Source organism: Anolis sagrei, chromosome 7 (assembly GCF_037176765.1).
Source record: "Anolis sagrei isolate rAnoSag1 chromosome 7, rAnoSag1.mat, whole genome shotgun sequence".
Classification (NCBI taxonomy): domain Eukaryota; kingdom Metazoa; phylum Chordata; class Lepidosauria; order Squamata; family Dactyloidae; genus Anolis; species Anolis sagrei.
The window spans coordinates 29,085,352-29,373,709 of NC_090027.1; the positions used below are offsets into that span (position 1 = coordinate 29,085,352).

General features: G+C 42.4%; 2 protein-coding genes across 7 annotated transcripts; both read left to right on the plus strand.

Moving 5' to 3' along the window:
• The first annotated feature begins 23,544 nt into the window (after positions 1-23,544).
• Positions 23,545-191,347, plus strand: IGSF9B (immunoglobulin superfamily member 9B). Of its 6 annotated transcripts, XR_010910245.1 has the most exons (21): positions 23,545-24,000; positions 80,712-80,909; positions 90,970-91,116; positions 109,881-110,032; positions 111,708-111,825; positions 125,297-125,438; positions 132,533-132,678; positions 143,028-143,170; positions 147,943-148,083; positions 148,912-149,028; positions 152,879-153,029; positions 156,333-156,456; positions 160,666-160,841; positions 161,426-161,652; positions 164,623-164,707; positions 167,200-167,361; positions 168,996-169,041; positions 170,559-172,190; positions 172,675-173,028; positions 174,425-174,470; positions 189,292-189,310. XR_010910245.1 is itself a non-coding variant. In XM_060787082.2 (20 exons), the coding sequence occupies exons 1-20, from the start codon at positions 23,934-23,936 to the stop codon at positions 190,455-190,457; spliced, it is 4,320 nt and encodes a 1,439-aa protein (XP_060643065.2). In that variant the 5' UTR covers positions 23,545-23,933; the 3' UTR covers positions 190,458-191,347. The 6 variants fall into 6 exon arrangements, 5 of the variants coding, with proteins under 5 accessions (XP_060643065.2, XP_060643066.2, XP_060643068.2 ...); XM_060787082.2 differs by lacking the exons at positions 172,675-173,028; positions 174,425-174,470 and adding an exon at positions 190,234-191,347 and having other exon boundaries at positions 189,292-189,413; XM_060787083.2 differs by lacking the exons at positions 172,675-173,028; positions 174,425-174,470 and adding an exon at positions 190,234-191,347 and having other exon boundaries at positions 156,333-156,444; positions 189,292-189,413.
• A 22,915-nt stretch (positions 191,348-214,262) lies between these two features.
• SPATA19 (spermatogenesis associated 19) lies at positions 214,263-221,656 on the plus strand. The gene is made up of 4 exons (XM_067470609.1): positions 214,263-214,539; positions 218,031-218,122; positions 218,507-218,584; positions 221,565-221,656. The coding sequence occupies exons 1-4, from the start codon at positions 214,447-214,449 to the stop codon at positions 221,650-221,652; spliced, it is 351 nt and encodes a 116-aa protein (XP_067326710.1). The 5' UTR covers positions 214,263-214,446; the 3' UTR covers positions 221,653-221,656.
• The last annotated feature ends 66,702 nt before the right edge of the window (positions 221,657-288,358 follow it).

Genomic DNA, 288,358 nt, shown 5'->3' on the forward strand with positions numbered 1-288,358 from the left:
CAATTCGTCCAGCGGTTTTTGAGTTCTGTTAATCCCACAAACGAATGTTACATTTTTATTTATATAGATTGTGATATTGTTATTTAAATTGCATATTTATGTTTTTGGTTGTGGGCACCATGGGGTGCCGTTTTGTTAGCCACCCTGAGTCCCTCTGCGGAGGTCAAGATAGGACGGGATACAAATGTATATATAAATAAATCTTCTTATGGATTCAGCACAGAATGTTGAACATGCCTTATATGCTTCTGCCCTTAACTAAAACACAAGGGGATTTTGCCATGTCAATTGATCTCATAGATGTACCTTTGTTAGATAGTTCCACCCATGCCACCTACACACACACCACTCTGCACTCACATACATGGATGATTTAATGAAGAAGATAGTCTTTAAAGGATGTTTTATGCCAAACAAACTTGAGATTAAGGTTTCAGAAACTGCTAGAAGTCACTTCATGCCAACAGAAGTCAATTGCAGAGATATAGTCTTGCAGGATATCTTAGATACTAAATAAGCATCCATGTGCCAAACAAATTTACTTATGATGTTGTCTCTTCAGTCCATTCCCAAGAAGACTATAGGTGCATCTACACTATTCAAATTAATGCAGTTTGGAACCACTTTAATTCCCATGGCTCAATGCTATGGACTCATGGGAGTTGCAGTTTTACAAGGTCTTTAGACTTCTCTACCAAAGAGTGCTCCCCAAACAACAACTCCCACAATTCCTTAGCATTGGCCCATAGCAGTTAAAGTGGCGCCAAACTGCATTAATTGGATAGATGCACTCTATGTTCATAAAAAGGAGTTTTGGGAGGTTTGATCCTAAATTAAGTGTGTACGTTTGGTGGGGACGAGGCACAGGGCCTTTTCGGTGGTGGCCCCTCGGCTTTGGAACTCCCTCCCAATAGAGATTAGATCTGCCTCTTCCCTCCTGACGTTTAAAAAGCAGGTAAAAACATGGCTTTGGGATACTGCATTCACAGAATGATGACTGAGTCAATAACTATTGACCTTTCTGGCGGATGGCGATGAATTTGTGATTATTTTGGACGAACTGATTTTTGCTGTAATTTATATGAATTGTATGAAGTGCGTTTTAATGTATTTTATATTGATGACCTATAATGTTTTTCTTATTGTATTGAATTTTATGTTGTTAGCCGGCCTGAGTCCCTCCCCGGAGGTGAGAAGACCGGGGTATAAAAACTCTAAATAATAATAATAATAATAATAATAATAATAATAATAATAATAATAATTGTGTATCACTTCCCTGTTTCTACATAGGAGTGAGCCCAGTCCTTTTCACTTTGGTCAGCATTGTCCTTGCTGATGCTGTGCATACTCTAAAGTAAATCCTTTTTGAGGGAATGTACTGTCACATAAATAGAAGAAGATTGCCAGTTGCAGGCCAACAATCAGCAGGAAAAAGCTTTTAAGGGGTTGCTGATTGTTAACCTATTCCATTTCCCTCCCCACAAATAAGTAAAAACATATTGTTTTCTTTAACATAATACCAACCTGTCTTGCAGGACGTTCATGACTAAGAGGATACATGCAATGTAAAATGTTTGTTTTATGCAACAACACAAGAAAAATAGATCAACAGAGTAAACCAAAATGTTTCTAGGAGAATGAAGAGGCCAAATAATATTCTCTGCTATTGTTAGTGGTAGGGATATTTGTTTCATTTTTCTCTTCTTCTAAGACACTCAAGGCACAATGCCCTTCTTTATCCCACAGTGACCCTATATGGTAGGTCAAACCAAAAGATAGTGATCTTGTTGGCTTGGTGAAGATTTGAACTTGGCCTCCCTAAACCTTATCTACCTTCTAATCTCTGTACCCCATTGAAAAAAGTAACTTTGAAACATCCTTTTGATATCAGTTGCACAGTGATGACATTCATGATTACTTTTTGAGGATTAGCCTTGCCTTACAGATAGTAATGTGCAAAACCAAGATGTGTAGTGCAGAAGATTGCACCCATTCCTCCTTCCAAAAATATGACCACTCTGGGTAAATATGGCAGCATGAACTCAATTGTCCTGACTATAAACCTATCACAGATGGACTTTGAGTTCATTAAACAATGTTCCTGTAGCTAGTTAGGCCATACCCATAATAATAAAATTAGACTTAAAAGATGCATAATGTCACAAGGGAGAGAGGCTATTTGCCATAGGTTTTTAAATGCTTGTATGTTACTCTTATTGTTTATTTTTGCTTATGTGATTTATATTAATTGTCTTGTATTGATTTTTTGTTATTGCTTTTGTTTATTGATATACTGTGGGCTTGGCCTCATGTAAGCCGCACCAGGTCACTTGGGGAGATGATAGCAGGGTATAAATAAAGTTTTATTATTATTATTATTATTATTATTATTATTATTATTATTAAGACTCGGAGCGGCTTACATGGGGCCAAGCCGAACAACATATTACATCAAGATAAAATCAAAACCTAAATAACAAGCAACATCATCAAAATTACATTAAAAAATTCAATAATAAAATAGCAGTACAATAAACAAAAAACAAAGACATAGTAAACAGTGGGTGGGCCACATGTACAGGATAAAAAGTTAAAAACTATAGTGAGATAAAAATTGGAGCAAGTTATTTGCTGGGAGCTCATAAAGATACACAGAGTTGTGAAACTAAACTTCCCATTTGAGGGGGGGGGGCATGTATTCCATTGATAGAAGCGTCTTGGGGAGCAATAGTGTCGTGTTGTGCACCTACTCGCCAAAGGCACAGCAGAAGAGCCAGGTTTTAAGGTTCTTTTTAAACGTTTCTAGTGTAGGGGCTTTCCTGATCTCTCCAGGTAATGAGTTCCAGTGCGGTGTATATTCCTCTGTTGTGGGGAAAATAATTGATTATAAGTTACTAGTTATTAACAACTACTTTCTAATATGTGGTAATGCTATGCTCCCATAGATAGCTCGGTTATGTTCACTTAAAAGTCAGTACATTGTGCTTCTCAGTCAACATCTGTGGTCATGGGTTGCAAAGTCCCATACATAAAGGGCCAGGTAATCTTAGAATGGTCAAGGACTCCAAGGGCCATCTAATTCAATCCTCACAATGCAGAAAGACACAACTATAACAGTCTGGATAGATATTTATCTAAGCTTTGTTTAAAGACCTGCAATAAGAAAAAATCACCACCCTCTGAAGTAGCCCATTCTCAAAGTCGAGACATTATTCTTTAGGTGGCATCTCTTTTCTAGTAATTTGAATCTATTGAATTATTTTCTAAACTCTGAAACAAGTTTGCCCTATTTTCATCTTCTACATCAGTGTTTCTCAACCTGGGGGTGGAACCCCTGAGGGGGTCACAAGGGGGGTATCAGAGGGGTCTCCAAAGACCATCAGAAAACAGTATTTTCTGTTGGTCATGAGGGTTCTGTGTGGGAAGCTTGGTTCAATTATATTGTTGGTGGAGTTCAGAATTGGTGAAGTTCTTAGATTGTAGGTGAACTAGAAATCCCAGCAACTACAACTCCCAAATGATAAAATCAACACCCCCCCTCCCAACCCCACATTTGGGTGTATTAGGTATTTGTGTCAAATTTGGTCCAGTGAATGAAAATACATCTTGCATATCAGATATTTACATGACGATTCATAACAGTAGCAAAATTACAGTTATGAAGTAGCAATGAAATAATATTATGGTTGGGGGCCACCACAACATAAAGAACTGTATCAAGGGGTCACGGCATTAGGAAGGTTGAGAACCACTGTTCTACATAACATCCCTTCAGATATTTAAACATAGATATCATATCACCTCTTCTCTTCTCCAGGGTAAACATATCTTGTGGTTGAGAGGGCTTGGTTTCCAGACCTTCTACCACCTTGATCCTCTTCTCTTGGATGCATTCCAGCTTGTCAATAGCTTTCTTTAATGATAGTGTCCAAACTTGGACAAAGTATTTCAGATAAATCAATCTTATCCTTATCAAGCACTGGTCTTTGGATAAACATGGTGGAGAACTTCTGTTCCAACTTCTGTACGAAAATGAATAAATAAAAATACTTAGTTCATACTGTGAGGTTAATCATCACGTTCACGTTGAAAGGAACTTTTGAGGACAAGGCATTGCTCAGTGCGGAACTTCTATAGCCTCCCTAACAGATGGCTGCCCAGTCTTTGCACAAAAGCTCTAGTGAATGTGAGTCCATCACCCACTGAGGGAGATTGTTTCATTGCTGAACAGGTACAGAATCCCTGGGCTTCTGAGAGGGATAGTTCTGACACAAAGGGGTGGATTGTCACGTTGATACCAGAGCTCAAAGCCAATTAGGCTACAAATGACCATAAGTCATCACAACAGTAAAAGAGAGCATAGAAATGCAACAAAGTACATAGAAGTGAAGTATAAAAACGTAGCATGAGCTGTCCATGGCTCATACTTTTCCAGACTGACTTCAGGCATATTGGTCTGAAAGCAAAGTAGGCCTTCCACTTATGCTCGGATTGGGGGCACAAAAGCAAAGTAGGCCCTGTGAAATTGAAAAAAAAAACCCTCACAAATAAAAATACTTTTTAAAAATCCAAAATAACAATTCCCTATGAATCTCTATGTCCTTCAGTGTGACTCTATGAAGGAACAAGAGATTACTGGTTAGACCATTTATTTATTTATTTCAAACATTTCTACCCCGCCCTTCTCAACCCCCCAAGGGGGGGGGGCACTCAGGGCGGCTTACATCCGGCACAATTCGATGCCATCTATATATATAAAAATGCTCTGTGCATAATGAGTACCTTAAAAACAAAAGAACCAATGAATGAAATCACACCAAATTTGGCAACAAAACATCTCACAACACAAGGAGTGACCATCACTCAAAAATTATGATTTTGTCATTTGGGAGTTATAGTTGCTGGGATTTATAATTCACCTATAATCAAAGAGCATTCTGAACTCCACCAACAATGGAATTAAACCAAACTTGGTACACAGAACTCCCATTGACCTTGAGTTTTGGAGTTGTAGTTCACAAAACTCCAGAGAGCACTGTGGACTCAAACAATGAAAGATCTAGACCAAACTTTGCACGAATGCTCCATATGCTGAAATACAAACACAGATGGAGTTGGGGGGAAATAGACCTTGACATTTGGGAGTTGTCGTTACTGGGATTTATAGTTCACCTGAATCCCAGCAATGATACAATTGGGCCAGACTTCACACACAGAACCCCCATGACCAACAGAAAATACTGTTGTCTTTAGTAACCCTTCTGACACCCCCTCATGACTCTCCCCCCCCCCCAGGGGTCCTGACCCCCAGGTTGAGAAACACTGTAATAGAGGATAACATAGGAAACACTAGACTGGGCCACAGCAACACATGGTAGGGCATGGCTAGTAAAATATATAAATATCCAATAATAAAACAGTATATCATCATATATTGTGATATGTTATCAGTAGTAACTATATTTAATTTATTAGTATTACTATGTTACAAGATGGTTATTACATATTATTATATTGTATTATTATATTTTATTACCACATAATATCAATATTATATGTATATACAAGCTATTATTAGCATAGCACAATATTAGTATTCTGTATTGCTATATTGTACTATACAACTATAATGCAATAGTATTGTTGTTGTTGTTGTATTGAAAGCTTTCATGGCTGGAATAACTAGGTTGCTGCGAGTTTTTCAGGCTGTATGGCCATGTTCCAGAAGCATTCTCTTCTGACATTTTGCTCACATCTATAGCAGGCATCCTCAGAGGTGCCTGCCATAGATGTGGCCAAAACTTTAGGAGAGAATGTTTCCGGAACATGGCCATACAGCCCAGAAAACTCAGAGCATCCCAATCTATATAAATAAAATTGTGGGATTAACAGAACTCAGAAACCATTGGACGAATTGACACCAAATTCGGACACAAGACACCTAACAACTGAATGTATGTCCTTGATTTTGTCATTTGGGAGTTGTAGTTGCTGGGATTTATAGTTCACCTCCAATCAAAGAGCATTCTGAACTCCACCAACGATGGAATTGAACCAAACTTGGCACACAGTTCCCCCATGACCAACAGAAAATACTGGAACGGTTTGGTGGGCAGTGTCCTTTGGTTTTGGAGTTGTAGTTCACCTACATCCAGAGATCGCTGTGGACTCAAACAATGATGGATCTGGACCAAACTCTACACGAATACTCGATGTGCCCAAATGTGAACACTGGTGGAGTTTGGGGAAAATAGAATCTTGACATTTGGGAGTTGTAGTTGCTGGGATTTATAGTTCACCTACAATCACAGAGCATTCTGAACTCCACCAACGATAGAATTGGGCCAAACCTCCCACATAGAACCCCCATGACCACCAGAGTGGGCCACAGCAACGTGTGGCAGGGCACGACTAGTTACATATAAATAATACATACAGTAAGACATATAAAACACAGTAAATTGATTACAAAATTAGTTTTAAAATAAAAAGTAAATTAATGAAAAGTGCAATATTACTGGCTGTCTAGCCTTATGTACAAACATATTAATCACATGAGCAAATAATTAATGCCCCTTCTACACTGCCATATAAAATCCGGATTATCTGCTTTGAACTGGATTATGTGGCAGTGCAGACTCATATTATCCAGTTCAAAGCAGCTAATATGGATTATCTGCTTTGATAATCTGGATTATAGGGTAGTGTAGAAGGGACCTAAGTGTGTAAAAGTGAAACCTTCAAATGTAGAAGACTGACTATAGCCACTACTGAATTCTGGGCACATCCTTCCTAATAAGAATGCTTCAGATCACAACCTTTAATCATATTTATTTCAATTAGAGGACAAGTTGAGCACAGATTTAATTTGTCTATTGAAAAATGAATGAGGTATATGAATGCTCGCAATTGGCTGAATAATGACCATATTGTTTTGTACCTAGAGATGCAAATGCACACATATAAAGTAAATACAAGCAATTTACCTTGTAAATAACTAGAAATATCAACATTTTAATACATCCATCACAAACAATATCATCATTCTTTAGTGTGCTGCAGAGATAAATGACACGACTTCCTCTCTCTTAATCAGAGTTTATATATATTTGAACTTCCATTACATGTCTTTGTTGCGATTCTGTTAATTGCATTTCTCTGTTCTGTATTGGAAAGCAGAAGTTGCATTATGTTTCCATCTTGTCCATAAAAGTAATAAAAATATCCCAAGCCATAAAAAAATAACCAAGTATTTCTCCTTGATCAGCATTACCAATATGTCAATTCCAATAATCACCCATTTTCATCAAGCAATCCTATTTTGTTGGCAAATCCAAGCCTTTCCACCTTTGAGCTGCAATCTTATATTGGCAGTTTTCCCCACATTTCTTCTCCAATTGGGCTTCTATCATTCCTAACAAATAACATTCCAGGCTTTTCTGTTAAAAGTATTTTTAACATGTCATCATATGCATTTCAGTCTAATATTTCTGTGCTTTGTCACATATGACAAAATGTCCCTCATTTCTAGTTACATTTCCAGCATATGTTTGCTGTATTCTGATATATCTTGGGGAGTCTTTCTGGAGTCAGGACAAGATGGCTTCCAACTGTCTCTCAACTTGGTATTTTGTTGACTGGGACAATGGAAGACACCTGCCAAATATGGTCTTTGTCACTGTCTACCATGGACCTGGTTCACTTCTGCAGGGCTTCATTAAGAGGAGAGATAACATTCAGAGAAACCCTGTTCTGTCAGCTTTCATCCATTCTGTGCCAAGTCTGCTCCTTGGCTCCAGTCCCTGTCTAAAAAGCCTAATTTGTTCCCCACCTGATGCCCTTTGGCTACAATAACTGGGAGGAAACATTGTTTTCTGCTGCTCCAGAACATATGACCCAAACCTTTAAATTACATGAAAGAACATTTTGATTAAACATTAGGAAGATCTACCTGACAGTAAGAGCTGTTTGACAATGGAATAAACTGCCTCAGAAGGTGGTGTTGTCTCCTTTGGAGACTTAAAAAAAAACCTTGCATGGCCACCTGGCAGTAATACTTTCTGCAATGTTAGCAAGTTGTGGATGTCCAGGATGTCCTGTCCACAACCTGCTAACATTATGAAACTATTGTCTTCCCAACCCTGTGATATGCCTGAGAAACATGGACTGTCTACAGACGTCACACTCAACTCCTGGAATGATTCTATCAGTGTTGCCGCTGAAAAATCCTGCAAATCTCTTGGGAAGAAAGGCAAAAAAATGTCTGTGTGCTGGAAGAAGCAAAGACCATCAGCACTGAAGCAACGATCTTACGCCATCAACTCTGCTGGGCTGGCCACATTGTCCGAATGCCTGATCCCCATTTTCCACAGCAGTTACTATACTCCCAACTCAAGAATGTAAAATGGAATATTGCTGTACAGGAAAGATATTTAAAGATGGGCTTAAAGCTAACCTTAGACACCAAGAACTGGGAAGCCCTGGCCTTTGAGCACCCTAACTAGAGGTCAGCTGTGTCTAGCAGTGCTGCAGAATTTGGAGAGGCATGAATGGAGGGCAAAAGGGAAAGTGCAAGAATTAGGTGTATCAAGCTAACCCTGACTGGGACCACCTTCCACCTGGAAAAAGATGCACTCACTCTGGAAGAACATGCAGATCATGAATAGGGCTCCACAGTCACTTACATATCTACTGCCAAGACACTACATTTGGAAGGCCACCATACTCAGACAACAAGGGATTGCCTAAGTAAGTAAGCAGGTTGCAGTAAATGAAACTTGAATTTGTTATTGATGTTAACTGCTGTCAAGTCAACTTTCACTTATGATGACTTTAAGAATGAGTGACCTCCAAGCACTCTTTGACAGAGAAGGATAAAAATGTTGAAATACTACAATTCCCATGATTTCATAGCATTGTACCATGGCAGTTAAAGTGGTGTCAAACTGCACTGCTTCTTGCAAACTCAAGAGTCCTGGCTTTCTTGATTGAGCTTATCCATCTATAATGTGGTCTTCCTCTTTTCCTACTGTCCTCTATCTTTCCCAGAATTGTCACCCTTCCAGTCTTCTTGGGATGTGTCCAATGTATGACAGTCTCATCTTAACTATATGGCTTCTTAAGACAATTCCAAACTAAAAAGGGGGGACTTAGGAGATATTCCATGGCAGTGTTTACAACTTAGATGCTCAGATATTGTTGGACTACAATTCCCAGACTGCTGAATTATTGGCCAAAATATTTGGGGAGATCCAACAACCACAGTGGGTTAAAGCGCTGACCTGCTGAACTTGTTGACTGAAAGGTCGCAGGTTCGATTCTGGGTGGGGGTGGGGTGGGGTGGCGTGAGCTTCTGCTGTCAGCCCTAGCTTCTGTCAACCTAGCAGTTCGAAAACATGCAAATGTGAGTAGATCAATAGGTACTGCTCCAGTGGAAAGGTAACGGCGCTCCATGCAGTCATGCCGGCCACATGACCTTGGAGGTGTCTATGGACAACACTGGCTCTTTGGTCTAAAAATGGAGATGAGCACCACATCCCAGAGTCAGATATGACTGGACAATGTCAGGGGACAACCTTTACCTTTTAACAACAACAAGAAAGCTAATTTTGGAAACTACGGGTCTAGGGTTTACACAATGATATTGTCAGAAACACAGAATTAAAAATTCGAGACTTTCAGCAGGTACTGGAAGTGGTGGTACAACTTCTCGTGGATTCGGAAGGTCCAATGAACTATGTCTGACCACCCATATTTATTTATTTATTTATTTCCTATATTTATACCCCCCCTTCCCCCCCCCCCCCCCGGAAGGGGGACTCAGGGCATTTAATTAAGACACATCTATTAAAATCAAAATCCAAAAACCGGTCCAGGTCAATTCATTGCTATAAGTGATGTGATCCATATATCAGAGAGAATTTCAAATTTTCTCCATGAGACCATGCTGCACTAAAGAAATTATAACCACCATAAATATGGTGGGCATGTTACTGTAAAAAAAAAATGTCATGTGTACCACAGTACCCTGAGGACACTTTAGAGTAAGAGCAGCTGGAAATGAATTCACAAATACTGATTTCCTATTAGCCCAGTTAGTGTTCCTGCAGTTCAATATATGTGCTGAATATGTACCAACTGAATTTACATGTCGAATTGCTAGAATCATCCTGGTCTTCTGACAATCAATTGAGTAAATCCTAAAGACACAAAAGATGTACAATAGTGACAAGTTGGAATATGTCCAGAGGAGAGCAGCCAAAATAGTAAAGGGCTTGGAAACCACGAAAGGAGCTGCTTAGGAAAGGGATATGTGTAGCCTGGAGAAGTGAAGGTTAAATGGTTACAAAAGAGCCATATTTTAATATTTGAAAGGTTGTCACAATGAAGATGAAGGAAGCTTAGTTTCTTCTCATCAGTGGGTGTTTACCAATGGCTCCTCCTTTTTATCATGGCTATCAGGGAGGGATGGAGAGATTAGAGAGATGGGCCAAAACTAACAAAATGAAGTTCAACAGTAACAAATGCAAGATACCCCACTTAGGCAGAAAAAACAAAATGCAAAGATACAGAATGGGGGACAATGCCTGGCTCGAGAGCAGTACGTGTGAAAAAGATTCCTCATGTTGTCCTCATGGACAAGTTAAACATGAGCCAACAATGTGATGTGGCGGCAAAAAAAGCCAATGGAATTTTGGCCTGCATCAATCGGAGCATAGTGTCTAGATCTAGGGAAGTCATGCTACCCTTCTATTCTGCTTTGATTAGACCACACCTGGAATATTGTGTCCAATTCTGGGCACCACAATTGAAGAGAGATATTGACACACTGGAATGTGTCCAGAGGAGGGAGAGTAAAATGATAAAGGGTCTGAAGAACAAGTCCTATGAGGAGCGGCTTAAGGAGCTGGGCATGTTTAGCCTGAAGAAGAGAAGGCTGAGAGGAGATATGATAGCCATGTATAAATATGGGAGAGGAAGCCACAGGGAGGAGGGTTCTGCTTCCCTGGAGACTAGGACGTGAAACAATGGCTTCAAACTACAAGAAAGGAGATTCCATCTGAACATGAGGAAGAACTTCCTGACTGTGAGAGCCGTTCAGCAGTGGAACTCTCTGCCCCGGAGCGTGGTGGAGACTCCTTCTTTGGAAGCTTTTAAACAGAGGCTGGATGGCCATCTGTCAGGGGTGATTTGAATGCAATATTCCTGCTTCTTGGCAGAATGGGGTTGGACTGGATGGCCCATGAGGTCTCTTCCAACTGTTTGATTTTATGAGAGTGACAGCTAGAGAACAAGCAGATGATTGTATCTACTGTTCCTTCTTCTCACCACTTTTCATCACCATCACTGTTCTGATGACAGTCACATACAGGTGGCACAGGTTGAAATAGTAAAAGAAAGCTAAAGTGCTTGTGTGCTTCCATGCAGGATAGTCAACATCCAAACATACCTAACATTTAAGACATTGATGCAGTATTAAGAAAGGCTGTTCTCTTCATTCTCTCCTCACAGATGCTGACAAGGATACAAGATCCAAGTACCGATGGATGTTTCCAAACTAGAAACTTTAGTCTCCATAACTTCCCAATCCTTTTTTGTAAAATGTTGAATTTTGGCAGTCTGTCATGTAGGATCAGGCCCAAGGTTTGGCTCAGAAGACTGCATAGAAAATTGCCTCCAAAGGGCATTTCACCCCTTGTCGCTCTGACGAGTCACACAGCACCGAGAGTGAAAGAGGATGAGTCAAGGCGAGGATTTATTTGGGAAATAATTGACAAGGTAAGGCCGAGACATCCCTATAGGAAGTTAATAAAATATGACAGACAAATCTTGCTCTCTGATATGGAGACTGTTGTGCAAGGGAGTCTATTAGTAGGGTTGATGACTAACACAGTATGTTGGGAAATGTGCTAATGGGAGGAAGAGATTGTTTTTAAATATGATTCAATTGACCCATTCTGCATGAGCTACCATATCGCTTTATTCCCTTCTTCCAAAAGAATCATACTCACAGGTGCATGGTTCTGACTGGAATTGGAGGATCAAAAATAGTTTCCTCCCTCAAGGCAGCTGTGAGAGTTAGTCACTAATAAACCGTTGATGATTTAAGGAAAGAACGGGAGGAGGGAGGGAGATGTGAGAAAACAGAATAAAATCTTGATACTTCTGTGACCTTTGGTGCCTTCCGGAATCTCATTCCAGGGACAATCTTGCTTTTATATTCCCAGCCTGGATGAATTGACAATGACACTGAAAGCCAGCTCAGCAGTCTCCATGTTGTTCGCTTTGCTAAATCGTTGAAAGGATGCACTTTATTCTTTGAGGCCACCTTCCTCTGTTCTTATGAGTGATCATTCCTGAAGATGTATTAGATACCATCAGATTGGGAGGTTACACACTGTATTAGAATCCTGGGATCCAGAGTCATAGTCCAATGCTCAAATCACTATGCCATACTGCCTCCAAACACAAATCTTGCCACATAGGTCGTAGAGGCCGTGACAGACTTTGTATTTCTAGGTGCAAAGATTACTGCAGATGCAGACTGTGGCCAGGAAATCAGAAGATGCTTACTTCTTGGGAGGAGAGCAATGTCCAGTCTCGATAAAATCGTAAAGAGTAGAGACATCACACTGGCAACAAAGATCCGCATAGTCAAAGCCATCGTATTCCCTGTAGTCACCTATGGATGTGAGAGCTGGACCTTAGGGAAGGCTGAGCGAAGGAAGATCGATGCTTTTGAGCTGTGGTGCTGGAGGAAAGTGCTGAGAGTGCCTTGGACTGCGAGAAGATCCAACCAGTCCATCCTCCAGGAAATAAAGCCCGACTGCTCACTAGAGGGAAGGATACTAGAGACAAAGTTGAAATACTTTGGCCACATCATGAGGAGACAGCAAAGCCTGGAGAAAACAATTATGCTGGGGAAGGTGGAAGGTAAAAGGAAGAGGGGCTGACTAAGGGCAAGATGGATGGATGGCATCCTTGAAGTGACTGGACTGACCTTGAAGGAGCTGGGGGTGGTGACGGCCGACAGGGAGCTCTGGCATGGGCTGGTTCATGAGGTCACGAAGAGTCGGAGATGACTGAACGAATGAACAACAACAGGTCCATGTGGCTTTGCTAGTTGTATCTCTTGGGCAGGGTATCCACATACATCTGATATCTAATGGATATAAGTGAGGTGGTGGAACCTGCCTCCAGGTTTTTAGTCTGCATAACTGTACATACCAAACTATCTGATCTGAAAGATTAGCAATTTCTTTTTTCTGAGTGTTCCAAGACCTGGGTACTGTATTTGTTTCCTTTAGTTACCTTTGGCCCCCTATCCATTGGCTGCCGTTCATTTTCTGGTCCCAATTCAAGGTGCAGGTGCTTACCTACAAAGCCCTAAACGGCTTGGGACCCGCCTACCTGCGTGACCGCATCTCCGTATATGAACCCACACGATCTCTCCGATCATCTGGAGAGGCCCTGCTCACGATCCCACCTGCGTCGCAAGCGTGTTTGGTGGTGACGAGGGACAGGGCCTTCTCTGTGGTAGCCCCCCGACTCTGGAACTCTCTCCCCAAGGACATCAGACAAGCCCCAACGTTCGCAGTCTTTAGGAGGAGCTTGAAGACCTGGCTGTTCCAGTGTGCCTTTCCAGAATAGGAAACTCCCGGCATCATGTCCCAAACACACTTTATTAGAGATTTAAGATTGTCTGCACATCGCACCAACCCTAAAATCCTTACATTTCTCCTGTCATGCCCAGCACTTTTAATTTTTATTCATTACATTTGGCCCAGCCCTTAGTTTTTAAATGTGTCATGATGTTATTGTTTAATTGTTTTACTGTTACTGCTTTATTGTTTATTGGTTTGCTTTTTGAGTTTTATTGTTTGTATTTGTTATGCTGCTGTTTTGTTGAAGGCCTTGGCCTTTGTAAGCCACACTGAGTCCATCGGGAGACGTTAGGTAGGTAAAGGTAGTCCCCTGACATTAAGTCCAGTCATGTCTGACTCTGGGGTGTGGTGCTCATCTCCATTTCTAAGCCTCAGAGCCAGCGTTGTCCGTAGACACCTCCAAGGTCATGTGGCCGGCATGACTGCATGGAGCGCCGTTACCTTCCCACCGGAGCGGTACCTATTGATCTACTCACATTGGCATGTTTTCGAACTGCTAGGTTGGCAGAAGCTAGGGCTGACAGCGGAAGCTCACGCCGCTCCCCGGAATCGAACCTGCGACCTTTCAATCAACAAGCTCAGCAGCTCAGTGCTTTAACCCACTGCGCCACCGGGGGCTCCCCGGGAGACGTTAGCGGGGTACAAATAAAGTTAATAATAATAATAATAATAAATAATAATAATAAATAATAATAATAATAATAATAATAATAATAATAATAATATCTATCCTTTCCTTTTCTGAAAACTTGCCAGAGACCAGGACCTAATGACTCATGTCCAATGATACAATAGTGCTGTTTTAAAGGAGCCTTGAAATTTCTGGATGCTTATTCACACCAAAGCAGATTCAGAACCTTGGATAGCTCCTTCAAGGCCACCTGTTGTTAAATCTGGCTTTGTACAAGTCATTAAATTCAACAGTTCTCAGCATAAGATTTGGATTGTCCTAGTGAAAGGCACACAGATACAGTTAAGCTTTTTATCAAAGACCTTCCTGGTGTCTCAAGAGCCTTCTTATGTGCTACGTAGATCCTTTAATTAATTTGACTTCTTGGTGCAAAGTCTTATGTTGCAAGAGACATAAGACATAAATGCAGATAAGGTAATATTTAACACTTTAACCTCTGGTGTGGAGTTTAATGTTTTGCCTTGCTTTTAAAGAGCCAAGCTGACTATCATGTTACATTTAGGGTGCCCAACTGTGGGATGGATGGGTGGGTGGGGGGAATTATCCCCTAGTAGACCTTGGTGAGAGGTTTCATGCCCAGGAGAAGTATTTTTTTTTCCAAAACAGGTAGTTTATTTCTTCTACAGAGTTGAAAGCAGCATAGGGAGACGTAACATCAGGACCCTTTTTGTATATTATATATGTGTGTTTATATGTCTTCAAGTAACTGACGGCTTATGATAACCTCATGAATTTAATAGGATTTTCTTAGGCAATGAGGTGGTTTTGCTAGTTCCTTCCTCTGAGACTAAGGCTGAATCTACGTTGCCCTATATTCCACACTGTCTTTTTCTGGAAGGAATTGAAGGTTTGGAAGTTTGGACAAGCCTCTGAGAATGTCTAGCCCCAATGGTCTGCATTTAATGACACAGCACTGCACTTTCGTCCCATGCCCTCGTTCATTAGCTACAATTTGCACTATTTTATTCCCTTGTGCCTGTTTACAATAGGCCATGTTTTATGATGGTTCTCACCATAGGTTATTGGGCACTGTTTTGATTTTAATTTTTGTTTTATATGCTAGTAGCTGTCCCCTGCCATGCGTTGCTGTGGCCCAGTCAGTTGATCTAGAAAAGAAAGTAATGAGAAAGTATTGGTTTCTAATATATATAAGCACTTGTTAGTCATTTTATATTTTATATGTCTAGCACTTGTTAGTCATTTTATATCTAGGACACCATTTTATTATGCTACTACCCATCCCCTGCCATGCGTTGCTGTGGCCCAGTCTAGTGATCTGGAAAATAAAATAATGAGAAAGTGTTGGTTTCCAATATATGTAATTTCTTTATGCTTGTGGGTAAACAGTATTTCTTGCTGTTTCTTTGTCAGTGTTGATGTGGAGATTGGCTGGTTTGCCCACCCTGGAACATGCAACATATCATTGTCCTTCTTTAAGGGTCTCTTTCAAATCTATGATACTCTATCTCTCTGTGTGTGGATCATATCTCTCTATATCTATGACTGGGTGGCTCTTTGTCAGGAGGGCTTTGATTGTGTTTTCTTGCCCTGGTGAAGGGAGTTGGACTGGATGGCCTTAAGTATTTTCTGTTGGTCATGGGGGTTTCGTGTGGGAAGTTTGGCCCAATTCTGTCGTTGGTGGGGTTCAGAACACTCTTTGATTGTAGGTGAACTATAAATCCCAGTAACTGCAACTCCCAAATGTCAAGGTCTATTTTCCCCAAACTCCATCTGTGTTCATATTTGGGCATATGGAATATTCGTGCCAAGTTTGGTCCAGATCCATCATTGTTTGAGTCCACAGTGCTCTCTGCATGTAGGTGAACTACAACTCCCAAACTCAAGGTCAATGCCCACCAAACCCTACCAGTATTTTCTGTTGGTCATAGGAGTTCTGTGTGCCAAGTTTGGTTCAATTCCATCGATGGAGTTCAGAATGCTCTTTGATTATAGGTGAACTATAAATCCCAACAACTACAACTCCCAAATGACAAAATCATAATTTTTTGAGTGATGGTCACTCCTTGTGTAGTGAGACGTTTTGTTGCCAAATTTGGTGAGATTTCGTTCATTGGTTCTTTTGTTTTTAAGGTACTCATTATGCACAGAGCATTTTTATATATGTAGATTGGTTTTATCTTGCGTTGTGTGTTTATATTATGTGTTGTTTTAGCCACATTCTCACCATAGGTTATTGGGTGCTGTTTTGAGCTTAATTTTTGTTTTGTGTGCTATTCATTTTATCTTGTATTGAATTGTGTATTTATTTTATGTTTTGTTTTAGGCACATTGTGCCATATTGAAACCACCCCGAGTCCTTTCGGGGAGATGGAGGCAGGGTACAAAATTAAAGTTGTTGTTGTTGTTGTTGTTGTTGTTGTTGTTCTTCTTCTTCTTCTTCTTCTCATCATCATCATCATCATCATCATCATCATCATCATCATCCCAGGATCGGATCCCGGATTATCTGCCTTGAACTGGATTATATGAGCCTCCACTGCCATATAATCTGTAATAATCTGATGTTTGGGATCAGATCCTGGGATATAGGACAGTGCAAACGGGGGCTGAGCCTTGTTGTTGTTCATTCGTTCAGTCGTCTCCGACTCTTCGTGACCTCATGGACCAGCCCACGCCAGAGCTCCCTGTCGGCCGTTACCACCCCCAGCTCCCTCAAGGTCAGTCCAGTACCACCCCCAGCTCCCTCAAGGTCAGTCCAGGGCTGAGCCTACATGGGTGATTTCCCATCTAATTGCCATCTAGCTTCCAAGATCAGATGGTATCTGTTGCTTTATGGAATTTGGAGGAGGCATACATTATAGCTCCAAAAATTATATCCTCTTTTATGGACTTTTGCTCTAGAAGGCTGCCCAAATAGCACTGTTGCTCCGAGGAGTAGTTCAAATTCTCCTGTTGTAACAAACTGTCCTATGGAGGAAATTTTACTTTCTGGAACAACAGCTTCCAGGATGGCCTGGGCAACATAGCCAGTGGCTGTTGTGACTGGAAGAATCAGTGAACTGTAATAAAAAGAAGTATCTGGCTTCTGCAATGATTGATGTCCCTGGTATTTGGACAACTCACAACAAAATTTCATTCCCTACAAATCACAGCAACAACTTTGTGAGAATGCTCAAGTTTTGCATGGATGATCTGGCATTTAGAAGGGAGCAAAGGAGAAGGAAGAAAAATACGTATTTATTTGGCCACTTACAGTAGAAAGCTCCCTTGTTCTACACAGACATAGGCCCCCAGCTCTATGTAGATTTTTATTCTTCCTTCCCAAACCAGGGATTAAGAGCTTTCCTGTATTGTTGAAGGCTTTCATGGCTGGAATCACTAGGTTCTTGTGCGTTTTTTCGGGCTATAGGGCCATGTTCTAGAGGCATTTCACCTGACGTTTCGCCTGCATCTGTGGCAAGCATCCTCAGAGGTAGTGAGGTCTGTTGGAAATAGGACAATGGGTTTATATATCTGTGGAATGGCTGGGGTGGGGCAAAGAGCTCTTCTCTGCTGGAACTAGGTGTGAATGTTTCAACTGACCACCTTCATTAGCATTTGAAGGCCTGGCTGAGCCTGGGAAAATCTTTTGTTGAGAGGTGTTAAGCTGTGCCTGGTTGTTTCCTCTCTGCTGTTTTGCTGTTGTAATTTTAGAGTTTTTTAATACTGGTAGCCAGATTTTGTTCATTTTCATAGTCTCTTCCTTTCTGTTGAAATTGTCCACATGCTTGTGGATTTCAATGACTTTTCTGTGTAGTCTGACATGGTGGTTGTTGGTGTGGTCCAGCATTTCTGTGTTCTCAAATAATATGCTGTGTCCAGGCTGGTTCATCAGGTGCTCTGCTATGGCTGACTTCTCTGGTTGAAGTAGTCTGCAGTGCCTTTCATGTTCCTTGATTTTTGTTTGGGCATTGCTGCGTTTGGTGGTCTCTATGTAGACTTGTCCACAGCTGCATGGTATACGGTAGACTCCTGCAGAGGTGAGAGGATCCCTCTTGTCCTTTGCTGAACGTAGCATTTGTTGGATTTTCAGAGAAGCCATTGAAATCCACAAGCATGTGGACAATTTCAACAGAAAGGAAGAGACTATGAAAATGAACAAAATCTGGCTACCAGTATTAAAAAACTCTAAAATTACAACAGCAAAACAGCAGAGAGGAAACAACCAGGCACAGCTTAACACCTCTCAACAAAAGATTTTCCCAGGCTCAGCCAGGCCTTCAAATGCTAATGAAGGTGATCAGTTGAAACATTCACACCTAGCTCCAGCAGAGAAGAGCTCTTTGCCCCACCCCAGCCATTCCACAGATATATAAACCCATTGTCCTAATTCCAACAGACCTCGCTACCTCTGAGGATGCTTGCCATAGATGCAGGCGAAACGTCAGGAGAAATGCCTCTAGAACATGGCCCTATAGCCCGAAAAAACCCACAAGAACCAAGAGCTTTCCTATTTCTGAGTTCCATTCCTGTTTGTTTTGAAGTGAAGAACATTGGTGTATTTGAGACCACAACTCTAGGAACCCTATCTGGAAAGTCTTGTCTGACTCCAGGGCTTTCTCCAGCAAAGATTTCTTGATCCTGACTTGATCTTGTGCATTCTGCCAATGGGAAAAAAAGCACATGAATCATTTCTCCCACCCACATAGTTCGTGCTCTTGGAGATGTTGGCTTTTTCTTTTTAAGACACACAAACAGAATATTTGAAAACTCATTTTACTCAATTTAGTTAAAATAATCAGTCATGGGCACCTCTGTTGTTGTTACTTACTATCAAGTCAACTTCACCATATGGTGACTCTCTTAATGAGAAGCCTCCAAGCAAGAAGGTCATCAGCCCCTCTGCTCAGGTCTTGCAAACTTAAATATATGGCATCCTTGACTGAATCAATTTTATTTTCATGTCAGAAGAGACTTGAGAAACTGCAAGTCACTTCTGGTGAGAGAGAATTGGCCATCTGTTTAAAGAGCTCCATTGGCTTCCGTTCATCTTCCGGTCCCAATTCAAGTTTCAGGTGCTTACCTATAAAGCCCTAAATGGTTTGGGACCAGCCTACCTTCGTGACCGTATCTCTCTTAATGAACCAGCCCGAACTCTTCGATCTTCGGCCAAGGCCCTCCTCTCGCCCTTGCCAGTCTCTCAGACTTGCCTTGTGGGTAAAAGGGAGAGAGCCTTCTCCTCTGTGGCCCCTTGACTCTGGAACTCATTTCCCGGAGAGATTGGGAAAGCCCCTACTTTAGAAACCTTTAAAAAGAGTCTCAAGACCTGGCTCTGCCATTGCACCTTCGGAGAGTAGTCACATAACTTCATGCTATTGCTCCCTCAGTGTTCTTGTCCCAGGAGTTTCTCTCCCTCCGCCCCTTGTACATAGGTTTGTTTATAATCCCATCTCTCTATGAGTTCTCCCTGAAATTAGTTTTACCTCTTTATCTCACCCAGAGTTTTAAAATCATTTAATGTACATGCGGCCTGCTCTTTGTCCTTATGTTCAGTTTTTATGTTCTATGTATATTGTTTATATGCTTTGATGTTTTATACTTTAATGTTATGTTGTTTATTTTACTGTAATTTTTATTTTTTTTGTATTGTAATTTGTTGTTTCGGCTTGGCCCCATGTAAGCCGCTCAGAGTCCCCATTGTGGTAGCTGGTGGCGGGGTATAAATAAAAAATATTATTATTATTATTATTATTATTATTACCTGCAGGGATGTTGCCCAGGGGACACCTGGATAATTGATATTTTATCATCCTGTGGAAGCTTTTCTCATGTCCCCACATAAGAAGTTAGAGCTCGACAGATGGGAACTCCATCTATGAACCCACGCATTCACTTCGGTCATCTGGAGAGGCCCTGCTCGTAATCCCGCCTGCGTCGCAAGCGCGTTTGGTGGGGACACGAGACAGGGCCTTTTCTGTGGTGGCCCCCTGACTCTGGAACACCCTCCCTAAAGATCTTAGACAGGCCCCTACATTGGCAGTCTTTAGAAAGAACTTGAAGACCTGGCTGTTCCGATGTGGCTTCCCAGAATAGGAAATCTCCAATTCCAAGTCCCATAAGCACTTTACTAGAACTAAGATTGCCGCACACTGCACACTGCACTTGCCCTATAAGCCTTATATACCTCCTGTCACATCAGCACTTTTAATCCTGTACCCATTACTCTGGCCCGGCCCAGTTTTATTGTGTCTTGTGTATGGTTTATTGCTTGTTGTTTATATTGCTTTAATTGTTTTTAATTTGCCTTAGGTTTTGTATTGTTATATTATGTGTTGAGGCCTTGGCCTTTGTAAGCCGCATCGAGTCCTTCGGGAGATGCTAGCGGGGTACAAATAAAGTTTAATAATAATAATAATAACTTACCCTGCTCCTGGATTTGAACCACCAACCTGTCGGTCAATCAGTCCTGCTGGCACACGGATTGAGCCCATTGTGGCACCAAGGGCTGAATCAGTCAAGTATAGCAAAGTTTCCCCCTTTCCCCTATTGCTTTCTTCTTTGCCATGCATCACGACCTTCTCCAATGAGTCACATCAACACAAGATATGTCCAAAGTATCACAGCCTCACTTCAGTCATCTTCACTTGTAGTCAGAGTTCACACTTACTTTGCTCTAAGACTCATTTGTTTGTCCTTTTAACACTGACAAACATATCTCCAGCCCCAGATTTAAAATGAGTCTCCCTGTCAGCTTCATTGCCTAACATCCACACCCATACATAGAAATGAAAAATATTGTGGCCTCGATGATTCTGACTTTGGCGTTTCATGATGTATCTTTACACTTGAGTATCTTATTGAGTTTCTTCCTAGCTGTCTTCCCTAGTCAAATGTGGGCTAGGCAATACTTCAGTTAAGTGGATCTGTAATTGGTTAAATGAACGAACCCAGAGGGTGCTCACCAGTGTTTCCTCTTCATCCTGGAAAGAAGTGACAAGTGGAGGGCCATAAACAGGGTTCTGCCCTGGGCCCGGTCCTGTTCAACATCTTTATTAATCACTTAGATGAAGGATTAGAAGGCAAGATCATCAAGTTTGCAGGCAACACCAAATTGGGAGGGATAGCCAATACTCCAGAAGACAGGAGCAGAACTCAAAATGATCTTAACAGATTAGAGAAATGGGCCAAAACTAACAAAATGAAGTCCAACAGGGATAAATACCAGACATTCCACTTAGGCAGAAAAAAATGAAGTGCAATGATACAGAATGGGGACGCCTGGCTTGACAGCAGTACGTGTGAAAAAGATCTTGGGGCCTTTGTGGACAACAAGTTAAACATGAGCCAACAATGTGATGCAGCAGCTTAAAAAGCCAATGGGATTTTGGCCTGCATCAACAGGAGTATAGTATCTAGATCCAGGGAAGACATGCTTACTCCTCTATTCTACCTGGGTCAGTCCACACCTGGAATCACACTATGTCCAATTCTGGGCACTGCAATTGAAAGGAGATGTTGACAAGCTGGAATGTGTACAGAGGAGAGTGACTAAAATGATCAAGAGTCTGGAGGACAAGCCTTATGAGGAGCAGCTTAAAGAGCTGGGCATGTTTAGCCTTCAGAAGAGAAGGCTGGGAGGAGACATTATAGCCATGTCTCCTCTGATTCATACAATGGGTTTTATTAAGTTTTGAAAAAAGGAAGTTATGCTGCCTCACCCTGTACAAAGTCTGTCACAGCCTCCACGTTTTCTCCCTCTATTTCCCAGTTGTCAATCATTCTTGTTGCCATAATCTTGGATTTTGAACTTTCTTCTTTCACCTTGATTAGAAGACTCCTCAGCTCCTCCTCGCTTTCGGCCATCAAAGTAGTGTCATCTGCATATCTAAGGTGGTTAATGTTTCTTCCAGCAATTTTCACCCCAGCCTTGAATATGTCAAGCCCCGGACATTGCATGATGTATTCTGCACAAAATATACAGTGTGAACAACAGAAATGCTTTTGAAATCTTTCAATGTGTTCTGGTTTCTGATCTGCTTCATGGGCTACGCAGGATTGTATTTATGATCAATGTCTCTCTTTCAAAAACATTTGCCCCTTGCCAGGCCCGTAGCCAGGATTTCGATTGGGGGGGGGGGGGGGGGCTGAGTCTGAGTGAAAGAAGGTTTACCCTAGCAAACCTTTTGTATCATTACCCCAATACCCCCATGCATATGGGATATATTGAGTATGGTGATCAGATCATGATATGAATAAACATAACAGTTTAAATAATGCACCAGTAAGGCCTTTTCACAAACCACCATGAGAATTTCAGGGGGGGGGGGGGCTGAATCCCCTTAACCCCCCCCCCCCCCCCCCGTTACATGCCTGCCCCTTGCTGTTGAGGAAATCTATTCCCAAACTGAGGGTTGGAGGCGGCCATGACTTTCCAAGGCGCAGGGAAGCCGGAGAGGGGCGTGTGGACGGGGGAGCGTGCGTGCGCGCCCCCGCGGATGACGTCACAACTCCCTGTGACTCCTAAAGCCTTGGCTCACAGCACTGGACAGTGGGAACCGTTGCTAATCCCAATCTCAAGAAGGCTCATGACAACCTTGGGTTGGTGCTCCAAGCCTGCTGTGCAATGGGAAGAGGGGGCATCAAAGGCAGAGGGTGGTGGCAATGCTGGAGAGAGCAGGAGAGGGTGGGAAAGCCCTGTGCCTTGCCTCCTTCCAATCTGGGGAGTCCTAAAGGTGCGAGGGGAGTGAATAAAGCAGCACAAAGCCCTCGATACTTTGTCCCATCTCTTTCTCTCTCTCCTGCATTGAGGAGCGCTCTGCGGAGGTTTCCTTGCGTCCTGCAGCCACCTCCCCCTCCCTCTCCTCTTCCTCCTCCTCTTTTGGTCCAGGAGCATCCTCTGGCCATGCAGTGTGAGCAAGAGAGGGATGGGGAGAGAGAGAAAGAGAGAGAGAGAGAGAGAGAGAGAGGAAAGCCCCTTCCTCCTCCTTTCCCTCCTCTCTAGCATTGCGCATGATTCTGCGGCTCTGTGCTTTGCACGCTCCAACCCACCTTGGTGGGAGGAGGAGGAGGAGGAGGAGGAGGAGGAGGAGGAGGGGAGAGAAGGTGGCTGTCTTGCTCTCCCTCTCTCTCTCTCTCTTTCTCCCCCCCCCCCCTTCTTTACTCCAATAGGGTCCCGCCTCTTCGTCCGGGGAGCCAATCGGCGCCCGGCGGGGGTGTATCCGCGGAGGCTCAAATGGGCCAGGCTAGGCTGCGCGGCCGGAGAGCGGGGCTTCGGGGCTGACGTCTCCGGTCTGCTCTCTCTCTGGCTGCTCCTCCTTCTCGTCCTCCTCCTCCTCCTCCGGCGCGGCTCCCCTTCTCCCGGCCAAGAGAGGAGGAGGAGCGGACGGGGCCCGGCTGGGCGGCAGGGGCAGCAGTGGCGAGGGTCCGGCTGCTGCTGCTTCTGCATGCCCATGCCCAGGATGGAGCCGGCGCCGGCCAGGCAGGAGGAGGGAGGGAGGCTGCGGCTGCTGCTGCTGCTGGGGGCATGAGAAGGAAGGAGGAAGCGCCGAGACGGAGGCCAAAGGAAGAAGGCACGGAGAAGAAGGGCGGGCGCGCCGCAGCTAGGATGAGGCTCCTGTCCGCCGGGCGGTAGTACTATGATTTGGTATGTGGCCACTTTGATTGCAAGTGTGATCAGCGCCCGAGGACTGGCGGCCGCTCAAGGTGAGTTGAAGTGCAAGCCTCTCCCTTTGGCAGCCCTCCCCTCCCCCCGGAGGAGCCCTTTCCCAGGGCTGGGAGGGCGCAGGCAGGCCTCTCGCCTCCTCCTTCCCACCTTCTCTCCTTCCCCTGCTTGAGAGGAGACTCTCCCCACCTCCAGAAGCTCATTCTCCGTCTCCCCTGCTTGTCTCCTTCCCTCTTCTCGCCTTCTTCTCTGGATTTGGGCACCTTCACAAGCTATCCCCTCCCCGTGTTCTCTGTGTCCCCTGCTTGTCTCCTTCCCTCCTTCTCTCTTCTGTCTTTCCCCTCTGGACTTGGGCACAGAGCCCCATCTTCTCCTTCCTTCCTTCCTTCCTTCCTTCCTTCCTTCCTTCCTTCCTTCCTTCCTTCCTTCCTTCTTCTGTCCTTCCCCCTGGACTTGACACAGAGACTGATTTTCTCTTTCTTTCTTTCTTTCTTTCTTTCTTTTTCCTTCCCCTCTGGACTTGAGCACAGAGACCCATCTTCTCCTTCCCTCCTTCTCTCTTTCCTCTTTGCTCTCCTGGCTGGGGGGAGGCTCTCTCCACTTCCACAAGCTACCCCCTCCCCATGTTTCCCCATGTTTCTTGTCTCCTTCCCTCCTTCTCTCTTTCCTCTCTCTTTCCCCTCTGGACTTGGGCACAGAGACCCATCTTCTCCTTCCTTCCTTCTCTCTTCAATCCTTCCCCTCTGGACTTGGGCACAGAGACTGATTTTCTCTTTCTTTCTTTCTTTCTTTCTCCATCCTCTCTGGACTTGGGCACAGAGACCCATCTTCTCCATCCTTCCCTCTTTCTCCCTTGCTCTCATGCTGGGAGGAGGCTCTCTCCACCTCCACAAGCTATCCCTTCCCCATGTTTCTCTGTGTCCCCTACTTGTCTCCTTCTCTCCTCTGTCCTTTCCCTCTGGACTTGGGCACAGAGACTTTTTTTCTCCTTCCCTCCTTCTCTCTTTCCTCTCTTCTTCTCCTCGGGACTTGGACACAGAGACTCATCTTCTCCTTCCCTCCTTTCCCCTTTCCTCTCTCCTTCCTCTCTGGATTTGGGCACAGATACCCATCTTCTTCCCTCTTCTATCCTTACCTTCTGGACTTGGGCGCAGAGACTGATTTTCTCCTTCCCTCCTTCTCTCTTCTGTCATTCCCCTCTGGACTTGTGCACAGAGACCCATCATCTCCTTCCTTCCTTCTCTCTTTCCCCTTTGCTCTCATGCTGGGAGGAGGCTCTCTCCGCTGCCACAAGCTATCTTTTCCCCATGTTTCTCTCTGTCCCCTGCTCTCCCCTTACCTTCTTCTCTCTCTTTCCCCTCTGGACTTGGGCATAGAGACCCATCTTTTCCTTTCTTCCTTCTCTCCTTCCCCTTTGCTCTCCTGGCTGGGAGAAGGCTCTCTCCAACTCCAGAAACTCCCAGTCCCCCGTTTCTCTTTCTCTGTGTCCCTTGTATGTCTCCTTCCCTCCTTCTCTCTTTTTTCCTCTCTCCTCCTCTGGACTTGGGCACAGAGACCTATCCTCTCCTTCCCTCCTTCTCTCTTCTCCCACCTCATGTTTCCCTTTCTCCCCTTCTCTTTTCTCTCCTCTCTTTCTGTCCCCTGCTTGGGCACAGATACCAATCCTCTTCTTCTCTCCTTCCTCCTTCCCTCCCTTTCCCAATTCCTATGGGTGAAAAGATGCAGAGATCCCTTCCCTCGCTCAAACCACCTCCATAAGTTCTGGAGAAGATAATGGGAATTGGGGAGAAAGTTCCAACAGTCTTGGGAAATGCCAAAATGTGCCTGAGTTCTGCCAAGCACTTTTGCAAAAGGCACCCACTGGGTCTAGGAGGATGCCACGCAAAGGGAAGGGTGCTGGGAGGACTTTCACTGGAAAGGCACACTATTTCTTTTCCTTTTCATTTTCCTTTTGGTATTCATGTCAGAGAAAGCTTTCTGCAGGAGGCATGGGTGAAATACATGAGGCCAAGTGACATCTCATTCCAAAATTGCAGCTGAAATGGTCCCACAAGGCACTTTCCTTCTGGCTGCACGCTTTACCCTTGTGCTCCTCCTCCTTGACTCTGCAGGGCTATGCTGTGCTGCATAGGATTGGGCTGCATGCAGATAGGCACTCTTGCCCAACTGTCCTGCAGAAGGGCGACATGGAGGGTGGAGAGGCAGAGAATCTGGCTGAGCTAAAGTCAACCTCACTCATTTGCGCGTGTGACTGTCAGTTATACTTAGTTGCCTGTTATATTCTTCCTGGGGGCAGAAAGGTGGTGATGATGATGCTTTTGGAAACAAGGTTGCTCGTTTCCAATGTTAATGGTGAGGAAATCCCACCTGGCTTGTTGAAATGTGAACATAGCTCGTTAAATCGCAAATCCGTGTGCTTGTTTCAGTTTTCCTGTAGGCATGTAGGCACTTGTGGGCGAACGAGGGATTCCGGCTTCACTTGCAGAGAAATGCCAGATTGGATTTCCTTGGGTATATTGGAAGGAGTGGGAGGGAGGCTTGGAGAGCGATTCTTGTTGCGTCGTGATGCAGTTTTGGATCAAAGACACACTTTTTTTTGCTCTTGCAGTTGGAAAGGAGGGGAAGCACCATGGATAGAAATGGGTCGGACCCTTTCTCAATGCATTTGTGTTAGTTTATTGCAATGGTTCGGTACTTAAATGAACAGCTTGTGGGAATGCAAGGTTTACGAATTCCTTTTAAGGATTGTACAGGGAGAGCTGGTGCTGCCCTGGACATCATTGGAAGATGTTAATCAAATTGTAAATGACCTCCCAGAGGGCAGTCAACCAAAACTGATGAAGTTTATGAAGCATTAGCTCACAAATGGCAAGTGAACATTGGGTCCTCTGCATTGGAAGGCCTCTGAATGCTGCCAACAATTCTCTCTAGGGCTTTGGAGATTTTCCTTGCAAGAAGTTAACAAGAGAGAGAGCTTTCCGCTATCAGGAAGGAAGAAGGGCTGTGGCTGAGGGAGTCCTGTGCGATAATGGAAGGAAAGTAGGCTTGCGTTTCTCCTTTCCTGGAGGATGGCACAGAGCCAATGGCGGGACCTGTACTCATTTATGGACTTTCCTTCATCAAAATCTTTATGTAAACCAGCTTTCCAAATATGCCCACAAGCGATTAGCCCTTTTCTTTGGCATTTAACTTACTTTGCGTTCAAATGCTGAAAATTGCGTCCAGTTCTATTTTCTTGCCTGGTCACTTGGTGGAGAACCCACTCCAGAAACCTCATCACACTAGTGAATGAATCCACTTTAAATCTGCTTTCTGCAGAATTCTGGGGTTTGTAGTTTAGGGAGGCTGGTAAAGGCTCCTCTCTAAGCTACAACCCCAGAATTCTGCAGGAGGCAGCAACCAGATTTTAAGTGGAATCATTCTCTAGTGTGATGAAGTAGTCGGTGTTCAGGTGCAGCTGCTCGCCTACCTGATAGCAATTGTATGATTTTGTGCCAAAGTTTCCCATGGCAGCTCTTCATTTTTCCCCATCTAGGAAAGGATTCTTTTTAAAATGATTTTTGCAAAGCGTGGATGTGCTTAAGTGATGGTGTCAGGCATACATTTCCAGGATTAGTGTATACCCCTCTTGGAACCAATTTCCCACAACAACGTTCACATTCCATTAGTTTAATTGCATTTCTACAGTGTCGTTTATTTTCTGGTTGCTAAGCACCTTGGATTTGTGTGTGGAGTGGGAATCTTCCTTCTAAAGCGAGTCCTTGCCACTGCTGCATTACAGGTCTGCAGTTGAATGAGACAGGAATAGAGAGAGTGGGAATAAGGGACAGGAAGCAGGGAACCAACCAGGCTTTCCCCCAATGTGAGCTAAGCCACTCCACAAAACAACAATAACAAAAAAACCTGGAGAATTTTAAATTTTATGTGAGGTTCAAATGAAATCCATACATTCCATTTTCTATCCTATCTTCCCAGTCTCACTTCTCTTTATTTCAACTAGTAGATAGATCTGACGTACACCAGGGGTGGAAAACCTAGGTGTCCCTGCAGATATTCTTGGATTCCTACTGTCATCTGCCTCAGACTGCAGTGTCAGGGTTGATGGGAATTGTAGTCCAGCAACATTTAGAGGGCAATATTTTTTGTCGTGTCAGGAACAACTTGAGAAACTGCAAGTTGCTTCTGGTGTGAGAGAATTGGCTGTCTGCAAGGACGTTGCCCAGGGGACGCCCAGATGATTTGATGTTTTGATCATCCTTGTGGGAGGCTTCTCTCATGTCCCCGCATGAGGAGCTGGAGCTGATAGAGGGAGCTCATCCGCCTCTCCCTGGATTTGAAACTGCGACCTGTCGGTCTTCAGTCCTGCTGGCACAGGGGTTTAACCCACTGTGCCACCGGGGGCTCCGCAGAGGGCAATTTATATGTTGCCTCTGGTTTAAATCAGTGCTGGTACAGTTGGCGTGAGTTTCCAGGAAAGACCATTATCACCCAATTGTACTCAATGGATAGAAATATGGTACTGGTCTCTGGCACATTGGGAAAACTAAGTTGCTATATAGCTGAAGATGCACTGGTATAAATGCATGCTGGTAGCTGTGATTTTTAGGAAGCCGGTATTCTTTCCTGCCTGCACTCTGCAACAGTTGAAGCTTTGTGGTTTAGTAGCCACAAGGGTGCTTGAAAATAAGAGGAGGGGCTGCAGCCCTGTAATAGAAGACATGCTTTGCATACATAAGGCCCCATATTAAATCCTTGCCATGTCAATTGAGAAGATGGGAGTAGCTGCTGATACTGCAGAATTAATGCAGTTTGACACCATTTTAACTGCTAGGACTCAATGCTGTTGGAGCTGCAGTTTGGTGAGGCACCAGCACAATTTGGCAGAGAAGGACAAGACCTTGAAAAACTATAATTCCCATAATTTCATGGTATTGAGTTATGGCAGTCAAAGTAGCATCAAATGGCATTCCTTCTAACTACAGCAGGGTTTCTCAACCTGGGGGTCGGGACCCCTGGGAGGGTCATGAGGGGGGTGTCAGAGGGGTCGCCAAAGACCATTAGAAAACACAGTATTTTCTGTTGGTCATTGGGGTTCTGTGTAGAAGTTTGTCCCAATTCTATTGTTGGTGGGGTTCAGAATGCTCTTTGACTGTAGGTGAACTATAAATCCCAGCAACTACAACTCCCAAATGTCAAGGTCTATTTTCCCCAAACTCCACCAGTGTTCACATTTGCGCATATTGAGTATTTGTGCCAAGTTTGATCCATTGTTTGAGTCCACAGTGCTGTCTGGATGTAGGTGAACTACAACTCCAAAACTCAAGGTCAATGCCCACCAAACCCTTCCAGTATTTTCTGTTAGTCATGGGAGTTCTGTGTGCTAAAATTGTTTCAATTATGTCATTGGTGGAGTTCAGAATGCTCTTTGATTGTAGGTGAACTATAAATCCCAGCAACTACAACTCCCAAATGTCAAGGTCTATTTCCCCCAAACTCCACCAGTGTTCACATAGAGGCATATTGAATATTTGTGCCAAGTTTGGTCCAGATCCATCATTGTTTGAGTCCACAGTGCTGTCTAGATGTAGGTGAACTACAACTCCAAAACTCAAGGTCAATGCCTATCAAACCCTTCCAGTATTTTCTGTTGGTCATGGGAGTTCTGTGTGCTAAAATTGTTTCAATTACATCATTGGTGGAGTTCAGAATGCTCTTTGATTGTAGGTGAACTATAAATCCTAGGAACTACAACTCCCAAATGTCAAGGTCTATTTTCCCCAATTTGGTTATGCTCAATATTTTACAGTGCTTTCTTCATATTTATCTGTGGGAATAATGCAGCTATCTAAGCAATGGCTTTTCCATTCTCCAAACTATTGTGTTCTCTTTTGGCCAGGAAGAATGCTTTCATAGAGTTCAGGGCACAATCATATGACTCAATGTTGCTCTTTTTTGGTGCTCAGGGCAGTACCAAATTTCATAAGGTGCCAATTTAAAAGGCTGATACGACCCTGCTACCTGCATTGAGGCAGATCCCATAAATCAACCCCCTCCCCTTCCTTCCTTTGCAGTGGATCAGTCTGCACTGTCCAGAGTAGTGAGCTTTATCAGCAGTGCCTATTCATGCTTGTTTAATGCAGTTTTCGCCAGTCTTCAATCCAATGGGAGCATTGGCTTAGTACTTCCATCATGTTATCCTGTAAGATCTTCTGGGTGTGGATGATGGAGTTTGTAATAGTCCACACTTATCTAGGGGAGGGTATATTTTGTGGATGGATGGCTTAATGGAGCATGCTCCTGCAGTGCCAGCCAGAGGCTGGAGGTGAACAGGAAAAAGCCATTACTTTCATGATCTGTGTGGGAATGTTGGTGTTACATGCCCATAGTCAACATAGTAAGCCATCTACTTTCACTGTAGTTAGTAGCACTACACATTTAAATAATACTGTTTTGGGGTTGTTGTAGGTTTTTTTGGGCTATATGGCTATGTTCTAGAGCAGTGGTTCTCAACATGAAGGGGTCGTGAGGAGGTATCAGAGGGGTTGCCAAAGACCATCACAGACAGTATTTTCTGTTGGTCATGGGAGTTCTGTGTGGGAAGTTTGGCCTAATTCTATCGTTGGTGGGCTTCAGAATGCTCTTTGGTAGTAGGTGAACTATAAATCCCAACAACTACAACTCCCAAATGTCAAGGTCTATTTTCCCCTAACTTCACCAGTGTTCACATTTGGGCATATTGAATATTCCTGCCAAGTTTGACCCAAATCCATCATTGTTTGAGTCCACAGGACTTTCTGGATGTAAGAGAACTACAACTCTAAAACCCAAGGTCAATGCCCACTAAACCCTTCTAGTATTTTCTGTTGGTCATGGGAGTTCTGTGTGCCAAGTTTGGTTCAAGTCCATGGTTGGTGTAGTTCAGAATGCTCCTTGAATGTAGGTGAACTATAAATCCCAGCAACTACAACTCCCAAATGACAAAACCAATCCTCCCATCCAAACCCCACCAGTATTCAAATTTGGGCATATTGGGTATTTGTGCCAAATTTGGTCCAGTGAATGAGAATACATGCTGCATATAAGATAATTACATAACGATTCATAACAGTAGCAAAATTACAGTTATGAAGTAGCAACGTAAATAATTTCATGGCTGGGGGTCACCACAACATGAAGAACTGTATTAAGGGGTTGCGGCATTAGGAACGTTGAGAACCACTGTTCTAGAGGCATTCTCTCCTGATATTTCACCTGCATCTATGGCAAGCATCCTCAGAGGTAGTGAGGTCTGTTGGAACTAGAAAAATGGGTTTATATATCTGTGGAATGACCAGGCTGGAACAAAGAACTCTTGTCTGTTGGAGCTAGGTGTGAATGTTTCAACTGACCACCTTGATTAGCATTTGATGGCTTGGCAGAGAGAAAACAACAGAGAGGAAACAATCAGGGACATCTAATCACCTTTCAACAAAAGATTGCCCCAGGCACTAAAAAGCTACACCAAACAACTGCCAGGCCATCAAATGCTAATCAAGGTGGTCAGTTGAAACATTTGTATCTAGCTCCAGCAGACAAGAGTTCTTTGTCACACCCTGGTCATTCCACAGATATATAAACCCATTTTCCTAGTTCCAACAGACTTCGCTACCTCTGAGGATGCTTGCCACAGATGCAGGCAAAACGTCAGGAGAGAATGCCTCTAGAACATGGTCATATAGCCAGAAAAAAACCTACAACAACCCAGTGATTCCAGCCATGAAAGCCTTCGACAATACATCAATACTATTTTTTCTTTCTTGTGGAAACATCTCTCTGGGAGCCTCTGTGAAAAGATCTCCAGAGCAGCTGAAGTTGAGCATAGAAACATACTGGAGAATCTAGAGATTACTAGAGAGAACATGTTAATCTAATCTGCAAAAAGTACAGGCTGACTGAAAAGGAAATGCCAAGCCAGACAGGTGGACCTTTGCTATCCTGATCCAAAGAGATGGGTCTCATTTTCTTACCATTGAGATGCTTCTTGCTTCTCTGGATAAGAACTTGGTTATAGAAAGAAACACCTTGCTGTTGGAAGATTAGTTCCACGAGGATCAAGGTGGAAACCATACAGCTTGAGTAAAGACGTATTACTAATTGGCTGGCAGCGAAAGAACACAGTATCCTTTTACCAAACTTGGTAGTACTCAGATTTCATTGCCTTGTGTTTTTGGTGACTAGAAAGCAGCTAAACATGAGAAGATCATGTTTAGCTGCTTTCTAGTCACCAAAAATGCAAGGGAATGAAAAGATCATTTTGATGCAAGAACAGATTTTGATTGGGTGTTCTTTGGGGCTGAGAGCTTTCCTTTTTCACTTTCTTTCTTTCCTTCTTTGTTGTTACTCTGCAAATGTCAAGAGCAGGGGTCCTCAAACGTTTTAAACAGAGGGCCAGGTCACAGTCCCTCAAACTGTTGGAGGGCTGGATTATAATTTGAAAAAAAAATGAATGAATTCTTATGCACACTGCACATATCTTATTTGTAGTGTAAAAAACCCACTTAAAAACAATACAATAATTAAAATGAAGAACTATTTTAACAAATATAAACTTATTAGTATTTCAGTAGGAAGTGTGGGCCTGCTTTTGGCTGATGAGATAGGATTCTTGTTGTTGTTGTGTGCTTTCAAGTTATTTCAGACTTAGGTTGACCCTGAGTGAAGGCTGGGTAAATGACTTTGGAGGGCCGTATCCAGCCCCCGGGCCTTAGTTTGAGGACTCCTGGTCAAGAGCATTGGAGTGGTAAGCAAAGATTTGAGGGAAAAGTAGGGAGAGTTGATTTTGATGATGTATGGGGAAAATTTGTTGTAAATGGTTTAAAAAATAAAGAAGGAAAGTTACCGTCACAAGAAGAATTGAGATTTTGGACAGACGATGTGTAAAAGTTGTGGCTTGTATCCTGCCCATATCAGCCCGAAGGTGACTCAAGTCGGCAACGATTAGATACCATATATAAAATACATACATCAGTAAAAAGCAAAAACATCCCAGTACATTTAAAAACCATAAAAACAATGAATAATAATTATAAAAACTATGTATTCTTGTTCAAATCCTCAACCATTCCATCGTCTTAGCCAGGGTCCTCAAACGTTTTAAACAGAGGGCCAGGTCACAGTCCATCAAACTGTTGGAGGGCCAGATTATAATTGGAAAAAAACATGAATGAATTCCTATGCACAATGTACATATCTTATTTGCAGTGCAACCTCCCCCCCCCCACTTTAAAACAACACAATAATTTAAATGAAGAACAATTTTAACAAATATTATGAGCATTTCAATGGGAAGTGTGGGACTGCTTTTGGCTGATGAGATAGGATTGTTGTTGTTGTGTGTTTTCAAGTCATTGCAGACTTAGGTTGACCCTGAGTGAGAGCCAGGTAAATGACCTTGGAGGGCCATATCCGGCCCCCAGGCCTCAGTTTGGGGACCCCTGGTCTTAGCCGTTCCTAGTTCATTTTCCGATTTGAGTTTTTTGTTTTTTTGGTCATGCTGTGGTTCCAAACGCTTGCTGAAAGAGCCAGGTTTTCCATTTTTTTAAAGGTTAGGAGGGAGGAGGCTGATTTAATATCCCTAGGCAGGGAGTTACGCAGCTGAGGGGCCACCACAGAGAAGGCCCTGTCTCTCGTCCCCGCCAAATGTGCTTGTGAAGCAGGCGGGATCGAGAGCAGGGCCTCCTCAGACGATCTCAAGTTCCTGGAAGGTTCATAGGGAAAGATGCATTTGGATAGATAAGCTGGGCTGGAACTGTTTCCCAATAATTCCCAAACTTTTGTCTTCTGGATATTTGAAGACAAATTCCTCATTATAGTAATAACATCTGAGACCAAATATGAGCCTGACACATTTTTTCTTTCCTGCATGATTTTTAACATTGACTAATGAAGAAGCCAGTGGAGCTTTGGAAGCTTGCATGATGCATTTTCTATATTTTGGTTTCCGAAGGCTTTCATGGCCAGAATCACTGGGTTGTTGTAGGTTTTTTTCGGGCTATATGGCCATGTTCTAGAGGCATTCCCTCCTGATGTTTTGCCTGCATCTATGGCAAGCATCATCACTACCTCTGAGGAAGCTTGCCATAGATGCAGGCGAAACGTCAGGAGAAAATGCCTCTAGAACAGGGGTCCTCAAACTAATACGGCCCTCCAAAGTTACTTACCCGGCCCTTGTGCAGGGTCAACTTAAGTCTGAAATGACTTGAAAGCATACAATAACAACAACAATCCTATCTCATCAGCCAAAATGGATCCATACTTCTCATTGAAATACTAATGTTTATAATTGTTAAAATTGTTCTTCATTTTAATTATTGTATTGTTTTAAGTGGGTTTTTTTTTTGCACTACAAATAAGATATGTGCAGTGTGCATAGGAATCTATTCATGTTTTTTCCAAATTATAATCTGGTCCTCCAACAGTTTGAGGGACTATGACCTGGCCCTCTGTTTAAAATGTTTGAAATGTTCTTTTGGGTTATATTGCCATGTTCTAGAACAGTGGTTCTCAACCTTCCTAGTGCCGCGACCCCTTAATACAGTTCCTCATGTTGTGGTGACCCCCAACCATAACATTATTTTCATTGCTACTTCATAACTGTGATTTTGCTACTGCTTTGAATTGTAATGTAATTATCAGATATTCAGGATGTATTTTCATTCACTGAACTAAATTTGGCACAAATATCTGATACACCCAAATTTGAATACTGGTGGGTTTTTCGGGTATTTATTTTGTCATTTGGGAGTTGTGGTTGCTAGAATTTATAGTTCACCTACAATCAAAGAGTATTGTGAACTCCACCAATAATGGAATTGAACCAAACTTGGCACACAGAAGTCCCATGACCAACAGAAAATACTGGAAGGGTTTGCTGGGCATCGACCTCGAGTTTTGGAGCTGTAGTTCACCTACATCTAGAGAGCACTGTGGACTCACACAATGATGGATCTGGACCAAGCTTGGCACAATTACTCAATATGCCCAAATGTGAACACTGGTGGTTTTGGGTAAAATAGACCTTGACATTTGAGAGTTATAGTTGCTGGGATTTATAGTTCACCTACAATCAAAGGAAATTCTTAACCCCATCAACGATAGAATTGGGCCACACACAGAACCCTCTGACCAACAGAAAATACTGTGTTTTCCGATGGTCTTTGGTGACCCCTCTGACACCCCCTCACAACCCCCTCAGGGGTCCTGACCCCCAGGTTGAGAAACACTGCTCTAGAACATGGCCATATAGCCCGAAAAAACCTACAACAACCTATATTTGGGTTGTTTATAAAGATATCACTCTTTGTGTTATTTATCACAGGTGACCAAATGAGTGGGTGTTCATGAATATGGAACAAGCTGCTTGCATCTATATACATGCACACATATTCAGTCTTTTGTAAAAACAAACAAAAGAAGCACCCTTCACTGGAGATGCTTTAAAAGCATAGCTGCCTTCTTCCATAGCTCTGTGCAGTAGCAGAGCAAGCGAGGATTTGAAATGGGGAGTCGAAATGATTATTCTTTCATTCATGTCATGCCAGCAGTGTGTATTGCATGACATTTTGCAGAGAGGAATTTATTTCCCCAATCTGGAATAGCTTGAGAATATCAGGTTTCAGGGTTTTTTTTAAAAAAAAATATTTCCAATCTTTATAGCTGCATACTTCCCCCTCAAAGGTCTGATCAAAAGCTCCAAAACAAAGAGAGTTGTCTCAGCAGGGTTTGCAGTTTCAGAGGCCTCACTTATTGATCTGTCCCTAATGGAAGCCAAATAGGTTGTATGAAGAGAACAGTATTGGTGATTATTGTATTCTATGTATAGTATGATATCTGTATATGCAGAACCTGCAATTTCATTTATCCACATTGAAATACATTTTCTACATCCTCCAGTGTGATTCTATGTTATTCTTCCAATATACATTGACCATATTGTGTTGGAGGACCTGGAAATGCTTTAGAGGCATTTTCTAGCATGTTATTTGAGAGCACAGAAATGCTGGACCACTCTAACAACCACTATATTTATTTATTATTTACAGCATTTATATACCGCTTTTCTCACCCCGAGGGAGAATCAAAGCGGTTTACACATAGATAATGTCAAAAATTCAATGCCTTGCAACTACAACAGTAAAACCACACTTTACACATAAATCATATTCAAAACAGTATATCATCAAATATCAAAATAGTTATTAAAACCATAAAACAATCCCATCAGTCGAGTCACCGTTCCAGTCCTACATACATCTAATGTCTGAACCATGATTTTAAATTTTTTCTAAAGGTCAGGAGCGAGGGAGCAGATCTTACCTCTTTTGGGAGTGTGTTCCATAGGTGAGGGGCCACAGCCGAGAAGGCCCTGCTCCTCGTCCGCGCCAACCGCATTTGTGCTGTTGATGTGAGCGAGAGCAGGGCCTCCCCGGATGATCTTAAATTGCGAGGTGGGACATAGGGGCAGATACGTTCAGACAAGTAAGCTGGGCCAGAACCATATATACAGAGAAGCCATTGAAATCCACTAGCATGTGGATAGTTTCAACAGAAAGGAACCATGCAAATGAACAAAATCTGTCTACCAATATTTTTTTAAAAAAACCCTTTAAATCATAACAATAAATAAAGAACAACACTCAAAAACAGGGGAATTCCAGACATGAAACCATCAGGGCCAGCTAATCACCTCCCAACAAAGGATCCCCCAGGCGCAGATCTTGAAAATGCTAGGCCACAAAATGCTAATTAAAGTGGTCAGTTGCAACTTTCACACATACCTCAAACAAACAAGAGGTCTTTCTCCCACCCTGGACATTCTATATTCCACCCTGGATATTCCACGAACAGCAGACACCTCCAAGGTCATGTGGCCAGCATGACTGCATGGAGTGCCATTACCTTCCTGTAGAAGTAGTACCTATTGATCTATGCGCATTTGCATGTTTTTGAAATGCTAGGTTGGCAGAAGCTGGGCCTAACAGCGAAAGCTCACTCTGCTTCCCATATTCGAACCGCCAACCTTTTGTTCAGCAAGTTTAACTCACTGTGCCACCAAGGGGCTGTTATGTTACTACATAGCAAAATTACAAATGTGCAACAATGGAAGTGATGCGCATTAATACCATTTTGCTTTCAGGGACCAGCTAGAGAGTGCTAGTGTTCATTGGTAAAGCCTGATTGCATTCCCATAGACAGTAAGAAGCCAGACCTTGAAACTGCTAGGCCATTAAATGCTAATCAAGTTGACCAGTTGCAACATTAACACTTATCTCAAACAGACAAGAGTTTTTTCCCACCCCAGACATTCCACAGATATATAAATCCCATTTCTCGAGTTTCCAACAGACCTCACAACCTTTGAGGATGCCTGCTATAGATGCAAGTGAAATATCAGGAGAGAATGCTTCTAGAACATGCCCGGAAAACTCACAACAGTCCATCTTCTAGATCCTACAATGCAATTTTATGGGATGTTTCCACTCCATGTCATTCATTTCAATAGAGTTTCCTATTAACTGCAGTTTCACGTTTTCACAGTAAGCTAAGGAATATATTCCCACATGGATATGAGAATCATATTGCATAGGATGTTGTTACAGCTTCACACAACACAGAAATCTGCTTAAATTTCAGATATTGCCAAACTGTTAAGCATTGCAAAGTTGCTACCTTAGGAAGCAAATGTTAGAAGGCAGAGGATGTGCAAAAACATGCCGGATGTAGATATGAAAACATTATGAAATTAAGAGAATTTTTAACCTGAAACAACTGAAGTCAGCAAGTAAGCAATGTAACTGCAACCCATGTGGTTTACAACAGACAATTACAACATAAAACGGAATATAATGTATACACTATTGCAAAAAACAATTTGTATTATGGACTCGAACTCTCGTGTTTAGTTTAAATTTACTTTATGATAATCATCTTCTGCCTTTGCAATATTGTATACAGTTTCATAATGTAATTGTTGTACACAGCATGTGCTCTAGTTACATTGTTTAATTATTGACTCTGGCTGTTTTAAGTTAAGAATTATTTTAATTTGTGTGCAGTTATTTTCACAATGTTATCGTATTTACATTCATTGGGTTTGATCTTTCTCCCCTGTGTTTTGTTGGTGTTTTGTATCTTTTTGAGACCTTCTTGTAGTTTTGCAGTGGATGCTGGAACCTGCTTGGATAGGTGCCTCCATCTCCTGTGGTTCTTTCTGCATCTTTCCTACTCAGAAAGGGCAAATTCTTCTGTTTCTAAAGCTGTATGAATGCTGGAGAAAGAAGAAGAGCTTTTCTCTTGTAATCCCATCATTTGTGCATTGAGAGAGAGAAAAAATGTATAGACTAGGTTTAAAAAGGGAAACCAATGAGCTTTTGTGAGTGGAAGGGAAGACGGGGAGTTGGGTGCTGAGTTACAATGCTGAGTGTCTAGAGCTTTCTCTGTGTGTGTATTTCATAAATGCGTGCATTACGAGGGTTTGCTTGAGACGGGAGTGTAGAGCGATGGCAGCATACTCCTGCTCAGAGCGTGGGCGTGGGCTGAGAGTACTCTGCAAGTGTCGCAAAGACGATGTGCTGCACGCAGAGTGTTGGTGACACCGCACGTGAGCGTGCACCGGGAGCTACGGGAGCTGTAGGTGGCAGGAACCACCAACTGTTAGGAGCGCATTTGTTGTCCATCTTGGCGTGTCTGTGTATGTCTGTGCACACTTCGTATGTGCTGCACGAGAAGTTTAAAAGATGGAGCGTGGGATGTTCTGGAAGGGTTCTCCTGGGGTTCTTGGATGCATCCTGCAGATTAGTTGCCTGCCTGAGAAGACATTGACTTATCTTTCAAGAAAAGATGCCGAGGAACATATAAATGTGTGCATATGCATCAGTCTTGCCCCAACCTGGTTTGTTCCAGAAATTCTAGACTGCAGCCCTGCTATCTATGTGCATGGGGCTGATGGGGGTTCTAGTCCATAATATCTGGAGTATACCTATTAGGGGATGGGTAATATACAAAGGAGCCCCCGGTGGCGCAGTGGGTTAAAGCACTGAGCTGCTGAGCTTGTTGATCGAAAAGTCGCAGGTTAGATTCCGGGGAGCGGCGTGAGCTTCCGCTGTCAGCCCTAGCTTCTGCCAACCTAGCAGTTCGAAAACATGCAAATGTGAGTAGATCAATAGGTACCGCTCCGGCAGGAAGGTAACGGCGCTCCATGCAGTCATGCCAGCCACATGACCTTGGAGGTGTCTACGGACAACGCTGGCTCTTCGGCTTAGAAATGGAGATGAGCACCACACCCCAGAGTCAGACGTGACTGGGCTTAATGTCAGGGGACTACCTTTTACCTACCTTTAATATACAAAATAGAATCCTGTCTTGTTTCCAACACAATGACCTTCAAAGGACACCTCCAGGGAGGTTATGAGTGTGATATTTATTTACTTACTGTATTTGTATACTGTCTTTCTCAGCCTGTAGGTGACTCAAGGCGGTTAACAGGCAAAATTCAGTGCTTACAATGTCATAAATACAATTAAAAACGTAACATATGATAAAAACTAAACAAACCAATAAAATATAAATTCATAGTGTCTCCTTGTTAAAAACGTTGTCCGGACTCATTATCTAGTCGTTCCATTTTCCTGTGTCTGTTACTCTGCATTTGCCACGTCTTGACTTTTTTCTGGAATGTTAAAAGGGAGGTGGCTGATCTAATATCTACGGATGTGTTGCACAGGCGAGGGGCCACCACCGAGGAGGCTCTGTTTCTCGTCTCCACCAAACATACTTGTGACAAAGGTGGTAATGGGAGCAGGGCCTCTCCAGACGATCTTAAGGTGCTAGATTATTCATAAGGGGAGATGTGTTCGGATATGTAAGTTGGGCCAGAACTGTTTAGGGCTTTATAGGCCAGCACCTTGAATTGTGCCTAGTAGCAAACTGGCAGCCAGTGGAGCTGGCGCAACAGAGAATTTGTATGCTCCCTGAGCACCGCTCCTGTTAGCAATCTGGCTGCCGTTTGTTGGACCATTTGAAGCTTCCGGACAGTCTTCAAAGGCAACCCCACATAGAATGCGTTGCAGTAATCTATACAGGATGTAACCAGAGCATGTACTACTGTGGCAAGTCAGACTTCCCAAGATATGGGCGTGGCTGGCTCACAAGTTTTAACTGTGCAAATGCCCCCCTAGTCACTGCCGAAACCTGAGGTTCCAGGCTCAGCGAAGAATCTAGGATAACACCCAAGCTGCGAACCTGCATCTTCAGGGGGTGACATGACGGTGACATTCTCCCATTCCCAATACTTTTCACTGTATGGTATATTGCCTATTCCCATGGAAGCTTTATCCGTTCTATGTTTTGACTGGTGGTAGGGCGACACTTCACAAATTGGCACAATCCTTTTGAAGAACTTATTGAACCAAATGCTCATGACTATTTTTGATTCTACAATTTTGAACAGAATCTATATTTGTTTGACTTCAGATCCCAGAATTCACCTTGGGCCATGATCTCTGGGGAATTCTGGAAAGTGTGGGTTTTCTAGGTTTGGAGGGAAGGCAGGTGCTAAAAGGGGGTTCTTTTGAGATTTTTGGCAGAAGAGAGGATTGGGCAGGTTTAGATTATCAGGCCTAATTGAAATAAATAGCCACAATGTAAAAACAAAGCCCAAGAGTACAAGAATCCCAGCCATTTCAACCTGTGTTGTACTATTAATCCATCTTACTCACAACTGTCTTTTCTGAGTGGCAGCTGCTTTGTGGAATCACAAGGTCCTTTTGACCCCAGAGATGTCAGGGGTTGAACCAGGGAACCTCCAGTGTGCAAAACATGTGCTCCAAATCCTGAGCCATGGCCTTTGCTTACCTCATTACCCAGTTGGAATGAAGCTCTGCCCAGCCACATGGTCCTGGAGATGCTGCCAGCTGTGCCAGGGAAAGAGCCTTCCCTGTTTATTTGGAGGCAACATGATAACAAGGAAACATTTTCTGCATAACCTAAGCATTTTGCATCTCAGTTTTCTGCTGCTTGCTGTCAAGGAAAACACCAGGATGAAAGTTATTTATTATCCTTGCTGAAATGCAGAAATGGAGATGTCCCCCATCAGGATACCGATGGGCAAGATGGGAAGGGACCAAGATTTCATGCTCTCCCGTCTTTCTGTGGGTGCATCTACAATGTAGAATGAATGCAGTTGGACATCATTTTAACTGCTATAGCTATGGGTCATTTTTTGTAGAATCATGGAAGCTGTTATTTTACCAGGTCTTCTCTACCAAAGAGAACTGGTGCCTCTCCAGACATCAAGGATGATGGGAGGTGATACTCCAGTATCATCTGCAGAGTAATATATCCCCACTTATGCTTTGGAGGCATGGAAACTTTCATCCCAATTCAATTTCGGATAAATTATTGGGATGACAGGAGAGGCTGTATTCAGTTGGTGGATGAGGTCCAAGGCAAAATGGTGGTACAACAACAAAACTATATTTGAGCTTCAGGAGCTTGCTTGCTTGTTGTTATTGTTTTTTCTTCAAGTTGTTTCCTATTTATGGTGACCCTCAAGGTGAATCTATCATGGTTTTTGAGGGCAAGATTTCCTCAGAGGGCCGTCTTCTGAGGTTGTGAGATTGCAACTTGCCCAAGGCCACCTTGTGGGTTTCCATGACCTAGCAATGACTTGAAGAAACACAACAACATATAGGCACTGTGTTTTCTCGTCCTCGGCAAATTCCAGGAAATGATTGAGATGGAGGAAGGAGAGTTGGGTCTGCTTTTTTGTTTTCCTCCATATCAAGAGAGAAATGATAGACAAAAACAGGAATTCATAGTAGTCATGTGGAAATTGGTTTGCTTGTTGGATTTTTGTGCCACTTCCCATCACTTTGCTGTGGTTGTGTTTTTGCACTTGTTTTTCTTAGAGAGTTGAAAAAAAGCACAGAGACATGTATAAAGAAAACAGTTATAAGCAGCCACACAGATAAGGAGAAATGCTTAGAGACCAGATGGATGTACAAGGGGCAACAAAAGATGCTGCAGAGATCTCTGCAGAGACAAACACATAGTCTTTGTAGGATGGCAACTGTAATGTGTGTTGTATTTTCGAAGGCTTTCATGGCCGGAATCACTGGGTTGTTGAATCATTTCTAGGACGTTTCGCTTGCATCTATGGCAAGCATCCTCAGAGGTAGTGAGGTCTGTTGGAACTAAGAAAAAGGGTTTATATATCTGTGGAATGACCAGGGTGGGACAAAGGACTCTTGTCTGCTGGAGCTAGGTGTGAAGCACCTGATGAACCAACCTGGACACAGCGTTTTATTTGAGAACACAGAAATGCTGGACCACTCTCACAACCACCATGTCAGACTACACAGAGAAGCCATTGAAATCCACAAGCATGTGGACAATTTCAACAGAAAGGAGGAAACTACGAAAATGAACAAAATCTGGCTACCAGTATTAAAAAAACTCTAAAATTACAACAGCACAACAACAGAGAGGAAACAAACAAGGACATCTAATCACCTCTCAACAAAAGTTTGCTCCGGGCACTGTCAGGCCATCAAATGTTAATCAAGGTGGTCAGTTGAAACATTCACCCCTAGCTACAGCAGACAAGAGTCCTTTGTCCCACCCTGGTCATTCCACAGATATATAAACCCATTTTCCTAGTTCCAACAGACCTCACTACCTCTGAGGATGCTTGCCATAGATGCAACCGAAACGTCAGGAGAGAATGCCTCTAGACCATGGCCATATAGCCCAAAACAACCTACAACAACCCTGTAATATGTGTTGTTTATTATGCTCTACAAGTTTGGGGAGATATACACTGTACTTTCTAGCATTCTTGCTTTTGCACAGGTAATGTTTGGGGATATGTCGCTCGGCAAGGAATGTGGGGGGATGTGATAAAGATTTATAAAATTCTATGTTTTGGATGGTAACATTAGAGACCAGTGCTCGAATCTGTGCTCAAACATGGAAACCCATTGGGAGACCTTGGGCAAGTAACAATCTCTCAGCCTCAGAAAAAGGCAGCAGCAAACCCCCTGTGAATGAATCTTGCCAAGAAAATCCTCATGATAGGTTCACCATAGGGTCACATTCCTCCTCTTGGCATAGAAGCTACAGCGATGTTGTATTTTGCTGCATTCCTAACATGGCTCCCTCTGAGTATGAGGAGCTGGGTCTCCAAGGATCAAACATGAAGTAGTGTCACTAACTTTTCAACAAGCAATTGCAGGAAGAGTTTTTAAAAAGTAATTTGCAGATACAGCAGGATAGTAGTGGCTTTATTTCACTCTTTCCCTTCTGTTGTGGATTCATTCAGAATTCTGACAGTAATGTCTGCAAAGCAAGCCATTGACATCACTGCTATTTGGAGTGAAGAGCCATTTAAAAGCAATCAAACAAACAAACACAATGCAGCTCACAGGCACTGAGGCCCCAATGTGCATTAGGACCACAATGGAATGGGCAAAAGTTTAAAGTCCCTGTGCTCATTGTGCTAGGGCCGCCTTTGAGATTGGGACTGCAATACATTTTGTAAAAAGCCAGTTGTATGAATGCCACCTCATGTAGTCTAATCCTGAAATGTCCATTCAGAAGGCAGTGAGAAATGAAATATGCTGAATACCTATTCCCATTCTGAGTGGTTGGGGCATATACTTGGAGGTATAAGGTGCAACCAACTTGCTATACATACCCACGTCTCCGTCCAGTGAGTGCCTGGAAATGAAGACTGCCTAGTAGCTCCATCCAGTGCCTCGAGCTCCATAGAGGAAGACAGGGATGAAAGCAAGAGCATAAATCTGCAGGGAGATATGTTCCTGAATTTGCGGTGGAAATGGAAAACTGGATAATAGTGAACTTATTGAAATGGACAACGCCCACCAGAAGTTTCCATAGTCACCCTGGAGGACCTATAAAATTCCTAGAGAGGTATCTTTTTTTAGGAATGAGTTAGGTTCTCCAGTGTTGACTCCATGATAACTTCCAGCAGAAATAACCCTCCTGGATATGTTTAGGTGCCTTTCTAGGTCCTCCAGTGTGTGATTCTATGTCATGTTTCTGGCTCAAGTATAGTCAAAATATGACTATATGGGGGACAATGCCTGGCTCGAGAGCACTACGTGTGAAAAAGATCTTGGAGTCCTCATGGACAACAAGTTAAACATGAGCCAAAAATGTGATGTGGCGGCAAAAAAAAGCCAATGGGATTTTGGCCTGCATCAATAGGACCATAGTGTCTAGATCTAGGGAAGTAATGCTACCCCTCTATTCTGCTTTGGTTAGACCACACCTGGAATATTGTGTCCAATTCTGGGCACCACAATTCAAGAGAGATATTGACAAGCTGGAATGTGTCCAGAGGAGGGTGACTAAAATGATCAAGGGTCTGGAGAACAAGCCCTATGAGGAGCGGCTTAAGGAGCTGGACATGTTTAGCCTGAAGAAGAGAAGGCTGAGAGGAGATATGATAGCCATGTATAAATATGTGAGAGGAAGCCACAGGGAGGAGGGAGCAAGCTTGTTTTTTGCTTCCTTGGAGACTAGGACCCGGAACAATGGCTTCAAACTACAAGAGAGGAGATTCCATCTGAACATGAGGAAGAACTTCCTGACTGTGTGAGCCATTCAGCAGTGGAACTCTCTGCCCCGGAGTGTGGTGGAGACTCCTTCTTTGGAAGCTTTTAAACAGAGGCTGGATGGCCATCTGTCAGGGGTGATTTGAATGCAATATTCCTGCTTCTTGGCAGAGGGTTGGACTGGATGGCCCATGAGGTCTCTTCCAACTCTATGATTCTATGATTCTATGAAAATATAAGGTTCACTTTTGGTTTTAGGTGTCCCCAGAGCAGGATGGTGGTGTAGATACAGGGGTCATACTGTACTATGGCCAAAACATACTATCAATTTGAACTGCACTTCTGATGGTGAGAAATATTTTCTAAAGCACGAATAAGTGAAATCATTAATATTGAATCTGCGGATAATGTTTGGGTGTGTGTGTGTGTACTGCACCCAACTGCTGATTCTTGGATTCAACATGTTGTGATATAGTTTTTATTGTTCCTTCTTGTGACTTGTTTAGCTTTTGCAAGCACCCCTCCCCACTTTTTTTCCTCCCACTAGCGTCTTGTGAGGTCTTGTTTGCTTCAGGACGGTGGCCAACATGTACCTGGTGGTACCCGTTCTCCCTGTCTCTCTCCCACGAGATGATGACAGCTTTGAGCTAGGAGGTGCCTGGCTGGTTAGAGGTGACGGGTGGGTGGCTTGGTGATTTCCTGCTTTATTATCCCTTTTAATCCCGGCTGAGACTTGGGGGAACTCCCCCCACCCTCCTTTCCTGCTATGAGGTCCTGTTGACTTCTAGCTCTTAGAAAGTAAGTGAGAGCTTGTAATCCTTTGGTCTCACTAGGCGGCCAAAGATTAATCTGACTCCTTATGATTATTTTTTTCTCCCAAGCTTCCAATCAAAGGGAGAGGGTGATGGTAGGGGAGAAGAGTGCAAACCACTCGAGTTTGGTGGCAAGGGTACTTGGCAGTGGCACTGCTGGCAAGTGATTTTGTAATACTTGGCACCTTCAGCACCCCCAGACCAACATGGTTTCTTGCAAAAAAAAAAAAAAAAGAGCAAATTACAATTGCTGGGAACTTTCTGGTGCAAGAATATGCATTTCATGACCTCCCTGTACTGCTCACCATAAAAAAATGCCTGAAAACTAAAAATTGACTTTGATTTTTAAAAAAAATATTTTTGGGCAGCCCATGGCACCCATCAATGGGTTTGCAAAGATAGTGATCTGTAATGAGGCAGATTGCAAGCAGTGGTCAGAAAGGCAGTTCATATGTGCTGTGCCATATAGTTACATCCAACCCTCAGGAATGTGAATCTTTTTAACAGCAAGGTGGAGGGATGGAGGCGGGGGGAGTTGCAGAAAGCCTGCAGAATTTTGCTGAGAAGTTTTTTAGATGACTGAACAGCTAATTGTAGCTTTCTGTCATGTGTAGTTTAGTTTCTAATCGGCTGAACAAAACTCCCCAAAGCTCAGCCAGAGATGTTGACTCCTGTTGGGTTTGACTGCTGAGGGCATGGGTGATCCAGAGAATGGAAAGCCTGCCGTTCACCAGCACCTCCCTGCATATCCTTCAGAGTTTGTGAAAATTGCCATTTCAAAAAGTCTGAGTGTTACTCCCAGAATCCACTGTGGTCATGTGGAATAAACCAGAGTTGACACATTTTATGTAATGATGAAAATCCCTACAGCAACACAATTGGGTCCAAAATAGACTCAAGCATGTTTCTTCCTTGGTCACGGATGGAGTTGGCAGGTAGCGGGTCTCAACAGTAATGGGTTATTGTGTGCCTTAAAGTCATTTCCAACTTGTGGCAACCCTGGATGTATCATAAGGCTCTCTGGGTCTGACAGTGCATGAGTCACCTAAGGTGATCCAATATGTTTATGGAGCCCCCGGTGGCGCAGTGGGTTAAACCCCTGTGCCAGCAGGACTGAAGACTGGTCGCAGGGAGAGCACAGATGAGTTCCCTCTATCAGCTCCAGCTCCTCATGCAGGGACATGAGAGAAGTCTTCCACAAGGATGATAAAACATAAAAAAAACCATCCGGATGTCTTCTGGGCAACATCCTTGCAGATGGCCAATTCTCTCACACCAGAAGCGACTTGCAATTTCTCAAGTCGCTCCTGACACGACAAAAAAAATATCCAATATGTTTGCATGGCCAAGCAGAAAATCCCAATCTGGTCTGTAGAGTCATATACCAGTGCTCAAACCATTACAGCATCAGACCACTACTTTCATAATCTCCACACTGGAAGAATTGGGGAGTTTTGACGGGAGCTGTAATCCAATGTTTGGAGAGCAGTTAACTGGCATAATCTGGAGTCAAGAGCAGCCCATTGTATCCTAGCTGCCCACTGGGTGTCTCTGACCAGCAATAATTAATATCATGATTTATAGGAAACCCCAAAGCACTTTGTCCCTAATGTACTTTACTAGAAATCTAGGATTGTCTGCACGCCCTATCTTTCTCCAAAAATACCTATCCACTTCAGCCGGTCATGCCTAGTTTTTAAATTTTTTAATCCATTACAACCGGCCCTGACACTGATTTTAATTGTGTCGTGTTGTCATTGTCAATGTCTATTGCTTGAGTTATTTACTGATGTATTGTTGCTGTTGTTTATTGATGTATTGGGTCTCAGTCTCTTGTACGCCGCACCGAGTCCTTCGGGAGATGGTAGCGAGTTATAAATAAAGGATTATTATTATTATTATTATTATTATTATTATTATTTATCAGCTGTTGTGAAAGGGCATGTGCTGGTGTGGAACTCATATGACAAATGCTGTCAGGAACATGGGCAGTGGAGTTTGTCTGCTGGAAGTTTAAGGAGCAATCTACGGCATTGAACATAATTAGTGGATAGGGTTCAGCACATTGGAAAGCTCCTTCCAAGTTCCAGCTATAAGACCGAATGATTTTACTACCACATGGACATCCTTTGGATGCAGGACAGTGATGGATGGAGACATACAGCATATCATTACTTCAAATCCCATTTGTGGGAGACAAAGATAAACAGAACTATTCAGGCTTGCAAGTGGGTGCATAAAATGAGTGCCATGCCAAGCCCTTTTTTTAACCTGTGAAGGGCAGAAAACCCTACCCTTTGGATACACAGCCAGTGAAGAGTCAGTTTTGAAAATCCTTTAAGCTTTTCCTTTGACCTCAAATGAACCTTCCAGATTATACGGACAAAGCATGGTTTCCTCTGCATGCAAGGCGTTCTGGAGAAGCCAGCTTTCTACCGTAGTGGGGGAAGAAAAAGGCTTTGGATGCTAATGTTCAGGTAGAAGAGGTTGCAATACACTTTGGAGAGGAGTAAATGTGAGGAAATAGGTACCTTGCAGACCAAATGGATGAAAAATTACTCCACTAAAATTGTGCATGGGAGGTAACTTGCTTTTCCCTATAATCTCTCTGGAAGCTGCAAACATGTTGCACATTTAGCCCTTCCTACTGCCCCTTTCTTGCAATATTTAAAAAGACCAATAAACATTAGTTCCTTTCTTTCTTGTTTAAACATTGAGATAATAATCCCTTTCAGAGAAACATGGTTTGAAATGAAAGCTAAATTTACTGCATTCTAAGCCACTGTCTTAACAACGATTTGGTGACCTTCTAGTCAGAGGTTTTGAGGTTCAAATAGAAAACTCTGAAAAGGGAAAATATCTGACCTGGGTCAAGCATTGCAAATGATGTAATAGGTCATGAATTGTATTGCTGTGGTAGCAAAATATGAATATTTATGAGTCTATTGGCGAAACTACATGGTCATTCACTTTCTAGCTTGTGCAGAAATGCAGTTCTGCCCCCCTCCCCCACCCCATAACACAACTTCTGGAAGTTTTTGTTATTTTAGTTAACAATTTGTTGTACCTAGTTTTTTTCCTGGACTATGATTTACTATTATTCGTTGATCATCAAAAGGATTAGTATTGTTGTTGTCACCAGTCAAATTCAACTGATACGAACCTTATTTTAAGATTGTCTTGGCAAGGTTATTTAAAGGAGGTTTGCTATTGCATTCCTTAAAGGCTGAGAGAGTAAGGCCCCTTCCACACAGCCATATAACCCAGAATATCAAGGCAGAACATCCCACAATATCTGCTTTGAACTGGGTTATTTGAGTCCACACTGCCATGTATTCCAGTTCAAAGCAGAAAATGTGGGTTTTTAGTCAGCTGTGTGGAAGGGGCCTTAGAGTTGCCCAAGATTACCTAAGGGGTTCCTTGGCTGAGTGGAGATTTGAGTCTGAGGCTGTCAGAGTCCAAAGGGCATAAATACACTAAAGGCATCAGATCTCGTCTGATGTTGGAACTAAGAGGATCAGACCTGGTTAGTACTTGGAGGAAATACCTACCTACCTACTTACCTACTTAGGCGATCCCTCGTAGTCCGAGGATGATGGTCCTCCAAGGTTGGTGTTCTGGCGGTGGGTCCGTAGGTGACTGTGGAGCCCTATTCTTGATCTACATCTTCTCCCACAGTGAGGGCATTGGTTTCCAGGTAGAAGGTGCTCCTGGTAAAGGTTGGCTTGATGCACCTTCCTCTTGGCACGTTTCTCTCTTTCGCCCTCCATTTGTGCCTCTTCAAATTCTACAGCACTGCTGGTCACAGCTGACCTCCAGCTGGAGCGCTCAAGGGCCGGGGCTTCCCAATTCTCAGTGTCTATACCAGAGGTTTTAATTAATAATAACAATAATTAATAATAATAAATACTAAACTATATTTCAAAGGAGGGGACTCTGAGAAGTCCTTGCCTCAGAAAATTCTATGAAGTGCATGGCCTTGCCATAAGTCAACAGACTCTTAGTCTAACATTCAAATCATCACCGCATTGGCTCTCTACACTGTGTCATTTGGTTTAAAAGGAGACAGTGACAGCTACTAACTTGGATGGCTTTATATAGGGATTTGACAAATGTGTGGAGGAGAAAGCTATTAATGTCCACTCTTGATGGCTTCATGCTTTCCTGCATCTGAGATAGTATGTCTCTGTCACCGGAACAATAAAACAGGGAGCTGCCTTATACTAAGTCAAACCATTGCCACCACTATCCCATGATAACTTTTACAGGTACAGTACATTATAGAATATTATATATACACACACTATATTATATATTTATTATATGCATAATAAAATAAATCTTATGATTGAATTATGTTGATGTGCTGTGTAACTGTAATGGTCCATTATACTCTAGAGCAGTGGTTCTCAACCTGGGGTCCCCAGATGTTTTTGGCCTTCAACACCCAGAAATCCTAACAGCTGGTAAACTGACTGGGATTTCTGGGAGTTATAGGCTAAAAACATCTGGGGACCCCAGGTTGAGGACCACTGCTCTAAACTGAGCACATCACACTAGAGCAGTGGTTCTCAACCTTCCTAATGTCGTGACCCCTTAATACAGTCCCTCATGTTGTGGTGACCCCCAACCATATTGTTTTTGTTGCTACATCATAACAGTCATTTTACTACTGTTATAAATCATAATGTAAATATCAGATATGCAAGATGTATTTTCATTCACTGGACCAAACTGGGCACAAATACACCATGCAACCACATGTAAATGCTAGTGGGGTTGGGGGAGGATTGATCTTGTAATTTGGGAGTTGTAGTTGCTGGGATTTATAGTCAATCAAAGAGCATTCTGAACTCCACCAGTGATGGATTTGAACCTAATTTGCCACACAGAACTCCCATGACCAATGGAAAATACTGGAAGGGTTTGGTGGGTATTGACCTTGAGTTTGGGAGTTGTAGTTCACCTATATCCAGAGGGCACTGTGCACTCATGCAATGGTGGATCTGGACCAAACTTGGCACAAATACTCAATATGCACAAATGTGAACACTGGTGGAGCTTGGGGAAAATAGACCTTGACTTCTGGGAGTTGTAGTTGCTGGGATTTATAGTTCATTACAATCAAAGAACATTCTGAACTCCACCAACGATAAAATTGGCTCAAACTTCCCACATGGAACCCCCATGACCATCAGAAAATACTGTGTTTTCTGATGGTCTTTGGTGACCCCTCTGACACCCCTTCGCGACCCCCTCAGGGGTCCTGACCCCCAGGTTGAGAAACACTGCACTAGAGAATGAATCCACTTTGAATCTGGTTGCTGCCTCCTGTAGAATTCTGGGGTTTGTAGTTTAAGGAGGAGCCTTTAACAGCCTCATAAACTACAAACCCCAGAATTCTGCAGGAGGCAGAGACTGGATTTAAAGTGGATTCATTCTCTAGTGTGATGAAGTAGGGGTTGCAGGTTCTTTGTACATATTCATGGGGATTAGGGCTGCAGAAAGCCTGGGGAAACAGAAAAACTGGTATGCTATGAACCAAAGTAAGATAATTCAATGGTGCCTGGCCATATCTGCAGCATCACATAATCACAGACCAGCCAGGAACATATTCCCCACAGATATGGAGGATCTTACTGTATATGGTAATCTATTTGACAAGAGACCTGGGAAACAGTTTTTCTCAATGCTCCTGGAGTCAAAACAGAGTAGTTTCTTCTCTTAGTAGAGAAATTCACCTCACTACAGATTGAAGCCTGGAGCAGAGCTTCATTGGCTGCTTAAAACCTAGGAGGGTGAGGAAACCATAAAGGATAAGGCACTGATTCCTGTAATCGGTGTCCTGGCTGTTTAGGGTTGTCTGCTCCTATACTAGGTAAGGTAAAGGTTATTTATTTATTGTGTCAGGAGCAGACCGAACAGTTGCATTGCATTTTTTAACAAACAAACAGACAAAACACAAAGTTTGCAAGCTTGGTAGTTGATTAAATGTCCTTTGACCAGTAGCTGGCCACTTGGAGTGCCTCTGGTGTTGACGCAATAAGGTCCTCCATTGTGCATGTGGCAGGGCTCAGGTTGCATTGCAGCAGGTGGTCTGTAGTTTGCTCTTCTCCACACTCGCATGTCATGGATTCCACTCTGTAGCCCCATTTCTTAAGGTTGGTTCTGCATCTTGTGGTGCCAGAGCGCAGTCTGTTCAGCGCCTTCCAAGTCGCTCAGTCTTCTGTGTGCCCAGGAGGGAGTCTCTCATTTGGTATCAGCCACTGATTGAGGTTTTGGGTTTGAGCCTGCCACATTTGGACTCCCACTTGCTGAGGTGTTACAGCAAGTGTCTCTGTAGATCTTAGAAAACTATTTTTTAATTTAAGTCATTGACGTGCTGGCTGATATCCAAACAAGGGATGAGCTGGAGATGTCACTGCCTTCGTCCTTTCACTATTGGCTACTTCCCGGTGGATGTCAGGTGGTGCAATACCAGCTAAACAGTGTAATTTCTCCAGTGGTGTAGGGCGCAGACACTCCGTGATAATGCGGCATGTCTCATTAAGAGCCACATCCACTGTTTTAGCGTGGTGAGATGTGTTCCACACTGGGCATGCATACTCAGCAGCAGAGTAGCATCGCGCAAAGGCAGATGTCTTCACTGTGTCTGGTTGTGATCCCTAGGTTGTGCCAGTCAGCTTTTGTATGGTATTGTTTCTAGCGCCCACTTTTTGCTTGATATTCAGGCAGTGCTTCTTGTAGGTCAGGGCACGGTCCAGAGTGACTCCCAGGTATTTGGGTGCACTGCAATACTCCAGTGGGATTCCTTCCCAGGTAATCCTCAGAGCTCGGGATGCTTGTCTGTCCTTAAGGTTAAAAGCACATGTCTGTGTTTTAGATGGATTAGGGATCAGCTGGTTTTCCCTGTAATAGGCTGTAAGAGCACCTAGAACTTCGGAGAGCTTCTATTCAACCATCTCACATCTCCCTGCTTGGGTGGTAATGGCACGATCATCTGCATAGATGAAACTCTCTGTCTCTTCTGGCAATGGCTGGTCATTTGTGTAAATGTTGAACATTGATGGAGCACGCACGCTCCCGTGAGGCAGGCAAAGGTAAAGGTTTTCCCCTGGCATTAAGTCCAGTTATGTCCAACTCTGGGGTGTGGTGCTCATCTCCATTTCTTAGCCGAAGAGTCAGTGTTGTCTGTAGACACCTCTTAGATCACGCGTCCGGCATGACTGCATGGAACATCGTTACCTTCCCACCGGAGCGGTACCTATTGACCTCACATTTGCATGTTTTCGAACTGCTAGGTTGGCAGAAGCTGGGGCTGACAGCAGAAGCTCATGCCACTCCCCAGATTCGAACCTGCGGCCTTTCGGTTAACAAGCTCAGCAGCTCAGTGCTTTAACCCACTGTGCCACCGGACCCATACTATCAATCTGAATTTAAATACATAACTAGTTGTCAGTACTTACTTACTTTATATAGGGATATATACTGTGAGCATCCGTTTTCCACCATCTGAAATTTCTGAACCAGCTTCAAGGACAGATCTATCTTGAGCATGTTGCAGCAATCTAACTTAGATGATGCTGAGATACGAATGATAATAGTAAATAACAGCAAAATCTTACACATGTCTAACCAAAACTAAGCCCCATTGAGGTAAATGGGGCTTCTCAACACATAACCAACTAGATTACATCTTGACTCATTTTACTCATGTAAAAAAATGCATGTATTTCAAAAATTGTTTCCTTTTTCCTGAAACTGTTGCAATTACGTGTGGTCAGTTTTGTGGGAATGCATGACTAGATGTTTGGGAACCTTCATAGAATCATAGAATCATAGAGTTGGAAGAGTCCTCATGGGCCATCCAGTCCAACCCCCTGCCAAGAAGCAGGAAAATTGTGTTCAGGTATGGGGCATGGCTTATTTCCCTTGGAAGGGCATTCCAGAGGTGGGGGGCCACTACTGAAAAGGCCCTCTCTCTCGTCCCCACCAACCATACTTGTGACGGTGGTGGGAGCGAAAGGACGGCCTCCCCAGAAGGTCTTAGAGTTCACGCCGGTTCATAGAAGGAGATGCGACTGCGGAGACAGGCGATCTATCTCTTCTGTATAATGAAAGGACCACTACTTATTTATATAGGGTGGAGACTTACTGTTACAAAAAAGAAAGAGTACTTCATCACACTAGAGAAAAAAATCCACTTAAAATCCAGTTTCTGCCTCCTGCAGAATTCTGGGTTTTGTAGTTTAGGGAGGAGCCTTTAACAGCCTTACTAAACCACAAACCCTAGAATTCTGCAGGAGGCAGAAACTGGATTGTAAGTGGATTTTTTCTCTAGCGTGATGAAAAAGAGAGCCTAGCCAGATCTCCATGAGGAATGAACAACCATATTGTGATACATGTAGAATCATAGAATCATAGAGTTGGAAGAGACCTTATGGGCCATCCAGTCCAACCCCCTGCCAAGAAGCAGGAAAATTGCATTCAAAGCACCCCCGACAGATGGCCATCCAGCCTCTGTTTAAAAGCTTCCAAAGACTGAGACTCCACCACACTCCGGGGCAGAGAGTTCCACTGCTGAACAGCTCTCACAGTCAGGAAGTTCTTCCTAATGTTCAGAGTACTTCTTCTGAACCTTACTTCTGAGTAAATATGCTTAGAGTAGCAACAATCAGCAGAATTTAATTGTTTATAGCAGCCACTTCGTCTGCACTCTTGTTCAGGAAATACATGAATTACAAAATGGTAAACTAGATGTGAATCGATGATTTACATCTGTCTTTCTCCCCCACCCTCCTTGCCATACTACTTGATGATTTAAATGGCATTGATCTCAAAATCAATTCACCTTGGAGGAGCTCAAGGCAGAAAGACAGAGGCTTTCTTACAGAGCCAGGTGGGGGGAGACAGGGTGGGTGGGTGTTCCATTCCCTGCTTCCATTCCCATTGCTTTTGTGATGGCAGTTCTGAATAATGCCCATGCCAGTGAGCAATTGCAGGGAAAACTTTCAGCCGATCCAGTGCTTTTCAGCAGAGTTGCTTCACAGGGACAGTTGAAGGTTGTCTGACAAAGTACAACAGCGTGTGAATTGAGCATCTGAAAAGAATAGCTATCGTCATTTGGGGAGGGTTGGTTATTTGGAGGGGGAAAGGTTTGTTCTTTTTGTTATATGCCTTCAAGCCAGCTCCGATTTATAGCAACCCTATCTTGGGTTTTTCTTGGAGAGATTTATTTGGAAGCCATTGCCTTCCTCTAAGGCTGAGGGAGTATGAATTGCTCAAGGTCACCCAGAGGTTTCATGGCAAAGCAGAATCTGAAACTCAGTTTCCCGGGTTCCTAGTCCAACAGTCAAACCACTGCATCAAACTCTCTGGGATAATAGTGCCCCACATTCCCCCCATTTGAAAAAAAGAAGTCCAAATGGTTGCTTAGTATGTAAAAGTGCCCTGGAAATTCTGTTCCTGTTTTTTTTTTTTAAAGAAGAAAGCAAGCACCAATTAAGTCTAAATTACCCAAAGCAGAGGAAAGAAGATCATCATTCTCACATTAAGCCCATTAATAAATTATAATTAAACTAGAAGAGCATTAGTGAGTTGGTCCAAGAAAGTGTGTGTGATTTCCTATTAAGATTTCTTTTAAGAGCAATTTATTGCCATTATGTTGCCTTCTTCCCCCCCAAGTAAGATGAAGAATAGGATCAAAGTGTTGTTGTTGTGTACCTCTGCTTTGTGGTTACTATTGAATTGTTTGTGACAACTAAAATACACAAAATGAATCAGTGGGATTTACATAAATAAACATTTATCATTCAGCAATTTGATTCAGTGGGTTGACTCAGGTTGGGAGGAGAAGGTCGAGGAAGGTCTATTTTTCCTTGAACTAGGTGCCTAAATATTTTAAAGGCACCATTCATTTATGTTTCATTATAATTATGTTGTATTATTTTGTGTCTAATTATGTTTTATTATTTTGGGCTTGGCCTCATGTTAGCTACCCCAAGTCCCCTTTGGGGAGATGGTGGCGGGTTATAAATAAAGATTATTATTTGAAACACATCAAGATGAGTCCACAGCAGACACTCTGCTGGCTGTTGAATTGGATCACACGTCAGACACTTCCCAAGTGTCTAGGACTGTTTGATGTATTGGCGAATAATGTCTGCAGATCCCAGTAAGGTGGCCTTCTGCAGCTGGCAGATGGTAATTTTGTCAGCACCAATTGTGTTTAAGTGCAGGCCAAGGTCTTTAGGCACTGCACCCAGTTTGCCGATTACCACTGGGACCACCTTTACTGGCTTGTGCCAGAGTCTTTGCAGTTCGATCTATAAATCCTGGATCGATGATCCAGTTGTTTCTCTGCAATCCTGCTCTCACCTGGGATTGCGACATCAATGATCCATACTTTGTTTTTTAACACGATTGTGAGGTCAGGAGTATTATGCTCCAAAACTCTGTCTGCCTGAATCCGGAAGTCCCAGAGGAGTTTGGCGTGTTCATTCTCTGTAACCTTTTCCGGCTTCTGAGCCCACCAGTTCTTTGTTGCAGGCAGATGGTATTTGTGGCACAAGTTCCAATGAATCATCTGAGCAATGGTGTTATGCCTCTGCTTGTAGTCTGTCTGCGCGATCTTCTTGCAGCAGCTGAGGATGTGATCTATTGTTTCATCTGCTTCCTTGCAGAGTCTACATTTGGGATCTGTTGTCAACTTTTCAATTCTGGCTTTGATGGCCTTGGTTCGAATGGCTTGTTCTTGGGCTGCCAGAATCAGACCCTCCGTCTCCTTTTTCAGAGTTCCATTTGTGAGCCACGCCATGTTTTTTCTTTGTCAATTTGGCTTCCAATTTTTCCAAGAAACTGTCCATGGAGAGCCTTTTTTGCCAGTTTTCTCTTCTGCTTTGGACTGTGTTTTTATTGTATTCCCTCTTTGTCATTTGCACTTGAAGCAGTTTACTACTATTTATTTTATTTATCGTGTCAGGGGCAACCAGACAGTTGTATTACATTTTTAACAAAACAACAAACAAACAAACAGACAGACAAAGCACAAAGTTCGCAAGCTTGGTATTCTATTAAATGTCCTTTGACCAGTAGCTGGCCACTTGGAGTGCTTCTGGTGTTGCTGCAAGAAAGTCCTCCATTGTGCATGTGGCGGGGCTCAGGTTGCATTGCAGCAGGTGGTCAGTTGTTTGCTCTTCTCCACACTCGCATGCCGTGGATTCCTCTTTGTAGCCCCATTTCTTCAGGTTGGCTCTGCATCTCGTGGTGCCAGAGCACAGTCTGTTCAGCACCTTCCAAGTTGCCCAGTTTTCTGTGTGCCCAGGAGGGAGTCTCTCATTTGGTATCAGCCATTGATTGAGGTACTGGATTTAAGCCTGCCACTTTTGGACTCTCGCTTGCTGGGGTGTTCCAGTGAGTGTCTCTGTATATCTTAGAAACCTATTTCTTAATTTAAGTCGTTGACGTGCTGGCTGATACCCAAACAAGGGATGAGCTGGAGATGTCACTGCCTTGGTTTACTTGGTTTACTACTATTGACTTCCCTCAATGTTGGTTCTTGACTGCCTTTCTCATTTATTATTATTATTAATAATAATAATGCTGAACAGCTCTCACAGTCTGTTATTATCTCTTATTATTATCTCTTACACGTAACCTGAAGGTACTTTTATACACAATGTTTTTAATAATGTTGCCTATGAAACTAAGTTTGTGTGCTGTGAACCACTAGAAAGCAAAGGCAACACTCTCTCAGCTACCATGTGGACCTTTTTGGATTTCATAGTATTTTGGATCCTCTACCTGTACATTATCTGATGTCTCCTTCCTCACTTTCTTTGAATGCTACTTCTGAATCGGGTTGCATCCTTGTGGGAGCTTAATGCTTTGGCTCCTTGCTTGTTTGACTGTCTGTAGTCAGAATGTGTTGAAGTTTTCTTTTGGGGAGTGTTGCAATCTCTAGAATCCTCCAGCCCAGTGGCTATTTGAATAAGAAACCAATTCAGTGGCAGGTAGAATTTGCATGAAGTCCCTTTGCCCAGGAAGCTGTCCCAAAGGCAAGCTTCCCTCTCCTCCAGCCTGCAGTTCAGTTGGTCTTTTTGGCTGCTGCCAAAGCAATTACTTGCAAGGCTTCCCTTCTGGACCTGGAATGTCCTGATCTGTGTGTGTGTTTGGCAAGCGAAAGAAAAGAGAGAAAGAAAAGGCAAAAACCCCTTCTCTCTTTGGCAGTACGTGACACACATGTGCTCCGGTTCTGGCTCATGCGCCCACCGATGCGCTTGCGGGATGCAGATGGATCAAGGCAAGTCCATCCCATTCCTCTCCTTCTCACCCAATCAGAAGCAGGCATTCAGATGAAGCTGGAATGAGAAAGATGGGAGGGAGGACTGAGAGAGAGAGAGAGAGTAAGAGGGAGAAGGTGACTTCATATCTTTGCCAGGGAAAGTGGCGAGTTGCAATGAGGTTGAAAAGACAGGAGGGCAGCAAGGAGAAGGAAAAAATGGGAGATGCTTTGATTGGATCCTTTATTTCAGGATCTCGGGCTGCCCTAGTTTGGGTTGCCCTTGAATTATCCCTGCTTTCCATGCTGCAAAGACACTGCAGACTGAGCAATATTAGAATCCAGATGTTGCCGTCTGTGTTGGGGGGCTCCATAAATGGCAATGTGCCTCACACATTTTGACATGTGCACAGGCATGCCAGCTGCAAAAAGGAGCCTACCTCATCCTCATATTGGCAAGCAAAGCCCTGGCATCCTCCCAAAGATTTCGTGGTGTGGCACAGTCCTGCATTTGGATTTCTAGGGAGAGGTGTTGTGACCTAGGCTTATTTATTTATTTACGACATTTATATGCTGCCCTTCTCACTCCGAAGGGGACTCAGAGCGGCTTACAAGATATATATACATATAATATATTATATTATTAGCATAGTACAATATCAGTATTACATATTACTATATTGTACTATATCATTATATTGTAATATTATTAGCAATATTACATGTAATATAAAATATATAATTATAATATCATATTATTATTAGCAGTATTATATTGTATTACATTATAATATTATAAATATTATATGTATATACAATATATTATATTACATTATATTATATTGTCAGCATAGCACAGAGGACAAGGTGGAACTGTCCCCTGGCCCCTTCTCTCTTCACTCTGACCCAGAGCAGCAGTTGGTGCTGGCGGGAGGGGTCCCCAAATGATGACATATGCAGGAGACAAGGTGGAACTGTCTCCTGGCACCCTCTCTCGTCACTCTGACCCAGTTGGTGCTGGTGGGGAGGGGTCCCCAACTGATGACATATATAGGAGACAAAATGAAACTGTCCCCTAGCCCCCTCTCTCTTCACTCTGACCCAGAGCAGCAGTTGGTGCTGGCGGGAGGGGTCCCCAAATGATGACATATGCAGGAGACAAGGTGGAACTGTCTCCTGGCACCCTCTCTCGTCACTCTGACCCAGTTGGTGCTGGTGGGGAGGGGTCCCCAACTGATGACATATACAGGAGACAAAATGGAACTGTCCCCTGGCCCTCTCTCTCTTCACTCTGACCGAGAGCAGCAGTTGGTGCTGGTGGGAGGGGTCCCCAAATGATGACATATGCAGGAGACAAGGTGGAACTGTCTCCTGGCACCCTCTCTCTTCACTCTGACCCAGAGCGGCAGTTGGTGCTGGTGGGAGGGGTCCCCAAATGATGACATATGCAGGAGACAAGGTGGAACTGTCTCCTGGCCCCCTCTCTCTTCACTCTGACCGAGAGCAGCAGTTGGTGCTGGTGGGAGGGGTCCCCAAATGATGACATATGCAGGAGACAAGGTGGAACTGTCTCCTGGCACCCTCTCTCGTCACTCTGACCCAGTTGGTGCTGGTGGGGAGGGGTCCCCAACTGATGACATATACAGGAGACAAAATGGAACTGTCCCCTGGCCCCCTCTCTCTTCACTCTGACCCAGAGTGGCAGTTGGTGCTGGGGGAGGAATCCCCAACTGATGACATATGCATGAGACAAAATGGAACTGTCCCCTGGCCCCCTGTTTCTTCATTCTGACCCAGAGTGGCAATTGGTGCTGGGGGAGGGGTCCCCAATTGATGACATATGCAGGAGACAAGGTGGAACTGTCCCCTGGCCCCCTCTCTCTTCACTCTGACCCAGAGCGGGAGTTGGTGCTGGATGGGGGGGGGGTGTCCCCAATTGATGACATATGCAGAAGACAAGATGGAACTGTCCCCTGCTCATACTATCTCTGCCCCATTCTCTCAGCAGCCTTATTTCCCATCCATACAGCTGGCCCAGACTGCTTAGCAATGAGTCAAAGTGTGTTCATCTTTTGTATTACCCATATTGCAGGATTTGGCCTTAGGGTTAAAAATAACTTCCGTGGATGAGGCCAGAACACATTAAGCCCCAATGCCACATCTATTATCTCCCCCTGCGCCCTTGTTTTAACTCAGCAGCACTGAGTAGCATATGCAATCAGCCTTTGGTTAGAAGCCTGCCTCCTTTATGCGAATGGCCTCTGGGAGAAACGGCCCAGGAATTGGCAGGGGGTTGTAAATTGCAGTTAGTGGGAATGATGTCATGCAGGCAGCGGCAGGCGTCTGCTAAAAGGGAACAGTGGAGGCTACAACATTGGTGGCTTTTTAGTTCAGAGGCAAGTCTACTGGGTAAAAGGGGGCATGATTAAATGGAGCCTGGTGAGGAGCAGTGCAGGAAAGATGTGCACTTCTAGAGGCTGTATTTGGATTGCAACTCCCATTGGTATAGCCAATGGTGAGGAATTGTGGGAGGTGTAGTCCAACAGCATCTGAAGACCTGCATGATTCCCACTCCTGGTATGCAGAGTACACTGAGGCTTCTTCCAGATGCCATAATACAATGGTTCTCAACCTGTGGGCACCCAGATGTTTTGGCCTTCAACTCCCAGAAATCCTAACAGCTGGTAAACTGGTTGGGATTTCTGGGAGTTGTAGGCCAAAACACCTGGGGACCCACAGGTTGAGAACTACTACACCTAATACAAAAATTCAGGAGTATCCATGGAAATGGATGGGCAGCAGCTTAAGCACAAACAGAAGAAAGGATTCCCATGGGGAATTAGAGGACAGTTTTGAATTGCATTTCAGTTGTAGAGGTTTTTTTTATTTTTGGAAACTGAAAGATTTCTTGAATGTCTTTTCTTGAGATCAAAACTATCCAGCATGAAAGATCCAAACAACAGGTTTTGCAATGTATTGCTGAAGGCTTTCATGGCTGGAATCACTGGGTTCTTATAAGTTTTTTGGGCTATATGGCCATGTTTTAGAAGTATTCTCTCCTGACGTTTCGCCTGCATCTATGGCAAGCATCCTCAGAGGTTGTGAGGTCTGTTGGAGGTTGTGAGGTCTGTTGGAGATTGTGAGGTCTGTTCCAACAGACCTCACAACCTCTGAGGTTGCTTGCCATAAAGCAGGCAAAACATCAGGAGATAATACTTCTAGGACAGCGTTTCTCAACCTGGGGGTCGGGACCCCTGGGGGGAGCACAAGGGGGTGTCAGAGGGGTCGCCAAAGACCATCAGAAAACACAGTATTTCCTGTTGGTCATGGGAGTTCTGTGTGGGAAGTTTGGCCCAATTCTGTCATTGGTGAGGTTCAGAATGCTCTTTGATTGTAGGTGAACTATAAATCCCAGTAATTACAACTTCCAAATGTCAAGGTCTATTTTCCCCAAACTCCACCAGTGTTAATATTTGGGCATATTGAGTATTTGTGCTAAGTTTGGTTCAGATCCATCATGTTTTGAGTCCGCAATGCTCTCTGGATATAGGTGAACTATAACTTCAAAACTCAAGGTCACTGCCTATCAAAACCTTCCAGTATTTTCTGTTGGTCATAGGAGTTCTCTGTGCCAAGTTTGGTTCAGTTCTATCGTTGGTGGAGTTCAGAATGCTCTTTGACTGTAGGTGAACTATAAATATTTATTGACTGTAGGTGAACTATAAATCCCATCACCTACAACTCCCAAATGACAAAATCAACCCCCCCCCCAAAAAAAACCCCCCACCCATGGGCACATGGGGTAGTTGTGCCAAATTTGGTCCAGGGAATGAAAATACATCCTGCATATAAAATATTTACATTACAATTCATAACAGTAGCAAAACTGCAGTTATGAAGTAGCAATGAAAATAATTTTATGGTTGGGGGTCACCACAAGATGAGGAACTGTATTTAGCAGTCTCAGCATTAGGAAGGTTGAGAACCACTGTTCTAGAACATGGCAATATAGCCCAAAAGACCTACAAGAACCCAACAGGTGTTGCATTTGCATCTCCAGATTTAGTATAGAATCTAGGAGAAATCAGAAGTGGTAGAGAGGTAGTAGAGAGATAATATTTTACAACCTGTGTTCCTCATTAATGTTTGTCTGGGCGAGAGTCATGTAGTGGTTTGAGCACTGGACTGTGACTCTGGAAACCAGGATTCATAAGCCTACTCGGTCATGGAAACCCTTCGGATGACCTTCGACAACTTGTAATCTCTCAGCCTCAGGGAAGACAATGACAATGTCTTCTGACCAAATCTTACCAAGAAAAGCCGATGATAGGTTTATCTTGGGGTCATCATGGTTCAGAAACGATTTAAAGATACACAGCAACAAACATGGGTCGTACATCGATGGAAAGATTGGCAGAAAATACAGAGACTTCTAGATAAGGCTAGAAAGAAAATCATATCTGAAACTGAAAATCCAGTGTTGGTCAAAGTTAACAAAAATGATTTATTATAGCTTCCTGTGTCCTTATGCCACATGGTTCCTATTTTTTTTTTTTGTTGAAAAAACAGATCCTATAACTTCCTTATTGTTGCTTACAATTTACATACTCATTTTCTCATGCAAGTTCTCGGGGGATTGTCATATCCTCTCTGACCAGATGATCTTGTGGGTACCTACAATTATCCAAGTCTGGAATGGATTTTTGCCCGAGACTCATAGGGGAAGGAAGAACTGATGGGCATATTCCCATGTGCCTAGCCAGTCTAGCTGTCAGTTGTATTGTCAGTCTCTTTGCAGACATGGAGCTGCTGTGGTTATGCTTTTTTTGTGCTGAGAAACCATTAAAGGATTGCACTGAGATCGAATTGCCGGCTTCCTTCCTGTCAGCAAGGCCCATGAGGAAGGGCCTCGAAACATAATCTAGTCGCAAGCAAATGTTTAAATTTGCTTGTCATGTGGAGGCATATGGGAGCGAAGGGTGACTGAAAGGAAGGATCAATCAGGCGTCTGCCTAGTCAGTATGCTGGGAAATGCTCTTTGCAGTCTAATCTTTGCTTAGGCTAGTCTGGAAATGGTATAGGAGGTTGCTTGGCACCCCTCCACCTTCCCACACTTTGGGGAATTGTTGAACAAACTGGTTTGAACTGATAGGATAAAGGGTTGTGCCCCTGTGCCAGTGCTTCATGAAGTTGTTTTTTGACTTGTTATAACTGTCAAGTCAACTTCAACATATGGTGACACTATGAACGAAAGGCTTCCACATCACCCTGTTATCAACAGCCCTGCTAAGATCTTGCAAACTCAGGGCAAGCGTGACTTCTTCCATTGAGTCTATCCGTTTGTAATGCAGACTTTCTCTTTTCCTTCTACCTTACCAAGCACCATTGTCTTTTCTAATGAGTCCTGTTGTTTCATGATATGTCCAAAGTACAGCAACTCAGGTGAGTCATCTTGGCTGTTAGAGAGTTTTAGCTTCATCTACTTCAGACCAAGTTCATAGAATCATAGAATCATAGAGTTAGAAGAGACCTCATGGGCCATCCAGTCCAACCCCCTGCCAAGAAGCAGGAATATTGTATTGAAAGCACTCCCGACAGATGGCCATCCAGCCTCTGTTTAAAAGCTTCCAAAGAAGGAGCCTCCACCACACTCTGGGGCAGAGAGTTCCACTGCTGAACGGCTCTCACAGTCAGGAAGTTGGGTTGTTGTAGGTTTTCCGGCATTTTCTCCTGACATTTCGCCTGCATCTATGGCAAGCATCCTCAGAGGTAGTGAGGTCTGTTGGAAGTAGGAAAATGGGTTTATATATCTGTGGAAAGACCAGGGTGTGACAAAGGACTTTTGTCTGAAAATGCCTCTAGAACATGGCGATATAGCCCGGAAAACCTACAACAACCCAGTGATTCCGGCCATGAAAGCCTTCGACAATACATAGTCAGGAAGTTCTTCCTAATGTTCAGATGGACTCTCCTTTCTTGTAGTTTGAAGCCATTGTTCCGTGTCCTAGTCTCCAGGGAAGCAGAAAACAAGTTTGCTCCCTCCTTCCTGTGACTTCCTCTCACATATTTATACATGGCCTTCATCATGTTTCCTCTCAGCCTTCTCTTCTTCAGGCTAAACACGCCCAGCTCCTTAAGCTGTTCTTCATAGGGCTTGCTCTCCAGACCCTTGATCATTTTAGTCATCCTCCTCTGGACACATTCCAGCTTGACAATATCTCTCTTCAGTTGTGGTGCTCAGAATTGGACACAATATTTCAGGTGTGGTCTAACCAAGGCGGAATAGAGGGGTAGCATGACTTCCCTAGATCTAGACACAATATATATACACACACAAAACGCATATACATAGACTGGGCCACAGCAACGCATGGCAGGGGACGGCTATGAATTTCTCAGACAAATAAATACTCAAAGGTAATTTTGCCAGATGTTTCTGCTGAAATATTGTCTACAACAGGGGTCCTCAAACTTTGTAAACAGAGGTTCAGGTCACAGTCCCTCAAACTGTTGGAGGGCCAGATTATAATTTGAAAAAAAAATGAATGAATTCCTATGTGCCCTGCACATATCTTATTTGTAATGCAAAAAACACTTAAAAACAATATAATAATAAAAATGAAGAACATTTAGGAAGAACTTCCTGACTGTGAGAGCTGTTCAGCAGTGGAACTCTCTGCCCTGGAGTGTGGTGGAGGCTCCTTCTTTGGAGGCTTTTAAACAGAGGCTGGCTGGCCATCTGTCAGGGGTGCTTTGAATGCAATATTCCTGCTTCTTGGCAGGGGGTTGGACTGGATGGCCCATGAGGTCTCTTCCATCTCTATGATTCTATGAATTTCAACAAATATAAAATTGTTAGTATTTCAATGGAAAGTGTGGGCCTACTTTTGGCTGATGAGATAGGATTGTTGTTGTTGTTGTTGTTGTTGTGTGCTTTCAAGTTGTTTCAGACTAAGGTTGACCTTGAGCGAGGGCCGGGTAAATGACCTTGGAGGGCTGCATCCGGGCCCCGGGCCATAGTTTGAGGACCTCTGGTCTACAACATCTGGTATTTGTTGATGGTCTTCCATCCAGGTGTGCTGAACCTGTTTAGCTTCCAGGTTGAGTTGAGTCTGCTTAGCTTCCAAGATAAGACAGGGTTTTGGATGTTTGGGGTTTCTTGCCTACAAGTCATTTCTGACTAAGGCAAGACTATCACAGGGTTTTCCAGGGCTGAGAGTGTGTGACTCGCTAAGGTTCATGGCTGATTGAGGAATTGAACCCTGGTTTCCAGAGTCATAGCCCTAAAGTCAAACCATCCTAGGTTATAATTTGACCCCTTTAAATCAGCATGTTGGCAACCTTGATGTGACTTGCGGTTGGTCCCGAGAGCTCAGCAAGGCAACTAGAGCTGAAAGTGTAGCACTTGAGTCCCATTTCTCGGTTGGTTCCCAGCCCTGAGTTGGTCTCCTCATCTTGACTCTTTTGTGATAACCCATGCCCCGGTCTCCATCTGTCTGCTTTGTGCTGCTGTCTTGAAAGTGTTGAAACTGGGAAGCCTTGTAGGCGAACTTGTGGCCTTGGTGCTGACAGGGAGATAAGAGCATCGGGGATGGTGCCAAAGCTCATCAAGTCCTCCACTTCCTGGCAGGCCTCCAGTGGTGTGTTAGGGAGACATTGCAATCTCTTTGTCTCAGAAAATGCTCAGACCAGCTCTGAGCTTCCATGTGTTTTAAGATCTATTGGCCATCAAGGATGGACCCTTCCTCATACACCTATATCCCAGGATATCAAGGCAAGAAATCCCACATTATTTGAGTGTGAACTACTTAGGCTCCTTCTACAGTGCCATATAAAATTATTTATTTATTTATGTATTTGGTAGTTTTGTATACCGGTCTTCTCACCTCCATTCGAGGGACTCGGGCCAGTTTCCAACATCAATATTACAGACCGTCATTAAAACATCATATTTCTAAATCACACTAAAACATTAAAACATTGAAACAATTAAAATGGCAAAAATACAATCATATGATTACAGTGGTCAGTCATCATCAAAGTCATTATTCGTCGTCATCCATCCATATCACAGGATCATGGCTCATTTGTTGAATGCCAATCCCCAAAGCCAGGTTTTCACCTGTTTCCTGAATGTTAAGATCGAAGGGGCAGTTCTGATCTCCACTGGGAGTTTCAGAGTCGAGGGGCCACCACCGAGAAGGCCCTGTCTCTCGTCCCCACCAGCCGCGCCTGTGAGGCCGGTGGGATCGAGAGCAGGGCCCCTCCAGACGATCTTAGTAATCTTGATGGCTCATAGGGGAGGATACGTTCGGACAGTTAAATTGGGCCGGAGTCATTTAGAGCTTTATAGGTTAAGACCAGCACTTTGAATGGTGCTCGGAAGCTGACTGGGAGCCAGTGGAGCTGGCGCAACAGAGGAGTAGTATGCTCCCTGTACCCCGCTCCCGTTTTTAACCTGGCTGCCGCACGTTGGACTAATTGAAGCTTCCGGGCAGTCTTCAGAGGCAACCCCATGTAGAGAACGTTGCACTAATCTAAACGGGATGTAACCAAAGCGTGGATCACCGTGGCCAAGTCAGACTTCCAAGGTACGGGCGCAGCTGGCGCACGAGTTTTAATTGTGCAAAAGCTCCCCTGACCACCGCTGAAACCTGGGGCTCCAGGCTCAGCGATGAGTCCAGGATCACACCCAAGCTGGGAACCTGCACCTTCAGGGGGAGTGTGACCCCATCAAGCACAGGCTGTAACCCTATGCCCTGTTTGGCCTTTTGACTGACCAGGAGTACCTCTGTCTTGTCAGGATTAAGTTTCAATCTGTTGTCCCTCATCCAGTCCGTTACAGCGGCCAAGCACCGGTTCAGGACTTGAACAGCCTCCTTAGTAGTAGGTGGAAAGGTGTAACAGAGTTGGACGTCATCTACATACAGATGACACCAGATTATCTGCTTTGAACTGGATTATCTGGCAGTGTAGACTCATATAATCCAGTTCAAAGCAGATAATGTGGATTATCTGCTTTGATAATCCGGATTATATGGCAGTGTAGAAGGGGTCCCAGTGTTCTAATTCAGCAATCAAAGACATGAAGTCAATTAAACTGTAAGAAAGTTGAATTGACATGACCCAACAACAACAATTAAGGAGATTGCCATAAAACTTGAAAAAATCCAGTCAAAATGCATCTGTAATGATCTCTAACTAACTTGCTATAACAAAACAGTGATTTTACTCCCAGTAATGATATTAAATGCCATAAAAGTAATTCTTTAGAGATAACTGTAGGCTTTGACATGATTTCTTGCTAACTCAGGCCACTTCTACACTGCCATATAAAATCCAGATTATCTATATAGCAGTGTAGAAGGAGCCTGAGTCTTCACTACCATATAATCTAGGCCCCTTCTGTACTGCCATATAAAATCCAGATTATCTGATTTGAACTGGATTATATAGCAGTGTAGACTCATATAATTCAGCTCAAAGCAGATAATGTGGATTATCTGTATAATAATTTGGATTATATGGCAGCGCAGAAGGGACCCCTGTTCAAAGCAGATAATCTGGATTTATGTGGCAGGGTAGGTCATAGGCTGGATCTACACTGCCATATAATCAGAGGCAACCCTAGGTAATTTTCAATCACCAATCACTGATGTATATTTTCTGTTCATTATGGGAGTTGTGTGTGCCATATTTGGTTTAATTCCATCATTGGTGGAGTTCAGAATGCTCTTTGATTTTAGGTGAACTATACATCCCAGTAACTACAACTCGCATATGTCAAGGTCTTATTTTCCCCCAAGAGCGCATCAAGAGCGCCCCTGGGCAAAATCAACTATACTGCAAATGCTTACTTCGCATAATGGGTTGAGCCGCGCCTGCATATAATCCACATTATCTGCTTTGAACTGAATTATATGAGTCTACACTGCCATATAATCCAGTTCAAATAAAATAATCTGAATTTTATATGGCAGTGTAGAAGTGGCCATATATTGCTTATGACTTTGTATCCCTTTCTAAAAATACTGTTAGTGCTGATTTCATTAATTCACTATTATCTTAATTGTAATTTGAAAGCGTTCTCTCCTAGGAGGCAACATATAAATAATAGTGATAGATATATTTGTGGCGTAGGTACTGTAATAGTTCTGATGGTATGAACAAGTATCCAAGTTCTTCCATATGGTTCAGTTTGATCAGATTTCTTTTCAGTTGGTGAAATAAATACAGCAAGAGCTGTGTGCCTGTGGTGCTTGGAAAAATACACGTCGCTGGGGAAAGCAACTGTGAAATTGTCTTGCTTCTTCATAACCTCTGTTGAAAATGAGAAAGTAGATGTGGCTTCTATTAGACCTTCCAATTTTTCACAGGTGGAAACTGAGGGATGTGTTGCACTGAAGTGTAGTCAAGATGATAAAAGTTATTAATGAGGAAGAATACACAAGCTAGGAAAGGCTGCAGTAGTTTGCTTTCGCCTGAGACAACTGGGAAGGGAAAGATTTTCCCATTGTCTCCTCCTCTCCTGAGTAACTGAGTGTCAACTACAGTTGACCTTCCACAATAATAGATTCTACTTTTGCGGATACGATTATTCATGGATTTGATTAATAAGTTTCCTCTAGGAATTTCTAGATCCTCTAGTGCAGTGGTTCTCAACCTGTGGGTCCCCAGATGCTTTGGCCTACAACTCCCAGAAATCCCAGCCAGTTTACCAGCTGTTAGGACTTCTGGGGGTTGAAGGTCAAAACATCTGGGAACCCACAGGTTGAGAACCACTGCTCTAGTGCAACTCTGTAGGCAATTTCTGGCAGAAGTTAACTATAGAGTCATGCTTTAGGATTTAGAGCAGTGGTTCTCAACCTTCCTAATGCCAGGACCCCTCAATACAGTTCTCCATGTTGTGGTGACCCCCAACCATAACATTATTTTCATTGCGACTTCATAACTCTAATTTTGCTACTGTTATGTAAATATCTGATATGCAGGATGTACTTTCATTCACTGGACCAAATTTGGCACAATTCCCCAATACGCCCAAATTTGAATACTGGTGGGGTTGGAGGGGATTGATTTTGTCATTTGGGAGTTGTAGTTGCTGGGATTTATAGTTCACCTACAATCAAAGAGTATTCTGAGCTTCATCATGATGGAATCGAACCAATCTTAGCACACAGAACTCCCATGACCAACAGAAAATACTGAAAGGGTTTGGTGGGCATTGACCTTGAGTTTTTGGAGTTGTAGTTCACTTACATCCAGAGAGCACTGTGGGCTCAAAAAAGGATGAATCTGGAGCAAACTTGGTATGAATACTCAATGTGCCCAAATGTGAACACTGGTGGAATTTGGGGAAAACAGTCCTTGACATTTGGGAGTTGTAGTTGGTAGGATTTATAGTTCACCTACAATCAAAGATCATTCTGAACCCCGCCTGTGATAGAATTGGGCCAAACTTCCCACTCAGAACTCCCATGACCAACAGAAAATATTGGAAGGGTTTGGTGGGCATTGACCTTGAGTTTTGGAGTTGTAGTTCACCTACATCTAGAGCGCACTGGGGACTCAAACAATGATGTATCAGGATCAAACTTGGCACAAACACTCAATATGTCCCCAAATGTGAACACTGGTGGGGTTTGGGGAAAATCAACCTTGACATTTGGGAGTTGTAGTTGCCGGAATTTATAGTTCACCTAAAATCAAAGAGCATTGTGAATCCCACCAATGATAGAATTGGGCCAAACTTCCCACACAGAAGCCCCATGACCAACAGAAAATACTGTGTTTTCTGATGGTCTTTGGCGACCCCTCCGACACCTCATCGCGACCCCCACAGGGGTCCCGACCCCCAGGTTGAGAAATGCCAGTGGGAGAACTTCCTAGCAAGAGAGAGAATTAGCTAACCAGTGACATTGAAGAGGTTAATTTATATTGGCAGTTTGAGGCTGGGAAAAAAGATTGAGAACAGACCGGGGGAGTGAATTTCGCTCTATCACTAACCTGATTTCAAAGTTCTCTTAGCACTTGGGGTGGGTGGAGATGAATCATTTTGATTTTTTCCTTTTTCCCTCCCCCCCCCCCCCCCCCCCTTATGCACTATATAACCCTCGGGAGTCCATCTTCCATTGGCCTTGCTCTATGAAGTGAATTTACCCCATCTGACTCCTTATTTAGCCAGCAACTGGACACTGAAATGTTCATCAGGGATGGGGTTGCTGTGAGTTTTCCAGGCTGTATGGCCATGTTCCAGAAGCATTCTCTCCTGATGTTTCACCCACATCTATGACCTTGAGTCTCCTCCGGGGTGACAAAGCCGGGATATAAATGTTGTAAATAAATAAAATTAACATGACAGGCATCCTCAGAGGTTGTGAGGTCTAGGCCTGTTGGAAGCTAGGCAAGTGGAGTTTATACAGGGTTAGTCAAAATGCATAGGCCAATAAGCCATTGTATATCTGTGGAATGTCCAGCGTGGGAGAAATAACTTTTGTCTGCTTGAGGCAAGTGTGAATGTTGCAATTGGCCATCTTGATTAGTATTGAATGGCTTTGCAGTTACAAAGTCTGGCTGCTTCTTATCTGGGGGAATCCTTTGTTGGGAGGTGTTAGCTGTCCCTGATTGTTTTCTGTCTGGAATTCCCTTGTTTTTGAGTGTTGTTCTTTATATATTGGGATAATTTGGAAAGGGCTAGAATACATTTCTGTTGTATCCCACCAACTGCATTATTGAGTACCAGTAATGCACCAAACAAAGTCTTGGGAAGGCTTGAACTAAACCCAGGCTTTGAACAGGACATCAGTTCTGTTTAATCTGGTGTAGTAACTGTGATCTTTCAGGTTCCATCTACTCTGCCATATAAAATCCACGTTAAACTGGATTATATGGCAGTGTAGACTCATATTATCCAGTTTACAGCAGATAATGTGGGTTATTTGCTTTGATTATTTGGATTGTATGATAGTGTAGGAGGGGGGCACTGCACCTCCAAAAGGAAGGAAGGAGGGAAGGAAGGAAGAGTATAATGGGCCCTTAGCATCCACAGGGATTTGGTTATTTATTATTTATTATTTATTTTAAACATTTATATTCTGCCCTTCTCACCTCGAAGGAGACTCAGGACGGAGCACAGCATATACATGGCAAACATTCAATGCAGGGACACAAATTAACATACAGTACATAAACACTAAAAAACATTTATAAAAATATTAAAATACACCATTTAAAACCATCCTAGCCATCCGCATCAAATCCAATTGGCCCTGTCATCTTTCCCACTGCCACTTCATTGCACTGTCCTGAAAGCTTGGTCCCACAGCCAAGTTTTGACCATCATTCTAAAGGACAGGAGGTAGGGGGCCGACCTGATCTCACCAGGAAGGGAGTTCCATAGCTGGGGAGCAATCACCGAGAAGGCCCTGTCTCTCGTCCGCACCAATCGTGCCTGTGACAATGACAGGACGGAAAGCAGGGCCTCCCCGGAGGATCTTAATCTCCTCATTGGTTCATAGGTTCATGGTTCCAGGATTCCTGTGGATAACAATATCTATGAATATGCAATTCCCATTGTATATAGTGCCATAGTATATTGTCACCCCTTATGTAAAAAGCTAAAATCAAAATTTGCTTTGGGGTATTTTTTAGAACATTTTCAAGCCATAAATGGGGGAATCCATGGATGCAGAATCCATGGATATGGAGGATGGACTGTATCTAATCTATAGTATAACGTCAAGTACTCCAAAACATAGAATCACAGAATCAAAGAGTTGGAACGGACCTCATGGGCCATCCAGTCCAACCCCCCACCAAGAAGCAGGAATATTGCATTCAAATCACCCCTGACAGATGGCCATCCAGCCTCTGTTTAAAAGCTTCCAAAGAAGGAGCCTCCGCCACACTCCAGGGCAAGAGTTCCACTGCTGAACGGCTCTCACAGTCAGGAAGTTCTTCCTTGTCTTCAGATGGAATCTCCTTTCTTGTAGTTTGAAGCCATTGTTTCGCGTCCTAGTCTCCAGGGAAGCAGAAAACAAGCTTGCTCCCTCCTCCCTGTGGCTTCCTCTCGCATATTTATACATGGCTATCATATCTCCTCTTAGCCTTCTCTTCTTCAGGTTAAACATGCCCAGCTCCTTAAGCCGCTCCTCATAGGGCTTGTTCTCCAGACCATTGATCATTTTAGTTGCCCTCCTCTGGACACATTCCAGTTTATGTGTTAGTAGATTGGGAATTCATCTTCTTCTAGAATACTCAAATACATTTATCTACCATCTATAGTGCAGGAATTATAAGTGTGGCACCACTTTGACTGCCATAGCTCCATCCTATGGAATTCTGAGAGTTCTGTATTATATTTTCCAAGGGGAACCACTCACTTCCTTGAAGGATTTACACTTGTGATGTCTCAATATAATTCCTATCAATTTTGTTTTTTTTGCCTGGGTTCTAGCAATTAATGGCACACTGTTTCTGTACATGGAGTCTCTTTGTTAGTGGGCACAACGGTCTTTGAGAGCTAAAATAAAGGAACTAGGGTCCATTATGTTTCCAAAAAAAGAATGATCGGCTGCCAACATGGGAGTGAAAAGCAGATTCAGCCAAGGAGGGCAAACCTGGGGAATTCTCATTCCAGAACTGATTGTGTGTCCCTCACAGAATCATGTGTTGGGATCTCCTTGTCCTTCCTCCCTTCTGCCTGACCTTGGACATCACTGCAAGAGTTGGTCCAGGATATAGATGCTTCTTGCATGGTGATTGTGAGGGGACAGAGAAGGAGGAAGAGAAGGAGAAGGAAAAAGAGGAGGAGGGAGAATTGAAAGGAGGGTAGCTGAAGTCATCTTGCCTGCTGACGGCTTGCGAAAGCCTCAGCCACATTGGAAATGCAGCGATAATGAGCTGAGTTGTTTCAAGGTGTGAAGAAAGCAGTGTGTGCCGTGGGAGGGGGCGATGATCAGGCTTTGCTTGGTGGTGGGGAGCGAAGAGGTTGCAGCACCTGTTTTTTGTAAGCTCCTTTTAGGATTGAGGTGAGGGGGAGGGTGCTGACGGCTGTCATGCATCTCTGGGATTGAGAGGAATCTTGGTTCCTCCTTTCACACACACACGTACACACACCCCTCTCTTTGAAGCCTTCTAAAAGGGGGCCTCCAGCAGGTAAACCCTCCCACTTCTTCTTGCAGCAGCCACAAGGACTGCATTTCTATGCAGTGCCATCTGCATCTGAATGCTACCCATCCCTCCCCCTCCATTGCTTTCCCCTCCTGATAACCTCCATCCATGCATCTCTCAATTCCTCCCCCTACCACACATATATACGCAGCAGGAAGGGAAGAGAGGTGGTATGTGCTGTTTGGTGGTGCTGGTGCATGTTCTCTCCCCACCTTTTCCACCTCCTGCAGCCTGGTGTCCCAAGGCAACCTGTCCCATCTGTGCCCCAGAGGGACTTTGGGCATCTGGGGCTCCCCCGAGGCATCTTGCTGGTTAATGCCTCAGTCTCCTGGGTGCCAAAAATAGACCTGACAGCATACTAGATTCCTGTTGTGGAAAAAACAGTGATGTCATCTCGGGCCAATCAGCACCAGCCCTGCAGAGCAGAGCCGTGCTGCAGCCGCCGCAGCAGCTGGGAGGCAGGAAAAAAGTCTTTCCCATCACTCTGAAAAGGCTTCTCTGGGGTTGCAGTGGGGAAAAGGAGCCAGCATCAACCTCCATTGCCGTACTCTGTTGCGTGCAATATACTGCCAGAAAAGAAAAGGGAAGCCAAGCAAGGCCACATCTATGTGGATTTTAACTGGGAGTTCCCTTGAGGTCCAGTCCTCATTCAGCACCTTCCAGCAGACTCCAAGGGGGTGTGCCCAAGCTTTTGTGAATGTATGGCTATACTGCCCCATTTATATAATAAAACTTTAAAAATTAAAATAATAAATTAATTAAAAAGCCAGGCCAAGGCTAGTGCAAACTCAAAATATGAGGTGGCCGGGAATTAAGTACAGTGCTATAACAGGCTAACAGCAATAGCAGGCACGAGTCTGTGGCCAGGCATGTAGCTGGAGGGGGGGGGGGGCGCTTGAGGGGCTTCAGCCCCCCCCCCCGAAATTCTCATCGTGGTTTGCGAAAAGGCCTTACTGGTGCATTATTTAAACTGTTATGTTTATTCATATCATGATCTGATCACCATACTCAATATATCCCATATGCATGGGGGTATTGGGGTAATGATACAAAAGGTTCGCTAGGCTAGACTCAGACCTCCCAAAACTCAGCCCCCCCAAACCCCCCCCCCCTGAAAAAAATTCAGCCCCCCCCAAACCCCCCCGAAACAAAATCCTGGCTACGGGCCTGTCTGTGGCTGCTCATTTCCAGGGTCTATTAGAAGGATTTATTTTATTTGTCATGTCAGGGCAACCAGTCAATTGTATTACATTTCTAACTCAACAAAACAAACAAACAAATAGACAAAATACAAAATTTGCAAGTTTGGTAGTTGATTAAATGTCCTTTGACCAGTATCTGGCCCCTTGGGGTGCCTCTGGTGTTGCTGCAAGAAGGTCCTCCATTGTGCATGTGGCAGGGCTCAGGGTGCATTGAAAAAGGTGGTCAGTGGTTTGCTCTTCTCCACACTCGCATGTCGTGGATTCCACTTTGTGGCCCCATTTCTTGAGGTTGGCTCTGCATCTCATGGTGCCAGAGCGCAATCTGTTCACCGCCTTCCAAGTCGTCCAGTCTTCAGTGTGCCCAGGGATTAGAGGGATGACCAGGCTAATAGGTAAGAGCGCAAGGCCATATTCAACAATGGTTGGGCTGGACTGGTCATTCTCAAAGGCTTGTTGAAACCACCAGGTGTTCCAGAGGTGGGGGGCACCACTGAGAAGACCCTCTCTCTCGTCCCCACCAACCGCACTTGTGACGGTGGTGAGAGCAAAAGGAGGGCCTCTCCGGAAGATCTTAGAGTTCAAACCGGTTCATAGAAGGAGATGAAATTGTGGAGATAGGCAATGTATCCCTTTTGTATAATGAAAGTACCACTAATTATTTATATAGGGTGGAGATTTACTGTCACACTAGAGAGAGAAAAAAAAATGCTTAAAATCCAGTTTCTGCCTCCTGCAGTATTCTGGGGTTTGTAGTTTAGGGAGGAGCCTTTAACAGCCTAGCCACATCTTCATGAGGAATGGACAATCATATCATGATACATGTAGAATCATAGAATCATAGAGTTGGAGGAGACCTCATGGGCCATCCAGTCCAACCCCCTGCCAAGAAGCAGGAAAATTGCATTCAAAGCACCCCCGACAGATGGCCATACAGCCTCTGTTTTAAAGCTTCCAAAGAAGGCGCCTCCACCACACTCCGGGGCAGAGAGTTCCACTGCTGAATGGCTCTCACAGTCAGGAAGTTCTTCCTCATGTTCAGATGGAATCTCCTTTCTTGTAGTTTGAAACCATTGTTCTGTGCCCTAGTCTCCAGGGCAACAGAAGACAAGCTTGCTCCCTCCTCCCTATGACTTCCTCTCACATATTTATACATGGCTATCAGGTCTTTTTTTTTTTGTCTTCTCTTCTTCAGGCTAAACATGCCCAGCTCCTTAAGCCGCTCCACATAGGGCTTGTTCTCCAGACCCTTGAACATTTGAGTCACCCTCCTCTGGACACATTCCAGCTTGTCAATATCTCTCTTCAATGCCTAGAATTGGACACAATATTCCAGGTGTGGTCTAACCAAGGCAGAATATAGGGGTAGCATGACTTCCCCGATACATGCTACATTAGTGACTATCCAAAAGAGGCAATACAATTCTGACCCCACCCACCCCCACCTAAATGAGAATTCAGGTTAGTGGGAAAGACCACACTTTCTTCATGCCATTGTAAAGGTTTCTTGTTCAGCATCTCTTCTGGGGTTTAGTGTGAACACTGAATGAGTCATCTGTACTGATGAATCCTACCCCCTCTCCAAATAGTTCAATTGCCTTGCACACCTTTAGAGCTCACACTAAAACCCAGAGTAGATTCAGACACAGCAAACATGGCACCACTTGCCTCTGTCGATTCACTTCTAGGGGTTGAGGGAAGCAGGTAGTGCAATTAATATATGACTCATCTCCAAGGAATTCCTTTTATTACAGTGTTTCAGTGTCCATCACAGAACACTGTATACATAAATAGGCAAATAAAACTCATCTGATACCTTTTTCATCTCTTCCTCTCACTGTTGAGCATTTTCCTGGTGCCACAGAGGCCATTCCATCCTACACATCTGCATCACTCCACACATCTGGGGTTGCAGGCAGCTTGGGGAAAGGACTTCCGTGTCAGGGCTCTCGTGCTGGGAGTTAATACTCTCCTGTCTTTCTCTGTGCATATTAATCCTGGGACTGCCCTCCCTCCCCCCCCCCCCCCCATCTCTTTCTGCAGACATTCCATCAAGCTTCATTTGACAGCCCTGATGAGAAGTGACATCACCCGGCTGCACCAGCTGCTCTATTGTGGAGCCCCTGCTCCCTGTCTAGAAAGACAGGACTAAACGCAGGAATGCTCTTGCTCCCCTGGTCCAAACCCAGAGCAGGAGAATAGGTTGCCCTTGGTTGTCCTTTGAACAACAACAAAACAAAAACAAAAACAAAAATCAATTTCTGGGTTCCAAAGCATCAGATTTGTGCAATAATCAACATTTCCGCAGGGTTGTGTTTTGTGCCTTCAAGTCATTTCTGACTTATGGTGATTCTAAGGCAACCCTATCATGGGGGCTTTATGGGGCTTAAAATGTGCAACTTTCCCAAGATCACCCATTGGGTTTTCATGACTGAGCAGGTAATCAAGTCATAACCCAAGCACAAAGGACTGTGCCATCCTGGCTTTCTTTCTGAAGTGAGTCTAGTGTTCTGTTTGCCAGTTCCATTCAGACCCTGATGTTTCTTCAGTCAACTCTAGGCAGGATATATGCACTTTTCTTTATCCTGTAACAATCTTGTGAATCTGGTGTGAGAGAATTGGCCATCTGCAAGGACGTTGCCCAGGTAATGCCCAGGTGTTTTGATGTTTTATCATCCTCGTGGGAGGTTTCTCTCATGTCCCTGTATGAGGAGCTGGAGCTGATAGAGGGAGCTCATCCGTGCTCTCCCCAGATTCGAACCTGTGACCTGTTGGTCTTCAGTCTTGCCAGAACAGGGGTTTAACTCACTGTGCCACTGGTGGCTCCATGCCTGGAAGTCGGTGACATTTCAAGGTGTTTTTACTAAGCAGATCAACTAATGTCGCCTGGAAGTCAGTGACATTAGTTGATCTGCTTAGTAAAAACACCTTGAAACTTCCAACCAGACTTTCTGATACTTTGGATATCTGCATGTATTCTTGTTCATGACACTGAATAGACATAGTTAAATATGTTTAGTGGATATGGGAGTCACACTGTGGATTCTCCTTTGTCGAATGGCAACTGGATCCCTATCTCTAGTAAGGTGTGCCTGTGGAGGCAGCAGGTGTAGGTATGTGTGTGTAATGGATATTGGGCTTTCTCTCTCCCCCCCTGGTTGTAGCAGCAACTGTAATCTATCCTGTTGCTATTTTAACAATGCTGTCACCACTTGTGCTGCGGCCCTGGCTGCGTCAGCGGTTTCCCCATCAAAGGCCTGTTCCAGGGATTTTTTTGAGCTCTTTGTCGGTGATTGGACAGAAAGGCAGAATGGTTTATGAATGGATGCTTCTCCTGCTACAAGGAGGAGAGACATTCCCTGCAGGTATTATTAGGCAATGCGGAGAGGCTAAAGTGAGGAAAAAGGCATACAGTTCTTGCCGGTGGTTCTCGCTCCTCCTCCTTTTTGCTTCTCCAGAATGAGAGGCAGGGAGGATTGTGCGGTGGGAGTGGGGGAGCCTCTTCAGGAAGGTCACCTTGGAGCAATGCAGAGAGCCTGGCTCTGCAACTGCCTGCCACTACCCTTAGAGGCTAGGGAGCAAACCCCCCTTGGGGCACTATGTCTCCTCCTCCTACACCTTGGAAGAGATGATCCGTTATCTTATTTTTGCACAAATAATTGCATTTTCCTATGAACATACAGGTGTCTATTCCCATTTCCTCTTTGCCCCTTTCTCCATTTTTGAATAGCAGTTGTTATCTTGGAGATCTGGTATTTTTATTCCCACATGTTTGCTATGAGCTTAGCTTCAACTACCCCTTCCTTTTGGGTAGATGGTCCTCTATGCTGCTGGTGGTGGAGGAATTATGGGAACTGTAGTTTCCTAAAGAAACCCCCCTTCCCAAGCTTTCCAAGGGCAAGGGAACAGAAAGGATTCCGAGTGCAAGTTGACCATTGACCTTGAGACCAAGTATAATGGTATTTCCAAAATTGTGTTTGCAATCAGATGCCGTCCAGAGGGATCAAAGTTAACTAGGAGAAGGACCACTAGGGGATCAAAGGTAACTAGGAGATCAGGAGACAGACATGAATAAGGTCTTATCATTGTAGACTAGGGTAAGCAATCTGGTACCTTCTGAATGCTTTAGTCTCCATCATCAACAACCTCTTACTTTTTGCCATGCTGATTGAGGGTTATAGTAATTGTTGTCCAAATTATTTGTGAGACACAAAGGTTGTCTACCTCAGAGTAACCTGGAGCTGGATCTACACTGCCATATAATCCCGATTATCAAAGCAGAAAATCTACATTATCTGCTTTGAAATGGATTATATGAGTACTTTGGCCACATCATGAGAAGAAAGGAAAGCTTAGAGAAGACAATGATGCTGGGGAAGATGGAAGAAAAAAGGAAGAGGGGCTGACAAAGGGCAAGATGGATGAATGGGATGCTTGAAGTGATTGACTTGACTCTGAAGGAGTTGGGGGAGGTGATGGCCAACAAGGAGATCTGGCGTGGGCTGGTTCATGAGGTCACAAAGAGTCAGAAGTGACTGAATGAATGAACAACAACACATGAAACCCAGGTCAAAGCAGACAATCTGGAGTATATAATGGCACTGTAGATTCCGCCTGGGTTAAATGGTTTGATATCTCAAGCTGCTATTCAGCAGCTCTCTAAGGTTCAGTTAAACATGAAAATGTGACTCTATTTCTTGTGCTGGTCAACGACCAAAATAAATGATTTGATTTGATTTGAAACACTCACCTGTCATCTAGTGCAAGGGCACTACTGGCATTGCCACACAAAACTAGGGAAGGGGAAAGTCCTCTTGGTGTTTTCCTCTTGCAGCAGGTTGCTTTGTAACAAAGCCTCCTGCCAACTTATGGTGACCATGAATTTCATAGGACAGCTGTTCTCAACCTGAGGGTCGCAACCCCCAAGGGGGTCGCTGGGTCATTTACCAGGGGTCATGAAACCGCCTCAGTTGGCCCTGACCCCTCTCCAAAATGGCTGCCAGCTACTGTGCGAACCAAACAGCCAAGCGTTCCGGTTTGGCTCCTCCTCCTCTTCCCACAGGGCTGCAGGGAGTCAGGAGGAGGAGCATGGAGGCAAAGGAGCGCAAGGGAGAAAGCATGCCACTCGCCCCTTGCCGAGCTCAGAAGGGGTGAGGATTGAGTAGGCTCCTCGCTGCTTGCCTCTCGCCCCCACAGGGCTTGGAAGGAGCGAGGGGAGAGCACAAGGCCCCCCACATGGCTAAGGCCATCCGAGCGGCCTTCTCCACTTGCCTCTCGCCCCCCACCAGCCTCGAAAGGGGCAAGCGCAAGCCCCTCCCCCCGCAGGGCACCTTCTCTGCTCACCTCTTGCCCTCACAGGCCTCGGAAGGGGTGAGGGGCTCCCAGCCCTCTTTCCCCGCACTTGCCAATGCCGGTGCACATACACCCAAGGACTCTTCTGCTGTGAGAAGAGGTACAGCATTGACAATTGCCTCTCCAGGCAGCTGTGCATGCACCACTCTCAGGGCAGGAATTGAAGCAATTGAAGGTATTGCAAATCTAATGTATTGTACATGCCTCCCCCATACCCCTCCAGTATTTTCTGTTGGTCATGGAAGTCCTGTATGCCAAGTTTGGTTCAATTCTATTATTGGTGGATCTCAGAATACTCTTTGATGCCTGGTGAACTATAAATCCACACAACTGCAATTCCCAAAGGTCAGGGTCTATTTTCCCCAAACTCCACCAGTGTTCAAATTTGGGCATATTGAGTATTTGTGTCAAGTTTGGTCCAGATCCATAGTTGTTTGGGTTCACAGTGCTCCCCTGATATAGGTGAACTACATCTTCCCTAAATTAGTGTCAATTCCTCCCAGCTTCCTCCAGTATTTTCTCTTTGTCATGGTTGTTCTGTGTGCCAAGTTTGGTCCAGGTTTGTAATTTGTGAGGCTCTCATTGGGCTGTGGAAGTCAGAGCTGAATCGGTTGAAGGAACTTCAAATCCTTTCATCCATTGTCTATACTCCCCAAAACATATTGTTTTTATCATTAATCACTATGCTTTAATTATGTTCAATTTGTAACAATGAAAATACATCCTGCATATCAGATATTTACATTACAATTCATAACAGTAGCAGTTATGACGTAGCAACAAAAATATGGTTGGTAGTCACCACAACATGAGGAACTCTATTTAGGGGTAACGGCATTAGAAAGGTTGAGAACCACTGTCACAGGGTTTCCTAAAGCAAGGAATACTCAAGAGGGATTTTTGCAGTTACTTTGAAACATGGCCTACAACTTAGCTAAAAACTCTGCTCCCTTTTTCTACTTGGTAAGAGGACATTAAGACTCCTTTTGACCATGACATGGTTATCACAGGGACTGAGGAGGTCAAGCCAACATCACAGGGTCATTTAATTCTGACATAAGTGAAAATACGGTTTCTGCTGGAAACAAGAGTTACTGATTTGTCTTCTATGCCAAGCTTAGCTCACAGTGCCTTTTTCTTTATTGATTTCCCGCCTTTCATTTCTCACTGTCTTGGCAATCAGCATCTGGGTGATTCAGAAGGCTTTTCAAAGTTATGTAAGACCAACTGCTGCCAGTTTCTCATTGTGCCACATCAAGATTGGCAGAATGGCTTTTTGGCAATCACTGATTTTTCTTACTCTTCTCTCATTCACTTTTCCAGGTGCCCACGGCTTAAGGGAGGAACCCGAGTTTGTGACGGCTCGTGCTGGGGAGAGTGTGATTCTGGGATGCGACGTGATCCATCCACTTACAGGCCAGCCCCCTCCTTATGTGGTGGAGTGGTTCAAGTTTGGAGTGCCTATACCCATCTTCATCAAATTTGGGTTCTACCCTCCCCATGTGGACCCAGAATATGCCGGTGAGTTGCGCTTTCTCAAACCATAGAGAAATTGGCCATCTCCATTTGGCCCTTTGAATGTTTCTATACTACAAGTCCCAGCATTCAGTACCACTGACTAAACTGTCTAGGGCTACCTCAAAGAATCATGGGCTTTTACTTTGGTGGATTGTTGGAGCTGTTACCTTCCCCAGAAGTAGTGGCATCATATGAGTAGCATAAGACTGAAATTGCTGATTATTGGCTATTTTTGGAGATGACCTTGAAGAGCATTTTCCAGAAGTGTTTTGACAAGAATTTTTCAGATTTTTTATAATTTTATGGTCAGTTAGGAATAATCATCATCATCATCATCATCATCATCATCATCATCATCATCTATATAAATAAAAATGTAATGGTAATTTGTGGGATTAATATAACTCAAAAACCACTGGACGAATTGACACCAAATTTGGACACAATACACCTATCTGGCCAATGAGTGACCATCACTCATAAAAAACATTGAAAAACACAGTGGAAGAGACTTAAAAAGCTAAAAAATAAAAAATACATTACAACGCATGTGCAAAACTACACACACATACATGCAAACACACATATATACACATATACACAAATATATATATACATACACATATACATATACACATATACAAAGAGTGGACCACAGCAACATGTGTCAGGGAACGGCTAATAATAATAATAATAATAATAATAATAGTATATGCTGCCCTATCACTCCAGGGGGACTCAGGGTAGAATCCAGGCAAACATTCAATGCCTTTATAAAACAATTACCAACATCATAACCCCCCAAAACCCCACATATAAAAACAACATTTAGAAAATAAGATCAACAGATTAAAGCAAACGTTATCAAACAAAAATTATATAATGGTGTAAAATCTGAACATAAAACAATTCACATTGATCTACAGAAGCCAACTATCATTCACAACATTGTGTGAGTTGGTTTTGTGGCCAGTGATGATAACTGGGCCAACATGGACTAGTAGAGCCTGGATACGAAATAATTCTCAACCAGAGGTCCAGTAGTGATCTTTCATTGTCTAAGCCTCCTCCTCTCCATATGCTAATGAGCAAAGGTGAGTCTTCAGTTGTTTTTGAAGTAGAGGAGGGAGGGGCCGGCTTTATTTCTTTAGGGAGGGAGTTCCTGTGGTGGGGGCAACCACAGAGAAGGCCCTCCCTCTTTCCCACCAGCCGTACTTGAGATTTGGGGTGGGCCTGAGAGCAGGGCCTCCTCCGATGAGCGCAGTGCTGAAGCTGGTTTGTAGGAATGTATTGTCAAAGGCTTTCATGGCCGGAATCACTGGGTTGTTGTAGGTTTTTTCGGGATATATGGCCATGTTCTAGAGGCATTCTCTCCTGACGTTTCGCCTGCATCTGTGGCAAGCATCCTCAGAGGTAGTGAGGTCACTACCTCTGAGGATGCTTGCCATAGATGCAGGCAAAATGTCAGGAGAGAATGCCTCTAGAACATGGTCATATAGCCCGAAAAAACCTACAACAACCCACTGGTTTGTAGCCTTGATGGCTTTTCAACTTAAATAAGCAATGGAAAGTAGTAGAAAGTGGCAAGCAGTGCAACAAATTATTTTAGCATGGCATAAAGCAATGACAACAAATTACTTTTGAAATCCCTCAATGTAATCAAAAGAATAACTTTCTAAGCCTTGATTGCAAATGTGAACATTGCATTGGTAAGAGCCATTCAGCATTGTCATTGGGACTTTTAAAACAAAATCTTGAATAGCCATATCTTCAAAAGTCTCAGGATTGCAAGGTTGAATGAAAAGAAGACTTGGCTGCTTGGAGGTGCCTAGAATAACACCCAGGTTTTAAGAACATACTCCATGGCTTCAACCCTGCCCTCATTTATCTGGAAATAAGCTCCATTGAACCCTGCAGGACTTGCTTCCAAACAAGCACACATAGGAAGTCAAGACCTTTTTTATTTAGTTGGCAACTGACTGGCTGCTAAGAGGTTTTTAATGAGTACATGCCAGGTGCTGCTTATTGTGCATTTAATTGCCTTTATTTCAATTGTGTTTTAATATTTTAATTTCAATGTTATTTTTGTTTGATTTCCTCTGTGCCATTATTATTTAAAAGGTAATCTGGTTGTAAACTACCTTGGGTCCAAATTACAGGAGAAAGGTGGGATATACAAGTGAAATCAACCAGTCAATAAAAGATAGTCCTTGGGTGTATGATTTCTAAAAGCATGCAAGTATAGATAATAAAAAAATGTGGAATAATACAGCAACACTCGCATTGTCATCTCAGTAGCCAGTTGTCCAACAGAATTTCAGCTCAGCTTCTGATAGGAACTCAGGAACTTATGGTATGGAAACTGCCAGTTGGGGACTCTCTGAAGAGTGATGGTAGCTCTACAGCAGATGTGGGTGAAGTGTAGGTCCATGGGCCATTTCGGGATCCCTAAAAACCACACAGTAATAGAGGTGTAGCTGTGTGGTGGCTAAATTCACCATAAGCATAAAGTAAAGGTAAAGGTTTCCCCTTGATATTAAGTCTAGTCATGTCTGACTCTGAGGGTTGGTGCTCATCTCCATTTCTAAGCTGAAGAGCCGGTATTGTCTGTAGATGCCTCCAAGGCCATGTGGCAAGCATGACTGCATGGAGTGCCATTGCCATCCCGCCAGAGCAGTACCTATTGATCTACTCACATTTGCATGTTTTCGAACTGCTAGGTTGGCAGAAGCTGGGGCTAACAGCAGAAGCTCATTCCATTCCCCAGATCTGAACCACCGACCTTTCGGTCAGCAAGTTCTGCAACTTAGTGGTTTAATCCACTGCGCCACTGGGGGCTCGATAAGCATACTAGTACCCACATGAATTTTTCCTTCAGTCGCCATATATCTAACGGGGTAATAAGGTGGAAATGCTGCAAGTTGCTTCTGGTGTGAGAAAATCAGTTTTCTCCAAGGATGTTGCCCAGGGGATTCCCAAATGTGTTGCAATTCTGCAGGGAGGCTTCTCTCTAGTAAATTCTTTAGTAAATGTGCTTTGACCAGTAGCTGGCCACTTGGAGTGTCTCTGGTGGGACATGAGAGAAACCTCCTTGCAGAATTGCAACACATTCGGGCATCCCCTGGGCACAAATGTGTTGCAATTCTTTGTGTTTTTAAAAAATTCATTTGTGTTTTTAAAATACATTACAACTGTCTCCTCATTTCGCTTCTGACATGATAAATAAATAAAATAAGGTGGAAATCATCCACACCTAAAACTGTTTGGTTTGCTGTGTTCAAATTCCCTAGGTAACTCTGCCTGATACTTCCCTTTGGGGTAATAAGGAGTTCAATATGACCCCAGTACATATGTGGCCGGTTCCTACAGTTTAACCTACATGCATTGGGGAAAAAATCCTCTCTAGGAATTCACTATATTCTCCAGGCAATTCCAAGACATGCTTCCACCAGAAGTTACCAAAGAAACACCCTGGACGACTAGCAAATTATAGAGAATTTATCTAGGAATTGGGTTGCTGTAAGTTTTTGGTATTCCCTCTAGTTGCCTATGGATGCAAGAGCTGGACTATAAGGAAGGCTGAGTGAAGGAAGATAGACATTTTTGAACTGTGGTGATGGAGGAAAATTCCGGGACTGCCTTGGATCACGAGAAGATCCAACCAGTCCATACTTCAGGAAATAAAGCTTGACTGCTCACTGGAGGGAGGGATATTAGAGGCAAAGATGACATACTTCGGCCACAACATGAGAAGACAGGAAAACTTGGAGAAGACAATGATGCTGGGGAAAATGGAAGGAAAAAGGAAGAGGAGCCAACCAAGGGCACAATGGATGGATAGTATCCTTGAAGTGATTGGCTTGACTCTGAAGGAGATGGGGGTGGTGACAGCAGACAGGGAGTTCTGGCGTGGGCTGGTCCATGAGGTCACGGAGAGTTGGAAGTGACTGAACGAATAAACAACAAGAAGTTTTTCAGGCTGTATGGCGATGATCCAGAAGCATTCTCTCCTGACATATTGCCTGCATCTATGGCAGATATCCTCAGAGTTTGTGAAGTCTATCTAGGAATTTTCTAGGTCCTCCAGAGCAACTACATAAACACTTCTGGTGGAAAGGGCATAGCGGGCACAGGAGCTCCTTTCCCCAGTTTTCACTCTGGCATTCCCACTCCTCCTGACCTTGAATGATATTGAATAGAGCTTCACTCACAGAATGTAGTAGTGATGGGAATATCCAGGAAAAGATGTCTTATGAGAAAACATCATGGTTGTTAGCTGATCTGTGCCAAGCATTGCTAGCTTTGCTTCACTAGATATGAAATGGGAAGAATTATTTCTCAGTCCCATTTCCCTCCTGCTTTCAGAACATGGTCTAGAGCAGGAAGGGGGAAGAAAAGAAAAGAAGAAGCTTATCTTATTTCCAGGAGGGAGTGAAGATGCTTTCAAATGACCTCTGCCACAAGCAAAATGGTACATCTGTCTTCGGCTTGAGTCCAGTTTGGCCTGGCTGGTTAATACACAGATCAGGCCAAGCTTGCTTTTTCTCTCGCTCTGCCCCCTCCCTCTCTATTTCACTCTCTTCATCTCTTGCCTCTTTTTATTTTGTTTTTTAAATTCCATTCTTTCCGCCTGGTTGGTTTTAATTAAGCAGCGGCAGAGAGATGCCAGCTGGGCTGTCTGGGCCAAGAGAAGCCTAGGCATTGAAAAGGAGGGCTGCTGCTCCCTCCGTGCCGACTCCTGTGGCCGCCCCGTAGCTGCAGCATAAAGCTCCGAGTGATGCTTTCGGGGACCTGTGTGCTGCAAACCTTGCATGACAACCTCAGGAGGGGGGAAGTTGCCGCTGCTCACTCACGCTGTGTGCTAAACCCCTCTGGACGGCTGCACTCCTAGGGAACTGAGGAAAAAGAAATGAGAACTGACATTGTGGGGGCAGTGGGACCATCCTGCCACATCAAACCTCCCCCATGGGCCTCAGGGTTGGAAAGCTTGAGTGTGGGCCATCTCTGGATGGATCCAAAGGCCACACTCCCCTGGTCCATTTTTAAATATCAAGTTTACTTATATGTCAGAGCCCCCGGTGGCACAGTGGGTTAAACCCCTGTGCCGGCAGAACTGAAGACTGACAGGTCGCAGGTTCAAATCCGGGGAGAGGCGGATGAGCTCCTTCTATCAGCTCCAGCTCTTCATGTGGGGACATGAGAGAAGCCTCCCACAAGGATGATAAAAACATCAAAATCATGCAGGTGTCCGCTGGGCAACGTCCTTGCAGACAGCCAATTCTCTCACACCAGAAGCAACTTGCTCCTGACACGACAAAAAAAACAAACAAACAAAAAAAACAAAAGAAACAACTTATATGTCTCTCCAGGATCTCATGATTCATTGTTTTTATTTATCACCAAGTTGGCCTCAGCTTATGGTGACCCTATGAATGAGAGGCCTTCATGAGCTTCGGTCATCAGCAACCCAGTTTAGGTCTTCCAAAAACAGGGCCTTGGCTTCCTTGATTGAATTGATCCAACGTGTTGTGTTCTTCCTTTCCCCCCTATTGCGTAAATACTCCACTACTACCAGATCCTGTTTGGTCTTGGAAGCTGAGCAGGATCAGCTCTGGTTAGTTAGACTCCAATCAATACCCAGTAGGCTATATTCAGAAGAAGGGACTGACAAAATCACCTTTGAGTATTCTTACCTAAGCAAATTCCTATAGAATTCACGGGGTTGCCATAAGACAACAAGTGACTTGGCAGAACATATACACATCCACTTTACTGAACGTTACCATCCTTTGTGGTGAGCCGTATTGTCTCATGATGTGTCCAAAGTATGGCACCCTTAGTTTAGTCATCTTGACTTCTAGGGAGAATCCAGGCTTGATTTGATCACAGACCCATTCCTTTGTCTTTTTGGCAGTCCATAGGATCCTTAGATCTCTCCTTCAGCACCACATTTCATTGGATGTCATTTTCTTTCTATAGCTTTCTTTACTGTCCAGTTCCCATGACCATAAATAACAGGGGGGGGGGGGGATATGTGAGTTGGAATCATACAGTCACAGAGTTGGAGCAAACCGCAAGATCCATCCAGTCCAACCACCTGCCATTCAGGAACACTCCAGTCAAAGCCCTCACAACAGTTATTAACGGTTTCTTTTGGATTTGACCCATAGCCCCCTTTGCTTTTGAACCTACTGGACTAGTGCTTGGATGGTTGCTCCTAGAATGCCTTGGCAGGCATAGTGAACTGTGAACTTTAGCCCCCCAAAATAATATTTCTAAGCTCAGGGACTTGTGACAGCAAAAAGAGAATGTATTGGATGAAATATGGAGGCTCCAGTCCAATATGCCCATTATGCTTTAAGCAAGAGGCTGCGGTTCAGCCACCTCCCAGCTCTGCCATAGGGCACTGCCCTTTTCCATGAGCTCGGATGACTGCTTGCTACGGTCACAAGCTGTCAGGAACATCCCTGATTTCCTTCCAGGAATGCAAATTACCCTATTAAATCTGCACTCTCAAAGCATTGTAGATTTGTTCTTGCTTGAGTGGCAGGTTTGGCAGAGATGGAGGTGCAGCTGAGGATGGGAGAACACAAGTCAAGGGTTCATTGGATCTGCTCCTGACCTCACATTCTCAAGCAAAATCAAAGTTTTGATATTATTTGAGGTTGCTTTCTCATTTGGACTGTAAGGAGAGCCCTGTTGTTAGATTATATCAATAGGCGGACAAGCTCAGCATCCTCTTTCCGATATCAGATGTGTCTCATATCAGATTACATCAGATGTGTTGCACACATAGAAAACAAATGTGGTGAGAGGCTGGAGGGAGACTGAGAGATTTGAGGATCTATGAAATAGTGGGAGGCATGGATTCATGCCAAGATATCTCAATATGCATATGCAAATACTCTAAAAAGACCCTTTCCAAAGCACCTATGGTCCCAAATATTTCAGAAAAGAGGACACTCAACCTGAAAACCTGGAATTTAGGTCAGTAATTTAGTTAACTCATGCTTCACATAACCTGTCACCGTGCAATGTGCATCACATCATCACTGACCACTCTTGCTGATGCCAGTGGGGATTTTGGTCCAATAAATGAGACATGCCGCATTATCACGGGGTGTCTGCACCCTACCCCATTGGAGAAATTACACTGCTTAGCCAGTATTGCACCACCTGATATCCGCCGGGAAGTAGCAGCCAATAGTAAAAGGACCAAGGCAGACACATCTCCAGCTCATCCCCTGTTTGGGTATCAGCCAGCACGTCAACGACTTAAATCTAGACATAGTTTTCTAAGATCTACAGAGACACTCGCTGGAACACCTCAGCAAGTGAGAGTCCAAAAGTGGCAGTCTCAAACCCAGAACCTCAACTAATGGCTGATACCAAATGAGAGACTCCCCCCTGGGCACACAGAGGACTGGGCGACTTGGAAGGCGCTGAACAGACTGCGCTTTGGCACCATGAGATGCAGAGCCATCTTCAGAAATGGGGCTACAAAGTGGAATCCTCGACATGCGGATGTGGAGAGGAGCAAATCACTGACCACCTGCTGCAATGCAACCTGAGCCCTGCCACATGCACAATGGAGGACCTTCTTGCAGCAACACCAGAAGCACTCCAAGTGGCCAGCTACTGGTCAAAGGACATTTAATCAACTACCAAACTCACAAATTTAGAATTATGTCTGTTTGTTTGCTTTGTTCTGTTAGAAATGTAATATAATTGACTGGCTGCCCTGACACGAGAAATAAATAAGTCCAATACACTTAGAAGGCTCAGTTTGGAGATAGCTGAATTAGGTGGACCAATGTCCCCATCCATTAAAAAGCAAATGTCTGCATTCATGACAAGTCAAGGTGCATTTACTAACCATTAGAAATTTTTTGTCTTAGAACTGGGGAAATGAAGAAATATAGTCTTCAAATGTTGTTGGATTCTAGCTCCAATGGTTGACCCATACTGGCTGAACTGATGAGAGCTGGAATCTAACAGCACCTGAAAACTGACAGAAAACTGACAGATATGCCAACAAGGGTGTGAACTGGGTGATCCTCAGAATATTATTTGGTCACTCACTCCAGCATTCATTATCACTGTCTAGGATTGCAGACTCTATCTATCTATCTATCTATCTATCTATCTATCTATCTATCTCTATTCAATATTTTTCCTTTCTCTTGGGACAAGACCAAAAATAACCATGTGATCCCCACCTTTACTGAAAATACTTTGAAGAAGGAGCTGACTGAAGAATGATGGCTCCGGCAACCCACACTAACAATATCATAATCATCATAAAATACATATGTATAATTGTGCTAATGAAAATGTAATCTTATGTGCCATTTTTTTTCAATGTCAAACAAGGACATAAAGAGGTAGGAAGAGAAGCTCAATAAGATATTCCAGTGCTCTAATTTGTTAGTTCCCGTTCTCCATTCTCTTCTGGTGTGAACCCCAAGGGCCTCTATTTGTTCCAACAATGAATAAACGAAAGTTGTGATGGAACGTCTCCATTGTTTTTCCTCTTTCCGGAGGATGTTTATACACTGCAATTTTATTCATTATCACTGCATTCCATATTTTCCTCCTCTGTTGACTAAGAATTGTGTGAGAGGCGGATTTCCAAGCATTGTCACAGTTGAGGAGCCTATTACCATAATAATAGTTCTTTCTTAACATACCTCTTATTGTTCTCAACAGAATTATGGAGTGGATCAATGGAGTAATATGTCCTGTCATCTCTAATTCCTGTTATGTTGTCTAATATATCCCACCAGATACATGCTAATGTGTCCTAGATAACAAAAAAAAATTAATCAGGTCTTACCACAAGGTAAAATTAGGGGCAGAACTGGGAAAGTTATTTACTTGGGTCTAGAAAATTGGGACTTTTGCCACCAGGCTGACTTAAAATAATAAGCAGAGATCTTAAACTGTGTCAACTTTTAAAAACATTAGAAAAAATAAATGTTTTATGTACGTTTAAAAAATTACTTACATTTTGATGAGGTGGGGGTTACTTAGAAACCTCTTATCTGAAGTTCTAGACTCCAACTCGCTTAAGTTGTGTGTACCTATATCACCAGTTCCTGGAAAATGGCCACAGTTGGAACAGATGCACAAGTCTGATATGAACTGATCTGTCATTGGTCAATGAACAAAAGGGAACCGTCTTTTTATCCATTATACAGTTTTCCTATGTGCGTTCAAGGTCATTTCATCCATAAATTTCCCTTCCCTGCTGGCATAGTTTGAGATAGGAATGTAAACCTTCAATTATTTCTAATTACTACAATTTTCTCTACTGCTGGAAAAAAATGAATATTTTGGGCAATATTCACCCCATATTTGAGCATGCCAGTGTTCGAGAGGATTTTTCTGCATTGAAAAACCCTGTTTGTTTTTGCAAACCTCCCCCCCCCCCCCCCCCGCATCCCCAGTCTCCTGCACAGAAAACATTATTTCCTGTGAAAGACATGTATTTTCAGCATTAACAAACACCTGTTTTCTGCACAGAAAAATCCTCTGGAATTCTTTGCAAAATCTTAGTGCTCTGTTGTCCTTTCCAGGAAGCTTACCTGATTGTTAAGGAGCCCTCAGTGCTGCAATGGATTAAACCCATGTGCCGGTAGGACTGAAGACCAACAGGTCGCAGATTTGAATCTCGGGAGAGCGCGGATGAGCTCCCTCTGTCAGCTCCGGCTCCCAATGTGGGGACATGAGAGAAGCCTCCCACAAGGATGATAAAACATCAAAACATCTGGGTGTCCTCTGGGCAACATCCGTGCAGACGGCCAATTCTCTCACACCAGAAGTGACTTGCCGTTTCTCAAGTTGCTCCTGACCCACACACAAAAATTACCCTGATTGTTAAGAAACCATTTTGTAATTTTTTTTTGGCTGGAAAACTACTAATAGTAGATATTCTTTCTAATTTTGGAACCGTGCTCTAGTTGAACAGTCTTCTCTGCCTACATTACAGTTGGGTACAAATGGCAAGTGCCATAGTGTAACTGTTATTTCTGCTAACCTCCATGTTGCTGCTCTCTTGTAGGCCGTGCCAACCTTCATGACAAGGCATCTCTGCGCATTGAACAAATTCGCTCCGAGGACCAGGGCTGGTATGAGTGCAAAGTGCTCATGCTGGATCAGCAGTACGATACGTTCCACAACGGCAGCTGGGTGCATCTCACCGTCAACGGTAGGTATAAGAGCTCCCTTGGTTGAGGGTGGTTCCGCATCAACAACATTTTTTCCCCATGCATTTGCCTCTGATATATTCATTTCCATGCAGTTTTTAGTTGAAGCATCATAGGAATCTTCTTTTGCACCAAACAAATCTGGTATTGCCTGTTTCCTGAATCATAGCCATTTTGGATTGACTTCTCAGTGTCTCCTTGGGTTCAACTTGTTATTTGAAAATATTTTTTGCTAAAGTTTCCACCTGTTAGTCTCAGCTAGTGTAAACAGATCAAATCCATGGAATTTATTTATTTATTTATTTCGCGCATTTCTACCCCGCCCTTCTCAACCCCCAAGGGGGGACTCAGGGTGACTTACAAAAGGCACAATTCGATGCCAACATAAAGAATAAGATAAAACATATATAAACAGCAGTTATAAACAATTAAAACAATCAATTATACATCATAATCAATAAAACCAATGTAATGCTCAACGTTTGCCAACTCAGAGTCCGTAAATTCATTCCACATTGTCAAATCCTATCAATTCTAGTTGTCATTGTCCTTTGTCTATCTGCCAGATTACCATTGATCTTCCACTTTTGTTAACTTTACTTTTGCACATTTGATTATTCATGGATTGGATTATTCATGGATTTGATTAATATATTTTCTCCATGAATCTCTAGGGTCTCTAGCAGGACCTAGAGTAGTGGTGTCCAACCTTTGATCCTCCGGGAGTTTGGGACTCCAACTCCCAGTAACCCTGGCCAGCGTGTCCACTTGGAGGACCAAAAGGTTGGACACCACTGACCTAGAGCTTCTTAGACAGAACACATCTCTAAGTATTTGTAGGTCTTCCAGAATGATACTATGGTCAACCTCTACTGAAGATTCTTAGAGAGATGTTCTCTCAAAGTTTTCTTTTATCCACAGGTATCCCAATTTTGTGGGGACCTGTGGTCCTAACCCCAGTGAATGTGTGAGGCTGACTGTACATTGCTTTAATGGATATATTCTAGTTGAGACCAACAATAGGATTTAGATCAATATTTGTATAGACTAGGTATTTCATATGTACAGTGTCTTCCATGGGTCTAGATGCTAGTAGCTTCCATCATCTACTCTTTCAACCCAAACTAGATGGCCATATTCAGGAGCCCTCTTTTGCAAATCTTATCAAGTCTTAGGAGCCCCCGGTGACACAGTGGGTTAAACTGCTGAGCTGCTGAACTTGCTGATCAAAAGGTCACAGGTTCGAATCTGGGAAGTGGTGTGAGCTCCCGCTGTTAGCCCCAGCTTCTGCCAACCTAGCAGTTCAAAAACATGCAAATGTGAGTAGATCAACAGGTACTGCTCTGGCGGGAAGGTAACGGCACTTCATGCAGTCATGCCGGCCACGTGACCTTGAAGGTGTCTATGGACAATGCCATCAATGGACAATGAGCAACAACTCCCAGAGTTGGACACGGCAGGACTTAACGTCAGGGGAAAAAATTACATATCAAGACTTTATCTGTTCTCCTCTTTCTAAGAAAACTTGCAGAAAGCCAAACTAACAAGGATGCAAGAATATTCTAAATTATAATCTTTTTAGGTGTCCAGTGATGGGAAGATAATGGAATCAGATAGAATAGCATCTAAATGAAGTTTATTTTGGTTCCCCTGCCCCCTCTGAAGAGAGTAAATAATAGAAATGATAAATATGAGTTATATACAAGGCTTCGGCTTCTATACTTGATGTTGAAATGCCCCCCCCCCCCCTTGGTAAACTGTCTATTTGGTAACACTGCGTAGCCACCTAAACACTGAATCAAATTGACATTTATAGAGTAAATCATGGGAGGCTGTAATCTTCCTTCAGCCACACTACAAAATCCGTTTTCTTTCGCTCTAGTGACCATGGATGTATTGACGTATACAATCGTGCTGAATTTCCTTCCATGTAGCAGTCTGCCTTCTATGTGTCCATTTTTGTCATCTACCTTTCACTCCATCTATTCCCCGGCATTATTTTTTCTATATGATAATTCTAACAGCCAAGTCTAGTTGTTTGCTGCCATGTATAAAGGTCCTTGGTACCAGTCTGAGTCTTGAATTGTCTTGAGCTCAGTGTCAGAGACACAGGAGATTGAAAAGGCTAGAAGTTTACAGCAAACGTGAAGAACCTCTGTCAGCTTATGGGTCAAATTCAGTTCAGAGAAATTCTCTGCTACCACTTTGGGGTAGTAGATGGTGCCAAAGTCAAAACCTGAATGAAGAAGGATCTTTCAGCTTAAACCTCTTATTGCCAGTTACCAAACATTGGGAGAGGCATTTCAGTTTTTTCAAATGGATGGGAAAATGCTTCCAGAGGGCCAGGCATGTAGCCGGGGGGGGGGGGGGGGTAATGATACAAAAGGTTTGCTAGTGTAGACCCTCTTTCACTCAGTCTCAGCCCCCCCCCCCAAATCAAACTCAGCCCCCCCCCCCCCCCATAATCAAATCAAAATACTGGCTACAGGCCTGCAGAGGGCTGTCCTGGGCCCCCAGATGAAGTGTATTTGGACTCAAAATCTGAATTTCTCTGTTTATGTTTGGTGGATAGAACGCCAAAGATAGATAGCAAGGTGGGATTGAAAGGAAGATTTTTAGGACCGTGGACTGTGTATTGCCAGCAAAAAAGTTGTTCCAGTGAAGACCAAAGTCTATTTGATGAATGTTGGTGTCTAGCTCATATTCCATCTATACTGTAGAACTAATGCAGTTCAACGCTCATGTCTCAATGCTTTAGAAGCAGTGGAGTTATAGTTTGATGAGGTACCTGCACTATTTGATAGATTACAACTCCTATGATTCCATAGCATTGAGCTATGGCCGTTAAAGTGGTTTCAAACTGCATAAATTCTACAGATACAGCCTAATCTACACTTAGATGCAGGCCCTGGTAGGGCGGGTGCTTTGGGCTCACACACGTGGCAATCGATCTGAAAAGCAGACTTGGAGCCGATACCTGCTCCTATCATGTTGTTGGAGACATCAAGGACAATATGTGCTGTTGAATGTCCTTCAGTTAAAATCTCTATGAAAGGGAGCATGTATTGATTCAAACTTCCTGATAAGGCAAACAGGTCTTGATTCAGGATCTGGTATCTTTTTGTCATTGTTCTAATCACCTTCTTGCTCCTTCATCTTCAAAAGAAGTTTCCTCTCATGATCCATGCCTAGCAGATGCATAGGCCAAGAGTCCTTGAAAACAGATGTGTTTAGCTGGAATCCTCTTGATGCACTATATCAGTTAAATATACTGGCTTAGCTGCTGGAAGAAAAAAAAAAGCTGTGTTTACAGCAAAAAGGGAGTAGTTGTGTGCCTTCAGGGTAAACCTTGATTTGTTTAATCTACCAGCTTTCAGTGCGGCCCCTGATCTGTGTCTACTGAGCCCCCAAAATTGGGAGGACAGATATTTGTTTTGGGTTTTCTGGTGCCGAAAGATTCATTTTATTTTGACCCATTATTGAGGGAGGGGGGTCTCACCAGGCTTCCCTTCCCAGTGTGCACTTTTGGGTGGGGTTTGCCTCACTTTCATCTGGGGAGTTGAAGGGTTCCCTGGCTGGGGCTGAAGACCCATCACGTTTGCTGCTGGTAGCCTTGCTCCACAACCCAAAGCACAGGCTCAAAGTGCCCGGGACTGCCAGGGCCTGCATCCAAGTGCCAAGTAAGGAGCACTGCTTACTCAACAGTTGGGTGCAAGCCCTGGTAGGCCTGGGCATGTAGGCTCAAATCACCCAGGCCTGCAAGGACCTGCACTCAAGCGCCAAGTGAGCAGTGCTCCTTACTTGGTGCTCAGATGCAGACCCTGGCAGGCTCGGGTGCTTTGGGCTCACACACATGGCAATCGATCTGAAAAACAGACTTGGAGCCGATACCCACTTCCATCTGCCTTTCCTATCAAGTTTACTTTCATTCCAAGAGGGACCATCTCATTCTGTGCCATCTGAATTATTATTATTATTATTATTATTATTATTATATTATTAACTTTAGTTATACACCCCACTAACATCTCCCGAAGGACTCATGCGGCTTACAAAGGCCAAGGCCACCAACAAAACAACAGCATACAAATACAACAGTAAAAGTAAAACTCATAAAGCAAATAATAAAACATCAAGCAAAACAATAAAACACTAAAAACAATGACACCATGACGCATTTAAAACCTAAGGCTGGGCCAAATGTAATGGACAAATTTAAAACGTGCTGGACATGACAGGTGAAATGTAGAGGTTTTTGGAGGTAGGTGCAATGTGCAGACAATCCTAAATCTCTAACACAGTGCATTTGGGACATGATGCTAGGAGTTTCCTATTCTGGAAAGGCACACTGGAACAGCCAGGTCTTCAGGCTCTTCCTAAAGACTGCTAACGTTGGGGCTTGCCTGATATCCTTGGGGAGAGAGTTCCAGAGTCGGGGGCCACCACAGAGAAGGCCCTGTCCCTCGTCCCCACCAAACATGCTTGCGACGCAGGTGGGATCGTGAGCAGGGCCTCTCCAGATGATCGAAGGGATCGTGTGGGTTCATATAGGGAGATGCGGTCACGCAGGTAGGCAGGTCCCAAACCGTTTAGGGCTTTGTAGGTGAGCACCTGCACCTTGAATTGGGACCGGAAGATGAACAGGAGGGTTGACCTCTCTCTGTAAGGAGCACCAGTTAACAACCTGGCTGCTGACCATTGGACCAGTTGGAATTTCTGAGCCGTTTTCAAGGGCAGCCCCACGTAGAGCGCATTACAGTAGTCCAATGGACAGAACAAAACGAATAGACAGAACAGACAAACGAAAACACAAATCATATGAATAATACAGATACCGGGTTCATGACTAAAAGAGACTAGAGCAAGGTTCTGCATGAGGGTGCCAGATTTTGTTTGCTTTTCCTTTTGCTACTATTGTTTCACTAAGTGAAAGAGTACGAAGGCTGTCATAGTGGACCACTGAGTTTTTATTCAAAATTCCTACTGAAAGCGTTCTGATCAAAATAGCAAATGGAGGACAGAGTTTTTTTGCCATAGTGGACAACGAAAAAGATGCAGATTGCAAGTATGCCCAGTGGGTGCCCGATGCCTGGGAAATGGAAGGAGTTGAAGGGCAGGGGCTTCACTTGCTAAAGAGGCAAAGAATCCTAAAGAAAAATGGCAGGAAGTTTTCATTGCTGGAAATAGCATCAGATCAGAAATACAGGAAGGTGAGAGTAGTCATAGCTCACTGTTTTGGGCAGCAGCGTGGGTGGGGAAAATTGCTCAGGGAAAGGTGTGAAGACAAGACAGTGACCTAAGAAGAAGACATCTGGTGTTGATTTAGGAGCTAGAAATAGGAAATCATTAGATCATATTTCTGAGATCTAACTAGGAAGAGAATTCTGGGATCTGCAGTTTTAAAAAAACCCTGACTTTTCCAAACTCCTCTCATGCCCCTGCTTTTCAGTTTTTTTATTCCCTTCTGTGGGCAAGCTGGTGCATCATACCTAGCGTGCTTTTCAAATGAGTGCTTTTGGAAAAAAGTTGTTGACTTCTTTTTTCATGTCATAAGTGACTTGAGAAACTGTAAGTCACTTCTGGTGTGGGAGAATTGGCCATCTGCAAGGACATTGCCCAAGGGATGCCCGGATGTTTTGATGTTTTACCATCCTTGTGGGAGGCTTCTCTCATGTTCCCACATAGAGAGCTGGAGCTGACAGAGGGAGCTCATCTCCACTCTCCCCAGATTCGAACCTACAACCTGTCGGTCTTCAGTCCTGCCGACACAAGGGTTTAACCCACTGCACCACTGTAGGTTCCTAGTTGATTAGTAAAATTGGACATTGAAGGGTACCTGGCTGTGCTCCCCTTGCATCTCATCTCCTAACTCCAATTTTCTCAATGCATTCTGAGACTGTTAAAAATGCTCATGATTTGTCCAGTGTGATGTTCTAACAAGCTGTCCCAATCTTTGGAGAGATCAGCAATGCTAAAAAAAATGGAGATGGGGAGAATGTGCAACCAGGAAGCGGAGAGAAGAAAGTTGCCTTGTTAAATGGCTCCCCTCTCGCCTAACAAGACGCTGCCTGAGAGATGGAAGGCGCAGACCTTCAGGAGAATGAACAACTTGGCCTCGTTAACTTTTAATAAGAGCTTTGCACTCAACTGAGCATCCTTTAATGTGCATTTCTTGAACTATTAGGCCTGCTCACTGAGGCAGGCTCTTCCCCTTCTTGCCATGCAATTCCATGCCATTTCTGAGCCCTGGAACAGTGCCTGGGTGAAGCAGAGGGCTGGGCTTTGCTTTATAGTTGGACTCTGAAGAACATCAGGGGCTCGTTTTAAAATATATTTTTTAAAACCATTGCTCTTTGACTAAGCCTTTCCCTCTCTAGAACATGTCGAACACTGCCATACTTTCATTTCAGAGGTGAAAGGAAGGAGCATGGATTGCTTTGTAAAAGAGTTAAAAACTTTTTTTTTCTCTCAAGAAGGTGATGTTGACTTTTTCTTTGTCTCCTACCATTTTGAGAAATGTTTGACTGGATGGCTTATGTATAAGAAGGGGGTAGACATTGGAAAAGTTTTTAGACTTCGGGTCCTTTAATCAGCATGGCCATGGAGGATTCTGTGAACTGCAGTCCAAAATATTGGCTTTACCAAGCTTTTGGGGTGTTTTGGAGTGTAGTAATGTTTTGTTGTGTTACAGGGATTCTTCAATGCCTTAAAGACCAATTGTCCTCCCACCTACACTGTAACATACTACAGTAAACAAATACTTATCTGTATAAATAAAAATGTAATGTTCAATGTATTGTCGAAGGCTTTCATGGCCGGAATCCATGGGTTGTTGTAGGTTTTTCCGGGCTATATGGCCATGTTCTGGAGGCAATTTTTCTCCTGACATTTTGCCTGCATCTATGGCCAGCATCCTCAGAGGTCTCTGAGGATGCTGGCCATAGATGCAGGCGAAACATCAGGAGAAAAATTGCCTCCAGAATATGGCCATATAGCCCGGAAAAACCTACAACAACCCAATGTAATGTTCATTTGTGGGATTAACAGAACTCAAAAACCACTGGACAAATTGACACCAAATTTGGAAGACACCTAACAACCTAATGTATGTCCTTCTCTCAAAAAATTGATTTTGTCATTTGGGAGTTGTAGTTGCTGGGATTTATAGTTCGCCTACAATCAAAGAACATTCTGAACCCCAACACCGATGGAATGGAACCAAACTTGGCACACAGTTCTCCCATGACCAACAGAAAATACTGGAAGGGTTTGGCGGGCATTGTCCATTGGTTTTGGAGTTGTAGTTCACCTATATCCAGAGATCACTGTGGACACAAACAATGATGGATCTGGACCATACTCTACATGAATACCCAATATGCCCAAATGTGAACACTGGTGGAGTTTGGGGAAAATAGAATCTTGACATTTGGGAGTTATATGTGCCGTCGCGCCTGGGGGCTATTATTCTCAATAAAGGAGGGATGGACGTGGCATCTTTCCCCCAGGGGATTGCTTCTTGCCCTTCTATAGGAAACTGGAACTCCCAAAAACCTAAAACGCTGTAAATAGCTCAAGATAAGTTTTATTTATCACAAAATCATTTCTTCAAAGCAATGAGCTGGAAAACTTTAGAGGGGTGAAGGAAAACATACATTACAGTCTCAATTAGTCCTGGGTCCAAGGGGTTTGAAGCTGAGAAGCGTCACCAAGTTTCCTCTTTCCTCAATGGCTGTGAATGCCGGAGCAAACCACAACCCCAGTTCAGATGGCCTATGTTTTGAAGATTCAGGATCTTCCTTTGGTGCCAAAAGAACCGGCTTGAAGGTGCCTGGGTCTCCTCAATAATTGTCCAGGACGATCTGGACATAAAGCATGAGTCCCAGGGGTAAAAAACCTCAGAACTGGTGCTAAGAGGTAACTTAAATCAGGGTCCTTTAGAATCAAGTCTTTTACTCATGTCCATGTGGTATGAACTCTGATGGCAGAATGAAAAGAAAAAGGAAGTTCTCCCCCCTTGCAGGAAGAGGTGGAGCCAAACAGTACTGATTGACAGCTACAAGCAACCAATCCATACAACTATAAATAAGCAGTGTAAAAAGGGGCAGGATTAAGCATGATACAAGAGTTTAAATCTTGCAACTAACCGTTCTATACTTAGGTGGCGCCACTTGCGCCGTCACATTGTAGTTGCTAGGATTTATAGTTCACCTACAATCACGGAGCATTCTGAACCCCACTAACGATAGAATTGGACCAAACCTCCCACACAGAACCCCCATGTGTCAGGGGACGGCTAGTCTATATAAATAAAAATGTAATGTTCATTTGTGGGAGAAACATAATTCAAAAACTACTGAAAATTCTAAGCACCTCACCTCAAACTGCACCACTCAGGGTGCTATTGGACAATAGTACATCTACACTGTAGATTAGAATGATAGAATCTTGGAGTTGGAAGAGACCTCATAGGCCATCCAGTCCAACCCCCTGCTAAGAAGCAGGAAAATCGCATTTGCACCCCCAACAGATGACCATCCAGCTTCTGTTTAAAAGCTTCCAAAGAAGGAGCCTCCACCACACTCCGGGGCAGAGAGTTCCACTGCTGAACAGCTCTCACAGGAAGTTCTTCCTAATGTTCAGATGGAATCTCTTTTCTTGTAGTTTGAAGCCATTGCTCCATTGCATCCTAGTCTCCAGTGCAGCAGAAAACAAGCTTGCTCCCTCCTCCCTATGACTTCCTCTCACATATTTATACATGGCTATCATGTCTCCTCTCAGCATTCTCTCCTTCAGGCTAAAGATTTCCAGCTCTTTAAGCCACTCCTCATAGGGCTTGTTCTCCAGACCCTTAATCATTTTAGTTGCCCTCCTCTGGACACTTTCCAGCTTCTCAATATCTCCCTTCAATTGTGGTGCCCAGAATTGGACACAATATTCCAGGTGAGGTCTGACCAAGGCAGAATAGAGGGGTAGCATTACTTCCCTGGATCTAGACACTATGCTCCTATTGATGCAGGCCAAAATCCCATTGGCTTTTTTTGCCGTTGCATCACATTGTTGGCTCATGTTTAACTTGTTGTCCATGAGGACCCCAAGATCTTTTGCACACGTACTGCTCTCGAGCCACTCATCCCCCATTCTGTATCTTTGCATTTAATGCAGTTTGACACCACTTTAATGGTTCAATGCTATGGAATAATTGGAGTTGTAGTTTCACAGAATTCCTAGCCTTCTCTGTCAGAGAATGTGGTATCTTACCAATTGCAACCATAACATTGAACCATGGCAGATAAAGTGGTGTCAAACTGCATTAATTCTGCAGTGAAGATGTGCCCGATGCCCTGGTGTTTAAAGTGCAATAATAGGGTTTCAACTGTGCAGTGTGAAGTGCTAAGTGGGCCTGTATTGGATTGCAGTCTAAACTGCCTTGTTATCTGCTGCGTATGAGGGATTGTGTGTCAGTTTTAATGCAGACACGACTTCTGGACTAAGTAGGTCAGTGCTATAGTTTCAAAGCTCCTGTTTTTAGAATTCTTGCTGTTCATTCTAATTTGATCAGGCCTCGTTTTTCCTCATCCCCCACCCAATCTGGTCGTTCTCTATCTCTTAGGATAGAGGTGAGCAACTGCAGAGGGAATGGGGCTAGTTCCTTCTCCTTCAGCAACACTACTTGCTTCTACAGGTGGCAACACTTCCAGGATTCAGCAAAAAACATTTTTTTGTGGTTTTCCTGGAGTTTGAAGGATATAGTACGTGTTCTGTCACACGCTGGCCTGTAATCCTTTAGAACAGGATGTGCAACCTTTGCCCAGCAGAAAGCCAGGGGCCCCAAAGAGAAGTTCTCAGAGGGTTTCCGCCACAAATAGTCTTTAGATGGCTTGTGAAGTATAACAAAGTCCTTTATTAGTGAACAATAAAACAGAAACTTCTCTTGTCTTCAGTAAAGATAAACAAATGATTCCAGGCTTTTATGCAACTAGTAGCTTCCTAAACTTGCTCACGAAGGACAGGCAACTGTCTTCAATAACTTCTTCTTTACTTTAAAGGAAAGTCCCCCTTTTAACTTCTCCCAGGTTGACTGTAATCTAACCCTTACTGATGTGGACTCCGCTACTGGGTCGAACTGCTTCTCGAACGCCGAGTGGACCTACCAGTAAAGGCTTAGATGTTCTCCAGCTGGAGTTCTTTGGTCTTTAGGGCTGTTTCCCTGGAAATTTTTGGAGACTCTTAAGACTGTTCTCCCCCGGAAGGTCTTAAGGGTTGAAGCTTTTGTACAGGGGAAACTTGCACATGTCCTGTACATTAGCTTTCCTTGCTGAGACTAACTAAAAAATGGCTCCCTTCCCTTCCCAATTGCAAGGGGCTGGACCAAAACTCAACGATGATGGATAGGTGACTTGCCCTATGACTGCAACCAAAGGAAGCCGCCTATCTGCAGAGTCCCTGAAACCTAGGACTGCAAACAAACATTTAATACAAAGCAAATAAAGTTGGAGCTCCTGGTACAGCCGTACCAGCACAGTATGAACTAACCCATAGTATCACTGACTCCAATTGGAGGGATTCAGTCAGAGCCAATCTCAGGTGCTAGAGTTGTATATTTTTTCTGTGTGTAGGATGAAAGTTTATTTCAGTTCCTAAACCTATAGGACTGGCTTGTTTGGCCCAGCTGGTGCATGGTTGCAGAATCATATAGTTAGAGATAGATAACAGTAATTCTTACTTCCCCCATTTAGTATGTAGAGACGGAATTTGTATAGAACATAAACCAACTCAATCCCTGCTTTATTTCTAACCGTGTCTCTAGAGTTCCATTCACCATTGAAGGGCAAGTCGTCCCCTCCTTCTTGCCGTGTCTTTTATTCAGATTCCATTTGAACATAAAGAAGAACTTTTTGACTGTGAGAGCCATTCAGCAGTGGAACTCTCTGCCCCGGAGTGTGGTGGAGGCTCCCTCTTTGGAAGCTTTTAAACAGAGGCTGGATGGCCATCTGTCAGGGGTGCTTTGAATGCAATATTCCTGCTTCTTGGCAGGGGATTGGACTGGATGGCCCATGAGGTCTCTTCCAACTCTATGATTCTATTATTCTCTTTTGAAATGGTCATATGACTGGTCAAATAAATAAATATTATTTTACTGACACAAAACCATAGTATGTCACAGCAAATGAGAGCTATATGCTGGATTTTGTATCACAAAATCACAAGTCGAACACTTCCCAAGTGTCTAGGACTGTGTGATGTATTTTTGAATGATGTGTGTAGATCCAAGTAAGGTGGCCTTTTGCAGTTGACAGATCATGATTTTGTCAATGTTTATTGTTTGCAAATGACGGCTGAGATCTTTTGGCACGGCACTCAGTGTGCCAATGACCACTGAGACCACCTGTACTGGTTTATGCCAGAGTCTTTGTAGTTCGATTTTGAGGTCCTGATAACTGAGTTTTTCCTGTTAATTTTCCTCAATGCGGCTGTCACCCAATATGCTGCCATCAATAGTCCAAACTTTTTTCTTTTCCACAATCATGATGTCTGGTCTATTGCGTTCCAAAACTTTGTCAGTCTGGATTTGAAAGTCCCACAGTATTTTTGCATGTTCATTTTCCACGACCTTTGCAGGTTTATGATCCCACCAATTCTTTACTGCTGGCAGGTGGTACTTGTGACATAAGTTCCCATGAATCATCTGGGCCACAGAGTTGTGTCTTTGTTTGTAGTCCGTCTGTGTGATTTTCTTGCAACAGCTGAGGATATGATCCATGGTTTCATTAGCTTCCTTGCACATTCTGCATTTTGGGTCATCAGCTGATTTTTCAATCCTGGCCTTGACTGCATTTGTTCTGACGGCTTGCTCCTGGGATGAAAGAATTGGGCCTTCTCTCTCCTCCTTCAGTGTTCCTTCCATTCGTGAGCCATAACCTTATCAACTTTTCCTTCAATTTTCATTTTTCCTTCTATTATTATTTATTATTATTATTATTATAAACATAACAAGATGAGTTCACAGCAGACACTCTGCTGGCTGTTGTATTGGATCACACATCAGACACTTCCCAAGTGTCTAGGACTGTGTGATGTATTGGTTAATTATGCGTGCAGATCCCAGTAAGGTAGCCTTCTGCAGCTGCAGATGGTAAGTTTGTCAGCACCGATTGTGTTTAAGTGCATGCTAAGGTCTTTAGGCATTGCACCCAGTGTGCCGATCACCACTGGGACCACCTTGACTGGCTTGTGCCACAGTCTTTGCAGTTCAATCTTGAAATCCTCATATGTCAGCTTTTCCAGTTGTTTCTCTTCAATCCTGCTGTCACCTGGGATTGTGACATTGACAATCCAGTTCTGTCTGTCTGAATTCGGAAGTCCCAGAGGATTTTGACGTGCTCATTTTCTGTAACCTTTTCCGGCTTGTGATCCCACCAGTTCTCTGTCACAGACAGATGGTATTTGTGGCACAAGTTCTAATGAATGATCTGAACAACGGTGTTATGCCTCTGCTTGTAGTCTGTCTGCGCAATCTTCTTGCAGCAGCTGAGGATGTGATCTATGGTTTCATCTGCTTCCTTGTATTATTATTATTATTATTATTATTATTATTATTATTATTATTAGTTGGAGATAGACATTTCCCCCAGACAGTGGTTCCCAGGATTCTAATCACATATGGCCTGTGTCCAGCTGACCAGTGTTGAAAGGGATCTAATGGTGCATTGCCTCCCCAAATAAAAATTCTTATTTTTCACAGAGTTTTCTTGGCAAGATTTGTTCTGAAGGAGTGTACCTTTGCCTTCCTTTGAGACTGAAAATGTTTGACTTGCCCAAGGTTATCCAGTGGGTTTCCATAGTTTCCAGAGTCATTGTCCAACACTAAAATCATTACACATTCTAGCTTTCCCAAAGCCAGTTTCTTTAAGTCCCCACATTTCTAGCACTGCAGAGACTTAAAGTTTAGTTGTGCATTGCAATAAACTGTTTAGGCAGCCAACAAAAGGGAGGAAGCAACATTACTAAGGGAATGAGAAGACCAGAAATATAAGACCTTTAGATATGGAGGATTTTAGTGTCTTGCTCTGTGCAGTGCTAGATATTTGGGGACTGAAGGAAAATTTAAATAGAAGCGTGCATAATGTTATTTGGGAAGGGATGTCTTCTTTTTGCCTCCTTTCCAGTAAGAAGATCCCCGGCCAATCTTCTTGTGAGCTGAAGATGTAGCTCAGTCACAGCTTGTTCTCTAAATGTGTGAAGCTCACTTCTTGGCATTTCCAATGAACTTGAGTAGCCAGACAAGGTCATTTGTTAAAGCCTGGTGAATTAGGAATGGATTTAGATGGGCATCATGGGGTCCCCTAAAAGTGCAATTCTAGCAGCCCTCGCCAACAATGCCAGATGCTAAAATTCCTGGAAGTTGCAATGCAGCAACACCTGGAAAGCTATACACTTTCCAAACCTTAAAGGTAAAGGTTTTATCTTGACATTAAGTCCAATCGTGTCAGACTCTGGGGGTGGTGCTCCTCTCCATTTCTAAGCCAAAGAGCCGGCGTTGTCTGTAGACACCTCCAAAGTAATGTGGCTGGCATGGAGCACTGCTACCATCCTGCTGAAGTGGTACCTATTAATCTACTCACATTTGCATGTTTTTGAACTGCTAAGTTGGCAAAAGCTGGGGCTAACAACGGGAGCTCACCCCACTCCCCGGATTTGAATCACTGACCTTTTGGTAGCAAGTTCAGCAGCTTAGAGGTTTAACCCGCTGCACCACCAGTGAAATTTCACTCCAACTTGATATCCGACTTGTTCGTATAGCTACTGACAAATATGGTCTCCAAAAGAGAACAAGGGCACTGAGTAAAACCATCCTATAGGAATTAGAACCGAGCTGAAATGCATCTCTATGCCCCCTCCTCAAAATACTCCTGCTCAGTATACTACTTATAGACAAATCTTTGAAAAGTAAACTTTTTGAGGACACTTCCCAGAATCCATAAACATGCGGAATTATGGACTCCAAAAATATGCACACACATTCCAAGGCAGTGCTCTCATCCTGAGATTCCTTCACCTCATTTGGAACAGTGGAAAGACGGTCTCAGCCCTAAGCCCTTCAGACCATCCTAGGTCTCAAAAACTGAAGGTCAAGGTCATGAGAACTATAACCAATAACCATGTTAATGAAAGTACCACACTTGTAAGATTTGTGTATGTGGGAAGGGGGCGAGAGGATCATGGAGCACATGTGTTCAGCACCATTTCCAATATTCAGAAATGACATAAGAACAACACTTTTTTTGTGCATGAGACTCCCCACTTTACAATTTTCTCCCTCTTTCTCGCCTTCTGTATCCACTGAACACAGTAAATAACAAAATGACCAAACTAATTTTGTTCAGTGCAACTTGGAATTTCAATTTCTTTAACACTTCCCCAGTCAAACGTTGTGGCACTGTGGGCTGACAAAAGTGAAACCCACGAGGCTGGCTACATTCTGGAAACTAATGAATCACGAGAAATAAACTAACTTGTGTCTGTCTCCGTTACTGCAGGGTACAGGGAGGTGGAGAAACTGGAATTTGGTAGCATCATATTTAAAAACGAATGAGGTTTCTAATGGTTGCCTCAAGCACAAGCAGAAGACCCTGTCTCTTTATACCTCCGCCCACACTAGCACTCAAAAATATTAGGTGTTAAGACTTAGGCTAACCATCATGGTATGCTGGTTTATCCTTGAACTAGGACTCTGGAAACCAGGGCTTGAATCAACTATAGAATGTGTTGGTTGATGTTGGGCAAGTCATACTTTCTGAGCCTTAGAGGAAGACCACTTATGCACAAATCTTGCCAAGAAAACCCTATGATAGGTTCACCTTAGGATTGCCATTGAGCCCCCAGTGGTGCAGTGTGTTAAAGCTGCTGAACTTGTTGACCGAAAGGTCGCAGGTTCGAATCCAGGGAGTGGCGTGAGCTCCTGCTGTTGGCCCCAGCTTCTGCCAACCTAGCAGTTTGAAAACATGCAAATGTGAGTAGATCAATAGGTACTGCTCAGGTGGGAAGGTAACAGGGCTCCATGCAGTCATGACCTTGAAGGTGTCTACGGACAACACCGGCACTTTGGCTTAAAAATGGAGATGAGCACCCACCCCCAGAGTCGGACATGATTGGACTTAATTTCAGTGGAAAACCTTTATTTTTACCTTGGGTTGCCATATCTCAGAAACAAATTGAAGGCACGCAACAACAAGAACAAGACTTAGGAATGATCCATGAATCTCATCCACAATTGCAGAATGCTCATTGGCATTAGAAATGCCTTTCCTTGCATTTTCTTCTCCAACATGTCACACATTAAGCTAAACTGCTTGGAAAAAAGATCTGTTCAAACAGCTTGCATGTGTTCTGCGGTAACTTTTTACCTGCCTGGAATTCCATTGGAAGGTTGCTGTGACATTTAGATGACATTGTGTCTTGCAGGAATGTCAGACTAAATTTGCTTTGGGAATAGCTGAATCTTCTTGCTTCTGCTCTACAAAGTTTTGGAACTCTTTTGCTCTGTCAGACTGAAGTGGGTGGCAAAAAGTGGAAAGGGACAAGGCTTGCCTTCATTGCGTGAACTGTGGTATGACAATAGGCATGTCAAAATGTTTAATCATGTTATACACGTTCTGTATTGGGGATTATTCTTGGAATCGACCTACAGGTTCCCAAAATCAGAGCTCAAAAAAGGTACTTTCCGGACTACAACTTGCAGCAAGAAGTTTATGGGAGACATGCTCAAAAAATGAAAGTTTGGGAAAATACATAATTCAGTGTATTTAATACTTTATGAATTCAGTTTGAGACTGATGTCTCTTCTTCACCGTTATGCAGATAGCATGATTTTATAATCAAGTCCTTTTTCCCAACCTTCCATCCCTTATCTGTAATTCTGAAATCTAATATCAAAAATTGTCCACATGAGTGGCTGAGAAAGTGATACCTTTTCTTTCTGATGGTTCAATGTACACAAACTTTTATGTACTAAATTATTTAAAATACTGTATAAAATTATCTCCAGGCTATGTGTATAAGGCAGTGGTTCTCAACTTTCCTAATGCCACTACCTCTTAATACAGTTCCTCATGTTGTTGTGACTTCCAACCATGAAATTATTTTTCTTGCTACTTCATAACTGCAATTTTGCTACTGTTATGAATCGTAATGTAAATATTTTATATGCAGGATGTATTTTCATTCCATGGACCAAATTTGGCACAAATACCCCATATGCCCAAATTTGTATTTTGGTGGGGTTTTGGGGAGGGGGTTCATTTTGTCATTTGGGATTTATAGTTCACCTATAATCAAAGAGCATTCTAAACTCCACTAATGATGGAACTGAACCAAAATCGGCACACAGAAGTCCCATGACAAACAGAAAATACTGGAAGAGTTTGATGGGCATTGACCTTGTGTTTTGGAGTTGTAGTTCACCTACATCCAGAGAGCACTGTGGACTCAAACAATGATGGATCTGGACCAAACTTGGCACAAATATTCAATATGCCCAAATGTGAACACTGGTGGAGTTTGGGGGGAATAGACCTTGACATTTGGGAGTTGTAGTTGCTGGGATTTATAGTTCACCTACAATCAAAGAGCATTCTGAACTCTGCTAATGATTGAATTGGGCCAAACATCCACACAAAGCCTCAATGACCAACAAAAAATATTGTGTTTTCTGATCGTCTTTGGTGACCCCTCTGATACCCCCCTCGTGACCCTCCCAGGGGTCCCGACCCCCAGGCTGAAAAGCTGTACCTGAACCATAAATAAATTTCACATTCAGACTTGGGTCCCATCTGCAAGGTAATTCATTATGTTCACTGTGTGCCTTCAAGTTATTACTTATATGAAATTCAAAATGCTGCATTTGACGTAAGGGATGCTCATCCTGTATCTTTTCTGATGAAGGGATCTGAAGGTCTTAAAAGCTAGCACAGACTTACTAGTCTATCTGGCTGGCTTGATGAAGGTATTACCACAACACGGATTCTGGCGTCTTCTTTGCCCTCTTGTTCTAAAGCTGGTGCGGAATTCAGTAGTATCTCTAATGCACATTTTAAAATGCCAGTCCTACATAATTTGCAGCATCCTTCACATCACTGACAAGCCTTCAATCCCAAGGAGGTTGAAGCTCCTTTGTATTATGAGGTTAAACCATTTTCTCTTGCTTTGTAATAACCTGATTGGAAATGTTAATGCTCTAGATCCGGCAGTGCCATACGAGCACAATCGTATTTGTATTCGGAGTTGCTCTCCAGCTCCTTCCCACCTCACGCTTCCCCTTTGGAACATATTAGCCCAGTTATTCCTTTCTTTCTTTTTATGAAAATAAATCCTATTCAGGGAGGGCAGCTGCCCCAAATCATTTCTTTTCCGAGTCAATTGAAATTGCTGAAATGTCTTCCTACCAAATTGGACTTAACAGCCATTTATGATTAGGCCTTTATTATAATTCTGCCAGAGTCTCTTTAATCAAAAAGCAGATTAGTTTCTGCACTGCAGTGTCTCTGAGCATTTTGAAAATTATTTTGTAATGGTGGGGTGCAATATAGGGACCCCTTCTTCATCCTCTTTATACTTTTAACAAATAAAACATCAGGGACAGCTAATCACCTCTAAACAAAGGATTCCCCCAAGCAGTAAGAAGCCACACCTTGAAACTGCTATGCCATTAAATGCTAATCAAGGTATCCAATTGAAACATTCTCACCTACCTCCAACAGACAAAAGAGTTCTTTCTCCCACCCTGGACATTCCACATATATAAATGTAATTTTTCTAGTTTTCAACAGACCTCACAACCTCTGAGGCTGTCTGCCATAGATGCAGGCGAAACATCAAGAGAGAATGCTACCCCTCTATTCTGTCTTGGTTAGACCACACCTGGAATATTGTGTCCAATTCTGGGCACCATAATTGAAGAGAGATATTGACAAGCTGGAATGTGTCCAGAGGAGGGCAACTAAAATGATCAGGGGTCTGAAGGAGGAGTGGCTTAACGAGCTGGGCATGTTTAGCCTGTAAAAGAGAAGGTTGAGAGGAGACATGATAGTCATGTATAAATACGTGCGAGGAAGGCAAGGAGAGGAGGGAGCAAACTTGTTTTCTGCTGCCCTGGAGACTAGGACACAATGGAACAATGGCTTCAAACTACAAGAAAGGAGATTCCATCTGAACATGAGGAAGAACTTCCTGACTGTGAGAGCCATTCAGCAGTGGAACTCTCTGCCCCGGAGTGTGGTGGAGGCTCCTTCTTTGGAAGCTTTGAAACAGAGGCTGGATGGCCATCTGTCGGGAGTGCTTTGAATGCAATTTTCTTGCTTCTTAGCAGGGAGTAGGATTGGATGGCTGATGAGGTCTCTTCCAACTCTATGATTCTATGGAACATGGCCATAGAAACTGAAAAACTTACAAATCAGACATTTTCTTATAATCCTTTGTTAAATTACTGAAAACCTTTGGGGTAATGAGAAAGTGGATTCCTTCAGGAAGATGCTTTATCCAATGGAATTTATTTCCAGATTCGATTCAGCACCTTTAGGACTCAGTCAAGGCCAAGACTGCTCATTCCAATGTTTATAATAGTTCAACAAAATTAGGAAAGTAGTGCCATTACAAACAGCCATTTTGCTCCGTCATAAATATTTGAGCTTTCCCTGTGTCCTTTGCACTTTGTGGCCTTTGACTGTGATGCACAGGATATTAAGACATCTTCATCTCTTTCTTTCAGCTCCTCCCACCTTCACAGAGACTCCCCCCCAATACGTAGAGGCGAAAGAAGGCAGCAGCATCACCCTGACTTGCATGGCGTTTGGGAACCCAAAACCGACTGTGACCTGGCTAAAAGAAGGGGACCTCTTGAATGACAATAAGAAATATCAGGTAAGATATTTGGATGGGGGGGGGGGTCCATGCTTTAGTAATATACACGTGTTCTGCATGCTTAACGTGAAGTCATTGCTAACTCACAAGTCTTGGGAAGTATGTTTGGTACAGATCTCAACCAAATATTTTGGAAAATTCTTGTCTGCATCAGGTAGACAATGCTGATGTAGATTCATGACTATGCAGTGAGTGTTATTCAGAGCATAAATCCCACTGTGACTGTATCTACACTGTAGAATGAATGCAGTCTGACATTATTTTAACTGCCATGTTCAATGCTATGGAATGATGGGAACTGTAGTATGGTGAGGCTTTTTTCACCATTGGCTTTTTTTTGTGATGTGGCGGCAAAAAAAGGCAATGGGATTTTGGCCTGCATCAATAGGAGCATAGTATCTAGATCCAGGGAAGTCATGCTCCCCCTCTATTCTGCCTTGGTTAGACCACACCTGGAATATTGTGCCCAGTTCTGGGCATCACAAATAAAGAGAGATATTGACAAGCTGGAATGTGTCCAGAGGAGGGCAACGAAAATGATCAAGGGTCTGGAGAACAAGCCCTATGAGGAGCAGCTAAAAGAGTTGGACATGTTTAGGCTGAAGAAGAGAAGGCTGAGAGAAGATATGATAGCCATGTATAAATACGTGAGAGGAAGTCACAGGGAGGAGGGAGCAAGCTTGTTTTCTGCTTCCCTGGAGACTAGGATGCAATGGAACAATGGCTTCAAACTACAAGAAATGAGATTCCATCTGAACATTAGGAAGAACTTCCTGACTGGAAGGAGATTCCATCTGAACGCGAGGAAGAACTTCCTGACTGTGGGAGTTCCATTCAGCAGTGGAACTGTCTGCCCCAGAGTATGGTGGAGGCTCCTTCTTTGGAAGCTTTTAAACAGAGGCTGGATGGCCATCTGTCAGAGGTGCTTTGCATGCAGTTTTCCTGCTTCTTGGCAGAATGGGGTTGGATTAGATGGCCCATGAGGTCTCTTCGAACTCTATGATTCTATAAGGCACCAGCAGAGTTTGGCTGTCGCAATGCCAGGGCTCTGTCTGTACCCAGGCAGAGATGAACCAAACACCCAGTTTGCATCAAACAGTTTGTTTAAGACAGTGTAATTAAAACATAAAGATAGCACTCATCCACAGAATATAAAACAAAAACCGATAGCAAAGGCTACACTATAGTCAAAGGGCCCAGTCCAGTGGTCAAATGCCGAGAGTTCAATGAGCAAAGTCCAGGGATCAAGAGTCTATAATGTAGTCCAAAGCCAGTCTAGAGATTCAAGGTTCCAGAGTTTCAAGAGTTCAGGAAACGGGTCAGGATACGGAAAATCCAGTGGCCTGGGGAAAACCAGCAGCATCTACCACCAAAATAAAACAAATACATTTCTCCCGAAGAACAGTCCCAAGGCTAGCTTCTTATATACAGAAACACCTAGCTGCAACCTATCTCTTGCATGCCTTCACCCTTAATTGCTTTCACCCGTGAACTCTTACTTACAGATTACTCAACCCTTTAGAACAAAGACTTGCATTAACCCTTCCATCACCAACTGCTAGGCCTGCCACTGCCAACCACCATCAACTGCAGAACATGATCCATGACATTAGCAGAGAAGTCTGAAGAGCTTGTAAAACCTTTGTGGTTTGACTTTCATTTTCTTCCCTCTCAGGTTAGTGATGGGAGTCTGACCGTTACTTCTATCAGTCGGAATGACCGAGGCGCTTACACCTGCCGAGCGTACAGTATCCAGGGAGAGGCCATGCACACTACCCGCTTGCTTGTCCAAGGTAATTTCTAGCACTGGGTTGTCCTTTCAGATCCTATCAAAACAGGATTCCTGCTGCAGTTGTAATCTTCAAGTCAAAAACTGTGCGGATATCAGTGTTTGCTACAGTATATGATTTATGCTTGCTGGATTCATCATTTTTTCAGAAAGAAGTGAACACTTGGTCTCATTTACACTGCCATATAATGCAGTTTGAAACAACATCATATAATGAGTGTGGACTCTGGAACATGAACATACAGCCCAGAAAACTCACAGCAACCCAGTGATTCTGGCATGAAAGCCTTCAACAACACACACCTTATTGAAATTAAGGACTTCTAGTCCAAGAAAATCATAGAACCTTGCTGGAGGTTCTTGAAAACACATAGAGAGGGCATGTTTTGTTGCATGTGGATAAATGGAACCTTCCATTGTACCAAAAATATTTTTGTGTCTAGTGAGTCATGTCTTCTCATGATATTTCCAAACTACATAGCCTCAATTTAGTCATGTTAGCTTCTATGAAGAGTTGTGGTACTCATGCTTTCCAATGAAGTCTAAATAGAAGAAGATCAAGGATCAAAGCAAAGGCCTATATATGCTAGTACCCCATTTCCCCCTTTCTCTCAGTTGTGATCCAGAGGCATGCATATGCATGCCATGATGGGTAGGTATTGATAGCATTATCCTTTGTGAATTTATGAAATCACCTTGTAAAGCCATCTAAGTTAGTGTTTTTACCACATCCCTAGGAGCCCCCAGTGGTTCAGTGGGTTAAACCCTTGTGCCAGCAGGACTAAAGATCAACAGGTTGGAGGTCCGAATCCAGGGAGAGTGCAGATGAGCTCCCTCTGACAGCTCCAGCTCCTTATGTGGGGACATGAGAGAAGCCTCGCACAAGGATCAAATCATCAAAACATTAGGGTGTCCCTTGGGCAATGTCCTTCCTCTCACACCAGAAACAACTTGCAGTTTCAGAAGTAGCTCCTGACATGAAAACAAAACAAAACAAAACAAAAACAAACCCACACCCCCTGGAATTGAATTGCATAGTCTCCCAGAAGATATAGGCATCCTGTCAAACACAGGTTCCTTGATGTGGTTAGGATGCTTTAAACATTTCCAGCGGGCGCCATACCTAAAAGCTGGCATGCCAAGGCACCTAAGAATCGCTTTTACCAGGGCAAGATTTGAACAAATTGAGAGAAAAGGCAGATTCAATTATCCCACAAGAAGAAAAACTCTGTATCTGTGGTGCCCCCAAAGTCAAAAATCTGAACCACACTTTACATAATTGCAATCTATATGAAAAAAAAGAAAGGAAACAATACTTATGGTCTTTTATCTGTAATAAATCAAGCTGGGATGTTGTTCATTTGTTCAGTCGTTTCCGACTCTTCATGACATCATGGACCAGCCCACTCCAGAGCTCCCTGTCGGTCGTCACCACCCCCAGCTCCTTCAAGGTCAATCCAGTCACTTAAAGGATACAATCCATCCATCTTGCCCTTGGTCAACCCCTCCTCCTTTTTCCTTCAATTTTCCCCAGCATAATTGTCTTCTCTAAGCTTTCCTTTCTTCTCGTGATGTGGCCAAAGTACTTCATCTTGGCCTCTACTATTCTTTCCTCCAATGAGCAGTCAGGCTTTATTTCTTTTCTTTTTTTTTTGGAAAATGTTCTTTATTGCAATTTTTTTAAAGTACAGGCTTTATTTCTTAAAGTATGGACTGGTTGGATCTTCCTGCTGTCCAAGGCACTCTCAGGACTTTCCTCCAATGCCACAGTTCAAAAGCATCTATCTTCCTTCGCTCAGCCTTCCTTATGCTCCAGCTCTCACATCCGTAGCTGACTACAGGGAATACCATTGCTTTAACTCTGCGGATCTTCGTTGCAAGTGTAATGTCTCTACTCTTCACTATTTTGTCAAGATTGGTCATTGCTCTCCTCCCAAGAAGTAAGCGGGGTACAAGCTGGGATACAGTGGCCAAAACCTCATTTTTTGTTGGCCAGTTACAATCCCATTCTGACAACAAAAGTTGCCCTTCATTTGTTTAAAGCTGCTAAAAGGAGATCAGAGTACAAAGATCAGATTGGGGTGCAGTGTAGGGAGACGAGGATAGTTGACGTATACATCTACGGCTAAGCTACATTGGTTTTAAGCTGAAAACTACCTGTATATTTGTATTTTATTTTAAGAGGACTACATGTATGTTGTTATTGATAAGGCCAACTGGCTAATCAATAAAATTGTTTGGTTCAGTTCGGAATAGCATAGTCAAACTCCATGTTGAGTTAAACTATGAGTGAGTCTGTGTTAATGGACTCACAGGGAATGGAGGCATATCATACTACCCACAAGGGTCTTTGCAGCAAATTATGTTAATTATAATAAGGGGTCATTTTGTGGAGAGATGGCACTGCCCATCCCACCTCCTTGGGGTGCATTTGTGTTACGTAGAGCTTCCCATTAAAGAAGAGTTAACCACACGAATCTCTTTGAAGGTGACTCTTGAGCGAACGACCGTATAACCTCCAGCCAGGGAGCTGGGCCTCTTTCCAATCATCCATTTTAAAAAAGGAACAAAAAAGCCCTCCAAAATGCCATCAATAAATAAACGAGAGAATTAAGTCCAAACCCCAGACATTTAAATAATGGTGAAGGCTGCCAGCTCAGCTGAACGATGGGAGGAATGCAAAGGACAGAGCAGGGAGGAAGAGCCAATGTGCCTTCTGTCTCTGCCGAAAGACAAAAGGTTTTGCCATAGGATAGTTCTCTGGCTGAAAGTGGGACAGCCCAAGCTCTGCCTTGTCTTGCTTTGCCTTGCCTTGGGGGAAAGACATGCCCTATCGATTGCCTGTGTGTCTGCATCCAGTTTGCTTAGCAGGTGTCCTGGGAGCTGTATTTATTGGGGTATTGATTTGATAGCTCTGACCCACCAGAAGGCCTTAAAAATGAGGGAAGGTGGGGAGCTGATTGTTCTTATATTTGACAGTGTCTTTTGGAAATACAATTACCGAAAATTCATGGCTGGCTTGGAAGGAAAGAATGAAAAGAAGGAAGAAAAAGAATCATCATGAAATAATTCTGCATACAGATCCGAGATATAGAGATGGAAATGAAATCCATTACATTTTTGTTTCTCCAAATCATTTTTTTCTGATACTCAGGAAACTTGTATTAGAAAAACAGACACGTCCCAAGATTTTTCATAGTTTGGAAAGCCTTTCAGGGAAATGCAGCTGTAATAAATAATAATAATAATAATAATAATAATAATAATCTTTATTTATACCCTGCCACCATCTCCCCAAGGGGACTTGGGGCGGCTTACATTAGGCCAAGCCTAGCAATAGAGTATAACAATATACAACAGAACACAGCAAAATAAAGTACTACACAAACCCATTTAAAACACATCAACTATATAAAATCACAACATTTAAAACATAGAAACATTGGTGAGACAGTAATGTAATGTGTCTAGACAGGGGATCCGAGATGTAGGGTAGGGTGTGATAGCACTAGAAGGAAAATAAAGTGCTACCGAGGGCCATTTTACAGAGGTAGGTCATGTGAGGGTAGTATTGTTCATTCATCCATTGAAGGCACACTGGAACAGCTAGGTTTTCAAGCTCTTCCTGAAGACTGCCAGGGTGGGGACTTGTCTAATCTGTAGAATGTGTAGAGGAAATTCTTGGAAGATCTTGGGAGATCCAAGAGTGAATAGCCTCAAGATATTTCGTAGTTCTAGAAGTCTTTCAGAGTTGTTCACTTTCAGAAAGTATGTGTGTATGGTTGCATGAAAAATGTATCTTCTGTATGAGAACTAGTCTAGCCATGACATAGAATCATAGAGTTGGAAGAGACCTCATGGGCCATCCAGTCTAACCCCTTGCCAAGAAGCAGGAAAATCGCATTCAAAGCACCCCCAAGAGATAGCCATCCAGTCTCTGTTTAAAAGCTTCCAAAAAAGGAGCCTCCACCACACTTCAGGGAAGAGAGTTCAATTGCTGAACAGCTCTCACAGTTAGGAAGTCCTTCCTAATGTTCTGTGGAATCTCCTTTCTGTAGTTTGAAGCAATCACTCCATGTCCTAGTCTCCAGGGCAGCAGAAAACAAGACTCCTCCCACCTCCCTATGACTTCCCCTCACTTATTGATACATGGCTATCCTGTCTCCTCCCATCCTTCTCTTCTTCAGACTAAAAATGTCCAGCTTTTTAAGCCGCTCCTCATAGGGCTTGTTCTCCAGACCCTTGATAATTTGAGTCAGCCTCCTCTGGACAAATTCCAGCTTGTCAACATCTCCCTTCAATTGTGGTGCCCAAAATTGGACACAGTATTCCAAGTGTGGTTTGATCAAGGCAGAATAAAGTGCTAGTATGACTTCCCTGGATCTAGACATGAGACTCCTATTGATGCAGCCCAAAATCCCATTGGCTTTTTTAGCTGCTGCATGACATTGTTGGCTCATGTTTAACTTGTTGTACATGAGGACTCCAAGATCTTTTTCACAAGTACTGCTAACAAGCCAGGCATCCCCGATTATGTATTGTTGCATTTCATTTTTTCTGCCTATGTGCAGAAAAGTGTTTTGCCTGGAAATGTGTTCTTTTTCACAGAAAAAGTGTTTCTGTGTAAAAACACCCATATGTATTTCTGTACAAAAGCATACTCCGCAATATTTCATAGATGAAAACTGGGACTAATGTGGGCAGGTCATCAGGACAGGCTCAATTTATAAATGAGAAAGAATGACCAAACTTGGAGAGGTGATAAGAAGGACAAGGATTTGCTCTTTTGTCCATCTTCCTCTGCTTCTGGAATATAGACTCAGTTTATACCAGTGGAAGTTAGCAGAGGGCAAAGAGAGAAAGCAGGAAGAGGAGACAGAAACTGGAACTGGAAGCAGCTAAAAAAGTGATGTGGCAGAACATTAACCAGGACTGTTATCTACCAAATTGGGCCAGAGGTTATCCAAAATTTTCCGTGAAAGATTTTCAGAATAGTATCTTGGAGGGTCTGACTTGGCCACAGTGGTCCACGCTGTGGTTACATTCTGTATAGATTACTGCAACACACTCTGTGTGGAGTTGCCTCTGAAGATTGTTCAGAAGCTCCAGCTAGTCCAACGCACGGCAGCCAGCTTGCTCACTGGAGCAGGATACAGGAAGCATACAACCCCCTTGTTACCCCAGCTCCACTGGCTGTGTATTAGCTTCCGAGCACTATTCAAAGTGCTGACCTTGATCTATAAAACCCTAAATGGTTCCAGCCCAGCTTACCTATCCAAACATATCTCCCTCCACAAACCCCCAAGGACCTTAAGATTGTCTGGAGAGGCCCTGCTCTCAGTCCCACCACCATCACAGTCGCATTTGGTGGGAATGAGAGACAGGGCCTTCTCGGTGGCAGCCCCTTGGCTGTGGGACTCCCTCCCTAATGAGATCAGAACTACCCCCTCCCTCATGAGCTTCCAGAAGAAGCTCAAATCCTGGTTATGGGATCAAGCTGTCGCAGAATAGATTGTTTTAATGGACTGTTTTTAGCTGACGGCAATGAATTGATTTGGAAGACGATGTGAAACGGTGAAATGTTTTAATGTATTGATAATTGTTTCAATGTATGCTAAATGTATATTATGTTTTGTTTTTATTGTGCCTGTTGGTAGCCATCCTGAGTTCCTCTTCAGAGGTGAGAAGGACGGGATAGAAACTCTCCTAATAAACAAACAAACAAGCAAACAAACAAATAAATAGAGTTGGAAGAGACCACATGGTCCATTTAGTTCAACCCAGTGCCATGTAGGAAAAGCACAATCAAAACACCCCTGACCGATGGCCATCCAGCCTTTGTTTAAAAGAAGCATGAATAGTGATCAAAAACTGCACAAAAAATCATGTAGTGGGGACGTACTGAAATGATTTGTCCTTGAAAGGACAAAAACAGTGAAGATTTATGTCACTGGGATAGTGATGGCTGCTCTTTTCCCCTAAATTTCTACAGATTTGCCAAAAGAATGGCAGATCTGATGGTCCTTTTTAGAAGGGAGGCAGCATGAACTCTCTGCAGCTGTCAGTCCTCAGAGGCCAGGCACCATCTTCCTCCTGTGTTTGGCAATGGGGCTCATGCTGGGAAGTTGCTGTAGGCAACTCTCAGTCCGCTGCCCAGCGGATGCGGCTAGACGTCCAGTGTCTTCTGCCCTCTGCGTTGATTGGCAGCTGCTCTTCCACCACTGAGGTCATTCCCCGCTTGAGATGCTTTAACCCTCTGCAGCCAAAGCATGTACTTGTCCCTTTTCTCTGCTAGCAGAGTAACACGTGAAGCAGTCATAATACTTTTTAAACATTTATCTCAGGCTTGAAAGGTTTGCATTATAATCAGCGCTAGGCAATGCTATTTTAAGATTCTTTTTTTCTTTTCTGCCTTAAGTCGCCTGTGGACTTACGGTGACCCCATGAATTTTGCAAGGTTTTCTTAGGCAAGGAATACTCAGAGGTGGTTTTGTCAGCTCCTTTTTTCTGAAATAGAGCCTATAGCACCTGGGTTCCATTGATAGTCTCCTTTCCAGGTACGAACCAGGATTGACCCTGCTTAGCTTCCAAGATCAGACAGGATCTGGCGCCTTTAGGACATTTAAGCAGATCTGCAAGTCGTTGTTAATACATAATTATTTATGCAATTAAATCCTTCCTCATCCCCGGATCCCCCTTCCCCACAATTTTACATTGCCCTGTCTCCTAGTGCTTTTATTTTGAATTGGCCCCGCCCAGTGAAATTCCTTTGTGTTTTAACGTTTGATTTTTATTGCTGTGTTGTCTATTATATTGGTTTTTGCATTTTATGTATTTTATTTTCTGATTTGTTATGCTTTTGTAATATTGTGTTATTGTACTGATGGGCATGACCTCATGTAAGCCGCCACAAGTCCCCCTGGGGCAGATGGAGCAGGGTATTTTTGGTTGTGTCAGGAGCGACTTGAGAAACTGCAAGTCGCTTCTGGTGTGAGAGAATTGACCGTCTGCAAGGACGTTGCCCAGGGGACGCCCGGATGATTTGATGTTTTTATCATCCTTGTGGGAGGCTTCTCTCATGTAAAGCAGGGTATAAATAAAGTATTATTATTATTATTATTTAAAATGTATCCCTGGGGAAGCATTCTCTCCTCCAAATGTTGTTGTATTGTAATATTCAGCATTCTTGACCATTAGCACTTCTGGACAGAGATGATGGGAGTTGCAGGATCATCACATTGGGTGGTTGGGGAACATTTTAGTAGTCAGTTGTTAGCAAGGTCTGCTTTAGTCGTGTAGGGGTTCCTTGTGTTCACAAATGAAGCAGACCTTGGTAATAACTGTGGTGACTCTAAAACAGAGTCAGGAAAGTTGTGTGTCTCTAGATGCAGTGGACCTGGAAGTCCCATCACGCTGCACATTGCAGTCCATTGTCATCTGGAGGGATGCATGATTCCTTAGCTGTCAATTTTAAAATATATTTTCCAGCTTCCTTTTACCTCAAATATCCCCTTGGAAATATGGCACATTTTTGCCATTTTTTTTGGCCTCCACTCTGGGACACTGGAAATTAGAAGTGAGGTCAGATCACTAATCTTTTAAGGTATCTCTTTGGCCAACAATGGCCTAAAACATGGCGAAGTGGCCCTTATAATCCGTATAACAGGGGTCCTCAAACTTTTAAAGGAGAGGGCCACTTCACTGACTATATTTTGAGAAAAACATTGGCAAATTCCTATGCGCATTGCATAGTCAACATCTCCCTTTTTTTCTCTTACGATTTTATCTTTTCTATTTTTACTTATTTTTATTTATTTATTATCTATTTAAAACTTTTATATCCTGGTCTTCTCAACCTCCATGAAGGGACTTAGACTGACTAACAGCAAGGATTCAGTGCCACAATATAGTCTAAAACATCATACAACGACAATAGATTAAAATACATATAAAATAAAGTACATATTTATTTATTTATTTATGGCATTTATATGCTGCCCTTCTCACCCCAAAGGGGACTCAGAGTGGCTTACAATATATATTTTCATACAATATATTATATTATTAGCATAGTACAATATCAGTATATATTACTATATTGTACTATACAATTATATTGTAACATTATTAGTAATATTACATGTAATGTAAATATATAATTATAATTATAATATTGAATTATTATTACTAGTATTATATTGTATATAAGCCAGTTCGCCAAAATAAAATCATGTCCAACTCAGTCCGCATATGTCAATAACTGTAGTCTGTTGCTGGTCTCAGCCCTTATTCTGGGAATGCTTAATTCCTACTTTACTCTAATTACAATGTTCTCCCACTTTACTTGTATACTTTCTTCACATCCTTTTATTATTTTAGATGTAAAACAATAAAAATTATCCAAAAAATTTCCTATGCACACTGCAGATATATTATTTGTACTGCACGAAACATTAAAGAACAATACAGTATTTAAAATGATGAACGTTTTTAACCAACATAAACTTACAAGTATTTCAATGGGAATGGTGGGCCTGCTTTCAGCTGATTAGATAGTCAAGTTAATTCTGATTATTGTTGTTGTTGTTGTCTAGACAAGGGGCCAAGTAAATGACCTTGGAGGGCCACATCTGGCCTGCGAGCCTTAGTTTGAGAACCCCTGCCCTATAAGGTCTACGGGACTTAAAAAAATAGTGGGCATACAGTGGTGGTGGATGAATCATAGGATCATGGGAAAGACCTTCTGGGTCATCCAGTCCAACCCCCTTCCAAGAAGCAGGATATGCTGTCACGCACTGGGCCTATAGCAATTGGCTTTTGAACAGGATGTGCTCTTTGTGCCCAGCGGGAAGCCGGGTGCCTCAGATGAGAGGCTATAAGGATTTTCCTATACAAAAGTCTTTAGAAGCTTGAAAAGTTTAACAAAGTCCTTTATTATTGCTTAGGTCGTCAACAAAAAATCAAATACTTCTCAGATCTTCAACAGGTCAAACAAATACTTAAAGGCTTTGAATCAACTGGTGGCTTTCTTAATCTTGTCCACAAGGGACAGGCCACTGGCTTCGTGAACTGTTTCTTTAACTGTTTCTTTTCTTTAAGAGGAAAACCCTTTTTAACCCCTCCTTGGGCGATCTACTTTCTAAACTTTGCTGGTGTGGGCTCTACTCCTGGTTCCAAACTGCTTCTTGGGTCCTGAGTAGACCTACCAGTCAAGGCTTTGTAGATTCTCCAGCTGGAGTCCTTTTGAACTGTTTCCCCCCAGAATTTTGTAAGAAATGAAGCCTCTCTACAGGTGGAGCTGATTCATGTCTTATAGCTGAGCTTTTAACTGTAAGACTGAGCTAAAATGGCTCCCTTTCCTTCCTGAACCCTGGGGAAAGGGGTGGAACTAAAAAAACATAATGATGATAGGCGGGTGGCAGGCCCCATAACTGCAGCCTAAAAGGAACCACCCAGCTGCAAAAGGCATGGCCAAATCAAACACAAGCAATTAACCATGCAAAAAAGGAAATTTGAGCTTCTGGTACAGCCGTACCAGCATACGGGAAAATCACATTCAAACAACAGATGAAAATCCAGCCTCTGTTTGAAAACCTCCAAAGAAGGAGCCTTCACCACACTCTGGGGCAGAGAGTTCCACCGCTGAACAGCTCTCACAGTTAGGAAGTTCTTCCTAATGTTCAGATGGAATCTCCTTTCTTGTAGTTTGAAGTCATTGTTCCGCGTCCTAGTCTCCAGGGCAGCAGAAAACAAGCTTGCTCCCTCCTCCCTATAACTTCCTCTCACATATTTATACATGGCCATTATGTCTCCTCTCAGCCTTCTCTTCTGCAGGCTAAACATGCCTAGCTCTTTAAGCTGCTCCTTATAGGACTTAAAGAGCTGAGCATAGATCTTCCAAGAACTAGCAGACTGGTATGGTCTTGGAACAGTGGTTCCCAATATGTGTGGTATTCTTGTATGTTGTGTATTTGACGGGGCAAGAAAGAGACAAAGGGAATAGGATACCTTGCTATTGCCAAAGGTGGGATCAGACTACATAGAGATAGATAGCCAAAAGGTTGGGAGTTCCCTCCAGAAAAACTCCCCAACCCTTTCAGGCATACTGACTGGGTTTATGTGTATTGAGGGTAGATAACCGCCATGGTAGCAACACTTAATGTCTCTGCTTCGTGTTAGTGTTTCGGAAAAAGACACATTGAATTGGAATACCTTTGTGGTATTATTGCCTGTCATGCTGATGAAATAGCCGTCCTAGTTTACAAGCAGCTGTCATTCATTTATTTAAAGAAAAGTCACAAGGAGCTGAATACAAAACTGAGAATACAATATAAAGACAAGAATATCTGTGCATCTCAGTTTAATGAGTCACCCTTCCCCTCCTTTGTAAACATTGTTGTTTAAATGCTCAGTTAGTGCCCCTGGAGAAGATAAGAGTACAATTCTTTCCCCAATTCTGGTTTATAGTAACATTTTGCTGTAAAAAGAAATAATACACAGTACTTTGTAAACAGAGTTTGCAACCACTTGGGGCTTTACTGGTATGAAAGTAGCTAAATGAAGCCTAGCTCTCTGTATTTTTATATCTAGATAATGTGTGTGTGTGTCTGCGTACTTTATTTAATCAGGTTGACATTTTTAAAAAATCCCAAGGGTTCTTCTGTACCTTGTGCAATTGTGTTAGGAAAGGAAATTCCATAGATTAAGCTTCGGATTAAAAAGAATGTCACCTGCTGAACTGCTGACCACACTATATTTAAACTATTTGTCAGAGTTTATGCAACTTTTTGGAGCCTCCGATGGTGCAGTGTGTTAAAGCGCTGAGCTGCTGAATTTGCTGACCGAAAGGTCGGTGGTTTGAATCTGGGGAGCGGGGTGAGCTTCTGCTGTAAGCCCCAGCTTCTGCCAAATTAGCAGTTCAAAAACATGCAAATGTGAGTAGATCAATAGGTACTGTTATGGCGGGAAGATAATAGTGCTCCATGCAGTCATGCCGGTCACATGTCCTTGGAGGTGTCTACGAACAATGCTGGCTCTTCAGCTTAGAAATTGAGATGAGTACCAACTCCCAGAGTTGGACACGACTGGATTTAATGTCAGGGGAAGTCCTTTACCTACCTTGACCTATGCTATTTTTCTAAAGACTTCTTATGGTGATGAATGTGAGATCCAAAAAACATGTAACTATTGAGAGCTAGAAACATTCTCAGTGGGATTATGGCCTGCATCAATAGGAGTCTAGTGTCTAGATTCAGGGAAGTCATGCTACCCTTCTATTCTGCCTTGGTTAAACTACACCTGGAATATTGTTCCAATTCTGGGCACCACAATTGAAAAAAGATGTTGACAAGCTGGAATGTGTCCAGAGAAGGGCAACTAAAATGATCAAGGGTCTGGAGAACAAGCCCTATGAGGAGCGGCTTAAAGAGCTGGGCATGTTTAGCCTGAAGAAGAGAAGGCTTAGAGGAGACATCATGAGGGCCATGTATAAATATGTGAGAGGAAGTTATAGGGAGGAGGGAGCAAGCTTGTTTTCTGCTGCCCTGGAGACTAGGACGCGGAACAATGACTTCAAACTACAAGAAAGGAGATTCCATCTGAACATTAGGAAGAACTTCCAGACTGTGAGAGCTGTTCAGCAGTGGAACTCTCTGCCCCGGAGTGTGCTTCTTTGGAAGCTTTTAAACAGGATGACCATCTGTCAGGAGTGATTTGAATGCAATCTTCCTGCTTCTTGGCAGGGGTTTGGACTGGATGGCCCATGAGGTCTCTTCCAATTTTATGATTCTATGATTTTCCTCCTTAGTCTTAGTATCAGACATTAAGGAATCCACAATGGAGCTAAAGCAGTCCTGTAGCCATGACAGATCTTAAGTTTGTCTAGGTTTTGAGGATAAAATATTGCAATTTCTTTCTTTCTTTTTTGCATTCTTGTAATGACTCCTTTAGCTTTTCAATCTGCCCTTTGCTAAACACTGGAATTGGGTTCTTAATAATAATACCATCTCTCCAGAAGCTATCACTTATGTAGCACCTCAGAAAGTTCAAAACACTTCTCAAACAGCAGTCATCATGTAGTAGACCTGCATTTTTCCAGTAATGTAGAGGCTGGGCAAAGGCAAAGGTGGAAGAAGGCCACCGATGCTGATAAACAGTAGCTTGCATAAAATCCCTTTCTGAATCTGAGAAGATTGAATCCGTAACATTCTTATTTGCTGCTAAATTGCTTTTTATAAGGCAACATTATTTTTCTTAGGTTGTGCTGGATGGGGAATTCTGGAAGTGCAAATCCAACAACAGTAACTTTCTTAATTCTGCAAAGATAGCTATATAAAACCATGCAAGATATATAGTTGCTGTAGTTTATTTGTTCAGTCATTTCTGACTCTTCGTGACCTCATGGACCAGCCCACGCCAGAGCTCCCTGTTCGCCATCACCACCCCCAGCTCCTTCAAGGTCAAGCCAGTCACCTCAAGGATACCATCCATCTATCTTGCCCTTGGTCGGCCCCTCCTTCCATTTTCCCCAGCATCATTGTCTTCTCTAAGCTTTCCTGTCTCCTCATTATGTGGCCAAAGTACTTCAATTTCGTCTCTAATATCTTTCCCTCCAAGATATATAGACAACCACCTAAATATAGTCAAACTTATTTCTTCTTCTAGTTTAGCATTATTAGGTAGTACATGCTGGGAAATAGCAGCAAGACATGAAAGCTGAAGGCAGTTCCAGACAGCACTAAATCACATGCTTTAGTCAGGGGCAAAAAAACGTGGGATGTGAGAAGATGTCCAGATACAGACCTGTTGCTCTCAGGATATCTGTCTCCTTTGTCCACACTTGCTGCTTTGTCCTGGGATTTTGTAGCTCCCACCGCTGGACTCCACCAGAAATTTTGGCAGTTTTTTAAAAAAACAAAAACTGAAGATGCGAAGATTTGAATCTTTGCAAAAGTTCCATTCTTTTCTGTGGTGGCCCCTCGGCTATGGAACTCTCTCCCAATTGAGTTCAAATCTGTCCCGTCCCTCCTGTCCTTTGGGAGGCTGGTGAAATCCTGGCTATGGAAGGAAGCATTCCCAGAGTAATGGTTGAAACCGGCTACAGAACAAAGTTATTGACCACACATAGGGACTGAGTTGGACATGATTTTATCTTGGCGATTTGGCTTATTTGTAATTTTAATCAATATGTATTTTAAATCGTTATTATATGATGTTTTTATATTGTACTATAAGCATTAAATCCTTGCTGTAAGCCGGTCTGAGTCCCTCTATGGAGGTTGAGAAGATCGGGATATAATTTTTTTTAAATAAATAAATAATAAACAAGCTGAGCTTGGCTGTGGACCGACACCTCCTTGGCCTTTTGTCTGTGTGTTTCCATTTTTTGTCCAGTTGACAGTGTGCTGCTGTCGCTATGAGCTCACCTTCATCTTTTCAGCTGCTGAGGTAACTGTTTGTCTCCTCCTCTCCCACAGGGCCACCTTTTATTGTTTCCCCTCCAGAGAACATCACCGTCAACATCTCCCAAGATGCCATGTTCACCTGCCAGGCCGAGGCATATCCAGGCAACCTGACCTACACTTGGTACTGGGAAGAAGAGAATGTCTACTTTAAGAAGTGAGTTCAAAATCTGATGCTTGAGCTTCCACACCTAACCTATTACAGCAATTTAACCTACTGAAGGTTGCTAGGAAACAGCATTGCATGAGCCAGGATCACATTCTGTGTCCTCTCTTTTCTGGATCTTTAAGCCATATATTCTCTGTGCCCTATTTAGCTCATACATTGAGCACAGGCAGGGCATTCTGTACCACAAGGGAGAGGAGCAATAGCTTTAGGTGGTAGACGTTTTGAGAAAAAGGCAGTCGTCCATTAGCATTTCTTCTTCGAAACGGATTACATGGATTCTTTTAACAGCTGAATCTCATGGGTCCTTATAAACTAACCAACTGGCATGCATGAGTTTTTCGGTGGTAATTTAGAAACCATCACTGATGCCTGTCCTTGCTGTCAAAGTTGGTGGATACATGTTTTAATATTTTGGTGAAATGTAAGAAGCAGGGTGATTGATCAAATTTCATATTCCTTCCAAGATGGAAGAGTCTCAAAGGTAAATGTAAAACAAAACAAAACAAAAAACAACTCATGCCAAGTAGTGCATGCCTCAGACAAAAGGTTTGAGGTATGTCTAGCTTCCAGAAAATAATTGGTTGCAAAGAGGAAGATAATGTTTTGTATTCATGCTTTCTCCTTGGATTCCTCCTCCCCCTGGTGTGATGATCTCATCTTTTTCTTTGTTGATGCTCTCCTCAATGTCTCAAGTAAACAGTTTGTAGATTCACTTCACATCATTTTTTTAAAAACTCTGATGTTTAAGAGAACTATGGTTAGTATAAACCATGTTGACCATTTTGGCTTATGTACAATTGTTCTGGTACAACTGTACCAGGAGCTCCAACTTTATTTGCTTTGTAGCAGTCCTGGGTTTCAGGGACTCTGCAGATAGGTGGCTTCTTTTGGTTGCAGTCATAGGGTAAGTCACCTGTCCATCATCGTTAAGTTTTGGTCCCGCCCCTTGCTCAGGGCAATTGGGAAGGGAAGGGAGCCATTTTAGTTAGTCTCAGCAAGGAAAGCTAATGTATAGGACGTGTGCAAGCCTGTACAAAAGCTTCAACCTTTAAGAATTTCCAGGAAAACTGCCCTAAAGACCAAAGAATTCCTGCTGGAGAACATCTAAGCCTTTACTGGTAGGTCCACTTGGCATTTGAGAAGCAGTTCGACCCGGTAGCGGAGCCCACATCAGTAAGGGTTAGATTACAGTCAGCCTGGGAGAAGTTAAAAAGGGTGATTTTCCTTTAAAGAAGAAGTTATTGAAGACAGTTGCCTGTCCTTCGTGAGCAAGATTAGGAATTCACCAGTTGCCTAAAAGCTTGGAATCATTTGCTTAACTTTACTGAAGACAAGAGAAGCTTCTGTTTGATTGTTCATTAATAAAAGACTTTGTTGTACTTCACAAGCCATCTAAAGACTATTTGTGGTGAAAACCCTCTGAGAACTTCTCTTTAGGCCCCCTGGCTTCCCACTGGGCAAAGGTTGCACGTCCTGTTCTAAAGGAAATTCTTTACAGGCCCAGCGCGTGACAGAACAACAATCATTGTAAGGCCGGGGAAGAGAAAGGAAGGAAAGATCAGTGGCTCGAGAGCAGTAAGTGTGAAAGATCTTGGAGTCCTTGTGGACAACAAATTAAACATGAGCCAACAATGTGATGCGGCAGCAAAAAAAGCCAATGGGAGTTTGGTCTGCATCAATAGGAGTCCAGTGGATAGATCCAGGGAAGTCATGCTACCCCTCCATTCTGCCTTGGTTAGACCACACCTGAAATACTGTGTCCAATTCTGGGCACCACAATTGAAGGGAGATATTGACAAGCTGGAAAGTGTCCAGAAGAGGGTGACTCAAATGATCAAGGGTCTGGAAAACAAGCCCTATCAGGAGTGGCTTAAAGAGCTGGGCATGTTTAGCATTCGGAAGAGAAGGCTGAGAGGAGACATAATAGCCATGTATCAATATGTATGCGGAAGTCATAGAGAGGAGGGGACAAGCTTGTTTTCTGCTGCCTTGGAGACTAGGACGCGGAACAATGGCTTCAAACTACAAGAAAGGAGATTCCATCTGTACATTAGGAAGAACTTCTTGACTGTGAGAGCCATTCAGCAGTGGAACTCTCTGCCCCGGAGTGTGGTGGAGGCTTCTAAACAGAGGCTGGATGGCCATCTGTTGGGGGTGCTTTGAATGTGATTTTCCTGCTTCTTGGCAGGGGGTTGGACTGGATGGCCCATGAGGTCTCTTCCCACTCTATGATTATATGATTCCATGAGGACAGGACAGGACAGAGTGTGCATATTCAAAGTGCTGGTTCTTGATATAGAAATCATGGGTTTGTTGAGAACCATTTTTACATCAGCATTGAGCCAAGGTTTTCCAACACCTCCTATGACATCTCAAACACCCTTAGGATTTTTCAATAAATGCCAGCATGTATCATGTTTTTGGTGTTGAGAACAGTATGTTTATGCATACCTGTCTTTAATCTGCAGCCATGTGTACATATGTATACTAGGGCTGGGCGGTTTCGTTCGTTAATTTCATAATTCGTTAATAATTTGTATTTAAAGTAGCTTACGATCCGATATTGAACCATTCAGGAGCAACTAAAAATCGAAAAGAATTTTCAAACTCATTTCGTAATTGTTTCGTAATTGTTTCGAAATTGTTTCGAAATCGTTTTGAAATTGTTTCGTTATTATTTCCGTATGTCTGGTGCAAGTTTTATAGTTGTTGTTTGTTTTATCAGTGATAAAAAAATAAATTATCACACCAATAGTCAACAACAGAGGGAGAGGGAAGCTTCAGAAGTTCCCCCTGTCCCATTTGGAGGTTTTTTTAGTGTATTGCGCAATCGCGTCCGCCATTAACGAATCGATTTGTTATTGTTTCAAAATTGTTTCGTAATTTCCGAAATTTTTTATATTTTGAACTTTTTTAAAGGAAAATTTCGGAATTCTTTTAAAAAACGAAACGCAAAAAACCCCTAAAAACAAATTGAGTTTAGAAACAATTTTTTCCGTGGTTGCCCAGCCCTAATGTATACCCATTTAGCAAAAGCAAGTCATGCATTTGGCAAAGTGAGTTTTGCAACCTTAGCACTGCAATAAATTCACTTATCTTTAAGATGCCCCCAGAGTCTTGTTCTTGCTGTAACAAACTACCACACTCCTACCCCATGGAGCAAAGCCAGTGGCAATCCAGGGGATATGCTGTCTGCCTGTTTCTCTTTCTTTTTTTCCTGGCGAAGATTATCAGTATTGTTTATGATTTTCCCCAGCTGGGAACACAAGCTCCGCTTCACTGACTTGTGATAAGAAGCCCAGCATCATATGATAAGTCATGGGGAATGCTGAAGAAACCCACTTCAGGGAACAAGCCAAACATGTTTTCCAGAATGAGAAGACAGAAATAATTAAAGCACAGCAGGAACTTCAATATGACGGAGCTCCTCTACTCTTTGGAGTACTCATCATGCTAACTAATCCAAACCCTTAGGGAGGACCAGTTGTCCTGAAACGACCCATCGTGTCCCTTTTTCTTTAAATGCAGGCAGATAAGTGGAATGGTTCCCCAGGGACATCCTTTCAGTCCAATTCAGATGTAACATTTTTCCTCTAGGAAAAAAAAAAACCAGCAACCTGCAGGAAGAGAAAGAGAATTGGAGGTGAATTACAAACATGTGTATTTTGCAGGAAAGAAATATTAGTGGACCATCTCATGGATCGTATTTGCATTTCTTCCATGGATGGGAAAAGTCTTTCAGACCAAATCAGATGTAAACTTGGACAGAGAAATAAGGATGTAAGGAGAGCCCAGCTGGATCCTGAGTGAGATAGGTCTGAAGCATGTACAAGAACTGGGAACTAAATTACTTTAGGTAAAGGTAAAGGTTTTCCCTGACATTAAGTCCAGTCGTGTCTGACTCTGGTTGGTACTCATCTCCATTTCTAAGCTGAAGAGCCAGCATTCTCCGTAGACACTTCCAAGGTCACATGGCCAACATGACTGCATGGAGCACTGTTATCTTCCTGTTGGAGCAGTACCTTTTGATCTAACCACATTTTTTTTGAACTGCTAGTGTTGGCAGAAGCTGGGGCTAACAGCGGGAGCTCACTCCGCTCATCGGATTCAAACTTGTGACCTTATTATTATTATTTATTTACAGCTTTTATATTCTGCCCTTCTCACCCCTCAGGGGACTCAGGGCGGATTACAGTGTACACATATATGGCAAACATTCAATGCCAATTTTAACATACAACATATACAGACATACACAGAGGCTATTTTAACTTTTTCTGGCCGTCAGGGAAGCTGTCGCTTTAATCGTCCATCTGCGACGCTGATGAAGCACTTCTGCATTCCCGCATGCTTCCCCGCTAGAATGCTTTGCTGGAGTCTTCTTTATGGCCTCATAAATCAATTAATTTGGCCTCCCCACACTTTAAGGTGGTACCTTATTTTCCTACTTGACAGATGCAACTGTCTTTCGGGTCGCAAAGGTTGACAACAGGCTACACACAATTGGTTGGAAACCCACTCCAACCTGGGCTGGCTTCGAACTCATGACCTTTTGGTCAGAGTGATCTTAATGCAGCTGACACTCAGCTAGCTGCGCCACAATCCCTTTTTGCTCATCAAGTACAGCATCTCAGTGGTTTAACCCATTGCACTACTAGGGTCTCTCTAAATATCTTTAGGAGAAGATTAAACATATTGGCCTTTCTGATCCTACCCACCCTGCAGTGATGGCTGTCATTTTATTTATTTGGCAACTATCATTCTTGTGCCTCTCAGAATTCCTGTTGGAATGAAGTATTTCTTTGGGGTGAAATAGGTGTCTGTTGGGTCAAAAATGCTGGGAGTTGTGGAACTTTTCCTGCCTTTGATCCAGTGTCAGGTAAGCCCATGCATACTTCATGCAGCAATTTTAAAATGCGTGCAACAAGGGAGCAAGACTTGCAAAGTTTTGAAACCCTGACCCAGAATCAGGCGACTCATAAATGATTCAGGACTTGCTTTTCTTGCAAACATCTGGTGCACTCACTATGCATATAAGGTTCACCGTTGTCTTCTTCCTACACTTCAGAAGGCTCCTGTTTGACTATATAACAGGAATGGTATGGGCTAGGACAGGTTGTTGGATCCTTTTTCTGGTTTGCTTAGGGCAGCTCTCTTTTTTCTTCTTACAATAACCCTGCAAGATGGGTTGGGAGAGCTTGACACGGGGAGTGTGTCCTTGTTGGTTCTCCTGGACATCTCAGCGGCTTTCAATACCATCGACCATGGTATCCTTCTGGGTTGACTCTTGGGGATGGATCTCAGGGGTACTGCGCTCCAGTGGCTCCATTCCTTCCTTGGGGGCCATAACAGTCGGTGAAGCTGGGGGACACCTGCTCGGACCCCTAGCCATTGACCTGTGGGGTCCCACAAAACTGCCTTCCCCCATGCTATTCAATATCTACATGAAACCGCTGGCTACCTGTGCTCAATGGGGTCGCACTCCCTCTGAGGATACAGGTCCACAGCTTGGGGGTCCTTCTGGACTCCGCTTTGACACTTGATGCTCAGGTGTCGGCGGTGGCTGGAAGGGCCTTTGCACAGTTAAAGCTCGTGCGCCAGCTTCACCCGTACCTCGTGAAATCTGATCTGGCCATGGTGGTCCATGCCCTAGTCACCTCTAGGTTGGATTATTGCAATGTGCTCTATGTAGGGTTGCCCTTGAAGATGGCCTGGAAACTACACTTGGTCCAGATATCTGCAGCCAGACTACTCACGGGAGCTGGTTACAGAGAGTGGTCAACCCTCCTGTTTAAACAGCTCCACTGGCTTCCAGTACGTTTCCGGTCCCAATTCAAGGTGCAGGTCATCACCTATAAAGCCCTAAACAGTTTGGGACCTGCTTATCTTCATGATTGAATCTTCCCCTATGAACCAGTGCGTACCTTGAAATCTTCTGGGGAGGCACTGCTCTCTCTCCCCCCGCCGTCACATGCACGGTTGAGGGGGACGAGGGAGAGAGCCTTCTCGGTGGTGCCCCCCCAGCACTGGAACTCCCTCCCTAGGGAGATCAGACAGGCTCCCATCTTGTCTTCCTTTCGTAGTCAACTAAAAACCTTGATGTTCCGGTGCGCTTTTGACTAAGCAGCTCACCAGTAACTTTCCTGTCCCTACTTGAAGTTCTGCACTTTACACCGGCCCACACTTTACACTGGCATACGTTCTACCTCAATATGTGTTATGACAGTATTTTCTGCCCAGTTTACCGTATTGTTGCACTTTCCTATGCTCCTGTAAAAATGTATTGCACTCCTTGAATCTGTACCTCAGCTATGTTTCTTTCAGCTGTATTGTTTTATATTGCTTTCTATTGTGTTGTTATTTGTTTTATCTGATGTTTTAATTGGTTTAAGTGTTTTATAAGATGTTTTGCCTGCATCTGTGACAAGCATCCTTAGAGGTTGTGAGGTTGTGAAACCTCACAAATTCTGAGGATGCTCGCCATAGATGTAGGGAAAACGTCAGGAGAGAATGCGTCTAGAACATGGCCACATAGCCCAAAAAACCTTCAATACCCAGTGATTCCAGCCATGAAAGCCTTCGACAATATATTGTTTTATTGTTGTGTGCTTTCAAGTTGACACTGATTTAGTATGACCCTATCCTAAGATTTGCATGGCAAGATTGGTTCAGAGAAGGGTTGGTTTTGCTTTGGTTGTGTAAGTGCAACTTGCCCAAGATCACATAGTAGTTTCCTGCAGCTAAGTGGGGATTCAACCCTGGACCTCCCAATGTCCTAGTGCATCACTCAAACTATACTCTCTTAGAAGAAAATAATGGGGTTTTATTTAAAAGGAATAGCCAAATATTATGACATTTGGATGCAATCCAAATTGGGTTTATACAGGATTCTGTCAGGATTTTTGGAGTTCTAGTCTATTTTTTTCACCATTTTGGAGATCTGTCCATCATAGGAGTAACATTTGGCTTAAATAGGCTTACCATTCGCCCATAATTCCCATGGTTTTGATCATAATTACATGTTTTGTGCATCTTTTGGCATTTCTGACACTTTTCCTACTTGTACTCTTGTTCTATCGCAGTGACCTAAAGCTGAGGGTACGGATCCTGATTGATGGGACTCTGATCATCTTCCGAGTCAAGCCTGAAGATGCTGGCAAATACACCTGCATTCCAAGCAACAGTCTCGGCCGCTCGCCTTCAGCCTCTGCCTACCTGACAGTGCAATGTGAGTGCATTTGTTTGAGATGAACCGAAGCGGCTTTGGAGATGTGTTAACAAATAGGTGGCAAGAGTTGACGATAGATCTTATTTTTACAAGACGTGTAGCTGGTGGCAACTCCTTACGGCTGCCCTGTATTTGTTTAATGGGTGCCACAATAAGTGAGTTGGCAAAAACAGACATCTAGAGAATGGGGAATAAATTGTGACACATAGGCTGGTGGGCACAGTGGCTGGTTAATTGCTTTGTTTCATGCAAGTCTACCTAGTGCTGCCATATGAAATCAAGCAGCAGATGCTTCAAAGTGGAGTATCATATCAGTATTAGATGTCTCAGGGGAAAGTTAATCTGCCACTCTTCTCTGAGGCAAGATGCACACCCACCGGCTTTTATTTTATTATTTGCCTTATACTGGAGCTTCCAGTCTGTTGAACACTCTACAAAAGCTGCTTCCAGTAACCCCCCCCCCCCCCCAAAAAAAAAAACCAGTGTGTTGTTAGCCTGTATTTTTGCAAAAATCCTGCAAAAGCTAAATCAAAGTGAAGAAATGCAATGAAGCACCATTTGTAAAACAGACCATGTGGATTACTTAGGTAAAGGTTTATCCCTTGACATTAAGTCCAGTCGTGTCTGAATCTGGGGGTTGGTGCTCATCTCCATTTCTATTTATTATTTATTATTTATTTAGGGCTTTTATATCCTGTCCTTTCTCAACCTCTGCAGAGGGACTCAGGACAGCTAATAAAGTGGCACCCTATGGCGCCCACATCTAAGCCGAAGAGCTGGCGTTGTCCATAGATGCCTCCAAGGTCATGTGGCCGGCATGACTGCATGGAATACTGTTACCTTCCTGCCGGAGCGGTACCTATGGATCTACTCACATTTGCATGTTTTCAAACTGCTAGGTTGACAGAAACAGTGGGAGCTCACCTCGCTCCCTGGATTCGAACATGCAACCTTTCGGTTAGCAAGTTCAGCAGCTCAGCGGAGCCCACCAGGGGCTCCGGCGCATTAGTTGCATTAGTGCAAAATAACTCTCTCTTGACATTCTCAAAATATCTTTTCTCGATTTTTGGGAAGGGGAAGAGGAGTCCAGACAACGAAACTTTCCTAAAGCTATATTAATGGTCAAAGGCTCATATTATTATTATTATTATTATTATTATTATTATTATTATTATCTTTATTTCTACCTCGCTAACATCTCCTGAAAGACTCGATGCGGCTTACAAAGGCCAAGGCCCTCAATAAAACAACAGCATAACAAATACAACAAAAAAACTCATAAAGCAAACCAATAAACATTAAAGCAATAACAGGAAAACATCAAACAACACATCATGACACAATTAAAACTATGGGCCGGGCCAAATGTAATGATTAAATTAAAAGTGCTGGACATGACAGGTGAAATGTAAGGATTTTAGGGTAGGTGTGATGTGCAGGCAATCTTAAATCTCTGGTAAAGTGCATTTGGGACACGATGCTGGGAGTTTCCTATTCTGGAAAGGCACACTGGAACAGCCAGGTCTTCAAGCACTTCCTAAAGACTGCCAATGTTGGGGCTTGTCTGATGACCTTGGGGAGAGAGTTCCAGAGTCAGGGGGCTACCACAGAGAAGGCCCTGTCCCTCGCCCGACCAAATGCGCAGGTGGGATCGTGAGCAGGGCCTCTCCAGATGAACGGAGGGATCGTGTGGGTTCATATACGGAGATGCGGTCACGCAGGTAGGCGGGCCCCATATCACGTTTCTTTTCCCACACGGATCCTACCTTATCCTAGTTGTGTGAATGGTTCTGTGTGTATCTAGATAGCATCGGTTTGGGTCTAGTCAATGATGTACTGTCTGAAACAAAACTCCACAAAATAGGGAGCTATTCCATTGTCCATTTTCCTTGCTGTGGTTCATTCATTTCATCTTTGCTCCTCTATCAATCTCTGACTTTTGCCCTAAGCCTAGAAGGAAAGCCTTGTCCCTTTTAGTTTCTGATTTCCCCATCTACTTTTTCCCCACCCCTGCCTTGATAGGAAACAATCTTCTTCGGCATCACCCAAGTAGCTGTCAGATGGCCAGGGCTTTCGGCCAGTCATTAATCAACCGAGTTGGATTCTGTCCAGTGACCTAGAAGTGAAAAAGCTCAGTGTCCCATTACCAATCCCTTGAGCCTATGTTGATTACATTTCCTAAGACACAGCACTAAACTGCATGTACACAAATCAAGTTCTTCATTATGCTCTGGATCCAAATCTGGGTTACGATGCCACAGTCAGTATCAGATGACCTTGATAAATATGCGCTCATTGGGGGTTGTCAGCTGTTTGCGAAGTGTGATGGGCTGGAGGAGTGGTTTGCCTGCATGTGTGTGTTAGTGTCGATATTCAGAGTAGAATCAGGGAAAATAAAACACCATCACGATTGAAAATTCATGCTCCTCTTGCAGAATCCCACCATTATTTGCATTCGGAACTCACACACTAAATACTTTTGGAACACTGGTGAGAGAATATATGAGATTGTTTTATGAATTTTAATTATCCACTTTTTAATCTTTAATACCTTCTCAGTGCATGTATTTAATTTTGTCCCTGGCAGGCATTCATATTGGGTGACTGGGGGGAAGGGAGGAGGAGAGAGAAAGAAACATGTAACATTGTAAAGCCAACCAGAATAAAAAGGATTATTCTTTCCTCCCCCTTGCTCTTACCCTTTGATTCATTTATTTTCTTATCAGTTACAGAACAGAGAGATCTACAATCCCTGATAATGGCGGCATCGTTTAATCACTCTTCGTTTAGAACTATTGATATTTTCCCTCCCTCTTTTTAACCAGATGGAAACCCAAGTAAATACGAAACTTGAAAATATCCACTGGACTGAAATGAGCAAAATATTCACTGGACTGAAATAATATAATGGGATTATTTTCCCAACTTCTGCTAATTTGACAAGATTTCAGCAATATTTTAGTTGTATGAGTAGAGGGATGCAAAAAGTTGTTTCATTAGACTATTATTATTTTATATTATTAATATTTTATTATTAATTATAACATTTTATATACTATTTATTTAATGTATTAGGTTTCTTGAAGCCTCCAGGAGCAGAGGTTTTCAGTGTCCAGCTACAAGTGTCACTACTCAAATAAGCTTTCCTTCAACCCCAAGTTTGATACACAAGTTTGGACTCAGTTTTTGGGTGGAATAAATAAAATTCCAGACAATTCCTGACACATCTAAGTAACACTAGAAAGTGCCACTGTCACTGAATTCTGATTTTTTTTTTGTCGTGTCAGTAGCGTCGTGTTGTGAGAGAATTGGGCGTCTACAAGGACGTTGCTTAGGGGACTCCCGGATGATTTTTAATGTTTTATCATCCTTGTGGGAGGCTTCTCTCATGTCCCCACATGCGGAGCTGGAGCTGATAGAGGGAGCTCATCTGCCTCTCCCCGAATTCGAACCTGCGACCTGTCAGTCTTCAGTCCTGGCAGCAAAGGGCTTTAACCCACTGTGCCACCGGGGGCTTCAATTCTGAAATAACCCATTTTCCTACTTCCAACAGACCTCACTACTTCTGAGGATGCTTGCCATAGATGCAGGCGAAACGTCAGGAGAAAATGCCTCCAGAACATGGCCATATAGCCCGGAAAAACCTACAACAACCCAGTGATTCCGGCCATGAAAGCCTTTGACAATACAATTCTGAAATAAGTTGGGGAGAAGCATGATCTATGGGTTACATGTGGCCTCAGAGCTATTTTTATATTTATTTATTATTTATTTACTGCATTTATATCCTGTCCTTCTCACCCCAAAGGGGACTCGGGGCAGCTCACACAACAGGCACAATTTGATGCCATACATACATAAGATAATACAAACATATGCATTAAACCCAAGAATTAAAACATATAAATCTTAAAACAATTAATTAAAATCACACAATCCAAAGGCATATTCTAGGAGCCACTCTGGTCATCAATTGCATTGTTCCATAGACACTAATTGCACTGAGAATTATTGTCCAAAGGCTTGGTCCCACAGTAATGTCTTCACTTTCTTTCTGAAGGACAGGAGGGAGGGAGCTGATTTAATTTCACTGGGGAGGGAGTACCATAGCCAAGTGGCCACTACTGAGAAGACCCTGTCTCTTGTCCCCACCAGTCACACCTGCAAAGGGGGTGGGATCTAGAGCAAGGCCTCCCTGGACTTAAATTCCAAGATGATTCATAGACACTGATATGTTTGGACAGTTAAGCGAGGCTGGAACTGTTTAGGGCTTTATTGGCTATACGTCTGATCACTTCTGGATTCTAAAAAAGAATTGTGCAGATCCAGAACAAAGATGGTGGATTACTCGAAATATCTAATCATGCTCCTGAAAGTATCTCGAAGGGTGGAGCATGTGGCTCTCCAAGATCACCAGGAGTGGGGTAACTTCCAACTGATGTAAATGGTTCACATGTGGCATTGATAAAATGGACCACCTTTTATTGAAGGACTAACTTGGGAGAAGTTATCTCTCAATGTTTCTATCTGTCAGTATTCCCCTCAATTTGCCTACATATTTCACTGGCCTCCACCCAGAGCTTTTTTTATAGAGGATATCCATATTTGATTGAAGGTTGAAGGCTTTCTCCTTTTAAGTGTTCCTGATTTGATGGTCTCTTTCATGTAAATGGAGTTGAAAGATCTAAAACTTTGAAGCAGTAAATGCCAGGAGCCTATAACAACCCATTAATATTGGCCAACACCTGAAGGTCATCAGATCGCAATCTTCTCTATGATTTTTTTTTTGTCATGTCAGGAGTGACTTGAGAAACCAAGTCGCTTCTGGTGTGAGAGAATTGGCCGTCTGCAAGGACGTTGCCCAGGGGACGCCCGGATTATTTGATGTTTTATCATCCTTGTGAGAGGCTTCTCTCATGTCCCCGCATAAGGAGCTGGAGCTGATAGAGGGAGCTCATCCGCCTCTCCCCGGATTCGAACCTGCGACCTGTTGGTCTTAAGTCCTGCCGGCACAGGGGTTTAACCCACTGCGCCACCGGGGGCTCCTATGATGATGATCTCTATGATGATCTTCTCTAATATATATTTCAATATATTTTAATATACAACAATCATGTCTATATTTTACATTTAAACATTCTAGTTCAGGGGTCCTCAAACTATGGTCCGAGGGCTGGATACGGCCCCCCGAGGTCATTTACCCGGCCCTCGCTCAGTGTCAACCTTAGGCTGAAACGACTTGAAAGCACACAGCAGCAACAATAACAATCCTATCTCATCAGCCAAAAGTGGGCCCACACTTCCCACTGAAATACTAATAAGTTTATATTTGTTAAAATTGTTCTTCATTTTAATTATTGCATTGTTTTAAAGTGTGGTTTTTTTTGCACTACAAATAAGATCTGTGCAGTGTGAATAGGAATTCATCCATGCTTTTTTCAAATTATAATCTGGCCCCTCAACAGTTTGAGGGACTTTGACCTGGCCCTCTGTTTAAAAAGTTTGAGGAGCCCTGTTCTAGTATATGTAAATTTTGTGCAAATCTGTTCTCTTTTTGAGTAGGATTTCCTTATTTCAGTGGACAACCCATCATCATCCTGGTTGTATTCTAAAACAGCCTCCTTTGCTTGGCCATCAGTTTGAGGTAGTAAGGTTTCTGCTGGTATTTCCTGTCTTCTTGTGGGTCTTAGTGATCCATGTAGTCCTGTCCAAGTGGCACATCCCCAGCACACTGTTGTAGGTGGATCCTCAAAGTGCTTGGCTTTTTTTTTTAACAAGAAGAAACTATCTTGTTAGCAATGTTTATTTCCTTCCCTGTTGGTTCACGGCATGTTCCGTCTATTGCAGGGAACTCTTTCCTTCTGAGCAATCAGAAGACCTCCGAGTTAACAACAGCTTCAACAAAAAAAGTAAATTGTTTTAAATAACCTGACTGAAATTGATTCTTCTCTTTATCACACTCATTTGGGAGCCCTCCTGCTGTGACCGTTTCCATGTAGACAATACATATATATTCTGCTGTGTGTCTCCCCCTCCCTCCAGTTACCAGAATTGTCTCTCTTCCCAGGTAGAAAACATTGAGAAATTGGTGGCTGAAATATCTATCTATCTATCTATCTATCTATCTATCTATCTATCTATCTATCTATCTATCTATCATCTATTTCATCGCAACTTACCATGTTATAGTAATGCACTTAAGTTTCTAATATAGATATGGTCTCCCTCCCTTTCTCTCTCTTTAATACAGGAGTCCTCCTCCGCAAACAATTCGTTTCTCTTTTATCTCACCCGAGTTTTTAACAAATTTTAATGAGTCTTTCTTTTAATCATTACCTGTAGCCCACCCACTGTCATTGTGATTGCGTTATTGTAATTTTATATCATTATTTATTCACACGTTTTATGTAATTATTATGTTGTGCTTGTTTGCATTTTCGGTCTTATTTTATTGTAATTTTGTTGTTTGGGCTTGACCTCATGTAAGCCGCTCCGAGTCCCCATTGGGGAGATGGTAGTGGGGTATAAATAAAGATTATTATTATCTATCTATCTATCTATCTATCTATCTATCTATCTATATATATTTGGCAACAAAATGTCTCACAACACAAGGAGTAACCATCACTCAAAAATTATGATTTGTCATTTGGGAGTTGTAGTTGCTGAGATTTATAGTTTACTTACAATCAAAGAGCATTCTAAACTCCACCAATGATGGAACTGAACCAAACTTGGCACACAGAACTCCCATGACCAACAGCAAATACTGGAAGGGTTTGGTGGGCATTGACCTTGAGTTTGGGAGTTGTAGTTCACCTGCATCCAGACAGCACTGTGGACTCAAACAATGATGGATCTGGACCAAACTTGGCACAAGCACTCAATATGCCCAAATATGAACACAGATGGAGTTCGGGGGAAATAGACCTTGACATTTGGGAAATGTAGTCACTGGATTCACAATTTACCTACAATCAAAGAGCATTCTGAACTCCACAAATGACAGAATCAGGGCAAACTTCCCACACAGAACCCCCATGACCAACAGAAAATACTTCAAGGCCATCCAGTCCAACTCCCTTCACCAGGGCAAGAAAACATAATCAAAGCCCTCCTGACAAAGAGCCATCCAGCCATAGATTAGATAGATAGATAGATAGATAGATAGATAGATAGATAGACGATAGATAGATATGATTCACACACACACATATATAGTATAATAGATTTGAAACGGACCCTTAAAAAGGACAATGATATCTTGCATGTTCCAGGGTGGGCAAACCAGACACTCTCCACATCAACACTGACAAAGAAACAGCAAGAAACACCCACAAGCAGAAAGAAATTACATATATTAGAAACCAACACTTTCTCATTACTTTATTTTCCAGATCAACAAACTGGGCCACAGCAACGCGTGGCAGGGGACAGCTAGTTGTTGTTGTTGTTATTATTATTATTGGAAGATAAAACATAAATATTAGAGTGAGTTTGTTTAGTTTTATTTATTTGCTGATATAGGGCCCTTCCACACTGCCCCTGTATCCCAGGATCTGATCCCAGATTATCTGTTTATCCCAGGTTATCTGGCAGTGGGAACTCATATATTCCATGTTTAAAGCATGTGCCGTCGCGTTTGGGGGCTATTTTTCTTAAAGAAGGAGGGATGGACGTGGCATCTTTTCCCCAAGGGACTGTTTCTTGCCCTCCTATAGGAAACTGGACCTCCCAAAAACCCAAAACGCTGTAAATAACTCAAAATAAGTTTTATTGATCACAAAGAGTTGTTTCTTAAAGCAATAAGCTGGAAACTTCAGAGAGGTGAAGGAAAATATATGTTACAGTCTCAATTAGTCCTGGGTCCAAGGGGTTTGAAACTGAGAAGCCTCACCAAGTTTCCTCTTTCCTCAATGACTGTGAATGCCAGAGCAAACCACAACCCCAGTTCAGATGGCCTAGGTTTTGAAGACTCAGGATCTTCCTCTGGTGCCAAAAGAACCGGTTTGAAGGTGCTTGGGTCTCCTCAATGTTGTCCAGGTCAATCTGGACATAAAGCATGAGTCCCAAGGGTAAAAACCCTCAGAATTGGTGCTAAGAGGTAATTTAAATCAGGGTCCTTTAGAGTCAAGTCTCTTACTCACGTCCACATGGTAGGAACTCTGATGGCAGAATGAAAAAGAAAGGAAGCACTCACCTCCTGCAGGAAGAGGTGGAGCCAAACAGTGCTGATTGACAGCTATAAGTAACCAATCCATACAACTATACATAAACAGGGTAAAAGAGGCAGGATTAAGCATGATACAACAGTTTAAATCTTGCAACTAACAGTTCTAAACATAGGTGGTGCCACTTGCGCCATCACAAAGCAGATAATCCAAAATCAGATCCTGGGATAAAGGGCAGTGTCGAAGGGCGCGTAGATGTGAATTCGTATGAAACAAGGAGGTCATGTGATAGGTTCAAGGCAAAGACACTGTTGTCCTGCTGTAATTGTAATTTATCATTGTAGTAGCTTAATGGTATGGAGCCCCTGCCTAGAAATTAACTTGCTAATTTAATTTAGTTCCCTTCTTTCAAAGGTCTTCCCTGTGTGTAACCGTCTGTCCCTCCTCATTCATGTTTGACCCAAGTAGACACTTCCAATTGTGTCTCAAAATTAACTCTAGACCAGTGCTGATGCATTGGAATGGCAATTATTTTCTTCTAATGTGCCAGGGATCAACAACTGGGTAGCAGTGTTCCTTTATTTCCTGGATGCTTTCCAGGGACTAGCAGCCAATGGCCAAGGGACTGGGACCAATCCAGGGACCACAACTTCAAGTAACACTGCTCTAGATAACATGTAATGGAACATAGGAACCCCCGATGGTGCAATGGGTTAAACCCTTGTGCCAGCAGGACAGAAGACTGACAGATCCAGGGAAAGTGCAGATGAGCTCCCTCTGTCAGCTCCAGCTCCCCATGCAGGACATGAGAGAAGCCTCCCACAAGGATGGTAAAATATCAAAACATCTGGGCATCCCCTGAACAATGTCCTTGCAGATGGCCAATTATTTCAAATTTTTCCCGCTAATACACAAGTCTTTGAAAAACACTGCGAGTTGTCACTTGCTGAATCTTGTGTCGGAATTCTTTTTATTTTAATTTTTAAAGCAACATAAAGTGGTATTTTAGTGGAAGTTGTTTAGAGGAAAGACAGAGGAGTGTGTATGTATGTGTGTGCATTCCTGTCCCCTCCCCTCCCCAAATATATTTGATGTTCAGAGAGCTTAGCATACATAAATTGAGATAAAACTATTTTAATGACTAAATCTCCATGCCAATGCTAAATGTTGTTCTAATGGATCAGAGAAAGATAATGAGCAGGAAAGATAATGGCAGGAATTGTACGCAATGCTACTGAATTAGCATGTGGGATTGGGCTCCATTATAAAAAAACATTTTCAACCCTTTGTTGAAATAGGTTACAACAGAAAGGCATGTGTCCATGCTTATCTGAAAGAGAAAAGTAACACACACATGCGCGTGTATATATCTATATCTATATCTATATTTATATCTATATAAATAAAAATGTAATGTTCGTTCGTGGGATTAACATAACTCCAAAACCACTGGACAAATTGTCACCAAATTTGGACACAATACGCCTATCAGGACAAGGAGTGACCATCATTCATAAAAACAATGAAAAACACAGTGGAAGGGAGTTAAAAAGCCAAAAAACAAAAAATGCATTACAACGCATGTGCAAAACCACATATATATACGCAAACACACATATCTTGCAGGTTCAAATCCGGAGAGTAGCATGTTAGCCCCAGCTTCTGCCAACTTAGCAGTTTTAAAACATGCAAATGTGAGTAGAACAATAGGTACCACTCCAACGAGAAGGTAGTGGCACTTCATGCAGTCATGCCGGCCATATGACCTTGGAGGTGTTTATGGACAATGCCGGCTCTTCGGCTTAGAAATGGAGATGAGCACCACCCACCAGAGTCGGATATGACGGGATTTAATGTCATGGGAAAACCTTTACCTTTACCTTACACAAATATTTACACACACATATACACAGACTTTGGAAGCTTTTAAGCAGAGGCTGGATGGCCATCTGTCAGGGGTGATTTGAATGCAATATTCCTGCTTCTTGGCAGGGGGTTGGACTGGATGGCCCAGGAGGGCTCTTCCAACTCTTTGATTCTATGATTCTATGACTGGGCCACAGCAATGCATGGCAGGGGACAGCTAGTGTGTGTGTGTTGTGTGTGTGTGTGTGTGTGTATATATATATATATATATGAGGAACTCTTCATAATTAATTGTTATTTCTTCTGTTCCAGATCCTGCCCGGGTGGTGAACATGCCACCTATCATATATGTTCCTGTTGGGATACATGGATACATCCGCTGCCCCATTGAGGCAGAACCTCCAGTTACTCTGGTGAAATGGAACAAAGATGGACGCCCTCTGCACATTGAAAAGGTAAACACAATGGATAGGGTTTTTGTTTGTTTTTTAAAAAAAGAGATTTTGCATGCATGTTTGCATTCTTCCCCTTTGTAGAGCTCAGAGTTGTATAAGATCTATTGTCCATGTTTTCCCCCTTACAGCAAGACTGTGAAGCAAGTTAAGCTGAGATATTATGGTCTCACATAGCTGAGCATTAATGTGAGTCAGAGCCATCCATATTTCAAGCACAAGGGCTGGAATTATGTGTCCCTGCAGGTGTTGTTGGCCTGCATTTCCCAGCATTCTTTTCCTTTGGCTCTGCTGGCTAGATTGCTGAGAGTTGAACTTGAAGAACATCTGGCTGGACGTACAATTCTCATACTTGCTTTGGCAATGCAATCACATTGCCCTGGAGTGTGGTGGAGGCTCCTTCTTTGGAGGCTTTTAAACAGAGGCTGGATGGTCATCTGTTGGGGGTGGTTTGAATGTAATTTTCTTGCTTCTTAGCAGGGGGTTGGACTGCATGGCCCATGAAGTCTCTTCCAACTCTATGATTCTATGATCACTGCAGGACCCAGGCATTAATACAACACCAATGGAGCTATAAAGTGTTATCCTGCAGATGTGACTCTATATGGGAAGTTCGAAGCTTTTAAAAAATTCTCTCTTAACAAGACACTGTCCTCCTATTACCATAGTTTAGAAATCCTATCAAGGACTTCATTCTTTTAAATATTTAAACAAAATCTTCAATATTTAGAGTTTCTTTAAATATTCACAGCTTAAAGACGATATTCTGACTGTTTCAAATTGCAGGGAGAGTGAGCGAAAATCTAACAATGTGGCTTTCAGCTTCAACCATGGCAGTGATGCTCAGGTGCACAATCCACTCTGAAGACTCCTTGGATCCCCCTAGAGATATTTCTATACAGGCCTAAATTTATAGTGTTTACAGTGATAGGGTTTCCCATAATTTCTAGAATAAATTTCTATAATGAGAAATCTGGATTTATTTTCATTGTTCAGCAAGCAGACAAAACCACTCTCTGTGTCCACACCTTCCAGAACATCTTGGGTAGTGAGATAGGCTTCATGGAGGATAGTTTTATAAATGGCTGTTCAATAAAGGTTCTGGTGGTAAGTATGTTGTTAACTGTGGCTACAGTCCTTATCTTTTCTGTTCCTGCTGATATTTGTCTCATAAGCCTAGAAAACCGTGTTCTCTACATCATGTGTCCCATCTAGACTTCTGTATTAGTCTGGACTACTCCAATAGGTAACTTCAAGGGTTCATCCCTGACTAGGGATGAAAAGGGATCTTGTAGCACCTTAGTGCTACAGAGACAATAGTTTCCTGGCACACTACCCATAGTATAACACCATTTAATGCTTCAACCAAGACAGACCAGTTTATCACATCCCTTTTTCCCGTTCCCAACCAGCATCTCATAATATTCCAATAACTCTGTCCGGTATTCATATGGCGATCTACACACCTTGGCTTTAGACATGATCTTCCCTCCTATCTTTGTCCCCATATGACCATTATTAAAATGGAGCTTGTCACCTCATCACCATATCCATAAGTTTTGCATTTCTATGGCTATTCACCCACAAAGTTTGTCCTAAAGGTCTCTTCCTAGGCATCTGATAAGCTGACTCTGTATAGGAAAACTATGTTACCAACTTACTTCTCCCAGGTGCTAAGGTGCTGCAAGAACCCTTTCCATACTGATAGTTGTTGTTTATTCATTCAGTTGCTTCCAATTCTTCGTGACCTCATGGACCAGTCCATACCAGAGCTCCCTGTCGACAATCACCACCCCCAGCTCCTTCAGAGTCAAGCCAGTCACTTCAAGAATACCATCCATCCATCTTGCACTTGGTCGGCCCCTCTTCCTTTTTCCTTCCATTTTCCCATCATAATTGTCTTCTCTATCATCTTTCCTGTCTTCTCATGATGTGGCCATAGTATTTCATCTTTGCCTCTACTATCCTTCCGCCCAATGAGCAGTCGGGCTTTATTTCCTGAAGTATGGACTGGTTGGATCTTCTGGCGATCCAAGGCACTCTCAGAATTTTCCTCCAACACCGCAGTTCCAAAGCATCTATCTTCCTTCACTCAGCCTTCCTTATGGTCCAGCTCTCACATCTGTAGGTGACTACGGGGAATACAATTGCTTTAACTATGCACATCTTCATTGCCAGTGTGATGTCACTACTCCTCACTATTTTATCGAGATTGGTCATTGCTCTCCTCCCAAGAAGTAAGACATCTTCTGATTTCCTGGCTGCAGTCTGCGTCTGCAGAAATCGTTGCATCTAGAAATACAAAGTATGTCACTGCCTCCATGTTTTCTCCCTCTATTTCCCAGTTATCAATCAGTTCTATTGCCATAATCTTGGCTTTTTGGATATTTAACTGCAACCCAGGTTTTGCGCTTTCTTCTTTGCACTTTCCATGCTAATATTCCAGACTAAAACAAATTCTATCTGCCATGGGGATTTAAAAATGTCTACAGTTTTTCTCCCCCTCAGTGAAAAAGGATGCCTCAGTATATCAAGACACTGTTGAGAAAATGATAAACTATTGCAATACACTCACGCCTGATTAGGGATGAAAAGGATGTTCACATTTTTTCTCCTCCTCAGTGAGAAATGGTGCCTCAGTATGTCAAGATGCTTTGTTGAGAAAATGATAAACTATTGCAATACATTTTGTGTTTAAAGACAAAATCCCCCAGAATTGATTTTCCCCCCTGCAAAACAGTAAGCCCGGAACATATTATGCTTTGCTCAAAAAACTATGTAAGCTAGATTTGGTTTCCTTATTAGTTTTAGTGAATTATATGCATTGGATGTAAGGGTAATGAGAATAATTGGACAACCTTTTACGTGTTGTTTATGTTTTTTTTACATGCACTTGCAAACAGCCATTAGATAGCTGTGGCTGTGGAACACTACTGACCTAAGTTATATTCAAACTGATGCCAAGAGGAGAAATTGTCCACATTTCATTAGCAGGGCTCTGTGTCAATGTGTTCGCCTGGAGCAATGCATCTGTGCCATCCAAGTAGGCCAATTAAGAGGACTGACCATCTCCCAACTGACAGAAATGAAAAGGCTGCAAACGCAGTCCAAAATGTTGACAAGGGATTTTGTCTTAGGAATCCCCTGGATCTCAAATCTCTAAAATGGAAATATTGTTGTTGGAAAGAGGAGGGAAGGAGAATGACCATTCTGTGGGCTCCTGGGAGAAGGAAAAGATAGGTGAAGTCTACCTGAGATTACACTTTCATTCTTCACCCAAGCATTATTTGCTTTTCAGTAGTCTGAACTGACTCCTCTTTCTTCACCTTCTCTTTGGTAAGTGACAACAGAAAGGGCCCTTTTCTCGAGACTGACTGCTTTGCGGTTTTAGGAAGACATGAAACTATGCATCCAGAGCAGATGTTCAATCTCAGTCAGTGTGTAGTTGCACTCTGCTATCTGAGCATTTCCTGTTAGGCTAGGAAATACTCAGAAAAGTGGGCCCAGGAAGTCCAGCAGCCATTTTGGAGGGGTACCAGGGGACACCCATCTTAGAATCTCATTTCCTGAAGGGAGCATGCTTAGGAGCAGCTTGGAGGGAAATGAGGGGAGTTTGAGATTGGCTGGGAGAGAATGGGTGGAGCTTAACTTGAGAAAAGGAAAAAAATATCTTTAAGGGGACGTTTTAAAATCTTGAAAGCTCAGATTGCATCTGGGTGTCAAAGAAGAAGGAGATTGGGTCTGGGTGTCAAAGAAGAAAGAGTTAGAGTTTGATGTGAAGAAGAGAAAAGTTAGGGAAGCCTGAAGTTGGTCAGTTAGCCAGCAGAGTTAGTTAGTGAGAAGATTTACAGCTATTGGTAAGGATAGCTGGGGAGGTGGAGTGACAGATCCAGGGTAAAAGGGACTGTCTGTGAGGAGTTTGGGATTGCTGGACAGAGAGGAATACTCTCAGTAATTTCTGGAGGGATAGAGGAGTGTTTTGTGCAACTAAGTTTTGAACTGTTTAAAGAAACCACACACTTTATTCAACATTAAAACAACTAAGCTTAATGGCTGTTTTATTCAAGTTCTCTCAAATAAACAACATTGTTATTTGTTCACAACATCTGCCTCATGTGTGCCTCTCTGTGTGAGAAGATTTAAAGCCATTTCCTGAAGAAATAAAAGGTTAAATGGTGGCAACGTATATGTTAAAAAAATAATGTCCTCATTGTTACCTCAGAGCACAAGCCTGAGTGCAAATCCAGCACATTCTAGCCTAAAGATACCTCAAGTAAGCCAAGGACTTAATATTACTTTTAATTTGTGGTGGTAGCCAGAGTTATTTTGACAGGTATTTCAGCCAGAAGATAGTTCCAGCTTATTCAGCTTTTGATTTTTAATTAAAGAAGCCACATTCCTTTACAAGTGGTGGTATAGCTTCTGTGATTTGATAATAGATAATCTCCTATCATTTATAAAGGGTGGCAGTGTGGGATTTATACTTCAAAGAGTCCCCTACCTTTTACATTTGGTGTACAGCTGTTGGGATTTATTGCCAAATAAGTCCCAATCTTTTATACCGTACCTTCTGGCAAATTAGAAGTATTACTTAAATATTTTAACAGCCACTTGAATGGATGGTACCATTATGTTTTAGAGCACTTCCACATTTAAATTAATGTACCTTAAATGAAGTAGTTTAGCAAAAAAGGTGTGTGCCTGGAGAGTGTCATATATACTACATAGGACACAGGAACATTTAAAACATCTAATCTTCTCTTTTGTTTGTACAGTTTTCTGGCTGGAATTTGATGGAAGATGGCTCAATTCGAATAGAAGAGGCAACAGAAGAAGCGCTTGGCACATACACCTGCGTGCCTTATAATGCCCTGGGAACAATGGGCCAATCCGCCCCTGCCCGACTGGTGCTGAAGGTATCTCACCTGTTATTAAATTCCTGCTCTGAAAGGCTTATGAGTAAACTTCATAATATATACATTTGGGTACTAGGTCTCCTACAGTCCCCAAGTCAGTATAGCCTCTGACTGTGCTGACTGGGAGATTTTGGTAGTTATAGTTTCCAAAAGTAAGTGGTCCGAGCTTGTGATTTCCACATGCACACACGACATGCAGAATCACACAATATCAATTTGTTATATCAATGGATTGTGCTGAGGCCATAATCAGACTGACTCAATGATAACAAAATGCATTTTTTTGTGTGTCAGGAGTGACTTGAGAAACTGCAAGTCACTTCTGGTGTGAGATAATTGGCTACCTGCAAGGATGTTGCCTGAGAAACACCTGGATGTTTTGGTGTTTTACCATCCTTGCAGGAGGCTTCTCTCATGCCCCTGCATGGGGAGCTGGAGCTGACAGAGAGAGCTCATCTGCACTTTCCCTGGATTTGAACCTCTGACTTGTCGGTCTTCAGTCCTGCCACCACAAGGGTTTAACCCATTGCGCCACTGGGGCTCCTTAACAAAAATGCATAAGAGAGTACCACTGTTACTATCTAAAAAAAGAGACGCGAACTATTGCATTTCCTCCCATCCATGAATTTACACGGGTCATTGCTTGTATGTATGTCAATGTAATCTACTAACTGTATGGCTTTTGGCACATTCATTAATCAGCTAAAAGTTCTGTAATTGGTTGGCAGAGTCCTTTTTCATGCTGTTTGCTCAACGAGAATGGTTCAATGATATTTATTTCCCCTTTCTCCCTCCTTTCTCCCCTTCCCTGCTGCCTCCTGGCTCTAGGACCCACCCTATTTCACGGTGCTACCAGGCTGGGAGTACAGACAAGAGGCAGGGAGGGAGCTGCTGATACCCTGTGCCGCTTCAGGAGACCCCTTTCCTGTCATCACCTGGAGAAAGGTACCCAGCCTGCCAGAAAAATCTGCAGTACCTTTGGCTTTTAATGAATATTGCAGGTAGAGAATCCACACTCTGTCACGGCAAGAGCAAATGGCATGTTCAGCTGCTTTGCTTCGGGCTGTACCACTGCTGCCCTGTTCCAGCTCCTCGCAAGAAAGCCTTAGAAACTGCAGACACCTTAGCAACAGCTGTCTCTGCAAGATGAACTGCTCTTCACCCCTTCCCTTTTCTTGCTCCTTTCTGCCAGTGTACAGTATCATCCTAAGTGCTGGCTTTAGCCTATAAACCCCTAAACGGTTTCAGTCCAACTTACTTATCCAAACATATATCTCCTTATAAACCATCTAGGACATTAAGATCTTCTGGGGAGGCCCTGCTCTCAGTCCCGCCTTCCTTGCAGATGCATTTGGTGGGGACGAGAGACAGAGCCTTCTCAGTGGTGGCCCCTCAACTGTGGAGCGCCCTGCCTAGGGATATAAGATCATGTTTAGCCTGAAGAAGAGAAGGCTGAGAGGAGATATGATAGCCATGTATAAATATGTGAGAGGAAGCCACAGGGAGGAGGGAGCAAGCTTGTTTTCTGCTTCCCTGGAGACTAGGACGCGGAACAATGGCTTCAAACTACAAGAGAGGAGATTCTATCTGAAGATGAGGAAGAACTTCCTGACTGTGAGAGAAAGCTGTTCAGCAGTGGAACTCTCTGCCCCGGAGTGTGGTGAAGGCTCCTTCTTTGGAAGCTTTTAAACAGAGGCTGGATGGCCATCTATCAGGGGTGATTTGAATGCAATATTCCTGCTTCTTGGCAGGGGGTTGGACTGGATGGCCCATGAGGTCTCTTCCAACTCTATGGTTCTATGATTCTATGATTCTAAGATAGCCCCCTCCCTCTTGACTTTTTGAAGAGCAGGCCTTCCCAAATGCGACATAGGTATACGAAATCATGGAACCACTTGATGACTCAATTGAATAATGACTTGACATGGAGACGCTCACGATACTGCTTTTAAGGCTTTGTACGGTTTTTATATTCTTATATTGTATGCTAATGTTTTAATGGTATTTTATGATGGTTTTATTTGTTATTTATTTATTTATTTATTTATTTATTTATTTATTTATGTGCAGTATTTGTATACCGCTTTTCTCACCCCGAAGGGGACTCAAAACGGTTTCCACATAGGTAACGGCAAAATTCAATGCCAGCACAAACAATTACAATTATACAATTACAGTTAGACATAAACCAAATTAAAATACATCCATAAACAGTAGAACAATCATTAAAACAGTAAAACAGTCTGTTATGATTGTTGAGGCATTAAATTGTTGCCAATTGTGACCCGCTCTGTGTCGCCTCTGGACTGAGAGGGGCGGTATCTAAATGTGGTAAATAAATAAATAAACTTTAAACTACACAGCCAATGGCCTTCACAATGCAATGGAATAAACCGTGGGCCAAATTAAAAAAATCATTATTATAAATATCAAGCATAGCTTTAAAAATATTTTACAAATCCTTGGAAAACAAGGGTGTAAGATTATTTTTTATATTACAGTATGTTTCAACTATATCTTAACTAATCAATGGCAAGATGGCAGTAGATAGCACCCCAAAACCTCAGGGTGCCATTTGTTCATTAAGTGCAAAGTCAATGCCCAAAAAGGTATTGAATATCTCCTTGTACAATGGGTCAAAAAGGAACTTTGCTGGTGTAACTGAGGTTCTGCTTGGATTTCCTTGAATACCACTTTGGTCACCTTGACCTCTCCTCAGTACTGATATTTTCTTTTGTCAATGAGCAGCAGAAGTGGCCCATAATGACCAATGGGGAGGGGAGACTTCCCATCCTAATGCTGCAGCAAAACTGTTGCCCCAAGCAAAGTACAACCCTCTACATTTGCCTAAGGCTATGCTATTGATAGGAGAAAGCAAGAGAAATCCATGGCCTCATAGCTCCCTCTACTGATTTAGAACATAAACGAGCACAGATATTAGAATTCCATGGCTCATAGTTCGTAGGAACTAGGTGAGAACTATTGCTCATAAGTATTGTCGAAGGCTTTCATGGCTGGAATCACTGGGTTGTTGTAGGTTTTTCGGGCTATATGACGATGTTCTAGAGACATTTTCTCCTGACATTTTGCCTGTAATATGTTATTTATTCATCTCTGAGGATGCTTGCAATAGATGCAGGTGAAACGTCAGGAGAGAATGCCTCTAGAACATGGTCATATAATTTATAATAATAATAATAAGACTTTATTTGTACCCTGCTACCATCTCCCCAAGGGACTCGGTGCGGCTTACATGAGGCCGAGCCCAAAACACAACAATACAAGCAATAATAACAACAATACAAACAATTAAAAAACATAGACCATAAAATATACAACATTATCAATTAGACAACACACAGTTAAAAACAGTGGGAAGGCCAAATGTAGAGTTAAAATTGGAAATAATGCTGGGACATGGACGAAAGGTGATACTGGTGTTTGTGGAAGGGCATACGCCCGAAAAACCTACAACAACCCAGTGTTGCTCATGCTTTGTAGGAAAAGGTGGATGCCTTTTTTTTTTAATCCTTTTGAAAAACATTGAGAAGAAAGAAGGTAGATTGTGCTCTGCTACTTGGGCCACTCACTACTTTCAAGTAGGTAACCTTATATAGGCTTACTATTTGGAAACGGTGCAAAGGATATAGGGCCAAGATATACCTAGAGTCTTTCCAGACAGGCTCTATATCTCAGGTTCTGATCCCAGGTTTGCTGCGTTAAATTGGATTATATGTGTCTGCACAGATAATTTGGGATAAACAGAAAATCTAGGATCAGATCCCGGGATATTGGGCCTGTCTGGAAGGGCCCCTAGATCAGCAAAGCAATACTTGTCTTCTTCCAGAAGAGTTGAATTTTTAAAAAAGCAATTTCAACATTAGGTTCTTGTGGGTTTTTTCGGGCTATAGGGCCATGTTCTAGAGGCATTTCTCTTGACGTTTTGCCTGCATCTTTGGCAAGCATCCTCAGAGGTAGTGAGGTCACTACCTCTGAGGATGCTTGCCATAAATGCAGGCGAAACGTCAGGAGAAATGCCTCTAGAACATGGCCCTATAGCCCGAAAAAACCCACAAGAACCTAGTGATTCCAGCCATGAAAGCCTTCGGCAATACAATTTCAACATTGATTGGTTTGCGCTTTAATTGTTAAGAGATCCTGAATCTGAACTCTGGTTTTATATTTATTTATTTACTATTTTTGTATACGGCCCTCTCAGCCTTCCGGCGACTTGAAGCGGTTTACAAGGCAAAATTCAATACAACCAAAAACACAGTTTTGTATGCACATTGGTGGACTACAGGCATTCTAACTGTATATTTTTAAAAGGACATGCAAGGCTGAGGACAATAGGTTGCATTTCCCATAGATTTATTTGTCTTCTGCAGCTTTTCTGGAAGAAGACAATTACTTCTTTGCAACTGGCTACTACCCATTCAGAACCCCTTTTATCTGTTGAACATCCCTGATTATTTCCATGTCCTGACTACCTATTTCTTTAACATTTTCTGGAATTGTTTAAATCTTTTCTGGTTCTGAAGTCCTCACCCAATCCCGTTGTATGCTGCTCTTTCTACATGTCCCTTACCTGTCCAGATTGTCCTCTGGGAACTTGTTCTCTGGCCAATGATTCAGCCATGTTTGATAGATGCATAGGGCCAGGTTCCCTCCAATGTGTGGCAACCCTGCTGGCATATTGTTAACTCACCCTTGAAACATGCCTCTGAGTTATGTTTTTCCCTCCCATCTTTCTCTCTCCTTCCTTCCCCTGTGCTTTCTCTGTTGTTTGACCAAGGTAGGGAAGCCCAGTAGAAGCAAGCACAACACTCTTCCAAGCGGCAGCCTCCAATTCCGATCTCTCAGCAAGGATGACCACGGAGAATGGGAATGTGTCGCTACCAACATAGTCACAAGCATAACTGCTAGCACTCATCTGACAGTCATTGGTAGGTACGGGAAGATGCGGAAAGTTTGTGGGCACTTGCATTGCCTTGTAAGTTGGAGGTGCTGGGTTTTGCTTTGTTTTTTGCCTCCTGAAGTCCTATACTCTTAAGATAGGTGAACAATGACCTATGATGGCTTTCATCTTTGTGTAGTGCTCAAATAACCTTTAATTACTACTTGTTCTCTGTGGGTGCATCTACACTGTAGAATTAATACAGTTTGCCACCACTCTAAGTGCCATGACTCAATTATATGGAATCATGGCAGGTGTAGTTTCATATAGTCTTTAGAATCTCTTCCAAATCATGCTGTTTCTGTTTACCAAACTACAATACTGGCGGGAAGCCCTTGGTGATGCAGTGGGTTAAACCACTGAACTGTTGAGTTTGTTGACCGAAAGGCCACAGGTTCAAATCTGGGAAGCATCATGAGCTTCTGCTGTTAGTTCCAGCTTCTGCCAAACTAGTAGTTTGAAAACATGCAATGTGAGTAGATCAATAGGTACCACTCCAGTGGGAAGGTAACAGCGCTCCATGAGGTCATGCAAGCCACATGACCTTGGAGGTGTCTACGAACAACACCAGGTCTTCCGCTTAGAAATGGAGATGAGCACCACATCCCAGAATCGTACACGACTGAACTTAATGTCAGGGGAAAACCTTTACCTTTACCTTTACAACAACTCCCATAACTGGAATATTTCAGATTTTGGAATACTGGATAAGGGATGCTCAAATTGAATCTGCTTTGGTGGATGAAGAGGTTCACAGATCTCTCACCACTGCATGTGATGGCAATGTTCAGGGAACTGTCTGCAAAGAAAAATGTCTAAATGAAAACCCGAGGAGAGGCAGAGAGCCTAAAGAAGACTGAAAGAATGAAAGTACAGTCTGGCAGCAAGGACAAGACAGATGGAATTATAAGATAAGCACTGAGGAGATTCAGCAAGAATTTCCATGGAGAGCTCATGGTGGCTTGTTAGAATGCATCTGAGAGTAGTAAAGAAGAAAAAGACTAGATTAAGAAAAGGAAATAGGGATGAAACATACATTGAGAAATGGCAGTACTTGTGTGAATAGTGATCTCTCTTTCTCTCTCTTTTGCACAATTGACAAGTTCTATATGCAGAGTTTTTTTTTCTTCCCAAGGGGTGGAATCTCCATTTTTGGGTCCATGTTGAAAAACAAGTAAAATTGCTAGACATTACTGTTACCATGTTATGAGACTTCAAGTTGATTCTGACTTATAGCATCCCAGTTCTAGGGTTTTCTTGACGAGACTTATGCAAGGACTTTGCCTTCTTCTTAGGCCCAGAGGGTGTAATTTGCCTATGATCATCCAGTGTCTTTGGTCTCTCAGCGTCCTAGTCCAATACTCAAACTACTATACCATGCTGTCTTTACTGAAGTTACCATGAAAATAACAGAACTAATTTCTAATTTGGAAGAGAATACAAACCTGGTAGAAGAACAGAGATTTTGCTGAAAGTAAATAGAGAGAGATCAGAAAATGTCATGTTGCTGTCCACATTAAAGACAAATACACCAGTGGTTCTCAACCTGGGGTCCTCAGATGTTTTTGGCCTCCAACTCCCAGAAATCCTAACAGCTAGTAAACTGGCTAGGATTTCTGGGAGTTGTAGGCCAAAAACATCTGGGGACCCCAGGTTGAGAACCACTGAAATACACCAATCAATTACCCTCTGTTTTGGATGGAGGAGATGGAATAGCGTCTTAGGATCTATTCTACCAATATATCTCATTTCTTGTTTTATGGATCCTTTGTATTACATTGCCTGGTCCTTCTGACTTCTTTAGGAGTCAATTACTTCAGCCCCCATGTCAATAGAGAGACTAAGGGATAAATGGATGGAGGTGATGTGCTTCTCTGTGCTAAAGAAGCTCATATCTCTTGGATGATGTCTACGGCAAATACTATGTAGGCATAAGGCATTAGTCAGGAACGGTTCCCAAGAAGAGAATAGCAATGTTTCCCTTTAATTTCATGCTCCAGCGAATGTGCTCCTAATATATGTCCCTTTTCTCTCTTTTTATTTGTTTGTCTTTTTTTGATGATGTCTGTATATGCACTGAAAACAAAAGCTTCTTTTCCTGCCAAGCATATCACATTTCTTTCCCTGTAATGTTTGTTATTGGAGGGATATTTTGCTTCAATCTCAATACTTGACAGAGCCCAACATAGATCAAGTGGGCCCTTGGTATCTACTGGATATCTAAATCTATGGATTCACAAGTCCCATTATATGCCATGGTGTATTAAAATGGTATCCCATATACAAAATGGCAAAATCAGTGCTTTGTAGAATTTTCTTTTTGGCCTGAATCCTATTGTTAGTCCAAATTACAATAGAACAATTGACCCAGTGAAAAAGTTGTGTTCATTTATCAAGTTACCATTAATCCAATGGATCTACCCTAGTTCTAAATAACAGGTCATGGATTATGTAAATTAAGGCTATGGGTTATGTAAATTGCAGATCTAGAGGACAGCATCTTACAGGGAGTGGTCAACCCCCCTGTTTAAGGAGTTCCTTTGGCTGTTCATCTTCTGGTCCCAATTCAAGGTGAAGGGCCTTACCTACAAAGCCCTGAATGGTTTGGGACCTGCCTACCTGTGTGACCGCATTTCTGTTTACAAACCCACACAATCTCTTCGATCATCTGGAGAGTCCCTGCTCTCACTCCCGTCCCCTTCGCAGGTGTGATTGGTGGGGACGAGGGAGAGGGCCTTCTCTATGGTGGCCCCCCAACTCTGGAACTCTATACCTAAAGATATCAGACAAGCCCCCACCTTGGCAGTCTTTAGGAGGAGCTTGAAAACATGGCTGTTCCAGTGTGCCTTCCCTGAATGAAGGAAATAATGCCTGATCTGACCAATTTCCTTCCATATGTCCTCTGAAGCACTTTATCTATCAGTTGGATTGATCCCCCATATCTTTAAAACCCCCATGCATAGACATACCCTACTTTGTACATGTCCAGGGTTTTAAAATTTTAATCTACATCTGGCCATGCCATAATGTTTTTAAATCTTTTGTGTGTTATTGCTTATATGTTCAACTGTATTATTTATATTGTTTTATTTGCTTGCTTATTTGTTGATGTACTGTTGTATTTGTATTTGATGGGTTTGGCCTCATGTAACCCACCCCAAGTCCCTTCGGGGAGATGGTGGCAGGGTATAAATAAAGTTTTATTACTATTATTATTATCTTGGGGAAGCCTGATGTAAACCACAGAATATTCGTATTGACAATCATAATGTTTATTTTCCTCTTCTTTCAGGCACAAGCCCTCATGCTCCGGGCAATGTGCGCATCTCCGTCTCCATGAACTCTGCCAACGTTTCCTGGGAGCCGGGCTATGATGGCGGATATGAACAGACATTCTCAGTTTGGTACGGCCCTCTGTGAGTCATCCCAGCATGCTTTGCTCTCTGTTTCTTTTCTTTCCTCTTTGGCCAGAGCTTGGAGTAGGCTGTGACGTCCTCAGGCTCGGTTCACTAGAATGAGCCTGACCTGCTTGGATATTGGTCATATTCTTGAAGAACAAAGAAGAGAGCAGCTGTAGGTGGACTTCTCTTCTATGGAAGATCTCAGACCTTGGCTCTTGTTTACAGTAATAGCCCAACATAGGACTTCCCTGTGGCGGCTCCATTTGCCATAGAAATGGGTTGATTTGATGTATTGCGGTTATACCTTAATTTCTACCATGATGAAGCTCAACATACTGTGTAATATTTCTCAAAACCTTTTGCTCGGGTATTGATCAGGAGCAGTTTAGGGTCCAAGTGGATGAGATTTTATCAGCGTAATTGGCTCTTGTTTGCTTGTCAAGAGGAGGGAAGCATAATTCAATGCCAGGAACTCAATATCCACCCATGCTGCATGCAGGAGGCACCTGGTGTAAGTTCTGTGGTTGACAAACCATTAAAATAAAGGACTAAGTAGCAGGTGAGGCCTGAGACCCAGAAAAATGCTGCAGACAAATATTCTTGACCTAGTAAAAGGCATTTTCCTGCTTTCTCAAGTCTTTGGGCAAAGTGGTCAGATGCTGAAATGCTACTGCAGCAGATTTCTTGCCTTGTGAATTGGACAGTGTAGCAGAAAGGCTGATCTCCCGCTCTGCCTCTGAGCTGATTGATATTCCGTCCCTCTCCTGACTCCGACAGAAGTGCCACGTTGACAATGACCTTCTGCATTTCAGTCATGTTCCTCCTTTTGGGTCCTTGGGGGCATCTGTCTTTCTTTTGTTTGTTCCCCCTGTTCTTTCTTTCTCTTTCCCCCTCCCTTCTTTCCTACCCTCTCCCCTGTTCTAATTTGACCAGATGGAGTGTACTGATATGGGATAGACTGGATATGCTTTTCTCATAATAAACATGGACAGAGTGGAATGGAGGAGCTTGGGAAGTAGAGGGCAATGGATTGTGTAGAAAGACAGAAAGAGAGGAAGAAGGAAGGAAGGCGATGAGAAGGAAGTGTGTGTCGAAGGGAGCAGGGAGAGAGACAGAAAAGGGCGAGAAAGGGAGGGAGGAATCCAGACCAATGGAGGGAATAGGCTTAGAGAACAGCATTCATACAGCTGCCTCTGTGATCAAAATGTCCTTGAGAAGGAATGATTAAGCTGCCTTCCTTCTGTGAGTCCCATCTCACCTTGGAGGAGAGCAGCCAGCTGCTTCTTCTGCTTGCTGCCAGCTTTCTTGGCTTTTTTCAAAAAATCACACTGTTGCAAAAATTGTGACATTTTTGTTGTTTCTTTTTGATAGGGTAACCTGATAGAAGAGCAAAATGTGTGTTTTTGACCCTGGCCTGCATAAGATGCTCCCAACAGTGGAAATGAGAAGGAATGGCGGGCTGCCTCCTTATTAAATCTGTCATTTTGGTTCCAAGCTGATTCCCCTCCTCCTGGCAACATGAGGATGTCTCATCCTTTCCCTCTGCTGATCAATTCAGGGAAAAATTAAAACTTGTGTGCCAGTTGCGCCCGTACCTTGGGAAGTCAGATCTGGCCACAGTGGTCCATGCTCTGGTTACATCCCGAATAGATTACTGCAACGCACTCTACATGGGGTTGCCTTTAAAAACTGTTCAGAAATTTCAATTAGTCCAACGGGCGGCGGCCAGATTACTCACCGGAGTGTAATACAGGGAACATACCACCCCTCTGTTATGTCAGCTCCACTGGCTGCCAATCCAGTTCTGAGCACAATTCAAAGTGCTGGTTTTGACCTACAAAACCCTATATGGCTCCGGCCCAGTGTACCTGTCCGAACGCATCTCTTTCTACGTCCTGCCTCAGAGTTTAAGATCTTCTGGGGAGGCCCTGCTCTCAGCTCCACTTCTATCACAAGTGAGATTGGTGGGAACGAGGAGCAGGGCCTTCTCGGTGGTGGCCCCTTGCCTGTGGAATTCGCTTCCCGGGGAAATTAGGTATTCAACATCCTTCTTCTCTTTTAGAAGGAAACTAAAAACATGGATATGGGACCAGGCCTTTGGGTAATCTGGCAGACAGACAAAAGACAATGACGACTAGAATTGGATAGGATTTGACAATGCGGAATGAACTACAGATTCTGAGCTTGGCGAACGTTGATCATTAGATTGGTTTTTATTAATTGTGATGTATAACTGGATTGTTTTAATTGTTTTATAATAGTTGTTGATATAGGTTTTATCTTATTATCTGTTTTGCTGGCATCGAATTGTGCCTTTTGTAAGCCGCCCTGAGTCCCCCCTCGGGGGTTGAGAAGGGCGGAGTAGAAATGTGTGAAATAAATAAATAAAATAAAAGTTATGGCAGCAGTGGATAATGGATTGGACCAAAATGGACCCAATCCAGTTGTCCACATGGCTGCAAAACCCACAGATAATCTGGAGTGTCCTGCAAACCCTGGAATTTCCCCTAGCTTTGCTTAGTGCAGAGCAGTCAGGTTAAGGGGGAAAACCTCCAGGTACCTACCAAATGTCCCCATGCATCATGGAATCTGTTAGCATTGGATTCATGGGTAGTATAGGTTTTTTTTTTAACTTGTGTAAACAAATCATATGCCTGCCCTTAACCAGCTGATGGAGCCTAACAATTGTTTGGCATAGATGACTTGTGCTGTTGCCCAAACTCTCTGTATGTGTGTCTGGACACACAATTCTGCATTGCCTGGCTTTTGGCGAGTTACCTGGATACTGCCCTGGCTTCTTCTTAAGAACTTGCACCTACTTCTGCCAATAGTTTCTATTTTGTTCAAACAGTTTTAGTGGGTCAAAAGATGTTGTGAAATAGATGGTACAAAGGAGAGTTTTCAGGTAGCTTGGCTATCCTGTTTCTTTGTTTCAATGGTTTGCCTTCAGTTCCCTTGGCATCAGCAGGGCATGGAATGTGTCCAGAGTGAATGAAATGGACTTTTGGATACATTGTTTACTGAGCCTGCTGCACAGGTGAGCTTAGCTGAAGGCAGAATTCAGTTGTGTGGTTAATTTGGCAGACCTGCTGATGACATATGGATCAGCCTAGACTCCACCTGCCTGTCTATTAGCAGGGTTGGCATTGTGCCGTGGAGAGGACCAGCTATAATAAATGTTTAGATTTGCCATGGCATATAATCAGAGTCTGACAAGTTGAAAATATATCGACAGGAAGCAGCAGAATGACTGGTTGAAAACATTTCATTTCTGATCATTATTGCTATGTTGAGGGCTTTCATAACTTCATTGAACATCCCCCTTTCAGTGGAATCGACAGTGTTGAGGTTTAGAATAGCAGCAGAAACTGGATTAATTCTTTGTCTCTTATGCAAGTTACAAAACAACACCCTTTTGGATAGGGGCGAACAAACAGGTACTATGCTCTGCAGTTCTGCAGTCTTCCACATATTTAACCATGTTTCCAAAAGCCTCCAGAAAACATGACAGTTCTCAAGAAACAAGATATAGTGACTGTCCTTTGTTCTATAAGGGAAGAAAATGGCGGGTTTAAAAATTTGAACACTTTGGGCCATATTCAGTTTGAGTAAATAATGTATTGTAAATTGTCCACTGTTGGAGTCCATTTGCTCATAGTCCTTTTGGTACCAAAGGTATGTGTGTGTGTGAAACCTGACTGTAGAAAAGCTATGGACTAGAATACTGTGTTGGTTGATGAATTCAACTTCTTACACTTTTTAGGTTTCATTTTTTAAAGCAAGTTTATACAAGTTATATCTGAAAATAATATGGCCAACACTTCTTGAAATTGCAGGACTAAACTAAGACTCATGGAGGTCAGAGCGCATGGGATTAGGGCTCTCTTTCTTCTCCTTGTAACTTCAAACTGAGAGCAAACATGCAAATATGCTGGATTTGTTTTGAGTCCCAGAATCCAGCTTTCCCTGTCATGGGTTTTCTTGATGCAGAATGTTTATGTATGTGTTTATTTTTTTAGCAGAGTCCTGGGTGTCCCTGGGTCCATTCCCCAAGCTGTTCCATTGTTCATTAAGGGGTTGTCTCTCTCTTTTCTCTCTGCCCTTCCTTCCTTCCTTCCTTCCTTCCTTCCTTCCTTCCTTCCTTCCTTCCTTCCTTCTTGTTCTCTTTGATGCTTTCCTTCCAAAGAACCCAGCCCTTGGATTGTCTTTCTTCTATCTTGCCAGGATGAAGCGGGCACAATTTGGACCTCACGACTGGCTCTCTCTTCCTGCACCAGCTGGTCCCAGCTGGATGATCATGGAGAATCTAGAACCAGAGACTGCCTACCAGTTCAGTGTCTTGGCCCAAAACAAGCTGGGCACAAGTTCCTTCAGTGAGGTGGTCACTGTGAACACTTTAGGTGAGCCCTGGAGGCAAGATCCTTGATTGTAAAATTTCTCTAGACATATATTAGCAAGTCTTTTCCTCGTTTCCAAATATGAAATCTTTATTTGTCTTAGTAATAAACTTAAATGTAAATAATAATATAACTTGAGAATCTTGTAGTGTATATTTTGGCGGTGCAGGAAAAAGAATGAGTACATGGAGCTATGTTAGTATGTTTAATTTTGGCTGAGAGCAAGCACCAGGAAGTTATGCCAAGGTGTGATTAATCAGGCAAAGAAAGGACTGGCAAAGCCTGGCATAGCTTCTGGAAGACCATTAGAGTGAAGGGTAGTTTCCATGTTAGGGTGCTTTGACTATGTATGCTCTGCATGGCAAGGAGTTGAATTGGATGGTCCTTGTGGTCTCTTCCAACTCTATGATTCCATGATTCTAAATGAGCCATATCCAACCAATTTTCTGGATATGCTACCTAGCAAGTATAAAACACAGAATCTGTCCAGTTTAGGAAAAATGCATCTGCTCCCTATCCAAAGGTATTTCTTTTTGCATCTGGTGTTAAAATGTCTGGTTTTCCTCTCCTCCACCACTTTCTTCCAGCATTCCCTGTCACAACTCCAGAACCCCTGGTGCTGGTTACTCCACCAAGGTGCCTAACTGCCAATCGGACACAGCAAGGAGTCCTGTTGTCATGGCTTCCTCCAGCCAACCACAGCTTCCCAATTGACCGCTATGTCATGGAATTTCGAATAGGAGAACGATGGGAGATTTTAGATGATGCCATCTTGGGAAGCGACAGTGAATTTTTTGCCAAGGATTTGACTCAGGTAAGAGGACATGGAGATTTTCTTGACAGAAAGTGGCCTTCAAACTGTCTTCTGGAAGCCTTGGATTTACTTATACCCACAGCCATTTTCAAATATGGTTGTACTCCAATTGCCATCAGCCCCCATCCAGCATGGCCAATAGTCTTGGATTTATTTATTTGTTTGCTTAGTCTTGGATAATTGTTAGGTTAGTCTGATATTGCATAGGGACCCAAATTTGAGGAAGAATAAATTCTAGAGCTCAACAACATTCTCAATGAGAATGCTGTTAATGACATACAAGCATCCATAGAAGTTTTATACATCTAATGACTGACCTTTCTTTGAGATTTGAAGTCATTGAGATTGTTGAGTGTATTCCTCGGTGCTCTCTGAGGACAACAATGAAATCTGATGGGCTTGTTCTGCAGGTTGCACAGACTACATTCCAGAACCTGTCTTCAAACCTTTGGAGAAGAGAGGATCCACAGTAGAGCTCAGAATTTCTTAGGCTTTTGGGAAAACAGTGTCTTGGGAAGGAAAATAATAACACACTTCTCTGAGATGAATGGTCAATGTGCCATCCTGTTTAGGAAAGAAATATGAAACCAGCAATCTTTCCAGTATATTAACCTGAGCCCAATTAATATGCTTCCTCCATAAACTCTTGAGCAACACCCAACTGGTTCCCCAGAACGTCAACTTGAGAAAGTAGGTTTAGTCTTCAAAGGTTTACACTACCAACTTTGTTCTTTCATTTAGTATCTAAGGTATTGTAAGATCCGTTTGTGTGCTTATATTCCAAACTGGCATTGCTGTGTTTTGAATCCCAACTTATCCTCTGTTACTGAACACTTGGTCATCACTTCTAAAAAATCCAACCACTGAGTGGGATTTTCAGTGTGAAAGCTAAGACTGATATACAAATGAATGTTCATCATATAACAAAAGCAGTTGTAATTTGCATGTTTAAGTAATCCCAGAGCAAATGAAAAATAAAAAGAAATGTTCATACCCAGTTTTCCCCATCCGTTTTGGCTTCAAAAAATTCAGGCGACAAGTCTTAAGACTTATTTGTTCTGCCATCATTTTGGTTTGTTTAAGTTCCTCCCTGCTGAGTGGATCATCTAATGCTTTTTGCTTCCTTTTATGATGATGATTGTTTCTGTGTACATGATGTATTTTTAATGTTAGAAGCTGCCTTGGGGACCCTTTCAAGATCCAAAAGGCAGAGTATTAATAATATTGTAATAAAGGGGAAAAATGGAAATGTTCAGTAATCAAGTGATGTGCTTGCATGTCTGAAACAGTCTTTGGGGAAGCTTCACTGAGGTCTGTGGTTACACCTGATCCCAGATTCTGAATCAGATTTATATTGTGTTTTCTGCCTTCATCACAAATGCAGTGACCTGATTACCATACTGTAGTGCCAAATGGTGACAAATTTCCCTCCACATGTAAAGACACTTCCTTTTCTCACATAGAGAAAGGGTTATGTATGGGTGGGTGGATGGATAGATGTGTGTGTGTATGCGCATGAGCCATCTGTTGCCATGATTAGTGATAGTGTTTGTCTTTTCATTGGCAATCTTTTTCTTATTAATTACATTTTTTCCTGACTTTCCACCAAAAAAATAGTGCTCACTGCAACTAACAAACCTAATTAAAAGAAAATTAGAAACAAATTAAAATGAATTGGCCAGTAACTCAAATCATCAGACTACATATAAGACTACTTTTTAACCCAAGAACACCTTCTCAAAAGTCAGGGGTCATCTTATATGCGGGAGTATCTTATATGCTGGGAGTCGTCTCATAGAGCGGGTGCTGAAACTTCCAATCCAGATTGGAGAAACTGTAGTTGCTGCATATTGTGGGGGGAGTTCAAAAATGGCAGTGGCCGCATCCCTGCCGTATGCAGTGACTATATGAAAGCATTAAGGGCGATGCTGTACAAGTACAGTAGAAGAAAGTCCATTCATCAGATTCGTGGACTTAATGCGGTCCCGATAGTGAGGTGAAGGGGCGCCTCACCGGGAAGGTGTAAGTGAAGGGCGGAGCAAGCTGCAGGCGTCCGGGGCGCCCGGGGTATGGAAAAAAAGAGATAGAGTGGCTCTGGGCCCAGAAAAACACACCTCTTTTACCTGTCTGGCCCACCCTTGTATCCTATTACCACATCTCCTCCTCTGCCGCTCAGATCTCGCTCCAGAAGACTGCAGTGAAGTGGTGCAGGTGTGCATGTGCGAGATCTGAGAGGCAGAGAAGGAGGTACAGTAATAGGAAAGTTACCATATTGAAATCAAATCTGATGCAAACTCAATATTTTAACTGGAAAAGTTGGGGTCGTCTTATACTCCCAGTTGTCTTATATGCTGGAAAATATGGTACAATAATCAGTAAACATCAAAGGAGTTTGAACAGCAAGTTTGAAAAGATATGTAGTCACACTCTTCCCTAAAAAAGGGAGGGAATGGAAACTAGTTAAAACCAACACCTTGAAATGTGTTTTCAGTATCAGGATGCATGACCTTGATGCTATTTATCATTTACTAGCTGGCATCTTAGCTGTCCCATATTGAGCCATCTGAAATTACCAGGCAGTCTTCACACCAAGCACTTTGCATTCGTCGAGACACAATTTCACTAAAGTATGGGTGATGGTTGCCTAGGCAAGCTGACTCAGGAAAGGTTGTAGCTAGTACAATGAATGGAGTTGTACAGAAATACAGAGTATGGTATAGTAGTTCGACTTTGGTTCAAATTCCTGCTTAACCATGGCTCCTTCCTAGTTTACCTTGGGCAAGTCAGTCCCTCAGTCTCTGAAGAAGGCAAGGACAAATCTGAACAAATCTTGCTGAGAAAACCCTGTGATTGGGTCACCATCACAGAAAACACTTCAAAGTACACAACAACAATATAAATGCACTTCATCTCTGCTACATTAAGGGCAGCTGGCTGGCATTAATGATGTATTTATTTTAAATATTATAGGACACATGGTATGAATTCCGAGTTCTGGCTGTCATGCAAGACCTCATTAGTGAACCCAGCAACATTGCCGGTGTATCCAGCACAGGTGAGGAAGTGTTTTCTCTTTAGAATACTCTCCCTTGAGAAGTGTTCTCCCTTTCAGATGGAGGAAAGGCCTTTCATTTACTTTTTTCATTGAAAATGAACAGCCTGGATCCAGTCAATTTTTTTGTTTGTGTGCTTGTTTGTTTACTACTGAATGTTTCCAACAAAGTCCCTCTTTGCTATTTTGGGAAATATCTTTCACTGTATTAGCAGTGCAGTTTTAATATTTTCTAAATTGCCCTCTGCCTTCTATAGAAAGGCATCTATTAAGTGAAATAATTAAAAAAATCTTTGTAAAAGGTGATAGGAAGAAAATAAATTAATTTGAGATGTGGTGCTGGACAAGGGTTCTATGGATACAATTTGAAAAGACAAATAAATACATCCTAGAACACATCAGTCCTGAAGTCTCACAAGAAGTCAATATGCTAAACTGAGGCTGTCGTGCTTTGAAGGTATCCTGAGAAGAGATTGCTTGCTAGAAAAGACAGTAGTGTTTGGGAAGGCAGAAAACGGCAGAAAAAGGGAAAGACCACATCCCAATCAAGTAAGCAATAGCCCTGAGTCTATAAGAGTTGAACACTGAACAGGGCTGGTTTCTCATGTATAGGATTGTTATGGGTCAAAATCAACTTGAATGCAGTTAACACAACAACAGTAACAAGAAGAAGAAGAAGAAGAAGAAGAAGAAGAAGAAGAAGAAGAAGAAGAAGAAGTAGTAGTTGTTGTTGACGTAATGGGAATTAGAGTTGAGTAGTTCCCTAATGTCCATATCTAGCAATGTCCGTATCTATGCGCATCAGAATACCAGTGCATATTGGTAAAGCCTAATGGGCACCTGGTCACTCTTGCTGGTGTCCCATTACAAATCTTTGCCATTTATTAACAGAGTTCCTTAATGCCTATATTACATAGCTACATACATATATATAATCTGAAGTGAAGTGTTTCAGTGTTCAGTATTTCGGTTTGCATAATGTGCAAAATGGCTCTTGTCCCATCGACTGCTGACCTCTAGTGGTGCTACTCTACCAACTCCTGATCTGTGTTGATTGTTCAATATATGAATTGGTAAATTAAAAAGAGTATCTCTTGTTCAAAGTGGAAACTTCAAGAGTTGGTTTTTCCAACTCTGTATGGATACACAAATGCTTTGGCCTTTGCAAGCTGCCACAATATTTATTTATTTAGATAACTAGCTGTACCCAGCCACGTGTTGCTGTGGCCCATTGTGGAGAAATGGGAAAGACAGAAAATAGGAAAACTGGTTTCTAAGCTATTAATACACATCTGAAGTGGGAAAGTGGCAACCTTATATAGGCCCATTTTAGTCTCCTCGAGGCCAAAGGGTGCAGATGTGTGGAAGGGGCCCTGGGTTACCTGAGTCCACACTGCCATATAACCCAATTCAAAGATATTATATAGGTATTATTATTATTATTATTATTATTATTATTATAGACACATAGATATCATTATAGGCATATAGATACTATTATAGACACAAATATTATTAAAGGCATGTAGGTATTATTATTATAGATGTTATTTATTTATTTTGTATCAAAATTATTGCATAAATTAGTATAAAACTGATAAAAATAGAAGGAGCACAGGGCTAAATATCTTTCAAGCAAAAATGGGCAACAGATGTATGGATATTATTATAGACCTATAGATATTATTACAGGCATATAAATATTATTATTATTATAGATATATAGCTGTTATTATTACAGATATATAGATATTATTATATGTATATGGATATTATTATTATTATTATAGACACAGATATTATAGACATATAGGTATTATTATACTTGAGATATTATTGGCAGACAGATACTATTATTATAGGCATATAGATATTATTATTATAGACATACAGATATTATTATAGACATGTAGATATTATTGTTGTAGACATATAGATATCATATATATATATATATATATATATATATATATATATTAGACCTATAGATATTATTATGATAAATATATAGATATTATTATTGTAGATATATTATAGCCTAAATAAGACAGGGCACACAAGGTAAATGGGATAGCAGTGTGGGAGGAGATTACCTCCTACAGAGGTTTCTACTATCTCTACCCAAGGGCAAGGCAGTAGTAGTTGGGATGGAGGAAGGACCTTTCATCTACTTCTGGACCAGAAAGCAAATGTTGATTTTCAGCATGATCCAGATCTGAGATATCTTGAATATTCTTTGTAAAATGATTGCTCACTCCCTTGCTTCTTTCATTTAAAAAAATATTTATTTATTGTTTCAGGAGGTGTTTGAAATTGTCAATATTATCCAAATGCACATTGAATCCAGAATATCAGCAATATTCACATAGAAGCTGCTTAGATAGAGACACTGGAAACATTACGAAAGAAGCTTATTCTAGTGGTAGAAATATTCTGTAAGCTTTACTGCCTTCAACAATACTCTGATATTTTCTCTTGCTTTCTCTCTTTCCCAGACATATTTCCACAGCCAGACCTGATAGATGAAGGTTTGGCCCGTCCTGTGCTGGCGGGGATTGTTGCCACCATTTGCTTTCTCGCCGCTGCCATTCTATTCAGCACTCTAGCTGCCTGCTTTGTTAACAAGCAACGCAAAAGGAAACTCAAACGCAAAAAAGGTAACCCTTCTCAAGGTTCATTTGGAAGTGTGATAAAAAGAGTCTTAAGGAAAGAAATCTGCTGCTTTTAGAAACAGAGCATGCTTATTCGAACCATGGTTTTGAACTAACTTTTCAGATATCTGCCTGCCTACATTGCTACTTGTCTTCTTTCATTTTGGATGTAACTAGATGTGATTTCAAGAGGTACAAAACAGGGGCTCTTTGACTTAATGAAGACCACTGTAAAGAGACAGAGGGTTGGTGAGGGGAGATTCATACCACATCCTTAGTTGGCTGTGTTCATGTCAACCATTTTCTCTGCACTATTTTTCTGAACCAAATGGCTCTTATTTCATATGTGTAACTGCGTGTTTTGCTCTTCAAAGCAATGAGCTGCTCCAGAGATACATTTGGAATAGGAAATTGTCATGGTCCCAACCCTCTTCCAGGAGGAAGAGACCCTGTAAAAATTCAAGAGACCCTATCAAGACGTTTCCATGTTCATACTCTGTTTGAAGACCTGAAGTTAGCATGTGCCTGTACTCCAAACTTGACTCTTGACAATAATAATAATAATAATAATAATAATAATAATAATAATCTTTATTTATGCCCCACCACCATCTCCCCAATGGGGACTCGGGGCAGCTTACATGAGGCCAAGCCCAGACAGTATATTACAGCAAAATAAAACCAAAAACATAAGCAACAAACAACAACATTATAATTACATAAAAACATACGACAAGTTTGTTTGCCCCCAGTGGCGCAGTGGGTTAAACCCCTGTGCCAGCAGGACTGAAAACTGACAGGTCACAGGTTCGAATCCGGGGAGAGGCGGATGAGCTCCCTCTATCAGCTCCAGCTCCTCATGCAGGGACATGAGAGAAGCGTCCCATAAGGATAATAAAAACATGGAATCATCCAGGCGTCCCCTGGGCAACGTCCTTCCAGACAGCCAATTCTCTCACACCAGAAGCGACTTGCAGTTTCTCAAGTCGCGCCTGACATGCCAAAAAAAAAAATACGACAAGTCTAAACCCATGCTCCTCTCTTCCTCATTTCCCACTTTTTGCTTCCCTGATCACAGAATCAGTTGACAAAATATATTCTTCCCCTCAAATTCCATTTTCTATGTCAGTGTCAGACTGAGGTTGGGAATGGAGCAAACCAATTTTGACATAGTGAGCTATAGCTGCCTCCCCTAGTGATGCATAAGGTGAAGGATAAAACTGTGGAGATAAAACATCTAGGTCAGTGGTTCTCAACCTGGGTTCCCCAGATGTTTTTTGGTCTTCAACTCCCAGAAATCATAACAGCTGGTAAACTGGCTGGGATTTCTGGGAGTTGTAGGCCAGAAACATCCGGGGACCCTAGGTCGAGAACCACTGATCTAGGTGGATATCTTTTTTTGGCTAACATTTTTTTAAAAAAAATGCAACCAGGAAAAATGACTCACTTGTTGTACTCCATCATTCTTAATAGATAGAAACACAACTAGAAAGAATGTATGAGTTTGCCTCTTTTTCAAGGTCTTCTTACAGTATGTGACTTCCAAGATATTTTTATTTTTTCTATGTTCTTGTTACATCGCTTTAGCAACCATTCTTCCCCTCTTTTATTATTTTCTTTTCTTCTTTATTCTTCTCTAGACCCTCCTCTTTCAATAACCCACTGCCGGAAAAGTCTGGAGTCTCCGTAAGTATCTTTGTGTTTTTAGTGCCCTTTAAGCTATGGTTCTTTGGATGTAGTCCCTGAAAGGACGAACCAGAACACATTTGCCATTTCAGAAACTACAGGCATTTTAACTACTGCCAGCCAGTATTTTCTGTTGGTCGTAGGTGTTCTCTGTGAGAGGTTTGACCCAATTCTATCATTGGTGGGGTTCAGAATATTCTTTGATTGTAGGTGAACTATAAATCCCAGTAACTACAACTCTCAAATGTTAAGATCCCCCCCCCCCCACATACACACACATTCCATCTGTATTCACATTTGGGCATATGGAGCATTCATGCCTAGTTTGGTCTAGATCCTTTATTGTTTGAGTCCACAGTGCTCTCTGGATGTAGGTGAACTACAACTCCCAAACTCAAGGTCAATGCCCACTAAACCTTTCCAGAATTTTCTGTTGGTTCTGGGAGTCCTATGTGCCGAGTTTGGTTCAATTCCATCATTGCTCTTTGATTTTAGGTGAACTATAAATCCCAGCAGCTACAACTCCCAAATGATAAAAATCATTTTTGGTGTGATGGTCACTCCTTGGGTTAGTAGGTGTATTGTGTCCAAATTTGGTGGCAATTCACCCAGTGGTTTTTGAGTTATGTTAATCCCACAAACTAACATTACATTTTTATTTATATAGATAGTTGTCTCTCTGCTTCCTGAAATGTACATGATAGAAAGGACTCTACCATTTAATTTCATTCATGTAATTTGTTTTCTTGCCATTACTTCAACAATATGTACACTTGTCTGAATGCCCTGGAAGGAAGGAAGAGGAGCTCTGAAGTATCATAGTATACTTCTCATGCTGTAACTTAGTTATCATCTCTGGTTTTAAACTTCCTGGCTTGAATTGGGAATAACACCAATTTGAAAGTCCCCAATTCGGTGTAACCTAAGTTCAGAATTTATTCTTGAACCTTGACCACTTTATAAAGTAATGGTGGCCTATTCCAGGTGAACTTCTTTTCAGCGAATCACAGTCCTGTACACATGCTTGTGTTTGTCCTTGAAAAATCTACTATTGTGCAAATTCCGCACAAACAGGATTACACATTGTTTGGTTCATTTAGGCAATTTGAAACTATGTCCCTTACATCTGTTAGAATCTCTCCATAATGATACCCTGGAGCTGTTTACAGGATAAACCATTAGCAATATGATTGGGCTGGCTATGGGGAATGACACAGAAAGCACTGAAGTATTATCTTTTTGGAGATCAATTGCTAGAGGTTGGAATTTACAACAGGGTTGAGTTTTATAGAACACAATGGCTTGGATGCATCCCAAGGAGCAAATGCTAACATCCAATGTTAAGGCTACTTTTGACTTTGTATCACACAACATACAATCACACCACAGTCTCTTTTTAAGATTTGCGTGTACTTTCCCCCAGTTTTCCATTCTTTTATGTCTAGCCAGCCTCTGTTCTGTAGTGCTTTCCATTTTTGTGACCCTTCTGTTTTTTTTCTTTTCTTCTTGTGGTCTAGGTTGTCCTCTGGTAAAGTAAGTCCCGAGAGCATCCGCACACTTCGTCCCCCTTCTGAATCCTCTGATGACCAAGGTCCTCCTGGAAAGAGGATGCTGAGCCCCAGCAAGGAGAAAGAGTTGTCTCTGTATAAGAAGACCAAGCGAGCCATCAGTAGCAAGAAATACAGTGTTTCCAAGGCTGAGGCAGAAGCGGAGGCAACCACCCCCATTGAACTGATCAGCCGTGGGCCAGATGGACGTTTTGTCATGGACCCTTCAGAGATGGAGCCCTCACTTAAGACCCGGAGGATTGAAGGGTTCCCCTTTGTGGAGGAAACAGACATGTACCCAGAGTTCCGTCAGTCAGATGAAGAAAACGATGATCCCATCATGCCTGCTTCTGTGACAGCACTCAAATCCCAGCTGACACCACTTTCTTCCAGCCAGGAGTCTTACCTTCAGCCACCAGCATACAGTCCCAGATTCCATCGGGGCTTGGAGGGGACAAGCACCTTGGAGAGCCGCCTCCAAGCCACTGGCCAGGCGAGACCTCCAGCCCCCCGGCCATTCCACCACGGCCCATATTATGGTTACCTCAGCAGCAGCAGCCCGGGGGAAATGGACCCGCCACCTTTCTACATGCCAGAGGTCAGCCCTCTCAGTTCTGTCATGTCCTCTCCTCCTCTGCACCCTGAGGGGCCATTTGGCCACCCTACCATCCCTGAGGAGAATGGAGAGAATGCTTCCAACAGCACACTGCCCCTGACCCAGACTCCAACAGGGGGCCGGTCCCCTGAACCATGGGGCAGAGCTGACTTCCCTTTCAGTGGCCTGGAGTCTTCACCTATCATGTTTCCTCACCAACTCCATCAGTGTGAAGTGGCTGAGAGTGTGCAGCCAAAGGCCAGTCTTCCTAGGGGACCGCCACCTTCCTCCCTCCAGGTCCCCGCAGCCTACTCTGGCATGCTGGCCCTGGAGGCACCAAAGAGTTGGACCAGCAAGTCACCGAGCAGGAGCCAAACTTCCATGCCCACCGCCAGTAAATGGCAGGACAAACCTATGCAATCAATGGCGAGTCAAGGGCAGTTACGACACACCAGTCAAGGCATGGGCATACCTGTGTTGCCTTACCACGGGCCGTCCGAGTCAGTCAGCCACAGTGGCACAAGCACATTTGGCCTGGACACCAGGTGGTACGACCCCCAACCTAGACCTCGGCCCAGCCCTCGGCAAATCAGGAGGGCCGAGCCCAGTTTACATCAGGTGGTGCTACAACCTTCAAGGCTTTCCCCCCTGACTCAAAGCCCCCTCAGCTCCCGCACTAGCTCCCCAGAGCTGACAGCTCGTGCCAGACCACGACCGGGCTTCATCCAGCAAGCAGAGATGTCAGAAATCACCCTTCAGCCTCCGGCGGCAGTCAGCTTCTCCCGCAAGTCCACTCCATCCACGGGATCCCCTGCCCAGAGTAGCCGGGGAGGAAGTCCTAGTTTCAGACCTCCCATGGCCTTCACCTCGTTGGCCACTAGCTATCCCCCATCTCAGTGTCCTTCCCTGCCTGTGGAACCCATGGATGTCTTTGGACACATTTCCTCACCGAGGAGGACGGGAGAGGAGATTCTTAGACCAGAGCCAACGCCGACAACCAGTTCGGGGTAAGTGTTGTGTGGGAATTGCTTGCTTCCCTTTTACCCAGCCCCCTCTTCCCTCCCCACCTCACCTGCTCCCATCCCTTCCCATAAGCTCTTCCCCTGCCACCATCAACTGAATTCTTAGGATTTGCCTAGGCACACTGCAGCATCCTTTTTGGAGATGACCTCCAGCTGGCATTTCTAGGATTATTTTTTTCTCTCTTTAATCAAGTTTGTATTGTTGTGTTGACCCCCCTCCCCCTGCCAGTGTCTGCCAGTGTCACTCTTGGTAGGTTAGATTAAGAAAATGCTTTATGATTATGCTCATGGGTTACTTCGTAGTTAAATAATCACTTTCCCCCCTCAGAGGAATTCCAGCTTGCTTTTGTTTTGAGAGTTGTGTGCTGTGGTGAGTGAAGAAGTCCAAATGACTAAACATTACAAGTTCAGGGGGTTTTTTTGTACTGGGTAAATGAACCCAGAAATTACCAGTATTTTCCTCTTCTAGTTCCTGGCTGTTTACTTTCCTGGGACATTAAAGCCTTGAGGCTGCTCTTTGCCTTCTTCACATCCTTTTCCCCCGAGAGGGTTTGCCATCTACCATGAATGAATCTTGTCCACACAAGCTGCCTTTTACCACTCCATCTCCAAAAGGGGTGCTGCTGCCCCTCCCAAGACTTGGGTAAAGTGAACAAACAAGACATTAGCCACATGAACAACTTGTAAGGAGAGGACAAACAAAAACCAAATCCACCACAAAAAAAACACACAGAGAAGTCAAATCAGGAAGCTGCCAACATGCTCGGATCCTGTCCAGGAAAGGGAATGCAGCTGGCCTTATCTCCAGCAGCTGGTTTTCCAGGTACCAGGGCTGCACCAGGCAAAGCGTTTCTTTCTATCTGTCTCTTCCTTCTTTCCCTCACGCCTCTATCTTTCACTGCACCTGTAGGCACGTGCTCTCCTTCCATCCTTTTGTCTTTGTTCAAACAAGTTTTCTGTTTTCCATGTAGTAGAATTTGAACTTCCCCTTTGGATCCTGATCTTTGGGGTATGAATGGTTGATGCTTGATGCAAACACATTGAGCTGCAAACGTGTAGAGCAAATCAAGAGCAGGCAAGAAGAAAGGGTGGGTTGGCAGACTATGGGAATGGGAACAAGGGTTGGTCAACCAGAAGTTGACCATAGCGTTGTGCAGGATGAGACATAAAGATTCCAAGAGAAAGCATTTCTGTAGGAATCTCTAGATCCTCCAGCATAATTCTATAGTGGAAATTGACCATAGAGTTGTTCTGGAGAACCTGGAGATTACTAGAGAGTTGTTATCTCAGGTAAAAATATGGCAACATTTGAATGTTAGTGTGGGGGGCTGGCAATCACCCCCTTGCAATGTCCCTTTGCATTTCACCTCCTCTCTCTGGTACCTGGAAGCTTTTTAGGAACCCATTTGCCATGATTGGTAGTTGCTTTCAGGAGACTGGGCCCAATGGTCAAGAGGGGTATATGCATTAAAGAGCTGAGGTGACCCTGTGAAACTAATGAAACTAACATGAATAGATAATCTCCAAACTATTGGATCCAGGACATACTCAAAAAGTTCATTTATGGGAAATCTCAGGGTTTTTAAAAAATGGATGTCTATACTAGATATCTGTTTTCCAGTCAATTGAACTTTAACAACTTCTCCCAAAGAACCATGGAAATTGTAAGGTTGGGTAGTTTTTTGAAGAAGTACTGAATATTTTCAGTTACCGATTTTCAGCCTGTCCTTGCACTGTCTTTTGACATTTTAGTTGCTCAGGATTAAAATCCATCTAGCCCTATACTTGGAGGTAAAATAATCATAATGTGGCAAAACAACGGACAGCTTGCAGTCTTTAATGCTACACCCAATCAGTTGTATCACCTGTTTACTGCTGGGGATAGTCCTACCCTACCCATCAAATTTACAATTTCCAACGTTTTCTTGGAAGGGGAAGTGACTATTGAACTGGTTTAAGTCTGTAGTGTAGATATGCCCTATGTGCTAGTACCCTGTTGTCTGTGCTTTGAAGCCATAACTCCTATACGCTTTAGTCATCTTTTCTTTCATTACTGTTTCTTTCCCCTTTTCTTTTTCCAGTATTGTTTGTTTTTGTGTTTTGGTTTCTTTCCCGTTACTCTTCCTTTTGAATTTTGTTTTCCTTTTGACTTGCTGATGTCTTGTGGAGCTTGGCTCCGTGCGGGTGTTGATAACTGCTTTGTTTTTGATTAATCTCAGCTATCTGGGCAGTGTTGTCGAGACAAGCCACTCCTCAGCTCAATAGGTAAGGGTGATCAATGTCTGAAAGGAATGGTGCTGGGGTTGTGGGATGTGGTGGGGGAGATGGGCATGGGAAGGGATACAAAGGGACTTTTTTCAATAACATTTTTTTTCTTTAAAGGGGAATAAGGAATAGTAAAATCCAGGACAATCCTTTGCACACTTAAATCTCTGTGGCTTTTGGGTTTCCCTTTTCTGCTGTGCACACTGCACTACAGAAAGCCCTTTCCTATAGATAAATAATTGAAAATGCTTGACACAGCTCTTATTACAGTCCACCTTCTTTAATTTTTAGAGATCTGATTATTCACAGTTTTATATTCTCTCTAGAGGTCTCTAGGTCTTCCAGGTGACTTGATGGTCGACACCCATCAGAAGTTGACAATAGCATTGTGCTGGATCACCTAAAGATTCCTATAGAGCAGGGGTTCTCAAAGTGTGCTCCGGGGAGCCCTTGGTGCTCTGCAAAGCCTACTGAGGGGATCCATGGTTCCCTCCTTCTCCTCCCCCCTCCAAGCTTTTCCTCCTCTTTCCTACTTCGCACCTCCCTTGCCACCAAAAGCCTTTCCCCTATTCTCCTTACCCCCAGTAACCTTTTTTCCTCTCCTCCCTCACACCCGAAAGCCTTTTCCCCTCACGTTCCTTGCTTCCCAAACCCTATTTCCCTCCCAGCACTCAGGGTGCTTTGATTGTTCTTTTTCTACATGGAAGAAATAAATAAATAAATAAATAAATAAATAATAACTTTATTTATACCCTGCCACCACCTCCCCAAGGGGATTCGGGGCGGCTTACATGAGGCCAAGCCCAACAACACATCAGTAAAAACAAAACAGCAAGCAAATAAAACAGTCCAATTAATATAACTCACATATAAACAATAACACGGAGAATTTAAAACCTTATGGTCGGGCCAGATGTAATAAATTAAAATTTTTAAAATAAATACTGGGTGTGAACAGAGGTAGGATGTATCTAAGCAGGAGGGTTATAAAAGATAATGCAGGGAGACCAACTCAACGGGTAGTTAAAGTGCTTCTGAGGACAATTGCAAAGAATTAATCAGAGCAGGGCATGGTTTCCTTATTCAGGTAAGGCACACTAAAACAGCCATGTTTTCAGGCTCCTCCTAAAGACTGCCAATGTGGGGGCTTGTCTGATATCCTTGGGGAGTGAGTTCCGGAGTCGGGGGGGGGGAGCACCATAGAGAAGGCCCTCTTCCTTGGCCCCACCAGTCGCACCTGCGAAGGGGGCGGGAGCGAGAGCAGGGCCTATCCAGATAATCGAAGAGATCGCGTGGGTTCGTAAACAGAAATGCAATCACGCAGGTAGGCGGAATGGTGTTTCTGATGCTAATTTTTATAAGCTAACTAACATTTATATATCATTGAAGTAAGAGTGGTTTGCAATATAAAATTAGTTGATTGGAATTAGCAAATGGGGCATGGTGAGTCCCGTTTGGGTACCAATTCTTGTATAATATTTAAATAATAATTTAGTAAAATGACTCCTGATGGAGGAAGTTCTCAAATCACAGTTAGTCCCAGGATACTTGATCAGGGTCTGTGTATGGTGTGATTGTCAATGGCCTTATGAAGTCGAAGGGTCATAGATGGGACATTTCTGGGTTGAAAGCATTCAGTTTTTGTCTGAGACTTGAAGACTGATTTCTCTTGTACACATTTTTTTTGGAGATATTTTAGTGTAAGCAATAACTTCATAAAGTTTAAAGGGACCAGAAAGGCTGACTATTTCATTCCCCTGCCATGCTGGAATGTATAACTATAGCACTCCTGAGGATGTCCATCCAATCTTAGTTTATTCATTTCCAAAGATAAGGGATATTTAACCGGTATGTAATTTCTGCTGGGGGCCAATTTGTGACTGTAGTGACATAGAATCTGGGCTTTCACGTTTTCTTCTCTACTGTCTGCCACAGCACTCCTTCAACTGTTCATTGGGCTTCAGAAATAGAGAGAGACTGGTGTGAAAAAGAGAGAGCATGTACGTTATGCAAGAGCCAAGCAGGGATATGAGGTCAACAAAAAAAAATACATACTAAAGAACAAAAAACACAAAAAAGTACGGCACAGAGGCTATTGAACATATATTCAATTAGGTTCACTTCCTTTAATCCCAAACACTTCAATTTCTGACTGGGACAGAGTAAAATCTGCAAAATCTTAGGCTTGGTTCCTAAATTGTACTAACACCATTAGATTCCAAAGATTGGCATTGTGTGTAGTTTTATGTTTCTTTAAACATTCACATTCTCCTTGCTTAGGGGGGAAAACAGATACTAGGGGAAAGCACATAAAAACAAGATGCATAAAGAGCACAATATTGCAAAACATAATAATAATAATAATAATAATAATAATAATAATAATAATTCTATTTCTTACCCACCATTCCTTGTGACTCAAGGCAGGTTACAACATTGCTAAAACACATAATCTAAAAACATTCTACAAAATACACATATTAAAACGTATTTCTACAAAATGCATATTAAAATACACAGAACAGATTAAATATAAGACACAAGTTGAAAATTTGTGATTAAAACTGCCTGCAGGAAGAGATAGGTCTTTAGATGGTTTCTAGCTGTCAGAGGGCTCTTCTGGCAGGTCGTTCCACAGTCTTAGGGTGGCCAATTAAAAGGTCTTCTGGATGACGGTGGCCAGTTGGATTCTGGCTGGTTGGAGTCAGTGATCCCCCAGAAAACCTCAGTGTCCTAAAGGGCGGATTGTGCAGGAGAAGGTGGTCCTGTAGGGAACCTGGACCTGGACCCAAACCATGTAGGGCTTTAAAGGTCAAAAACAACACTTTGTACTTTTTCCAGAAACTAATTGGCAACTAGAGGAGTGATTTTGGATAGGTATAATATGCTCACTTCTGGATGTTCCAGTAACCAATCTGGCTCCTATATTTTGAATCAGCTGGACTTTACAAAAGTAGCCCAATGTAAATCGCATCACAGTCCAGCCTTTAGGTTACCAGTGCATTCACTACCAAATTTAGGTCCTCCAAATTCAGGAAGGGGTGCAGCTGGCACATCATCCCAAACTGATAATAAGCACTCCTGACATCACATCTACCCATGCTGACACTTGAGAGACGGATCCAGGAGTCTCCCAAACTATGAACACAGTCTTTCAGGAAGAGTGTAACCCTATCCAGGACTGGTTGACATGCCTCCATTCCCAGATTACAACTCTTGATGGCAAGCACTTCTGTTTTGTCTGAATTAAGTTTCAAATTGTTTTTCCTAATCCAGCCCATTAGCTCCCCCAGGCATTCTTTCCAAGGAGACATGCTATCCTTAGCAGAGGATGTTTTTGAAGGCATGGAGAAATATATTTGGTTGTCATCAGCATACTGATAACACTCCGCCCCATGTGTATGGAAGATCTCTCCCAGCAGAATGTGATAAAGTAGATATCATGAAGCCAATGAGTATCTAAATGTATGTGATACAGGAAGTAAGACTGATGCAAAGGTGATGAATATCAAATTAAAGTACAATCGCCATATCTGCAGGGGATACATTCCTGGATCAGTCCTTCTCATCCTTGATGTGGGACATCTCCATGCCCTTTCTATTGCCAGGAAAAGGGTGTCACACCTTATGAAAATCCTCCCCTTAGTCTCCTGAATACAGGAGAAAATCTTTGCAGGTTTGATGTCTCTGGACCCATAATTTTTCTGTGTTCAGGGCTGGTCATTTGGCAAGTTCACCAATTAACCATTGGATTGACTTTCATCCTCACAGAAGCATAGAGGCCCACCACCATAGAAAAGCAGTGTCAGGGGTCTACAGATTTGTGGGTGACTAAAAAGGTGAATGAGTGCATCCTAAAATCAGCCTGAAATTTCACTAGAAGCCAGTATGACTAAACTGAGGCTGTAATACTTTGTACATATCTTGAGATGACATGATAATGAATGGTGAAGTGGAACATCATAAGAAAAGAGGGAGACCACGCTAATAATGAATCGATTCAATCCAGAAAGACGTAGCCCTCATTTTGCATGACCTGAGGAGGGTAGTTAATGGCTGTGGCTATTGGAAGTCTCTCATTCATAACATTTGCCAGACATCAAACTTGACTTGATGGCAAATAACTACAATGAGGAGTAATCAGATTACAAAATATTATATGGAATGAAAATTAAACATGCTGTTGGCACTAAACATCAAAATGTTTACAGGGCATTGATAAAAAATAATGGGCACAAAGGCAGTCTACTAAAAGTTGACATTAATGAGGAATAATAGAGAGGAAAAATAGTAGGCATCTGATTTTCTCTTTCTGAGGAACGTGATCTTGCGCATATTAAGAATTCCATTTCAGGCAAAGAAACTGCCCAAAAGGTGGATTCTTATGCAATTGGGCAGAGCAAAAAAGAGCAGAAACATAACAGTTAATTCCTATCCGCAAGCTAAGTGGACCTTCCCTTACATAGAGAAGATCATTTTGTCTGCATACTCCCATATCAAGAAGTGAAACTTTTTTCTTTGTCAAAACAAACAGAACATTAAAACAAATCAAAGCCCATGTTTTCTACATATTTAGAAGCCCAGTGGCTTTGGTTTATCTGGTTCATAATTTTAACTATTTATTAATGTTTTTGTAATTGTGTTGCAGTTGTGCACTTTTCAAGCATGTTGCTTCAGCACATTTCTGATTGTTTTCATTTTGTGCAAATAGGGAAAAGAATCCCAGTTGCATCTTAGGGCCCTTCAACACAGCCATAAAACCCAGAATATCAAGGCAGAAAATCCCACAATATCTGCTTTCAACTGGGTTATATGAGTCCACACTGTCATATATTCCAGTTCAAAGAAGATAATGTGGGGTTTTTTTCAGCTATGTGGAAGAGACCTTCGAAACAGAATCATAGAATTAGAAAATACCATAAAGGTAATCCAGTCCAACCCTTTTCCATCTCATTGGCAGCTTGTGGGAACTATCAGCAGAGCTTGGTTTCCCAAGTGTTTATTTGATTTCAGCTTTCTGCTGATTTGCCCCTATGATAGCCTTTCTGCTTGCTTTTTTGGCTGAGTTAGAAGGAAATACTGTAGTTATGCCATATCTAAAACTCTCCCGTCCCTGGCACACAATGACTATACTTACACAAAGTTATCTCAGGGACAAAGTAGTCTAAAGTAACATCTCAGTAAGGTTTGGATTCAGCACAATCTCAGCTGACCAGGTGTCATTTTAGCTGGCAATAATAATAATAATAATAATAATAATAATAATAATAATAACAACAACACTTTATTTATACCCCGCTACCATCTCCCCAGGGGACTTGGTGTGCCTTACATGAGGCCGAGCCCAAAATACAACATTACAAGCAATAACAACAACAATACAAGCAATTTATAAACAATAAAACAATAACACACGCAATCTTAATGAGTTTAGAATTGCGCAATCATTCTGGAACAAGCATATATCAATTCAAAGGACGAAACCACAGATTTTCTTAAATAAAGTTAGCATGTAAACACATGCTTTAAAAAATCAACCCCCAAGTAGCCTGGGGTGGATTGAGGTCATGAAGAAGCCAATGGGACCTCCACATGGTACCTCTATGCCAGATCTAATGAAAGGTTTGCCTTCAATATATCTACTGATATTTGCTACAGAAATTATTCAGTCACCCCACATCCCCATTCCTGCAATTCCTTTTATTCATTGTGCCCATAGAAATATATGTCTTGAAACCATTTGTACATTTAGTATATATATGTTATTGAAAACAATAATGTAAGAAGCATGGCAATACTTCATAACTTATAAGTATGACCTATGGATTGAATGCCTTGTACGGTAGCTTGGCAAGAATTTATTTCAAGCTCTTGTTCTTGCAGTTTTTCTAGCTATGAGCTTTATTGAACCCTTAGTAGGCTTCCATAAATGGCTTCTTAGTTTTCTTTGTCTCCAAAAAGGCTGAATTCTGAGCATGCTTTGATTTATGACATGTAGTTTGATCTACTGGGTTTCCCTCTTTAAACAAGCAGGGCTGGGTCATTTTACCATAAATGAAAGCTGGAGAGATGAAAAATGACTGTACGTGTTGGGATTTTTTGGCTGTTTTGTAAGGGGGTCCATAAAGACCAAAGCCAAGCGATTTCTGTATGATATGAGGTTGTAAAGTTGTCAGTGAGTGAAGCGTTGTGTCAACTTTATGAGATGGCCAGTGAGACCACCTCCGTTTTTATGGTGCTGTAAAATTGATGGGGAACATGGTTTATGAGATTTGTATAAAAGCCTCCAACCAACATGACAGAAGTGTTACTATGAGCGCAAGAGCTTCTCTCTCTTCTGAGAGGAATGAAAACATATTGGGCAAACATCTGGAACATTGCCTGTAACATCTCTAGATGATTATCTTTATGAAATGTAAAATGTAAATGCAATCAAATAACCATTCTGTTATTCCTAGAACTAGGGGAAGTTTTTCAATAATTGATCATGGAAGGTAATTTTTAAGCCTGTTAAGTATCAGGACCTGTATAATTTATATCAGGTCTTCCCAGCTCATAGCCCACTGGGCCTAGCGCTACTCATCAAGGGAGCTAGCCATATCTGCCTGATGGGGAGATTTCTATGGATTGCAGGGTAAGAAAGAACTAAATATAAACACCTGCTTTCTGCAAAGACAGATTATGCTACTATCTAGTCTGGTTATTATTTTCAGACTGGAAATAGCTCTATCTCCAGAAAGTATATTTGTCTCCTGGGACTGTACCTTCTGAGATCTGGCATTGAGCTATACAGACATACCTCACTTAACAAAGAAGCTGCTTTTTAGAAAGACTTTTTAATATCTGGCTAGCCCTAATTTTTATTCTTGTCTACTGTCTGGCTAGGAGGGGTTTTTTTCTAGCAGAATCAGCATTGGGATGGGGGGGGGGGGGGGAATACAGAAATAGGCCCTTGGTATCTGCTTGGGTTTGGTTTCAGGAATCCCCAAGGATAACGAAAATCTGTGGATGCTTATACCAATTATATACAATAGTATAGTCAAATGGCGCTCCATATATAAAATGTCAAAATCAAGGTTTGCTTTATAGATCTTTTTTTTTATTTCCAAGCCATTGACTATTGAGGCCTTGGATACTAAGGGCTGATTGTATTTATTTATTTATTTATTTATTTAGAACTTTTATATACCGGTCTTCTCACCTCCAGCGAGGGACTCAGGCCGGTTTACAACAAAGGAATAATAATTTAAAAACATCACATCCAATAATACACTAATATAAACACATTAAAGTACTATCATATAATTATATAGGCCAATTCGTTAAGATAAAATCACTATTCGTCCCCATCCATCTGTGTGGTTCGGCCGGCCAAGAGTTATTGCCTCACTCATCAAATGCCAAATTCTAGAGCCAGGTTTTCACCAACTTTCTAAAGGTCAGGAGGAAAGGGGCAGTTCTAATCTCCAATGGGAGAGAGTTCCAGAGCCGAGGAGCCACCACCGAGAAGGCCCTGTCCCTCATCCCCACCAGACACGATTGTGAGGGTGGTGGGACGGAGAGCAGGGCCCCTCCAGATGATCTTAGCAACCTTGATGGTTCATAGGGGAGAATCCGTTCGGACAGGTAAACTGGTCCGGAGTCGTTTACAGATTGTACTTTCATTGCCAGATTTTCTGCAGTAAACAATGCAATAAAGCTTGAGGTGGAAACACTGGGATTAGGCTGTAGGCAAACATTGTGTAGCTGGGTGCAAATGCCTACAATGGCAAGAAAAAATGCAGCTGCCACCTGGATTCCTTAGTGAGTATTCCTGAACACAGAACACAGAGAAATGGGGATAACAGCTGAGCTTGTCTCATCAGCTATCTTTAGTGACTAAAAAGCAAAGCTCTAGAGCAGGGGTTATCAATTTTTTTTAACATGAGGACTGGTTCGTGGCCCCTCAGACTTTTTTTTTGGGGGGGGGGCTCTGAACTATAGTTTGGAAAAAAATGAACGAATTTATATGCACATTGCACATATATCATATTTTTACTGGGGAAAAATGAAAGAACAATACAATATTTAAAATAAGGGACAATTTTAACCAACATAAATTTACCAGCATTTCAAAGTGTGGGCATGCTTTTGGCTGATGAGAGAATCAAATTAATTAGGATTATTGTGTGTGTGTTCAAGTCGTTTCAGTTTTAGGTCAACCCAAAGTGTAAACTTTAGGGCAGGGCTAAGTAAATGACCTTGGAGGGTTGTATCCAGCTTGGGGACCTCTGATCTAGAAGTTTGGCCACTGGAATGAAAATGATAAGAAAAGTGGAGGCTGAAGAAAGAAAGAAAAATTTTACCTGTATGCATTGTGGAAGATCTCATACGTTTTGATACCAACTTTTCTTATCATTTTCATTCCAATGGCCAAACTTCTAGATCAGAGGTCCCCAAGCTAAGGCACATGGGCTGGATACAATCCTTTAAGGTCATTTACTTAGCCCTGACCTAAACTTCACACTTTAGGTTTTGCTGACCTGGTTGTTTCATTCCACGTCTATGTTGAGGGTTTGAAGAAGGAAGGGGTGATTAGAAACCTATCCCCATTTCATTCATGTTATTTTTTCCCTTTGATACCAACTTTTCTTTTTAAAGACATCATGTCTAGGAACACATCTCCTTTGTTAACTGAGGTATTGCTGTGACTTCAGCCATTGTTCTTGTTGTTGTGTGCCTTCAAGACAATTCTGAGTTATGGTGACCTAAGGGGAATTTATCACAGAGCTTTCTTGGCAAGATTGGTGGCTTCTCTTTGCTCCCCTCTGAAGCTGAGAGAGAGTGTGACTTTCCCAAGGTCACCAAGTGGGTTTCCATGGCCAAGTGGAGATTCAAACTCTGCTCTCTGGAGACATAGTCCAACACGCAGACTGCTACACTGTTCTGGTTCTTACTGCACAATAATTCACAGCACAATTTTTCAAAGTTAGGAATGTATGTATGTATACAGTACCTACAAACATGCTTACAGTGTGCCAGAGTTCTGTACCGAGGTAATTCAAATTCTGCCTTAAGAAAAGCTGGATTCCATTAACCTAACCACACGTAATGCAAAGTCAATACAATTGTTTTGCTTGCTATTGCTGGTAACAAAAGCTAAAACAAAGAAATAAAATCCCACTCTCAGATATTTCAAATGTTACTTTCCTTCCCTCATGTAGATTCTAGAAACTCAGTAGTTATTTCCTGTGAATACTGCAAGTATTATATTTGCATTCTTAAAAGGAAACCTAGGAGTTTATCACACGACTCAGACAAATCACAACTATAACAGAACAACAGCAGGACTTATTGCATGGATTCATCCTTGTTGTTTTCAGGAGGAAGGGGCTGTTGGAAGGCATTCCTTTTACAGAAATGTCTATTTCTGGAGAAAACAGATCTGGCCACGGTGGTACATGCCTTGATTACATCCTTTTTGGACTACTGTAATGTATTCTATGTGAGGTTACCTTTGGAAAGTGCTCAGAAACTTCAGTTGGTCCAAAGAGCTGGCTACAGGGGCTGGCTACAGGGAGTGGAGAACTCTGCTGTTGCAACAGCTCCACTGGCTACCAACACATTTCCAGGCACAATTCGAAGTGTTAGTATTAACCTACAAAACCCTACATGGCTCCGTTCCAGGTTAGCTGAAGGACCGCATCTCTTTCTATGTAGATGGTAGACATCTACACTCGGTGGGGAAGGACATTCTTTCTGTCCCACCACCCACTAAAGCGTGTTTGGTGGGAGAAGCCTTTTCAGTACTGCTCCTAGACTGTGGAACTCCCTCCCAAGAGAAACCAGTTTGGCCCCATCCCTGCTGGCTTTCCATGAGCAGGTCAAGACCTTCCTCTGACAGCAGGCATTTGGGAAAAGATAAGAGGCATGCTACTGGGCAAGTGTGGGTGGGATTCTGGGGGTTGGAGAGAATTCTGAGTTTTAAAGACTATTTTAAGTGTATTTATTATATTTTAATCTGTTTTGGCACACTGTACTAATTGTTTTTTTACACTTTTTTACACTTTTAAAACTTTGACTAAAATTTAGCTGCCTTGACTCCTCATGGGGAGAAAGTTGGGGTATAAATAAAGTTTATAATAATCATACTAATTATCAGATTATTGGTGTTCATTAAATAAATTATTTCCAGGCCTTCCCCCACCAGGAGAGTGGTGAGAGAGAAATGAAGTCATGTGATAAGTCTCTGCCAAAGTTGCTGTTGTATTATTGTAATTGTGATATGCCCACCTCCTCTGATAAACTCCTTAATAAAGTGTTCTGGTACAGCTGCACCAGGAGCTTCAGTTTATCTTGCTATTTGTTGCCCACCAACTGGCATGTATTTTAAAGTTCTATGCCTTTGTAGTTAGATGGCTTTCCTTAATTTGCATTTATTGGATCTATGACCTGTCAATTATAATTAGGTTCCCTGGTCCCACCCCCTTTTTGGGTTTTGGGGGGAATAGGAGCCATTTTGGGTCAGTCCACACAGAGAAGTCTTTCATACAGGACATAAAACCAGGAGCTCCTGTAGAAAGCTTCATCTTTTACAGCTTGGCCGGGGGGATATACAGCCCCATAGCTGGGCCAAAGAGATACAATCTCAGCACAGCTCTTTTGCTGAGGATTTTACGGCCTTACAGCTCCTTTGCTGAGGGAATCCAGTCCTACAGCACTTCAGTCAGCCATTACTGAAACCTGAACACCTTCTTTTCCCCTGGAAGTCTACAAAGGATTCTGCTTGGTAAAGGTCACTTCCGGCAGCCAGAAGCAGTTGGTACCGGGTGTAGGGGCTCCATGCCAACAGAGGCAAGTACAGACTGCCCAGATAAGAGGTTACGGATTTCCCCATTAGTGAAAATACAGTTATGAAGATAGTGCCTGTCCCCTGTGGACAAGATTAAGAGAGCCAATAGACTATTAAGAAAGCCTTGAAGTACCTGTTTGATTTCAATAATAAAGAACTTTGTTGAACCTTTAAGCAATCTAAAGACTCTGTTTAAGGAAATTCAAAGGCCTTTAATCTGAGGCAGCCCCGGCATCCCGTTGGGCACACAGAATTTATGTCCTGTCCGCAGTCTTTTCTACAGGCCCAGTGTGCGACAGCACATAAAGTATACATTTCATTTAATATATTAAAGGAAAAGTGTATCTATTTTGTTGTGAATATCACCGCCTGGAGCAGGCTGTCTCTGCCATTAGTCACATCATTGCAATGGGAAACCCAAAAGACACAAAGCCAGTTGGTGGGCACACATTGTACATCACCACTGAACTCTGTCCTGTGTGCTCTTCCTTCTGCTTATAGCCTTAGACGGGCCTAGGTGGGTTGGCATATATACTTGTGCGGAACCTGCACAGTTGTCACTCTGTCTTTCTTTGGAGGATGAGGACTCTTGTCTGTCTGGGGTTTTTGTTCGTTTGTTTTTGGAAGAAAATATTTTTCCCTGTCCATGTGCTGGTCTGTCTACATGCATGTCACAGTTGCTCTGGCTTGGAGAGATTGTGAGTTCCTTTGTCTGAGTGCTTTTTTCTCTTTTGTTTTTCCAACATTTTTTACTTCTTTTATTTTGCCTTCTCTGTTCTTACACCATTGTTCCAAATTCTCCTTCTCTCTCCTTTATCCTCAACCTACCTTTCCTCTTCTCTCCTACATGTTCCTCTTTTCAGCATGGTGAAAACTTTTTGTGCAGACAGCCCATGCTGCCTTTGCAAACCTGGTGAAGGGATGCCTTTCTCTGCTGTGTGCCCTGCTCTTTATCAGCTTTCCTCTTGTCCCATTGCATTGCTGCTGCTGCTGGAAGCTGGCTCAGTAGTGAAACTTGAGAGGGTGGGAACATTTTTCTTGCTGTTTTTCTTGCTGCAACTTTTGTTTGCAAATTGCTGTAGAACAAGTCTCGCTAAAACATTGCTGCTTCTTGGATTTTTGAAGTGACTTGTTAATCCTCTGGAAGGGGAAAGGGGGGGGGGTGTCTCTCTACCTTTGAAAGTGTCAAAATACGAGATGCCTCTTTCCATTATGTTGATAGATGCTTCTGAGATAATGACATGCTTATCATTCCCTGATGTTTCATTTTGCTGCAAGGGGCCGGGATTTTTTCTTTGCCTTTCTTGACTGGTTATCTCAATGTTCAGCCTAGAAAGAAGATGCCAAAAAGGAACTTCTCGGTTTCTACTTATGCAAATGTGTAGCGCTGCGCAATTCAGTTGTCCTTTGTTGTCAGCATTTTACAACACTGCATCATTTCCCCCACAAAGAATGGACAAATCCCATATCTCTTCCAGGACATTCTCTTCCTTTGTCTGAATGTCCTGGAAGGAAGGAAGATGAGCTATGTAGTATACTTCTCATGCTTTAATTTGGCTATCACCTCTGCTTTTCAACTTGCTAGCTTGAATTTGGAACAACACCAATTTGAAAAGCCCAAAATCTGTGGAATCTAAGTTCAGAATTTATTTTTAGAATCTTGATGATAAAACACCCCTTTATATAGAAAACACCCCCAAATATTTGAACCATGAGAAGCAATGAACAAAGTTGTAATTTTCAAATGTCTTTAGCCTTCTTTGCCAAAGAGTACTGGTGCATCACCGAACTATGAATCCCATGTTTCCATGTTATTGAGCCATGGCAATTCAAGTGTCAACTGTAATTATTCTACAGTGTAAATGTATTCTGAGGTATCGATTGCTATTATTGTTGTTGCATGCCTTCAAGTCTTTTCCAACTTATGGCAACCCTAGGGAACATATAATGGAATTTTCTGGAACTGAGAATGTGTCACTTGCCCAAGGTTTGTTGGCATAGTAGGCAATTAAACTCTAGTTTCCAGAGTCATAGTCCAATGTTCAAACTGCCATACCATGTTGAACTGAAATGGCACATTGTGTTTCTTTTTGTTGGGTGTCTATTCAAAGTTGGCCTTTCTTTTAAAAAAAACCCCTCATAATTCATTGTAAACTTTATTCCTGGTATCTTTTTTTTAAGTAGTATTAAAATATAAGACATTTTGTCTGAAATGCAACAGAACAGAAGATAGAGACCGATGGCCATTTAAATAGCAAACATTGGAGGCCACCTTCTGAATCTTCATACTAGAATCTGAGAACGCTCAATTCAAAAAATATTTATTTCTGCTTCATATAGTCAGCCCTTCACATTTGTGGATATGAAATCTGTGGATCTTAATATTCACAGATTTAAATAATATGTTCTGTTCAGGAATGTTTCATTCCTCCAGTGCAACTCCATTGTCCACCTCCGCCAGAAGTCATGCTGGAGGACCTAGAGATGCCTAGGGAGAACATCTCTCTAGACTTTTGCAGGTCCTGTATTAGAATTATATAGTCAATTTCAGGTTCTGTCATGTTAAAAAAAATGTGTTTTCTTTATTTGCAGTTTTTCCACTTTCATGGAGGTCTTATATCCCTGACCAAAGAGAATGTGGAGGGCTGACTGTAATTCTGTGCTTTTCCACACTTTTAAGAGAAGGCCAGAAAACATGGCTTCATTCAGACAGTAGAAGGGCACCAGCAACCTACATGGAAGCCATTAGCTATGGGTTCCCCATGTGTTGATTCGGGAGAAGATTCAACTGTAAGAAGTCACAAAGCTAACCTTTGATGCAGGAGGTGCTATTAGTTTTAATATTTTGAAAGGAGGTCCCAGGCACATTGTTTCTGGTGGCTGGATAAATGTGTGGGCTTCCATATACTATTGGATTAAAGTGCCCACCCCTTTGCCATTGACTTTTCTAGCTTGTGTTTATGGGAGTTGCCGTCTTATCACCATCTGGGAAGCCAAAGTTTTCAGCACATGCATATACCAAACACAATCGCCTAAACCATTTGGCTGTGTTTTTCCCCCCAAAAACCATTTGGCTGTGTTTTTCCCCCCAAAAGTTGTTTTAAATATTATGATGGCCTAGATACATTCTTGTACTGTACCAAATGCAGGAAGGTTGCTGGTAATCTGTGAATTTCAAGACTATTTGGAAGAATCCCCCTCCCTTTGACCTGTGTGCTATGTTGTGTGCATCTGTAATGGATTTATAAAACTTGCCAGGGTCAATCTTTGAAAGCATATGAAGGATATGCATGTATACTGGAAATGTTTTAGAGTGTAAAGGTCTTCATTACATCTGTCAACTCTACCATCTTTCTACCTCAATCTTCTCTTTTTGTGCTATCAGGTCAGGGTGCATCATTTGCAGCTAGATTTCATAATCTGTCCCATCACTGAACACCTGTATGTGCCTTTTGGGTTTTTTCTATCCCCTTTCCTTCCAACAAGTGCCTTATCAAGCCTTAGCTGTTGCCACTTCAATTATTCCATTATTTTAAAACGTTTGCAGATCATTTTAAGCCAAGAGTCTTGGTACCTTTTTTAACAGCATGGTTCAATTATTTTCAGGAGTTTGATTCTGTTCACAGGAATGGCCAAGGTTTGGAGTCCTAATGTCTTTCTATAACCTTTGCCTGGTTCGACCTACACAGTATTGATTATGGGGCAAAAACATTAATTCCCTCAAGAAAGAAAGAGATGGCAGGGTTGGGATTGGGGCTGGGGAGACAACATTTAATATATTGACAAAGAGGTGAGAAACTGGTTTCACCTCCATCACCACTGTAGTGGGATAGACCCAGCTATTCCACCATTTTAGGGCCTCCTCATCTTTTCCTTTTCCATGACCAGCCTGATGGAGGTTCAATGCTCTCTTTCCCACTAGAGCGACCTCCCTTGAGACAGAATATAGCAGGGGCCCACTGATGGCGCTTGTCTGCTTTGTCTTTCTAGAAAACGTCCATCTCCAACCCGGAGCGCTGCTGCACCTGAGAGGCTCGAAGCTCTGAAATACCAGCGGATAAAGAAGCCCAAAAAGTCATCCAAGGGCTCCTCGAAATCCAAAAAACAAATCAGTGAGTGCGAGGAACACAAGATCTCCCCCTGGCTCTCCCCTCACTTTGGGCCAAGCACAATGCTCATTGAAGTCTATGACTTGTAATGGGAATTGTTTCTGCTTCTTGGCTGGGTAGTTGTTACTCTCTCCTGGTTTGGACCTGTACAAAAGGTCACTGGATTGTCTGTTCCTTGGATCTTCAGAACTGAAAGATCTGTTTTTTTAGGGTCCCCTCCCCCAGTAACATTTATCTCCATCTCTTAGTTCAAAGGCAGTTTGTAGTCCACCTAAACTCATTTTGTGTTGCCCCAAGCTGATACTTCCTATAGCTTCCTAGCAGATATCTGGCAACCTTTCCTGTCTACCTTTAGACCCAATCCCAAAGTATCTTGTTGTTCCCTTCCTACCCCAGTTCCTCTGTAATCTCTCCTAACTCCTCTTCCTTTTTCATTTTCTTTCTCTTGATTATGTCTTTATTTAGATTGAAAGCCTGCCATATTCCTAAGGCTCATCCATCCCCACAAAAATCCCATAAGCTGCATTTTCTTCCATGTTCTCCTCTCTGCACAGAGCAAACCCTTCCTTTCCCCTGCCCTCACCAGCATTACCTTTTTTTCTTTCAAATCACTCAAACTTTCACCTTTTAAGATTTTTAAAAAAATGATTGTATGATAGATTACATATTGAATTTATCTTTCCTTTTTTTCCTTTTTGTTACTAATTTGGGCACAAATTGCCACGTGTTCTCTTTTCTTGACCCTATCAATGGTCCACCTACCCTTTACAAATGATCAACCGTGTTCTTGTTCTTCTTCTGTCTTTCTCCCCTTTCTCTTCAGATGGTTCAGCCTCCCAGGTTCAGCAACACCCTAACTCTCAGGTACTGTGGCCTGACGAAGCTGTCTGTCTCCGAAAGAAGAAGAGGCACCCTCGCCAGGATCCATTTGCCCGCCTCTCAGCACTGAAAGATGACCTCTGCCACCGGCAGGTTCCTGAAGACCAGACAGCCATCCTCAACAGTGTGGACCATGATGATTCCAGTGGGCATGCAACATTACTCTAGAGTAGCACCAGCCGGAGAAGGGACGTGGGAAATGTGGGGAGGGGAAAGGGGCACAAATATCTTCTGATCCAACAAATGGGTGGTAGTGGAACGATGGGAGAAAAGAAAGCTGAAGCACAGGTGTGGGTGGCTAATATAAGCAAGGGGACATATGGGCTTTAGTCTTGTATTTGAGTACCAGCACGAGGAGGGAATATGCCTCATAAGCAATTAATCATGCACACAATGTGCATGAGTCTTGTGTGGTATTTGTCTGATGGATCAACTCTTTGACCATAGTGGGGAGAGCATTCTTCTCATCTGCAATACAATCCATAACGATAGGATTAACAAGATGCAATGGATGAAAAATACTAATAATGCCAGGTTACAGTTGGTTAGCTTTGTTTGGATCCCCTGCTAACATTCTGTGGTGTAAAAGTTAGGAGAAGAGAGATCTGAGGCAGAGGGACAGAGATCTTTAAAGTCACCACCTTTTGTAAGAATCCAGTGAGCCTCAAACCTTATTCTCTGTACCGCAGCTTCAGTTGTGTGCGTCTTTGAAGCAGGATATATATATATATATAAAATGACAACCTAGTTTCCAAAATTATACATAGAGTAGAGAAGGTTTTTTTAAATGCAAAAAGCATAGAAGCAGGATACAATGTATATTTATACAGTGTGTGTTTAATTTAGGTAGAATACACTGGGGAAAGAACAAGCTACCCTGATTTAAGGAGCAGATTGGGAATGACGTAGGATGCAGTTTAGTAACAACAACAACAAAAAGATCAGGTTCAGATTGATGACCCATTGGATCTGTTAATTTTATTGAAGTGCTTCAAATATCATAATGGTAAACTTACCAGCATGCACACACACACATACACATACAATACACACACACACAATGAATACCTTGCTTGTCTCAACTGTCACAGCTTTTTGATATTGGAATATTTGAAATGAAAATACTAATAGATAGAAAGTAAACAGATAAGTTTCTTATCTGTCAACTGAAGACCTAGGACTAGAATATGTATTGTGTTTTGCACAGCCAAATCATGTTCATGGCAGCCTCTTTAATTCAAATGTTAAACGCTTAGACAATTTTGTTTTTCAGGCTTGAAAAAAAGATGGCAGTGTGTTCAAATTGTTAGGTATCTGCACCCCTAGATGTACTTTCTGGCAAACAGTAGGTTTAGGTCGTCCAATTTTAAGATGACATACTAGCCTCTGAACTCTAGTACTCTATAAAAAATAGTCCCAATTCAACAACATCTCACTGCATCAGTGCCTCTATCACATGATCTTGACTGAAGTGAGGAGAAGTTATTTAAACTTTTTGTGTCTAAGTGTAACTAGGCTGTGACGTCTGTGGCTTCCAGTCTCTGTCTTTGCTGCCTGGACACTAAATTGGGTGTGATGTGCAATGTGGCAGAATGAAGTGTTAGAATAGATGATACTATTCAGACTACAGAACCTGAAATAACATTTTTATATATTGCCCAACAAAGGTAACAAGTACCGAACTAGTTTCTCTCTAAGGAAGATCAGGCTAGTAATCTTTCTGCCTGATGTGCTACTTCCTTATTTTTTTTTAAACTCACGTTGTGTGAAGATTGCTTTTATTTTTTACATTGCTTCTTTCAAAATGGTAGCCTGTATCACTTCACATGGAAGTCCGTGTGGCATGGGAGCGGTTTGAGTGTTGGACTAGGATACTGGGAGTCAATCCCCACTTGGTCATGGAAACCTACTGGGTGACCTTGGGCAAGTCACTCTCTGTCTCAGAGGGAGACAATGGCAAGATTCACCTTAGGGTTGCCATGAGTCAGAAATGACTTGAAGGCATAACAAAAGCGACTACTTCACCCACCTTCCCTTGGAGTCTGAAGTAACATCCTTTACTGTCCCACCTCTGGACTCTACTGTATCACTTTTCTAGAGGTGTAACCCAGAAATCTATACACTTACAGGAGCATTGAAGGAGAAGACACACAGCAGGAATTGTGTGAAGGAGATTCAGAATGTAATTTCTCCTCTTCCATTGCTGAGTACACAGCTTATTCCAAGTAGAAATTAGATGCCCCAAATTCCAGGTGTTCGTCAAGCATTGCTTGTATGTCTTTTGGCATCTATCAGCAATTCTGCTTTACTTCTTAAGGGTATGTCTGGATAAGCCATCTTGCTATGTTTTGCTTATTGACTTCAAGATAGATGTCTTCCTATAGTACAGGTAGGGTGGATGACTACATATATTGCCTTAAACTTCTTGGAGAAAGGCAGATTCAGTCAATAAACCTAGAAGAGCATCAGCTAAATTTATATTCTGTTTGGAAATGTACCAGCTAGGATAACAGATTTTGGCAGGTCCATAGTGAGTATCTAGCAGCGTGTGTTTGGCTTGGTTAGTTCAAAACCAGTAAGAGATAAAGAACAGTAGCTAAGTTGGCATGAAGTTCCCGTGAATGAGTGAATGTGTACAATGGTAGCCACTAATAGGTATGGGTATGTCCTTGGCTAGGATGTGAAGAACTGTTTTAGTATGCCTACTTGATTGGATTTTAAAAGAAATCTCAAATAGATTTTGAAAGACACGCACGTTCCTATATACAGTTGCCCCTCCACATTTGCTGGTTTAGCTTTTGTGGATTTGATTCTTCATGGATTTTATTTATTTATTTATTTCGTATCAAAAACATTGCATAAATTAGTATGAAACCGATAGAAATAGAAGGATGCAGGTGGCTGAATATCTTTTGACCAAAAACGGGCAACAGCAATGGCATTGTCTGTAGCCTCCAACAATTCTTCCTCTGTACATGAGGCAGGGCATAGTGGACAAGCATACAGATGCAGAGTTGTCTGTTCTGCTCCACAGTCACATAAGGTGTGGGATTCTTTTATGTAGTGCCATTTTGCCAGGTTGTCTTTTGTTCTGCCCACTCTACTTCTGAGTCTGTTCAAAGACTTCCAGGTTGCCCATTCTTGGGGGGGGGGGGGGGGAATCCAATTGGGATTTCCAGGTTTAGCTGCCCAGAGGGATACCCTTGCTGTTGCTGGGGGGACGGCAAGAGGAGTGGTAGTTCTCATAAAGCTTTTCCTTGATTTGAGTCTACTGGGAGAAGGCTGGTAGCCATGTAGTGGGTGGCTTTCACGGTGTTCAACCTTATTTCTCTCACATTTAGCAGCCACTTCTTGTCGCACATCGGGGTGGGGGGCAATGCCAGCTAGCTTGTAGAGTTTATCAACAGGTGTAGGTTTAAGACATCCTGTGATTATTCTGCATGTGTTTATTTGGCAACAGGTGTAGGTTTAAGACATCCTGTGATTATTCTGCATGTTTCATTCAATGCTATGTTCACCTACTTTGCATGGGCAGACCTATGTCAAACAGGGCAGGCATAATCGGCAGTTGAGTAAGATTTGATTAATATTCTCTCTTTAAGAATCTCTAGGTCCTCCAAGGAAACTATATGTCACCTTTTTCTGGAAAGAAGCACATTTTAGGACCTAGAGATTTTTTAGAAAGATCACCTCTGTAAGAATCTGCAAGTCATCCAGTGTCATTCTGTGGTCATCCTCTGGTGGACCTTGACCATCAAGTTGCCTTGGGGGACCTAGAGATTCCTAGAGATATGTTCTCTCAAGTTCATACAAAATAGCATCTTTTTCATTTATGTTTTTACTAGCCCTGCAAAAGTGGAGGAACTACAGAACTGCTTCTGAGGGCAACCTGGTGGGTATAGAGATTAAAAAACAAGTCCCAAGTATCAGTGAATATGTCAATTAAACTGGTATAAAATCAGTTACAAAGTTTCATGTAGATACATCCTTTATCTTTTATTTGTGTCATTATAGAGATGTTTGGGCCTAATATAGTGTAAGATATGTTGAGGGTTGAGTAGAATAGACAAGAAGAAGAGCTGGAGCACTTTATTTATCATCTCAAGGGTACAGTTGTGATGTATTTTAAAAACACATAGTTGAAAAACTTGGCATTCTATTTAATGTCCTTTTACCAGAAGCTGGCCACTTGGAGCGTCTCTGTGTTGCTCCAAGGAGGTCCTCCATTGTGCATGTGGCAGGGTTCAGACAACATTGTAATAGGTGGTCTATGGTTTGCTCTTCTCCACACTTACATGTCGTGGACTCCACTTTGAATCAGCCATCTACCAAGATGTTGCCCAGGGGATGCCTGGATGTGTTGCAAACCTGTGGGAATGCTTTTCTCATGCCCCCCAGCTGGAGCACTAATGAATGGCAGGTTACATTTTGTGTCCACCCAAATTAAGATTGGATGTGCTGAATACTGTGTCTTTTCACCTGTTTTGGTGATGGTGATTTGGTTTCCTTCTCAAGGTAATAAGCTGTATCCCAGCCTTATGCAGTGAAAATCAAGGTATTGGGTTGTTGTAGGTTTTTTCGGACTATATGGCCATGGTCTAGAGGTATTCTCTCCTGATGTTTTGCCTGCATCTATGGCAAGCATCCTCAGAGGTTGTGAGGTCTGTTGGGACTAGGCAATTGGAACTGGTCATTCCACAGATATATAAACCCATTTTCCTAGTTCCAACAGACCTCACTACCTCCGAGGATGCTTGCCACAGATGCAGGCGAAACATCAGGAGAGAATGCCTCTAGACCATGGCCATATAGCCCGAAAAAACCTACAACAACCCAGTGATTCCGGCCATGAAAGCCTTCGACAATACATTAAATCAAGGTATTGTTTGTAGGCTACATAGGTTCCTGTTAGGAAGACAGCTGATGATGCCAGTTAAAGATTGAAAGTGGTGGTTGTGGTGGTGGTAGTTGTAGTGGACAACGGGCATTTTTATATTTAAAAAAGAAAACCTTTATAAAGGATGAGAGCAAGTATGACTTCAATATTCTTCTCTATTGGATGAGATACTTTTTTTTCTACAGCCTTGAGGTTATTTCATTCAGAAGACCCACTCATTTCAGTGGAAAACTCTTCCAGCAGTGTTTGGATTTTTCAGCCTCCAACCTCAAGGTTTTCTTTATAAAGATGGACGTTTGCTTTATGACTAGTTCGGGAAATGTGGGCAACAGCCAAAGCCCTAGAATGAGTTATGCTTATTTGCACAGAAATGGGTCCTGCTGTGCTTCCTGAGACTCACTTAGGCCCCTTCTACACTGCCATATAATTCAGATTGTCAAAGCAGATAATCCAGATTATCTTCTTTGAACTGGATTATATGAGTCTACACTGCCATCTTCAAAGTAGATAATATGGATTTTATGAGGCAGTGTAGATGGGGCCTTAGAGATCTGAACATTTTTACTATTCTCATTAAGCTTCTGGATATTTTAAAACATATCAACCTGCTGAATACTGAGACAAACCATTCATCCCTTTAGCCTAGTATTGTTTTTTTGTGATTAGCTGCTTATGAAGGTCTTGAATAAAGGCCTATTTTATGAGATTTTATTTATTCAGATTTGAGAACACTATGAGACTCTAAAGGTCTCTACCGAAAGAGCCTAGGCAAGTAATGGTATTTTTACACTGCTGAACCTTTCTTGCTGCATTTATGTGAACACAAAGGAATTAGATGAAGAGCTTTGTAATGCCAAGTAAGAGATTTGACATGTTTAAAACACACAACAGTAAAAGATTTGAAATTAAGAGAGGCATTTATAAAGGAAACAAAAATTTTGGCGAACAGGTTTTACATTGAAATTACAAAGTGACTTTATCAAAAGGGAAAGAGGCAATAACAAATCATAGAATCATAGAGTTGGAATAGACCTGTTGAGCCGTCCAGTCCAACCCCATTCTGCCAAGAAGCAGGGAAATCACATTGAAAGCACCCCTGACAGATGTCCATCCAGTTTCTGCTTAAAAGCCTCCAGAGAAGGAGCCTCCACCACACTCCGAGGCAGAGAGTTCCACTGCTGAACAGCTCTCATAGTCAGGAAGTTCTTCCTAATGTTCAGGTGGAATCTCCTCTCCTGTAGTTTATGAGTGAAAAGACCCATCATTGTTTTCCCTAGAAATAACATTCTGGTGTTGTTGTTTTTTTTTAAAGAATCTACAATTAATTTCCCATGTTTCTTCCAGTTCAAAATAAAAAAAAAGAATTATTCTTTTATTGGGTCAGGGAAGATCTGTCTTCCTCACCCTGTGCTTACTATATATGGAACACCTTCATTATTCATTTCTTCGGTGCAATAATACCTGTGAATTATGCCTAGTGAGAACCTCTTCCATACAAGGTTCCATGGAGATTTAATTATTCACAGTCTCTGTAACTAGGTTTTTCCTTGGCAAGTCCATTATACTAAAACAAAATGTTGTTATCGCTCCCTGCAAGTGTGGAAACTCTCACAAATGAAAGAATAGCTCCACCAAATAGTGGTGTTTTTGTTTGTTTGTTTTGCATACTATAAAGCCAAACAGGCATGGATCTTGTCAGTGCCTGGGTGACAGATTTGGTACCCTGAATAATTTTGTGAGTGCAATAATGTAGTTTTGACCAACATCCTAAATATTGAGCAACTCTGTAGAGAAGAAACTTGGAAGTTTTATTCCTTAATGGAGATGTGCTCCAAGGTGTAACTCATTGTTTTGAAACATCTGTGGCAGGTTAAGGCAACTTGTTGTTCTATAGATAGGTACTACTCAAAGTGGAAATTCATGAGCCAATTCAGTCCATAAGCCTTTAGCTGTCAGTCTCTGTTGTCAGTGGGTCCAAATATGGTGCTGTTCTGTCCCACTGGCAAAAAGAAACCCTGTTGACCTCCTTAAAAAACAAAACCCCAATAAGCATGGCTGTAGGGATTATTGGGCTGTATCCTTGTTAGGAATATTAGATTTTCATTTCAACATCATTTGGAAGGGTATGACTTAATTTGACAGAAGCTTTGAGATAGGATACGATTAGCTGTTAGATTCTGACATTTGAATTTGAGAATTGTCCATTCCGTATCATTCAATGACTCAACTTTGGGGTCTTATTAGCAGGAACTTGGTGTTATTTAATCTTTTCAGGGGTTCCACTGGAAGTTGACCCAAGTCTCGAGATAACACTTCTTTGGACATTTCTCTAGGTCCTCCACAGCAACAGACATTGGTCATTTCTGGGGAAAGAATACGGTTCCACATTACGTGAAAGGCATATTCCACTAAAGTTCCTTGGTTCCTTATGCCTTGAATAATACATAGGATCACAGAATGAGTTTTTTGCTAGTGAAAAACCATAGTTGTGGCTCTTGCTCACAAATAATTCCAATTTTGTGGCCTTTTTAGAATGGACTTCATAGATCTCTCCAGGAAATTCTCCTTGGAATCTCTGAAACATTACAAGCTTGCAAGATGTTAAGATATGACTCTCTTTAATCTCCATTTAAATTCAAACAAGTAGATTTGCATACTGTCAAGGTCACCATTATTATGAGTGATATTACACAGTTATCCCCACCTTCTGATATCCTTGTTATGTTTTGAGAAAGTCCCAGGGGTATGGTAAAATGCATTATGAAAAATAAGAAAGAACACCGGCAGCAAGAATGTCTTTCATTATGGTCTGCAACATTTTTTTGTCCGTCCCCCCCTTCCTGAAGTGCTCCTTTTTTGAGAATGTAAATGTAAACATAATTATATCATTACTTCCCCCTTCTTCAGTACTTTCTCAATTTATACAGCTTTGATTCATCAAGTCAGTTTTAGTTCTCCAATCATGCATGGTGTTCTGCTCCAAGCTTAATAGACCTGTTTCTCTTTACTTGATTTATTTATTTGCGTTTCTGCTTTCTGATTAAAATTTGGAGGAAGGGGTTTTCCAAGAACTAAGTGAGATGCTTCCATGCATTGAATTGGATGGATTACAAATTTCATACATACAGATCATTCTTGAAGACTGCATGAAGACTTTCTATATATTTTGCCAGACACCACTCATCTTCTCTTTGACAGGCTGAGTCTACCCTTTCTATGACACCATGATCATCTTAGCATTGAGCAATGAGCAAGTGGGAGGCATATGACTGTATTTTACTGCAATCTGCAAATCATATTTGCAGAGAGAAGGAATAAAGAGGGATATGTTATTTTGTAAAAAATCTAGTTATCTATTGAAAACACCAAAGGTTTCTGTAAATTGAAGATTTATACCTTTCAGGCCAGTCTGTTGTATTTGAAGTGGGAGCCCTCTGCATTGTAGAAGATTTGAGAACATGTCCGAAGGCCAAAAGAGTTTCCCATACTGTCCTAGGTCTTTTTCTCCTAGTCTAGTGGTTCTCAGCCTGCGGATCCCTAGGTGTTTCGATCTACAACTCCCAGAAATCCCAGCCAGTTTACCAGCTGTTAAAATTTCTGGGAGTTGAAAGCCAAAACATCTTCGGACCCACAGGTTGACAACCACTGTCCTAATCCATCCTTTCACCTGCTGAAATTGTATACCCTCTAAGTGTCCTGATTTTATCTGGTTTTTAAATATCCCAGTTTCTCTCTCTTCCCCCTGCAATCTTCCTCCTTCATCCCCAGATTACTTTAATTGCTGTAAATGAGAAGTTGGGCAATCAGTTAATTCTTCTGCCCTTTAAACACTTCACCATCACCATCATCGTGCTGCAGTAGGCTGGAAAAATTGTACAAAAACTCATGGCTTTTCCAAGTTGAGGAGGGAAAGAAATCTGTGGGACTGTAGCTGTGGCAGAGGTTGTTGATCCTTTCTATATTAGAGGTCAAATGTAATATTAATTAAGCTAGTGATGGTTGCCACAACATTTTATTTTCCTTCTTTCTTTTTGCTCTCCATGTTCATTTGGTGTAGTGCAGTAGTTCTCAACCTGTAGGTTCCCAGGTGCTTTGGCCTACAACTCCCAGAAATCCCAGCCAGTTTACCAGCTGTTAGGATTTCTGGGAGTTGAAGGCCAAAACATCTGGGGTCACACAGTTTGAGAACCACTGGTGCAGTGGTTTGAATATAAAACTATGATCCTGGAGACCAAGGTTTGATTCTTTGCTTGGCCTGTCTGACCTTGAGTGAGTCACAAGTTGCTCTAGGATCCATCGATATGTCTTTTTAGCATCTGTTGAATTGTGCCACCCTTGGTTTAAATGATAGATTCCTGGTTCACTTCCCAGATGACAAAACACCCTGAAGGGTATCTTTAAATAGAGAGCACTGGATGTGGAGTGGATAGTATTTGATTATACCTGCTTCATGGTACCTGATGCACTAGGCTGCAATTCAGGACATAGCAGTAAGTTGCTTAAACAATTAATTAAAAAGGAATGTATATGATGGTTATATAGGCATACAAATGAAATATATGAGGTTAGGTGCATTTGCAGGAAACTGATATATTTGCATGTAAAAAGAATGTTTGCCATTTGTAGGGAGACAGTTAGGCTTGGTATGGATGGGGCAGGGAGAAATAGGGTGCAAATGGGACCTCTGGTTTGGGGTGGAAGCAAAACAAAACCAGGACAGATCCTGGGAGAAAGAGAAATATAGAGTTGTGAGAAATATAGAGTTGTTGTCTCCAGACTTTCTGTGTTGAAAGGGTTCAAACTCCATCTACATGAAGTCTAGGAAAAATAATGTTTTAAGGATAGCGCATCTATATTAGTGCTGAATTTTAGAACAAAATGATCCTTCTTCACCACACATCCTCATAAGGGATATGTCAGAAGCCTGTACACAGTTAGATAGTGGTGGTGGGGGATCCATTTTCCCCTTTGGTGTTTTCCTGCCACATGTCAGGATTTATTCTAGAGGTGAGCAAGGGATGCATTTGGGGTTAGAAATGTCATGCTCCCATTGTACTAATCTACTGGGAAAAACAGGGAGAAAAAGTAATGTCTAGCAAGTTGCAGGTAGTAAGAAAAAATAAGGCTCACAGTGGGCACACACAGTCATCACACGGCCTACTCTGTGTACTATATGTTTCTGTTGTGCAAAATTAGTGTAACAGGAAAGTACAGTAGGGAAAAGGTATTTGGTATGTTCACCATGTATCAAAGACCCTTTTATTATGTTACTGTTGTACGAACCACACTTGCATCATTTTATTGCTCTTATTTAAATATGCTTGGGTTCCCATGGTGTTCCTTCAAATATCTTGCTTCAAATTATGCCTCAGGGAGCAAGTCTACTTCAATTATGTTTATTTGTTTAACTATATTCTATACAACTCTTTCTTCAAGCAAGGATTAGTTAAGTCATCTGAGTTAATAGAATTTGCTTCAATTTGAGGGTTGGCGGGTGGGGACACATTGACTACACCTCAGGATTCTCAATCTGATGGTAGGACTGTATTGACCCAAACTATATCCACTCACTTGGTGCCTTTTGATTTTTAAAGTAGTCAGAGATTATAGCTGATTTTGATCAATAAAAGTTTCAGCAGAGGAAGTCAGTAGTAAACATTTGACAGTCTGTTAAAACAGAGACCGAGTTCTTATCATTATTGAATTATTGGAGGCAGGTGATGGGAATTGGGAAAATGTGGCATAAATCTTAAACCGAGTGATCACATCATTCCTGTAAAGACTCTAGAGCTTATTTAGAATTCAGTCAAGACCTGTATGAATGTATAGTTTGCTTTTCCACAGGTAAATTGGGTGGAAGACTGTTAACTAATATTATATTGCAACAGTGATTATGTTTCTGTTGCTAAAGAAATGCAATCCTACACACATACCTGTGTACATTTCAGTCATGAATTATGGGATGCGGCCTAAGCATCACAGGACCATGAATGTTGCTGGTGATGAGATTACTCGTTCTTTTCTTGTTCGTACAGTTTTCTGACCTATTTTGAAAAGCTTTTGGAGGCTGAATATTCACAAACTATTGATCAAGTGCAATACAGTTGCTTCAGGGTGTTGGTGTTGGATACGAGATTATTAGATATCAGTGAGGAGGATGCCTGGAGTGATAGCTTTTCCATTTTGTGAAACATTTCAATTTTTAAATTATAATGCTGTAGGAAAAGGGTTAACTTTTCTGCAACTGACTATCTGCAGATTTAATTAATATGTTCTGTCTAGATCCTCCAGAGTGAATCTGTAGCCAACTTCTGCCTGGAGCAGGGTTCTCTACCTGTGGCTCCCCAGGTGTATTGCTCCACAACACCCAGAAATCCCAGCCAGTTTACCAGCTACTAAAATTTCTGTAAATTGAAGGCCAAAACATCTGGGGACCCACAGGTTGAGAACCACTGGCCTGGAGGATCTAGAGATTCCTAGAGAGAACACTTTTAAGGGAATCTCTAGGTTCTCCAGCACAATTTGGTGGTCAACTTCCAGCACTTTAGAGGACCTAGGGATTCCTAGAGAGAAGTTATCTCAGGGGGAAAATAGCTTTTTTTTTTTAAAAAAAAAGTGTACATTTTATTGGGCCAGGAACTCTGAAACCCCAACAGCATTTCATTTTTAGGCTTTAGCCATCCCATGCCCATATCCAGTCACAGATATTGGCTCATGTTTTTTTAAAGTCAGTCTCTCATACTTCTCTTTCTGCAGATGAAGAGGAGACTGCATAACTATTTATTAGCTTCATCACCTCCATATGATGGAAGTTGATGAACTTCAGATAGGCATCCAAATGCATCTGACAATCTTATTGGAGTGTGTGGATCCCTGAGATTGAATGATCTGAATCCTTTTGATGGGAACCATTGACTTGTGTTTGTGACTCCTCAGCAATCATTATATCATTCCTTTGGAATTCAGTTTAATCCAGGGGTGGAAATGAAGGACAGTTAAAATGAGAATATAGACTGCTGTGTCCAGCACCAGGACACCAACTACAGTCATCATCATCACAATTTAAATTGGTAATGTGCATGTTTTTAGTAAACATACATGTTCTCCATTTCTTCTATTGTGCTCATTCATAGGAATCTGTAACAGGGAAGTGTTATGGATTATTTAGAATGTACGCAGGTAAAATAATCCTCATGTCCCAAATCCAGAGGACTCAATATGTGCATGGTACAGGAGAGGTATAAGCAATGAGAGGGGAGGGAGGGAGTGGAGCAAGATGGATGGGGAAGGGGTTGTGAGGGGTGGGATTGGGGAAAATAGGAATAGCAAGCATAGGTTATGTCAAGGCAGGATTTTTTAAGGAAAGGAAAAGAGTCACAATTGGGAGATGGAGGTGAAGTTGTTCTGGAAACTTCCTATCCTCCCCCAAATTGCACGCTTGGTCACTGGCAGTCACAAATGTCGACTGTATATGTTTCGGGCAGATTTTTTATAAATGTCACACAATGGAGACTTTTGTGTACAAGTTTGGTAATGAAAATGAATCGCTAAGGCTAGGCTTGGCTCATCTGGGTTGAAATGTCTGTCTTGAACCAATGCAGTTCATCCTCCTGTTGGCTCCACGTCCAGCAAGGGGTGAGAAAGCTATGTGTGGATATAATGTTAATTATGCTGCTTCCCAGGTCTTGCTAATCAAAGTCCACTTAGGAAAAAAAAAGCTTATACACAGAAGCTGATTTGAGACTAATTTCATTTTCCATTAGAAACAGAAAACTAATTCACCCAGCCCGGTATTGTTTACACCAGTGATTCCCAAACTTTAGACTTTAAGTGTTATGGACTTTGACTCCCAAAAGTCTCAGCTACCTTGGTCATTGATCAGGGATTCAAAACAGATGGAATCCAAAACAGATGGAAGACCAGAGTTTGGAAAACACTGTTTTATGTTAACTAATAGCAATGCTGTAGCTCAATGGTTCTCAACCTGGTGTCCCCAGATGTTTTTGGCCTACAACTCCCAGAAATCCCAGCCAGTTTACCAGCTGCTAGGATTTCTGGGAGTTGAAGACCAAAAATATCTGGGGACCCCAGGTTGAGAACCACTGTCATGGCTGGTAATCCAGCATTGACTCTGGGGCCTTTTGCATGCAGTACATATGATCTACCACTATAGATCTTTCTACAAGCCAACCAGTCTCATGAATCTCTTTTGCTGTAACCTTAGGTATATCTGCACTATTAATGGTATATCTGCACTGCAGTTTTACATTGTCTTTTAGCAGTGGCCTCATGTCTCAAGACGTTGGTGGCATCTTGGGTTCTTTGGTGGGCAATACTGGCCACTAACAGAGACGTTTTACATCCACCCTCAGAGTTCTTGGGAAGCTACAATAATTAAAGGTTTATGAAGTTGATGCAAAATTGTAATGTGCATTAGCCTGAGACAACTGTTCTGCTTCAAGGGCAATTGTAGGTTTCCCATTGTCAAAAGAGGCCTGTTTTTGAGGCTCCTTTTTTGCTCCCTGTACAAAAAGATCCCCTTTGGCATCCGAAATGACATCTTAGAAGAACCGGCAAAGGGCTCGAGAGATTAATCCCAGTTTCCGTATGACTTTTGAATACATGCTCTCTGTGTATTCCGGAACGCCGTTGTATATAAAAGTATATAAATAAAGAAATTTAATTTCTATTTTAAGGGGTGGGGATGGGGATAAATAGAAGACTAGAAGAAGATGAAAATTATTTAAAAGAATAGCAAGTAAATATGTGTTTGAAAGTTTAGCAAGGCTGTTAGAATGAAGCAAAGCTACAGAGCAGGAGCAGAGCAAGTATTTTTTCTATTTATAAATATATATATTTAAAAAAACAAACCACTGTGTTGATGCTTAGCATTTTCCACTTCTTCATCTAGCCTCATATCCTAAACCATGTGGGTCACTTTATTTTTTTATACCTGCACTTAAACATGACCTGAAGAATACACAGCTCTGAGTCCCCTTCGGGATGAGAAGGGCGGCATATAAATGTCGTAAAAAAATAAATAATATGGCTTCTTTGGATGAATTATGAGCTTTGAGAGAAAAGCATATTCCTTAGATGCCAGTGTAGAATCATTACTACAAGGCACATCCTTAAGGCATATCCTAGACCCTCTGTATGAGAGTCAGTGGTGTTGTGGCTTGAGCATTGGACTATGACTGTGGAGACCAGGGTTCGAATTCCCATTCAGGCATGGAACTCCACTGGGTGGCTTTGGGCAAGTCACACTCTCTCAGCCTCAGAGGAAGGAAAACCAAATCCCCTCTGCCTGAATTCTTATTCCACATACCTTAGGGCTGTGGACAGAGCTATGTTTCTGTGATTCTGCATATGTTCAAAACTTCTAGAGAATCATATTTCGATGTGTGTGTGTATTTTTAAACACACACATACATGTTTCGAGCTCTTATGGTTGAAAAAAATGTACTTGAAGTTGTATAATGCCCAGTGAAATTTCAGCTTTTGCATAATGTCAGGTCACAGAATTCTTTAATTTTATTTTTTTTAGTAAACACTTTTCAATTCCGCTTTCTTTCCACATAATTTTGGTTGATGGAGAACTTTGTGCAGAAGGCCTTGTAGTGAACACAAACCTGCCTATTTGTGCGACTTACCTATGAAGTGGATTTTAAATTGTTGCTGATTATTATTATTATTATTATTATTATTATTATTATTATTAAAATGGAATTGCACTAGTGTAGAAGAATGGTGGTGAGAGATGGGAAGGAAAGGAGAAAGATATTTTTGGTGTCGTGGGAAGAATACTTAGGAAATGTGATGCAAAGACTCATAAGACATCTATGGCTTTTGTTATAATATCCATTCAGTATTATAATCCATTTCTACTGTGTGCCCCCGATCACATGGCGTCCTAATGTGAAAATTGCCTCTAACTACAAACAGCAGATGTGCAAAAGTGCAGAATCTAATGCTGTTCTATGGGCAAGGAGCTGTGTTGGTTATACAAACAAACAAAAAACCCTTAAAGTCTGTAAGTACAGTTGTAATTCTGCTTGTGATGCTCAGATTTATCATGAATTTTCTGATCAGTTAAGGGGTGGAATCTCCAAAAAGGATGATAAAACAAAATTGTGCATGGTGGGAGAGTTTAGGGAGAGAGACAAATGAGCAAAATGTTATCCTCAACTCTATTATTTCAGTTGGTCCTGTTGGTGTATGGTCCATCAGTTGACTTAGCAAACATATTGCCTCCATCTTCTCTCTCCCACATCCCTTTTTGGTCACTTATGACTGTCAGGAATGCTCTGTTGGTATACTAAAAACCTATAAAAGCTGCTTATTAGAGGTTAGTGATTCAATAGAGGCTTTAGGAAAGCAACTTCTATACTGTAATGTGATGGTTTCCTAAGATTTTTCTGGATATCCTTATGGAATGTATGTTAGTATACAGGGATTTGGAAAAGAGTTGAAGGGAGGGGGCAACAAAAGATACCATATTGATTGACATATGAACATCGTCTCTAGTTGCCTATCTTCCCATGTTTCCTTCTCCGTAAACTACCAGGAAAATCCAAGGCATTTCAGTTTTCTCAAGACAGGAGAAGGAAGAAAAGTTGACCATTCTACTAACTCTCTGAAGAGTCTTCAAAATGTCACGGAATATGTTGATAAAAGAGGTATAATCTGTATTTCTTCCTCATGGATCTTTGTCACACAGTCTCATTGTGAGAGGAGACAAACATCCATCCAGGCACTACGTCAACATTCAATGGTTATCAAAACTTGAAATCTAGTGCCTCTGACCATTGCCTACTTCTGATCTGCAGCTGAGTTGATCAGAGCAAGGATTTTGTTAAAGGAGAGGATTGGCCAGCTTTGACTTCTACTAAATAGGATCAACTCAACCCAACTTCCAATTTGAGGCTGCAGCCAAAATAGTGATTGAGAACTTGGTGTGGGTTGCACTAGGTTTGCACTCAGAATGCCAATTGCTTGGATTCGCAGCTATATTAACAAAAGCCTTCAAGAGGTTAATCAATTCGGCTTTTGATATTTACCTTGCTCTTCAGAGATTTAGTGGGGAGGCATGTAACCTGTGAATACCCTATCTCATCTTTTAAAAGATTTGCACTGGCTTTTGAATCTGAAGGTGGTCTAGTTATCTACCATGCTAAATTGACCTGGCAAGTTCAGGGAGTTTTTTTCTTGGTACACTGGCAATCTCACATATATACACACAGGCTCTTGTGTTAGGTGTATCTACTGGTGTACATGCCAGCAGAAGAGTATCTAAACCAGTATCTCCTTGAAGAAGAAAAAGAAAAGAAAATGAGTTCCACCAAATTCTTCACTTGCTAACTTCTCTGGCAGGAAAACATGGCATCAGAGGAAGGGCAGTGTGTGTGTTTAATACAATGTTATTACTTTTGCACCATTCAAAAAGATGTCTACTTACTACTACCACCACCAAAGACCAGGAAGATCATCAGTAGGAAGTGACTTTTTTATGTACGCATGGGTAGATGACCTTTTCAAGCTAAAGCAAGAATGTAAGATGTTCAGGAAGCTTAGGGGTGCTGTAACTACCAACACTCCGGAATGGTTCAATGGTGATTCCATGTAGTTTTTTGTTTCATTTTGTTTTGATTCTTTGCTCAGACCAGGTTGTTGTGAAGGAATGTTGGTAACTTCTATAGAACCGCTGGCTCCTTCTATTAGCAGTTCAGCCCAAATGAGTAGGAATAGCAGGGACTTCTCCCAACCACCTGCATACATGGGCACGTTTCAAACTGTGTAGCAATGCAAGTCCAGGACTTCCATTTCTTGCTTCCATGGCTTTTCCCACTGTTACAGGAGGAAAACCAATCTGTCATGAAACATTTGCAAAGCACACTTTTCCTGACCACAATGTTACCTTCCCTTAATGCCAAATAGACACTAGCCAGCATTTTTGTCTCTCACCTGATCCTGTTGGCATTTGGGGATGTCATTTGGAAGATGCCTGATTTTCTGATTCCCAAACATCTGTGTGGACCCTCCTCTCCATGCATCTTTTCCTTGTGACTTTTTGGGAGGTATTGATTTGCATGAATTTAAATAATTGCTACATGAACTTGGACAATACAAAGATTGGATGAAAATAGTCAAGAAGTCTTGCAGGCTGTTCATAACATCACAAGTCCAAGACAGGGATCAGGTGCACTGATGGCTTATCTCAAACTTGAGACTTGTTGCTTCTGAAAGCAATCCTTATGCTTCATCAATGGCATCGTAAATTGAAGACCACTCACTGCTAATAGGGAGAAGCAGATGATCCTGTGGGAGCTTTTTTAATTCCATTGTCCTCTCAATAAGATTGCTGATCAATCTCAAGCCCAGTTCTGTGACTGAAAAAGAGACTTCTTTCAAGGATGTACCATGTTTTCAGGAAGACTTACATTCGTACTTTCCATTTCAACTACTGAAACTGAAGACCTGGACCTTTCTGGCCAACCACACTGACTTATTTGTATCCATGTTGAAAACCCTCTTAGTAGACGAGACCATTTTTTGTAAGCACTTTGCATCCAATTATAGGAATGGAAGATGAAAGCTATACCCAATCGTAATGAAATAGAAAGTTATGATCAAAATCTGATATCACTGTCTTATATCAGTTCGTGGAGACTTGGTCTCTACATATCGCTAATAAAGTCCTAAAGAACACTTTGGTTTTTTCTCTGTGTCAAATCCATAGAACTTTTCCATATGGTGCTATTACATTTTTGGAGACTTTTTTGACTCATTAAATGCCCCCACCTTTGAAGTCTTGCCTACTGATTTAAACTGACTTTAACCCTCAAAGACCATTCAACCTCGATTCCATTTCTTGAATGTTGAGTATTACAATGTATAACCCATGTTAAGGTGCTTTTTGGTGCTGTTTCAAATGTGGCCAGTGTGGGGACAGGGCTGACTTAAACTAAGTAATACCGATCAGAGGGATACTGTCCTGTTGTCGCCTCACACTAGCTCCTTCATATTTATAATTGTGTTTCTGTTCTTGGGTTTTAAAAATATGGACCAGTAGTGATCACTACTTGGAGGGAAATTGTGTTGATTCCTGATCGGCACATTGCGAAGTATTTAGCTCTTAGGTTAGTATGTATACAGTCTAATGGTAAGCTGATTTCTAGGATTTAAAAATGCACAGGTGTATACATCAAAACATTCATTACAAAGCCAAGTTGGCATCTAGAGGATTAATTTTGAACTTCCGATAACTCAGAAGGATAAGCATTTGAAAAGTAGAAAAAGAAGAAAAAAACCCTATTTTTCAGTATGTCTTTTTTTGTAAACAATTGCAAAATGAAATCCAAGATAACGATGGTGCTGTACCAAAGCCTTATACGAGACTTATTCTGAAATATAGAAAATCTCTGTCTTGTTTCTCTCTGCCTCTGTTTTGTAAAGGCCTGTAAAATACCAGCGGGGAAAGGATTTTGGATTGGGAGCTGACCCTGGGACTTGCTGCCTGGCCTCTTGGGGACCAAGGAAGTCTGGAGCCAAGGGGTGCCAGGGATTTATAGTTCCATTGCCCAGTGCTTCTGAACTCCATGATCGATGAAGAGATGCATCATCTCCTCCATTCACTGGACAATATCCAGAAGTGCAGGGAGATGGAAGTCCATATACTTCCTCTCTTCTCTGGGTCATTTAACATGGCTCTAAAGGCAAAGTAGAATGCAGTCTCAGCATCATTGTTGCCAACATTTCTTTATCGTGAAATACACGGACTTTGGAGTTTAGAGGCAAAAGACTGGATACCATGTAGACTTCAGTCTCATCTCTCCTGTCTCTTCCATCCTCTCTTCCTTCTCAGGTCCTCTGCTAATAGTGAAGGGTGCTAAGGGATTTCCCCCCACAACTGGGTGCTATTTATTTTTGTGGGGAGCTGAGCAAGTAACCTTGCCAGTTTGGCTGAATGCTCTACTTGAGTCTCTTCCTTCCTGGTTTTCTGTCCTGAGACAACTGACCAGAGAAAAATCAGAAAAGAGCATTTCTGCAGTATATAAACTGGCCTAAAGCCTGGTCAGCCATTGTGCTTCCCAGCAGAGGAACTCTGAGTATAAAAAAGGTGCATTTCCCACCAAGGATATAGGTATAGATCCCATTGCTGGAAGCCTTGATGGTTTCAAAATGGTGTGGAAGCAATAGACCAAAAAATGGATAGATGCTCTTCCTGGAACCTATGGGTCAATAGGTCTTCACACAAAAGGGAGAATAATATATTGGGTCAGAGATTGAAGGTTAAAATCCACAATCTGGATTATATTGGGGTTTTGGGTTTAGGTTTTCCAACATAGTTAGTGTATATCATGTGGCCAAAGAAAACGTAAACCATGCCTTCTGCTCTCTGAGTCCTTTCTACTGTTTTTTTGTTTTGTTTTTTTCCTCCAGAGAGCTACCCTGCTTGGTTTCTACCAGAGACAATGCCTGGCCATGTCTGGTTTGGGGACTTTAAGCAATAAACCCAGCTTGTCTGCCACTGATGTTGGTCCCCATAAGCGTTTGGAGCATTCTCAGTTAGTTGGACTTAGTAGCCCTGCCTTAAATGTGAATGGCATGCCCTTAACCTTTTTTTACCTGCTGGTATTTTAAACGCCTACTAAACAAATCACTTCCAGTAACATTGCATGTTCATAAATTTACTTTCACCTCTCTTCTTTTTTAATTTCTTTTTTTAAAAATATATATATACCCGGTAAAGAGAATTATGGCAGTGTTGCAATGTTACGTAAAACTAGCCATTCTATAGGAGAATAATGGATTTCGGAACTGATTAAAATAACATTTAATTGCTCCACATGTAACATTACTCTGCTTCAGAAATGTTTTGTATTTTGATATAAATAAAGATTTGCAAAAAAAGAGATCCTGGCGTGTGAATTGGTGGATTTGTTTTTCATCTCTAATCCAGCAATCAAATTATTTTGTTAAAAGGAAAGGCATTTAAGTCTGTTTAAGAAATTTTACTGTTGCCAAGCAGAGCTCCCCTCAAGTACCGCTCATGTATAGCCTTCCATGTGCTACTTGACCATTTTTCATCTCTGCCCCATAACTGGATATTAATGGAATAAGGGAGCATCTATACTTTAGAAATAATGTTGTTTGATGCCACTTTAACTGCCATGGCTCAATCTATATAAATAAAAATGTAATGTTTGTTTGTGGGATTAACAGAACTCAAAAACCACTGAACAAATTGCCACCAAATTTGGCTACAAGACACCTACTAACCCAAGAAGTGACCATCACTCAAAAAACGGATTTTGTCATTTGGAAGTTGTAGTTGCTGGGATTTATAGTTCACCTACAATCAAAGAGCATTCAGAACTCCATCAATGATGGAATTGAGCCAAACACGGCACACAGGACTCCCCTGACCAACAGAAAACACTAGAAGCGGTTGATGGGCATTGAACTTGAGTTTGGGGATTGTAGTTCACCTACATCCAGAGAGCACTGTGGGCTCAAACAATGATGGGTCTGGACCAAACTTAGTAGGGATACTCAATATTCCCACTCTAAATACAGATGGTGTTTGGAGGAAATAGACCTTAACATTTGGGAGTTGTAGTTACTGGGATTTATAGTTCACCAACAATCAAAGAGCATTCTGAACCCCACCAATGACAGAATTGGGCCAAACGTCCCACACAGAACCCCCATGACCAACAGAAAACACTTAAGGCCATCCAGTCCAACTCCCTTCACCAGGGCAAGAAAACAAAGCCCTCCTGACAAAGAGCCACCCAGCCATAGATATAGATAGATAGATGGATGGATAGATAGATAGATAGATATGATTCACACATATATATCATAGATTTGAAAGGGACACCCCAGAAAGGGTGTTTCAGAGTATGTTTCAGAGTAGACAAACCAGACAATCTCCACATCAACACTGACAAACAAACAGCAAGAAATCCTGTTTACTCGCAAGCATAAAAATTACATATATTAGAAACCATCACTTTCTCATTACTTTATTTTCCAGATCACCAGGCTGGGCCACAGCAACGCGTGGCAGGGGACGGTTAGTGCTATGTATGGAGCCCCCGGAGGCACAATGGGTTAAACCCTTGTGCTGGCAGGACTGAAGACCGACAGGTCGTAAGTTTGAATCCGGGGAGAGCACGGATGAGCTCCCTCTATCAGCTCCAGCTCCTCATGCGGGGACATGAGAGAAGCCTTCCACAAGGATGATAAAAACATCAAAACATCCGGGCATCCCCTGGGCAACATCCTTGTAGATGGCCAATTCTCTCACAACAGAAGTGACTTGCAGTTTCTCAAGTTGCTCTTGACACAACAAAAAAAATGCTATGTAGCCATAGGTGTTGTAGTGGGTGAGATGCCAGCGCTATTTGGCACAGAAGGTTGAAGATCAAGCAAAACTTCAACTTCTATTATTTCATGGCATTGAGCACTAGTTCTACAATATGTAGATGCACCCTAAATTGGGTTTAAGCAATAAGAAAAGAATTTAATCTGTACTGGGGAGTTAATGAGAAATTAAATAGGTCCCCATCTGATGTAATTGGCTGCAATGTCTAAAAAGTTCATGCAAAATAAAACTAATGTCCAGAGTGCCACAAGACAAGGCTTAAGATCGGATTGCAAATTCTCCTACTGTGATGGAATTTCGCTACAGCCGCGCCGCCATCATACCGGAAGTTCAATATTGGGTTAGAATTTTGAGCTGTTCCCAATTCAGTGTTTTAATCCCAACATCAATAATGGAGAATCTGTATTGTCAAAGGTTTTCATGGCTGGAATCACTGGGTTGTTGTAGGTTTTTAGGGTTATATGGCCATGTTCTGGAGGTATTCTCTCCTGACGTTTTGCCTGCATCTATGGCAAGCATCCCCAGAGATGTGAAGTCAGAACATGGCCATATAGCCCAAAAAACCTACAACAACCCAATGGAGAATCTCTTCCAGCCTCAGAGCCAGATTCTATTTCGGATACATTTTAGGGACCCACATGCCCAGAGTGGACATATAGCATCCAACAGTCCCAAATAATCCAAAACATTAAGTCATTCTTGTCCATTGTGTTACTTTTTGTGGTTTCAATTATCCAAAATGAACCACATTCTAAAGTGTTACTGGTATAGGGTTTAGTAATACCAGTGGCCTCAGGCATCCATGGGGAGTCACAGGACATATCCTTCTTGGAGAAGGCTGCCTAACTATATAGGGTTATGCTCAGGCTCCTCTGCAACGAAGCCAGCCAATAGATACCTTTCCTTTCATCTCTTTATGACATCATGGTTACTCTGGCAATGTTTTGCACCTAGTTACACAATAATGTCTTCCTGCCACAATATCCAATACACACTCCACTGAATTCTCACTCAAAAGAGCCCACAGGTTTTCAATGGCAGATGAGAACCAGGGCTGAGTCAAGAACCCTGGACAGTAGACATGCCTTAGAATGATCATCACCACATGGACAGCATTTGTTGTCTTCCGGAGAGCAACGGGGCCCCCTTTCTCATCTATCAGAAGTATGGTAAGGACAAGGGATGTAAATAGAGCAAATTGAGCTCAAAACTGGGTGGTACCAGGGGGTATTCAACACAAAACTGAGCCTACTGAATTCTCCTTGCTTCTTTACCCCCTCTGTTAAGGATGATGATGTTGTGGAGACTGAGGCTGTGTCTGTATTGGAGCATTGGCTGAAGAAGGTAAGTGTGACAGCTCTTAAACGGCCAAAGTGCAAACTCTACTGAAATTATGTCCCATGCAGTCTGTTCTAGAAGGATCCTAAGCCACAAAACTTGAGAAAGTTGTGGGTTGGGCTGGGTGTGTGTATTGACAGTAATACCCAAAGGTTGCTGAATCCTATTCACCCAAACAGGTTAAGTAATTTGTAGGCCTATTCAATGCATGGTTCTAAATGGTTCTAAAGTACTTACAAAACTAAAGGTCTGGTGGTGAAAATTTCAGAACTCTAACAAAACTCTCAAAATTTCATTATAAATGGCAGTTCCTAATTGGTTCTGTATGCCTGAATATCAAGCAAAAAGTGGGCACTAGAAATAATATCATATGAAAGCTGACTGGCACAACCTGGGGATCACAACCAGACACAGTGAAGACATCTGCCCTTGCGCTATGCTTCTCTGCTGCTACTCATGCCCAGTGTGGAACACATCTCACCACGCTAAAACAGTAGATGTGGCTCTTAATGAAACATGCCACATTATCATAGGGTGTCTGCGCCCTACACCACTGGAGAAATTACACTGTTTAGCTGGTATTGCACCACCTGACATCCGCTGGGAAGTAGCAGCCAGTAGTGAAAGGACCAAGGCAGTGACATCTCCTGCCCATCCCTTGTTTGGGTATCAGCCAGCACGTCAATGACTTAAATCAAGAAATAGTTCTCTAAGATCTACAGAGACACTCGCAGGAACACCTCAGCAAGCGAGAGTCCAAAAGTGGCAGGTTTAAACCCAGAACCTCAACCAATGGCTGATACCAAATGAGAGACTCCCTCCTGGGCACACAGAAAACTGGGCGACTTGGAAGACGCTGAACAGACTGCGCTCTGGCACCATGAGATGCAGATCCAACCTTAAGAAATGGGGCTACAAAGTGGAATCCACAAAGTGCGAGTGTGGAGAAGAGCAAACCACAGACCACCTGCTGCAATGCAACCTGAGCCTGCCACATACACTATGGAGGACTTTCTTGCAGCAACACCAGAGGCACTCCAAGTGGCCAGCTACCGGTCAATGGACATTTAATCAACTACCAAGTTTGCAAACTTTGTGTTTTGTTTGTTTGTTAAAAATGCAATGTAACTGTTTGCTCTGCCCCTGACACGATAAATAAATAAATAGGTTCTGTCATAAAAATCGCCAATAATGAAATAATAATTAAATTTTGAAAGAGTTCTGAAATTTTCACCACCAGAACTTTTGTTTTCTAAGTATTTTAAAACCATTTAGAACTATTCATTGAATAGGCCTAGTAATTTGGAGAGCTCATGTGAATTTTAGCTCAAAACCAGGAGAAGATTCACTCCTGTACCATTGCATGGGACTTTTTACCAGTTCAAAGGCATCCACATACAATGCTGCAGAAAGGCACTGTTGTTTGTATTTGTGTGTGATTTTTTTCCCAGATTGAACAAGAATCTGTCAAGGTATTTAGGCAGAAATCAGAAAACAGGACGGAGAGTAAGGCAGAAACTAGATATGATATGAAAGCATTTCCTTCACTTAGCCACGATTTGGTAGCAGCAAGATCAAAACCAGAAGCTTGGGATAAGTTTGAAGACCGGAGACTACAAATGGTAAGATGATGGTAGATGGGCTGAAGTATGTGTGTTGTGGCAGGAGGAGCTTTGACTCAGTTTTTGTGCAACTGAGGTTGGAATCAGATTTTTGGATGGGGCTCATGGGCCCTTTGCACTTTGTCCAAAACAGTCTCCCAATTGCAATCAAATCCTGGTGGGTAGGGGGTTGCTGCTGCTTCCTAGCGGGGAAGAGATGCAGGAAGGGGCTTAGAGGAGGATGCAGCTGGTGTTGATTCTGAGTGGAAGGGAAATGCCAGCACATGCTATCTGACAGTGCTTCCTCATTTCTTTTCCCCTACAGCAGACACTAACTGCACCTTCCTCCATGACTTGTCTTCCCATCGCCGTACTGGTAAGAAGCAGCATCAGCAGCCTCCCCTCTATGGAAGGGTTTGGCAGCAACTGGGATATTGGGAGGGCATATGGCACATGGGTGGATCATGCCTATTTCAATGTGGGAAGAAACAAAAGGAGGAGAACAAGCCATGGAGCCTCATAACCTCCAGGTTGAGATGTAGATTTAGTGTGGTATAAATTTTACTAGGTGCCCCCTGGCAGCACTGCGGGTTAAACCGCTGAGCTATTGAACTTGCTGACCGGAAGGTTGGTGGTTCAAATCTGGGGAGCAGGGTGAGCTCCAACTGTTAGGCCCAGCTTCTGCCAACCTAGCAGTTAGAAAACATGCAAATGTGAGTATATCAATAGGTACCGCTTTGGGGGGAAGGTAATGGCACTCCATGCAGTCGTGCTGGCCAATTGACCTAGGAGGTGTTTACAGACAACACTGGCTCTTCAGCTTCAAAATGGAGATGAAAACCAACCCCAGACATGACTAGACTTAATAATAATAATAATAATAATAATAATAATACTTTATTTATATCCCTCTCCATCTCTCCCAGGGGGACTCTGTGCGACTTACATGAGACCACACCCAAAAGTATAGTACATACATTATAATAAAACACATGGCAATACCAGAAATAAAAAACACAACGCAGACAAGAAATTTAAAACAGAAATTTCACTGGGCAGGGCTACATTCAAAGCTAATTTTTTTTAAAAGCACTGGGAGATAGGACAATTTATCAGGATGAGGATCCAAGAATGAGGGAGGATTCAATTGCACAAACCATAAATAAAGTGCTTCTAAGGACATTTAGTGCAAAATATCAAGGGGAAACCTTTATCTCTCTTATCAAGACAGAATAAGGCACAATATCTGCATTTAACTGGGGTTTCTGAGCCCACACTGTCATATATCCCAGTTCAAAGCAAATAATGTGGAGTTTAATTCAACCGGGGTGAAAGGGAATTCAGATAACCCAATTCAAAGTAGATATTGTGGAATTTTCTGCCTTGATATTCTGGGTTATATGGCTGCTTGAAAGCTGATGAGTTTGATTTGAAGTGAAGCCCCTGGTGGCACAGTGGGTTAAACCGCTGAGCTGCTAACCTTGTTGACCAAAAGGTTGCAGGTTCGAATCCAGGGAGCGGGGTGAGCTCCCACTGTTATCCCCAGTTTCTGCCAACTTAGCAGTTTGAAAACATGCAAATGTGAGTAGATCAATAGGTAATGCTCCGGCAGGAAGGCAACGACCACATGACCTTGAAGTATCTATGGACAACTCCAGCTCTTCGGCTTAGAAATCGAGATGAGCACCGCCCCCCAGAGTCGGACACAACTAGACTTAATGTCAGGGGAAACCTTTACCTTTACCCAGGATCCCCCAAAGTTGGCCACACTTCTCTCTCCCATAATTCTCCTCCAATTTGAATGGAGACAAAGCTACTTTTCCACTCCCACCATTCACCCACACCCCTAGATGTATCAGAGAGGACTTTTCTCTTTTTCCATCCTTCTCTTCCTCCCAAGGCTTAGAACAAGATCTTTTACCAGCTTTCTAGATCCCAATGTTGTTGGGTAAAATAGTATTCTCCATATATGAACCCACACGTTCCCTTCGATCATCTGGAGAGGCCCTGCTCATGATCCCACCTGCGTCGCAAGCGCGTTTGGTGGGGACGAGGGACAGGGCCTTCTCTGTGGTGGCCCCCCGACTCTGGAACTCTCTCCCCAAGGACATCAGACAAGCCCCAACATTGGCAATCTTTAGGAAGAGCCTGGCTGTTCCAGTGTGCCTTTCCAGATTGGGAAACTCCTGGCATCATGTCCCAAATGCACTTTGTTAGAGATCTAAGATTGTCTGCACATTGCACCTACCTCCAAAAAAACCTCTACATACTTCCTGTCAAGTTCAGCACTTTTTATTTTGTCCATTATATTTGGCCTGGCCTTTAGGTTTTAAATGCGTCATGGTGTCATTGTTTTTAGTGTTTCATTGTTTTTGCTTGATGTTTTATTATTTACTTATGAGTTTTACTGTTATATTTGTATGTTGTTGTTTGTTGGCGGTCTTGGCCTTTGTAAGCCGCATCGAGTCCTTAGGGAGATTTTGCGGGATATAAATAAAGTTAATAATAATAATAATAATAATAATAATAATAATATTCTCTCTGCATCTTGAAATACGAGGTTCCTTAAGATCCCTATCAGCAGTGGTCCCCAAACTCTGATCTTCCAGATATTTTGGACTCTAGCCCAGCTTGACAAACAAGGACTCGGGGCTGAAGCCCAAAACATCTGGAGGATCACATTTGGGAATCACTGCCTGCTACTAAGGAAATGATTGCGTCAGAATACAAACTTCAAATCTCCCTGAAATGGGAGAAGTGTGAAGATAAGCTTTTTATCCCTTTATCGATATTATTTCTAAATGGATGCTAATGCCACTGTTGGAGTCAGGTATTCAATTATAACAGAGGATAGGCCCCCAGGATGCCTGTAATAGTTTTATACTAGCAATAGTATAGTAGTGTTGCCATGCAAACAAAACCTTTTCAAATTCCTCTATTTGCACAAGAATTGAATTTTCAAGAGCTCTCTTTTTCACTCAAATTGGGTTGGGTTGTGTATTTATCTTTGGCCCTAAAATAGTTTACCACCTCCTCAATCTGGCAAAATTGTTTTCTCCACTCTCTTAGTGATGTTGTGAGGGCGTTCTGAGGCTAATGATTTTTTAAACAACTTTTGAGGGAGAAGGCTGAGACAATGGAGGGGAGTATGGGCTCCCTAAAGGGGGTAAATAATAATAATAATAATAATAATAATAATAATAATAATAATAATAATGCACAATACTCCTGACCTCACAATCATGTTAAAAAACAAAGCATGGATTGGGTTGTTGTAGGTTTTTCCGGGTTATATGGTCATGTTCTGGAGGCATTTTCTCCTGACGTTTCACCTGCATCTATGGCAAGCATCCTCAGAGGTAGTGAGGACTTCTGGAACTGGAAGTGAGGCCTTCTTCCTGGAATGTAAAGTTACTCTCATTAAAGACATACTATACTATGCATTTGATTTTTTTTTAATGACCAACATTTTCCATTGCAACTAATCAGATCTTTCCAACTATTTGTTACAGGAAATATTTCCGCTGTCAAATACCTTGCTTGCCTCTTCTTCTAGTCACAACCTTTTGGATGACAGATTGAAGACTCAGTTCACCCGATGGAGGTGACGATTTCAGCGAAGTCCCTACGGCCTTTCTTTCCATTTCTTTTATTTTATAAAATTGTATTTGCTAAGTATTAAACCTTTGTGAAGCCCCCCCCCCTTTATGCTAAAAACTTTTATTAAATTGATAAGGTGTTTGTAGTTATGTGAGGTGTTTACCCTTCTTAGACACAGAGCTCTGGTGACACATCAAACTACAAACCCCAGGATTCCATAGGAGAGGGGTATGGAAGTGCTGTCAAATTGCTATAATTCTGCAGTGTGGATGGTCTGGGAATGGATGGTTGGATATTGTTTGATACTGATTTAAGAAGGTGGAATTATATCTATATTTTAACCCATGCTTCCTCCTCTGTGTGTGAGATACCTGTATTTGTTTTGCAGCCAAACCAGGGTGTATCGTGTGACGAGTGACATGAGAAAGGATGCCATGCAAGAGAGGCTGGACAAAGTGAGGAACAGGTGAGGAGCCTCCTGAATTAGAGGAACAAATTATTGAGTAACAGTGGTTGCACAGCAGCTATTATTTCTCTATAAGAACAAAATAACCCTCCTTTAGCCATTGATGCTAACTTCTAAGGCTGGGCGATTTCGTTCGTTAATTTCATAATTCGCTATTAATTCGTTATTTTTTTTATAACAAAGCAATATTGAACCATTCAGGAGCAACTAAAAAACGAAACGGATTTTTCAATTCGTTTCGTAATTGTTTCGAAATTGTTTCGAAATCGTTTCGAAATCGTTTAGAAATTGTTTCGTTATTATTTCCGCATGTCTGGTGCAAGTTTTAGGGTTGCTGTTTGTTTCCTCAGTGAAAAAAAAAATATAATTATCGCACCAACAGTCAACAACAGAGGGAGAGGGAAGCTTCAGAAGTTTCCCCTGTCCCATTTGGAGGTTTTTTTAGCATATTGCGCGATCGCGTCCGCCATTAACAAATCGATTCGTTATTGTTTCGTAATTGTTTCGTAATTTCCGAAATTTCGTAAATTTCAAACTTTTTTTAAGGAAATTTTTGGAATTCTTTTAAAAATCGAAACGCAAAAACCCCCTAAAAACTAATCGAGTTTAGAAACAATTTTTTCCGTGGTTGCCCAACCCTACTAACTTCCAAATGTAATTATTGTTTCGATCCAACATTCACTTAACATTAATCAGGCAAGTTGAATACTAAGTCTGATCCAGACTTGATTATCTTGAGCGTTTCTAGCCCTAGAAGTTGGGAAACAAACTGTTTACCTTGACTGCCAGAGTTAAATCCTTATGCCAACATTTGAATCAATCTCCTGAGACATAGGATGGAAGTCATCCATTAAGGTCATCATCTCTTTTTTCTTCTTACCTTCATTGCATTTGTTTTACTTTGTAGGTTCCCTTAGTAGCCTTTATGCTGTGTCCAGTGAAAGGTTCATTTAACACAACTGTGTTTCCAGTGACTGGTGACAGATCCCCAGGCTTTAGCGGTCTTTCAGAGCCTTAACTGGAGATGCCAGGGCTTTTCTGGAACTCTTGGAGTGTAAAACATATGCTCCACCATTGAGTCATGACACTGATTTATATATTTATTTTATTTTCTATACTTACACCCCACCCTTCTCACCTCCGGAGGGGCGGGGGGGGGGGGACTCAGGGCAGCCTCCCAACAAGATGCATTAACATCATAAAACAATAAATAAACACATTTGACAGATACATTAAGAACATGAAAACAATTAATTTAAAACAATTGAATAAACATGCCAGTTAAAAACCAAATCCGAGTCTGGGCCAATTCTTTGTCATGGGTTGCCTAGGTTGTCTTTCCATTTGCTGCTAATCATTAGTCAAATGCCTGGTCCCATAGCCAAGTCTTAAGTTTCTTTCTGAAAGACAGGAGGGAGGTAGTCAGTCTGATGTCTCTGGAGAGAGAGTTTCACAGATGGGGGGCCACTACTTAGAAGGCCCTGTCCCTTGTCCCCACCAATCGCGTTTGCGATAGTGGTGGGATCGAGAGCAGGGCTTCTCCAGATGATCTTAAACTTTGTGATGGTTGATAACAGGAGATACATTCAGACAGGTAGTCTGGGCCAGAACCGTTTAGGGCTTCCTTTCTACTTCGCTATCTTTCTAAATCTTTATTCTTTTGAAGCAAGCAAAATGTTTTGATTCATGAATCCATGAAGCAACTCTATAAGGTAGGCCTGCAACCTTCATTTTATCACCACCACACAATGGAAATGGGAGAGCACTGAAAGAGTAGCCACTTGTTTAAGAGTTATTAATTTTGTTGATTTGGGAGGGGTGTTGTTTTTTGTTGTTGTGTATTTTTAAATTGTTTTCGACTTATGGTGACACCAAGGGGAACCTGTCATGGAGTTTTCTGGGTCTGAATGTATGTGGGCTTCTATGGCTGAGTGAATAAGCAAACCCTGATCACAGACCTGTAGTCTCAAACCACTATACCTTCTGTCTCAAGAAACTTGAGCAGTTTTTGGATTACAGGAGGAGCTTGAAACGTGGCTGGGATTTGTAGGCATGGGACGATTTGCTCTCAAAGAGTCAATGGATTTGCTCTCAAAGAGTCAATGGAAAGCTTAGTAACCCTGCCTCACATACACACAACCTTGAGTGTGTTGCTTATTTAAGTGCAGAAAAATTGGAAATTTAGAATATGCCCCATCTTGCCTCTGCCTTCATGTTTTTATGGCTCAGAACAAGAGATGAAGAAGATTAGGAGCACCTGTTAGTTCCTCCTGTGATAGGTTTGCCAGAGTTTATGTAACACAATCTCCTGGCTGCTTATCCCTCCTCCTGCCCCTCAATTTTGGGTGTTCCACCAAGGAAATTTGCATTGATGGTCTTGGAAATTGAACGGGCAAAAGTATGATAGCTGGGACCCAACACTATGCTAGTTGCATAACACGGCTCTGAATTAAGGAAGGGAAGTGCATGAGACAGTGGAGCATATGAGAGACGCAGCTGCATCAGAGTCCTGAGAACATTGCTCCGCAGAAAGAGGGAGAGGAAACATTTCTACCCCATTTGCCATCTTTGTAAGCTGTTTTTTAAATAATTTAACAGTAAATAACTCTAACATTACTTCACTCACCTTAATACTTGACTGTTTGTTGTCCCCCCCTTTCTGACCCGTGTTGGGCACGTCTTCCCTTCATTAATTCTGCCCCACATTGTGCAACCAGCATAGGCTTCCAGCTACTAGAGTAGGGTCCCAATTATCATACTTTTGCCTTTGAATGGAGCCATACACTTCCCAAAGTTGGTGAGTTTGGAGAAACAAGGCAGTTACTTTCAGGGACATGTGTGTGTGTGTGTGTGTGTGTTGTCAGGTATTTAAAGCATGCACCTGAATTGGATTTCTGATCACATTATTCAATAATCATTGGCTTTGTCTGGGTTTTGCAGGAGAATTTTCAATCTTGTCATCATTTCTGTCACCTTTCAGCATCTCCAGGGTCATGTTTGAAGCAGTAAATGAAGCTGATCACAACCTGTCTGACATCAACATCCACTCCTCGCTGTCCAAATTCTAGACACAGACAGGTGAGGTCTTCTTTCCCAGTTCCCTCTCCTCCCTTCCTCTGCTTGTGTTGCCTACTTCCGTTGCCGAATTGGAACCAAGGTATCCATCCATGGTATTTATCCTTTTTCCTCTTTCTTTCTTTTTCTTCCCAAAGTTCATAGAAGAAACAAAGACTATTGATATTTCGTCTCTCAGCAAATAGTGAAAGCTCCTGAAATCGCCAATCTAACAGGAATCCTAGGGGAAAAAAACTTATTTTTTTCAAGTTATCTTTTTTAAATCATTTGACTGTTGAAAATATCTATCTACTATATAGATTTTCCAGTATTAATAAAATGTTTTAGTGTTCAAAATGCTTTATGAAAGAGAGATTGATTTTTTTTTTAAAAAAATAGCCAGAAATATTGTTCACGTACAAGTAAGTATATTCATACACACATGCATTTTTGGTGGGTGTTGAATTTTGTGTGGCAGATGTTGCACAAAATTTCCATCAGATGGCAGTATACGCTTGCAAGAGAGGATAATTGGAGGCTGGAAGATTTTGGAAAGACCGCAAACTGACTACAAGGTTCATAGGCGAACCTGAATTTAGAACTTGATTATCGAACTGTTTCCTAGAATATCTGTTTTTGTTCTGGACTAACTTCATTCTATAGTATTGACCAGAATGATTGTATCACATTGATACATGGTAATTTTCCTAAGTATCAATGTGAGGGATCATTTACACTGCAGAATTAATTCAGTTTGAATCCTGGAAGTTGGTCTTTACAAGGTCTTTAACCTTTTCTGCCAAAGGGTTGCACTTTGGTGATCCCTTATTTGTTTGTTTTTCATGTCAGGAGCGACTTAAGAAACTGCAAGTCGCTTCTGGTGTGAGAGAATTGGCCATCTGCAAGGACGTTGCCCAGGGGATGGCCAGATGGTTTTGATGTTTTGCCATCCTTGTGGGAGGCTTATCTCATGTCCCTGTATGGGGAGCTGAAGCTAACAGAGGGAACTCATCTGTGCTCTTCCTGGATTTGAACCTCTGACTTGTCGGTCTTCAGTCCTGCCAGCACAAAGGTTTAACCCATTGCACCACCGGGGGCTCCTAACTCTTTGGTGGAAAAGGTTAAAAACCTTGCAAAACTGTAATTCTTGTGATTCTATAGCACAGAGTAACGGTAGATAAAGTATATCAAATGACATCATTTCTACAGTGTAGATGCACCCCTTGTCTGCCAACCCCTGAAATAATGAGACCACATACCAGTATTTGGGTTTAAATATGGGCAACTTTTATTAATTGCTACCTATTAAACTATAACTGGATCCTGAACTTGGTGGCAAAGCCAAGGTAGCGTCCCTGCCTGGCCTACCCCTTGGCTAGTTAGGACGAAACACCTGGATCCCCAGGGAACCTAATCTGGGCAACCTCTAAGGAAAATGTATTGGAGAAGTGCTTTGCTTTACTCATAGAATCATAGAATCCTAGAGTTGGAAGAAACCTCATGGGCCATCCTGTCCAACCCTCTGCCAAGAAGCAGGAAAATTGCATTCAAAGCACCCCCAACAGATGGCCATCCAGCCTCTATATAAAAGCTACCAAAGAAGGAGCCTCCATCACACTCCGGGGCAGAGAGTTTCACTGCTGAACTGCTCTCATAGTCAGGAAGTTCTTCCTAATGTTCAGATGGAATCTCCTTTCCTGTAGTTGTTCTGCGTCCTAGTCTCCAGGGCAGCAGAAAACAAACTTGGCTATCATGTCTCCTCTCAGCCTTCTCTTATTCAGGCAAAACACCCAGCTCTTTAAGCCCCTCCTTATAGGGCATGTTTTCCAGACCCTTGATCATTTTATTATTATTATTTATTTATTAGATGCACTTATTGACCGCCATTCTCAGCCCTTACGGGCGACTCATGGCGGTGTACAGTACACATAAAAAGACAGTTACAGAAGCCAGTATCAACAACATATGACTATACAACAAATACAAACTACATAAAAATCCGCTTCGTCTCTTAGTAGAATCATAGCCAGTCTCATCATCCTTATACCATTCCAGTTCTCATTACCGTAATGTTGTTGCTTAGCACTTAATTAAATGCCCTCTCGAACAGCCAGGTCTTAAGGCTTTTTCGAAAGGACATGAGGGAGGGCGCCTGTCTGATGTGTGCCGGGAGAGTGTTCCACAGCCGGGGGGCCACCACCGAGAAGGCCCTCTCCCTCGTCCCCGCCAGCCGTGCCTGTGATGCAGGCGGGATCGAGAGAAGGGCCTCCCCAGACGATCTCAAGGTCCTCGTGGGCTCGTAGGCCAGGATGCGGTCAGAAAGGTATTTTGGGCCGGAACCGTTTAGGGCTTTGTAGGCCAAGACCAGCACCTTGAATTGGGTCCGGTAGCAAATCGGCAGCCAGTGAAGCTGGGACAACAAGGGCGTTGTGTGCTCCCTGCTACCCGCTCCAGTTAGTAACATGGCTGCCGCACGCTGGACCAGCTGAAGCTTCCGGGCCGTCTTCAAGGGCAGCCCCACGTAGAGAGCGTTGCAGTAATCCAGGCGGGATGTGACAAGAGCGTGTACCACCGTGGCCAAGTCAGACTTCCCGAGATACGGGCGCAGCTGGCGCACGAGCCTAAGCTGTGCAAATGCTCCCCTGGTCACCGCTGAAACCTGGGGATCCAGGCTCAACGATGAGTCCAGGGTCACACCCAAGCTGCGAACCTGCGCCTTCAAGGGGAGTGCGACCCCGTCCAGCACAGGCTGTAACCCTATATCCCGTTCGGCCTTGCGACTGACCAGGAGTACCTCTGTCTTGTCTGGATTTAGTTTCAGTTTGTTCGCCCTCATCCAGACCGTTACAGCGGCCAGGCACCGGTTCAGGACCTCGACAGCCTCCTTAGTAGCAGGTGGGAAGGAGTGACAGAGTTGGACGTCATCTGCGTACAGATGACACCGCACCCCGAAACTCCGGATGATCTCACCCAGCGGCTTCATGTAGATGTTAAACAGCATGGGGGACAGTATGGAACCCTGTGGCACCCCACAAGTCAAAGGTTGTGGTGCGGAACAGGAGTCCCCCAATGACACCTTCTGGGTGCGACCCTCCAGAAATGACCGGAGCCACCGCAAAGCAATGCCTCCAAGACCCATTTCCGCAAGGCGCCCCAGAAGGATACCGTGGTCGACGGTATCGAAGGCCGCTGAGAGGTCCAGGAGCACCAACAGGGACACACTCCCCCTGTCTAGCTCCCGGCGCAGATCATCCACTAAGGTGACCAAGACCGTCTCGGTACCATGCCCCGGTCTGAAACCAGACTGTGCCGGATCCAGATAATCCGTGTCTCTCAAGAATACCTGGAGTTGTGAGGCCACCACGCTTTCCATGACTTTGCCCAAAAAGGGGAGATTGGAAACAGGCCGAAAGTTGTCCAATTTAGTGGGGTCCAGTGATGGCTTCTTCAACAGCGGCTTTATAATAGCCTGTTTTAGGCTCGCTGGAATCTTGCCTTCCCGAAGGGAGGCATTCACCACCACTGTTACCCACTCGGCCAATCCCCCTCTGGCCTCTCTCAGAAGCCAGGATTTTAGTCAACCTTCACTTGCTTTACTACCTTCAGATCCTCTGATGATGCCAGTTATAGATGCAGGTGAAATAGTTAAAAATGCTGCTAGAACACGACCATACAGCCCAGAAACCATACAATACTCCAAACAAATCAATTATTTCTTATAATTTGGTTTTAAAAATGATATGAACTCTTTGTGTTTTTATCTGTGCATGATTTGAAATCTCATCTCAAGCGTCTTTGCACATCCCCATTCTGGGAGAAGGCAGGATACAAATAACAAATCAAATCAACCCATCAGTAAGAGGCTTAATATCTACACATCAAGCTACACCTCCAGGTGCAAAAGCAGACTTCCATCAAAAAAGTGGCAGGCCTGGACAAGAGCAGTATTGTCGGGTGACGTTGCTGTCATGGCTGCCAGCACTCTGTCTGCAAAAGCAAGGGAGAATGAAGTCATTAAGCAACTTAAAGGAATATTTGTTCCCTGCATGATTTATCTCTGGTGGTGGTAGAAAAGAAGAAGGGGAAAGAGGAGGAGGAGGGGAAGGACATTGACGCAGCAACTCTACCTTGTATTTCAGGCATGTGCTGAATTAATAGGAAGTAAGTGGCAAATATGTGTCCATTCAGCTGTGACCAAAGTATTTGCGTTGTGCAATGGAGTTGAAAGGAGGCGCTAATCAAGGTGTTTGTGGGTCATGAGTTCCACCAAACTGTCGACAGCCTCCATGGCATCCTGACCAAAGGGCTTGTCCTGGAAGGTGGCATTTGTGACTCAAAGACATTGTAGGCATATGCTTAAGGAACTCTGGAGCCATTCTCCACTACATTTTTTTTTGGTCTCAAATAAAGCAGCAGATCATTTTTTGCCATTTTCTTCCCATGCAGTTCTCACAGATTATTTGCACTTTACGTCTCATTCTTCTAAAAATGCACATGGTATTTTTGCATAGAAAATAGCAATGTACATGAAGGAACAAAGCATACATGTGCACAATTGCTATGTGAAACTTTTGCATGGAAAAAAATCCCAAACAGTAAAGATTTTCCTCAGTCAGTGATTCTTCTCTTTACTGAGCTCTGCGAGTGCAGCTTTTTTCTGAATGAAGCAGAGAGTGTTCTTGGTAGGGATACCAAGGTGCTTGTTTCTAAAGCTATTGTCCTCCCAACCATGCTTTGCACCTGCGAGACATAACTGTCTACAGACATCACATGCAACTCCTGGAATGATTCAATCAGTGCTGCCTCCAGAAAATCCTGCAAATCTCTTGGGAAGACAAGCAGACCAATGTCAGCATGCTGGAAGAAGCAAAGACTACCAGCATTGAAGCGATGGTCCTCTGCCATCAACTCTGTTGGACTGGCCACATTGTCCAGATGCCTGACCACCATCTCCCAAAGCAGTTGCTCTATTCCGAACTCAAGAAGCAAAATGGAATGTTGGTGGACAGGAAAAGAGATTTAACGATGGGCTCAAAGCCAACCTTAAAAACTCTGGCATAGACACTGAGAACTGGGAAGCCTTGGCCTTTGAGTGCTCCAGCTGGAGGTTAGCTGTGACCAGCAGTGCTGCAGAATTTGAAGAGGCACGAATGGAGGGCAAAAGAGAGAAACGTGCCAAGAGGAAGGTGCATCAAGACAACCCCAAACGAGACCGCCTTCCACCTGGAAAGCAATGTCCTCACTGCGGGAGAAGATGCGGATCAAGAATAGGGCTCCAGAGCCACCTACGGACTCACCAGCACACTGATCCTGGAAGACTATCCTATTTGGACAATGAGGGATCGCCTAAGTAAGTAAGTCTTAACCTTAGGCTATCTTGACACTCAAGAAAAAGACGTGCAACCATTTCCAACACGTTTTAAAATATTCCTAGCAAGACACACCTGGGATCTCTACACTGCGAAACGTTGGTTATCTTGCTTTTATTTCTATGCGTGAATCTAGACAAGGCATGGACAAACTTCTACCCTTCATTTGTTTTGGACTCCAACTCCCACAATTCCTAACAGCTGGTAGGCTGTTAGGAATTGTGGGAGTTGAAGTCCAAAACACATGGAGGGCTGAAGTTTGCCCATGCCTGGTCTAGACTATAGAATTAATGCAGTTTGGGCTCACTTTAACTGTCATGATTCAGTGCTCTGGGATCATGGGAAATGTCATTTTACAATGTCTTTAGCTTTTCTCAGTCAAAAAGTACTGATGTCTCACCAAACTACAGCTCCCAGTAGGAAAAGTAGAATAAGAAGACCATACAGCAGGTGAAAAGACTCAGTCAAGGAAGCTATGGTGCTGAATTTGCAAGATCTGATAACGAAATCGTATTCTGTGAAGGCACATTCTTATGCTCTTAATATATTATTGAAGTTGTGTGAGCTTCAAGGCAGAACATGGAGAGAAAAAAACTGGTGGCGAAATCCCCCAGCCAGTATTGCAGATATTAATCTTTTCTGTCGTGGACACCTGAGGAGCTGCGGAGAAGAAATTCAAGCTTCCATTTGAAGTTTTGCCTTTGCCACAAAGAGCCAAGGAAGCTTGTTTCCAAGAGAAGTTTGTGGCCTCTAAGACACAATCACTGACAGCACATTTGACGCATATCAGTGAATTATTGATCAGTGTTAACATTCCAGCTCTGACAACACCATTACCGGCTTTGATTTCATGTTTAAATCATCTTCCCTGTAATACGTGATCTTTTATTTAATATGTTCCTAGCCATTTCCCTCCTCACCCGAACCCCGGGTCTTTGTTTATTCTCCTTTGTGAAGCTTGAAGGGAACAGCCTGTCAAATGAAATCAAAGCCAAGAAGTGGTTAGGAATCAGGTGGAGAAGTCAAACAAAAGATCACCAAGAGGCAATGGGCACAGTTGGCTGTTCCTGCAGGATTCATGTGGAAAGCTGGGAAGCTTACACAATTCAATCTCATTAGGTGACACCATTGTATTGTAAGTGGTGGAAGTGATTGGACTTAGACCTTTGTAGAGGACAAAACTTTCTTTCCTTGGGAAGTCTGATCTGGCCACGGTGGTCCACGCTCTTGTTACACCCCGAATAGATTACTGCAACGCGCTCTACATGGGGTTGCCTTTGAAGACTGTTCGGAAACGTCAATTAGTCCAACGGGCGGTGGCTAGATTACTCACCAGAGTGTCATACAGGGAGCATACCACCCTCTGTTATGTCAGCTCCACTGGCTGCTGATCCAGTTCCGAGCACAATTCAAAGAGCTGGTTTTGACCTACAAAGCCCTATACAGCTCTGGCCTAGCGTACCTGTCCGAACGTATCTCCTTCTACATCCCACCTCAGAGTTTAAGATCTTCTGGGGAGGCCCTGCTCTCGGCCCCACCTTTATCACAAGTGAGACTGGTGGGGACGAGGGACAGGGCCTTCTCGGTGGTGGCCCCTCGCCTGTGGAATGCACTCCCTGGGGAAATTAGGTCATCAACATCCCTCCTCTCTTTCAGAAGGAAGTTAAAAACCTGGATATGGGACCAGGCCTTTGGGTAAGCTGGCAGATGGATAAAAGACAATGATGACCAGAGTAGGAAAGGACAATGACAATACTGGATGGATTATGGATTTATGAATTGGCAAACATTGACCACAAGATGATTTTATTGTTGCTATTGTATTAATTTGATTGTTTTAACTAGTTATAACTGTTGTCATTATATTGTATTTTGTATATTGTATTAAGTGAACTGTTGGGCATCGAATTGTGCCTTTTGTAAGCTGCCCTGAGTCCCCCCTAGGGGGTTGAGAAGGGCGGGGTAGAAGCACTGCAAATAAATAATAAATAAATAAATTCTTTTTCTTTGAACTGTGTCTCCTTCAGTCTTCCAGCCAGCATGTATCTTTTTGTTGTGTCAGGAGCAACTTGAGAAACTGCAAGTTGCTTCTGGTGTGAGAGAATCTGCAAGGACATTGCCCAGGGGATGCCCGGATGTTTTGATGTGTTACTATCCTTGTGGGAGGTTTCTCTCATGTCCCCGCATTAGGCACTGGAGCTGTTAGAGGGAGCTCATCCGCGGTCTCCCCTGATTCGAACCTGTGACCTGTTGGTCTTCATTCCTGCTGGCACAAGGGTTTAACCCCATGTGCCACTGGGGGCAGTATGTAACTTGTCCACATTCTGCTTTAAGGTTAATTATCTCACTTTCCATCAAGGGAAGCAGGATAAATGGCCACAGCTGGAAGGACAACAGAGGAAAGGCATTGGATCAGAGTAAAAGGTTCTTCTCATCCGGCATCCCATTTTGCAAAGTACATTTTGCAAAGTACAGACCTCTGTGGTAGTAAATGTAAAGCTTTTCCCCTGACATTAAGTCCAGTCATGTCTGACTCTGGGGGTTGGTGCTCATCTCCTTTTCTAAGCCGAAGAGCCGGCATTATCCATAGACACCTCCAAAGTCATGTGGCTGGCATGACTGCATGGAGCACCGTTACCTTCCCGCTGGTAACGCTGGTAAGACCTATTGATCTACTAATATTTGCATGTTTTCAATTTGCTAGGTTGGCAGAAGCTGGGGCTGACAACAGAAGCTCATTCCACTCCCCAGATTTGAACCTGTGACTTTTCGGTCAACAAGTTTAGCAGGAAAGCGGTTTAACCCACTGTGCCACGGAGGGGGGGGGGGGCTGTACCTAGGAACTCTGTACCTAGGAGTTAAGTTCCCAGACTTCGCATAGATATGTGAAACTGCTGGTAATAGTGAAGACTATTGAAATGAAGACCTTCTAGTCCAAAAATGTCATACAGTTCACCAAAGGACCTATATGCGATGACATATTTTGTCAGAAGATAAATGAAACCTCAGAAACTAGTCCCATGGATATATGACTCATATTATAGTTCAATGAGAGATTTGTGGGAAGCCCACACAAAGATTGTCAACACAAGTGATTTCTACCCCTGTTACTCCTGATTAGCAAGTGGTATTATTCTGGTAGAAAACTGTCTCTGGGACTCTCTCTCTTTGGGACAGATGTGGCCTTATCTCTCAATCTCAAACAACCTATTTCTGTCTTCCCTCCTCAGCCTAATGGCAATGGAAAGTGGTATATATGAGTCTGAACTGGTAGAGGGACATGTAGGAGCCTATGTGTCAAAATGATATAATTATCATCAACCTAGTGACCTCAAGATGTGTTGGATTATAGCTCTCCTCATCCCCAGTGAAGTCATTCACTGACTGTTGCCTGGGAATACTGGAAATCATAGGCCAGAATCATATCAGGAACATTTTCCCATTGTTAAGTGCCATCAAGGAGACTTTGATTTATGGTGACCCTTTGAATGAGAGGCCTGTTGCTACCTCATCAGATGGGCAAAATTGCCAATTGTAGGACATTTCCACTCAATTTGAGGCATGGAGCCCTGTGATTCTCATTATGCGATGTAAATCAACTTCCAGCAAGGTTTCATGCCTCAAATGAAATGCAAACATGGTAGGGGGCCATGACAGCAACATGGGAGATGTTCCATGTTATATAAGAAACAATGGGGAAGTTGGCCAGTGGACATTTCTTTCTGTGGGATGAGGTAAGGCAGGTGATGCAGGGCAAGGGGCAATGGGTTTGCTATGCTCCCCACCAAGCCCCATAGGATTTGCCATAATCCATGGTGAATCTGGGGATTAATGTGATCAAGCCCAGGTCACTCTATAAGAGCAGCACTGTTAAGGTCCTGCAGAATGGGAGTCATGCCTTCTTTATTCCTTTCTATCTTTTTTTTTTTTGTCGTGTCAGGAGCGACTTGAGAAACTGCAAGTTGCTTCTGGTGTGAGAGAAATTGGCCGTCTGCAAGGACGTTGCCCAGGGGATGCCTGGATGTTTTGATGTTTTATCATCCTTGTGGGAGGCTTCTCTCATGTCCCCATATGAGGAGCTGGAGCTGATAGAGGGAGCTCATCTGCACCTGTGACCAGTCGACACAGGGGTTTAACCCACTGCACTACCAGGGGCTCCTATCGATTTGAAATAGAGGACACTGGGTTGTTGTAGGTTTTTCGGGCTATATGGCCATGTTCTAGATGCGCTTCTCTTGACGTTTCGCCTGCATCTATGGCAAGCATCCTCAAAGGTAGTGAGGTCTGAAGCACGATAAAAAGAGGGAAAGAAGAAAAACAACGAACCAACATGATATGAACCTATTGAGAAGATTTCCAGAAGATGCCAGGAGGTCAAACTTTTAATATTGTGGTTTTTGGGTTTTTTTCTCTTTTCTTTTCCCCTTTGTGTTGTTGGTGTCCTTTTTATGAAAACCTTAATAAAGAATATTTTTTTAAAAAAGGTAGTGAGGTCTGTTGGAACTAGGCAAAAGGGTTCCACAAGCATCCACAAGCATGTGGACAATTTCAACAGAAAGGAGGAAACTATGAAAATGAACAAAATCTGGCTACCAGTATTAAAAAAAACTCTAAAATTAGAACAGCACAACAACAGACAGGAAACGAACAAGGACATCTAATCACCTCTCAACAAAAGATTGCTCCAGGCACTGCCAGGCAATCAAATGCTAATCAAGGTGGTCAGTTGAAACATTCACGCCTAGCTCCAGCAGACAAGGGTCCTTTGTCTCACCCTGGTCATTCCACAGATATATAAACCCTTTTGCCTAGTTCCAACAGACCTCACTACCTCTGAGGATGCTTGCCATAGATGCAGGCGAAACGTCAGGAGAAATGCCTCTAGAACATGGCCAATAGCCTGAAAAAACCTACAGTGATTCCGGCCATGAAAGCCTTCGACAATACATAGAGTACACTATTTGCTACCAAAGAAAAATAATTGCTCCATTAATGCCGCCAGATGGCATCATTGTCTCAGTTTGCATTTCTCCTGCACCCAGGCTTGTTTGTTGAATAAGTATATATCACCGGTAAGTTTGTGATAGATTCCTCAGGGTTTCCTTTCCATTCCCCACTCATCATTTAGCCTGCTAGAATGAGCCCCTGGCTAATTTTGATCAGAGACACCCCCCCTGTCTGGAAAACTGTCTGCACTTGTATTAAAAACAATGCTCTGTTAGCAGCTGCATTCACACCACGGCTTGAGAGATTCTTGTTTCTGTAAGGCATTTCATTTCTGAGGCTGTGCAGGAAATAACCCAGGATTTAAGGCTGGCTTTGTGCATTTGCACATTTGAAGGTTATAGAAGCATGCTGCCAGGAGAGTTTGCAAACTGCCTTCCATTGCACTCTATTTGACAGATGGTGCATGGTATGGATGTGCATAGGTATGTGAGGAGAGAGGTAAGAAGAGGCTGCAAACTTGACTACATGGGAACTACCCCTGGCTTAGTTTTGTGGTTTTTAAACTCAGCTTGATCAGTAGCAATTTGCAAGATAAGCATGGGATAAATGCAAATTCTCGTTTCATTATTGAATGCACTTCAAGTTGGCGTTAGATGTCCATATAACTCTAGTTATTTTAGGCATGAATAAAAGTATGGTATGCTCTAGGGCAGTGTTTCTCAACCTTGGGGTTGGGACCCCTTGGGGGGTTGTGAGGGGGTGTCAAAGGGGTTACCAAAAACCAGAGGTCCACAAACTTTTTTAAAAAGAGGGCCAGGTCACAGTCCTTCAAACTGTTGGAGGGCTGGATTATAATTTGAAAAAAAGAAGAATGAATTTCTATGCACACTGCACATATCTTATTTGTAGTCAGAGGCGGCCCTAGGTAATTTTCAATGGTAAGCAAACCTGTTCATCGTGGGAGTTCTGTGTGCCATATTTGGTTCAATTCCATCATTGGTGGAGTTCAGAATGCTCTTTGATTGTAGGTGAACTATACATCCCAGTAACTACACTTGCCGCACTTGCTCCCTTGCCTGGCCCGCTTTGGGTCTGGAGGCATGCCTGAAGGCCCTGGCGTGTGCACCAAAAGTCACCTTTTCTCCTGACTTTCTCCTCAGCCATTGAGACCAAGAGAGAGAGAGAGAGAGACAGAGGTGGAGATGCCCACCTTTCCTGAAGGCTAGGCGAGACTCAAGGGCCCGGCCCCTTTGGGAAGAGGATCACCCAGCAGCAAGGCAAGAAAGCCGAGACTCTCCCCAGACTGCTAGGGCTGTTGTGAGCTGAGGGGGCGCTCCTCAAGTGGCATTCGATGGGCATTTACAGAGGCACCTATGCACCCCTGGCAAAAAAAGTGTTCTGTGACCGCTTACTTTGCGTAATGGATGAGCCGCCCCTGTTTGTAGTGCAACCCCCCCCCCCCCCACTTAAAACAATACAAGTCAGGAGAAAAGGTGATGAGATAGAATTGTTGTTGTGAGCTTTCAAGTAGTTTCAGACTTAGGTTGACCCTGAGCGAGGGCCAGGTAAATGACCTTGGAGGGCTGTATTCAAGCCCCGGACCTTAGTTTGAGGACCCCTGCCAAAGACCATCAGAAAACACAGTATTTTCTATTGGTCATGGGGGTTCTGTGTGGGAAGTTTGGCCCAATTTTATTGTTGGTGGGGTTCAGAATGCCCTTTGATTGTAGGTGAACTATAAATCCCAGCAATTACAACTCCCAAATGTCAAAGTCTATTTTCCCCAAACTCCACCAGTGTTCACATTTGGGCATATTGAGTCTTCATTCCAAGTTTGGTCCAAATCCATCATTGTTTGAGTTCACAGTGCTCTCTGGATGTAGGTGAGCTACTACTCCCACATTCAAGGTCAATGCCCACCAAACTCTTCTAGTGTTTTCTGTTGGTCATGAGAATGCTGTGTGCCAAGTTTGGTTCAATTCCATTCTTGGTAGAGTTCAGAATGCTCTTTGATTGTATGTTAACTATAAATCCCAACAACTACAACTCCTAAATGACAAAATCAATCCTCCTCAACCCCACCAGTATTCAAACTTGGACATATTCGATATCTGTGCCAAATGTGGTCCAGTGAATGAAAATACATCATATATTTACAATTCAATTCATAACAGTAGCAAAATTACAGTTATGAACTAGCAACTACAATAATGTTATGGTTGAAGATCACAACAACATGAGGGGTCGCGGCTTTAAGAAGGTTGAGGACCACTGCTCTAGGTGGCTCAGAAGGGTTGCCTGACAACTTTCCATATCCTCTTTCATGCCACAGAGGAAGGAACAACTTTTCACTGGAAGGCAATGCCAGTATTTTCTTTCACAGATGCACGACTGTATTCTCGCAGTGCTCAGATGCATTCTATGAAGCCCAGGTATCAATGTCCATCCAGGTATTTCTATCCCTGTGCCCCCCTGGACCATTCATGCATGCAGCACATCTCATTTGAAGGCATGGTTTTATGTGCTGTCCCCACTCAACTGTGGAGCACTATAAGCCATCTTGTGCTCTCTGGGGAATAAATGGAACAAATACACAAGCAGGGCTGGAGCTTGGAGGAATGTTTTTTGATAGTATCCCAGAATCTTCCAGTTGGTATACCTAGGGGCCATGCTGCCTAGGGGATTCTGGGAAGTGTTGCCCAAAAAGGAAGTAAAGATACAATGTTGTGTTGTTGCTAAATTACTCTGTGCATGTAAAACTGTGCTCCATCTCTTGAATGGAAGATCTCAGTCTATCTCCTCCCAGCAGATCCTCTTCCCTTATTATTCTTACTATTTTTATTTACACTCTGATTTTTCTCCCCACAAGGAGACTCAAAGTGCCTTGAGCCTGCTCTCCTAGCTGCCTTCCCTGCCTACAACTGGTTTTAGATAGAGATTACCAACTCAGAGAGAGGACCAGATTGGTGAGGGTGCTCATTCTTGTCTGATAGCTATTTATGCACATTGTGCATATAGGTGTATGCGCCAACTGGATGCAAAAGTCTCCTTTGAAGCACAGAAGAGCAGACACAAAGCTATTTCTTATTCTGGCCTTCTCACTGCTGTGGCTCACCTCCCTCCTCTTTCTTGCCTGCAAAGCCCTCTGTATCTTTTTTTCTTTGTCAAATCCTGTTATCCAAACCCAAAACCCAAAGCAGGGCAGCTGATCCTTTGACCCCACTCTGTTCTGAGGATGGCAATGAATGTCGGCAATCACAGCACAGCCGGCATTTGGAATGGCGGCTGACTTTCATGTTTTCTTGTCATTCTTTCTCTTTCTTTCCGTGCTAAAAACCAAGTGGTTTGTCAGCCTAGCAAATTGGACTACAATTGGAAGAGGGTAGAACCCCTTGAGCTGAATTTGGCCTTCTTGTGAGGTCACTTTCACACAATACAATTATAGCACTTTGACCCCACTTCCACTGCCATGGCTGCATTTGATGGAGTTCTAGGATTTGGAGTTGAGGAGGATGCTAAAACTTTTAAGCAGGGGAGTCTAAATCTGTTTTGAAACCACCTAAGATTCCATAGAATGGAGTTGTGATGCCGTAAGTCTCATGGTTGTATCTACACCATCTGAAGATCTGTTGTTTTGGTGAGGCACTAGAACTTCCTGGCAGGGAAATTGAATTTTCTCATGAAACTACAATTGAATTTTCTCGTGAAACTACAAATCTCATAGTTCTGTAGGATAGAGCCATAACAGTAGAGGTGAAATCCAAGTACAACTATTGTTCAGAGGTCCGAAACCAGCCTTCTGGCACCAACCTCTTCTTGGTTACCCAACTCTAATAGGAATGTGTGTGTGTGTGTGTGTGTTATATATGTGTGTGTATTGGAGCACCTGATGGCGCAGAGGGTTAAACCGCTGAGCTGAACTTCCTGATCAAGCTCCTGCTGATAGTTCCAGCTTCTGCCTGCCTAGCAGTTCAAAAACATGCAAATGTGAGTAGATCAATAGGTACTAGGCTTGTTTGATCAAGGAAAATGGTTCAAAACTTGTTTTGGATGTAGGGGGCTCTGACGAATCAGTTCTGAATTGATTTCCTAACTTTCCACAAAATGGTCGAAATTTTCCAAAATTTCTGAATTGCTTTGTTAATAGCGGGCGCAATTGCGCATATGTGAAAAATCTCTTGGGAATACAGGCGGATAAATGTCAGCGTGGCGGAAGAAGCAAAGACCACCAGCATTGAAGCAATGGTCCTCCGCCATAAACTCTTCTGGACCTGCCATGTTGTCCGGATGCTCGACCACCATCTCCCAAAGCAGTTGCTCTACTGTGAACTCAAGAACGGAAAACGGAATGTTGGTGGACAGGAAAAGAGATTTAAAGATGTGTTCAAAGCCAACCTTAAAAACTCTGGCATAGACATTGAGAACTGGGAAGCCCTGGCCCTTGAGCGCTCCAGCTGGAGGTCAGCTGTGACCAGCAGTGCTGCAGAATTTGAAGAGGCACGAATGGAGGGCGAAAGAGAGAAATGTGCCAAGAGGAAGGCACATCAAGCCAACCCCGACCGAGATCTCCTTCCACCTGGAAACCAATGCCCTCACTGCAGGAGAAGATGCAGAGCAAGAATAGGGCTCCACAGTCACCTATGGACCCACCAGAACACTGATCCTGGAAGACTATCCTACTTGGCCAACGAGGGATCGCCTAAGTAAGTAAGTAAGTAAGTACCCTATATCCCCAGGCATTTTAGGCAACCTGATCTTCATAAAGTTTGGCTATTCTTATAGATTTCAGTAGGCCAAGAGAAACATTATTTTTAGGATTAACACTCCCAGAATCCCTTAATAGATATGCTTATATTTTGTTTTGTTGGAGCATGGAAAATGATTCTGCAGAGACTAGCTGCAATTGGCCTAGCTCCTCTGATGTCACAGTAGAGGAATGTCACCATGGATATGCAGTGTAATTCCTCTTAGCAGGTTGCCAAAGGGTATGAACGCATATGCATTTGAATGCCAACATTTTTGGATGGATGTTGGTAAAATCCACTCTCATTTATTAATATCAAATATTGTTTGGTTTATGCAGATTGCTTGAGAGCCTTGCACATATGGACATAACATCACTTTAAAAAAATCAGGTCCATTTCAACTGCTTAGAAGCCCCAGTGGTGCAATGGTTTAAATCCTTGTACTGGCAGGACTGCTGACTGAAAGGTTGGTGGTTCGAATCCAGGGAGTGGGGTGAGCTCCCATCTGTCAGCTCCAGCTTCCCATGCGAGGACATGAGAGAAGCCTCCCATAGGATGGTAAAACATCTGTGCATCCCCTGAGCAATGTCCTTGTAGATGGCTACTTGCAGTTTCTCAAGTCGCTCCTGGCACGAAAAAAAATCACAACTGCATTTTGAAATATACGGCTTTTTAGGAAGTTCTGAAAATTCGCAAGCAGATTCCAGAGGTGACAACCATTTGTCACTGTTTTTTTTCCCTCTGGTTGCTGCCAGCCAGATATATTTGCTCTATTTGTGGAGGTTCTGAAGGAACCTGTGCAAATCAGCGGGGCAAATCTAGTAGGTATAGGTTTTCCTATGTGGATCATATATTGTCGGGCGAACTGTGGCATGAAACGGTTTTAATTTTAACTTCGGATGGCTCACTGTCATCATGTTTCAGAGCTACTGAGCTGCACGGTTGCCATCTGGATAGGCAATTTTAAATTTGCATACATTTAATTGAACATATGCAAATACAAACAACCTCTCCCTCCCACCCCCAAACACCCCTTCGACTTCTAGAGTAATGGCAAGATGGGTTTTTGCCCATGACTAGCTGTATAGCAATAAGTATGTGCGCACACACGCACACACGTTTGCTAAGTCCCACCTGGAATGAAATGAGGAAAGAAGAAGCTTCTTATAGTGAGAACTGCTGGGACCTAACATTAAGATGACCAGTATTCACTCCATTATATAGTGCTTCCTCCTTCCTAGGTAATAGCCAGGGACAATCCTGGCTGGAGGCAGAGAGGTGTTGGCGTCAGCTGCTGTTGATATGGCCTCTATTACATTTTTATCAGTGCCGCCATCCAATATTCCCCAGACGCTTTGTCTTTGCTTTGCATTTTATCAATATTACTGCCTGATCCTGCCTTTCCTTCTCCACTGGTTTATTAATATTGCCTTCTGATCTGTGGGTAGTAGCTGTGTTTTATATTCCAATGCCATCCCCGGCCCTTGCCAAGCTCAGACGCCATCTTTAATTAGATTTTTCTCCTTGGATCTGGCACACATAAACTGAACTTCCACGCTCCCTCCCCACCACTGCATCTCACTTTCCTTGCTGGGTCCAGGCCGACGCTGACTTTAGTATTCTATTGCCATCACTGTCCTGGGGCTAAATATATCTGGAGCTCATTCTGGTGGCTCAGGCTATTCTGTGGGTAAACAAGAGGGATTTGGTGCATCTTACGGCTCTTCACAGCTTGGCTTTGTTTTGCTCTGGCATAGAAATGACAGGCACATCTCTGAAAGGTAGGTTCCCCACATAAAGCAGAACACCTGGGTGGCAGGCTGAATTGTGGGCATGGATGTGATTGACAGGGAACTGCTTATTCTGTTTCGTGGGAGAGTAACAATGAAGAGTTCCTGTAGTTTGTGCTAGCTAACATTTGAGACAGATCCTAAATAAATTTATAGCACCCTGTTGCCCACAGGTAGAATAATAGAATCATAGAGTTGGAAGAGACCTCATGGGCCCTCCAGTCCAACCCTCCACCAAGAAGCAGGAAAATTGCATTCAAAGCACCCCCAACTGATGGCCATCCAGCCTCTGTTCAAAAGCAGCCAAAGAAGGAGCCTCCACCACATTCCGGGGCAGAAACTATCAAGAAACTATTATTGGAGAAGATCTAGATTCCAATCTTCCTGTAGTGATCTATGGGCCTGCCAATAGAGAGAGGGGCCACATTATTTGATGTGATTAGTTACCTGGCCATAGAATTGGCTGGAAATGCTTCAGCTACAGGCTTGACCACTTAACCTGTTTCATTGGTCCCATGCCTTTCTCAACAATGGAGTTCCACCAGCTGTGGAACTCTCTGTCCCAGAGTGTGGTGGAGGCTCCTTCTTTGGAAGCTTTTAAACTGAGGCTGGATTATCATGTGTCGGAGGTGCTTTGAATGCAATTTTCCTGCTTCTTGGCAGAAAGGGGTTGGACTGAATGGCCCATGAGGTCTCCTCCAACTATGATTCTATGATTCTATGAGTAAAGCAAAACACTTGACCAAGGCAACCTGGAATACCGGTGGCTCAGTTTGGGTTCTGTCATTCTTTCTGCTCCCCTGAGATCTTCTCTGACAAAGAGGAAGAAGCAGACTTACCAGTGGAAGAGACACAACAGATACTGGGAGACCAGCCAAGCCCTCCTTCTGTTCTACAGATCAGTTCAGGGTTAGAGGAAGAGAGACTTGCCCACAGTCCTAGAGAAAAAAGTAAGTGTCTTCCCCTCACTCTTCAGATGCATTATGGGGCTAAAATCATGGTTCCACCAGGAGCACAATGAATGGATGCTTTTATAAAATACAGCCATAGATATGGACACTGATCAGACATTTGTATCTACAGAAGGTAGATAAGAACACCAACTCATTATTGAGAGCAACATTGTTCCTGGCTCTCTGCTCTTTACATGGTTCCCTTGTTTCCGATGGTTTATGACTCCTGGATTACTAAATAACTTGTTAGGGGAAGCCACTTAATTTTTCTTAATTTTTCTCTAAGCCTTTCCTGAACCTCTGCCTCCTTTCAACAACATTCTTGATCTGTTACAGATGCGACATCATTTTAGTACTGACCACTATTCAGACTGGACACATGTACTTTGTTAAAGAAAGGCAGGTTCACCAACCCTGTACCTTTCCCATTGAGGAATGTGCTGGGAGGGGAAAGTGGTAGGGATACCTAGGGATACTCCAATAATTGGTTCCCATGCCTGTTGTAGTGGGGAGGGCATAAGGGATAATGAATGGGGAGAAGACATCTTCATGGCCTAGAAGTTTTCCATAGCTGTTGAACTGTGGTTGATATCAATCCTTCCAAGATAATTCAGTATGTTATAAATCGGAACTATACAATCTCTACAGGATTTTCTTTAGAAAGTCTAATTGGCATTCTGATGTTGAATAGTTTGGGGTTGTTAGTGCCTAAGGAAATGTCATTCAATTGCCTCCAGTTAGTAGCATAAAATGGGGCCAGGGCCTTAGCTAAGTTTCTTTGTTAGATGCAGTTTCAAGGAATGACGTTCAAGTCATCTCTGGAAGGACTTGATTTCATGTTCTCCTTTTTGGTCACAACCAGAATTTGGACCAGTGGCTCATAATGTACCACCTAAAAAGTCCTTTTTTTTCACTCAAAAAAATCCATGAATGAAGTGATCATAAACAAAGTACTCCTCTGTCCTATCCAATAAGACACTGCATCAACTGTTTGCATCTGATGTTAAGAAGCTTCAAGAGACAGAATGCCAGCTGTGCTACATGTGGGATTTTTTGGAAAGTGTTTTGAAGGCTCTGTTTCCAAAGCAAAGAGAGGGTTGAGTTCTCTCCCAGTTTGCAGATTCTCTCAAGCATGAAGGAAAGGCATTATTGTTCTCAGATGCTTCAAATCTTTTGCCAGTGCCTGAGATTAAAATTTTATGTATTGATTTATTTAGGATCCTTTTATGCTGCTGTTCTTAAGTACAAAATGGTTTTACAGGACAAGAGAGCAACATTTCACATCACATAACACAAAGCCTCAATAACAAAGATTGTGACCCATCCAACAAATGCCATTAAAAACAAAATAACACACATCCACAATATCCCAATAAAAACTGCATTGAACAAATCTGTCTGGCTGCAGAAAAGCTATGGGTGAGATCTTGGAGATATAAATGAGCCATCTTTTGTCTCCCATGAGTTTGAACTTCCATTGTTTGTCTTGGTGGACACCTGATATGGTCCATCCTTCTTGGAGTGGGGGCAATGTTTCTTGTTTAGTCTAACACAGGATGCAATTACCTTGAATATATATATATATTTAAAAATAAAAAAGGAAATTTTGATTTTACTATTTCAAATAAGGGGTATCATTTTACCTTACCATCGTAGACAAACGGATATAAGTATCCATTGATTTTGGTATACTGAGGCGTGTCCTGGAATCAACTTAAGTGGATATCAAAGACCCAGGGCCCCCTGGTAGTGCAGGGGGTTAAGCCACTGAGCTGCTGAACTTGCTGACTGAAAGGTCAGCAGTTCAAATCCAGAGAGTAAGGTGAACTCCCACTGCTAGCTCCAGCTTCTGCCAACCTAGCAGTTAGAAAACATGCAAATGTGAGTAGATCCATAGGTACTGCTTTGGCTGGAAGGTAACGGTGCTTCATGCAGTCATGCCAGCCACATGACCTTGGAAGTGTCTACAGACAACACCAGCTCTTCAGCTTAGAAATGGAGATGAGCACTACCCCCCAGAATCTAGAATCCCCTAGACTTCATGTCTGGGGAAATCTTTACCTTTACTATCAAAGACCCACTGTAGCAGTAAAAACTGCACTGTTGAACTTCTTATTAGGGCTGGGCGGTTTCGTTTCGTTAATTTGTAATTCGTTAATAATTCGTTAATTTTTTTAATTACAAAACGATAACGAACCATTCTGGAGCAATTTTTTTAAAAAACGAATTTTTAAACACGTTTTGTAAATGCTTCATATTTCGTTATTGTATTCGTTTCGTTATTGTTCTGAGGTCGTTTCGTTATTATTTCTGCATGTCTGGGGCAAGTTTTTTGTTTAATTAGTGAAAAAAATTATAATATCATACCAACAGTCAACAACAGAGGGAGAGGGAAGCTTCAGAAGTTTTTGGAGGTTTTTTAGCGTATTTCGCGGTCGCGTCCGCCATTAACGAATCGATTCGTTATTGTTTCGGAAATCGATTCGTTAATGTTTTGTAATTTTTTTCACATTTACGAAATTTCGTAAATATCGAACTTTTTAAAAGGAAAATTTTGTAATTATTTTAAATAACGAAACGCAAAAACCCCCCAAAAATGAATCGATTTTAGAAACAAATTTTTCTGTTGTTACCCAGGCCTACTTCTTATTATTCTAGCATTAAAAGTATATGATAGGCCTGGGTAACAATGGAAAAATTTGTTTCTAAAATCGATTTGTATTTGGGGTTTTTTTTTTGTTTCAATATTTAAAATAATTACAAAATTTTTCTTTTAAAAAGTTCGATATTTACAAAATTTCGTAAATGGTAAAAATTTAACGAATCGATTTCCGAAACAATAACGAATCGATTCGTTAATGGCGGATGCGACCGCGAAATACGCTAAAAAACCTCCAAAACCTTCTGAAGCTTCCCTCTCCCTCTGTTGTTGACTGTTGGTGTGATATTATAATTTTTTTTCACTAATTAAACCATAAAACTGGCTCAGGCATGCGGAAATAATAACGAAACGACCTCAAAACAATAACGAAACGAATACAATATCGAAATACGAAGCATTTACAAAACGTTTTTGAAAATTCGTTTTTTTTAATAATTGCTCCAGAATGGTTCATTATCGTTTTGTAATTGAAAAAATTAACGAATTATTAACGAATTACGAATTAACGAAACGAAACCGCCCAGCCCTAGTATATGAAAAGATGGCTGCAGTACCTATTGTACAATACCAGCTTTCAATGCTTCCAACTGATCCTCATTCTTGACTTCCCCTAGACTCCTCCTCTCTGGAAAAACCACCTTTGGAAATATGCAAGACCTTACGTGCACTACCTTGTGCTACAGCTCCTGCTTGCCACTAGTTCTTCATATTTTTGATGGTCTTTGAATTAAATCCAGTTGATCTGGAGAGCAAATGTTCTGGCAAGTGGGGCAAGTTAAGGTGTGAAGCTAACTAACTTCTCTCTTCAGTGGCTGTTGCATTATAGATTGCTCCTTTGTTCATTTGCCTCTTCAAAATATGCCTCTGATAAGACCTGGCCTGAAAGGTTTTGCTTCTTGAGATGAAAACCACTAGGGTTGGCTGTTGAGTTGGCCTTCTACACTGATGAAACTTCCCTCCTGACTGAATAACATTTTTTCCATCACACCTAAAGATTTTCAGTGAATCTGCAAGTGCAGAACAGTTTTTCTCCAAAACACACTCTCCTCTTTGAGATGTTCCTGCCTGGTAAAAACATGCACTACTGGAGGTTACCAAATCATATTTTGCCTGTTTTCTTATCTCCCTTTTTGGGTAAAATAGGTAAGTTGTTCTCTCCTCTTGGCCCACTGCTGGAATTCAACCACTCTTGGTTTAATATTTGCAGCTTCCTTGTTTAGCCAAGCTGAAATTGTCTTGATTAGCGTTGTTTCTCTTGCTTTGATAAAGCAAATGAGAGGTTTCTAAAACAAAGTTTAATGAAATAAACCGAAGTTGAGATGAACTGATAGAACACATTTAGGCTTCATTAAGCAATCGAGCTAAGTGAATTAAAGCAAGCGAAAGGCACTTTCATTCCTTCTCAAAAAATAAAATAAATGTCTGTCTATCATTATGACAGGGGGGTGATTGAAAAGCTCTCTGCACCAACAGAACCAGGCACTTAGCTATTAAGCATCTCATTCATGATGGTTTCAGCAGTCGCCAATGGAAGCTCCATATTAGTGGACAGTGTATCCAGATTTTGATCCAAACATTAACTGACCTCTCCAATGTGGTGTATGTGTTGGAGGCACCTTGGAGAGCATCTTTAAAGTTCAGACTGTGACATGGAACAGTCTCAAGAACCCACTGATAACAGAGCCAGCTGTAAAAAAAAGTCTCCAAATTTAGACTTGCCTGAATTAGTAGACGCTAACTAAACAGACACTAACTATTCATTGTTTATTCATTCAGTCGCATCCCACTCTTCGTGACTTCATGGACCAGGCCACGCCAGAGCTCCCTGTTGGCCGTGGCCACCCCCAGCTCCTTCAAGGTTAAGTCAGTCACTTCAAGGATACCATCCATCCATCTTGCCCTTGGTCGGCCCCTCTTCCTTTTTCCTTCCATTTTCCCCAGCATAATTGTCTTCTCTAAGCTTCTCTGTACAGATATCTATGCAACTAGTATAATACTAAGTTGTCCTGTTACTGCACTCACAACTGCAAGTCAGCAGCACTACAGCTCACTATTGAGAAGTCTGCAGCAGAGCCATTAACTCCCAGAGAAGAACCTATAAATCCTTTGAAGACACTATCATAAAGCAAGCAACCTGAAGAAGGGAAATTTTCCTGAAACAAAGATAAAAGTACCCGTGAACCCTTGTTGTTCCTGATCATGTTCCTAATCACCACTTGCATCAAAAAGATTTTCTACCACAATTTGGAACATACAAGGGACTGTACTGTATCAATTTAAAATTATTACTATGGACTCTATAGAAGAACAATGAGTTATTTTGGAAAGTATTCAAACATAAACATGATGTTTGTTATATCTGTGTAAATCATTCCTAAATGTATTTGTTTGCTTCCCATGTTCTTTACTTATAAATATCTTTCTATCTTGAATTTCATATCATTACAATTAAGAATACAGTAACAAGACAACTTTGTATTATACTAAATTAGTAGAAGACCGAAACTGAGTATCAAATCACAAAAGTCACCCATTCTATTTCTTTGCTGAGAATCCATCCAAGGGGAGGAAAAAGTTGGCTCTTTACTTGCATCCAAGTCATCTGGTGGCTAAAGTTTTCTTCAGCAATGATGAGTGAACAGGGAATCAACTGTGCTTAAAAGCAGCAATTTGGCTTATGGGACTTCAGGAAGGGTATCTAGTACACAGTACTCCCCTTCTACTATACCTTGCACTGTCTGCCAACATTTGCCACTTGAGGCAATTTGGTATTTATTCTGGCATGGTGCAGTGGACTAGTGCACAGCTGATGGCTGTTGGAGTCAACTGTTATGGAAACTCATTATTAGGCCAAAATGACAAATACTGTCTGGTCTAAAAAATCCCTTTCAAGGTTATTTAAAAGAGAGAGAGAGAGAGAGAGGCCTTAAACTCAGTTACAGAAGCCCCTTAAATTGGTTTCCATGTATTGGAGTCTTCTGGTCACCATGAGGTCTTATGGAATGGGGTGAAAAGGCCTGTTTCCTAGGCTTCTGTGCTCCCTCCAGTACCCTCTCCTAGGCAGCGACCAAGAACTGCTTATTGTCCTTGATCTCATTTGTAGAAAGAGAGGCAGAGGGAAAAAGTCATCATTCTTCTCTCTGTGTAGGAAAATGCATCATGGTCAAGAAGTAGTCCCTGCCATTCCCTTCATCACCACCACCATTCAACTGTCATAGCAATGATACCATGGGGCTTGACATATGATGGATGGAAGAAGATAAGGAACTATATGTGTGGAGCAGTTAGCAAACCCAAGAGGTATACTTAGCCATGTTTGTCCAGGTGCACTTTCCATCACACCTTGGAAGCAAAGGGTCCCAGGAAGTATAGATATTCTAACAATATTTTATAGCATCATAGAAATGAGAAGAGTGGATTTTTGTGTGTGCATGTTAGGAGCAATTTGAGAAACTGCAAGTCACTTCTGTGTGAGAGAATTGGCCATCTGTAACATCTAGGGGACACCTAGATGTTTTGATGGTTTACTATCATTGTGGGAGGCTTCTCCCATATCTCTGCATGGGGAGCTGGAGCTGACAGAGGGAGCTCATCCACACTCTCTTCAGATTCGAACCTTCGACCTGTCGCTCTTCAGTCCTGCTGGCACAAGGGTTTAACCCATTGCACCACCATGGGCTCCAGGAAGAGTAGATGATAGAAAGCAATTCAAAAGTTGGAGTGAAGCATTTTTGTTCTTGGTTAATTTCACATATTCTTGGTAACACTGGAAAACATGGACATACAATTAGTTATGTACAATTATGTAAGTTATAATATGCATAAAGGGGAAATTATTCATTATAGTGCAACATACATATTCTGCTGGCAATGGTAAAGGCAGAGTTGCAGGCACAACAACACTGAGAATTGAGATTTTGCATTGGGATTTTGCTTGTGCATTTCACATTATGCATTGTGGTAGTGCTTTGTGCATGGCAGTTGGGCATTTAAAATACAACTATCCACATTGTGCAACATCACCGATCATTGACATGTGTTGAATAGTGTTGTTTTTCTGCTGGTATAGAGTATCCCTGAATGCAGATATTTACCCTACACCAAGAAAATGTTGGATTCGACCCAAAAAGTTATATTATCCAGTAGGATGGAAATGATGGTTGGGTTTGTTCATCTTATAGACCCCTCTCTTCTATTGTGATGTACACATAAGTGTTCATCAGGATTTCCATATCAAAGTTTTACTCCATGCTGTCCTGCCTTCAGGAAATAACAGGTCTTTATCCTTTATCGTCTCTTTCAACTCAGAGCAAAGCCCTTCTAACTCTTTAAGCGAGGCTTTGGTCTGACTTTAAATTGACTTTTTTTCTCTCTAATCCCAGTGTGGTTTTTTCCAAGGCTCCCCATCTTCATCAGGGCTTTTAGAAGTCTTTAGTGGTTTAAGACAAAGCTACATTTGACCTAATCTTTCACAAAACACACTAGATAATTCCTACCTACCCTTTTGTTCCCTTGTGACTTTTAGCTCGAGGTTTTCTTTTACAGTTTTGTTATTGTCAGGTTTTCTTTCTTTTTCTCTTAAGGAGATGCCTTAAAATTCAGCTTTTAAAGATATGAATATCCTATGCCTAAGAAATCTGTATGTGGCAAAATGGGGAAAGGATTAATGTATTGTAGAATTCTAGTGTCCTTTCCTACAAAGGCAGCAAAGGATCGCTGGGCTAGTTTAGACAGATAGCAAAAAGGTGGTGGTTCAGCTTTTCCTGGAATGTGCCACTTCAGAATGAAGAAAGGCAGCTGACTGTTCATTTTCAAGAGAGAAGAGTGAGATAATGCAAGTATGCCTGCATACAGAAAACATTTATTTATTTATTTATTTATTTATTTATTTTGAGCATTTCTACCCCGCCCTTCTCAACCCCCGAAGGGGGACTCAGGGTGGCTTACAAAAGGCACAATTTGATGCCAGCAATACACATAGTAAGATAAAATACATAGCAGCAACAATTATAAAATAATTAAAACAATCCAGTTATACAATACAACTAATAAAAACCAATCTAGTGATAAACGTTCGCCAAGCTCAAAATCCGTAAGTTCATTCAGCATTGTCATAATCCTATGCAATTCTAGTTGTCACTGTCCTTTGTCTGTCTGCCAGATCACCCAAAGGCCTGGTCCCATTACCATGTTTTTAGTTTCCTTCTAAAAGAGAGGAGGGATGTCGATTACCTAATTTCCCTGGGATGCAAATTCCACCGAGAAGGCCCTGCTCCTCATCCCTACCAACCTCACTTGTGATAGAGCTGGGGCCAAGAGCAGGGCCTCCCCAGAAGATCTTAAACTGCGAGGCGGGACGTAGAAGGAGATGCGTTCGGACAGGTACGCTGGGCCGGAGCCATATAGGGTTTTGTAGGTCAAAACTTTGAATTGTGCTCGGAACTGGATCAGCAGCCAGTGGAGCTGACATATTCCCTGTATGACGCTCTAGTGAGTAATCTGGCCGCTGCCTGTTGGACTAATTGAAGTTTCCAAACAGTCTTCAAAGGCAGCCCCACGTAGAGTGAGTTGCAGTAATCTATTCGGAATGTAACAAGAGCGTGGACCAACATGGCCAAGTCAGACTTGGCGCACAAGTTTTAATTGTGCAAAAGCTCTCCCGGCCACCGCTGAGACCTGGGGTTCCAGGCCATCTAACACAGGCTGTAACCCTGTTTGGCCTTACGACTGACCAGTAGGACCTCTGTCTTGTCTGGATTCAATTTCAATTTGTTAGCTCTCATCCAGTTCAACACAGCTATCAAGCACTGGTTCAAGGTTTGGACAGCCTCCTTGGTAACAGGTGGGAAGGAGTGACAGATTTGAACATCATCTGCATAGAGATAATACCTCATTCCGAAACTCCGTATGATCTCTCCCAGCAGCTTCATACTGCACACAGAAATCTAGCCTGCCGGTGGAAGTTTCTCCCTAATCTTTGTAAATGTGTGCCATCCCCCCTTCCCATCTGCAGCAAAGTGATACAGTCAGAAGAAGAGCTTTGCTATTTGATTCTGCTGAGTGTGTGAATTACCTTATAGTTCAATGCTAAGGATGTTTGCTCATGGCCAGCCCTGCCTTTAAGGAGAGCGAGGCATTTGCGTCAGGCAACAACAGTAGTGGATATTGGTTTAAGAGTCATTTGAGGTTATGAATCTTCTCTGGATGTTCATCTCACTTTCAATGAGCAATCTAAGGTGCAGAACAAGATTCAGAACCATGGACAGCTCTGTTGCAATTCTTATTTGATCTCCAGAAAGCTTTCCCTTATATGGCTGACATCTGTCCCTTATTATGACGGACATTCCCATTTGAGGGTTAGAAACCGATTCCTTTTACTTAGACTTAGACTCCATATTTGGGGGCATGAGCTCCTCATAGAGGCAGAAGTGTGAGCATCATGTAATTTATGAATGTGGACAATATATATGGATATTGCAGAGAAATATCTGCCAAGGAGACCTGAAATCAACACTTTCATTTGGCATTTAGGTAAAATGCAAACTTGTTATTAGCTCCTTTCTGATGGTAAGCCCTGCATGCCACACATTTCAACACTCTCTTATTGCTATTTTGAAAACTTAGCAAAATTTTTGGGACTGCATCCAGAAGTGTTGCTAGAGGTAGGCAAAATGAGGATATTGCTCCTCCAGTTAAGAATGATTTCTGTTGGTGCAATTTTCCTTCAGTCCTCAATTTTTAACATAGCAGAGAGAGAGAGAGAGAGAGAGAGAGAGAGAGAGAGAAACTAAATATGATTCTAATATTTGTTATGTTGGCACTCCTTTGATAATTTTGCCTGCCCTTTTTCTTTGGATGCCAAAACCGTTATTTCTAACTGCTCAACTGTTTAAAAATGACACAATTTCAGTGCTCAAAGTTTTAAATTACTGCAATGCTAGACATTTTGGGACTGAAAACAGTTTTTTGGGGGGTTGTTGTTGTTCATTCCTTCAGTCATCTCCGACTCTTCGTGACCTCATGGAACAGCCCATGCCAGAGCTCCCTGTCGGCCATCACCACCCCCAGTTCCTTTAAGGTCAGTCCAGTCACTTCAAGGATGCCATCCATCCATCTTGCCCTTGGTCAGCCCCTCTTCCTTTTACCTTCCACTTTCCCCAGCATAATTGTCTTTTCTAGGCTTTGCTGTCTCCTCATGATGTGGCCAAAGTACTTCAACTTTGTCTCTAGTATCCTTCCCTCCAATGAGCAGTCGGGCTTTATTTCTTGAAGTATGGACTGGTTGGATCTTCTTGTGGTCCAAGGCACTCTCAGAACTTTCCTCCAACACCACAGTTCAAAAGCATCGATCTTCCTTCGCTCAGCCTTCCCTAAGGTCCAGCTCTCACATCCTTAGGTTACTACAGGGAATACCATGGCTTTGACTAGGTGGATCTTTGTTTCCAGTGTGATGTATCTACTCTTTACTATTTTATCAAGATTGGACATTGCTCTCCTCCCAAGAAGTAAGTGTCTCCTGATTTCCTGGCCACGGTCTGCATCTGCAGTAATCTTTGCACCTAGAAATACAAAGTCTGTCATGGCCTCCACATTTTCTCCCTCTATTTTACAGTTGTCAATCATTCTTGTTGCCATAATCTTGGTTTTTTTATGTTTAGCTGCAACTTGGCTTTTGCGCTTTCTTCTTTCACCTTGATTAGAAGGCTCCTCAGCTCCTCCTTGCTTTCGGCCATCAGAGTGGTGTCATCTGCATATCTGAGGTTGTTAATGTTTCTTCCAGCAATTTTCACCCCAGCTTTGCATTCATCCAGCCCCGCACATCGCATGATGTGTTCTGCATACAAGTTTAAAAGGTTGGGTGAGAGTATGCAGCCTTGTCGTACGCCTTTCCCAATCTTGAACCAGTCTGTTGTTCCGTGGTCAGTTCTGACTGTTGCTACTTGGTCCTTGTACAGATTCCTCAGGAGAGAGACAAGGTGGCTTGGTATGCCCATCCCACCAAGAACTTGCCACAATGTATTATGATTCACACAGTCAAAGGCTTTAGAATAGTCAATGAAGCAGAAATAGATGTTTTTCTGAAACTCCCTGCCTTTCTCCATTATCCAGCAGATATTGGCATTCTGGTCTCACGTTCCTCTGCCTTTTCTAAACCCAGCTTGAACATCTGGCAACTCTCGCTCCATGTATTGCTGGAGTCTTCCTTGCAGGATCTTGAGGATCTTTTTTTTTTTGGGGGGGGGGGGAGGGGCATAATTTTCAGCAAGTCAACACAAAAGAATATCCAACTAATCCAGTAGTTGTACTTTCACCATGACTAATAATAGGATTTAGGTCCATTCCATATAGTGGCAGTCCTGGAGGGAAAATAAACAAGTCATAGGAACAAACCAGTTGGGTGAGGAAAAGCATTTATGATGAGTTTTACAGAAGACAGGGTCTGCTTTAGCTTTGACATGGCAACTCTTTATTCCTCCAACTGTTGGATCAACTTGCTAGACTGTTAAGAAGCCCTGCCCTGAGCACAACATGCCTCCATAGAACAACCATTCAGTATTGAGACAGAACCATTTAGACAACCTGTGATCTTGAGTCCATAATCTATGAGATCATTCTTGTGGTTTAGAGGGAGACAGTCTCATGTTCCCAATGCTGAAATATAATTCATTATCCTCCAATTGATTGGGCTTTCACAGATGGGAATGGAAGTGGAGAGAGGATCTTAGCCTTTGCTTCAAGCAACAAAATATCTTGATCCAACCCTCAATATCAGCAGAACACTTGTTCCTAAGTCAACTACATACCAAAGTCAGACGCATCCAGACCAATTTCTATGCATGTCTGTAAAAGTTGGACAGTGAAGAAAGCTGACATTTGAAATGTAGTGCTGGAGTTCTACAGAAACCACTGGTTACTGAAAAAGGAGACTGAGTCTTAGACCAGAATTGTTAGACTAGATATGAATCATGGCTGTCACACCTTGGACATATAATGAGATGACATATGAAAATGCCCAGAGGAGTACAACTAAATTACTCAGAGGTCTGGAGACCATGACCTATGAAGAGCATCTTAAAGAGCTGGGTATGTTTAGCTTGTAAAGAGAAGAGTGAGAGGAAACATGATAGCTATGTATACATCTTTGAAAGGTTGCCATAAGGAAGAGACAGTAGGTTTGTGTTCTGCTGCCCTGGAAAGTACTACTTGGTGCATTGTGTTCAAATTACAGGAAAGGAGATTCCATCTGAACATTCGGAAGAACTTCCTGACTAAGACACGGGAACTCCAAGATCTTTTTCATACTGGCTCGAGAGCAGTACGTGTGAAAAAGATCTTGGAGTCCTTGTGGACAACAAGTTAAACATGAGCCAACAATGTGATGTGGCGGCAAAAAAAGCCAATGGGATTTTGGCCTGCATCAATAGGAGCATAGTGTCTAGATCTAGGGAAGTCATGCTACCCCTCTATTCTGCCTTGGTTAAACCACACCGGGAATATTGTGTCCCATTCTGGGCACCACAATTCAAGAGAGATATTGACAAGCTGGAATGTGTCCAGAGGAGGGCGACTTGTCTGGAGAACAAGCCCTATAAGAAGCGGCTTAAGGAGCTGGGCATGTTTAGCCTGAAGAAGAGAAGGATGAGAAGGATGAGAGGAGACATTATAGCCATGTATAAATATGTGAGAGGAAGCCACAGGGAGGAGAGAGCAAGCTTGTTTACTGCTTCCATGGAGGACAAGGAACAATGGCTTCAAACTACAAGAAAGAAGATTCCATCTGAACATTAGGAATAACTTCCTGACTGTGAGAGCTTTTCAGCAGTGGAACTCTCTGAGTGTGGTCGAAGCTCCTTCTTTGGAAGCTTTTAAACAGAGGCTGGATGGCCATCTGTCAGGGGTGATTTGAATGCTATATTCCTGCTTCTTGGCAGGGAGTTGGACTGGATGGCCCATGAGGTCTCTTCCAACTCCTTGATTCTATGATTCTATGACTATAAGAGCTATTCAGCAGTGGAACTCTCTGCCTCGGTGTCTGGTGGAAACACCCTCCCTGAATAGCTCCCAGAGGCTGAATAGCTATCTGTCAGGGGTACTTTGATTTTGCTTTTCCTACATGACAGGAGGTTGGACTAGATGGCCCATGTGGTCTCTTCCAACTCTATTATTCTATGGTTCTATGGCATGGCTCATTGGAAAAAGAAATAATGCTTGGCAAAGTAAAAGTCACAATGCAAATGGATAGACTCAATCAAGGAAGCTGCAGTTGCTCTGACTTTACAAGACCTGAGCAGCATAGCTGATGATTGGAGATCCTGAAAGTCACTCATTCAGAGAGTTGACATGAATTGAAGCTGGCATAACACTAAATAAAATGTCAATAATACAGTTTGGTATTTGGTCCATATTTTAAACCTAAAATTTGAAAAAGTTTCTGTTTGAAGCGACAGCTTCCCAAATCCCCGAGATGTCCTTTTGGCTGGGAGTGGTAGGTTCATAAAAATGACATCTCCAGGCATTGTTAAAAAAAACCCAAGACATGCCTGGGATAGTAAAATACTAAAAAGAACTTCCTCTGAACTCACAGGTAACTGAACCCAACCCAACGAGGCTGAATATGCAATGAGAAATTTATGCTACAGACTTCATTATTAAAAGGAGAGGCAGCTCGTCTAGGAGAAGAGATGATAATTGCAATGGACTGAGTCTCATCAGATTATGGTAATGGCCTGTTAGGCTTTAAAATTGGAAGCAATGGTCTCTCATAAGGGTAAGATGTGAATTTGGAAATCCTGGAAGAGGTGCTTGCAGGTTGGCCTAAAGCTAAAGCTATAATCTTGTTCGTTATGAATCACAATGAATAATTAACTCAATTCAATGTCATCAAGTGAGAAGATAGGCATTCGCTTGTCTCTTTAAAAAGTAGACATAAAAAGAGGGTAGGTCCTATGTTGGCATACAAAGATAGCTGAAATCCCCCAATCTATGCCTCAGGCTGACAGTCTAAAGGACATAACACATAAGGAAAAGGGATTAGAAGGAAGAAGGAGAGGGAAGAGGCACTGCTCACCTATTCCAAAGGATGTCAAATCAAAATGATGGAACAAATTACAAGAAGACCAATGCACTCAAAATTTCAAGAAAAGGGTTTCCACATAAACATCTAAAGAACTTTTTAAAACTATTGGAATGGACCACCTTGGAGGGTGGTGGATGTCCTTAAACAGAGTTTGGATGAGCATCTTTCAAGGGTGTTGTAGTTATGAATTCTTGCATTTCAAGGAATTAGAATGGATGGACCTTGTGGTCACTTCCAAGTCTACAGCAGTATATAATTCTTCCAACATTCCCAGAAACAGAATGAGCCAAGATTCAGAAGACTTTCCTCAGAACCAAAGAGCTCTTCTCCCTTCCCTTGGACCCTTCCACACAGTCATATAACCCATGATATCAAGGCAGATAATCCACAATATCTGCTTTGAACTGGGTTATCTGAGTCCACACTGCCATATAACCCAGTTCAAAGCAGATAATGTGGGATTTTATACAGCTGTGTGGAAAGGGTTTTTGTCTCTTCTAGAATCACAGAGTTGGAAGAGACCTCATGGACCATCCAGTCCAACCCCCTGCCAAGAAGCAGGAATATTGCATTCAAAGCACCCCCGACGGATGGCCATCCAGCCTCTGTTTAAAAGCTTCCAAAGAAGGAGCCTCTACCACACTCCAGGGCAGAGAGTTCCACTGCCAAACTACTCTCACAGTCAGGAAGTTCTTCCTAATGTTCAGATGGAATCTCCTCTCTTGTAGTTTGAAGCCATTGTTCCATGACCTAGTCTCCAGGGCAGCAGAAAACAAGCTTGCTCCCTCCTCCCTATGACTTTCTCTCACATATTTATACATGGCTATAATGTCTCCTCTCAGCCTTCTCTTCTTCAGGCTAAACATGCCCAGCTCTTTAAGCTGCTCCTCATACGACTTGTTCTCCAGACTCTTGATGATTTTAGTCGCCCTCTTCTGGACACATTCCAGCTTGTCAATATCTCTCTTCAATTGTGCCGCCCAGACACAATATTCCAGGTGTGGTCTAACCAAGGCAGAATAGAGGGGTAGCATGAGTTCCCTGGTTCTAGACACTATACTCGTAGTGATGCAGGCCAAAATCCCATTGGCTTTTTTTTGCCGCTGCATGACATTGTTGGCCCATGTTTAACTTGTTGTCCACGAGGACCCCAAGATCTTTTTCACACGTACTGCTCTCGAGCCATGCATCCCCCATTCTGTATCTTTGCATTTCATTTTTCTGCCTAAGTGGAGTATCTTGCATTTGTCCCTGTTGAACTTCATTTTGTTAGTTTTGGCCCATCTATCTGCTGGTGGGATAACAGCTTGATGACAGATGATAAAACCATCAGCTGGATGAAGATGGCTTTTCTTCAGAGTCTTCCTTCATTTCTCTCTGCTATAGTTAGGTGGCATTTATGACACATCCACACACAAAAGCCTCCTAACTCTGGGCCCTTTTATACTACACAGTAATAGCACTATGATCCTACTTTAACTGCCATGATAACATTCTACATAAGCTTAGGATTTGAAGTTGAAGGAGGTCAATGTATTGTTCTCCGTTAGGAAGCTCTTGTGTCTCTCCAAATGCCAAACCTAAGCATTCCAGTGGATGCAGCCACAGCAGTAAGAATAGAGTCATAGTACTATAATTGGCAGCAAGAAGCCAAATATAGAGGGCTTTTCTCTGATTCAGCAGGAAAACCTCTTTCTCTCACTAAAATCTCCTGCAACAGCTCTAGTTTATGCCTACCTGGATGAAAAATATCATCTGACATCTCTGTGCAAATTGGAACTGATAGGTATTGCCGTCCAAAACTACTAGAGAGTGCTAAGTTGCCAACTACTGCCATTGGAAATGCAACATCTAACAATACAGTGGAATTGTCATTTAGAATATTTAAGAACAATATGCAAAACTTGAACTGGGAAATATTACATATGTGGACTATTGCTCCCAGAATCTCTAAGAGGCCAGGATGGTTAGGAATGACAATTTCCATTTTACCGTTTTATTTCCAGAATTACCCAGCCAGTATTGGTACTGGCTGGTATGGGTAATCACTTGTTTTAAATCTATTTATTTTATTATTTTTTTAAAAAGCAGTTCACATTCCATCTTTCTTTTGGCATAGCATCCAAAGCCACTTGCAATATAATAAAAGTCAAAATATGTTTGCATGTATATGTGTACAGTATATTAGTGTGTGATTTCCAAAATTGCTCCCACATCCAGAGAGTCCTGTGACTTTTGCCAACAATGGATCTGAACCAAGCTTAACACATAGAAACTAGGGCTGGGCAACCATGGAAAAATTTGTTTCTAAACTCGATTCGTTTTTTGGGGTTTTTCTGCGTTTCGATATTTAAAAGAATTCCGAAATTTTTCTTTAAAAAAGTTCAATATTTACGAAATTTCGTAAAATTACGAAACTATACGAAACGAATACGAATCGATTTGTTAATGGCGGACGCGACCGCGCAATACGCTAAAAAACCTCCATATGGGACAGGGGGAACTTTTGAAGCTTCCCTCTCCCTCTGTTGTTGACTGTTGGTGTGACATTTATAATTTTTTTTCACTGATTAAACAAACAACAGCTATAAAACTTGCCCCAGACATGCGGAAATAATAACGAAACAATTTCGAAACAATTTCAAAACAAATACGAAACGAATACGAAGCAATTACAAAACGAATTGAAAAATTTGTTTCATTTTTTAGATGCTCCTGAATGGTTCAATATCGCTTCGTTATAAAAAAAATAACAATTTTTTAACGAATTACGAAATTACAAAACGAAACCGCCCAGCCCTAATAGAAACCTTGTGACCAACAAAAAATACTGGTGGGGTTTGCAGGGGATTGACCTTGGACAATAGGAGTTGTAGTTCAACACATCCAGATAGCACTGTGAATTCCACCGATGATGGATCTGGACCAAACTGGGGACACATATCCCTCATGACCAACTGTTGTTGGGATTTTTGGGGGGTGGGGTGGACCTGGGATGATGGGATGGGTAGTTTATCCATATCTTTATGCATTTTATAATGAGACTATTCATTAGGCTTTTGCAATCTGGGTAAACCTTGATCCGTTTTGGTGTCTCAGATTTTGGTGGGGGGCCTGATCCATTTTTGCGAGCCTCCTGAATTCAGGAGAACATAAATCCGTTTTCGATTTGGGAAACTGAAAGATTCAAAATTCAATCTGGCCCATTGGCGGCAATGGGAGGGGTGGCTTTCCAGTTGTAAGGCAAGGGCTTAAGAATCCCTGCTTTCTGTTATCCTTTCCCTATTTAGAGGAGACCTGGGTTTAAGGCAAGGGCTTAAGAAATCACCCTTCCTGGGATCCTTTCCCTTATAGTGACTGCCTCCCTCTCCATACTCCACATGTAACCGAAAAAACCCAAAAGCAGCCAGGTTTTTGACAGCTGGTGTTCTGTTGCAGCAGAGAAAAAATGGGTTGTGGAGCCCATCCCATTATGGGTGTCCAAGCCAGCTGAAGATTTTTTTTTTTTGAAAACACATCTATGCACAAGCCTACTCTTCATAATATCAAAAAATGAACAATGAACATTTTCTTTTAAATAGTGTTACAGATTAAGATTAAGATCATCTGAGGAGGCCCTGCTCTTGGTTCCACCTCCTTCACAAGTGCAATTGGTCGGGATGAGAGACAGGGCCTTCTCAGTGGTGGCTCCTTGGCTATGGAACTCCACCTCTCCTGGCCTTCAGAAGAAAAATAAAAACTTGGCTATGGGACCAAGCCTTTGAGCGGTAAGCAGTACAAGGAATGATCAGGGATTATGTACAATAGATATGATATTTGGAACAGCCTGGATTATGACTGTTGCATTGTGTGATTTTAATGTTTATATTGATATGTTTTAATGCCATTTTTAATGTTAAATGATGTTGTGTTTTATAATTTAATTTTTTTGTCGTGTCAGGAGCGACCTGAGAAACTGCAAGTCGCTCCTGTTGTGAGAGAATTGGCCGTCTGCAAAGACGTTGCCCAGGGGACGCCTGGATGATTTGATGTTTTATCATCCTTGTGGGAGGCTTCTCTCATGTCCCCGCATGAGGAGCTGAAGCTGATAGAGGGAGCTCATCCACCTCTCCCCGGATTTGAACCTGCGACCTTTCGGTCTTTAGTCCTGGCGGCACAGGGGTTTAACCCACTGCGCCATCGGGGGCTCCTTTATAATTTAATTGATACTTGTATATTGTTATTGTTATGTTAGGTTTCTGTGTGTGAGTCATTAAATTAAATTATGTTGGAAACCACTTTGAGTCGCCCGCTTGGGAGAGAAAAGCAGTATACAAGTGAAGTAAATAAATAAATGAGTAAATAAATTACCTAATCCAGGCTTCACTGAGCACCAAAGTTTTTTTTTTTTTGAAAAGTTTAGATAAAAACTTATTTTACCAAACTTTTCAAAAGCCCAATTAAATCGCATTGCTGTTTTTAAAATGATACAGTTTTAAAATAGCGTAAAATGCTTTTCAAACATAATTGAAAGGATAGAAGAGAAAAACACAGCATGGAACTTTCAAATGTCTGGCTGCCGTGTAATTAAAAGTGCAAGCCCAGCCCAAATAGAAAGGCCTTTGCCCATTAGCAGAAAGAAAACAAGAAAGGTCTTAACTGGACAACATCATAGCCTAGTAATTGTGAATAGCAATGTACGCTTGGGGTTATATTCATCAGCAGAGGCACCAACAAATTTCTGCAGAGACAGAGCACATGTCAGGCATTGGAGGATCAACTCTGACAAGCCTACACCAAATGCCTTGCAATAAAGAAAACTAGTTGGTCCTTTTCTCTAGTTTTCTACCTGCACAAATACCTTGTGAAATGGGAGCCTTTGACTATATGATTTCTTTTTTTCTCTCACTCAGGGACTCGTTCATCTCATTCTGTTTCTGGTTTTCATAACAGGCTGGTACAATGATGCTGAAATGATTTTTTAGGCTGTCAACCATGCACTGTCTCATCCCCCCCCCCCCCCCCATTTGCATGCATAAGTAATAGGTTTTGTTCATCAAAAAAATGGTTCAAAACTCGTTTCGGATGTAGTGGTTCAATTTGAAATTGAACTAATTTTTGCTATTAACGAATCTCTTCGTTAATAGCAAATGCGATTGCGCAATAGTGTTTTTTTAGGCAATGCAGAGCAAACAAAGAAAAAAACAAACAGCCAGCCCTGAGAGCTTTAAGGGCCTTGTAAGCTGATTTCACAAGTTAGGAAAGTATAGGCTTGAAAATATGGGATTTGTAGTGTTTTCTTAGGCAACTCACAGCAAACAAATGAAAAAAAAAAAAAACAGCCAGCCCAGCCATGAGAGCTTTTGGGGCCTTCTAAGCTGATTTCACAAGTTAGGGAAGTATGGGCTTGAAAGTATGGGATTTCATAGAATCATAGAGTTGGGAGAGACCTCATGGGCCATCCAGTCCAACCCCCTGCCAAGAAGCAGGAATATTGCATTAAAAGCACCCCCGACAGATGGCCATCCAGCCTCTGTTTAAAAGCTTCCAAAGAAGGAGCCTCCACCACACTCTGGAGCAGAGAGTTCCACTGCTGAATGGCTCCCACAGTCAGGAAGTTCTTCCTCATATTCAGATGGAATCTCCTTTCCAAATCGTAGTGTTTTCTTTTTGTAGTGTTTCCGATTTGTAGTGTTTTCTTAGGCAACTCACAGCAAACAAAGAAAATAACAAAAGCCCTGCCCTTTTTACCTTGGAAGCTGATTTCACTACTTTAGGAAGGAGAGTTTGTGTTCAAAGAGTGGCTTGAATTGATGGGACATCTAGTTCTTTTGAGGCAATGTGCAACACAATCTAAAAAACCCTGAGGCCAGAGAGACCACCTACAACTCTGGCTTTCAAAAATATTGGAGTGAGTGCTTTGGTTTCTCTGTGTTGCTCCTTCCATCCATGCCACTCATCCACACATTACCCTCATGGTGCCCCCCCACCCATCCCAATCCTAACAGCATCAACACACAAGAGGCAAAGCAGGCTGCCTAGCCAGGCAGCCAGTCAGGCACGGCAGGCAATCATAGAATCATAGAATCATAGAATCAAAGAGTTGGATGAGACCTCATGGGCCATCCAGTCCAACCCCCTGCCAAGAAGCAGGAATATTGCATTCAAATCACCCCCGACAGATGGCCATCCAGCCTCTGTTTAAAAGCTTCCAAAGAAGGAGCCTCCACCAGACTCCGGGGCAGAGAGTTCCACTGCTGAACAGCTCTCACAGTCAGGAAGTTCTTCCTCGTGTTCAGATGGAATCTCCTCTCTTGTAGTTTGAATAGCCCTTCTCCCAGCCCTTCTTCTCTGCTTGCTTGCCCACCTTCCTCTTCTTCTAACCTCCCATGAACACAACCACCCTTCAACACAACCTCCCTTCCCTTTGTGTTGAAATATTTACATATGCGTACTATTTCAGAGATAGGACATAATTCATTTATGTTTCATAGATAGAATATATACATACTCTGAAGGTAATTTTATACACAATATGTTTAATGATGTTATGCATGAAACCAGGCTGGTGTGCACTGAACCATCAGAAAGCAATGGCATCACTATCTCAACCATCTAGATAAAGGATACTCCACCTGTAACTATGGAAGAAAATACGTTGGTGGTGATTGCAACATTAGCAGATATTGCTTTGAGAAAAAATGGTATGCTTTGATTGCCCTGGAAAACCATTTTGCATTCATTATCTATATTCATAGTCTATCTAGTCACTTCAAGGATCCCATCCATCCATCTTGCCCTTGGTTGACCCTGATTCCTTTTTCCTTCCATTTTCCCCCAGCATAATTGTCTTCTCTAAGCTTTCCTTTCTTCTCATGATGTGGCCAAAGTATTTCATCTTGGTCTCTACTATCCTTCCCTCCAATGAGCAGTCAGGCTTTATTTACTGGAGGATGGACTGGTTGGATCTTCTCGCAGTCCAAGGCACTCTCAGAACTTTCCTCCAACACCACAGTTCAAAAGCATCTCTCTTCCTTCACTCAGCCTTCCCTATGGTCCAGCTCTCACATCTGTAGGTGACTATGAGGAATACCATTGCTTTTACTACGCAGATCTTCATTGCTAGTGTGATGTCTCTACTCTTCACTATTTCATTGAGATTGGTCATTGCTCTCCTTCCAAGAAGTAAGCGTCTCCTGATTTCCTGGCTGCAGTCTGCATCTGCAGTAATCTTTGCACCTAGAAATACAAAGTCTGTCACTGCCTCCACATTTTCTCTATTTCCCAGTTGTCAATCATTCTTGTTGCCATAATCTTGGTTTTTTATGTTTAGCTGCAAACCAGCTTTTGCTCTCTCTTCTTTCACCTTGATTAAAAGACTCCTCAGCTTCTCCTTGCTTTCGGCCATCAAAGTGGTGTCATCTAAGGTTGTTAATGTTTCTTCCAGCAATTTTCACCCCAGCCTTACATTCGTCAAGCCCCACACATTGCTTGATATGTTCTGCATACAAGTTGGATAGGTTGGGTGAGAGTATACAACCCTGCCATACGCCTTCCCCAATCTTGAACCAGTCTGCTGTTCCATGGTCAGTTCTGACTGTTGCTACTTGGTCCTTATACAGATTCCTCAGGAGACAGACAAGGTGATTTGGTATGCCCATCTCACCAAGAACTTGCCACAATTTATTATGATCCACACAGTCAAAGGCTTTAGAATAGTCAATAAAACAGAAATAGATGTTTTTCTGAAACTCCCTGCCTTTTTCCATTATCCAGCGGGTATTGGAATCATAGAATATAGAATTTAGAGTTGGAATAAAGAATATAGAATTGGAAGAGACCACATGGTCCGTCCAGTCCAACCCCTTGCCGTACAGGAAAGGCACAGTCAAACTATTCTTGGCAGATGGCCACCCAGCTTCAGTTTAAAAACCTCCAAAGAAGACACTTCCACCTCATGCTGAGGCAGTGAGTTCCACTGTTGAACAGCTCTTATGACCAGGAGGCTTTTCCTAATGTTCAGATGGAATCTCCTTTCCTGTAATTTGAACACATTGCTCTGAGTCCTAGCCACCAGGGCAGCAAAAAAAAACCCCTTGTGCTTAGAATCAGAAATAATAATAATAATAATAATAATAATAATAATAATAATAATAATAATAATTTCTTATCAGCTTCTCCTTGTGGCTCAAGGTGGGTTACAGCACACACATACACATGGCAAAAATTGAATGTATTTCTATTTTTAAAAGGTCTTGGATTTCTGGGTTGTTGTATGTTTTTTCGGGCTATATGGCCATGTTTAGAGGCATTCTCTCCTGACATTTCGCCTGCATCATGGCAAGCATCCTCAGAGGTAGTGAGGTCTTGGATTTCTGCTTTCCAAGATATTTCTGGTCCAAAACATTTTGGATAAGAGATACTCAACCTCTATATCTAAAGATGGTGAAGATGTATATGTCTGTGAGTGGGTGAAAATCATTTTTGAAGGGAGGAGTAGGAGAAGAAAATATTGGTAGAGTGGGGAATATCTCCTCCTCCTCCTCCCTCTGCAGTTTCTTTTTGTTCAAAGGAAAATGAGGATGTTGCAGTTAAGTAGGGAGCTATAGTTCAAAGCCACTGGAGCAGAATGTATAAACAAGTCCATTGGCTGAATGACATCCCTGTGTCTGGTGTGTGCATCGGGGCTGCTGTATAATTCATGAGTGGGGCGCTTTGCGTAATTCACAATTAAGGCTTGGCCAACGAGCTTTTCATGTTTCCTGTTGCACGTCCTCAACTTTGTGGTTGGTAGTCAAGAGCTCGACAAGCCCAGCCTGGGACGGCCTGTGGGGAGATGGAGTATTTTTGTGTATTAGTGGGGAGCTTATGAATTATGCAGCCTCTGTGGGGAAGCCAAAGGGATCGGATGCCGCAACCAGCCAGCTGGCTGGCTTCTAAAAAAGAGACAGAAAGAGAAGAAGGAGGAAGGGAGGGAAGGAGCCATATTTATCTTGGCGGTGTGCTATCAATTTGCTTTAAAACACACATGCACAAGAAGGGAGAAAATAAGGATTCTGGGGGTGCGGAAAGACCTCACATTCTTTCATTTCAACCCAAGACTTTGCCTTCCTCTCCCAAGTGACTCAATCCCTCCGGATTTGCTGCAATTCTGGTGGAAGGCAATCCCTTGTCTGCAGGGAATTGCTTGCAAGTACAAAAACCCCGTCTGAATCCTTTGACATTTATTTTGATGGAACGGGATTCTGGGAGAGCTTTCTTTAAAAGGCCATTGGCAACTAGGGAGGTAAAATTCTCCTGATGTAGTTCTTGAACCACCTTGGGGAAGAAATAGTCATAGAAGTGGTCCATAAGCAAGAAAGGACTGAGGACCATTATACGCAAGCATCAGAAATTGGAGCTGAGGAACTGAAGCATGCCTTTCAGTTGCCACTGGGCATTTTCTCTTCACAGACACTTGGGAGACTTTAGCATTTGATGTTGCTGTTTCCAACTATTGGAAACTCTAAGGGTGCCTCCAGATAGCACCAAATTGCAGGTTTTCAGTGAGGGGGAATAAAACCTGGGACCTGAGAGCAGGTTCACACACAGACCTATCCCAGGATTTCTGCCTGCACTATCCATCTTGTGGGATTTCAAAGCCCACAAGATGGCCTCTGCAGGACATCCGCCAGATATTTTGGCATTTTGCACAGGTGCGAATATGTTCATCATTCGTACAATGCACAAACAAAGTTTGTCTGCCAACCCCCCAAGTGAAGACACCACACAAGTTATGGGTTTAAAATTGGGCAACTTTATTAACTGTTACCTAATTAAATCTAACACTCAAAACCATAATCAGACTAGCATGAGACGTGCAATGAATAAAGCCGAGGTGGTGTCCCTTCCCAGACTACCCCCCCCCCCCCCCGGCTCACAGGGCGAAGCACCCGATTCCTGGGTGACGTAAACCTGGGTAACCTTATTAGCAAAATGTGTTGGAGGAATCTTCCTCAAGGATATTGAGGTAAGACCCTCCCCATTTAAAGCCATTATCTTGTTCACTTTGGATAGTGTAACAATCGGTGATGTTTAACATTAATGACCTTTTGTCTCCTTAAAGGGGGTGCCTTGGGTGCAGATTGGATAAATATTTCCTTCCCTAGCTGTTTTTCCGCTAAACCTATTTAAAAACACTGACAAACCCAATCTGCCCCCCTGGTAACAGTATAGGGTAGGCGAAAAAAACCCTCCTAGAACGTAGGAGGGGGAAAAAATCCTACCCAGCTCTCTAAATCAACCTCAATTATACTGTTAATGGGCGGGATGCGGTGGGTAGAATTCAGGAGGAGACTGGAGGAAGGCTAATCTTCTCCAGGCTCCTCCCCCCCAAAGTAGTTCCGGCTGGAACTACTTTGGGTTAGATATTCTTCCCTGGGGGGAGGAGACAAAGCCTTTTCCCCTCTCCTGCTTTGCTCGGATCAGGGGAAAGGGATTGTGGAGTAAGACCTCTACTTTCAACGTCAGGACTATACTTTTAAACAGGGAGTGACACTTTTAAGCCAGGAATAGAACTCTGTCATAATTATTATCATTCAGAGGCTGCATGGCTATCTGTTCAAACAGGTTTGGTTGTGTACTTGTGCCTGGATTCTAGTTCTTCTTTGGTTTTTGCACACGTCAGTGTCATCATTGTTATTTATTGTTTTGTAAACTGCAAGTTGCTAACTGGATTGACGTTTCCCTCCACAATTGGCATTTTGAAACCATGATTGTTAATTGTGCGTATTAGGGGAGTACACAATTAATATATGCATCTCAAGAAGTATGTTTCAGTCCTAGAAGGGCAGATTTCTACCCAAGCTGTTGCATCCAGCTTGTGAACCCAGGCTTTTTTCCAACTTTAAACTCCGTCATAATTATTATCATTCAGAAGCTGCATGGCTATCTATCCAGACAGGTTTAGTTGTGTACTTGTGCCTAGGAAAAACGGGTTGATGTTCCTGGGTTATACATATTTGTTCCTCATTTCTTTTATTATAAAAACCTTGGTAAACTTGATTATATGGCAAGACCTCTGTGTGTCAGAAATTTCATTAAACATGTGGAGGATGACGTTTCTCTTGCCAGGATAAAGTTTTCACCCTCTACTGATGCCATGTTTTTAATGATACAAACAATCAGGAACCGATATGTATGTATAACCAACAATAAAATCCTGTATTTTTTTTTAGTGTAGCGACATACAGAGATTCAAATATCCACATTTTTTGGCCAGATCCAGGATATTCCCACAATGGGAAATCTCATATTTTATTGCTTTGTAACAATTCCTCCTGTGTTTTCAGGAGATGTCATTTGGTCACCCACTGTTTTGAACCGGGAGCTCCTGGGATAAAGGAACTGTGTGGATGAGCCCTAAGATAAAGCTATCAAAGTGCCTTTCTTGGCAAGATTAGTTTGGAGCCTGAAAAAGGTCTAGTGCAGTACACCAAGTTCTTTGGTTTTTGCACATGTCAGTGTCATCATTTCTTATTTATTGTTTTGTAAGCAGTAAGTTGCTAACTGGATTGACTTTGCCATCCACAACTGGCATTTTTTCTGAATTTCCACCCAGGGGCCAAAAGCACCCCTTGTTGCATCCAGCTTGTGGAACCAGGCTTTTTTCCAACATAAAACAGTCTCATGAAAACAGTATGGATGAGATTTAGAGGTGGAAAAAAGAAAGATGTCTGCAGAAATAGATGTAATTAAGTGTACCTTCTTGGTCTCCACATGTCATCTTCCACTTTTCTTCTCTTCCCCTTTAAGTTTTAATAAGCCTAAAGAGCCAATGTGGTGCAATGGTTTGGGCAGAAAGGTCAGCATGCAACAACAACGAACCATAGATCCTTGACACCTTCGGTGATGAATATGCCATGCTGCCTTAGCAGGAATTGAATCATTGAACTCTCTCACCCAGAAATATCGACTAGAATCGGAAAATTCCCCATTATTTTTAACCATGCACCCCTTCCAAACCCCAACCAAGTATAATAAGTCCTGGAAGCCATAGTTCAACACATTAATTTTCCAACTCTACCAATCCATGCCAGTGACACCCCGATGTTTTTTCCCGGCCACTTCACCAGAAATCATTTCAACAGAACAGGGTTGGTTCTGCCAGGCATCCATGAGATATGCTGATTTGAAAGCAGTAACTGGTGATTTAATGATGCAGCAAAAGTCTCTAAATTGTTGGTTCACGTTTACTCCAGGGAGCTGAACATCTTAAGAGAGCAATTGAATGGGAGGTACCTGAAAATGAACCTGGAAAGTCAAGGATGCAAAGCTTGAGTTTTAGCATACCTTTATGCCCCGGCCAAAGTGACTTTGAGTGTGTAGAGGCCAAGATTTCTCTGAAGTAATAATGCAGTCTCATCTGATGCTTTAAAATGCATGTTTTTGGGTTGTTGTAGGTTTTTTCGGGCTATATGGCCAAGATCTAGAGGCATTCTCTCCTGACGTTTCACCTGCATCTATGGCAAGCATCCTCAGAGGTAGTGAGGTCTGTTGGAACTAGGAAAAAGGGTTTATATATCTGTGGAATGACCAGGGTGAGACAAAGGACTCTTCTCTGCTAAAGCTAGGTGTGAATGTTTCAGCTGACCACCTTGATTAGCATGTTTTTGATTTGTTTTATGATGCATTCCATGTCCAAATCTATGCACTAACAATTCTGCCCATCCAGCCATCTTATATACTCTGGGGTATTGAATGATCTACACGTTATCTAGGACATTCTAACAAATATGGCTCATGGAATGGGTGTGCCAGAAACATTACATCACTGAATGATAGTTTGGAGTCCATTGCCAGGAGCCTCCATAGTAACATGCAACCGTATCCTATATCAGTTACTTAATTAAGCTAAAATTCTCCTGGCCTGACCTCATCCCCCAAGTTTGATTAAAATGCCATATACATATACTCTGATCATTGGCAGAATGTACCTCTTTATTCCCATAAGATGGATGCCTAGTATAGGGGGGGGTTATATCTGTGACAATAGTGTCACAATTAAGTAGCAATCATTAAGACAGAACAGTTAGAGAGATTTAAGACATTATCACACCATGCTGTTATATCATTATAGCAATGCCATATTCCTGTTTGTGATTCAGCCTTATTATTATTATTATTATTATTATTATTATTATTATTGCTAGATAGTATACATAACAGGATTAGTACACGGTAAACAAAATCACTATGCTGGCTTTTGTATTTGATCACATGCTGGACACTTCCCAAGTGTCTAGGACTGTGTGATGTATCGATGAATAATGTGTCCAGATTCCAGTAGGGTGGCCTTTTGCAGCTGACAGATGGTAATTTTGTCAGTGTCAATTGTTTTTAAGTGCTGGCCAAGGTCTTTAGGCACTGCACCCAGTGTGCCAATCACCACTGGGACCACTTTGACTGGCATGTGCCAGAGTCTTTGCAGTTTGATCTTTAAATCCTCATATTGTTTCAGCTTTTCCACTTGTTTCTCTTCAATCCTGCTGTTGCCTGGGATTGCAACATCGACGATTCATACATTTGTTTCCACAATTGTGAGGTCAGGAGTATTATGCTCCAAAACTCTGTCAGTCTGAATTCAGAAGTCCTAGAGTACTTTGCCATGTTTATTTTTCATAACTTTTTCAGGCTTGTGATTGCACCACTTCTTTGTCACAGGCAGATGGTATTGTGGCACAAGTTCCAGTGAATCATTTGAACAATAGTATTGTGCCTCTGCTTATAGTCCATCTGCATAATCTTCTTGCAGCAGCTGAGTATGTTGTTGTTGTTAGTATTATTATTATTATATTTCTTACCCATCTCTCCTCATGGCTCGAGGTGGGTTTCATGATGTCATTGCTTTCCTGGCATTGTAGTATTGCATAGTCACTGAAAATGTGTGTGTGTGTTTTAAATGTGGAGGGTTCGACCAGAAGAGGTTACTTAGTTACATATATTCCATGAAGCAACTAATGCAGAATTCTGACCATGGTTTAGCATACTAAAATTACTACAGCCAAACAGTTGGAAAAAGTTACTTTTTTGGAAAATAATCCCCCAAATCTCTTGCTTCCATGGTCTGTGTCTGTGTTAGCAGTGAGACTATGAAAGGCCTTGCTTCTCAAAATATTTTGCATCCTTGCATATCTGAACATTGATGCTATTATTTGCTTCTATCCTTAGCCTCAAAGAACCATGGAGAAGTGAATTGTGCTTTAACATTTTCAATCATGTCTGTCTAGGACTCCAGCTGTGACCAATAACAGATGAGGAAGTTGAAAACCAGATGGCACACAGTTGGTCCTCCCAATTCCAGGAAGAGTTTTCCAGGGCAGGCTGCTCAGAAAGCTGTCTGCGGCCAGATCTGTCAGGTGAGATCACGTAAGAGCAGGAATACAAAGGATGGCTCTCTAAAAGTCTTGTAAAAGCCCTACTGTCATTTTCAAGACATAAGTACATGGATTTTGTTGCCTTCGGAGCTTGGAAAGTTTACAGTTTGTGGTGGGCAAATGACGACACCATCTTGTGCTTCCCTCCAGAAAGCAACTTGGCATGTAGGGCATTACCTTTGAAATCAGGTAACATCAGGGAAATATCTGTTCCTTCCCCATAGAGAACACTGGGAGTTCTAAATTCAGGACCTAAAGATATCTAATCTGAAACATCCCACCCATTACCAAATTACAATTCCAAGATACAACCAACTTTCCTTCTACAACTGGAACGTCGTCCTCTTCCACCGAGTGCGCAGCTTTGGGAGGGACACACATGGAGCAGTGAGGGAGGAAGGGGACACCCGCCTAGCCATCCAGATCAACTGAATCAACCTGGCAATCAATGGGGTGACAGATGTCACAGCCAGATCACCCTCAAATCCAGAGGGCAACCTCCCATTCCTTGAGATTTTGGGGCCAAAACCATTGTCCAAAGGATGATGATATATGGGCAGGATAATGAAAGGTCACAGAGATGAGGCAGGCAAGAATTAGGAGGTAGACCAGAACTTTATTTGTTTGTTTGTTTGTTTGTTTGTTTATATTCCACTTTATCTCTCCATATGGAGACTCAAAGTGGCTCACAATTAAAAACATTACAATACAAGTTAGAACAGTGGTTCTCAACCTCCCTAATGCCACAACCCCTTAATACAGTTCTCTCATGTTGTGGTGACCCCCAACCATAACATTATTTTTGTTGCTACTTCACAACTGTAATTTTGCTGCTGTTCTGAATTGTCATGTAAATATCTGATATGCAGGATGTATTTTCATTCACTGGACCAAATTCAGCACAAATACCTGATACACCCAAATTTGAATACTGGTGGGGTTGAAGGGGAGATTGATGCTGTCATTTGGGAGTTGTAGTTGCTGAGATTTATTGTTCACATACAATCAAAGAGCATTCTGAACTCCACCAATGACTGAATTGAACTAGTCTTGGCACACAGAACTCCCATGACCAACAGTAAATACTGGAAGGGTTTGATAGGCATTGACCTTGAGTTTTGGAGTTGTAGTTCACCTACATCCAGAAAGCACTGTGGACTTAAACAATGATGGATCTGGACCAAACTTGGCACAAATACTCAACATGCCCAACTGTGAAAACTGGAGGAGGTTAGAGATAATAGACCTTGACATTTGTGAGTTGTAGTTGCTGGGATTTATAGTTCAGCTACAATCAAAGAGCATTCTGAACTCCAACAATGAGAGAATTGGACTAAACTTCATACACAGAACCCTCATGACCACTAGAAAATACTGTGTCTTCTGATGGTCTTTGGCGACCCCTCTGATGCCCCCCCACGACCCCCCCCCCAGGAGTCCCGACCTCCAGGTTGAGAAACACTGAGTTAGAATTTTGATAAAATCCATGCAATCAAGAAATATGACAATTGAAGGTTTTAGGAGAATCTATTTATCAGTGGCTGGGCAGTCAAGTGAAAGGCACGTGGTAACTGCCACAGTGACAGTCAACATGGTGATCTGGTTTGGGTGTTAGATTAGGACTCTGGGAGACCAAGGTTTGAATCCTTACTTAGCCATAGAAACCTGTAGTGCTAACCTGGGTAAGCCTCACACTCAGCCTAAGAGGATGACATCAAAGCTTCCAATTTTGTTGTTGTTCATTCGTTAAGTCACTTCTGACTCTTTGCGACCTCATGGACATGACCACGCCAGAGCTCCATGTCGGCCGTCACCACCCCCAGCTCCTTCAAGGTCAAGCTTCCAATTTAGAGGCAGAATAATTTTAGTTACCACTTGCTAGAATGAACATCCAAAGTCTCACAACACAAGGGGTTCCTCTCAATCCAAGGGGTCTTCTCAACCCAAAGTGACAAACAAAGAACTGGACCTTCCTTGGCCTGAACATTACGAGACTGATGCTGGTTACTAATAACCATAGTTTACTTGCTTGCTTATTTGTTAGCTTCCTTCCTTCTTAAAATTAGACTTAAGAAGCACGTACAGAGGGATAGATCTTCATTTTATTAGTCTAACCATAAAATATATTATCCTTCTCCCAAACAGAATTATGCATTTTCCCCAAGTAAATGTGTTTACTATCAGGGCTGCAGAAACAACTTCGTTTCATCTTTGTATTTATGATGGTGCCACCATTTGCACTTAAAATGCAGAAATGAACATGCTCAGCGTCCTTCCTTCCTTCTCTCCCTCCCTCTGAAATCAAGTTGTTTCTAATCTAATAAATCAGGAATGGTGAAATCGTTGTAAAGCACAGATGAGTGGATGGAGGGGTGGGAAAAGAGAAATGGGAGAGTTGTGTGCATCACAGCCTAAGTAACTAAACATAGACAAAATATGGAGTGTGGGATGAAGAATCAAATGTTGAAGGCAAGGGCTAGTTCACATTTTGGTCATTTATGAGCCCTCAGAAGTATTATCTGATCAGTGCAGCTCTTGATTCTGGGGAGTTGGAGTTCAATAACAGGGCATAGTCTGTGTTGGATGGGGTTACACTCCCCCTGAAGATGCAAGTTTGCAGCTTGGGAGTGATCCTGGATTCATCGCTGAGCCTGGAACCCCAAGTTTCAGCGGTGGCCAGGGGAGCTTTTGCACGGTTAAAGCTTGTGCACCAGCTGAGCCCGTACCTTGGGAAGTCTGATCTGGCTAAAGTGGTCCACGCTTATGTTACATCCCAAATAGATTACTGCAACTCACTCTACGTGGGGCTGCCTTTGAAGACTGTTTGGAAGCTACAACTAGTCCAACAGGCGGCAGTCAGATTGCTAACTGGAGTGACATACAGGGAGCATACCACCCCTTTGTTGTGTCAGCTCCACTGGCTGCCAGTCCACTTCCAAGCTCAATTCAAAGTGCTCGTTTTGACCTATAAAGCCCCATACAGTTCTGGCCCAGCTTACTTTCTGAACACATTTTCCTCTATGTCCCGCCTCACAGTTTAAGATCATCTGGGGAGGCCCTGCTTTTGCTCCCACCAGCATCACAAATACATCTGGCGGGGACGAGAGACAGGGCCTTCTCAGCTGTGGCCCCCCGCCTGTGGAACTTGCTTCCCACTGAGGTAACATTGGCTCCGTCCCTCCTGTCATTTAGGAAGAAATTGAAGTTGTGGTTCTGGGACCAGGCTTTTGGACAACAGACATAGATAGCACTTTGGACATGGAATTGGATATGGAATTGACTGTTAATACTGTTTTTACTGTTTTAATGAATGTTTTCATAGAATCATAGAATCAAAGAGTTGAAAGAGACCTCATGGGCCATCCAGTCCAACCCCCTGCCAAGAAGCAAGAATATTGCATTCAAATTACCCCTGACAGATGGCCATCCAGCATCTGTTTAAAAGCTTCCAAAGAAAGGAGCCTCCACCACACTCCGGGGCAGAGAGTTCCACTGCTGAACGGCTCTCACAGTCAGGAGACTTATTGTTTTAATTGTTATTATATTACTGTGTTATGTAGTGGCATCGAATTGCTGCCAAATGTAAGCCGTCCCGAGTCCCCCTTCGGGGGTTGAGAAGGAACAGGATAGAAATACCATAAATAAATAAATAAATAAATAAATAAATAAATAAATAATAAAGCAATTTCCCCCTTCTTTGGACTGATACATGAAGGCGAATTATTTGCTGGTGTACTTTGATTATTATTTTTTTTGCGCGCACGTTCAGGCAAGTTTTTCTGTTCTTTATAGACTAATTTATCTACCGGAGTGGAAGGAAATGAGACTTGCTCTTTCCTTCTGACAATACATATGTAGACTGGTGCTTTGTATGTGTGTGGTTTCAAGTCAACTTATGGCCACCTTATGAATTTCATAGGATTTTCTTAGGCAAGGAACATTCAGAGGTAGCATTGCCAGTTCCTTCCTCTGAAATCTAGTCTACAGCACCTGCTATTTGTTGGCAGTCTCCCATCCAAGTACTCAGCAGTGTTTGCAAATACATTTGGAACAAAACTGTTCAAAAATCTTAGTCTTGGCATATTTTTTCCAAGTTGTCTTGCTTGTCAGGAAAACTTTTTTGCTGGGAGTTGGAAAACAAATAGATTATATTCTCATCTGTTCTCTAGAGAGGTCATGCTTTCCCCCTTAAGTTACTCAATGATATGATGTAACTCCCAATGTGCATTGTTAAAAGTAAAGGTAAAGGGTTTCCCTTGACATTAAGTCCAGTTGCGTCCAACTCTGGGGTGTGGTGCTCATCTCCATTTCTAAGCCAAAGAGCTGGCATTGTCTGTAGACACCTCCAAGGTCATGTGGCCAGCATGACTGCACGGAGCGTCGTTACCTTGCCGCTGGAGTGGTACATATTGATCTGCTCACATTTGCATGTTTTTAAACTGCTGGGTTCATTAGTGTCAGGTTTTACAATGTATAGTAATGTAATATAGCTGAGTCATGCACTGCTAATAGGCTTATATTGGAAATGCTGAGTCATGCATTAACTGTATATAGAGCTTCATTTGGGGAATGTGTTCTGGCCTAGTCCAGGTGATTGTGAATGATGCAAACCTGGGTCTGAGTTAAGTTAATGAGTTGGGAACCAATCAGAGATTTCTATGTGTAATTGTATAGAATTGTATATAACGAAGTCATGTACAGTGTATATCTCTCCTTGTGCTGTGACGTTGTTTGTCGAAGGCTATATGTAATTAAAAGAACCTGTCTGCTAAGACAAGATATTACTGTATGCTGTGGTAAGTTTGTAATATCATCTAGACTGGGGGAAAGACAATGGTAAAACTGACAATGGCCGGGCATGTGCTCAAGTGTCTGTAAAAGGTTCCAGAGTGACTGCAGGCTGTGGGAGCAGTTGACTGAAAATACTGTGCAGGAAGAAGCTACTGGAAAGTGCTGAAGTTGTGCAACTGATCTGCTGCTGAATTGTGAAGTTAATCTCAACAATTAGATATGCAGAATTTTCCAAGGGTTTGCTCTTTCCTGCTTCTACTGATTTTGGAAATAACTCATTACAAATAGCTAGGAAAATCTACCTTTTCTGGACTATAAAACAGATTTTACCAGTCAGTGTCCCTGCCCCACAGTCAAAAAAGTAGTTTTTCCAAGTTCTCCATGTGCTCCCAAATAGTTTGGAATCCAATTGGTCATAGTTTCAAGGAAAGAGTTGTTAAATGGGCTTTTCCCTTCCTTTGGAGCCCTGTGTCCTGAAGGCCAGACTCTTCCTAGCTTTAACTTTCTCCCAGAAGAAGCAAAGGTTAGCTGAGATCATACAGCCAGTTGGATGCCCAGATTCCAACTCCCTGGGGCTAATTATGAAACAACATTAGATAAAAGTCAACATATGTTGTAAAAGGCACTGTGCTTCACCGCCTGACAGTTTGTAACAATGTGCTCTTGTAACAGCTGTCAGGCTGAAATGCTAGAAAATGAGTAATATGCTGATTTATGGATATTGGCTCTTCCCTTGCATTCAGCTGTGGCAAGAGCTAGGCTCCCACTCGGTTTTGCAGCAAAGAGGTTTGGAAGGGGATGCTTCTGAAAGATACCCCAAGTATCTCAGCAGTCGGAGGTAATGCTTTTATTTACCTTGAAGGCATTTGGAAAGGATCCAATAAGGCAAACTGAGTAATCCTGATATTAAGTGTGGTAAACAGAAAGTCCCAAGTCCAGATAACATCATCATCGGGACTTGTTTTTATTTATTTACTTATTTATTTATTTATTTAGCGGTTTTGTAAACCAGTCTTCTCACTAGGCTTGGGCGGTTTCATTCGTTAATTTCGTAATTCATTATTAATTCGTATTTAAATTAGCTTACAATCCAATATTGAGCCATGCAGGAATAGTGTGAGGAGTAAATTAGATTCGAAACAATTTTTTCAATTTATTTCGTAATTATTTCGTAATTATTTTGTAATTATTTTGTAATTATTTCATAATTATTTTGTAATTATTTTGTAATTATTTTGTAATTATTTTGTAATTATTTTGTAATTATTTTGTAATTATTTCATAATTATGTTCGCATGTCTGGTGCAAGTTTTATAGTTGTTGTTTGTTTTATCACACCAACAGTCAACAACAGAGGGAGAGGGAAGCTTCAGAAGTTCCCCCTGTCCCATTTGGAGGTTTTTTTAGCATATTGCGCATTCGCGTTCGCCATTAACAAATCAATTTGTAATTATATGAAATTTCGTATATTTCGAAATTTTTAAAAGGAAAATTTTGGAATTTTTAAAAAAAACAAAACGCAAGGGCCCCCTAAAAACAAAACGACTTTAGAACCAAATTTTTCCGTGGTTACCCAAGCCTACTTCTCACCTTCATCGAGGGACTCAGGCCAGTTTCCAACAACAATATTACAAACAATCATTAAAACATCATAATCCAAATTACACTAATTATGTGCACTAATTCCTGCACATAAAACTTTTTCCTGCACGGAAATAATCTGCTGGCCTCTATCTTGTGTTTCTCTTCCACCTTGACTTCAATCACCCTAATTTACTTGCTTGGTGCAATAAAGTTCTAATAGTGACAGATGTATACCCAGAGGCGGCCCTAGGTAATTTTCAATGGTAAGCAAACAGTATTTTGCCCCCCCCCCCCACAACCAATCACTGATATATATATATATATATATATATATATATATATATATATATATATATATATATATTCTGTTCATCGTGGGAGTTCTGTGTGCCATATTTGGTTCAATTCCATCATTGGTGGTGAACTATACATCCCAGTAACTACAACTCACATATGTCAAGGTCTATTTTCCCCCAAGAGTGCCTCAAGAGCGCCCCTGGGCAAAATCAACTATACTGCAAATGCTTACTTTGCGTAATGGGTTGAATCGTCCTTGTGTATACTTAGAGTATAACTAAAACCTTCCCTACATCCTTTTCATTCTACTTTTGTCCACAGTGTGATATACAACTAATTCGTTCCTGAATACAGCTCTCTCCAAGTCACTTCTTATCCAATAAGACTGCTCAGGTAGTACTGTTTCAAGCTAGGAAAGCAGGAGCACCCTTACATTACAGCAATGCTCCCATTCCTGACTGCACAGTGACACTTGGATGGTAACCAGGCAAAGCCAACATATGTCATGCATTTTGTGTTACACAGCTAGGCCACCAAAGTAGCACTGTAGAAGTACTGGTGGACATATATGCATCACCAGAAACTGAAATGAGATGTTGATGAAGGTCTACCATAGTGTCTGATTTCTATTATTCTATCATTGCTTATTGATTGGTAAGATATACTTACAGCGCTCCATGCAGTCATGCCGGCCACATGACCTTGGAGGTGTCTACAGACAACGCTGGCTCTTCGGCTTAGAAATGGAGATGAGCACCACACCCCAGAGTCAGACATGACTGGACTTAATGTCAGGGGACTACCTTTACCTTTTAAGATATTCTTTAGACAAAGGAACTGGCAAGACTAACTCATTTGTTGCTTAAGGAAAACCTATGAAATTAATGGGATTGCCATATGTTGGCAGGTGACTTGAAGGCACTTTCCCACAACCTTTCCACGTTGTGGAGCTCTCTATAAATAATAATAATAATAATAATAATAATAATAATCTTTATTTATACCCCGCCACCATCTCCCCAGTGGGGATTCGGAGCAGCTTACATTGGGCCAAGCCCGGACAACATATTACAGCAATAAAATCAAAGAATAAACAACAAACAACAGCAACATCATAAAAATACATTAAAAATAAAATTAAAAATAAACAAATCCAAGGCCACTTCTACACTGCCATATAATTCAGATTATCAGACCAGATAATCCAGATTATCTTCTTTGAACTGGATTATATGAGTCTACGCTGCCATATAATCCAGTTCAAAGAAGATAATCTGGATTTTATATGGCAGTGTAGAAAGGTCCCAAGTCAACTTGAATGGCACCTATAACTGCTTCAACACTGCAAGTTTGCATTAGTTTGGTGTTGTAATTTGTGGTTTTAGTTCCAGTTATGTCATTGGATGTAGAAGTCTGCATTTCACACACACACAGACTGCAAAACACCTTGGGAAAACTTCAGTCTTCAAAGGCAATTCATAAATATTTAAAATAAAATAGATACCTCTGGTTTCTTTTAAACTACAGATGTTTTTAAAAGATGTGCTTCTCAAGGATGTAGGGAGTGGGTGAGACATAACACAGGTGCCAACAGACAGTGCTCTCTGCTACAACGTCCTTCGGTAAATTAATTGCTGAAAGAAAGCCTCAAGATACTACATTTACAATTCTCCTAGTTAAACAAAAATATGTGTTTGAACTGTATGTGTTTTTAGAACTTGAAAAAGTTATTTTTGGACTATCACTTCCATAATCTCCAACTAGATTGACCACTGGCAATGGGAGTTGTGGCTCAAGATGCAGCTTTCCCAAGCTGTACAGGCTTTTCTCTCATTTAAGGTTTGCCACCAGCCACTTTGGATGGATCATTTTTGTCTGACAAGCAGTTCTCGGTGATTCGTGTCACCCATTTCATAGAATCATAGAATCAAAGAGTTGGACGAGACCTCATGGGACATCCAGTCCAACCCCCTGCCAAGAAGCAGGAATATTGCATTCAAATCACCCCCGACAGATGGCTATCCAGCCCCTGTTTAAAAGCTTCCAAAGAAGGAGCCTCCACCACACTCTGGGGCAGAGAGTTCCACTGCTGAACAGCTCTCACAGTGAGGAAGTTCTTCCTCATGTTCAGATGGAATCTCCTTTCTTGTAGTTTGAAACCATTGTTCCGTGTCCTAGTCTCCAAGGAAGCAGAAAACAAGCTTGCTCCCTCCTCCCTGTAGCTTCCTCTCACATATTTATACATGGTTATCATATCTCCTCTCAGCCTTCTCTTCTTTGGGCTAAACATGCCCAGCTCCTTAAGCCGCTCCTCATAGGGCTTGTTCTCCAGACCCTTGATCATTTCCTTTTAGTATATCTCTTACACCCTAAAAGCTCAATGAAAAAAACTATTTCTTGTTGCTTTTCACTTGGGTTTTCATTTGTCTCTTCCATTGGAACTTTCAAAATATGTTGAGGTCAACCTCTAGGTTCAATCTTGTATGGCTGACTATGGCTTGGTTTTCTTGGTCCTCACCGAAGAATTATCTTAGTTAGTCTGTGAAGTTGTTTAATGATGTGGTGCTTGGTACTTGGTGTTTGAGAAATATTGCTTTCCCAATGCTGATAAATAGGAAAATGCATTCCTTCGCAATTCACCTTTGTGATTCATGGTTGTAATAACATGCCAGGTGTTGGTGGAAGAAGCAGATTCTTTCCTCTACTAATAAAAAGAGCAGAAAAGAGTGGGTACTTTTGGTCTCTCAGCATGAAATCTTCATCCAGACCCTTTGTAATATATAAAGCTATTTCAGGGTATTTTTCAGATTTATAACACTTTAACTGTTATGGTTTCATCCCATGGAATTCTAAGATTTATAGTTTGATTAAGTGTGAAGGATTATTTGCTAGAGAGCAACAATGCCTTTTGATGGAATATCCTAAGTACTAGGGATATGCAATCCATACAAAAATGGTTCAAAAGTCATTACAAAACTGGGAGGGTGCTGGCGTTTCATTTCTAAAGTGTTTCTAAAGTATAGTTAGTACAAAATTCATTACAGTAATGAAAGTAACAATATTTCATTACTATTTCATTATAGTGATGAGGAAATATTGGAAAAATAGATATTTATTTATTTATGCATAAATTGTATGTTCTTTACAAGTACTGAAATGTATAGAAAAATCAAGTTCTCTCTGTATAGAAAGAATGCTGGAGGAGATCTGTGTCCAAGGCACGGGCAGGCGGGGGAACATTCCAGGGGAGAGATAAGCCTGTCCTAGTAGCAACAGAGATAAGTAAAAAGTAAGGAGCCCCATGACAGGTCAAAAGTAGGCCCCTTGATTGATGAATGTAAGCTGTATACTGCTCCTAGAAAAAATACAGAGACATGCCTTTTGCTTGTTGAAAAATAGAACTTGATATTTCTGTGATGCTATAATGACACAGAGAATGATGTCAATGTATGTAGAAGCATGTTCTTTGTTTGCCTGAAGTTGTAGAGGTATAAAGGCACAGGCAACACCTCTATCGGGCACTCTGGATGCTTTTGTACATAGTCCACTCCAGGGTCCCAGCTGGAAATAAAGCCGTACGTTTCTTTTCTCCAGAAAGGATCTCTCTTGATAGTATCTCTCCTATCTATGTTGCAACAATAGTAATTATGCATAATTACTATAATTAGGGAAATTTCAGGGCTTCCTTTCTCCCTCATTTTTACAACTATTGAGGTGAATCTCACTACAATAGTAGAACACATTTGCCACTCTTCATCCATCAAATTTAAGAATGTTTCACTTACCCACAAATTTGAGGGGAATTTTAATTTTTTTAATAAAAACATTTTAAATAATAAAGAAAATATGTTCCTAGTTTGAAAGTCTTATTTCTTCTTTAATTGTGTAGTCCTTACTTTGAAAGTAGTGGTTTTACATCAGGATCTTTGTTTTTTGCACAAAAACTTTATGGATGACGATTTTAAATTGGTGGACTGGATAGCAAAATGTGCTGTAACATGATATCCCTCATGCAAAGACAAAGTGTTTGCAGTTTAATAATGTTTTGCCATATTTTTATGATAGAACCAATTAGGAAATGTCATTTATAACCCAGGAACAAAAACCATCAAAACACCCCCAACAGATGGTCATCCAGCCTCTTGAAGATGATGATGATGATGATTATTATTATTATTGTGACGGCGCGAGTGGCGCCACCTGTGTGTAGAACTTTAGAGTGCAAAGGTTTCAACTGTATAACATGCCCAAACTTGCCTAGTTTGTAAATGTATAGTTGGATTGATTGGTTATTTATAGCTGTCAATCAATGTTGTTAGCACTAGTTATATTGCTTCCTCAGCTCAATTGCTTGACTCCACCTTTTCCTGGAGGAGGGGAGAGCTTTTCCTTTTCCATTCTACCATCAAACTTTCTATCAGATAGACATGAGAAAGAGACTTGGCTCTAAAGCCCTTAATTAAGTTACCTCTCATCACCAATTCTAAGGTTTTTACCCTTGGGACTCATACTTCATGCCCAGATCTCCCTGGACAAAATTGAGGAGACCCAAGTGCATTCAAACCGGTCCTGTGGCACCAGAGGAAGGCTTCGTGTCTTCAAATATAGGCCATTTGGATTGGGGCTGTGAATGTTCAGGCATTTGCAGCCATTGAGAAAAAGGGAACCTTGAAAAGCTTCTCAGCTGTGAAATCTCCTTGGACCCAAGACAACCAGAGACTGTAATGTATATTTCCTTTACCCCTTTGAAACTTCCAGCTTATTGCCTTAAAGGGATAACTCTTTGTGAACAATAAAACCTATTTTGAGTTATCTACAGTATTTTGGTTCTTGGGAGTTCCAGTTCTTTAAAGGAAGGCAAGAAGCAATCCCCTGGGGGAAAGATGTCACGTCTATGTCTCTTTCACTAAGAGTTATAGCCCCCAGGTGCGATGGCATGATGATGAAAACATGTTTCTCATTTGAAAGTATTAATTCCTGTTTAATTGTGTAGTCCTTATTTGGAAAGTAGTTGTGCTACAGGAGCTTGTTTTTGCACCAAAAAATTCATTAAATGGGTAAATGACAATGTTTAGTTGGTGGTCTGGAGACTACAGAAAAATGTGCAATAACACAATGTGAATCAGACAAAGAAAAAAGGTTTGCAGTTTAATAAATATTTGCCATGTTTTTATGACAGAAACAATTAGGAAATGACATTTGTAACCCAGGAACAAAAATAATAATTTATTGGAACTCTGGTAGACTATGGAGAGGCAAATCTTTCTGATGCTGGGCGGTGCACTGCATTCTGGGAAATGTAGTTTAGGGTAGGGCCTTTTGAATTATCTATCATAACTCTCCTCCCTTCTCAAACTACATTTCCCAGAGTTCTGTGCTGTTTCCAGAAAACACTGCTCCTTCTGTTCATGTCTCCTAATGACAAGAGGCCATTATTTTACAGAGGAAAGGCAAGGCAGGCACTAAGGCAGCCTTTTTGGCTTTGCTTTTTGAGCTTTGCTTCCTTGCACTGAATATGAAACTGACTTTGGGAACCTTCCAAGATTTTACAAAACTAAAATGAAAAAGTATGGTGTAAGTTTCGATTTCTTAATTTTTGGTGCAGACCACACGTGTGCATCAGGTATCATGTCGTAAATACAAATCATATGAAACAGATCCAACTTACAAAACTTTCTGAACTTTTTTTGCACATGCCTACTAAGTGCCTCATTAAACTACAAATCCCAGGATTCCATGACATCATTTCATATATTTCATCAGTTGCATAGGATATGCGTTTCACAGGTTGCCCTTTAGGACTTATATTTTTGGAGATGGTAATGAGACACATTTGTGTTACCCAAAAAAGAAGTTTCACATTGAACTCATTTTATTGTATATTCCAAATCAAAAGAAACACAGTGTCTTGTTAAACCTATTTTTAGCTAGCCTTCACTCTGCTGCACATGCTGCTCTATAGGTTACCAAACTAAAATAACATTGAATTTACCTAACCCATATGCTGCTTTAAAAAAGAAAAAGGAAAGGAAAACTTAATTGGCATTTTGAAGTGTTTGTGGAGCAGAGGAGTAATCTAAACTTTTACATTTGCAGTTTAGTACTTTTGTTTGATCTTAGAGTGCCACATACACTGTTTATGTTAACATATTGAGGATCATCGTGTTTAAGTATGGCTTAGTAACTGGTGCTATGATGAGCCTTATGAGGGGATGCTTAGGAAGCTGGGAATGTTCAGCTTGCAGAAGAGAAAGTTGAGAGGGACATGATAACCATGTTGAAATATATGAAAGGATTGAAGAGGAGACAAGCTTGCCTTTGCTGCTCTGGAGACTTGGGGCCCTTCCAGACAGGCCATATATCCCAGGATCTGATCCCTGGTTTTTTGCTTTAAACTGGATTATATGAATCCACACTGCCAGATAGTCTGGGATAAATAGAAAACCTGGGGTCAGTTTCTGGGATAAAGGGCCTATCTGAAAGAACCCTAGGATGCAGAGCAATGGATTCAAATTGTAGGAAAAGAGATTCCACCTAAATCAGTGGTGCTCAACCTTCCTAATGCCATGACCCCTTAATACAGTTCCTCATGTTGTGGTGACCCCCAACCCTAACATTATTTTCATTGCTACTTCATAACTGTAATTTTGCTACTGTATGAATCGTCATTTAAATATCTGATATGCAGGATATATTTTCATTCACTGGACCAAATTTGGCACAAATACCCAATATGGCCAAATTTGAATACTGTTGGAGTTGGGGGCTGAATGATTTTGTCATTTGGAAGTGGTGGTTGATGGGATATATATAGTTAACCTACAATCAAAGAACATTCTGAACCCCATTAACGATGGAATTGAACCAAACTTGGCACAAAGAACTCCCATGACCAACAGAAAATACTGGAAAGGTTTGGTGGGCATTGACCTTGAATCCCCCTCGATAGACTGTCACCTTGTCACCAAAGTGCTCTTCCAGCAGTCACCAGGCAATCCCTCTCCAATGCTAGAAATACGGCTTAATGATGTAACATTAGAAAATGTTGACCATTTCTGCTACCTTGGCAGTCACCTCTCCACAAAAGTCAACATTGACACTGAAATACAACACCGCCTGAGCTCTGCGAGAGCAGCTTTTTTTCAAATGAAGCAGAGAGTGTTTGAGGACCGGGACATCTGTGGGGATACCAAGGTGCTTGTTTATAAAGCTGTTGTCCTCCCAACCCTGCTATATGCCTGTGAGACATGGAATGTCTACGGACATCACATGCAAATCCATCAGCGCTGCCTCTGGAAAATTCTGCAAATCTCTTGGGAAGACAAGCGGGCAAATGTCAGCATGCTGGAAGAAGCAAAGACCACCAGCATTGAAGTGATGGTCCTCTGCCATCAACTCTGCTGGACCAGCACATTGTCCAGATGCCCGACCACTGTCTTCCAAAGCAGTTGCTCTACTGTGAACTCAAGAATGGAAAACGGAATGTTGGTGGGCAAGAAAAGAGATTTAAAGATGGGCTCAAAGCCAACCTTAAAAACTCTGGCACAGACACTGAGAACAAGGGAAGCCCTAGCCCTTGAGTGCTCCAGCTGGAGGTCAGCTGTGACCAGGAGTGCTGTAGAATTTGAAGAGGCATAAATGGAGGGCGAAAAGAGAAATGTGCCAAGAGGAAGGCACGTCAAGCCAACCCTGACCGGGACCTCCTTCCATCTGGAAACCAATGCCCTCACTGTGGGAGAAGATGCAGATCAAGAATAGGGCTCCACAGTCACCTATAGACCCACCACCAGTACACTGATCTTGGAAGATTATCTTACTCGGACAACGAGCGACCGCCTAAGTAAAGAAGTAAGTAAGATCTTGAGTTTTGGAGTTGTAGTTCACCCACATCCAGAGAGTACTGTGGAGTCAAACAATGATGGATCTGGACCAAACTTGGCACAAATATTCAATATGCCCAAATGTGAAAACTGGTGGAGTTTGGGGAAAATAGGCCTTAGTATTTGGGAGTTGTAGTTGCTGGGATTTATAGTTCACCTTCAATCAAAGAAGGTGATTGTGTTTTCTGATGGTCTTTGACAACCCCTTTGACACTTCCTCATGACCCCCCCCCCCCGGGGTCCCGACCCCCCAGGTTGAGAAATGTTGACCTAAATATTAGGAAGGAGTTCCTGATGGTAAGAGCTGTTAAACAGTGGAACAAGCTGCCTCAGAGAGTGTTGGACTCTCTTTTTCTGGAGACTGGATGGGCATCTTCTGGAAGTGCTTTGATTGTGTTTTCTTTCATGGAAGAATGGGGTTGGATTGGATGGCCTGGGACCTCTTCCAACTCTATGATTCTAGAAAGACCCTATTCTGTTGCCTGTGTTGAGGGAGGATGCAAAGTGGTTGTCCAGTTTAGCTCTGCAAACCCTCATCTGTGATGGGTAATGGTACAGTCAATACACACACTTTCCAACTCAGGGAAAGTAGGTCTAAGTTATTTATAATTGCCCTGTGTGGGTGTGTTTACAGTGTCTTCTGTTCCTTTATCACCTACACAACAATACCGACAACTTGACTTGCTATCCCAGAGAGTATGTTTTTTTTAAAAAAAGAGATGGGCATGTCTTTGAAAGCCTGGAACAGGCCTAAGGTATTTGATCATCCTGTGTCTTCAAAGTGTTTCATAGATGCTGGACATACTTTGATGCAGTGTGTTTGTGTGTGTTGGATGATTTCTCTACAGTTTGTTTCTTTTTGTAATAAATCGATATTTACCAACCTCTGCGCATTCTGTCTTTCCTAAGTGAATATATATAATGCAATCTTTCCTTCTCCATATTCATTATTTACTAACTTGCTTCCCCAAACTCAGTTATCTTGGCTGCTTTGTCTGATTTCTCTTGGGGGTTCTTTTAATATGGAGATTCTGTGTAAATATTTAGCTACATTAGTTTATCTAGTTCCATTGTATTCCTTTCTAAATATAACTTCCAAATTCCCCAAACCAGATTTCTATTCCAGGCTGACATATCTTCAATGCCCCTCTTTAGTTTTTACTTGCTCCTTGTGCTTCATTGTATTCAGTCTTAATGATGTTCTTTTTGTGTGTTGAGATCCTTTGCTGAAAAAGCCTTTTAAGAGGATGCATCAATGGCCCAGTTTATTCCAGTTGGTTTGATGTTACCCAGACATTAGGACCTCCCGGTGGCGCAGTGGGTTAAACCCCTGTGCCGGCAGAACTGAAGACCGACAGGTCGCAGGTTAGAATCCGGGGAGAGGCGGATGAGCTCCCTCTATCAGCTCCAGCTCCTCATGCGGGGACATTAGAGAAGCCTCCCACAAGGATGATAAAAACATCAAATCATCCGGGTGTCCCCTAGGCAACATCCTTGCAGATGGCCAATTCTCTCATACCAGAAGTGACTTGCAGTTTCTCAAGTCGCTCCTGACATGATTAAAAAAAACCCAGACATTTTTCCCTGAGCTGAACTTCTATGTATCATTGATGATGATCTTCAGCAATGTTAAAGGGTCTGATATGTTCCCATGGCAAATATATTATATAGGTCACAAGCTGAGGAATTTGCCAACCTTCATAGAATCATAGTTGGAAGAGACCTTGTGGGCCATCCAGTCCAATCCCCTGCCAAGAAGCAGGAAAAATGCATCGAAAGCACCCCTGACAGATGGCCATCCAACCTTTGCTTAAAAGCCTCCAAAGAAGGAGCCTCCACCACACTAAAGGGCAGAGAGTTCCACTGCTAAACAGCTCTCACAGTCAGGAAAATCTTCCTAATGTTCAGGTGGAATCTCCTTTCCTGTAGTTTGAAGCCATTGTTCCACATCCTAGTCTCCAGGGCAGCAGAAAACAAGCTTGCTCCCTCCTCCCTATGACTTCCCCTCACATATTTATACATGGCCCTCATCATGTCTCCTCTCAGCCTTCTCTTCTGAAGGCTAAACATGCCCAGCTCTTTAAGCCACTCCTCATAGGGCTTGTTCTCCAGACCCTTGATCATTTTGGTCACCCTGTTCTGGACACATTCCAGCTTGTCAACATCTCCCTTCAATTGTGGTGCCCAGAATTATACAAAGTATTCCAGGTAGATCTAACCAAGGCAGAATAGAGGGGTAGCATGACTTCCCTGGATCTAGACACTAGACTCCTATTTATGCAGGTCAAAATCCCATTGGTTCTTTTTAGCTGCTGCATCACACTGTTGGCTCATGTTCACCTTCCTGTTCATGAGGACTCCAATATCTTTTGCACATGTGCCCAGAATTGGACATAGTGTGATTCCAAGTGTGGTCTGACCAAGGCAGAATATGTCAGGATTATTGAAAGTATGCATGTATGTTTTTTCAATGTGTTTCTATATGATTAAGAATGGTGTTAATGTGTATTCTGTTATGTTCAATTATGTGTTGGAATTGTTGTTGTAAGAGACAGAGAGGTAGAGAGAGAAGAGACCTAGACAGAAGTTAGATAATGAGTTTCTCTGGCTGGGAAGAAATAGGGAGTATCCAGCTTACAGCCAGAGAGCCTGATAAGCAGATGTTCTGAAACTTTACTGAAGCTGTGCTTTGTAGTTCCTGATTTTGCTCACTTAGAAGTAGATGTGTATTGAGATGTACTTAGTAAACTTTATGTTATTTTTGAAACTAGAAGACTGCTGTGTCCTGATTTGTGTCTGTGTGATCTAGTAACCTCATCCGCTGCGCATAGCACCCCGAATTTCACTCATGTTTAACTTGTTCTCCATGAGGACACCAAGATCCTCATTTCAAGTATCACAGTAAAAAGCAACAACTGGTTTACCCCCCCCCCCTTTTTTTAAAAAAAATTAAGGTGTTTACTTGACTGTCAGGGATTGGAAGCGGAGTTTACAAAAAAATGACAGGCTCAATATTTGCCATGGCCTTTGACATCTATGTATACATGCACTCACATACAGAGTTGTTGATCTTTTTTGGCTCTGCTTCAGGCAGCAAAATGTTTTGAGCTGACCCTGAATAATATTTATTGAGTGTGCTTTAGATGTTCTACTTACGGCTAATCTGAGCAAATGGCCATCTAGATCCAATTTACATTAGAAGAGAACACAGTGTGCCTTTCAAAGCTCTTTGCAGAAACACACAGAAGAAAATGCTTCATACTCATGTACAATTCCCCCAGGATGAATCCAATATCTATTATTTTTGAAATCCTAAGCAACAGTCTCTGGAGAATTCTAGCCACTTACTTTAATTCCAGACCAGTGGCATTTGTGTTACCATTACCTTCAAAGTGTCAAATGCTCACATTTTATAAAATGTTCTATTTGTATTCACCACCTAGTACAATTCGCTTGACCTTGTCCTCTGTTTGAGATCCTTTTCTGTATTAGGTTAGCATAACCAAGACTCAGGCTACAAAATCTGTATTTTCCAAGGCTTGGTGAGGAGATGTCAAATACCTCCTTACAAAATGATTTGTTTGGCATGGCAAAAAAACACCCAACAGCCATTAATGGAGTGCAATAGTTTTCCAGGGAATCTCAATTTACCATCTTTCTCTGTGCAGGGTCTTTTGGGTAAGCATTCTGGTAGATCAATGGTTCTCAACCTTCCTACTGCCGTGACCCCTTAATACAGTCTCTCATGTTGTGGTGACCTCCAACCATAACATTGTTTTTCTTGCTACTTCATAACAGTCATTCTACTACTGTTATAAATCATAATGTAAATATCAGATATGCAAGATGCATTTTCATTCACTGGACCAAACTGGGCACAAATACCCAATGCACCCATATGTAAATGCTAGTGGGGTTGGGGGAGGATTGATTTTGTAATTTGGGAGTTGTAGTTGCTGGGTTTTATAGTTCACCTATAATCAAAGAGCATTTTGAACTCCACCAGTGATGGATTTGAACCTAATTTGCCACACTGAACTCCCATGACCAACGGAAAACACTGGAAGGGTTTGGTGGGTATTGACCTTGAGTTTGGGAGTTGTCGTTCACCTATATCCAGAGAGCACTGTGGACTCATGCAATGGTGAATATGGACCAAACTTGGTACAAATACTCAATATCCGCAAATGTGAACACTGGTGGAGCCTGGGGAAAATTGACCTTGACTTTTGGGAGTTGTAGTTGCTGGGATTTATAGTTCATTACAATCAAAGAACATTCTGAACTCCACCAACAATAGAATTGACTCAAACTTCCCACATGGAATCCCCATGACCACCAGAAAATACTGCGTTTTCTGATGGTCTTTGGTGACCCCTCTGACACCCCTTTGCGACTCAGGGATCCCGACCTCCAGGTTGAGAAACACTGTGCTAGATCTTTACAATCTGACTACTTCAAACTAGAGCTTGACTTTTTGGTTGTTATTTTTGCTGGTTGCCAATTTTGGAAAAATGCCTACTATGGCTACCTCTACATATAATGTGCTAACTACCCCAAGGAATAGAAAATTTAAATCTATTCCATTTCCATTTTCCATAGCACATTTTGCATTCGTATTAGTAGATCATGTCGATGGCATATAGAGTTACCACTGAAATATGCCACACACATATTTTCTCTCTCTCCAGTAAAATTGGATAAAATGCATTTAAATCACAAAAAAGTCCATAGTGTTTTAGTGCAATGTTGAAGATTACACTGCTTTTCCCATTCACCTTAGTTTTCTCTTTACTCTCTCCAAACTCAAAGTGTATCTACACTAAATGGTTATGCCAGTTTCATGCCACTTTAACAAAAAGTACATCAAAGTTCTTTAGCAGTGAATGCTAAGTATCACACCAAACTACAAATTTCAAGATTAAGTGCCTAGTTTAGATAAATACTGGAGCCATAACATGATGAATCATCAATGTGTGGATAGTGGGTAAAGATAGAAATAGAAATAGAGGGATGATAGACAGGAAGGTAGGTAAAATAAAAGGTAGATACTCCACCTCAGACATCAGAAGAGCTGCAAGACCGAGAACAAGCCACGAGAATAAAGATGAAGATCCACCCAGAGGAAAAGTATTCTTGCCATACATCAAGGGAACCACTGACCGCAGAGGGAAGCTGTTGAGGAAACACAACATACAAGCTATCTACAGGCCCACCAAGAAAATCAAACAAATGCTACGTTCAGCAAAGGACAAGAGGGATCCTCTCACTTCTGCAGGTCTACCATATACCATGCAGCTGTAGACAAGTCTACACAGGGACCACCAAACGCAGCATTGCCCAAACACGCATCAGGGAACATGAAAGGCACTGCAGACTACTTCAACCAGAAATCAGCCATAGCAGAGCACCTGATGAACCAGCCTAGACACAGCATATTATTTGAGAACACAGAAATGCTGGACCACTCTAACAACCACCATGTCAGACTACACAGAGAAGCCATTGAAATTCACAAGCATGTGGACAATTTCAACAGAAAGGAAGAAACCATGAAAATGAACAAAATCTGGCTACCAGTATTTAAAAACTCTAAAATTACAACAGCACAACAACAGAGAGGAAACAAACAAGGACATCTAATCACCTCTCAACAAAAGTTTGCTTTAGGCACTGTGAGGCCATTATATGCTAATCAAGGTGGTCAGCTGAAACATTCACACCTAGCTCCAGCAGACAAGAGTCCTTTGTCCCACCCTGGTCATTCCACATATATATAAACCCTTTTTCCTAGTTCCAACAGACCTCACTACCTCTGAAGATGCTTGCCATAGATGCAGGCGAAACATCAGGAGAGAATGCCTCTAGACCATGGCCATATAGCCCGAAAAAACCTACAACAACCCACTAAAAGGTAAAGGTTTCCCCTTGACATTAAGTCTAGTCGTCTCCAGCTCTGGGGGGAGATGCTCATCTCAATTTCTATGCCGATAAGCCAGGTCATGTGGCCTGTATAACTGCATGGTGCACCATTGCCTTCCTCCCAGAGCTGTACCTATTGATCTACTCACATTTGCATGTTTTTGAACTGCTAGGTTGGCAGAAGCTGAGGCTAACAGTGGGAGCTCACCCTGCTCCCCGGATTTGAACCACTGACCTTTCAGTCAGCAAGTTCAGCAGCTCAACAGTTAACCCGCTGCAACACTTGCAAATCTCAGTGTCTTCCAGGCAT

Coding starts and splice junctions, on each gene's coding strand:
- SPATA19 (XM_067470609.1), top strand. CDS start 214,447: ATGAAAGCATTTCCTTCACTTAGCCACGATTTGGTAGCAGCAAGATCA. Junction 214,540..218,030: donor AAGACCGGAGACTACAAATG/GTAAGATGATGG, acceptor TATTTGTTACAG/GAAATATTTCCGCTGTCAAA. Junction 218,585..221,564: donor CTGGACAAAGTGAGGAACAG/GTGAGGAGCCTC, acceptor GTCACCTTTCAG/CATCTCCAGGGTCATGTTTG.
- IGSF9B (XM_060787082.2), top strand. CDS start 23,934: ATGATTTGGTATGTGGCCACTTTGATTGCAAGTGTGATCAGCGCCCGA. Junction 80,910..90,969: donor TGTGGACCCAGAATATGCCG/GTGAGTTGCGCT, acceptor GCTCTCTTGTAG/GCCGTGCCAACCTTCATGAC. Junction 172,191..189,291: donor ACGCCGACAACCAGTTCGGG/GTAAGTGTTGTG, acceptor TTGTCTTTCTAG/AAAACGTCCATCTCCAACCC.